General features: G+C 39.3%; 2 protein-coding genes and 1 long non-coding RNA gene across 5 annotated transcripts; 2 read left to right on the top strand and 1 right to left on the bottom strand.

Annotated features, from left to right (window-relative positions):
• Positions 1-9,672: 9,672 nt before the first annotated feature.
• Positions 9,673-12,369, bottom strand: CYTL1 (cytokine like 1). The gene is made up of 4 exons (XM_009686243.2): positions 12,138-12,369; positions 11,987-12,031; positions 10,498-10,626; positions 9,673-10,342 (listed from the first exon to the last, which is right to left on the bottom strand). The coding sequence occupies exons 1-4, from the start codon at positions 12,279-12,281 to the stop codon at positions 10,259-10,261; spliced, it is 402 nt and encodes a 133-aa protein (XP_009684538.1). The 5' UTR covers positions 12,282-12,369; the 3' UTR covers positions 9,673-10,258.
• Positions 12,370-16,201: 3,832 nt separating this feature from the next.
• Positions 16,202-24,393, top strand: LOC138067240 (uncharacterized). Its single transcript, XR_011141108.1, has 2 exons — positions 16,202-18,740; positions 23,354-24,393. It is a non-coding gene; the product is annotated as an uncharacterized lncRNA (long non-coding RNA).
• A 14,157-nt stretch (positions 24,394-38,550) lies between these two features.
• STK32B (serine/threonine kinase 32B) lies at positions 38,551-212,168 on the top strand. Of its 3 annotated transcripts, XM_068943393.1 has the most exons (14): positions 38,551-38,635; positions 71,158-71,213; positions 78,730-78,881; positions 132,880-133,053; positions 158,563-158,600; positions 167,865-167,954; positions 181,684-181,787; positions 185,246-185,362; positions 186,456-186,581; positions 190,707-190,838; positions 191,625-191,689; positions 194,737-194,775; positions 195,431-195,684; positions 210,989-212,168. In XM_068943393.1, the coding sequence occupies exons 1-14, from the start codon at positions 38,560-38,562 to the stop codon at positions 210,991-210,993; spliced, it is 1,428 nt and encodes a 475-aa protein (XP_068799494.1). In that variant the 5' UTR covers positions 38,551-38,559; the 3' UTR covers positions 210,994-212,168. The 3 variants fall into 3 exon arrangements, with proteins under 3 accessions (XP_068799494.1, XP_068799497.1, XP_009684536.2); XM_068943396.1 differs by lacking the exons at positions 194,737-194,775; positions 195,431-195,684; XM_009686241.2 differs by lacking the exons at positions 38,551-38,635; positions 194,737-194,775; positions 195,431-195,684 and adding an exon at positions 70,135-70,523.
• The last annotated feature ends 28,725 nt before the right edge of the window (positions 212,169-240,893 follow it).

The raw sequence follows: 240,893 nt of genomic DNA on the forward strand, positions 1-240,893 counted from the left end.
TGCAAAGCAGCATGTCTTGACAGTTAGAAGGAATTCTGCTTCAACATTACAATTAATGCTTGCTGGAAATGTCTATCCTCTCCCCTCATTTTTGAACTCTAAATGTGATTCCTGATCCTGAGACCTCTTGAATTTCAGCAGTTGTTCACCCATGTTGCTTTACAAAATTTCATTTGATTGCCCAGGTATGTGGGCCTTCATCATACAGTCAAGCTTGATGCTGGACTGTAGACATGCAGAGTGTAAGGAAGCACTTCTGCCCTACAGTCGCAGTGGTGCCAGTTGCAGTAGTATTATTATTGTTTTGAAGACAATAATAACAAATCACTGTTTTTTTTTTAACAATTCCAAGATAAGCAGTCTGTTAAAATTTTATGGAGGATTTCAACTTTCTTTAGGAATCCTGGATTGTTCTGAAGTTATTTGCTGCTGATTTTTGGACGTTGTCCATTCAGAAAAGCAATACACAAAGTATTTTTCACTATGACCATCAGGTCCTCTTCTGCTTTGCAATATCATGTGTTCTGTATGAGCCACTGGGACATATGTGCTACAGAGAACACACTTCGATTGTTTTGACAAGAGCTTTAGCAGGGAGGAAATACTTCTTCAAACCAGTTTTGGCACATGAAATAAGAATCCATTTTAAGTTTGGAACACAAATCTAGCTTTGGTGAAAAGCTTGGCAGGAACTATGAAACAGTAATCAATTTGATGGCTGTGTAGAATGCAGGTTGTTAGTAAATCCAAGAGCCACTCCTAGACTATGTGAGGACATGTGGCTAAAGGCAGTGTTCACAGGACTGGATGGAGACTCAAAAGCCCTATGCTCTATTTTTGGCACTATCATCAATTTGCCGTCTGATTTGGGCAAGCTGTTTATGGCACAGTGTTCATACATAGATCCTTAAAACGGCATTTAAATAGCTAAATAAGGAGTCTAATTTAGACACATCAATGCCTAAATTTAATAATCTCTTTCCAAGCTATCAGAGGTATTATGAGATATAATTAATGTACATAAAGCACTTCACAATCTTTTCTTTACCTGTCTATTTCTTTTTCCAGATTTTTATGCCAGGCTGATGAAAGATTCTAAGTTGAAAGTAATTACTATATGAAGAGATGACTGAGAAAGCCTAATAGCATAATTACCCTTATCAATAGATTTTCTCGAGTGCAACTTTTTGTTGTCCTCCTTTGAAGACAGTAATGATTAGAAATGATTCTATTTGCATAATTTCTCTTCTGAATAAGAATCTTTTGTGAGGACATAAGTGATAAAATTCCATTACAGAAAACTGGAGCAAAAGTCTGATACATTTTCAGTTGATTGAGGAAACATTCTGCAGATATGGAACCATCTTTCTTTGAACAGACAAAGGCAGAGCATTCCCTAGCCTGGTTTTTCCTTCTTCCTATCCCCATCCTTTTCCATCTGTTCAGGCAAAGGTAAAAAAGGGATATGCAGTTTCAATATTCTGGGCATGGGCTTGAGTTTACTGTTGCAATTAATCAGGATGATTAGGTAACTATTCTCTGTAAATTTGTTTTAACTTTTCCAGTAAGCTAACCACTGCCTCTGTAAAATAAAATGCAAAAATCTGTAACCAGCTATTCAGTAGGTGATAGGATTAAGGGCTGTAAGAGTTAATTGTACAGAATATATGCTGCACAGAGTCACCTTTGGGATCAGCTAAAAACTTTTGCCTCTGAAGATCATGGCAAAAAAGCAAGGCTTATGTGGAATTTATCTTAGGCTGCTGGATAAACCCGTTTGTTCTCTTAAGTGCTGAGCACTGAGCTGGCAGAGAGGAAGAGAGAGAAGATGTGGCTTTGTCCTTCAACTTGCTCTTCGTGCCTGTGGTGGGAGTTAGCCCAGCTTTGCCCCTCCTGGAATCTTTAATGCCGTGTGATTCTTCTTCTTCTCCTGTACTACTACTTCATGATCATTTTTTACTTTGGGGCAGAGGATTTCAGGAATGGCATATTTTCGTAGACTGTGAGTAATCTGGCCATAGACAATCTCTCTTTAGTATCCACAGAGGGTTGGCATAGCCCAGACCTGAAAGTCCTAGGACTTCTATAGCATTACAGATTCAGATAATTAATAAAAATGATACAGCAGGCTTTAAAGGGAGTGGCAGTGCTGAGTGAAGAAAGGTGCTATGTAAATGCAGCTCTCTGCCGTTCCCCCTGGAAGTGGCTGTGTGTCTAGCCCAGCTCTTAACTGCACTAGTCAGCCATGGGCCAGGCCCAGGCTGTACAACCAGATGCTATGTAAACGCTGAACAAAAGATAATCACAAGAAGCTTTAGGCTAGCACAGAGTTCATGGAGCTTCTCTCCTAGCCCTTAAAAAAAAAATTAGCCCTGTCAAACCATCCATAAAAAATTGTGGTTTGTTATTATTAAAATATTAATGGAGGAAACTGAGACAAGTACTACACTTTATAGTGATCAAAAACCAAACAGAGCTGCCAATTTGGGCATAAAATGCAAATAATTTCAGAATACATAATTAGAGATGAGAATTGTAAACCAAGATATATTTCCCACTCACTAGAAGAGTGAGTATACTAGCACAGCCTGACTGTATTTCTTCCTTGGTTTTTCTGGCATCTATGTCATGATCAAGGAATAAAAAAGTTTGAAAAACAGCAGAATTCATGAAGCCTGGTTTCATGACTATCTAGCTGTTTATCATAAGAAGGCAGCAACAGCTGAACACTTATTAGACCCTAGAGAACTCACAGAGGAGAAAAATAGCTTAAATTCTGCAGCTGCAGAAAAGCTTCATCTGTATTAAATGGTAGAAAATGAAAAAAAAGTTGTGACCTCCAAATAACATTTTCCCCCTTCTTAGGACATTAGTAGTGCTTTTCTCTGATCTTGGTTTAATAAAAACTGTGTTCATGCTTCCCTCTTTCCCTCAATAGGAGCGCTACCATTCTAACTCATTTATTAGGTACTTATCTCATGGGAAAGTCATATGAAAACTGGCCATGTTTGGCAACTGGTCCCTGGACAACTTTAGGGTTTGTGTTTCAGTTCAGTAGCTAATATGAAATATGTTAACAATCTGGAAAGTGAGACTCTTCTCCTGGGAGAACAACTGAATCGCTGTGCTCCAAAATCAGTCTCTTATTTATTTGCTCAGATGGGGTTAGGAACATTCCAGGTAATGAAACATGCTTGGCTGTACTGGGAAATTGTTAGAATAGTTCTTGGCATTGTTTTGCCCTGGGGCAGCTAACACTCTTCCAGAACTTCTGGATGTGGCCTGGGAGTTAGCATGGATCATAGACCATTGTCAACATGCAATTTGGCTGCAATCACCCTGTTTAGCAAGGTATTTGTTTGGTAGTAAGGATGTGAACTGTTTCATGTCAGATAGTTCAGAGAACAGCCCAGGGCACAAGGACATTTAATGTACCTGTATAAAAATGATCTTACATTCTCAGCTGCACTCTCGCTTAGGTTCAACAGGACTCTACAGCCTGGGAGCTGGGACAGTATCCTGGGCAGGGGGAGGTGTGGGTTTCCATCTTTTCATAAGTCTGGGTCTGTGCGAATTTAAAAAATGTCATTCCTCATCACATGGGACATTCAAAAATGAAAATTCAATTTATATCTATCTGTACAGCAACTGCAGCAGCTATTGCATTTCATTATCTCTTGTTGCTTTTTCTTTCTTCTCCAAATGTTTTCTTCATTATAGAGCATGGAGGCCAACTTGCACTCTAACTTTCTACATTCGTCTTTAAGTTAAAAGGTGTTGTAGTGTCTCCAGATTCTTCAAAATGGAATTTGTTTGTAATCTTCTGTTGTCAGAACAGTACTGACAGAGCTTTCTACACTACTTGGCACTGATAAAACCTCAGCTGGATGTCTATAACTTTGAGCATTACTCTTCAAAAAAGGGTGGGGACCAATTGGATAGAGCTAGAAGTAAGGCAACAAGAAGGGTCATGTTTTCTAGACCACTGATCAGTGAACAAAGATTGAAATGCCTGAATTCGTAGAGCAGGGAGAGAGAAACACAAATTTTAAAAGGACTGACATCTGCTGCAAAGACAAAAGGGACAATCCAAGCCTGGGCTAAATAAGGCAGGAGGCAACGGGTTTAAATTTTGAGACTCAAGTCCCGGGTAAAACTTTCTAACGAAAGGGCAAGTGAGGCACTAGAACACATTGTTTGCAATTGTTTTGGATTTTCTAACATTAACTTTTTGGGATGCGTTATCGGGTCTTGAGGTTCTTTCCTGTTCTGTGTCTTTGACTTTTTTTCTTCTGTAAGGTTTGAATAATAATGAAGTAAAGCCAGGATATTTCTATTCATCACAAAACATCTTTGGAAGGATTTTGAGTTTTTTTTCCTGTCTGGCTGTAAAATCCTCTTATCTAGCTGAACACGTTCTCTTTAGGGACCTGCAAACATGAAACAAGATTTCAGGCTATGTATGTGTGTATGTACTTACTTATCTTCAAAAGATTATTGTTTTAATTGGTTTTCTCTTCATTACTAATATCATGTACCTGAGGATGTGCTTTGACTCTGTGCTGAGGTGATGCAGACTAAAAATCTTTTGATAATGAGATCATGTTCTTTTTTGGGATGTTGGTTTTGAATTTTGGCTTAGAGAGCTACCAGCAGCTCCCTTGCAGACCAGTTTTTTGGGTTTTTTTTGGCTCTTGCAGACCACAGTGGAATCCTGGGTGGAACAGGGTTCCTGCACATTCTAAGCCTAAAGGGAAAGGGTGAATGCTTGAAGTTATCCAAATAAAGTTGGTGAAGTTTGTGCAATGCAGTTTTCACTTGTATTGCCATATATTCCAAAACTGGAAAAAGTTTTCCTGTGGAAAAAATTACTGGTAGTGGTTAAATGTTTGTGAGGTAACATTGTCTGCAGCACTTTTGCACTGCAGCAAGTGTTTTGGAAATTGTTTTAGGATGCTATTAACTCAACGCACAGATGCCCCATATGCAGGGAAAGATGAAATGGACAAATGGACATTCCTGACTCTGGCGTTTGGACAATTTAACAGTGTACTCAAAAAAAATCAGAATTCTAGTGTATGGACAGTTCTAGTGTTTGGATAATTTAAGAATGTACTTAAAAAAATTTAAAACATATGGGTCTGATTCTTCCCCAGCAGTAATTTACTATTTCTCCTCTCCTCTCCTCTCCTCTCCTTCCATTCCATCCCATTCCATCCCATTCCATTGGAATTACCTAAGGCACATTTGATCCAGATCCTATTAATTAGTAGCAAGTCCCCATGTTATCCCTGGATCATCAATGGCCCACTGTTACCCTGAATGACCCAATTATCTAATCTAAGACTGTTATCTTTCCTAACTTGGTTTTGAGGCTGGGGTGTAGATGTTTAGTAGCCCTCAGCCCTAGGCTGTTTCCCCTGAAATCCAATATATAAGGAGTTAAGACATCAGTGACTACTTCAAGAAAGTCCATATGGCTGCGATTAGAATAAAAGAGATGGGAATGGAGCTGATACTAGTAAAACTCATGGTATAACACTGTGGTAAAATTGGAAATTTATGTCTTTGAATAATTTTGCAGAGTCTGTCCCCAAAACCTACAGTTTTGACAACCTTAGGATTCAGTGTGATAATATGGGGGAGATGAATTAGGCAATCCCTTGAATTAAAACAAATATTCCTCTGCTCCTCATGGAGAAAAGCTACAGCAATTTTGCAGGAAATTTTGGAATTTTGGAAATGCAGACATTTCCAAAGGTGAAGCAGAACATCCTCCCAGCTCTCCTAGGCATGTATTAGCAAGACTTGCATGGACTGATTTCCCATGCCCAGAGCTTTTTTAGGATTGCTGTTTAGTGAGGTTTCTTGCAGAGGAATAGAAGTCTGCAAAAGGAAACCTAGTCCTAAGGTCGACTACTCTTTCCAACAAACTTCCTCAGCCTAACTGGTAAGACAACAGAACAGACGCTTTATTATTCTACAGATCTTCCATAACCATCATACAGGCTGAACGCAATTTCTTAATGATGGGCTTTTAGTAGTATTCTGCACTAACTAGGCACAGTGTCAGGTGACAAATAACAACAAATGTGTCTTCTTTAATCCCTTCCCAGTGCCTGCACCTGCCTGGAGCCCAAGGAGCATGGGTTGTTGTGCTGCAGGAATAGAAAAATCAGTTACATGGATGGTTTTACCACTCCTTTCACTTGGTGCAAAGGTCTTGATATAATGGTAAAATAAAAGTGTGTAAACTTGCTGGCTTGATGAAGGTGAGAATTGGATGATTTCCTGGCAAATTACAGGTGAATTACCTCTGTTTATCAGTGTTTTTTCCTGTGCCACCCTGGAAAAATATGCCGTCCATGGAAAGGTTTCATCTAATCCTGAATCTCAGTAAAATAATCTGAGTGACAGTGGGTTACTATGAACTGAAAGTGCATAGCTTTTCTTTCAGCTAAGTTTCCATTAAAAATGACATTTGAGATGTGAAAAAAGTCACAGCACAAACCATAGGGAATATACTTGTAAAAGCACTCCAGTGATGAGGTAAATCTGATCCTGGGAATAAAATATACAGCCTATGGAAAGGGAGGACAGGCTTTTAAAGCACATTCAACTATGTATAGTCCCAAAAGCATCCAGTTGCTTTTCTCTGCTCCTGCGGAAGTAGGATGTAACAATACTGGAGAACTGAACTGTTGGTAACTAACTGGGGTAAGACTGCGTCACAGGAAGAGCGTGTCCTTGTCAGTCATGAAAAATACAAAAAGCTGAAGTTACTAACTAAAGAAATGCAATGAAAATAATGATTTCAGTTCTGTTTCCATTTCCGAAGACTTCTTGCAAGATATTTTGTCCTAGAAAAGAAGAAGCTAGGTTACATTTTCCTCACAAAAGTAGGTGGCTGAAAAAATGGGAATATTATAGGAGAAATCTGAAGATAGGATCATGAGTTCAGTCCCAATGCACTAAGGAAAGCTTATTTACCTCAGTCAAACAGGACAAATAGGATTTCTGAGAAGGTCCATGAGAAAATCCTCACCAAATCCTCCATCTGTGTGTCCATGCAAAAAGGAAAGAAGTGTGGACAGAAGTGCCACAGTTGCTTGCTCACACTTTAACCAAGGTCCAGCTCTAGGAACAGAGTGTGAGCTTCTGTGGGGCAAGGAAATGCGCCTGGCTCTGCAGTGTGCTCGCCAAGGTACAACACTGGCTTTACAATAGGCCTGTGTTTAGACCCTCTGACAGCTGGAGGTGGAAAAAACTCAGCCAAAGATTAACAGCTTTTGCTGCCTGCTGCCAGCTACCAGATACACGTAAAGTCTGGTCACCACATTAGCTCTGCACGCTCCGTGGCCTGTATAGCACTTTCTTTCAAAGTATGTCCATGGCACTCTCTGTATGATGGTATGAAAAGCACAGGCTCTGATGTGGTTTTAATACTTGTATGGAAGTGTATGGTCCTTGGTATTTCCCCAGCTCTGCTTGCTTCCCCAGATGGTGTTTGAGTCACTGGACAAATGGAGGACCTAGTTAGGGAGAGGACGGATATTGAGTGCAAAGCCTGACAGTGACTGGTTCAACTCCATTTGGATTCGTCCTTGAACTAGGGAGCTGCCAGTGCTTACAAGCTCAACATGCAGTCACTGCCGGCATGCTAATAGATGTCCTTACTCCAGGACATGCTTGCTACTGAAGAAGTTGGCCTTGGATACATGCGGGTGATGCAGAAAATTGATGTTGGTATCTCTAGAGTGTGTGCAGGATTTCGTACAAAGGCTACTGGCTTGGAGAGGAGAAGAATCCAAAAAGGAAACTAAACAGTGATTATTCTGATAGCAGAACTATTTCAGCTGTTGAACTTTTTTCATTTCATTAGATCAGAGTGCATTGCTACAGACAAGTCTCTACCCAATGCTAGTATAGAGGTCTGTGCATATGCGTGGGGACCCTTGGGCTGTTTATGGACAGAGTGGCTCATCAAGAGGATTGGTAGGACTAACAAATAAAGGATTTTGTCTCCAGGAGAGAAGTACAAAGTCTGACAAACACTTTCCTTGAACCTCCGCTTAGAGTTGAAACAAACTGAAAAGGAAGCCGACTTGCTTGCTTTGTTTGCTCTGCATCTCTCCTGGGTTCAGTGTTTATTTTATGACTATATGGGATAGTGAAGTTTTCTGTATAATTCTGTGGGAAGTTCAAACTTCAGAGACGGAGATTTCTGAAATTGCTTTCAGATAAATCTCTTGTTCAGAGAGCTTGTGACCATTTTGTTCTAAATACATAGTATGCTTCCTGTTCATGAGTAGAATAGAGGGTAAACAAGCTCTCTAGGGAAAGGAATAGCTGTACCTCAGTACATTCTTTTACTGGAGCCCTAGAACACATTCTCCTTTCCGCAGGTGTTTCTTATTTCTGTTCAGTTATTTTCTAATTCATAATCTCATACCTTTTATCTGAAAATATCAAATCATCTATATTAAGTTTTGAGCATTCCTGGGAGGTATATTCGTACTGGTGATATTTGTTTTGAAAACAAGTAAGTTGAGGACAATAAGGAAGTTGCATTGACTAGTCTAAAGCGTAGAAACTGAGCAGGTTTCTTACTTCCCTCCTTCACTAGCCATTAAACAAATGGACACGGATCTCCTTCCAACACAAGTACAGAACTTCATGTATGGATATCTCTCTGCATAAAGGCAATCAGAAAATGATCCATGTATGTGGATGTATACCTGCTGCTGTTATATAGATAAGATCTGGCACTTGGCTGAAGAGTTCAGACAATCTGTATCAGAATGCAGATGAAATAGGAGAACTGTAACTAAAACAGAATTATAGTTTCTACAGAACAAAGTAATTCCAAAATTAGGAAAAAAAACCCTCTTTTCTCCACTCATAGATGTATTTTCTCTTTAATTTAATTGTTATGATTCCTCTACTTCCATAAAAGTTGGCAATCTTTTTGATTTGTAATTTCAAACTTTTACTGGAATGATAGAGGATAGAAATGTCCTTTTCTGAAATAAGCTGTGATTCTCACATAGTCTCACAGGAGATGGGGTTTTCATAAAAGGCAGTGAGACCAGTGACCAAGTCCCCAGAGCTGGCACTGCTGCAGGTGAATGACCAGCGAATGCTCTAAAGGAGATACAGAAACCAGCTTCACTGAGTGAAGGAAGCGACTGTGAGCTAGTAGCTGCTGCTTGCGAGAATATAGGGAAGATACTTTCTATTCTTGGCACCACAGAACTGCTGGCTACAGAGGTCTCATGTCCTGCAGATGCTGAAGGGACACAGAACTAATATCTGGAAACTTTATTAATTTCAGTAGCTCGGCATATGAGCTTAGTCTTGGAGAGATCTGTTCAAGCTTTGAATAGGCTTTTTCAACAAGCGCTTCACAACTTACATTCTCACCACACAGAAACATTATTTAAAAAAAACCCACTAATTTCATCAAAGAAATTGTTTGCATTAAAAATTCACCTGGTAGAAACTTAAGCACTTCCAAATCATACAGACAAAGCAAAGTTTGCATTGCTATGGAAACAAAGCTAAAGATGGCTTATACTGTGAAAAGCAACTTACAAGTGACTGTGAAAAGCAAGTTTATAAGGATGACACCTTTTGGGTTGATCCTGATAGACATGATGTAACACAAGCGTCTTGGGTTAGAAGGCGGTTTTATTTGGTTTTCCATCAAGAAAGATAACTTTCACCTCTATTCTTGTAAGTCTGACATCAAAAACTACCACCATACATATATGAGCTATTCAAGTAGACAGACATCTGCCAGTACAGAGTATAACTTCTCCTGTCAAACACTTCATGAAAAACAAGCATGGTTTCTTCATGCCCACCTAGTGAAAGAGGAACTGCTAAGTCAGGATACAATATTGGATCATAATATATTTTCCTTTATATGAGGCTAGTTATTCATAAAAGAGTAAAAAAATCTAGTATCTAATGTTTAAACAAAACATACTTTATACATTTGGCTAAGCTGAAACATCGTACCTTGCCAAATGAAAAAATGCTCTCTAACCATAGTTTCACTAGCAGCTCAGTAGGTATGTAAGGCATGCAGTTCATTTCCTGCCAAGGCTGAGAAAAACGGGTAGGTCTGAGATAATATTGCTAGTGTGCCTGAAAAGGATCTTAGCTGTTAATGTTGTAGCTGACTGCATAGATATGTTTTGGATTTTGGTCTCCTTTAAAATTTCCCAGGTAAAACTTTTGGTTGGACTCCATTTTAGCTCTGAATGGTGGAGGGCACAGCAGGAAACAAAAAAGGATTTTCCAAAGCGTTACAGTCATCAGTAAGGAACACCAGGTCCTGGAGAAACAAGAGAGGTGACTAATGTTATAAGGAGGAAGGCATACGATCGTGAAATGTTTGAATGATCAGGCCCTGATCCAGTCAGGGGACAGGGTGGAGATGTATGGGGCAAAAAGCAGAGGCTGCATCGCTGCTGTTGCATCTGGACCTACCCTTCTGCAGTAGAAGATCATAATGGTGTACAGGCTCCGGGCTTTTTCCTTCAGAGCACTCACTTGAAGCACTCTCTCACATCTAGGGTATGCCACAAAATCACGGAGCTTTGCCAACACACAGTAATTCTGAAAAACAAGCACAAGAGGCATTTGTAACACTACACAATGCAGATTTATGTTCATTGTCCACCGCTTAAAAATTCTTATCGCCTTTGTGGGAACCTTGAACTCCTACCTCCATGCACATCTAATCTATGTAAACCTTTAGTTAGGAAAATCAATCATCAATATTTCAAAACAAAGATATCTACTCAAAATCAGTGCTTTGAAAAGTGCATTTTGGTCTGCCAGCTTCTTTCCCGCATGCTTTAGGAGGGAATCATGCTTAAGAAGACATCAGTGGCAATACAATCAAATCTACTCCTGTAGCTGGTGGAGTTACTTACAGTATAGATGCACTGTACCTGCTTTAAGAGAGTGCCTCACTTAGCTGGTGATAAGGATTATCAAGGTCTCAGACATCATTCCTGTGTTCCCATACAATAGGCAATACTGGGAGTGCTAGGGAAAATTCTTCTCAGAGTAATTCTTCTTCACGCCTTGCATTACCAAAGCAAAGCGTAGACAGCATTAATTTCACAACATCCCTGTAAGGCAGGTAAATAAATGTCCCAGCTCTTCTTTCAAAGCAAGGTACTGGCATTGCTTTGCTTGATCTTTGTTAAAAGTGAGGCTCTGGCACCTCTGGAATTAGAATGCAAAGGCTCTTGGCTTGCAAGACTTCACAGTGTAATCACCTCCTGCAAAATGTGTCAGACATTTCTTGGTTTGTTTGATTTTTTTTACTTGTTAGTTGCTCAGTGTAGCGCTGGGAACATAAGCAAAGTATGTCAGCTATCCCAGGACACACCACTAAAGTATAAACTACTTGTGCAGGAGGAGACTATTTCTCTTCACTGAGAGATGACTACCGTTGCCTTTTCTCAGTATCATACTTCTGTATCCTCTGAAATACCTTTTCTTTCTGAATTCAGCAAGTGGCTGTTTAAAAAGAGAAAGCTAGCAAAGTATTCCTGCGCTCCCATTTATTAAAACTGCAGCACTGATAGTCACACATGCTATAAAACAAAGCAAAATAAGGTTGATTCTACGTTTTTTCTTTTAAACTATTATTCCAGGCATTGTTACACTTTTAACTTCTGAAAAGGTGCTGTCACAATAAATTAATAATATGCAAATGGTAATCACTTCACAATGTCCTCATTTTTGAATCTTTAAACAAGGATAATCTCTGAAGCTTCACAGGGATTTTAATAAGACTCAAAATGATATTTCTTTTTGGTTTTTCCCCCCCACCTCTCTAGTTAATTAAGCTTTGGAAAATTAATTTCAAACTACTCTTCCGGGGTACAGTCTAAGCAGTTATTCTCTCTTTTTATTAGCTGGTTTTACTGCACAGCAGTCAGAAAGAAGAGCAAAAACTTACGTGTATGTCCAAATACAGCCTGGGCAGTGTCTCCACACATGGGTCCTGCAGGAAAGAAGAAAGACCACTGCAATTTTGCTTTCAGAGAAATTTGTGCCTAAAACTAGCAACCCAAAGTGTCTTTGCAGGAACAGTTTTTAGATAGACTCACCACAGCTTTGGAGATCTGTAAATCCCTAAAGGACTCCGTGATTTCTTTGCTCAGAGACAGCATCCTCGAGTAGCAGGTCGGAGGGGCTGAGCTGACAATCAGGACAGCAGAGAGCAGAGCAATCAGCCTCAGCAGCGTCTTCATCACGGGGAGTTTGTCCAGAGAAGGAGAAAGGGAGGGAAAAAATCACTGTCAGTGGTTGTGCAGCTACTGGTGAGCTTCAACGGTTAAGTTTGGCCAGTCAGCCCCCAATTAAATAGTCTCCTGCATCAATGGGAAAAAAAAATGTCTGGGAGTGGTCCAAGCAAGCAGCTTGCTGCCGTTTTAAATTTCCTGCCAACCTACGAGCCCGAGCTCCTAGCACTTTCCTGGCCTGGAGCAGGGAAAGAAGGGAATGGGGATAACAAAACAAACACTACGTTATTCCAGAGAGAAAAAAGCGTGGTGAGCATCTAAAGGAATAGGAATATGTGTAATAAACAGCACAGCGTTACTGAAAGGTCATAGGCCCTGCTCCTGTATGTACTTTGGCACATGCCTCTTTCTTGGGAACAGAATATACAGCCATGGGACTACGCAAGCTGCATAAAGAGAAATACCCTCACAGAGCTGGTATCTGATGTTGATAGTATTAGTTAGATTGCTTATCGTCTTTAGCAGGTCTGAAGGGTTACTGCTATAAAGGAAACCCCCCAAATCCAGTATCTTTTTCTCTTTTCAGCCTATGCAGATGCTCAGTGTTTCTTAATCAAAATAATAGTGCTTGTGACAGCTGCTTGGAGGGGCGCTATATTTATATACTCATGGTCTCAGACAGAATTAATACACCTCTATAAGGCTATCATAAACCTATAAACACCATTTTGCTTTCTGAATTGAATTTATGAGGATCTGTTTTTTTAGCAGAGTCCAAAGTGAGCTGACACATCCAGATACTTGGATGCAGGCATAAGGGCTGAATATATGTTCGGTTTAGATGTTAATTGTCCAGTAAAATGGAAGTATCCTTGAAAGAAGAACTGGCTACATGCTAAAAACAAACAAGCAATCTCTCGTTCCCCCCTCCCCCCCCCCCAAACACCTTTCAGGTTCAGACTGTGTGAACTATCTGACAGAGGACTGCAGTCCCTTGGGATCGAGGTAGACTGGAAAGATCCACCTGAACATGGGAGAAGGGGAAAAGTTGGAATGCCTGTACAAGGAAGGGCTTCCCACCGGCCATTTTGGAGAGAAAATTAGAGTTTTGAAAATGGGTTTTGGGGGGGAAGAGGGATTCTGCCTGCTGCAGAAGACTCTGCCTTAAATCCCCCCAAATACCTGGAAACAGGGAAAAAAACCCACATGCTGTTCTCCTATTACATATTTCTTTGCTTTATAAAGAATGATCCATTTAGTAAAATCATGTGCTCCTGGAGGGTTGAATTATAAATAAGAATATCCAGTGAGGAAAGAAATATGTAAACTGTTGGGAGTCTTGGCAGTGGGGATTTTAGGGCTGGCTCTGGCAAACGGGCTGTCAGATCTTATTTTCAGGAGAGAGATTTGCTTAGGCAAGTGAATGAAGATCTCAGAGAAAAAGAGGGAATCTTCTCCAGTAGAAAGCAAGAAGCTCCAAAGCAGGTAGATCTACAGTGTGAAATCGAAACACAGGTACCTAGCGCACATCCGAGGAAAGGATACTTCTTTGTGTAAGACTTGCCAGCAAAGAAAGAGATTCTTAATCACTGTCTCATTACTGTAAACAGTAGCTTAAGGTAGCAGTAAAATATTATCCTTCCATGGCATTCTCGTTTCGCAAGCTGTTAAAATGTAGCTGCTTTGCCAGAAAAGCAGTCTTCTGAACAGCTTAAACGCTCTCTCATACAAGAAGTCCGCAATTGAACCACTACTAAGGACGTCTTCGAAATGAAGCTCTTCCTTTTTTTTTCCAAGTGAGCAGCGTGCTCTTTCCTCATATTTTACCTATATTAGGCCTACAGTGGCAATTCAATTTCAAACTGCATTAAAATCCCATGGCTCATATTCTAAAGGATACTTAAATGTCAACGTGCCTGTTAACGAATCTGGCCCCGTGGCCACCCGTTCTCTGCCGAGAGTGAAACACTGGCAGAGTAACTCTCCAAGTCCTGCGTTTTGGCCAGATTCAGTTAGCTGAAAGATGTTTAACAATCCCAGTCTGCAGGATGGGCAGAGGGGTGAGCGTGTGGCTTCCTATGGCCTAAGACCCTCTGCCCCACGTGCCTTATCCAGTGCTCATGTCCGGGGAAAGCCTGGCAGGCTCAACCCTTTAGCTCCAAGGATACAACCGGGGAAGGAAGTGCCCAACTCCTGCGTAGCACTAAGGGCCTGGATTTTTTTGCCCCAAAGTGGAGAGACCTGGAATTAATTTTTTTCACAGTCTCTGAAGGCGTAGGCTCTCATTTCCCACAACCCTGTTGAATGCCCTTATCACTAAGCTGCAAAATTGTGTATCATCTTCTTTGCCCTGCTGTCCCCCATGACTCTTGTCGCAGCACCGTGGGGTGCTGGGTTGGATGGCCAAATTCTGAGGTAGCTGTAAAGGGAAGGGAGCAGAAAAGATCTGACTCCTTCTGTTCATGCTTTTGCACTTGAATATCACCTGGGCTCAGGCTTGCAGACTGCATGCCCAGAGCTACGCCGGTCCTGAGAATGGAGGTTTGCGCCATCCCAGGCACTCGTAGGGATTTTTGGCCACCAGCAGTTAGAGATGTGACCCATGCTCTGAGGCATCCTCTGCAGAACGGGGAAACACAATGAGCTGCTGAGCTACTGAGATGCTTCTTATATGTGGCTCAGAGAGCACAGTAAAGGCTGGATCTAGGCCTTGCTGAAACATTTAACCAAAAAAAAAAAAAATCTCTGCTTTGTGACAAGGCAAGACTGCTGGAATAATTTGCGCTGAAGTTTTTGCTCAGCTGCAGCATTCCTGCCTTGTGGTTTCCCTTTGATCCCATGAAAACTAAATGAAGGAAAGACACCTATAATGGTCATGATTACATGGACACCTTTACCATACTCTTCAATTCGGTGAGCACCCCAGGACTCGGGAGCCACATGCTATCTCCATTTTACATCACCTCTTTTGCTGGTGGTGTCACAGCCCCTTAGTGCTACTGACAGTGTATGTATTTACTCTTTTTTAATAAGGAATATTCCATACCAAAAGTAAACACACAGATGGAGACTAGATGCTGCTCGTGACATAACTGTGTGTATGTATCTTCTTTTTATTTTTGAGCCATGTTGTCCTCTTGCTTCTATTTTCCTGAAAACTCAAACAATAATATTTTTCTGAAAGTCAAAGGACTTACTATGTAGGCCAAAATTCCTCCCATGTTTGAACAGTCTGCCAGGGCCTCAACCAACATTTGAGAAAAGCCCTTTCAAGTTGCTGCCTTCCCAATACTAAAATCCACTTGCCTAACGAAAATGTTTATTTTAAAATAGTTGGGGGCTGCCATGAGGCACTTCATTAAATGAGCTTCTGCTTATATTGAAAAATAGGAAAAGAAAAAGAAAAATAAAACAGCACTTTACAGAGAAAGTCTTGTGTACTGAGGAAGTGATTCAAAGCCCCATGACCCAGCTTGCTGTTGTGGCAAAGGTGCCACTTTTTGCTTTAGAGCTGGGCTAAGCTGCCTTGCAAGCTTCAGTCTCAGCACAGAACTGTTTGGAGGCTTCTGGAAAACCCTGAAATTTTGATTAAGGCCTCGTCTATAGTGGTAAGTTTGTCCTGTTTTTCTTCACTGTTGCCAGTGTGCTATTATAGTTGCGCTTTGGAGAGCCTTTATGTGGACACCAGCGCTGCGTTGGCAGTAAGGGTTGTGCAGCATCACACACTCGGGGGTGCTGGGCAGAGCACCGCCAGCGGCGCGGGTGCAGGAGGAGGGTAGCATGCCTCAGCACGGCATGCCCTCCTTGGAGGAGCGGGGTTTCCAGCCCGTCTCTTTTGCAGCCTCCTGCTCGTCCTAGGTCTCCGGGGGAGAGCCGTGCAGCTTGGTCGGGCCGCGTGGACTGCACAAGGCAGGAAGGTAGGACTCGGGGCTGGCGCTGTCGCGGGGCTGCTGTGGCAATGCCATTTGGGATTATTAAGGAATGGTTTCCCTCTCCTCTGTTTACTCAGTGACACAGCTCTCTTTTTCCTACACTGCTGTCGTTATTTCCAGTATTTTAAGAAATTTACATATATATTGAGGAAACAGATGTTACTGCTAAAAAGCCTTTTTTTAGATGAAATGGTTGTAGAAGCAGTTAAGTCGTCTGGGTCAGAAAAAGACACTAGATGTTCTGCAGCCCACAGGCTTTGCCGGCATGAACCTGGCACTAGATGCTTTTACCTGCAGATAAACATATGGAAAAGGGGTGTCCTGTGAGCTGGGACAGAGGCAGGACAGTTCAGCAGTGGCTGCACTAGTCAGGGGTGAGGGAATGCGAATAATTTCCTTGTGCTACCACAGAACAGTGGCCAAATCATTTACACTGACAGCACTAGTAGACATCTCCCCACGCTGTCTGCCAAACCTGCTCTCCCAATGAGCTGGGAATTGGGGTAGTAAGACCACGCTGCCCTCCAGGGCGCTCAGCTCACAGTGGTGTCGGTGCCCGAGACAGCTCAGAGACGTGCGTGTGAACTGCCGTCGCTACGGTGCAGAAAAATATCCCGTCTTTGCTGAGCCTCGGTTCCTTGTCTGTATTCCGGGGATAATGGCACTTCCCACGGACGCTTTGGGAACTAGCCATTAATGCCAGAGAAGCAGCAGATTAGGCACAATTTTAGTCCTGTCAGTGATACTCTTTTCAGGGACTGCGAGGCTTACTGATTCAAGTAATGTGGGATTTAGAGTCTTAAGCCTTGCTGAGAAAAAGGCACTTCTACCGCGGAGTAACTAACCAGCCATCTCTGGTAAAATAACAGCGGTACTTTCCTGTGAGGTTCCCTGGCTGGGACCAAGCGTGGGCAGAGCTGCAGCACCTCGTCCCCTTGCAGCAGTACAGAAGTGCCTTGTCTGCACCGTGCCTGGGTTTGGAGACTGCTCTGCCTGTGAGTTATCTCGCGGTAAAAACGGACCTTGCTAACGCTGAAGACAGGGCCTCGGCAACATGATTTGGGGGCAGGAGCCTTGTTTAGCTTTAGATCAGTGTTCAGGAAAAAAAGCCATGGGGAAGTAAGTCGAGCTGTTCATGCTTTTCCTGCTACCCCGTTTGCCTCCCTTCCCCTCTCTCTCTGCATGCACGTGCACACGTGGCAGATAGTTCCAGGCCTTATCACTGCTGGTCACCTTCCACCCCCCCAGTTACATTCACAATGAAAAATTATGTCAGCCGGCAAGGAGTGTATCAGAGACAATGCAAATAAATGTATTCTTCTACTAAATTTATCCCTGACATAAGCCCACGGAGGAATTCAAGCGCTGAATCAATGCGAGGTCTGTGCTACCTGCTCTCGGAAGCTGTCCCTCCAAGGAGCTCTTGTCTACCCTGTGGTTAATCCATAAGGAAAGAAGAGACTTCATTTGCCAGGACTGGTATTCCCACACCTTTCAGAAGCATTATGTCACTAAAAGAAATAAATGGATGAGACTGAAAGTGCAACTGTGTATGGTAACCTGGTCCAAGCTAGAGAGGAATCCAAAGAGACTTCTCTGCTGAACTACAGCATGCACAGGAGCTTTCTCAGTACATGCGTAGCATGCTATCAGGTTCAGTTTTCTATTTATTCTTGCCTAGAAACCTGCAAACGTCAAAGCTTATGTTGCTGTGTGTATTTCTAGATATAAACAACAGTTCTTCCAGCAGACTAACACAACTGCAAGGCAAAATAAATTCTCGTCTCAACTGGCTGAGAAGGTGAAGTACAGGTCCATATAATACACCATGTCCCCATAGTTCTGATTTCTTTTCTACAGACTGCTTTTCATATTTTATGTTTAAACATAATGGATGAAACCCTGCCGTAGCTGAAATCAATGACACAAGTCACAGACTCCTGCAGATCCACGTTCTCACTTTAGATTTAAACTCGTGTTCATCGGCTTCAGTATCACTGAAGCAGTGAAGCCAAACCAATAGTAAATCAGACACGTTATTTCCTGCTCCTCATGGAGAGCTTTACCTTTGGGAGCCCTGACTGTTGGAGATATGAAACAGGTTCAAAGCCATCTTTGCCGGTCCCCTAAAACTAAATGATGTGACAAGTATCTTGTACGGGTGTAAATACTCTTCTGTGGCACAAAAATGTATAAAATAAGGTGGGAATAGTTGATGATTTACTCTGCTTGGTAAAATCCAGAAGTCATGAACATAACTGGAGTTTCATTCTCTTTAAGAAAATTAATAAGTTTATCAAACCTTATATTTTTGTTCTATGAGCTTGCCTTGAAATAGTACCAGGTAAGTAAACGTCTGAGCATGTCAGAAACTGATCTCAATACCCATACTGTGTTTCAGATGCAGTTTTCAATTCAAACTGAATTGCACTTTTCATTGCAACTCTTCTGCTTCACATCATGTTGATAAAAAGAAAAAGAATCTCTTCTGCTTCAGAACCACATGTAATGAATTCCCAGGTGACTAGATGTCCCTGTAAGCATGTTTTTAATTTGTTTTTGTTTAATCTAGGTGACTAAGAAAATAATCAGTTGAAGACTCATGCATATTTTATGAAACGTATCTGCAGACATGCCTGAAATAGTTACGATGGCTCCCTTTGGAATTAGACCATAGCTTAATGCCGTGTCTTCTCTACACGGGAACATTGTATTGCTGGATCAGTAGAGCCAGAGGCAGTATTGCCCCAAGCCCAGATACACAGCTTAGGTGTGGGCAGCATTCAACAAGTAGTTTTGAGAACATCTGTAAGTGCAAGGTGCCCACCCGTCCCCCCCTTTGCCCAACCAGCTGCCTCACAGACAGTTTCCTTGTGAGCATGGGGTAGCGCACTAACCGGGGCTGCTGCACGTGGTACGCGGAGAGGAGAGTGCTGTGCGAGAGATGGAGGTCACCACCCGGATAAAAGGCAGGTCAGATCTGAAGGTGTTTTGGGGGACTTTCTCAGCAGCAGCATATCTATTTATTCTCATTGTTTTAGAAGGTTTGTTTTTACCCATATCGTTATTCCCAAAAGGAAAGAGAAACGATGCAGATCTGAGGTATCGTTTTATCTGTGTATGCACCGAAGGGTTGTATCAATGGAAACAGGACTGAAGAATTGCCCCAGCTGCAGTGTTATGCCTTTCACAAGAACATAGAACAAGCCAAGGTCTTTAACGTCTAAACTTTTAATTTTAGATCATTAAACTTTTGTTGGAAGACTAATCAAACGAACATCTATTTTCTCCCTTTCTGTTCGGCTGCAGCTTTTTCTTTCTCTTTTCCCTTTTTGTTTGTTTGAGGTTTTAGAAGGGTTGTGGCTGGAGGAGTGAGAACTTGGCTTGATTTAAAATGTAAATGCAATTCTATCAATCTTCTCCTCTGCTAATAGGCTGCCTGGGCATTTTAAGGGCATATAGTGAAAAGGAAACTGTGACTGCTAAAGAAAAGCCAGCCCCCTGCTGTTCCTGTTCATATTTATTTCACAATCAGCCCATTGAAATGGTGTGATTCACACTCTGATGCTGTCGTTGTCTAGCTGGCAAAGTCACTGGTGAATTTAAAGAAGTTTCCCAAGCTGAAAACCAAGCAAACTGCGTTTGGGGCAAAAAGCAGTCTTACCAGCAATGAGAAATAGTGAGTCACTGCAGTGATCTCTCTTGCTGAGGCTACCCTTGCAAATGAGTTGTTCTTCTGAAATGAGAAGCTATCTTCAAGAAACTGTAAAAAATATGTTGCTTTTGAAATGTCCTTCTGGTATACATATACATAAAGTATACAAGAGTAAAGTCATGCTTAAGTTTGTAGAAGCAATGTAAATGACCTGTGTTAAAACTGTTCCTCAGGAGTAATACCCAAGAAAGAGTAAAAGCATGTGTTAGCACACAAGAAGGAAAGAGGCTGCCCAATTCTCCAGTAACCGTGGGTGAATACTAAAGAAAAATCCTGGCTGTTTACCTTAAATTATCTGGAGTTAATATATTTATTGTCTACCTTGTACTCAAGCAGTTTGTGTGAAATAATGATTTCCCAGGAATATGAAGGCACGCATGGCCAAAACATTATCTTTACTATACTAATCATTATCTATCTTTGTGGTAAGTATTACCATATACCACATTACCGACTTTACATAACTTAAAAACAAAAATTCAGGAGCAAGTATCAACACAGAAGAGCAGAATATCCTAGAGAAATAAATACAATTCAGTAAAGACTGGATTAATAGTAATAATGAGAAATCCAATAGTATTATGTACTTGGCTGTTAATTTTAAGATAGAATTTTTCCCAGTTCATTATTAGACAGTGATAGAAGATGCACAAAAATTGAGTTCTGAGTTTATTACAGCATATTTACTCATGAATTATGGGATGAATAGTCTGATATGGCCATGAAAAAGGTGAATGAAGTCTTTGGATATTTCAGAAGAGTTGTGTCCAGCAGGGACAAGGAAATATTGACACCATTATAAAAGCAGGGCTAAGAGCTCATCTGGAATGTTGTACACACTTTTGATCACCTGTGCTCAAGGAGGATGAATTCAAACTGCATGGGGTGCAGAAAAAGACCATGCTGTGAATGGAAGAGATGGTACAACCCAGGCATTTTCCCTTTCTACCTCTCTTTCCTCGATGCCCCGGCACTTTTCCAGCCGCTGGTCCCTGGCCTGCTGTCTTCGCGGAGCCAGCCGTGGGCGCTGCCGCTCAGGGCACTCCTGCCTATTGCAGTTCCCTGTGCATAGGCTGTTTGGGACCAGCGGCTCCCTCCAAAGGTGCCATCATCACTTTCTGTGGTAGGGGATGGAGGGGAGGTGGTCCTGCAGGCAGCAGTGTGGGTGCGCTTCTCAGGTGCTCAGGAAACATGCAAATCCTCACATGCCAGGACCGCAGAGTTTCTACTCTGCAGTTTGGGTTAGGTACCAGACTGTGGCAAGAAGCTACCACTTTGACTGATAGGAGATACTGAAATGGACCTCCAGAGGCATAACACAGTCCTCCACAGCTTTCAAGGGGAGAGCTCACAAGTGCCTGAAATAAAGTTCAAAGGCCTCTGTGAGTCCAGGTCGGAGAAGGATGTGGTAACACCCTGACCAGAGAATTGCAGTTGCCCCACAGAGCCCAAATTTGAATACAACTTTAAAACTATTGTGGAAATGGTGCTGCTCGAGGCTCTCAGAAAAGCTGGGTTTATGCTTTGTGAAAAGCACATATACAAGCAGCACAGCAGCTGCCACCCTCAGAACATCAACCCATTTTATTCACTAATTGTGCACAAACAAAAAGGTTGGCATCAACTTTGTTCATGTCAAAAAGATGCAGTTTCAATTCTTCCTATTGCATAATTTAGGTACATGCACTAAGAAAACAGTTGGCGGAGCTCAGGACAATAGCATTGTCTGCCCCACTGTCGCTGCGACACCAAAGAGAAATGGAGCGAACTGAGTCAAAGAAACAGCACATCGTTCAGCAAAGTATCAAAGTGATCAAAGCAAACGCTTTGATTCTGCTTAACACATACTATTCAGAGACGGGTTACATTTCCAAATGCAGGATGTCAGTTCTCAATTCCAATAAACTGGCTCTGTAGAAGTTTAGCTTTATACTTTGGTAGGAGTAGGGACTGAAAAAAAAAATCTTTTGCAAAATGCATTTGCCTAAACTGTGCTATCAAGTGTTGAACTTGCTAGGAAAAGGCTAAATGTATTTATTACTCTCTGAGGATGCTGCATCTTACTAGAGAGAGACCTAGTGTCTGGGCTGGGTAGCCCTGCAGAGGAATCCACATTTTGCAAGTGTGAGGAGAAACTCTGAGTTGATCTTTTTGTTCATTAGTATTTAATACACCTCTTTGTTAACAAAGCCAAGCCTCAGGGGAAAGGATTGTTTTGACTTACATAGTTTGTAGAACGTATTTAAAGAGCTGTATGGAAAAGGTGCCAGGTCATAGTCCTTTACAGCTAGAAAATATTGATTGATGTTATTTTCATGTAGTTATTTCTCATTCTTTTTCCAAAGAGATAGGCAAGGATTCGAGGCTCCTGATCTAAATGGACTATTGTGAAATACTGGTTTTTGATGTTATAATTTGACCATTAATGATGTCAAGCGTGAGGCTTTTCTTACATCCTGGCAGGATGTACTCCATTTCTGTCTTTATAAAAACTTATTTTCTCTGTATGATACAGCAAGTGCAAAGTACAAGCTTCTCCCAGGGACGTATTTTGTTTAGCTGTGTGGAGACATTCCTTTAGGAAGCTTTGAAGCCAAAGCATGCGCACATACACACACACAACCTGAGAGCTGAAACCTTAAACAGAAAACAAACCAGTGTTGGGCCTGCCGTTTGAATTTCAGTACATGTCGAATTGTGTTTTTCACTTTTTTCCTTGTTTTTACTCTCTGAGTTGGTGGACCAATATAGGCACTTTCCAAACACACAGCACTGCCCAAGGGCAGTCCTATATCCTTTGGCTATGGCAGAGTTAAAAAAAGGACCATATCCACCACGTTGCCTAAACTGTGCTATCACCACATGTATCCACTACGTTTTTGTTCTGCTTGCATATGAGACAGACACGGTCATCCGTGTTTTTTGTCATGAGTCAAAATTAAAAAATGCAAATGATTTTGTGCAATGTGCACAACCAGCGTGTGACTCTGGAAGAAAAGTGGTGCAAGATGGGAGATGAGAGATGAAATAAGTAGATGCATGCTTATTGTTTTATACATTATTTTCTTTTGGTCTCTGAAAGCAGATATTACGGCATTTTCTCCAAGAGAAAAGTCAAGCTATATTTTCCAAGATGGAACCAGATTTTGATACCCTCCCTGGCAGTTAGTATCAGGAGTAGGATGACTGCTACAGTAAAAGGATTAAAACCATCAGACTATGACCCTTGCTTAGGACCTCGCTTCTGCAGTGAAGAACAGATTCTATTAGGCCAAACCTGCTGTTAAATTGAATTAAGTTATAGTGCTTTGTGTTTTTTTATTTTGTTTATTTAACATTTATCTATTTCTTTATCTTTATTTATTTATTTATCTTTTTAACTTTTTATTTATTCACCTCTTCAACTCTATTTATTTCGTGGGTTCCCACCGCAGGAAGGAAAGACAGCAGGGAGCTGTGGGCTGGCCGTGGAAGGCTTGGATGAGCGCGCATGAAGCCAAACCGTGACGGATGTTTCTGCAGCCGGCCGCAGCGACGGACTTTACACTTCTGCTGCCCAGGCAAAGGCCCATTACAGTCACAGCCCCTCCTACCAGTGTGCATAGGAGCTCTTTCCTGGTGCTCCCTGCATTGCCAGCTGTCCAAAGGGACAGCAGAGCAGAGGAAGAGACAGTAAATGGCTCTGAAATGGCCCCCAAGGAGGGGGAACACACTGTATGGCTTTGCTTTACTCACCATGTACATCCTCCCTCTGGCTGAAGAGCTCTGCTTCTTTGCAGATACGTTTTGAGTAAATAACTCCATGAGAATTAGGTTGAACTAACAGGTGTGAAAAAAAGAGGGGAGAACAAGGCCAGCTGTGTCTGGGCATGCTTCTAAAGGTTATTGACAGAGTAGTAGAGGGAATGACTATAGTCCCCTAGCTGGGTTGCAGGCCTTTTTGGGATACCTGAGTATCTTCTGGCACAAATGAAGAAAATGTTTCTTTTCCTGATCTGCCTTGCCTAGCGAAGTGCACAGGAACAAAGAGGCAGAGAGGTGCTGGTGTTTGATACTGCAGAACTACAGAAAAATGGCTGAGCCCAGAGATAAGCACAAGTCACGCAGTGGATTTTCTGTAGTTTGTTTTGCTCAAGAACACTGCTGGGCAGGGCCTAAGATTTCTTAAATGTCTGGAGCAGTGTTGAACATAACTATCATCCCTTAGAAAATTATACTAGTAATTGGAAAGCAGATGCTTAAAATCTAGGGTAAGAGTAATGTAAATGAGGGTGAGTTTTTTTCCCCTCCTATTGCTCTTCTGCTTAAGCTGGCATTAAACTGTAGGTGTGGTACTTATATTCTCAGAAGAAACACAAGTTGATTTGGGATTAGAGTGATGATACTGAGAGATTCTTCATATGGAACTGGTGTATGAGTTGCTTGAATTGCCATTGCAATATGTGAACAAGTTTTCAGCTGTGTAAGAGATCAACATCTGGTGCTGACCTCTTTTTTAAAGAAAATACTGCTTGGAAAGAGAAGAAGGTGTTCTTTGGGGGCAAACTAAGGCGAACTAAGCTCACAGCGAGCAAAACACTTCAGCACGTGTGAACTGAGGTATACCACTCAATTTGGGAAGAGCACTCTTCTCTTTGAAACTGTACGTGCTCGTCTAAACCTGAGAAAAAACTTCTTCACTGTGAGGGTGACAGAGCACTGGAACAGGTTGCCCAGAGAGGTGGTGGAGTCTCCTTCGCTGGAGATATTCAAAACCCGTCTGGATGTGATCCTGGGCAATATGCTCTAGGTGACCCTGCTTGAGCAGGGGGGTTGGACTAGATGACCTCCAGAGGTCCCTTCCAACCTAAACGATTCTGTGCTTCTGTGCTTCTGTGTGCCTACAGCATAAACGGTGGGTAAAAACTGCCAGAAAAAGTTGTGGACAGATACTTGTGTGCAACTGCCTAGTCGAGTGAGCTATTTTTGGTTGACTTTATGTTACAGGTTTTACTGCATAATTCGGAATCATCTTTAATAGTCCGTGTGGCCGTTGGTCCTCCTGATGCATAGATGACTAAGGGAATGTAAAGATTTTTGGCTTTTTTTTTATATTTATGCATACATCATTCTTTTAATTCCTTTCAGCTTTTGGCTCACAGTCTCTAGCAGGGGAACAAATGCTGCTGACAGTGTAATGGAAGATGTCTGAAGCATAGGAGAAGAAGACACTAGATGTGATTATCTACAATGCTGCTGAGAGCTGGAGACTAATTTCCAGATGGCATATGTTTTTATCCCTGCTGTATGGATATACTGCTTAGGGGTCAAAGTCATAGATCAAGACTCCCACTGAGCTAGGACTGTGCAAACTTGCAGTGAAAAGACGGTCTCCGGGCCACAGAACTTTGCTATAATCTCTGCGCACTGTTCTGTTCAGCTGACTGGCTCTTTTCTCCCAAGGCTGTTTCCTTATATCCTTATTAAAAAACTGTACATTTTCCTTGTCTAGTAATTGCATGCTTTGCTTCATATTTGTCTCATGAAATCCATAAGTGAAAAATGCCTGTGTTAACACAGTGGATTCCTTGCTGTTGTGTCTATCGGCATCACTCCCACAGCAAAGATTTAGCAGGCAATCAAACTTCTCTCCTTTCCAAGATAGTGTTGTTCCACACACCGTTTTCTCGAGCGCTCTATCATTTCTAGTGTTAATGACTCATGCAGGCAGAGCACATACCTCTGAAAAAGTCTGTATCTGATTTGGGTACTGTTGCTTACTGTTTCTTGTGTTTTTGCATACCGGGGATGCTGAGGCTGGCCAGCTTTTCCTCCAATAGTTCCCTATTTCTGCTAGAAGCACAAACAAACAGTTCGTTTTATTTGGCAACATTTGGGATGAATAGCATATTCCTTGTGTCAGTGTTTCTGAACAGTTTCTCCTGTCGGGGTCTGAACCAGAAAAGTTACATTCCTCATTGTTAATTCCACTTTGGTACGTGGTCCAGAAAAGAGAGGGCTTTTGCAGCTCACAAATACAGAGCTTGGCTCTCCTGCTGCAGCTCGTGTATTCGGCTTCCGAAGGCCTTAGCTCAGTCACTGCTGTTCACCAGCTGTCACATTAAAGTCCCTAATACTGCCACCTTAGAAAAGGCTGACCTGGTACTGGAACTGCTGGAGGTATCAGATACTTGAGACAAGTCATCTTTGCTGTGGTGGCATCCATCCTGACTGATGCCGAGCACTGAACAGAAAATCTCACGAGCTGTGCATTTCCCAGAGTTAAGCTGAAAAGCCAGAGGTGATGGGGAGGTGGCGGAGCACAGAACGGACTGCGTGCAGAGAGTCACGCAGCTAAATCTTCAGCAGGCACTACGCTGATGGGAATAAAGCAAGTAAACACTAGCTATATGTTTAACGCTGCCCAAAGAAAATGCATTGTCTTTTTGGCGAGAAAGTAAATGTTCACACAAAATACAGGAAAAAAAATATTCAGATGTGTTTTAAGTCTGTACAACTCCACTGTTTCAGAATTTATCTACTTAGTAGCTGAAGTGAACATACTATAATTAGCTTGGTTCAGGCAGCATATAAAAACAAAAATTAGAATCAAAATCATATGGGTTGGCTGTTTTACCATATTTTACTCTGATTTTTATGAATCTGACCATTGTTTTTCTCTGTCTAATATGGAATTTCAAAAGCAGTTTTTAAGTACATTTAGTACTTGGGTTGTATCCAATGCCGTGGTAACTGGACACAGTAATTTGGGGGAAAGGCTGTACAAGCTAAGACTGGTATTTCTGGAGATTCAGTTTTCATTTGGCCAGTGCAGGGTAGGCGGTGTGTTCTGACTCCTCTGAACATATTACCTGCCAAACAGCCCCTGCAATCTCCACCTTAAGAAAACAGATGCCTTCTGGTCTATTAATTTCCAGAGTTCAACTCATATTACCAGGCTTTTTAAAAAAGGGGAGGTTTTGAATGCTTCTGTGCAAGAGGTGACATTTTCTAAATTATTTACTGTTGTGGTTGCTGTTAGTGTTTGTATAAGACATGTATCTAAAGACCCCAGTGAGACAGGCACTGTATATGTAGTTAGTGATCTGAAGAGATTAGAAGCAATAGGAAAAGAAGAGAAAATGTGTGGACAGTCCTATCTCCTGATAGGTCAGGGAGTATCTTGCTGGCTCCCAAATTATTGCCATGCCCATGGGCTGCAGTGAGTCAGTGGGAGCTGAGGAGTTTTGACCTCTTGCACTCTTGCCCATCCCACTACCCTGCTCTCAGGTGGAGGCTGAGATGGAAACCCTGGGGACTTTTCAAAATCCTCATTTGCAAGCAAACTCACAAACACTTTCCAAGCCTGAAATGAGTTCCACTGACCTACGCGAGAAGAGGTCACTGTCAGATGCGTAACGGGAACAGCTTCTGTTAACAACATGCTTTGCCACCAACAACATTTTACCTTAACGTTTTCTCTTCTATGTTTTTATCCCGCTCCCAGGGCTGTCGGTCGCTCTATTGAAGATTCCCGTAATTTCAGCGGTAAACCACAGCAGGCTCCTCTCAATCAACAGCAGCAGCGTCACAGCAAGCAACCAAAGTAACAAATTTCCCTCCAAGCAAGCACACTCTGACTTCATTCAGGCACAGAAATGTGCTCCAAATCCCAAATCACAGTCTCCCTGCCCAGCAAGACAGAGGCTGCAAACTGAGTTGAAACAAAACAGATAAGCAAGCTGAAACATTTTCTTCCAGCAGAAAAATAATCCGAATATTTGCACTTTGCCTACCTGCTGGAGCTTTTGTTCCTTTCCATGATCCCGCTGCAACGTTTCTGCTTTTTAGACTGAGGGCCCAGGTCCGTCGGGTGCGAAGCACGTTCTTCCTTTTGCCAGCAATGGAAATTCCTCACGTTTCTTGGGAGACATGAAGAGTCTCTGACTTGAGGGAACTTCTGTTCCTGGGGAAACTGTTTGGAAAAGCTGCCTTCAGTGCTCTTAATCAGATCTTGTCTACAGAGCAATGGAAGCAGGAGCAGGAACCACACTTTCTTCAGCCTTGTTTCTTTAATTTCCAGCTCACCATTTGCATAACTAACTACTTTAGCCTCATCTTCCAGCTGAAGGCACAATGAGGCTTTCATTATAGCAAGTACACAAATACAGAGACAGATGAATGGAAGCCACAGGTGGCGATCAGTGCTGAACACTGGCTTTTGCGAAGTGCTGAGACTATTTGGATGCTGGCTATTTCTCCCAGCTTTCTGTGGAGACAGATACAAGAAGCACTGATCTGTTTGTCTAATCATAAATGTTTGCTGAGAAGTAGAAAAGAAAATTATTTTTATTTGTACCCAGAAGAGGATGCTGTTAGAAGTTACTGTCATTTGCAAGTTTCCAGTACGGCTTACCATTGTCTATAAATATCACCATTTCTACAAATGCTGTCTTAATACTATATTAAAAACTATCTTTAAAAGGAGGTAAAATCAGAAGATTCATATTACAATAAAACATTACATCGTGTCACCCAGTACTTTAACATGGACTCCTTTCCTTGTCCATTCTCATTTATGGAAAAATATAGGAAGATAAAAAAGAAAGTCAGGAAAGAAATCAAATAGAAAATAAATGGTGACAGGAAAATGCTGAAGGTTACACTAGATCCTAAAACTGTTAAAATCCAGACCAGAAAACATCAGTTTCATTTTTGTATCAGAGCAAGAGAGCAGTATGTGGGCCCATTTTGTGTTGATATTGATTCTTTTTCCTCAGCTATCCTGACTGACTATAACCTGAAGAATTAGAAGGATATAAGATATATACAATCGGTATTTAATATATTTATATTTGTTTAAAATTTTAGATTAATTTTAAATGTATTTTAAAATTTTCCATTTAAGATATTTTTAAATAAAAGCGTCATTTAAATGACAATTTAAAATTTGACAGTAGTTTGCTTTTTGAACTAAAATATGCCATCACACAGATTTCTCACAGGAAAGCAATGCCATAATAGCTGAATAATGAAGACATGACAGAATGATGAAGCATTTTTTCCCATAATAAGGACTTATGATGGCATCAGATCAATGGAGTCTACAGGGCTGCAAATACTAGGAATCCTAGAAAACTGCAGATGTGATGAGCATAACTGATTTTCCACTTCTGCACTGACTCGTATGTGTGGAAAGAATTCCTTCCTCGTATTAACCAAGCATGACTATTCCAAACTGTGTGTCCAATCGTACTCTAATACGAAAAAAATTGCTGTTGTGAATGTATATTATTCTGCAGGTCTATCTTCAAGAGTCGGGCTCATTTCTCACAGCTGCCTGGTTGCTAAGGATAGCTGATGTGTATGGATGTAGACTGCTCATTGCATGCATATATGCACTGTACTGAGTGAAGATTTTAAAAGAATGCCTCTCCTGGTACTTCTACACATTTTTCTATTTGAATCATTTCTTGAATGTAAATTGAGATAAGCCTGGAGTACAGTACAGAACCAAATGCTGAAGCGTCTGTACGTACCGGAGACTTTTCTTGGCCAACTTGTATGAACAAGTTAATTCCACAGTTAGCCTAGTTTTATGCTGCTTCAGGTCCATGATATAATGGCAGAAGTTCCAGCTGGGGACAAAAAGCCCTGAATAGGGCCTATAGCCTCGTTAGAAGCCAAGCAGTAAGAAGTGAGAACTCATCCAAAAGGAGACATTTGTTGTATCTACATTAGCAATTAGCACAGTGCTGTGGGAGCAGATCTGGAATGGGGAACATCTGGGGCTGAGGGTGTCCACACTGCATATGTTTTGGAGGTTTCACGCCAGACTGGCACTGATTTGATCCCATGGACTGACTGCCCTGTACCAGTTGGGGTGTGCCCTTGGGCTAAAATCTTTATTCTTTAAGCTTTTTATGAAAATTGTTACAAAGTTTTTATTTTCTACCCTATAGGCAGCTAGGATGGTGGAGAAAATGATGAAATTATTAATTTTGAGAGCACTTACAAAAAGTAAAGTGCTTCTTCTGACAGTTTTTACCCACCATTTATGCTGTAGGCACACAGAAGCACAGAAGCACAGAATCGTTTAGGTTGGAAGGGACCTCTGGAGGTCATCTAGTCCAACCCCCCTGCTCAAGCAGGGTCACCTAGAGCATATTGCCCAGGATCACATCCAGACGGGTTTTGAATATCTCCAGCGAAGGAGACTCCACCACCTCTCTGGGCAACCTGTTCCAGTGCTCTGTCACCCTCACAGTGAACAAGTTTTTTCTCAGGTTTAGGTGGAACTTCCTGTGGTTCAGTTTCTGCCCGTTGCCTCTTGTCCTGTCGCTGGGCACCACGGAGAAGAGGCTGGCCTCATCCTCTTGACACTCCCCCTTCAGATACTTGTACACGTTGATGAGATCCCCTCTCAATCTTCTCTTCTCCAGGCTGAACAGGCCCAGCTCTTGCAGTCTTTCTTCCTAGGAGAGGTGCTCCAGCCCTCTAATCATCTTGGTAGCCCTCCGCTGGACTCTCTCCATGAGTGCCATGTCTCTCTTGTCCTGGGGAGCCCAGAACTGGACACAGTACTCCAGGTGAGGCCTCCCCAGGGCTGAGGAGAGGGGCAGGATCACCTCCCTCGACCTGCTGGCAACACTCTGCCTAATGCACCCCAGGATCCCATTGGCCTTCTTGGCCACAAGGGCACACTGGTGATAAGTTGTCAGTCACTAGAAAGGAGAAGACAATATACAAAGGACAAGCTGTTAACGAAGCATCCCCAGTATTCTAGATATGGCCATATTACCTAAAGAGGGGAAGAGAAAAATCATTAAGCAGTAAGGCTCATTAAACAGCTAAGATTAAGGGGAATATAAGCTACACGAAGCCGGTATAGGCTATGAAAGAAAATGACTGGGCTATTTCACTGCTGTGTAATGGCTACACAGTAGATCAGCAAAGCACCCAGAGCAGACACCTCAGGGAAGTGCAGATCGATCCTGATCTCCCTTGGAATATTTAATCTGAGGAGAGTCAAGAGGTATGTTATGTAACTGGCAGGACTTTGTAACAGTTAGCTGGAAAAAAACAAAAACAAAAACAGAAAAAACCCAAGGAGTTGCTCAGGAGATATTCTGGGACTATATATCTCTCGCTGGTTCTAGCTAGGCCCTGTTCTTCTTCAGCACCACCCACCTTTATGGCCCCTTGACACCTGCTGGAACCAGTATCCCCTCTCTAAGGAAAGGGAAGCTAATTCAGGCCTTTTTATTTGCTCCTTCCTTGAGCTGCAGGAACTCTGCTCTGCAAGAAGTGCTTTGTACATAAAAACACTGAGGTAGAAAGCGTGCGAAGGTCACAGATCATGAACAGCAGACGAGGAACATGGGAAGCCCTGGTGCTCGTGCCAAGCTGAGCATTGTTATATTGATTTTATAATAAGTTGGCCATAATGAAGTTGCATGGTCTCGGAAGTATTTTATCCCGTATATGTTTTGATGCCCTCGACTGGTTTAGAAACATTCCTTTTTGGCATCCCAAGTGTAAAACCAAAGGCTATGACCAGAACCTGTACAGAAAGCAGATATCTTGTCTGCACATGGATGTACCTGCATGGAGTGAAGACCAATCTCCTGCTAATACTTTTTTGCTAAAAATGCTAAAGCTTGACACCGCTCCCATAGCAGCAATTTCACAACATAGTATTGCCATTGGCCTTAATGGAACAGACGCAAATAATATTGCAGAGAGCAGAAACCAGGTTTCTCAAATCCCAAACCAATACCTTAACCATTGGGTTTTGCTTTCTCATAACAGTAGGCTTCAAAACTTCAGTTGTACCAAGGAAGGAAATTATAAAAAACTTTCACAAGTCTTCCATGTTATTTCTGTACTAAGGGAAATTTATAATGCATACTAGGTTAAATTCCACAAAAGCAGGTAAAAACTACAAAGGAACAAAATGCTTTCTATTTTAAGTGATTTCTGCTACATTCTGCAGTGAAAATTGCTTAGGGTTTATCCATCTGTGATTTACTGTGACAGTGTCAAATGACAAGGTAAGCGTAATGGAAGTGATCAGGCTGTAACTGAAGTCAATTGCAAAAACATCACTCAGCTGTAATATGTCTGAACCAGAGCCAAAAGTTCTGGCGTAATCATTCCTGACCTCTGATTCCAATAACTTCAGTTTCTTTTCACTCCTTGAATATGCATAGGAAGTTCACTTCATTTCTACAGACAATCACGTTTTTCGAGGGACTCCAGTGCTTTGAGGACTATGTCTAGAGGCAGTGCTCTCTGGAATGGTATGTGCTCCGCATATAAGCAGTTTAGTCTGTTTTAATTGGGATGTGTGTTATGTGTGATATCATGGTATTTCACAGAAAACCAACATATGATAAATAAGACTAGTTGGTAACCAGAAGCCCAAGCCCACGCTACTGCAATGTGGACCCAGATGTATTCAATGCAGTGCAGAACTGCCTGTCATATGTTTATCAGCTTAGGATTCTGTGTAAGTAAATAGCTCTAGTTTATCTCTAATACACTAATTACACAGGTGCGTTAGATATTCTTACTTTTTATATCCAAAGCGTTTTTAAAGATGCTACGTTCAAGGCTTCTGAGCTAGCCTCAAAGCTAGCTTGTGTCTCTAGGAAACCCTGAGTTTGGTGTAGCGTGAGCAAAGTGCAGCTGTGATGGAGAGGAAAAGTTTGGGAGAGGAAAGAAGCTAAATCAGTGTTTGTGAGCCACTTCTCTTAATCACTGTGGACAAAAAAGAGCTGAAGTCCTTATTTTCTGTGGGGCTTGTAAATGCAATGCAAGATGGAAACTGCTAGAATTTTAGGCATCCACCCCTACCTCTGCTGGGACTTTTGTTGCGTTCAGGAGACTTTGATAGTTTTAGCCCTTTTTGGAATATGCTAGTATGAAATGGTAGAATTGAGTAAAACCAGCAAACGCTGGTGTTTTTGGCAGAAGCTTAGTTGGGTTCAAACTCTGCGCTGTAGCTGTAGCTTAGCTGAGGTCAAATGCTACTTTCTGCTCTCCTGAAACAAGGTTGAGCATACAGCAGCCTCATTTCAAATAAATCGCCATAGCTGAGGTGAGTTCACATTGATGTAACGTAGTAAAGCAGCTGCCTGGCAGCCTTTTATTAATCTTATTGAATGCAGGTGGTCTCCCTGTGAAATGGAGAATGGGAGCAGATGCTCTCCCAGTCTAACCACGAGATTTGGTTCTGTGCAACTACTTGACCGTGAGTCCATCCCCGTGCTCCATTACCTTGTCTAATGGGAAGGTTGGGGCCATATTAGTCCTCATGCCTGGGTGATGCATAGTAGGATAAGTGCAAAAACTCTTCAAAACTGTATTTTGCTTTAAATTTGTACTTTGGGGATGAGAAAGAGAACTGCTGGGGAGGGGGAGTAATTGGGAAGGCAGTTTAGGAAACCGAATTAAACCACTGTCTTGCAACAGGCCATGACTCCGGTAAAGTAAAGGCAACTTTGATCTATGCTGAGATCAATTCCAGAACTTTGTCTGTTCTGGGAGTATGCTAGAGGATGCCAATTACATTCACTGCTGCTCATGGTAACCTTCAATAAAACTATAGCTCTTTCATATACCCTTAGAAAAATCTTAGGAGAACTGAAATAGTTTTCTCTAAATTCATGCAGGGGATGAAATGGGACTCCGTTGTTTTAAATGGGGTCTGACTTTTCTTGAGTATAGCAAGTACTTATGTCTGAAGAGTGACTAGGAAAATTGTCACCGTATATTTTGGGGTTCTTGCCTCTTGCTTCTTTATCGAGTATTCCCGATGCATACATTCCCCAAAATACAAATAAAAAATGGCAGTTATGTTTTCTGGTTTCAGTATCTTCAGTCTTGTAGCTAACCTTAGTGACTGGAATGAGGGGAAGGCAATTGGATGCGCTTTTGAAAGCGAGTGTGAGTAGATTCATCGCTGCCTCAGGTGACACATGGTAAATGGTCACAGTATTCTTATTCCAACCCAGGGCAAAGTGGAAGAAGTTGGCTTAAACCACAGAGCCAGTTATGTCCGAACTGAGAGCACAGCGACAGCATCCGAAAGTTTAAGTCCTTAAACTGCTTGGACCTTCTCCTGAGAACAAAACTGTTATCAATTAATACTTTTTGGTGATTTGAAAAATCAATGATATTGGTGCTCCTATCTCCCTGATACTCACTTTAAAACCCCACTCCCTCCCTGTTTGCTTAGCTGCGCCCTCCGCTTGGCTCCACAATGGCAGTAAAGCTGCAGAGTGGCAGCCATGACCCTTCTCAGGAAAGAAGCAGCAAGGAGAGGTGCTATGTGCAGGCAGCCTATTGGCTCCCAGGAAGGGGACTATTTTTACCCCATTATCTTTAACTTTAAACCGGACAACAATCTTAAAGATATGAGATACCTTTCTAATATCTTGTTTCTTAACTCTGGGGTCATATTCAAACATCAAAAACTTTAGCGTAAACAAGCTGCAATTTACAAATATTAGCATAACAACAGGGTATGCTTTAAAATCAAGAACTGTAAGGTCACCCTGTAAGTGTCCTCAGAAGCATTTTAATACAAAAGCTGTAATCACAGAATTGCTAACTACTGGCTCTAAACTACTGAAATGCCCTAAGGGAAGTTTCATTGCGCAAAGGAGTGTAATCATGTTTGATTTTCTTTATTGCAAACTCTGCATGGAGGTCTGAAAAGTTGCTATTAATCTAAGACATAGGACTTAAATGAAAATGTAAAATATCTTAAAATGATGTTCATGCTGATTGCAGCTTCTAATTTGCAGGAAAAAAAAACCTAGCTCTATCAGGCTATCCTTTTCCCTGTCAAAAGTGTTGGTGTTAAAAATAGAACAGGTTTTTAAAAGTAAAGCATGGTTTATCTCAAGCAAAACTGGGTGAGCTTTAAGAAGAGCAGATGAGCATGGGAAAGTTGGATTTGGTTCTGGTGTTGCAAGACTTTCAGATTTTGAGTGTTGTAGCTTAGAATTATCTGTCCCAGAGGAGTAAATATTGAATTGTCCCGAAAAGGTTTCGGCTTCAGAGAGTTTTACTGATATGCATGATGTTATGATATAGGATTTCCGACTTCATTTCTGATTTACAAAAGCAGTTGGAAAAAGCACGTAAGTAATTGTTCCTGAAGAACTGTTGCTAAAATTGAAGCAGATATAATGGTATTTTAGTTGTTCTGAGCAACTTAAAAAAAAAAAAAAGACACTGATATTATGCATCTGTTTAGTGCTTAGAATGTGTTTGGCGTTGTGAAGGACAAAGTGGAGCCCAGGACCCTGTGAATAAGCACCTGTATTTTTCAGTGCTTGATATTACTCATACTGAAGGTACTAGAAAATTGCCATCGATTTCCTCGGGTCTGTGCTGGGCCTGCAGCATGCATCTAGCCTTGATGCCTTCTGTTCCAATAGATGCCATTATGAGAACAACGTTTGATTTAGAAGCAGAAACGCTATTGCTACCAGGAAGCTCGTAAGCATGGTACAAACAGATCTTTGTTCAGAGCAAAGGCTCTGTGGCAATGCAATGTATTCATTGCCTTCAGAATAGCAAAACTGAACATTCTTTTCAAATGATCATTTTTGGTTTCATATAGAAAATGACCAAAGGATAACATCTGTGCTATCCAAGTACAGGAGTTAGAGGAATGTAATGGTATCAATTAATAAATCATGAATGAACGGCTCATCGATACATTATTAATATATGTTAATTTTTCACATCTTACATTAACACAGCATACTGTTTGTCTTAACCTCCTAGCTATGCTGATGTTTAAACATAAGTCAGTATTTTCCACAGACCAAGGACAAATGGAGTGAAAAGCTGCCACAATCCAAGTAAGAGTCAAAAAGACACGTCAGTCTAGTAGGACTAATTAATGAATAGAGACAACTCATTGCTCTGTAAATTGTTAGAACTGTTTTGGTTCATGGTGGGCCTTGTCATATGAAAACATGAAGGGCATCTCAGAAGACTCATTAGACTCAGCGTAGATGGAAGACATCAAATGTTTTAAAACAAAAAGTAACTCTTGGAGATTATCTTGAATATTTTTTTGTTTTGAATTAGCATTTTCTGCATGCTAAGTGTTCTCAAACTGTTCCTGCCCTTCTGAGGTCTGTATGCTATAGATGTATTGTGTAAAGTAATTGGTCTGGAGGGTTGCTGGCAAACTAGGTCTCTTGCTATTATTTACAGGAAGGGAAAGGTAAATTTAAGGTACCTCCACATGAATTGAGCAAACTACATTAACATGGTTTAAGCCCTTAGCCCAGGTAGAATTTAACTCCTATCAACTGAAATGTGTTAAATTGTAAGTGCAATCCTAGTTTTGCTAATGCAAAATTAAATGGTTAACCTAAATCAGCACATGTGCTGGTTAACATGAAAGAGAATTGCCAGCTGAAAGGCAATGATTTCTTTATGTGCTAATCCTATCTTGCGATTGAATGAACATAACCTCAATAACATGATATTGTTTCAGTTTTTTTGACAGGGTAACTTAGGCTTTCTGAATGGATGAGAAATAAACCAAAGAGTAACAAAGACTAATTGACACTTTTCTGGAATACCTGTTAGATGAATAGTGCCAACTTTTTGAAAACTTCCCTAATTTGTGAGCATTTTCTCATGTAAATAGCAGCAATCCAAATAATTAAGGAAGGGATATGAGGTGGTGATACAGTATCACCATGTCTACTTATGGAAAGATATTACTGTGTTTGTATTTGTTGGCTGTCTGGGCACTGCAAGTTTGGAGCCCTTAGCTACCGCAAGCTCTTAGATATGGAGAGCAGTTTTACCCACTGTGTTTGATTCTAACCAACCTTCCTCTGAAAGATTATACCTGAATTATACTGGGTTCAAAGACAGGTGATACAAATAACTAAGGTAGTTAAAAATCCTAAGAAGAGGCTGAAAGTTCTCATACTTCATATAGGATTTGTTTTAGGGCTTTTCCTAACCCACTATGCTGAGGGAAGGATGATAGATATTATAGGACAGCATTAGATCCTTTCTGCCTATAGATATGAAAATACATATCCATAGGCTTAGTGTTCCTAGTCCTTCTACCTCTTATAACAGTAGAGAAGCCATAAGTGAAACTTCTGTTTCATTTTCTTCTACAGGTTTCTCCTATAGGAAATGCACAGACTTTTAGGTACTATAGATAGATACATTTTCTTTGTACCTGTTTTCCCTCTGGTAGAAGCTTCACAAGTAAGCCTTCCACTACTTAAAATTAGTAACATTTAAGGTGGATATTTGCAGGAGGATACTATTTCTGTGTATAAATGCCAATAGTATTTCTAGAAAGACTTTACTACATGCTATGTAGCAGGTGATGCGTGCTGCACTTTGAGGCAATAAAGTCATTTCAGGGTACTCAAGCTGAAATCTCTGTGTGTGTATACATGTGTATGTGTGTGTCGGGGTGTGTGTGTGTGTATATATATACATATATAATTGATTTACTATCTTTTCCTGCACATCCAGCATGACAAACAGCAAGGTCCCTCACCCCTGCTCCTGGCTGCCGGGCAGGGGCCGGGCGCGGGTCCAGCCCCGGGGACGGCGGGGCCGGCCGGCAGGTGGCGCGGCGGGGCCGGGCTGCGCGGGGCGCGGCGGCCCCCGCGGGGCCGGGCTGCGCGGGGCGCGGCGGCCCCCGCGGCGCTGCTCGTGCCGTGCCGCCGGGGCGGAGCCGCCTGGGGCGACGGGCTGCGCCTTCCGCGCCTCAGCCGCGCCGGGCGACCCCTGGGTGCGGGGCCCCGGAGGAAAGGAACAGTGCGGGGCCGGGGGGGCGGACAATTTTTCTTTCTCCCCCCCCCCCCCCTTTCCCTTTCCTGTCAACTCAGCCGAGTTCGGAAAACCGGCTCGGGCCCTGCCAGCTGCCGGAGAGAGGAAACCCCAGTCTGGAGGCAAAAACAATCTCACTCAGCGTACGCACCCGCCCGCCCTGCTCGGAGCCCTCGGCTCCGGGTAGCCGGCGGCTGGGGCCGGCACGGGGAGAGCCCGGGGTGTTTCGGGGTGGTGCCGCTCCCCGGGGGCAGGGGGCGGCCCGGGCGGCCACCAACTTCTCCGGGCGGCGGTGGCGGCAGCAGCAGCAGCAGCTCCGTCCGCCCCTCGTCGGGCAGCGGGGCGGGGGTGCCGGGGGCAGCGGCGCCGGGGCGCGGGGGCTCTGCGCCAGCCCTGCGAGGGGCGCGGCGCTGCCCGGTCTCGGAGGCGGCAAAGCAGCGGGAGGATCCGCGAGGATCCAGGTAGATCCAGCTTTTACCTCTCGCCACAAGCCACCATCAGCAGGACCTCCGCCCTCCGCCTCCCCCCGCTCCGCTCCCCTCCTCTCCCTCCCCTCCCCTCCCCTCGCGCCGTCCCTTCCCCCGCTGCCCCTCCGCTGTGCAAGATGGATCAAGTTCGTGCGCGGTAGCCGCGCTCCCCGCCGCCCATCGCCGCCGGTTTCGCAGGGCGGTTTCCAGCCCGGCGCTGCGGCGGCGCGGAGCGGCGGCGGCGGCGCCGGGCCCGGCGGGGGCAGCGCGGCGGCGGCGGGCCGGGACCCCGCGGCGGCGGAGCTCTGCTGGCCGCGCCCGGCGGGGCATGCGGGCGGCTCGTCCGGCGGGGCATGCGGAGGAGGCTGCGGACCGCCATGGGGGGCGGCCACTCCCACCGGGCGCCCGTCTTTGACGAGAACGAGGACGGTGAGTGCGGAGCTGTCCGAGGTGCCGCCGGCGCCCGGCACCCGCTCGCTCCCTTTTCTTACTATTGTCTGGCAAACCTCCGGGCTGACGGCGGCACCCTCTGCCTCGGGCAGCGCCGGGGGGCACTTGCTGCCTCTGGACTGCCTCTCGTTAAGAAACCTGAATAGATCACCCGCTTTCTGTCGGTTGAACTCCCTGGGGAAGGAGAGGGAAATCCCACCTTTTGTTCAGACACCCGTGCTAATTGCACGGGTATTTGCTGGCGTCTCAGCTAGTCTGAAGCCTAACACATGGCAGGTAACTTCGTACCTACCTTTCATCGGTTCGGAAATCGGTGCATCGGTTTGGAAATGGATGCCCGCTCTCGCTCTGTTTGTGTTTGTAGCTCTCTTGTAGGACTCTTTGCCCTAATGCCCATTTTAAATGGTGATATCTCTTTCAGTCTGCACGCTTCTTTCACCACTTTTACTTTCTGAAACTTTTTTTTAGATTTTGTTTCTTAAAGATTTTATCCTCTCCTAGATGTCATGCAAAGTGTGTCCTGTAAAGTTTTTGGCAGATGATGGAAAAGTTCGTATTAAATACTGTGATTCTTTACTATTTATGCATTTCCTTATTGTTCTCATATAAATAGAACATATTTAACTGGAGTTAAGTGGCCATGTTTAAATTAAAACCATTTAGATTTTTAAGCAAAGAGAACTGTCCTTTTAGGAAGCAGTGTTAGGTAGCAGTATCATCACCAGAAAGGTTTTAAATATTACATATGGGATACCTATTGTTGTGTGTCTGTACAATTTATGCTTGATTTTCAATATATTCCTTTCCCAATAGATCCCAATATATTTTATTATGAGGCAGTTGTGCCTCGAAGCACAGCTTTGGTTTTCTAAGGTTCATAGCAGGTCAGTAACACATACACTTCCTTAAACAGTCAGGACACATGGAGATATTGGTATTGTTTTACTAATTTGGAGGAAATATATTAAACACATTTGAAGTGTATAAAAGGGTGGCTACTCATTTACTTGCACTTAAGACACAATTAGCATTCTCTCTTGCTTGACAAAGCTTGATGAGGTATTTGGTGAGGTTTTGTTAACAAGACTTCATTGTATGGAGTATAGGACAGATTATTTACTATTTGACTATGTTTTGTGATGCAATAGTTGTGGTTTTCTTTAACAATGTAAAATTTTGGGCATTTGCAGTAAGTCATGTTAGGTAAACAAATGAGAGAGAAAGAAACCATCCCTTAATGTAAAGTCCCAGTGGTGACCAAATACAATTAAGCCCTGAAGCTCACCAAGAAATACCCAAGACTGAAAGTATGGTGTAAATTGTGTCTAGATGTTGCAAGGTAAAAATTAGCTTTGCCTTTGCGAGAGTTTTGGTTGGGCTCTCTTGAGTTAGCAACTTCCATGAATTATTACCACTTTGTTTTTTTTGTTTGTTTGTTTGTTTTTTGCATGAGACAAAGCTGTGATCAGGTTTTGTACAAAATGAACAAGATTCAGTAATGAATTACTACAGAGAAGACTTCATACCGGTTTGTTCTTTTTCCCTCAGAAAAAAAACATTTCTGTGATGCAGCCATTAATATCTATTAAAAAAAGCACACAGTATAAAGTATTGGTGGATTCTACTAGATCATTACTTACTGTTTGCGTCCTTTACTCATTGTGAAAGTTCCTACCGCCATCTCATATTTCTCTTAAGACATTATGCTTAATAAAATCATCCAGTTTGAAAGAGTTCATTGCTTTCAAAAAACTAGCCTATTTTCTATGGTGCTTATAAGTTATTATTTGGGATGGGATTTTCCCCAGCACCTAAATATTATAGGAAAATATATCTTCTTTGAAAACCTGCTTTGCAAGGTTTAACCCAAACTGAGCTGTATTTCTTATTCAAGAATATACAAGAAACACTTCAAGAAACTACAAGAATCAATTTTTTGCACAATATTGTACTCAGTACAAAGTTAAAAAAAACGCAGTAGCAAAGGAAAGTAGATTCATTTCTTGACATGATATAATTTTGCTCAAGAAAGACGATACTTACCAATTCCAATACAGCCAGAATAAATGAGTTGTGTATGGATATATAGGCATAATGAAAACAAACTAATTAAAGTATTTTGTGTAATGTCACAGCTGCCTCCTAAAATGAGAAAACTAAGCAAAAAAAACATTGTCATTCTATGTTCATACATCTTAATGTTAGATGTGGAATAAAATATGAATTTCAAAAGAGGTTTAAAGCCACTTTGTTAAATGGTTCACTGAATCAGTAACTTTCTACCTGAGTTACAAAGAAGTATGTGGAAATAGCATGTGAGATGCTACCTAACAAGCTTGGAGAGTATCTGCTCTAGGATTACCACTCGTGCTTCCTGTCTAATGAGAATAGGTCCTGATCTGTTTAGCAGATACTGATCTGTCAGGTAGGAAACTAAATGTTGTATTTAGACCTCCTACTATGTTTGGGATAATAAAAATGATCCAGCCAGAAAGCTGGAAGGCCTGTTGTAAACCATGTTGTTCAGTTCTCAGCTATCACAGACACCATATCACATCATTATAATATATTGATCTTTTTAAGGGTCATAATACATACAATTTTTTAGACTATATTGGTCTTCTATGTCCTATTTTTGTTAGAAGGATCTTCCACAACTTCATTCTTCTAATAGTTAGAATAATTCTAGTTTCTAGATTAAAGGTATTCTTGATCTGTTTATATAATTTATATTTATTTTTTGTTAGCTTAAATAGCTGTTCACCCCCCTGATGATTACCGCAGTGCATTGTTAGACAGCAAAAGTTTCACCTCTCAACCTTTGTTTTGTAAGGAAATAGCTTCTAGTTTTCTCTTCTTTCTACTGCTTTCCCATTCCCTATGTCTTTCATCTGCGTGTATTCAAACTCATCTTGATTATACACAGCTAGTCTAAATTATACACAGTTTCACGGGCAAATTTCCACCAGGACCTTTTTCAGGAAATAATACTTCCTATTCTCTACTGGAAATAGCTTTCCTGGTGCAGCCTGTAAATACATATGCCCTTTTCATGGACATATCATAAAGATAATTCATAATCATCTTGTGATCAGTTAGCCCACCAGTCCCCTGTTCAGTAGTTTCTACTGATAAACTCCACTTTACAGCAAAAAATTCTTGATATCAGCTCCTATGTGCGTGACCTTGCGTTTTGCACCATTGAATTTCAGACCAGTTCTATTATTCATATCCTCAAGATGATTGCACACTTCTTTCCTTGTATTGTTCTGATTCTCCGTTATTTTAACAATGCTTTGTAGTGTCACAGCTTTCATTAGCTCAATGCCAGTTTTTGAGTCCGCTGTATATTTTGTGGAAATATTTAATTGGATCATTTCCAGATCTCATCTTCTTTGCTGGTAACCCACTTCAGCTAGATATTTCCCATTGAAACATAACATTGTTTCCCAGCTTGCATTTTGTCAGGTAATCCCCACCTTGTTCAGCTTTGCCAGTGCTTTCTTGTACTTCCTCTCTCCTGAAATTCACACAAATAAAATCTAACACAACTTTACCTTCCACAAAATAAGTTTCTTAACGAGGAGAAGTATCTGGTTATTTTCACACAATTAACTTATAGTAAATCCATGCCAATTTTTGTCTAATTTTTTTCTTCCTAGCCTAGGTTAAAGCACAGCAAGAGCTAGGGAAAGCCAGTGAACAAAGTTATTTGTTTGCATAAAGCTTATACTCTGGCTGAAGAAGGTCAAAGGAAAAATATGTTTTGTCTCTTGATTTTTATTGCTGTACAGATTCGATAGAGATAACTAGGTCTGGTGTAGCACTACTACTGCTACTCAAAGCTAGATACTTTAATGATTTTGGACTGTTACATTTTTTTCAGACATTTAAAAAGTGTTTTCAAGCTACATACTATAGCAATGCCTGGTCAATCCAACGTGAAGGTAAAAGGAAAACAGTTTCATTTTGGTTCATATTCATGAGGCAAAAGGATTTTGACTCCCTCCACCCTGAATATTTCCTCTTCTCATGAAGGAAATCTCCTGGACGCTGCATGCTGTCCTGCATGCTGTACAAATAGCAGGACAGAAAAGGAGGATTTATTTCCTTATATTCAGCTGTTGGAAATAAAAATAAGTTTACATAAATGGAAATAGAGGAGGAGAGGAATATTAACCTCTAATAAGAATACATGTAAATATATTATTTGCAAATCCTCAGTAAATATCATAAGTAACAAATAAGCTAACAATAGTCTGGTGGTTGTACAGAGTATTTTATATGCTAGATTTGCTTAACTCTGCTCCATGAAGCCTGTAATGATGTTTGACAGATGAAAGTGAAATAGTAGAAAAGAGGCATTTAGACAAGACTGGATTCACAAGAGGGATTATTGTTACTAATTAGTAATAGCAGATATTTGCATATACTATAGAGAAAGATACAGAGGAAAGAATAAATGTTGGAGGCTAGAAGCTGGACCTTTGAACTGATATGGCAGATGCATTTGTTTTTGATTATTTTAGACTTTAACAGTTGGGTTTGTTATGGTTACTTGTAGAAACAAGTACACTATACTTTTTAAGAACTTGTTTTGTTTTGTTTTTACAGTAAGTGACTTTATACTTAAAGCAAATCTATGTTTGCAAAACACCTTTCCTGAAGCCATAAAGCTTTGACATTGCTTTGCAGAGGTCAATGTGACATGCTGTGTCTCAATACTGTAATCCTGTAGGATGGAAATGAGGAGTAGCAATGTGCCTTGGCTTATTTCTATACAGGGAGTCTCTATGCAAGTGCTGAAGTCCCATTGCTTTGCTTGAGTCGTAAGGCTTCATTCTGCTACAGTATCACAACCACAGAGCTCAGTATAAGTTTTTTGTAAAGAATACAGGATCCATCCTCCTGGGTAAAGCTTTAAATTCTGAGTTGTAACTTTAAACTTGATTTCTACCTCTTTCTTTAGAAAAGCCTTCAGATGACTCTCAGCTTAAAGCAAGGATTTTAAGTTGAGACTAAGGTGAATTGCCGAACAGGTTATAATTAAATGACCAGCTGCCCCAAAGAACATCTTAGGCTAACAAAGTGCACAATAGATACAGAGCCTAACAAAAAAGCCTGTGATTAACACAAATTCAGGTAGCTAAGTTCAGATTATAATGGGCAGGTTTATACAAAGTACAGTGGAAGTGAAGATCTATAGAAGTGACATAGGGAAAACTGCCATACAAGGGTTTCACTCGGAGCCAATTTGCAGAAATGATTAAATGTCAAAATGACAGATTCAAAATACAGTATGCAGTGTCCAGTTATTGTCAGTGATGTGACAGTGCTCATCTACCTGCCACAACAAAGCTATAATAGCTAACATAACACATAGCTATAATAGCTGACATAACAGCTGCAAGAACCTCAAAACATGAAGCTAATAACATATTCTTTTCAAATTAATTATTTCAGAGGAAATAGCCTTAATGAATGGCTATGATAAAATAAGTCAAATAGAGGCTTCAGAATCTAAATGAAATTTCTTAGTAAAAGTAAAAGGTATCGGGTGGCATTCATATTTCAGCTGGATTTTTGTCTCTGCTATTTTTACAGGGTAGTTATGTGGCGTTTTGCTGTTTCCTTTGGAAAGACGAATATTCCAATTCCCTGTTAGAAGTGGGTTCGGTAAGAATGCCACATTGTGACTTATAAATGCTCTAAGGTAGTTCCACGTCATAAAAAGGGATAAAACATCGCTTTTTTAAGGTATTATTTTATGCTGGATAACAACTATTAGAAAGAAAGATTAAAAAATCAAGATTACTTTTTTCTTTTTAATTTATGGCCATGTTGAGTTATACAATTTTATTAATCAAAGTTCAGAAGTGAATTCATCGTTGTGTGTAGTGCAATATGTTTCACAAGCCCTAATGCTAGTGTCTTCACAAACACGGAACAAAATAGTGATCACTAATGCTCTTGCGGTTGCAGCCTAGTATGAGACAATAGGAAAATATGGATAGAAAGGAGAATACAGAACAATATAACAATATCAGGCAGTCAGATAGGCACCAACAGCCTACCTAGTTTGCATGGCTCATGGCAAGGCAGACTAAGAAAAGATGTCTGAGAAAAGACATTGCCACCATTCTCAGTCATTATCTTCTTGACTCAGCCTCCTTCAGGTGTTGGTACAGTATACACAAATAATGTGAACCTCTTCAGACACTAAATGACAGTTGTAGTGAAGGTTAATATTAGATCCCAGATTTCCCTTTTCCACAGGGAAATCTGAAGAAAAGCAGGACAGATCTGTCACTTCCATTTTAGCTTTTAGTTCCTTGTTCCCTGAAGTGAACTGCATGTCCATACCTAAAAATGTTGTACGATCTGATGCTCTCACACTGTCAGGGCTAGAACCAAGCTGCTTTCAAGTGGCAGCTAAAGTATTTACCAATTTACTTCTACTGTCCTCATCACGCAGATTTAACACAAAGTTTTCCAGCAATGGCTTAGAGGCGAATTAGATGATTTTTCAAGATCCTTTCTAAACAGACTTCCTGTGATTCTATGGTTTGATTTTCTGTTTTGATGGAAATATTCTTGTCAGCAGCAGGACCTATCTTACATAGAAAGGCACTGTATAAGTCTCTGCTGCTGTTTTTGTAGCCTTCCAAATTTTGCACAGGTGTTTGGCATGGTAGCTACCACTGAGGAATTTCTAAGTGGCTTGTTCTCCAAAAAGTGTAAGTGCTTGGGAGGCATAACAGTTTACCTGAATTGTTCTATATGTGTTATGTAGTGTGCATGGAACTCAGGATAGGCTTTTGGAATAACCAAGAATAAATAATTCATGGCAAGCAAGATAATCCAAGCCAAGATCAGGAAGAACTCCCAAAATCAAACAAACTGGGAGAAAACAAGGTTCTTACCTATATCTCAGCCCCACTGATTTTGCAATTACTGCTTTCCAAATTCATAAATCATATCTCCCATCCCTGCTATAAATGGCTCTTGCAGTGAAAATTTCCGGTCCTGTTCCTGCAGCTGTGCCGGTTTTCTTTGCCAACAGAGTAGTCTTTCGGAGAGCTGTGTTCTGCTGGATTAGAGAAACTGAATGGTGGAAAAGGAAGCACATTGGAAAAGCCAGTGTACCTACACTGACATTTTGTTGATAGGGAACTGGGGGCTGCTGTGGAGGAAAGAACCAACGGCATAAAAGGCTTAGGCATATGTGATGTCTATATTATAAACTTAAAGAATATAAGCAGCAGTTAGGAGATAGTCTGAACATTTGAACATCTCCTTACTGACTTCTGTGCAACACTTTAAAAGAAATCTATCTTTGGAAAACTTGTTCAGGATGTGAGATGAGTTGTAGCAAAATATCTAAAAAAGCTTTTTTTTTTTTTTTTAATAAGACATATTGTGGTCAAAAGTATGGGGATATTAAACATACTGTGCAATACAGTGCAATATCAGCTCACTTCCAGTTGCATTCAAGGGACTAGTCTTTCAGTGCTGCAGGGGAGACCATTAGGCTGGCAACAGTCATTCCTCCCTAACACCTCCCAGAAGAACAGTGAGGAACAGCGGTGGGCACCTCCTCCCATCTGGCTCTGGTGTGGCATCCCACAGGTCAGTAGTTGCATTTGGCATGAAAGTGAAAGAGTTCCTTGATGTGGCTGTGGGTTACAAAGGCAGCAATAATGCGGGAATGCAGTTTTTGAGACTCTTAAGTAACATTCCCTCCAGTGAAAGGAGGGAAATTCAGGCCTGTATGAAATGCTGCCCCCAGCTGAACTGGAAAATGACTGAGAATATCTTAGGAAGAAAAAACAGTGAGATATTATGATCCTGCTTACAGATGCTCAAAGAAAGTACATCTTGTCCCACCAAGACTGTCTTTATATAATCTCTTCTGAATGTGGGGATAAGAACCAAGAACTGTGGGATTTTGTTAGCCAAACACAAGACTTTTTTCTTTCTTGTGGACTCCTCGTGCAATGGCAATGCTGGGAAAAGAGGAGGAGGAACCCTCCTGATGCTAAGCCTAGCGGGTAGTGACTTCTGGGACCAAGCATGGGAGAGCAGAGAAGGGAAGAAAAGATTGTCTTGTTCGTTTTTGAGATGTCACAGTATTTTGACTTCACTGGAATGAGCTAATGCTAAGAAGGTGGGGAAGGTGTGGAGGAGGAAAAGTTGCCACTGAGCTCAATCAGTACAAGGTAAACATTCCCAAGGGAATATTCAGGGAAAGAGATGGAGAAATTCAAGGTCAGCCTGGTAGCAGAGCTCAACAGGCAGTTTCTTATCATGGTAAAATATGTGAGGAGAATAATGGGAATGGCAAGTGCAAATTACCCATTGAAATCAGCAGAGAGGCAGGGATTTTCTGGTAGGGTAGAGTATGGCAGAGTGTAGAGTAGCTGTAGTAAGCAGTGTGCATTGGGCAGTTCAGCTGATCTCTCTTGAGTTCTGCTTAATTTCATGAGATAATTATTAAGTCCATTACCTTAAGTGCATTCCTACTACCCAGCATAAGCCTATATACGAGCCTTTGCTGAATTTTCTGCCCTATTTGTTAACAGTATGTACATGTGTTTATGTAAGCTTCCTGACAACAGGAAAAGGTAAGAGATTATTATGCTGCAATGATCAAAACCTTATACTGGCAGCAAAGATTTTTTTTCCTGACTAAATCTTGCTTTGAATTTCCTTAGCTTCAATGTGAATTTTTCATGTATAATACAGAATGTTTGCAGAAGCAGAATAGGTTAAAGTCTGTAGATTTTCTTCTTCTTTTCTTAAAGAAGAACAAAGCTGTCTTACTCTCTGGGTTCAATCTCTAATATATTACCTAATCTCTAATATATTATCTTTAAATCTCTAATATATTATCTATCTTGAAGAATAATACCAGCTTCAATGTGTCTCTATTTGATGCTAGGAAACTATCTACTGTATGAGAAATACTTATTCATTTCACATGGTATCTGCAGATGACTGCTAAGACCCAAGATGCCCATGCCTTCTCAGTACACAAGAAGGCTGAGTGCTACAGTATCACATAAACTATTAATTGAATCAGCTGTAGGCCATGATAAATATATTACTTCATGGATCTCCCTTTGGCTTTACTTTAAAGCATGTAAAATTAATGTTCCACTGGATTCCCCCTCACCCAAGTTCTTGCTCTTCTTTTTCTTATGTTTTGGAGCGTATATCAGACAGGCTTTTATTGCACTTACTCTATGCAAAAAATTATTCATAGATCCTTTATCTGTCAATAGCTAGATTGTAGAGGAAAGGATGAAGACATCTGTTGCTTCACTAGTAAGTACTACCAGTCTTTCAGATTCTTCACTTAGCAGAATTTGACAAAGAGAAGGAAATTGCAACATGTGACCTGTTTTCAGGACGTCCCTGGGAAAATCAGTGCTATATATTGATGTCTTCCCTTGGACAGTCAGCATTCACCAGAAATGTGTGGCAATAAGGAACTCTAGGAGTAGGGGTGTACTTTTGTATTCCAGGGAAAAGGTCTTTCTTCCTTTTGCTATAGAACACATTATTTTCCACCCAATGACCAGAAGAATTGCTTACACTCTAAAAACATCTCGCACCTGATCCATTTGACCTCATCTTCAGCTTCCTTCATTTCCGCGTTGACTCTCATCAACCTGTGTATCCTCATGAGTAAATCAAACAATCCAAATGGACAGGCTAGGATTTTTAAGGCACTTAGTTTTGTTTTTAACCTCTGGAAAGTTAAATTCTGTAAAATATGTTCCTAAAAATAGGATACCTCTTCTTAAATCAGTGGCTTGGCTCTAGAGTTTGGCATCTTTGTACTTTTTTCAATCTGGTATTCTTTTGTCTATCAGGAAATCTTCCCGGCAGTATGCACCAAGGAAAGTGAAATTTCAGTTTATTGCACTTGTATCTATTCAATCCACCTTTTTTTTTTTTTTTTCCGTTTTGCATATGCTTAGTTTCTGCTCTAACTAGTAAAAGACTCTTTCTATTTATAATCAGTTTTTCTTCACCCTCTTCTGTCTGGCACTAGTCTTGACACAAGAGTGTCAAACTCTATAATACTTTATTCTTAGAAACGTTTTACCCTATTTTCTGACATGCTTATTAAGCGTAATAAAAACACACAAATTACTTTCATTTATTCCATAATTAACGCAAAGGCATTTTCCTTTTAAATTGAAGGAACCCCTCTTAAAGTATAATTACAAAGCATTACTGGAGTTGGAGGCGGCTTGTTATACAGGTTTTTAAAGCTTTAATTATAACTAAATGTAGCTGATGAAACTGAAATTTATTCTTAAAATTTTATATCCTCTGAAGTATTTTTTAGAAAAGTTATACTATCATAACATGAAAATCTATATTTTATGTTTCATTAATCTTTTTCTTCTTTCTTCTATATTGAAGATATTTATTTTGAATACTTTTCATCAAATCTACCCTGCAGGTTGGTTATCTGACTAAAACTGAAATATAAATTAAATCTATTCTTTTTAGCCTCATGCTTCTATCTGGCAATATTTTAATTGCTTCTGGGTTTGTTTTCACTCTCTTTCTCTCTCTTTCCTATTTTTTTTAATTCTAGTTCTTTGAATTTTGCAAAGTTTGGGGTAAGTTCTAAAACTTACATACTTTTTTTGATCAAAATGCCCTATCATTTTTAATTTTACTTAAAACTGAAAAAAAATCAAGCACTAACTTCATAATTGTATTACTGACACTATTCTGTGTAACACTGTTGTATCAAATAACATAAATATATTACAATAGATCATACAAAAAGTAATTTCCTTCTTTTTCTTGCTTTTCAAGTGAAGGTAAGGGAACACCTGCTGTTTCTTATTTAAAATCTGAAAATGCAGACTGAGTTAATCCCTCTATTAATTATTATTTCCTTATGACATTGTTCTGACTCCCTTGCTGAGCAACAAAAACTATTCTTGGTCCCCCTGATTAGCCAGCTCCCTGGTTAAGAGTTCCTCTGTTAAAGCAGAGTTGTAATACAATTACAAAATCACAACTAGCTATAGATTCGGAGTGTCCTCCACACTTTTCTGAAAGCATCCTAAACTTCCCTCTGGATTGTCTAATAATTTTTTCACATTATGTTATGAAGATTATATTTAGGTCTTTTGAGTTTGATACACTGCCATTCCACACTAACTGGAAGAGCTGTTTTTGTGTGTTAGGCTTAGATAAATCTTTCTCCAGGCTGTAAAGCCTGCAAGCTCTTTTGGGGCAATACTACACCTTAGGCACTATAATTTGTTACACATAGCTTGAAGTCAAAGAACAAAAGCTAGTCAAAAGATCATTTCTGAGAAGTAGCAACAAGTTTTTATTTTAATCCCAACTTTCAGCCTATGAAGACTGCAGATATAGCTATGCAATCTTAGGTACAGGGAATTACTATAAAACAAAATTAGAATCTTCACGGAGACTTGTTTGGATAATGGAAGGAGAAGAGTAGCCAAAAGTCACATGCAGCGTCATGATTCCTCTCTGCCTACCCTTGACATGATTTTTCAGTAACATGCCGATTATGCCGTTATTTTCAAACTCTTTTCCAGCCCAGTGACATATCTTTAAGGTCTTCAGCTTAAGTTTTTAAGCTGAACTATTATACTAGATTGTTTTATGGTATAATAATAACAATAACAGATAAAAATGTACCATATAAAGAGAAATACATTTTTAATATGAAAGTCTCAGCAAAAACTCACTGTTGAAACTCTTTGTTGCATGATTTATTGTTCTATAAAACAAAAATGTCACCACTAAGTCCTAGAAGACTTTTCTGGAAAAGAGTCACAGAATCACAGAATCGTTTAGGTTGGAAGGGACCTCTGGAGATCATCTAGTGCAACCTCCCTGCTCAAGCAGGGTCCTCTAGAGCATATTACCCAGGATCACATCCAGACGGGTTTTGAATATCTCCAGGGAAGGAGACTCCACTACCTAAAATAGAGAATTTTTTTCTGATGACCCAAACTTTCTGCACTGCAATCCTTGTTCTTTTGGAGTTAGAGAGCTCTCTGCCAATGGACGTGAAAAGAGAACAGCTAGAGAAGAGGCCAGCTGCCCAGGTTAATTGTAAACATTGGCTGTAGGCAGAAAAAAATTTAAGTGATGCTGATCTGGTGGCCAGTCAAATTCTAGTTGTTCCTAGGATAAAATCTTCCCTCTGAATAGCTTTTCACAAGGCTTTATTGAGAGTGGGAGAGGTCATATTTGTTTTTTAGAGGAGATTAAGTAATATATGGCAGGGACAAAATGTCACGTTTTCAGCAGTTCAGCACCACTCCTGATTGCTGCCTTGATTTGAGCCCTCCGGTTCTCCGAAGTCAGGAGTCATCAGTCCATCACACAGGTATCGGAGGGAGCACAGGCACAAATTTTAAATGCAATGATGGAAAGCCACCCTTTCGGTGGGAAACGTAGGTGCCACCTCCTACAGAGAAAAGATGCTGCAGTCTTATCAATTTCCAGTGAGATGCCTGAGATGAGAACTTGAATGCTTCTCTGGCCACACAAATACAAATACATGTGTTTCAAAAACTGCAGGATCAGCTTTCAGCCTCCTAACCTTCCTCAGTTATGTGGATCATATACAGCTTCTGATCCACAAACATAGGTGAATCAATAGTATCCTAAGCTTTGAGAGACATTATACCCAGGATGTTGCTAAGAACATCCTGCAAAGTTATATACTAATTTTAAAAAGAAAAATGCAGCCTAGCAGACCACCTTGGGAAGACTGCTGACTGCTATCATATGCCATATGTTTCTTCCAGTCTCTAGTTATTTGAGCTGATTTGCAGTTCTTTTTCCTTCTATATTTGTTGACTGACATATCCCCCTCCGCCCCCCAAAGAGGATAGAAAATAAACATTTTTTGTTATTTCTGAAGCTTTTTTCTGTACTGTAAAGAAACCAAGAATTTTAAATATTTTTTTCATGAGCAGCCAGAGGAAGCTCTCACATACTAATTTTTACTATCTTATCCTAGTTAAATATACAGATAAATATATATTTATAGATAATCTATATATACACATGATGTTTTTGTAGGTGAATTACTCTCATCAAAACAAACTTTGTTTATGTGGTAGGAAACTAAGAACTGAGTCACCAACATTCATTATTTTCGTCTAACACTTATAATTAAGCTTATTTGAGATTTTATTTCTGTGATTATACAGAATTGGTATAACTGCATTTAGTAACACTGAGTGGTTCAGAAATTTAGACTAAAAAGCCCTCTGCTGCATCAAACAATTTTACCCTTTGCAGTTCACTATTTGTTTGTGCTTGCAGCTGATAACTTGTTGTTAAAATTGGAAGTTATGTTCTTGCCATTAATATTTATCGGCTATGCACTGATAGATTCAACAGGTGAATCTTTTATTTCGTTTCTGTTGTGTGATGATATAAGGTAGGTCTTTGTAAGCTAAGCTAAGGCTTTGAGAGTTTACTGAACTGCTGCTGTCAAGGCCTGCCACCTGCCTGGGCTGGGCTCAAGTCCTCCTCCTCCCCTTAGAAATCTCTGCGCCAGCTGATATGAGAGCTGAGGAATGGAGCCGAGGTGGGTTTGACTTATTTGTCAGTGCGTCTATGCTTATTTTGCTTTATATCTTTCATATTTAGTTTTGCTAGTGGATAGATAAGACTAAAGCCCAGATTTCCATATTTATATTTACTGCTTTATCAATGCTTGGCCTTATCAGCTTTCATGTAATTGCTTCTGGTGCATTAATAAGCTTACTTTTATGAGGTTGGAACTATCTTTACTTCGCCATTGGAAGTATTGCCCAGAGGTAAGTAATGTAATGATCAGAGAATAAGTAATCAGCTGCAAGTGAAAAACTATTACTGTTAGGTGGCCGCTGTATGTACAGCAGTTAGCCCATCTCTGTCATTCTCAGTACTAAAGCTACCAATTCTTTCATTAGATATCTAAATGAGATCATATCCTTCATTTGAGATGAAGAAATTTGAGTTGCCCTGAATATTCTGCAAGTTCTTTATGAATTAATTATAGTTTTCCTACTCTTTCCACACAATCCCGAGGGAAGACTGTCACAAAAGGTGAAACATCCAAATAAAAAGGCATTTTAAGGTCAACTAATAGTGCAGGTTATTGCTTCAACTGAAATGGGCACAAACTGATCATGTAGAACCCTGGTTCAAATTCAACAAAAGATAGATTTTGAACATGAAGGTAGGAAAGCCTCCGGGAAGCATGCAAGAGCTTTCAGTCAAAAAAGGCAAACAGAATGAAGGAATTCTTATAAAATCAAATTATTCGCACAGCGAAATAGAGTAAGAATCCTAGCTAGAATAAAAAAGAGGCCTCCTTTTGGTTCACAGAATCACAGAATGGTTGAAGTTGGAACCTCTGGAGATCATCTAGTCCAACCCCGCTGCTCAAGCAGGGTCCTCTACAGCACATTGCCCAGGATCATGTCCAGACGGGTTTTGAATATCTCCAGGGAAGGAGACTCCACTACCTCTCTGGGCAACCTCGTCCAGTGCTCAGTCACCCTCACAGTAAAGAAGTTTTTCCTCATGTTCAGATGGAACTGCCTGTGTTTCAGTTTGTGCTTGTTGCCTCTAGTCTTGTCCCTGGGCACCACGGAGAAGAGTCACCTCCCATCCTCTTGACACCCTCCCGTCAAGTACTTATACACATTGATGAGCTCCCCTCTCAGTCTCCTCTTCTCCAGGCTGAACAGGCCCAGCTCCCTCAGCCTTTCTTCAGAGGAGAGATGCTCCAGTCCCTCCATCATTTTAGCAGCCCTCCGCTGGACTCTCTCCAGGAGCTCTATGTCTCTCTTGTCCTGGAGAGCCCAGGACTGGACACAGTACTCCAGGTGAGGCCTCCCCAGGGCTGAGTAGAGGGGCAGGATCACCTCCCTCGACCTGCTGGCAACACTCTGCCTCATGCAGCCCAGGATCCCATTGGCCTTCTTGGCCACAAGGGCACATTGCTGGCTCATGGTCAACTTGTTGTCCACCAGCACTCCCAAGTCCTTCTCGGCAGAGCTGCTTTCCAGCAGGTCAGCCCCCAGCCTGTCCTGGTGCATGGGGTTATTCCTCCCCAGGTGCAGGACCCTGCCCTTGCCTTTGAGTTTCATGAGGTTCCTCTCTGCAAATCTCTCCAGCCTGTCGAGGTCCCTCTGAGTGGCAGCATAGCCCTCTGGTGTATCAGCCTCTATCATCGGCAAACTTGCTGAGGAGGTACTCTGTTTCTCCGTCCAGGTCACTGATGAATAAGTTAAGCAATAGTGGACCCAGTATTGACCCCTGGGGGACACCACTAGCTACAGGCCTCCAAGTAGGCTCTGTGCATTGATCACAGCCCTCTGAGCCAGTTCAGTCAGTTCTCAATCCACCTCACCTTTCACTCATCCAGCTTCCTGAGCTTACCTGTGAGGATGGGATGGGAGACAGTGTCAAAAGCCTTGCTGAAGTCCAGGTAGACAACATCCACTGCTCTGCCCTCATCTACCCAGCCAGTCATCCCATCATAGAAGGCTAGAGGTTGCATTCCACAATCAAAACCATAACGATAGATTCAGGTCAGTCCTCCTGGAATCTCAGATTTTGTTCTGAGGTTCCATCTCTGAATTTTTTTTTTTTTTTGCATGTACAACTTGATTTTAAAAATTTAAGAGACCTATGTGTAAGATACAACTTATGAGTGCTGAAGCACACAGTGAAAGTAATTTAACTGCAGCAGATGGATAACAATGGGTAGGTTAAAGGGTGGAGTTAATGAAGAAGATCCAGCCCTCTTAAAAGTAAACTATCTCTTATTTAAACAGGCCATGGCAATCTGACTAGTACAAGAAGCATCTAGCTTCTCATAGATGGTAAGGCACTACTTCATGCCCATTCCTGATTGATATCCTAGTAATGGAATACTTGATAGTTACTGTAACCTCTACATATTGGAATACTGGCATTTAAATGCGCTCACATATTCGTTACCTATTGTGTTAATTTAATTCAATACTTTGCATAGCTTTCTCACATAGGTCTTTTCACAGTAGTCTAAGCTGAGGCTGAGCTGAAATGGAGTCCTTGGCACGTGGTCAGGCTGTGGGGAGAGGACACAGGTAGGCTGGTCAGGGCCCGTGAGGCCCATTAGGGCCCTGATAGACACAGGTGTTTTTTCAAGTTGATATTTGTGACTTTTTTGATGAGGTAGAGCCATGAGAAACAAATGCCTAGACATCTTCAGAAAAATGGTATAATATTCTTGATTTCTTTTTCTATTTCAATATTATTTTAAAATCCTAGAAGATAAACCAGGCCTGGACAGGCACATTTAAAGCCAGTAGGTTTGCCTGCTTTCGAAAGGTTGTTGCTGAGAGAACATCTCTACTCTCAGACTGATAAGCAGTAGTCTTATAATGACAAATGAAAAATAAGCCTACCACTCCACATTTCAGGCACACTTCTGTTACAAGTTACAACTGACATCATTCATTTGAAGACCATGAGGTAAGTTTGGGTTTAAAAGCAGTAAATGGGAGGTAATCCCAATTGGAATATGAATCTTTTTCATCCTTTGGAGTCCTTATTAGGCCCCAGGGTTTCATTTATAGTTGTTGTAAAGGAAAAAAAGAAGAAGAGATTATTCTTTCAGATATCTGCAATTCTGGAGACAGACCTCTACAGATGCTCCTCGTCTCTAGGGATTTAGGGATTTAAATTTAGAAGAAAAAAACAAGAGCAAGTCACACTTTGTCTTGGTGTTCAGTTAAAATCCTGTCCGCACAGCTCCCTAACCTCTCATTAACATAGCACTAAGATCAAATTTTTTGAAATCCGTCTTTGCAAGGAGTGTGGTCCAGGAGCCATGACCCAAAGAACCCTAAAGCAAATGGGTTTCAAAGCGCCCTCCCCCGACTTGCATTATAGAGGCCTCCACATGAATAAGATTGAATGATGTCTTATGGAGGATTTTATTGGTAACTCCATGGAAAGAATTGTCCTTCACCTGGGGATACCTCTTGTGAATTTTATTGTAGGAGAAAACAGCCTAGACCACTAAAATTTGACATTTTATTCCCATAGCAACTTCCCTCAGAGAGCCTTCCAGTTCAGTTATTAATGAGGTTATCCTCATAGTAACTCTGAGAGAGGTGAATACTCCCACTTTCTAGCTGAAAAAGATTCCTCTCAGTTTATTATATGTTTCCTCATCTCACAGGGGAAGTCTATTATAGTTAAAGTGGAACTTAGACTTTCTGTATTTCAACCAATGCATTTTCTTAAGGGTTATCTTTTCTATCAGCCTCTTTCTCCTAGCAATAGATTTCAGAGATTCATTTTCTCAGCTCATTCCTAAGTAAGCAGCATCATCAGTCAGAAACCCTCTTTTCTCAACAAATAGGATTTATGTTTTATTACTCATGAAAGGTCTTAAAAACATTTTACATTTGAGCGAGTTCTGAAACTTTTCTCCTTAGTTTCAATGTCACGTTTACCCTTCAGAAGAGCTATGAGCAGCACACAGACTCACAAAGGCTTCATTGCCTGTGGCTGTGATAAGGTCTCGTACGTCAGTTCCATTGTTCTTTGATTTTTGATGTTTCCAGTATTGCTACTAAGTTAATAGCTTTTCTGAACTAAACCTCTGTCCTGTAGCAAAACAGAACTGTTTTCATAGCAACAAAAAGGAATCTTTTAATTAAAACTTTCACTGATCTTAAAAAAATTAAATTCAGTGACTTATGAGTCTATAATAGTAGAATTTTATAAATTACTACTTCATAATAGGATACATGGATGAGTGATTGAGATGATATCAGAGGTTCCAATTACTTTCTGCTAAGACAAGTTAGTCCATGCAAAAGACTTGCTGTACTAGAAAATGGGTTACCTGAATGTTGTATGCTAGCAGACTGTAGATACAACTGAATCAGATGCAAAGATCTGTTATGGTAAACAAACCTGTTTCCCTTAGTTATCCTGAAGCTCTGACTCTGCCTAACTAAATCCTAATGACAGTGATGTAGTAGATTGTATGTTTATCATGTTTGACTGTACATAGCAAAAGGTTCATCCATTTTTGTCAGACTGTGTAATTATTTCTAAGCAACTGCTAAAAATATTTAATATAAGACAACCTGCAAGCCTTAGAACTGGTTAATCATGCTGCTAGCAGTCCTTGGAAAGCAGACACAACTAGATACTTACCTGCTGATCGGTTCATGTTTGAAGGAGTGGTTGTCTTGTCATCAGTGATGACAGCTAACAGTTTCTTTTCTGCTTTCATTTTGATTAGGAGTTCTTCTATGACTCTAAAGGTCAGGGTGAAAAATGGAGACGAAAAGATGCCAGTATGTGGACTGGATTGTAGCAAGGCCATTTGTCCCTGATCAGCCACATTCTGTGTTTCTTTGACTGAGCATAGTGGCAATAAGGTCAAGGTTATGAAATTAAGTCAGTTGCAATGAATGGCCATTATCGTCCAATGCACCGAACCTAATAGTGACTTCATTTCAGTTCTTCATTTTGCATAGCTACACTGCCCCACAACCTAGAGAAAAAATGTGGTGCTTTCATATGGCCAGTCATGTTCAATCCTTTGTTCAAGAAGTGAATGTCTCTACAGCACTGATGTTTAACTGTTTTCAACTGCAATTAAATGTTTTCGGGCCTGCAAATTGATGCAGGTGCCCAGGCTCTGACCATTCACAGACACAGATGATGTTTACCAGCTGAAGGTGAGAGTTATGTAAACATTTCATTTCACCCTAAGGGAGGGCATCTGGCTTCTGACATTATTTTTCTTACCACTGAATTCTCCACCACACACACAAAATCCCTGATCAATCATTAAAGGCCTTCCACAGCAATCTGCAGTTGTTTGTCGTTTGCTGAAAAATAGTAATAGACTTAGCAATGCGAATTTCTTTCACCTTTATGTTAAGCCTAAAACAGAAAGGCCCTATACTTGAAGCCCAGCTATCTTTTTAGTTTAAAGTACGGGTGATTCACTAGTCATCATGAACAAATACCAACGAGCAGTTAGGAAGGGTCACTTCAAAATAACACTGCAAAAGGATCATGCTAAATTGGCCTACGTGATCTAGGCCACCTAGTCTGTCATCAGCTCTCAATTTCTTGCTCTCAATCTGTGGTACCACATTACTGCTGTCTAGGTCAGATCAACTCCCCTCTACCCTCATGGGCGTGAGAAGCAGCATTAAAAGAGCATCTTGTCTGTGGTTCCTCTGCAAGGGGTTTGTGCAGAGCTGATCCCTGTCCTCAGCTGCAGTTGGTCATGATTTCATCCCTACTCTTAGTCTGCACGATGTTATAGTTCTACCCGTTTGTGAGCTTTCTGATGCCTTTTCATTTAGGTAATATCCTAGGGCAGGAACTATTATAAAATGAATTGCCTTTTGCAGTATTAAATTATATTCATGCTTACCGCTATTGTATTTTGTCTCCTTTTCCTTTTGGGCTCTCTCAGCTGCTGCAATTTTAAATCTTGGGTTTTAAATCTTGGTCAAGGGAGCTTCACCTTGGTTGTTGCCTATAGCATTAGCCATAATTGGGATTTCTGAAGACCTTGCATGACCCAAGAAAAAAACGAGTGAAAACCATTATCCTCCACAGTAATTTTTGCAGCTCACATCATCAACAGTTATATTAGATAGTTATTCTTTCCTGTTCTATGTTGCACTCCTCATAAGGATATGCTGTCAGCTTGTGCTTGATTCCTACTAGATTGTCCAGATGACTTTTTGTAAAGAAAACACATCTTTCATTTTCTTTGTATTTTCTACATAATTCTATCAGGTTTAACTTTTTTTTTGGCTTGTTAATTACCTAATGGATATAAAATTGTTAAATGAGTGCCATAAATGAATTAATAGTTTTTTTAGTTATATATATATAACTTTACTTTCAAGTAAAAGCAGTCAGACTTTAGATTATATTAATTTAAATCTTTCTGGCATGGGATGATTATTGTTATTCCTACTTATTTTCGGACCAAAGCTGAGGCAGATTGGCCACCTTCCTGAGACTGCCATCTGTGGCAAAAGGCCCGCTTAGTAAATCTTTTAAATTCTGTGTTTATATTTATTGCCTGTGCTCATTTATGCCTTAGGAGAAAATGGAAAGCTCATAGTCATTTTGTTTTACTGGGACAGGGATTAGAGTTTGATCTCTACCTCAGTATAAAATAATTTTTGTAAAAGAAAAATATACTAGAAATAATGTAATGATAGGTGCAAATTAATAAAAAATGATCTAATTAGACCATCTTGATTTTACCTTCTCCTTAACAAGATTTCTTACCAGTAGTTTTACTGGGTGTTTTATAGGTTCCTGTCACTCTATGCTGAATACTACTTTCTTGCATATCCCTGTCCTACATTGGACCAGAGGGTGCTTGGCCTGTACCTAATACTACTGCAAACTCCATGGAGATGATTGGTATGCTAATTTACTAGGATTTTTCCATTATGTGAAATATTTTCTGTAGTACAAAGTGTGAGGAATTCTGGATGCATTTATACTGCTAAACTTTGGCATCTTGTTCAGTTGCTTAAACGAGGAGGCAGCCTGCAGACTCCCTCTGTCCTCCAGCAGGACAGACTATCTGCTTTGATAAGGTTTCTTAGAGTAGGAGGCTTAGGTGCTATAGCTCGCGTTTGCAGGTGACTATCTCATTCTACTTTCCCTGAAACTAAACTTTAAACAAGGCTAGCCTTGTAGCTTAGCAAAAGGTGTCATGAGCAGCTTAATCCAATCTGAAAATCCATGCTGCCACCAAAAACGGTGCTTCTGCTCTCTTCCCTACTCCTGTTCTCAGTGTGCCAGTGGCAGTGCTCATGTGATTTCCTGGTAAGCTGGATGAGCTAGCTGAAATCTAATAATTTTTTTTCTAAGGGTAGGTTTCGGATGGGTTGAGTGTTCTGTCTGGATGACCATGTGCTTTTGCTGTCTCATAATGTGACAAAGATCGTAAAGAATGGCAGAAAAACAGTTTCAGAGAGGTGACCTTAGAGTTAAAGTGTTTGTACACATAAGCTGTAGAGCACCTAAGTTATGCTCCTGAAGTTAGGAAGTATAAGTACCCTCTTCAACCAGCCTAACAATGAGATGAAGTAAACAAAAATCTTCTCTGTGACAACCTTGAAACAAAATGAAATAAATTTCTTGAAATATTCTGATTTCAGCAAGACAACTGGAAATACACATACTCTGTGTGCACACAAATAGACAATAATAATAGCAAAATTGAAATCGTCATGAACTAGTGGCGAGGAATTTTTCTTTTCAGCTGAGATCACTCAGGACTGCTTGATTTTGTAGCTCCTTCATTTCCTTCTCCAGTGCCAAAGAGAGAAAATGAAAAGCAAGCACAAAGCAAAAAGATGAGAAAGACTCAAAATCTAGATAATTTTCTATTTACCTTCCTTGGAATTGAAATCAAATTCTTAATCAAAGCATCAGAACTTTCGTACTGCTTTTGTATCCTTCAGATAGACATTATTCATTTAAAAAAAACAAAAATCATTCTTTTCCTCATCTCTGCACATTTGCTCAAGCAGACTGTGATAGGCAAACATTTGCTTTTCAATTATGTTCTTCTTTCCTGGCACCTCTGAGTATCTGTGTATGACTCTGAGATAGATTAGTCTGTCTGAGATCACAGAAGCAGCACACCAGACTCTCAGATTATGATTTAATATGGTTTGGACTAGTGTTAAAGGGGCATAAAACCTAGCAAAATGATTTTATTTTTTAATCTAATGCTCCTAAGAAGGACTGTGCTAGAGATAAGCAGTCACAAGGGTTATTCTGACTGATACAATTAACTTATGCTAGTAAATACGTATTCCCATGCAGTCCTTCAGGAAGCAAAAGGTAAGCTCATCTAATCAGTGTTAAAGTTCTTGCGGAGCAATGTGGCCAAACGCATCCATACTTTCCACACAGAAATAAACTTTTATTTTTCCCTAGGATGATGATCATGGCAATCGCTTTAGTCCCTAGAGCTTCTGGTGAAGCCTTTTCTAAGGCTACCACAAGGGGAACCTTTCAGTAGGCTTTTAACAAAAAAGAATGAATGACATGGTTTTTAGATCAAAACCCTACTCCAGTTTAAAGCAATAGGACTTTTGATATTGATTCTACGTCTTGATGACAAGACTCTCTTATCTGTAAATCCCTCCCTGTGGCTTGTGGAAGGTGATATCCCTCAACAGCTCAGGATGAAAATGAGCATCCTTTTTTCGCTTTGCTTTTGGTGATGTATCTCAAATTCCTCAGGAGGAGTCTTGAGATTGTAGGATGCCACTTAGTAGTTTCAGTTTAAACCTCTCCCACAGAAAAGCTGTAATGATTTGTAGCTAGTGTTTGCCACGTACTGAAGGAATAAACCTATTCTACAGGTTTCAGTTAGCAGCTTGATATATTTTACAGACTCGATGTGTTTAATAGCTTTATTATTTTATTTTATCTTATTATAGGTGCAAAGAGCAATGGAAAAAAATTATTTAATTTAAATCTTAGGATCAAACAGATTCTTGATTACTTAGGAGTTGCAGTTTGCTTGTGAATGCAAAATTGCATCGTCATTTTTTATAACTTTTACAGAATAACGTTCAAAGAACATAGTTCCTTTTTTACAGAATTAAAAGTGAAGGAAGGTTTTGACAATCAGTCCTAGAATATTTTCCTTTAGCAGCTTGGTTCTTGTCAAACGTTAGCTTTCTTTGTGATTTCAAGTTCATTTTGGGTTGTGGCAACACATGCTTGTTTTTGTAACAGTGTAAATCATGAGCTGATTCGTTCAAGTCACTGAATGCTTCCTTGGTTATTCTAGTCTGTTTTCATAGGATTTTGTTAGTGAAAAATGATAGACTGTTGTAGTTCTTTCCAATATGCACTTGAACAAATACATTCAGAAAATTCCTCCTCACCTACTTGGGAAAAAACTACACTTCTAGGGTACAAAGTAAGGTATATTTCACTGAATACAGTGTAGAATCCTATGAAATTGGTATCAGTTTCAGTGAGCAAACTGTGGGTCGTCTAAGTGTACTGTGAGTTTGATGTGTAGCTAGGTTGCATATTAAGTACTCACTACCTTGTAGGAGGATTAGCATAAGGAAATAAGAACGCCTGTAACGCGTCACAGCATATGTTATTTAGCCCACTCTACTCTCTATGATATCAGATATTTACAGATAGAATATAGGAATAAGACAAGTATAAAGTGATACGTTTCCAACCCCACGTTACTGAGGTATCCTCCCCGTTTCTGGCAGTCTAGAGCAGAGGTTGCATCCACTTCATCCTGTTTTACAGAGGACGCTGCTGGGAGATATATCAAGGAATTCTGTCCATTTGATTTTTTTCACAAAAGAGTTAATTTCAGCAAAATGCATTTGATTTTTATTACAGGTGATTCATGATTTTCCCTGGAAACATTTTTTGATGGAAAATTGAAGTTTCTGCAAGATCAAATACCGGTATTTTCCTTTACAAAAAGCAGCTTTTGTCAATCTGAATGGAATTTATGTTTACCTTTTCAAACTGATGTCCGTTTGGGTCAGTTCAAAGTTCGGCTGCGTTTCCGTGTTACGACTCATCTTCAAAAGAGTTAGAATTTTATTTTCCCTTTCCCTTTTGTAGACTCAAATTTTATATCCGATTAACATATCCCATAATTTAACATAACACCCCCTCTGAGTGAACAAAGTGTACATCAGGCAAGTTGCCCATGCTTACAAGTTGCCCATGCTTAAGTTATGGAAGATAAAGTTCAGCCCACAGCTTCATCCTATAGAAGATCAGACATAGTCATCATTACAAGGAAGTATAACTTAATCCTGAACTGCCCTGAGAGAAACCACTTTGGATCAGTCAGGAAGTCTGAAATGAAAGTCTTTTGATAATGTGGGAATGTTTCATTTTGACTGAGAAATGGAAACATATATTTCTTCTATAAAACGGACATTATTCTGAATTTCTGGCTCTGGATTTGTAGCAGGATGAATTGTTGTGATCTGATTCTGATATTTCGAAGTGTAAAAAAATGATATCGGTTCAAAGTGAAAAAAAGTAGTTCAACTTATAATGTAGAGAAATTATATTTTCAAATCATTAGTTATAGCTATTTTGTTGCATTAAAAAGAAATAACTTTTTTGAGTATAAAATAATATTAAAGATTCTGAATTTCACAAGAGACAGGAATTACATTTTCCATACATGCTTAGTCAGAAAATATGATCGGACTGAAATGCATTTTAAAAATCAAAGCTACATTAGCCCGAACTTAAATTATATTTATCTGACATACAAAGATCTTCAGTTCTTTCTAACTGCAAACAAACGCTGAATAATTATAAAAAATGATTAACATATTAATTAGAAACAGTTTATATTAAGACTTAAACACTCATTAAGCCTGAAGAATTGAGACATTGTAATGCAATTTAAATGCAAAGCTCCTAAATACAATGATAGAAAAATGCCATGCTCCATCATTAGTGAGATAAAAGATCAGCTCTGAAACTGCTTTTTCTTGTCCTTCAGTTATGTAACTCTAATCAGTATGTTCCTCAGTCAGTTAATAGATAGGGATGCCACTTTCCACACATAAACCTAATGAAGCTGTACAGTGTTTGTATTCTTTGCTCACCTCAAAGATACAGCTGGTTTTGCCATGCCATCAACAAAAATTCATTTCATATTTAATTTAAACAGTATCTTTCTTCACTAGTGCATTTCCCATCAAGAGAGCATGATGGAATGTGACTTCTTATGACTACCCTAACTGTTTTGTGCTCCTTAATCTAATTTTTAAGCGCTCTTCATGTTTCTCCTGCCTATATCCATTCAAGCTAGTGACTCCATCATGAGTGCTGAATATCTACGACTCTATCTACTTGGTTTTTCATCTTCTGTGTCTGTGTATGGAAGTATAATAGCAATTTTAACAAGCTTTGATGGTTGCTGAGGTTTTGTTAGCATGGCCTTGTGACTTAAAGTCATTATCTCTTTCTCTCTCTGGGAAAAGCTGGAGAAGGGGAAAAATGAACATGCATAAAAGAAGAAGGCAGAGTTGGTTTGAAAACTTAATTGCAGTGCTGCCCTTATGAGTATAAAGCAGTTAAACCGTATGGATCACATTTACAAGGGAAATCTGATTTAATTATTATTCTGTTTTTCTGATACACACAAAAGCAGGAAGCACTAGGGCACCCTGACACAAACATACACTGTCTAAGACACGACACAGACCTAAATAAAAGTCTATTTCCTTGGCTGATGGCCATGTAGCATTTCCCTGTTCCTGTTTTTCATTGAGATCAGTGGGAGCTAAGCTAGATGCTTTGAAATGCTTATTCTACTATAAATGTGGCTTTACTATTTAGCTCTAAATACCTTAAGAGACATATTCTGGTTTTGGCTACTGTCACACAGTCCAAATAAATCAGTGGGATCATCCAAGAAAAGCTAGAGAAGGAGAACAGTTGGATTTGGCTCTGGAGACTTGCCAAGTTGCTCTAAATATTTCAAATCAAAAGGTTCCTAATTTCTTTTCTGTGATGCCAAGAATGTGTGTGCCTGTGTTTTGACCAGTTTGGCTAGGTTGTTTGTTCTCTGAGATACAAAGTTATTTCAGGTAATGGTTACTGAGTGTATGTGGCCTAATCACATATATACGCTATAAATACTCATCAGCTGCTGTAAGAACAACAGATGTCAGCTCTATGTAAAATCCACCAAATATACATATTGCTTCTTGAGCTAGATGTAATTTACAGTTGAACAAATGATGGGGAACATGAGAGTATTTTAAACTGAATTCCTAAGTAAAACTAAAAATCAAAAGGTAGAAATTTTGTGTTCTCATGCGATGTCATAAATCAAACATGTAATGATCTGCTCCAAAGTAATAGTTTGCTTATTTTGATTTCCTTCAAATCACTGTACCATTCATGAATAATGCAGATGAGGTGAACTCATATAAAAGACTTCATTATTTTAACACACGTCATTATGCATATAATGCTGATTAGTCTATGCAAAAAGAATAGTAAGCATTTCCATTAAAACTATCCAGTGCATTTGCAGTATGGTTGTAAAAACCCAATAGTCTGTGATGTGCATATTTTCCCCGTAGTTTACTTTATCCTTTGGGAGTAGAGTAGCAAGACATGTTTATTTTATTTTTCACTGAGAAATTTTATATCGAGTGTCTTCAGCATTCATACAGTTGAAAAAATATGTCTGAGAAATATTGTGGTCTAAAGTAGGAGAGAGGTTCTTGTCTCAGCTCTGTGGCAACTTGATATGTGTGGTCTGAGTCAATCATCTACTTGTTTCTGTACCTCCAGTTCCACAGTTCGGTGTACTTTTCATCATCTTGAAAATTGTTTTCACTCTTTATAGGGAAAGCACTATTGCCTGAATAGACAGTCTCTACTCTCCTGATTTCTACTGTATCTGAGCACCTGAACTACTTCCCATAGCTAATTTTACAACTGCCTACAAATGTAATGATCCCTATTTCCACAAATTGGGGTATGTGATACTGAAGCCTAAGGTCACAGCAGAAGGCTGTGACAGAAGAGAGGTCCTGTGTCCAAGCTGGTCACAAACCACCGCATCATGCTTCTAGATATTCCTGATATTTTTGAGTGCACCAATATATTTGAACAAGTATCTGTAATGGCTAGGACCAGCTTTTTGTGCATTTACTGGCAGAGTGCAACCGTTCATTCAGTGAATCCCATTACCATCATCCATGCTTTTATTAGATCAAGATTAAACTAGTGCAAAGTGCTCTACGTGAGGCTGCTTCAAAACCATGAAAATGAACAAAGCAAGATGTACTTGTACTTAAGATTGTTAATATAAACTTGAAGCTGTGCAATGGAATTCATTTCAGATTTATTTGAGTGTGGCTAACTGGGAAAAAAACAGTTTAATTTGTATGCATACACAGCTCATCACTGAAATTAACAGGCATCAGTCACTCTATTACCATATCATGCAACAGATGCCATAAATGCTGAACTATTTTCTCCCTTAGTTGCTGAATATCTCTGTTTTGTTCCATAATTATTTTCAGTTCTTAATTAATGGATTTTTTTTTAGGGAAGGAGGAAGAAGATGGGGGATGGGAGAATATTGTACTTCTTGATCTTTCCAAATTGATGAAAGTCAACAAACCTAGAAGAAGATTCCTACATATTGTTACTAAAACTCAGTTTAGTTCTGTGAATTTGTCTGCGTGAAAAAAAGCTGAAGGAATTGTAAATTAATTTTGATTTCTGAGAAATGTCCAACTGAAATACGTACTGTAAAGACTGAAGTTCAGAGCTGATGTCTAAGTCAGATCTCCTAAGTATGGCACGTGAGGGAATCTAGCTAGCGTGTTAGGTATGGTCCAAACAGATACAGGGGAGCCGTGGGGAGGGTGTTAGTTCCCAGCTCAAACACACAGGTCTTTTTGCTATAGACTGCTGATGAGTACTGAGAGTGAAGCATAATGCAGAGAAATCAGAGCTAAGGCATGCCCTAAAAGAAACCCAAAAAGCTCTTGCAAGAGTCTGTGAGAAAGATACCATGTCCCAGGTTATGGAGAGAGCGATAGTAAGGGCTCCATCCAGGAACAGGAAGATTATCTAACTACGAGCTGCACGCACAGCCTTGTGGTCTCCAGGATTAAGTGGAAATTGAGCAGGGCAGGTTTCTGAATCTGGGCATTACTTTATGTGAAAGGGGGTGTCCACGGTCTTTTTGCAGTTCTTTTGTAGATCTAACCTGGATTAATCTCTGGGCACTCTTTCCATCTGAACATCTGAATTTCCAGGATCTCCATTCTATTCCTTTCCAAGCCACAGTGTTTCTACTGGATCTGACTCAGGGCCTAAGGATTCAGCCTTTATTCAGTCAAAATTCAAATATTGTTAACTAAAATTGTACAATGACACTGCAGAAGCTGTGATGCCCCATGCGTTTAAAGTTTGTGCTTAAGTGTTATAAAGAGAAATGATGTGTTTTATGAGACTAGCTGATACTTAGAGAAAGGTGGCTTATGTACCTGAAAACTGAATTGTTTCTCCCAAATACATCAACTGGTTTAGTAGTTAACTGGTTTTAACCTATGCTTTTAGCAGTGAATGCAGGATCATACCTTGGAGAAACTTTATTTCTGTTCATGCTTGTTAAATATGGGCAAACCTTCTATAACCAGGGGGTAGAGGAAGTTGATTTAAATAGGGGTTTCAGTGCAGTCATAGTGCTGTTACCTGACCCAGGAGCCCTGTTTGCATCAGCTGCTGTTGACAGAAGGTTAATGCCCACTTAATTTCATAACCTTCTCTACCTCCATTCACTCTATATTTTATTATGATACACACAATTGGAGGCAAATATAGAGGTATTGATATCAATCGTAAAGAAAAGGGAACATTTGTGTGTGTGTGTATGGGTATACATATACATATATATGTATATATGCATACTTATATAAAATCATTCATTAACCAGTACCAAATAGTTCTTACTGAAAAACTAGTGGTAAAATCAGTGCTCAGAAAATTTGAAATTTTTTTTCCTCTTGAGTAAAGGGTACCAAGAAAACTATTTTAAAAAGAGTAATAGTCATATTACCCTTGCTAAAGAATGTGTCCTTCTGCGAGCCACACTATTATCTCAGCTGGGTTTTGTGCTAGAAAAATGTCATTAGCTACAACACTAGGCTTCACAAGAGAGTTAGACACGTCATGTTTTACAGGACAAGAATACAATATTTGTGATATCCCCATTGCAGAGGAAATGGCAGTGTGTGATCTTGATGATGTTTTAAACATTGGAAATGCCAGAGGTCATGGTGAGCTGTAATTCTTCTCAGAGTAAGTAGTGACCCTCTGGTGTTGAATTTTCACCATAGGGGAGAAAAAGCACACTTAGAACACAAAAAATGTGTGATGAACAAAATAAGCCAAAAATTTTCAGTGTGAGATTAAAAACACCTGAGGAGAACGACTAGTGTAATAATAAGGTGGCAGTGAATTTAGCTTGACAGTTCACTGCTTATTAGAGTAGTGATGTTAATGTGACTGCTGCATGGCTGATCTACTGTTGATGGGACTGTTGCTTAAAACATGTTAGTTCTACCCGGCTGAATATGGTATTTATCTTAGCTGCAGACTGTCCCTTTTATTACCCCTCCCTAATATCATATTGAAGGAACTTCCCCAATTTTGGAATCTACAGCATTGTGAGTATGTTTGAATGACCGAAAGAAATCAAGTTGCCTCAGCTTAGTGAATTAGCCATTTCCAGAAAAACCGCAGTGGCTGAAAGCATAGCTCATTTCAGATACACACTCAAATGTATTAGCATGCTTTCACAATCACTTGTAATGATCTTTCTTTTCTCTTGCACCAAGTGTGTTACAATAATTGTCCCTTAATTTAAGACAGGAAGACAGGGAAAAATTTGATCAACTGTTGTGGCTGTATTTTTTAACCACTTATTAGACTTACTAATAATCCATGTTAAACCACAAGGAGCAAATGCCTCATTTAATAATTTCTTTCTTAAAGAAGTCCGATCTACATTTAAATCCAAAACGATAAATAAGTCCTTCAGGCATTCAGAGCAGTAAGAACCATTAAAGAAGGAAGTATAGAGAAATAGGATTTACATGGACAATAGTGAATTTCCTTCTCATAGCTAAAAATGAATGCTTAATCATAATTTAACAAAATAAAATAAGTCATTGAACGAACTGATACATTTCAAAGTCAGCTGGGTTGCAGCGCAATAGTATAGTGAAGTCCTACTGAAATGTGACCTGAATTAAATTCAGATAATCAGAGATTAATCTATATAAGATATTTTCCGGTTGTAGTTGGGAATTGGCCTCAGGGGTTTGGATTCAGATTGATGTTGCACTCATAAACTACTGGCATAAGGTAGGTCAAGGTAAATAAATATGATAAATAAATATGATACTATTTTCATCTATCTTGCACTGAAGTAGATTTGTTCTAACTTCCTTTGAATTATGCTGAAAGAAAATTCAGCCTGGTAACCTGTATGGATGTTCTTCAAGTCATGAAACACTTTCTACTGACTATTTCTTACCAAAGAAGTGTGTCAAAAGAGATTTTTTCCTTTACCAACCCGGCATTACACAGGAAGTAAATAGAGTATATCAATACACAAAATAAGAGGGGATGCTTTTAAATGTAGTGCTAGCCTCTTCATTTTAATTAAGCTTTCAGCGAAATAAATCTGTATTTTGTACAAAGAATGTCTGAAGAATGGAGGACAAATTCATTGAAGCTAAGCTTTATTTAGGGAAAGTGTTTAATAGAAAATCAGTAAAGTATAAAAGAAATGTCAGAAGATTTGAAAGCTGGGGAATGACAGGGAGAATATCAGGGTACTGGAGGGAAAAAATCACTGAATTTTCCTGATCAAACAAATGAGTGAGGTGAATGCATTATTTTGGACCTTTTCAGTGCTATGTTGAATTCCTACCTAAGCTTCCATTAACTTAAAGATCTCAGTCATTAAGCTCTCAAGTCCTCCACCTAGGGAAGCTCACTTGAGTGAGATGATTGGTGGGAACAAGACTTATATTGACAGAAGTCTATGTGGAAGGTGGTTTTCCTATATCAACCATCTCATCTGTCAAACCACCTTGGACCAATGGGAAATATGGGACAATGCCACGCTGGTAAAGGTGTGGGCAGAGACCACAGCTGTAGGACTGTCCTTGGCAGATAAATGTGCTTCTTCTGAACATCAGGGTGACCCTAGTTCAAACCTGATTCAGCACAAAATTGGTTTTCCCGCAGTAGCAGGTTAAAAATCCTTTGCTGTGTTATACGTTTTCCTTTTAGTATTCAAATCTTAAAATGAGTATACTCACAATTATCATCTTTGTTTGCTAAAGAGTAAGGTCTGCTACTTTCATCTCTAAGAGATTTCAGCTCTAGATTTGATTTGGTCTCCAGCAATTACCAGGAAGGTGGTTGCTATAGCTGCACTAATGAAAGGAGCAACCATGTTTCCTTGAAGACAATGTAAGCGAGCATAAACAAACAAATGCTTAAATATATTATACATGGCATTAATAGTGCAAATGAGATATTACTGAAACAAGGAAAATAAGATTTTAGCCTTTTTTGGAGGCTTGATATATATCAACCTTGCAATATTCTACTCCCCCCTTAGCTTGAGCTGGTAAATTTTTTTGGGTGGATAGGCAAAATATTGTAGGATCTTCTTTATCATGATGATGTGAGTCACATTTTTGTTATATTTGTTCATGTTACCGCATTTTTCCAGTGACAGTCTAGCTACATGATTTTGCTGAGGTCCTTCTGCTGCAATGATGGGCGCACAGATGACGGTATATGACCAAAGCCAGGAACGTAAGAAAGTTTTAATTAAAAAGAAACATTCTGTTAAGTTTTAGTGAACTTTTCCAACTCCAGTTCACTGAGTTTAGCTTTAAGTGTGATTCTTTTCTGACAAGTGACTGTTAAGATCATATCACACATTGTCAGGTTTATGTTTCAATGGTCCATATCAATTTTGTTCAGGATGTTATTGGATTTTTTTAAAACTACCAGACCTGCCAGTGAACCAGCAATATGAAGGTCATGTTGTGTTCAGTCTCATGCAACACCAACAATAATGACAGTTCTGGAAAATGGAATATCTCACTCACCTTCACAGTACACCACGTGACTGTTCAGTGCAGATCATATTATCATTTAGATTTGCATGAAGCTGGAGTAAATCCATTCTATTGCCAAGGTAAAATAAAATCTTCTAAAACAACTTATGCTACATCTATGAAATAGGCTTAAAAATCTTAGTGTTATGTATGGTATTAAGGTGATGAAGTTCAGAGTAGCTGATACTGCTAGCCTGTAATGGGACAAGCTTCCACAACTTTAACAGAATATCTTCTTGAACAAAGGATGGAAATTGTTCTGTGGAGTGACTACTGTAACAATACTATGCTTATATTACACCTATCTGTAAGCAGATGTTATTACTTACTTGAATTATTCAATAATCTGTTAATAGCGATTTCCAGAAGGATTAAGATCTGGGCAGTGCTAATGACTACCTAATGCAACCAGCTTACTGTCTTCTTACGTGGTTAGGACAGAGATACGTTGCTTTTTGGAGACATTGGGCAATGGAGGCATTAGGCCAAGACGGGTGGATGAACAAACAAATTAATGCCACATGGAGCATATTTTAATGCAAGGCTCCTCTTTTGCTAGCTATTAGATAGATTTCATGTTTTAGGAGAAATAGCAAATATCGCATGGCAAAATGACGCTAGTAGGAAACTGCCATTTGTTTTAATTGTTATTTGATTTCTGATTCTCAGCACATGGCAAACTATTTTCCTTCTCTTTTCTACTTTATTTTGCAGTTAACTTTGACCACTTTCAAATATTGCGAGCTATTGGGAAAGGGAGTTTTGGAAAGGTAAGAATCAACTTATTTTTAGCAATTCAAAATCTAATAGAGAATTCTTTTGTGTATTTCTGATATGATCTGATCAGATACTAGTACAAAGGAACATAGGTTTGTAGCCTTCTGCTTTTTAAAGACATTCTGATCTCAGTCATACTGATTGAGATTGTACATTAAATTATTTCTATTACAATACATTCACTAAAGTTAATTGAGTAAATATGTTAGTAATAATTAAATCTCTTCAGTGGGGATTAGCAGAAGCTAGAAATCAGTCCTCAAAACAAAATGAAAACACGCCAAAAGTTGGAGCAGACCACTTAGTAGACAGTCCAGTAGGGTTATCTTGTTCTTAAATGTCTGGACCTATTTATATCTTTAAAAGAGTAGCAATTTTGTAAAGACGCTTTACATAGATTCAGTACACTTGGGACTGTATAAGCTGACATTCGTTGTAATTATGATCACTGAGTAAATGTTTATTCAATTCAACAGGCTTGTGTTGAAACAGAAAAGATTAATGGCTTGTTTACACATGAGTAGATGACCTTTCTTTGCTATAATAAAGACTATAACAAGGTTTTAAATTTTAATATAGGTAAATATAAGGCCAAGCAGCCAAAGAAAATCATATTAGAAAAATGTTAGGAATCATTACTTGCAGGAATACATTTGAAGGTGAAATACAACTTCAGTAGCTGATCAAGAAATAACTATGTAGACCTTGATTTTAATGATTCTTGAGCGTGTGCCAGCTGAGTGCCAGTGGCCTAGTTCTGCAATTACATGTTACGCACATGCGTAACTTTTTTTTGGCTCTTGGCCTTCCACACAGAAATGGAGTTCTTTCCCCAGAGAAAACTTTCCTTCTACAGGAGGCTAAAATGCTTCACGCAGACTGCTGCCTTCCCGGCGTGCTCTTTGCTCTGTCCAGTAGATTCCACGAGAAGTGCTCTCAGAGGCAGATAGGAGAATATGCTGCCAATGCAAAACTGTAATCAAGAATTCCTTCAAAAATCAGGGCAACTGGAGAACTGTGACTGTTTATTATCATAGTGCGCTAACGGAGCATCTTATCAAACAAAGGATAGACTCCCATTGCCTGGAATGCAAGTTAGATCCAACACAAGGACTTAGAAAGGTATCCAGATCATCCTGGCCATCACAAAGATCTCCTGAACCTCTTTTTCTCTTCAAAGCTTCCAAGTTTGCACTTTGCTATCTCTGCTTTACCAAAGGGGCCCTGACCATTCCCTATCATGCTGGCAAATTAAACAGCCCTAAATGCTTTTTGAAGGCTTGGTGGCTAATTCGTTCTTCTCTGTGGCATCAGCGTGTAACATTTCCTACGAGAGCAGGATTCAGGAAATATTGCTGAATGTTTCTATGATGACATTTCTAGAAACATTTAAATTTCTTGTGGGCTCGTTTGACTGTAGCGTTCTTCTGAACCTATTTTGGGGGTAAGTACATGTGAGAATAAAGTTTCACAACCCTGAAAGAACATACTCAGTGCAAGAAAGAAAGAGTGCATAAGGTCCCCTTTGAACTTAAATCCTTAATCTGCAGTTGTCAGTGCAATACAGGAGACCTTGGCATAACAGGCTTATTTATTTGAAATGAATGCAACTTTCCAACCAATCACCTTTTTCCTTCCACAGACAGAAATGACCTGTTGTACCACAGCCAAAAGCACAACATGGTAAATCAGTCACTGTTTCAAAAGTGTCTTTCTCTGTGAGTCAGTCCTGTCTTTCCCCTTCATTTAGAAGTCTCATTGCTGGCAACTTTTCCTATTACTGTCCTTCTGGAACTACCTGGCAGCAGACAACATCAACAAATGATGCAAGGCCTCTAATCTCTATTGACTCACTATATAAGTTTGGGGTCTATTGTGCTCTAGCATACAGCAACATGCAACACTGTATTTGGTGTCACACTTTCCTTAATGACTGCTATATGGCCTTTTTTATTTTCTGAAAGCAGTAGGATTTTTAAAGATATGCTCTAGTTTTTTATTTTATTGTTCTTGGTGCAATCTCTCTCTCTCTCTCTCTCTCTCTCTCGGTATTTCTTAAATTACTGTGGTTGCTACAGCAACCTTTGGCCTCTGCAGGATATTGCTGCAGGAGGTATCTGGTATGACAGCTAGGCAGAGACTCCGCACAGCTCAGCTCACTTGTGTGTGTGTACCCACGTAGAGCTCGAGGTTACCTGCTTCAGCACCTGTGCTCCGGAGAATCGAGGAGCATAATCTGGTTTCTGGAAGCAAGCAGGCTTGCTTCTCTTTGCCTGGAAAAGTGTCCTTTGAGAGGTCAGTTTGCAGTCTGCCACTGAGTAGCTGAGCTTTGAGCCTGCTTGGGACCATCTTTGCCATAGCTTTTGTGTAGAGTGGGGATCCTGAGCCTTTGTTCAAGCCAAATGAGTTATGTGTATGCACATCAGACTTATGTGCGACCATGGACTAAATACTCATCCCCCTCCCGGGCACGTGCGCTCTTGCTGAGTATATATATATATATATATATATATATATATATATATATATATATATATATATGTATATATATCTGTAGGCATATACATGTACTGGTACAGATCTGTGAGCTGCTGAGCAGCAAGCAAGACCCAAACAAGGTATGTGACACAGCTAAAATCAGTCTTGCTGGCCTCAGTGGCCTTGCTTTGCTTAGGTAGCTCTTTACTTATGCTTTGGTGTCCTTATCTGTAACATTAAATGCTAATTTTTTTGTTGTTGTTTTGGAGACTTTGAGGCTAGTTGTGCTTTACATGTTACAGCTAGTAGTATTTTCAAATACATTTGAGGTGAATCAGGTCAGAAATTTCCTCTGAACACTTTTTGTCTATATGCTAAATATTTTCCTTCTAAGTAAATTCAAAGTGGACAATAAAAAACAAAAAACAAAAATTCTGAACACTGATCTAAGTAGTTATTTCTTTATACCATGGAACACAATGTGAGTGCTCTCTTATGTTTAAGCTGGCTAAATTTTTTCTTTTATGTATAAATATAGCCACCATTCCCATCGACCAAAATACCGCAAAAGCTTATATATTTGAAAATATAATAAATGAAACATTAACTAGGAGTGAAATACAAAAAAAAGTCATTTTTCTTTACTGCAACCTCAGTAAGCTCATAGTTGTGAGCTCACTGCTACAAAATAATTTGTATTCAGCTGTAATGTCTAATTTTCAGGGATATTACAGTATCAATTTTCTTCAAGTTCTCTGTTTGTGTTAGCAGGTATATTGAACAATTTGACCTCCTTAAATTAAATTTAAATTATGATTTCAATGTACAAACTCTTCCTCCTTCTATTTATCTAAGATACTGAGACACAGGGTGTAGTTCTGATTAATTTGGTTGTATAAAACAGTGACTTCCTCTGCTGAAGTAATTGAAATTACGTTGATGTAAAGCAGATGGGAGGCCAGAATCAAGTCTGCACTGATTGAGGGTACTTTGCTAAATAATATGCACAGAATTTCAGAAAAAATCTGCTGCTATCCTAAAGGAACACAATGTCCTAAAGCAACACAATGCACAACTACAGAATATTAATATTATTTGATGATATAACCACCTATTTTTTTAGATTGAGTTAATATGAAAGGATACTGAGCAGATGCTTAGTCCCTGGTACAGCTGTCTTAGTTTTCTCAGGGGAATCTGGGAATGAATCCCTTTATGTCACGGAAATTCCCTAGTGGTGTAAAGCCAAACTTACGATATCCATTCTCCAGCTTGTTTTTGAAAATCTCTCTCAGTCTGCTTGTAGGCTGAGTCTATGACAGTTAGTTTTAAGAGTGTATGAGTAAAAAGGAGGTAAGGTGGCAGTATTTGGAAATATGCTTCGTAGGCAGATCTGTCCATTTTGACATTGAGTGTGAAACGTCACTGGTTTCTGGCTTGTAGTTCCCTACATATAGGCAGGTATCTCCTGCTTCTACAGTGCCACAGCCTCTCTCCTGGGCTGTGATTAGTCATGGCAGTTATAGGTGTCCAGTTTGATCTATTGACCTATATCTGACCCTATCCATATCTGATATGTTGATATGATTAGTGCATTAGAGATGGCACAGGAACAAGGCTGAGGTGTTGCTCTGCAACTAGCAAGCTTGCCACCTAATAGAGACCACGTTCAAAGGAGCTTCCTCTAGCTCCAGTCTTGTATCTCTCCTGGTTTAGGACCTGTGATACTGCCATATCATGTAGTAATTTAATTAGTCTTATATACCAAACAGAGACCAAAATGGCATTATTGGGACCAAGTGCTCCTGTTTCTTGCTGTTCCGCTCTCAGGACCTAGCATGTGGCAGCTAGGCATCTTGTGAGGTTAATCGGAAACCCAGTAAGTCTGAAGCAATGATATCAGTTTGAGCTGAGCACAGTCATTGGCTTTTGAAAAAAATTCAAAGAGGATATTTTAGTAATGTGAGCATGACAGGCTTGATATGTGTAAATAAGGCAATTCTGCACAGGCTTCCTTATGTAATGAGTCATCACAGAATTTGTTTGTTGAGGTGCCAGACCACTTGTTTGTCCCTATTTTAAAATGTCTCCTTTGGAAAGAATTTGAACGATAAACAAAAAACCAATGTAAATGTTTCCCGTTACGACTGAACATGTGAGGAAAGCTTTGGGGTTTTTCCTTTCTTTCCTGCAGTACTTGAGCAGTTTTAGCCTCACAGAACAGCCTGCTGATGTTCTGCTCAGAAGAAGAGCTGACAGCCAGGCGGTAAAAATGCCAACGAGTATCTCCACTACTATTTAGCACTGTCATAGCAATGTCAGATGTTTTCCACAATAACATCAGTGTGAATGCAACCTCAATTTCTTGATTTTTAGCAGAAAGTATCTTCAGTATGCTAATGAAAATCTCATTGATTTTGAAAACATGTTAAGAGATGTGAGTTGGTACACGTTTCTAGACAATGTTTTTCACTATTCCTTTTTAAGGCTGTATGATAAGCAAGCTTCTAGTAGCAACAGAATTGCCTTGAATGTCTTCTCAAATGCGCTGAATACCCTCATCTTTACTGGCAGGTGAGAGAACGGAGTGCCTTTTAGAATCGCATCAATGTTGTAAAACATAATCTTTTCATATTACATATTTAGATACTGTGTATGATCCTAGTTTTCTGCACTGGTCAAATCTGTTGCCTCTCAGCTGAGTCAACCTCATTCTCTCAGCAGTCTTGCTGGTCAATCTTTCAATACAGAGGCTCTTAGTATAATGGAACAGGTGACTTCTGTGAACACCTCTCGGTCTTCACCAAGTTTCATTTAAAATCATGCTGCAAATTTGTATAAGTGAATAAACTTTTCAACTTGGGTTCTGAGCCAAAATCCTTAACTGTTAGACTGTATAATGTGATTCCCTAGGTTGGAGCAGCCAGCTCCAGTTCTGTGAGTGTCCACATAATCTCAGATAGGGGACCAGGATTTACCACTTGCAAGCTCTGTTATGCTTTTAAAAAATTTGCAGAAGTCTGAGCAATTCTTTTACTCCCTCCATTTCAACTCAACCCCAAATCCAATCTCTTATTTTTCCGTAGCTTGGGTTCTTTCTGTATAGTTTTGAACCTACACAGTAATTTTAAGGCCTTCACCAACATTCAGACTTTCCATAATTGCCCAAGGAGGAAAACAAAACAAAACTTCAGTACTCACCATTGTGCAAGATCGATAGGCTAAAGAAAAAACATTGCTATCCCTGTTTTACTTAATTAGCAGAACATCTCCTGGTATAGGAAAGGTAATTAGAAACACTATTTAATTATACCTTATCATTAAAGGTTAAAAATACTCTATTAATTCCTGTCTTTGGACTGCGTTTGAGTTCCAGAGAAATCAATGTGAATCAGTTTTTGCTGGTGCAGGTCCTCCCGGAGGGACTGGAAAAAGGTGGAGGAAGTAAAATACTACAACGGAAAACTGCTAGAGCATTTCCTCAGATGGTAAGGTATAACTGAGTGTGCCATGCCTCTCTCCTGGGCCCTGACCCTGGGCTCTGGGGGGCTGTTACCAGTCCGTGAATCTAGGTGACACCTTATTAGAGATAGATAAGAAGTTTCAGCTGTTCTAAGCAGTCTCTGTTTCTCCAAAGCATCTCTGAAATTTGAGTATGCAAGTTCCTTAAAAAACAAGTCAAAATTCAAAGGATTTCTTTTTGGTTGACACAATGAAAAAATTTGATTTCTGAGCACTAATCTCGTATATATGTGTGCATATGCATATATTATAATGTGTGTGTGTGTGTGTACACGTGTGTGTGTTTATATACATATATATGTATAGAATAAATGTATATATAAAAATAAATATAAAAAATAAAATAATAGTGCCCACACCAAATTAATCCTTCATCATATCCTTGAACTAACTACAGAGTTGTGGTATCAAAACCAGATACTTACAGCTGGTAGTCTGTATATGTCCTGACAATGAAAGGTTTTGATTGGAACTTAAGGCTGTATCAGTAATATAAATGTTGCATCAAAATAATATTTTCAGCTTGTGTTCTTTAAGTTGTCAAGACACACTAGGAGTCCTTAAAAAAAGGTGCGATCGATTAACAGGAAGAAACTTTCAGAGCAAAATTCTCGTGGATATATAGTTGTGCTCTATCTGAGTATGTAGAATTTGTTATGAAGATGAGATTCATACCAGCTTTGGGAGTGAGACACAGATTTCTGTGCTGCCATAAATCATATTTAAAGTGATGGTTCTTAGATTTAGTGCTAATTTAAGACTGTGAATCTCTGCAGCTTCATTCGCCTGGAAACTACTCTACCACCATGACTAATGAAAAAGAAAATGAATGCTTACACTGGAGTTCTCTTGAATAAGATTTTCTTCCTGTGTTTACAAAATTATGTCATTTTTTGCCAAATAAGAAAACAAAATTAAAGCAAAGAAGTTTATTGCCTGAGACTATATCATTGTAATGGTCTCTTGTGACCTTAAAAATATTATGATGAACCTCTATATGAAAATTCTCTTTCTTTTCAGCATTGGTTAAGGGAGGAAATTCTGATATTTAGATGAAATTTTGAGCCACATGAACCTATGACATATTTATGATGCAGTAATCAAGATGTGCATATTGAACTGTGGGAATGAAGACTGTGACTGTGCATTTCCGTAAGGCAGGGGCAATAATTTCTGTGATTAGTGCAATAGCCTGGGTTTCAAGCGATTAGTATGTATTCCTCCTAGCTTTACCGAATAACTTCTGCAAATTATGCCACTTTCTGGGTCTCAGTTTCTTCTTATGCAGAGTGGGGCAAATATACAGGTGTTCTTTTGTTAATTTATTAACTACGACCTAATACAAAGAATCCTGCGTAGTTGTAACATGGACTTTCCTGTAACAGGTTTTCCTAGGTTGTGATATCTAGATCACCTTGGATTCTTGAAATATTGTAAAGGCTTCTTTTTTGAAGTAATAATTGAGTTTTATTTCTATAGATGTCAAACTTTACCTTTGATGTCAATTAGGTGTGCATTGTACAGAAGAGAGACACCAAGAAAATGTATGCCATGAAATATATGAATAAACAAAAGTGCATTGAGAGAGATGAAGTTCGAAATGTATTTCGGGAGCTACAAATAATGCAAGGCCTGGAGCACCCCTTCCTAGTCAACCTATGGTAAGCAAATCTTAAAAATTCCGTTAGGCATCTATTGTTATCTCCTGTTGCTGAATATATTCAGGTTCTAGAAGGCTCAAAAATTGAAAAGAATGAAAGAATTACCACCTTTTAAAGATATTTATTTTTTTGCTGAGGTTTTTTTCTCATAAATATTTTAAAGGTGCCCTTTTGTACTGCAGCGTTCAGCATCCCTTTCACCTTTTCATTTCTGGTTTGGGTTCTCCCTGGATTCTTAGAGTAGTGTGTGGAGATATGTTGTTCTGTCCAGCTTTATCGTTTCTTTTTGACAATAGCTGGACTAAGTGACTGATTTTAAGATTGTGGAATATCAAAACCAACCATTCAATTAAAAAACATTTTGAGTTGATTCAGAGAAATTTCAAAACTCAATTACTCTTAAAAAATGATAGCAGGGAATTACCTGAAAGCACCTATTTGTCACCTGCAATTTCTCTTGTCTTTCCAGTGGTAACATCTGAATGGCTCAGTTATATCTGAGTGTGAAAAACTGTTGGTCAACTAATGACTAGATCCAGCTATACCACAAACTTAAAACATTTAATGTTTTTTATCTAGCAATAATGGTAATGGGATGCAGACTTTCTTACCTAGTCTAAAAATGACCTATATTATTTTTAAAAAGGGATGTAAACCATTATGCTATGAGAAATATTCAGTTAGTGAATAGCTTGTTTGTCTGCAGATGTTCACAATGCAAACAGACCTTCTATTTTGTGAGTTTTTAGCGGTCTTACTGGAGTTCCATGACTAACCTATGCTCTCTTGTCTGTCCCTTAGCTCACTCTTAATCTGTACATTTGAACAATTTCTTGTTGCCCATTTAGCACCTTTCATGAGCTAACAGCCAGATTATTTTCTGGTTTAAGTGAGCACAGCTTTAGTTTAATTGCATCCACTTATATAGGCAGAGGACTTGAACCTAAAATTCATTCAGAAAGCACCTAATCATATACATGTGTCTCACGTGCTCTCCACTTGACACAAATGAGCATACTTGAGCTCACCCACTGTTCTGTCTCCAACAGTTAGAGAAGTTTAAAAACAATATGCAAACGTATCTGTGATACAAAACTTTCCCAGTGTACTCTCCAAGGTTCCAGCAACTTGTACTCTGGGGATTTCTTGGCCAAAGATGTAGTACCTTTGTGCTTAGTAGCTTATGGACTTTTCTTTCATACGTTTGTCTAATCTGTTTGAACCCGTGCAAACTTTTGGTCTATAACAAGAGGTGTCGAGGATTTCCACTGTATGACTAGACGTTGTGCAGAAACAGTCACAGGTTGATGTGACCTACAAGACACTTCTATAAACATAACAATGCTAAAGAATTAAAGATCAAACATTTATTGTGAAACAAGATGTATGCTATATTCAAATTACTGCATCATATTTGGCTAAAAAATGTCCTTTCTTATTTTCTTTTGTCATAGCAAAGATTAAACCTGGAATAGACAATACCTTAAAATGTGTTGGGTTTGATGATGATTTTCTTGTAAATAATCAACATATTCTTCCCATGTTTCTGAGAGACAGTCTCAAGATCCGAAGGTTCAGATGTCATACTATATATGTACCTGTTCCAAGAGAAACATAGTACTCTAAAATTGGCAAAATTTTTCAGGCAAAAAGGATACCATTCAAAATGCACCACTGCACTAACAGAGATCTACATCCAGTGCTTCTAGCAGTGCTTATAGTTGGTCAGTCTGCCTAGGATGACCAATTTTTCTTTTAAGACGATGCACAGAGAAGGCCTTCACGCCACAACAGACCGTTTAGTAAATGACAGGTCCACTGTAACAGATGGAGCCAGAAGTGCGTCAGTTGTGTTAAAACACGTGACTAGATCACAGGCCAAAGCTCCTGTCTGCCACTCACTAGAGTTGGTTTCCAGGGCTGTGTATAAGAAAGACTGACGTGGACTATCCTGAGACTTACATCCAGACATAAAGACAGCGCCTGCATTCTGGAACTGTCTTGCCAAACCATGCCATTTGCTCACACAGTTATATAACCTTAGTATCTAAATGCTTCACAGTCTGATATGTTTATGTAGACAACATCATTTGGTTCTTCTTAAAGCAAAAATGTGACTCTGCAAAGGTACATCTAAGCCAGTGCATGAAACAGTAACCAGGACCATTCCAGGGCACTGCCATGAGCAGCTGGAACAGCTCTTAGCATGCACCAGGGCCACGCGAAGCAGCCCTTTCCCAAACAATCCCTGGACATAGCTCAAGGGTTATAATCTCTAGGGATCATTTTGGTGTGTCAGCCTCCGTCAGAGACTAGGATTTTCTATCCTTGGCACAAGCTCTTCCATGCCAGCTGGCCCAAGTGCTCAGAAATGATCCCAGCAAGTTTAATCTACCAATATAGCCAGAGAGTGCCTTAAACAGCACAAGCTATTCGAGGGATGCCTCTCCATCCTTGCTGTTGAAGGTGGGTAACTGCGTAGCCAAATCCTGGGCATATCACACTCTTCTGAGATCTAGCGACTTGGACACATACAGTTAGAGCTCTCGAAATTTTTTAGAGAATAATTACATTGACAAATACTTATTATTTGCACCTGAAGAATTTTTCCTCAAATGTTATGCGTTCATGTTTCCAGTGGTTTAAAGCCCTGACTCCAGAGCGAGAGGCTGAGCATGCATTTCAACCTGGACAAGTGCAGCAAATGAAAGACTGGAACCTAGGCCTGCCCAAAAATAACTTCATCTCCCCCAAACCTTGTTCTTCTTTGTACCACGCCCATAATATGTTTCTATAAAATGCACTTAGAATAGATCTGATATATTTCTTGAGTATTTACATCTGCGGACTGCAGTGTCGTATTCCAGACCTCAGAACACTCCATCTAACTCAACATTTACCTGAAATTCAAGATATTCTATTCCTTGTTTTTAGCTAATAACTTCTGTTGTTGGACTACAAGGGCAAAATGGAAAAATTGCAAGTGACCCACAAATACCAGTTATGTTTGTTTTAACCACATTTAACCATAAAACTCTTAAGCATGTTAAATATATCACATTTAGGTAATCGTGCAAACTGCATTTTATTTGTTTATTTACTGCCATGGAAAAGGGAACACTGCAAGGAGAAATGGAATATTCCTGTTAAACATATTTTATGTGTTCCTAGTAATTACCTTTTAAAATAATAATATTTGTATTGTCATTGATTGTTGGTGAATTAGCAGCCTACTTAATACATTTTGACTTGCAGTTTAGATACAACGATAATTTGCAGTAAATGACCTTACATTGTAGCTATAACTTATATTGGATGATTAGCAGGAATCCATGAGATTTCCTCTTATAACTCAATTCCTGGCATACTAATGGAAGTATTTGAAGCTGCCTTTTTGCTATAGTAATTGCAGCTATGTTTGTGTTTCTTTTTTCTGAGTTAGAATTTTTTCTGTTCATTTGTTAATTACATTGTAAATGTACAAAGGGGCTGTTACAAGAGTTACTAATTCTAGCTTATTTCGTAAACTAAAATATGAATTTAAAAAGGTGTAATTATGTCATGATGTGTGGGTATGAACTGAGCTGCAGGTCATGTAAGTGTTGACTTCTTTTTGGCTAGGCCATTTTGGACTAATCTGCCTTTCTAGACTCTATCACACTGACTGAGTTTGAGCATCAGTTTTCAGAAATCCTGCCTCAGTTAAAATTTTAGTGAGTAAAACTCAGAAATCCTATCAGCCTAACAAATTTAATGGCCATCTCCCCTTGCTGAGATATCCAACTTTGCCCACAGATATTCAGAACTAATTATTCAGAGAAAGTACCAATCTGCCATCTAGAGCTCTGTGGCAAACCACGTTTAAGTAGATAGGCACTAATACTATGCCTAAAACCTCGGAGAAGTCAGAAATTTAGTTGTAGGCAGAATTCAGATCAAGATGGGTAGTGATGTGCAGCTTTTCCAAAACGGTTTAATTGTTTTGCACGCTCATTTTACATTAGGCTGCCAATGGATAAAGAACAAAACCTGATTTTGGAGTAGGATCTGTAGTAATAGCAGGATATGTACTAGAATCAGTGGTAGGATTTGTAGCCTGTTTGCACTGAATATTTTTCAGCCTTGTGGTTAAGCAGTCTTGTGGTCTGTGAAGGATGGAGGGTCTAGAGCCCACATCTTCAGCTTTCCAGGTGAGCATACTACTTGCCTAATACACAAAAGTGACGGTAGTGCCAGCACCTTTATTGATGTAAATGTATTTTATTTGCCTGTTGTAATCAATGAAAAATAATTACCTGGCTGGACTAGGCTGGAACACTTCCTGAAAGTCTTCAGAAACATCCACTTCTCTCCACTGATTTGATAGAGTAATTAACAACTTATTTCGGCTGCATTAAGCCTTTACCTGCTTCCTTCTTCCCTCCCCAAGTCCTAAGACACATAAAGCAAGACTTAAGCTTAGATAGGTAGCCTGGATTTTGCTTTTTTTTTCCTGGAAGGAATATGAATGATGAAAAATTTAGGGAATTTTATTATCAAAATACTTACCTTTTTTCAATATCATTTTCTGTAAAAATAATTTCAGTTTCATCAGAATTTATTTTTTCACTTTTGAATGAATTAAAATGAAATCTCATATTTCTTTTACTTCAAAATGTCAAGTCCCAAATCTATATTCAAAAGCATATTTGGAGGAAATTCCACTCATGGCAACCTTTTCATGAGTCTGTTGGACTGTTCCTAACCAGAATCGCTGGTTTTCAAATATTATTCATCCTAACCTTCAAAATATATAATAAAATTAATACAGTGGTAATCTCCCAACAGTTCCTTGAACTTAAGAGAATACTAACTAAGCACATTAATCTTCTTTTGAGAAATTTCATCACCAAAGAGAAAAGTTGGCAACTCAAGAAACAAACAAGACTGGAAAGTCCTTCAGTTATACATAATAACTGCACAAAGAGAGAATGAGATATGGGTAAGCAACCTGTTATCAGTTAAATTCTTTTGCAAAGAAAGAGAAGAAGGAAAGACAGTAAACCTTCTGTAGTGGGTAATTTTGCTGGCATCCATCAGTAATTCCATCATATACAAGGATACAGAACAGCTAATATGAAACAAGGGCAGTGTCCTAGCTCTGCAAGATCTATATTAAAAAGCTTTTTGAGGGTCATGCATCTTCTCTGAGCCTTATTAAATTTAACTTTACAATCTGAACTTATAAATCATATTATTTGAAATATGAACTGTCTTTCATAACATCTGCCATAGAAAAGAATCATTCTTCTCTAAATGCTCATAATAGCTTGGAGGGTAGCAGCATTTTTCAGGAAGGGTTTGGGGCTGATTTATAACCTTCATTTTGGAAATAAAATTGAATAAATGCTCAAAGATATGTGAGTCTCTTAGCCAGTTTTATCACCTTTAGAGGCATTTCTGGTAACAGAGGTTCCTTCTTAAAATGAAAAGCTGTCCTGTTTTTTATTAGACCTTTTGTATGTGTCATGTGTACTTCAAGCACAGATGAACGAGCTGTAGAAATGTCAGCTACTGGCACAGTCCCACTGTGAGGCTACAACATGCTCCTCCAAGATCCAACATTTTATCTTATCTTTCCCCGCATACCTGGGTGTCCTCTGAGTGAGATATGTAGGATCCATATTTTAAATATCTTTCTTACACCATGCATTAGGATTGAGCCAAGATGCAGGCATCCTATCTACCAATGTGGTTAAACTTGTCAATACTTTCAAATATTAATAGATTGACTAGCTTCTCTGAAATTAACATAGCTTAGCACAAAAGACAGACTTTTTTGGCAAAAAATACAGGTGTCAAAAATGGTTTCTCTGCTGATGTAGATAAGAAAAATATATTTTCTGGACCATTCCTCAAAACTTTCAGAACACAGAAGTGATCTTATTTTGAGTAGCCTTTCTTAAGGCTATTATGTCCTTTTAAAATTGTCAGAACATTTTCAAAGGCAGCAGAGGGAAACAAATAAAGATTTACTTTTATCAACTTACAAGTCATTCGCCTAGTATAGCCAGAACAATATGCTTGATACATTTAACATCCCATAAAGAAGGGTTAGCTGTATTCTCAGAGTGGCTCTATATTTTGATAAATTTTTGTTTCTACTCCTTACTCCCTGGAAAGTATATGTATTTCACAAGACAGATGTAGAAGGATACATTACTGCTGCCAGCTAGAGTAGAGCAAGACTAAGTTTCAAATTCAGTGAAAACTGGAACAAATAAACAGCACGTATCATGCCAAAAATGTAAATGTGCATGCATATCTGAATTCACCTAATTCCTCCTGTCTTCAGTCTAGATTGGTTGCTCTACAGCTGGGGTTATCTGAAACAGTTTTCATAGAAGGACATTAAAGGTCATCACTACTATTAGTTCTTTGTGCTGGGTGGGAGGTGAAAATCTTCCACACTATTGTTTGCAGGGAAGACTGAAGCACAACTGCCACCAAAAGTATACAGTGAGTAACAGTGTTCAGCTAGCTATCCACCTTAGTCATCGTTGGCCCAGATGTTGAGTTGCTCTGATACAGCTTCAGAGGCTGCTCTTGCAAGAAGCTCACAAACACACTGGGACCTCTCACAACAGGAGCACTCTCTTTAAATTCCTAGGAGTTTTCTCAAGAAAAAAAAAAGAAAAAAAAAAGGAAAAAAAAGAAAAGAAATGCTGAAGAGAATAAATTATTTGTTCAGCCTCAAGTCTTGCAATGGATTGTTTAATGCACATGCATGCACACACACAAACACCAGTGGAAGTTATCACTTTTCCATGAAGGCACCCTTGCTGGAATAAACTGGGAGAAATGACACCTTGGACTGGCCTATAACACAGCTGTGTTCCTCAAACTGGAGTCAAAGAAGAGGTGCATAAACCTACAAACTCAAGGAAAGAAGCACACCTGGCCAAGTGTTTTCCTGCTGGGTGGAGCTGAAAATAACCGATCAAGTAGCACCAGTTACCTGTTAGAAACCTGGGGTGTGGGTAGAAGTAGCACAGTTCAGTCTTAGGGGAGTTTGCTTAGCGCGTTGGTCAGTGAAGGAGTGTGTTGGGTGTGATGCTGGAGATCTAATCTGGAGTGAAGATGTTTCTAGGAGATAGAAAACTTCTTTCCTGATGTCTGGTATGACTGCCTTTCTGAGCTTCATGATGCTCTCTACAGAAGACAGTGAGTAAAACTCATGATCTAATAGGAAAAAAAAAACATAATATTTTTGGAAGGGAGGGGAGGACTGTGATGTTTCCTATCAGAGCATAGGTTGGGTATTTACAACTAGCAGGACAGCTTCTGTGAGGTATGAGGTCCTGCTGAGAAGAAAGTAAAGCTGTGGGTGAAGTCTATCTCCTTAAAGCATGACCCCCAAAAGGCCATGTAACAACAGATCCTGACAGACATTTAGTCGCTGGTGAGGAGAGTGGGCGTCAACAAAACTATCCAACGATTTTTGGCTTTCTTCATGGTTATACCCCTCAGCTCTAAGCTTGGCTTATGGGAAGAAAGGCTTTTGTATTGCCTTCCTTGGCTACATTTATACTAGTAAATTAGTACTGGGGAATCTTCCTGGACTCTGGAACTCAATTCTCCATGTTGCTACATTTTTAGGCTTGTTCCTAATGCAGCTGTGGCCTGGGGCAGGAGTGCTGTCCCAGATAAGTCCCAGGTGTAGCCAGAAACTACTCAAAACAGGCACTTTGCATGCAGTCACTCTGTTTTGGAGGTTGCTAGTTTAATGGTATAGACACAAGCTTTTCTGTGCAGTTGGACCTCAATGCTGGAGAACAGTCCCTGGCACGTTTACTTACATAAATGTATGTTTCTTACTACTCTTGTGCATTTAGTTGTGGTCATGAACTCCAGGCCATGATTTTGGTGCCTTCTAGATAGCTGATGGATACTAATTCCTTTGTAGGCAAGAAGACAACATAAATCAGGGGAGAAAGATATCTTGCAATATGGGTCTATGTCTTGCATAGACCTTAGGTGAGTGAACTGGTCTTTGCAGGAATCTCTTTCTCTCCTTTCATTGTAGAGAGAGCCAAGGGTGAGTACTTTCTTTATACAGCTAAATCAGTTCATCACTGAATTAGTGCAAAGTTGGAATAGGTAAAGATATTAGAGCCCTATATTTAAGTTTGAAGAAGGGTAGAGGGAAGGGAAAAAAAAGCCTCTGTTCTCCAGAGCCTTAAAAAGGATAATGGTGGAGGAAAAAGGCGGAAAGTGTGGTAAGGTAGCAGAAGGGTAGGATAATTGGAAAAAGAGAATGCAGGAAAGGTTTGTTGTGAGTTGTAAATATTCAGGGTATTGTTTCTGGCTGTGGAAAGTACATTTGAGTCAACATTTTGTTATTTTACTGTGTTGGTAACATCTGGATGCTTGTGTTAACTGAGAATACTAGCCAGTGGAAGGATTAACAGTAACATCTTAATTTACTGATGCAGTCTGAATGTATAATCCAACAGTTCTTTATTTTGTGCTGATTTTAAAACTGTAAGAATACTAACCACCAGTATTGGAACGCTGCCTTGACTCTACCTATATTGAATTGTATTCTGGTGACTAATTGCTGCCACCTTTAATACATATTTTTGGACTTATTTTGATTCTCTCATCCTGAAAGCATGCTGGAATTGGCCTTTGGCCCAGTTCAGTTTTGATCTCTTTCCTATTTAGAAACTACTGCAATAGATATTTCACCTCATGTGTGTCATTGAAACCTGGGACCTGTCTTAGGAGTCTGTCTTCTGCATTGTTCTTACTGACATAAAGATTTATTTACTGCTCTGTAATAAAATTTTTTCACAAAAAGCTTTCACTGAAAGAGGAATTTTGTTATAAAAACTGATAAAGTTCAAGCTGCTGGAAAATAATCCTTTTATTTTAAGAATGTTCAGTTTCGCTGCCAGGCTCCTCTTGTGAATTTGAGGTTAAATCTGTCTGCAAAGCCAGAACAATCTGCTATCCAAAGCAGGCCCTCGTGAGCTTGAGGTTAGCCTTGGCCATGTCCCAGTTTGGTGTTGTGAGGACAGTCACAGTAATCCTTGAGTATGACTGTGGAAGAGGCTTCTGCTATTCTTCTCTGGACAGAAACAGAGATCCAGCAGTGTAGCAAGGGTATCTTCAGGACAATTAGCTGGAGAACAGGGTTTTGGTGCCCTCAGCCTAATGAGATGGGGAAGAAAGCTGCTTAGATGTTGTTTCAGACTATTGAATTGCCAGTTTAGGCAAGGGGTGCTGTATCTGCCCTCCTCCCCGCCCTCCTCTACTTTAAAGGGAATGAATAGCAAACATGATAGCTAAAGTGTGTAGTTAAGCTGATAACCAAGGTCCTGTAAGTAAAGTGGTTCTCATAATCGGTGACAGAGTAATGAGTTCATTGTGCAAATCTACTATTTTCAGGCACACATGAGTGATTCTTATCTATACTATGGAAAATGGGACTGCAATTACCCTGTAAAAGCTTTGCTAGAGGCAGGCTGTACAAGAGTAGCTCATCACTGCATTAACATAGCCATAGTCATGGGACAGCCATCAAATTGCAAGCAAAACTTACTAGGATGTACCTGTGAAATGATACATTGCGTTTACTTTCTGTATGACTAAGTAGGTGATGATTACTGAATAAAAGTAAGTGCTTAACACTCTTGCTGCAAAACTTTGATACCAAACAGGTCTTGCAAATCAACACCCAGTCCAAAAATGTTAAAATTGTTCTTGGAAGGTACTGATGGTATAATATGGCTTGGAAATTATTCATGGTAATCTAATTAAAAATATAGCTGAGGTCTTGACTTCTGAGTTCAACCCAGAGCCTAAAATGCATAGGTTAATTCCTATTTATTTGTAAGAGGATTGACATAAAAGTCTAGAGATCCATTTTGGGGAGGGACAGGGGGGTGGTGTTGTGGGGGAGTGGGTTGTTGTATGTGGTTTTTTTGTGTGTTTTTTTGTTTTTTGTTTGTTTGTTTACAACAACATCAAGCGATGTTGAAAACAGGAGTAATTTATTTCTTCTTCAGGATATAAGTTAGCTCTCTGAGGCAGAGATCTCACCTTTTCACCTCTCTTAAATTGCCAAGTCTGCTGCCAGCGCTGCAAACAAAAGTCTGGGCTTTCTTTCTGTGCGGATGGTCATAAGAATAGAACATTATCTGAAAGTCTAATTGTATATAGGAGAGAGAACAAATTCCTCAATGTAAGGTAACTTAAATTTTACATTATAACAATCATGCCAAGTAGAGTGGTTTTAACATGGTAAATAGTGGAACTGAAATAAAGTGGGAAGTTCTATAACATATTATTGTTCTAATATTGCTTGCTTGGGGATCGCTTACTCTGGTTCATTAAAGTTTATCAAAGTTTTCCTTTATTTTGAAAGTAAACTACAGACTTTTAAAGTACAAGTGGGCAGTCAATCCAATTTTGTTTAACAAAGATGATATTTATTGTGCTTGTGGAGTGTAGTGGTGCTACTTAGCTGATACTGAGACTTAAAGATTAATCATATCATTTTTTGAAGTTAATTACACTTTTCCAGTCTCTAATTCTTATTAGAAAAGACGAATTCTCATGCTTCATCAGTACATGATCCGTAAGAGAGGACTGAGAGTTCCTTTTCTCCCAATGGACCCTAGTTGTACTCCTAATGCACGACATCCTAATCAAGGAAATGTCACAGGCTCTGAAGTAATGACTGTTTAAACTTGTCTGCAGAACAATTCTGGAGAGGAGGAAAATGAGTTCTGCCTACCAAATTCTCTTCAACTAGATACACTAAAATTTATCTGGGATGCAGTGGGTAACATCTTTCTTGCAAAAAGCAGAGGTGCTGGGATTGAGCCCTGAGGGCAAATAGATAAGCAAAACACAGCTCCTCTTTAATGTTTCGTAGCTCTTACTGGCCCACCAACAGATAGGTTCAGAGATGTTAAACAATAGGGTGAGAGAAGATAAGAAGGCAAACAGGAGTGATAATGAGCTGTGTGTGTGTGTGCAAACAGTGTGGATGAAAGGAAAATTTTTGTTCCCCTTCCCCTACAAAATCTGAAATCTAATCGCAGAATATAGCCAATACTGATTCATGAACCACTTTCTGAGGTCTAAACACTTTTACTGGCACTTGGAAATAAGTTCTAAGGAAATAAGTAATAATTTGAAAATTTTCATGGCAAATAATTACTTTTTAATGAGAATAAGTCACAAAAAGTATCTAAAAGCACTTGCTGTCTGAAAATAATGTTGTCATGCCTCAGGTATTTTCATAACCTTGTTATCAAAATTCTATGAATGCTTCATCAGACAATGCTATACATGACTTTGTGGCTGCCTTTTTTTAATTCAGAGCCCTCTTTTCTGATAAGAGTTGTCAAGTTTTCCCATATGTGTAGATACTGTTAAGAGTCTAAGAGTATATTTAATAACCAAATACGTTCCTTGTCTTTTAGACAGGTTGAGTATCTACTGCTCATACTGTAAAGACTTTCAGATGTTTAATAGGTGCTCAAAAGACTATCACGTATTTAGACATCTTTATACTCTTAAAAATATTTTAAAAAAATTAAAAAAACAAACAAAATATTGGGTCAAGATATAAATTTGTTGTTGAATGCCAAGAGGAGAATGTGTGCTTTTCATCATCTTAGAGTAGCAAAGAAAGTTAATCTTATTTTCGAGATCTATTTGAAGAAGCAGAGAGACTGCTTACAGACCTGTGTGTAATGTTTTTTCTGTACAAACTGAAAACTGTACAATATTTAGAGACCAAAATATTTCATTCAGCTTGAACTAAAGCACTTGAAATGGTCCACAGAGCAAAATATCCTTCATGCAAAAACCAGATTCAAAACCAAAATATTCCTTCATAGAGTGAAAATAATTTGAAAATAAGAATGGAATAGCCTATTGTAAACTATAGGCTTTTAAAAGAAATGTTAGATATTTTAAATTAGTCCTAAGGTGTTAGAAAATATAGAAATATCATATAAAAATTAAAATATCAACATCAAAGAGGGCTTAAATATGTTATGATTGTTTCAAACAGTATGAAGGATAATACCTGTCACAGAACTACAGATGTCTTTGTTTGGTAGCACAGCAAAAACAGGATCCTTTATGGAAAGGTAAAGCACTTTCTTTTCTGGTCAGTACAAGCAGCTCTGTAGATGTTGGATAGCATCAGTTTTACTTCCCCAAACAACTTTTTTTTACATGTGAACCCCAGCACATTTTTGCTAGGTCTGGGAGGCCTGATACAGCGATGTTTGCCATTTGCCATCAGCCTTGGTGCAGTGTGCTTGCATTTAAGTGGTCTGTATGTATGGGCTTAGACAAGCTACCTACACTATGTGCTGTTAATATACTATTGTGTTATCATTGTTCTAACAAACGGGCACTATCTGGTGCCTAACAGACTTCCTATTGAAAAATAAGGCAGAGTCAGATCCATATTTAGGACTATTAATTTACAGAACAGTACTAATGAAACGTGGTGTTGTATTCTGACACTCATTTAAGTGGAAACAAGAATGCTTGCTGTATGGGGGGGAACCCAATTAGCATTAGTTATGAGAATATAAAGGTATAGAAATACAGATAAGGCAGAACTAAAGGTTAATACACTGATTCTAGATACACTGCTCTTTGATATTATGAGTGATATTTCTTGTGAGCATCTCTGAGGTGTTCACCTCAGGCCTGGGCGGGGCGGGGGGGGAAGCAACATTCCTTCCATATCTCAAATACAAAGATCAAAGGTGAGCATTTTGCCTGGGAAGCCCTAACCAACAGTCAGCTCACCAGGCTGAGACAGCTGAACAGCACAACCTTATTGATTTGGGAGGGGGAGTGTTGGGAGGGGGGAAACCTAGGCTTATGATTTTTTGATACGTTTCAATGGTGAGGAGGAACTCATACTCTCTTATTGGCACTGCTCTGCCATCAGTTTGGGCTTGCATTTCATCATTAAGCAATTTCCCCTCAAACCGTGCACGTTGCCCTTGAGTTACCAAACAACTTGATAGCACATCAATCTCTGTTCCCAACTAGTCGTGTCAGGCCTTACCCTGGCTGGCAGGTTCACCAGTCACTCGTGTTGTACAGGGAGTGTTTGCTCAGGTCACTGGATTTCTTCTCCTCTTCCTTCCCACGCTTCTTCCAGGAGTCCTGTGGCTGGGAGTCCACTTCGCTGTAGAGGGGCTAGAGGTGTCTGGTGAACTCTCTATAATGGCTTCATTTATTTCATGAAATGCAGATGGATAACTTCAAGTGTTTTAGGTCTCTCACTCTTCCCTCCCCTCGCCTTGTAAATAATTCAAGAATATCTTAAGATGTTTTTAACAGTGTTTTGACATGTTAACTTCAGGATACCCCTGTCAACAAATACTGACTTGCCTGTGGCTGCTTTTTTTGCTTTGTTTGGTACATTTGATACTAAGTCCACTTTAACTTGCATAACTGGTAGCAATAACTGATACTTTAGCTTAGGTGAAATATCTTTAGTGTTATCACAACCTTTGACAAATACAGCCTGCTTTAATGACATCCTGAATTCATTTTTTCTGTAACTGTTTATTAGAACAATTGCATTTCATTCACAAGAATGTCATTCTTTTTTTTTTTTCTTCTTTTCTCTCTCTCACTTGGGAGACATCTGAAAATTTAGCCTATCACCAAAACTCTTGTGCTCTTTTGAGGTGTATGAACTCTTTCCTGCTGTTAAGGGAGGAACGGTACCCTTCAAATTGCTCTACAGGCTCTTTTCAAGCAAGGTATCCAGGCTGTATAACACCTGTGCACTTGCAGGCACAACCTGTTTCGAACCAGGAGTGCTGTCAGTAGCTGCAGAATAATGGAGGTGTCAAACATAATCAGATTGGAAGGAACAGAAAGGAGCATCTAGTTTTCCAGAGCAATGCACGGAGGAGGACAGAAATCATGGCTGACACATTTCCCAGACAGGCTGATAGGATTGGGCAGCTGGCACTTGGTTCCTCTTACAGCCAGTGTCAGATAGTTCAGTGTTGTTATCAGCAGAAATAAATCCGCTCCCTGGTTGAAACACTTTTTTCCCTCTTTTCTCTCTCTCTCTTCCCCCCCCTCTTCTGTTCAATTAGTCATGTATAAAAATGGACTAATTTAACCTTGGAAAGATGCTTCTGTTTTACTTTATTCCTCCACAACTCAGAAGTGGAAGATACAAAGTTATAGTGAAAGTAAATGATACTGTCTGACAAGCTAAGACTGACATCTGTGTTTCATTGAGACATGGTGGATTTTGCAGTAGTCTGGAATGAGTGGAAAAGAGGAGGAAATCCTAACTGCCCATTGATTAATCTGGAAAAATTGTTGCTTTTCGTCTCTTGTGCATCTTCGTTACCTGGAGAAATCACAGTTAAACTTGTAGGACTCTGACCTGTGTTCTCCTCCACCCTCTTCCACGTTCTCCATGAATACAGAGCCTTAATCGGAAGCTGCAGTAGGAGAGCAAAAGCATCACATGTACTATCACATCTGCTCCTCCCTGAACCTTCTTCTGAGGCTGAGTTTGGAAGAATAAGATGTGCCTGTTCAGACATTAAGTCCCTGGGAAAAATCAGATAGGTAAGTAAAGGACAAAGACATTGTCACCTGTCTTCTTTCACTTATCTGCAGTGAGAAGATAGCATTTAACAAGGAAAGATTCTTCTTTCTCAGCTTTTTAACAGAAAAGAAGAGCCAGGCTTTCCTTTGTCTACCATTCATCCCAGCCCCTTCTGCCCAAAATGATACTCTGGAGGAAGGATCGTGAGCAACCAAAACTGTTGGAGAACAAACTGGATTCTCAAGGCATTGTCCTTACTTCAGTTAAACTGCTTCAGAAAGTAGAAAGTGGCTAGTATATTTATTTCTAAGATGCTTTCCCCCTCACCCTGCCCCCAGCAAGTATCTACACTCCTTCCCCTCTCACTGAAGTGAACCTCATCCCGCATCCCTGCATTGCGCTCTGCATCACTGCCTTGACTCTTCCTCCCCCTGCCAGTGCCTACGCTGTCATGTTTCCTTCCCAAGGCAACCTGCAAGGCAGCTGCTCCTAATCCAGATTGACTCTACTATTGCAGAGCAACTGCCAGTCTTCAGTGACTAAATGAAAGGGTGGATTAAATTGGTCATTTTTCTTTTAAAAACAACAAAAAAACACCTGGGGAGGAAGTCTCTTTTCGAATCTTGTGCTTCTGATTTTCTCACTTTTTTTAGCAGCAATTCTTAAAGTATGCATTTGAAAAGCATATTGTGGGTGCTGCTTTAATGTAACAAATAACTGCCTGATATTTCTGTTGTGCAGAAGATGTGTGGGACATTAATTAGGTTCCATTGTTTCTATGTCTTTAAATTAATGTAGGTTTCCATGACAGCGGAGAGACAAATCAATCAAAGGTAGCAGTTAAAATCGACAATTCACATTCTGATCACTAACCTTAAAAATGCGATGTACATTTAAATTAGGTTGTCTGAGTACTTGGTCATGTGCTATACTGCTGCCTCTTCGTTGACAGCAGTCTTCTATTAAGAATAAAATATTATGGGATGTTGATCTGCAGCTCAGACTTTGCTATGTACAGAGCAGCCTGTTTAAACCTAAGAAAGACGCTTATCTTGCAGATGCAGTAATAGCAGAAATAAGCAAGGTGAGAGCTGTTATGCTGTATAGCTTAACTATATATTTGTTCAATAGAAAGTTGTATGCAAGGCTAGTTGAAAACAGTTTTAACAGAAAATTTATCAAAATGACATACTGACTTCATTTTTTTTCTTCTAAATCACTTTTCTTTCAAGTAAAGCTTCAGAATATTCAGGAACTTCTTCAGTTTCTAATGTGGGCAGGAAAATGGTGCCAGCTAGTTCTGATGCATTTGCTTACTATTTCAGTCAGGAGGAAAAGAAGAGAGAAGTTTAGACAGACCTGAAAATCTGGTCTACACACATATTTTTAAGAAAGAGTCTATACTTCTTTCTGTAAAAGTCTTTCCAAACATTTCTAAACATTGATTTTTATATTACTATTTTTGATGATTAATGTTAGCCTGTATCACAGGTATTCAAAATGGTTGTAGGCTTCCCAATGCAGAACTGTAAAAGGGAATCTGACGGACAATTAGACTATACATTTTCATAAAAGCTGCTAGAAGAAAAATTTGGGGACAGTGGATGTATGAATGCTCTCTGGAAACTTGCTGCCAGCTGGATCTGATCTAGCCCTCCAATATGGAGGCCTTCTCCAAAACAGTCACCTGATCTTGTACTGAACAGCGTCTCCCTCTTTAAAGTGCTATTTCTGTTTTGTGTGGTTGAGAGCATTAACACATTTTGTTGAAATGAACACATGCAGATGACCTCTTCCTATTTTCAGCTGCCTTTCTGGAGCATGAGGTTCTTTTAAGTATGTCTCTTCAAATCGCTCCAAAAGTATTCAGATGTGAGGTGTTGCATCTGTGTTTTACCGGCACACGCCAGTGAAGCTACTGCTATTTTAAAGTGAAACTTTGTGTAGCAGCACACTTGGAGTGCACAAGTCAGGGCTAGACACCTGCATAGCAGTTTTCATGTTTTATGACAAAGTAGATGAGTGCCTGATTCAACTATTCAGTGTATTCAGTTGAAAAAATACACAGCAGGAGCTGAATAAAGAACTAATCAACCATATCTCTGACTTGATACGGTCTCCTTCTTGGCTATATGCAGAAGTTGGTCAGGTACTAAAGCGGTGGTGTTTTCTCCCTGCTCCCTCCCCTGAGCACTTCTAGGGGTAGTCTCACGGATGTCTACGAAGGCTGGAACAAGTGAGTGCAGTTGCCTTGTTGAGAGCAAGCCCAGATGCATGCTCACTGTGCTCCTCTGAACTGGTAGTGTGTTTATGCGTAAGAAAAGAGATTTCAAACTTTATCTTTCTTATATGACTGCAGTAGGAGGTATAATGTGACAATGTGATAGAAGACTCCGCACAACTTAAACCAAAGCCACTAAAAAGCAAGAGGATATATATTCAAGAGGGGCTGAAGTAGCAGAAAAAGGAACTGATTGTTTCCTTTGGGGTTTTTGAGGAAACCAAATACAGGAAATAACTGCAGTGAGAGAAAAGACAAGCGTGTGTCCAGGATTCTCAAGACAAATAGCCACACTAAAAGTTCAATCAAGTATTGGAATGCATGTTATAGATTTCCTTTAAGTATGTGACATTGGAGTGAAATAAGTTGCTGCTGTTATGACTTGCCCTTAAGAAAAATATTGGACACCAACAGAATTCTTTCTGACAATTAAAAGATCCACTTTGTGCAAGAAAGAAAACCTGATAAAGAGTCACTAAATGGAAGCAGACTGGATTTGACTTCTATACCCCTGTACAAGGTGTATATGATATATCACAAAGAACAAGGAGTGGGGGGAGGAAGCATCCTTAGCACTTGTCCCAGTGCAGCTGCACCTGTGGTTTAGCTTGGCAAATGAACAATTCCTAGATAGAAATAACGGATTATCCCAGAGATGTCTGAAATACTGGGGGGTATATGACTAACACCAAAGCATGCCTCTTACTTCTGTTACCATTTCAGGAAAGCAAAGTGTTGCCTGCTCAAGAAATAAGGACCTTGCAAAGCCTAGGGATGGATGAGTGGATGAGATAGCTATGTCAAAACTCTGAAAACGAATTTGGTCTGTAAAGATGTGATGAGTGAAAGAAACTGCAAATCAAAGTCCAAACTGAACCTCCTGATACAGAATGTATTGCAAAATTAGGTCATTACAAAAATGGATGGGTTGAATAGGAGTCTGATTGCAGCGGCAACAGCCTGCCTTTAAAGAGAAGGAATTATGGATGAATGTTAAAGAAAGCTTCCTTATTTGTGGGGATCATCAAAACCCTCCCCTCCTTTGGCTCAGTTTATTGTAGAATAACTCTTTCTGCCTCCACCTCTATGTATTGCTGACATAATCTGAGCACTAGTCAAGTAGAAAGCCTCTGAAGAATCAAATAATGGCAATGATGACTACAACTAGCTTCTCTAGAAATGAATAAGTTTTGGAGCAGACAGATGGTATAACTTCCCTACAAAGGAACATGGAAAGAATATCTAAAATCCTGCTCTGCGGGATTCAAGGGGCTGGTCTAACAGCAAGCACGTGTAAAGGCTTAGGGGGTGTAGCAGTGCAGAGTGTAGACTCTGTTCTAGGACTATAGACTAATTGAGGTTAGAAGGACCTTGGGAAGTCTCTAGTTCAAGCTTCTGCTCAAAGCAGGGTCAACTGTGAGAGCAGCTCAGATTGCTCAGGGCTTCATACAATCTGTTTTGAAAACCCTAGGGATGGAGAGTGAGCAGCCTTTCTGGACAACCTAGGTAACCCAGGAAAAGGAGTTAGTGAGCATGGTATGGGGCCAGAAGCTTTAGTTCATACTTCTCTGTGCTCACTGCACTTCTACCTGAGATTTTCAAGTCAGACAAGCTATTGAGCCTTATCCCCGTATAGGATATAGAGCTGTGTGATCACAGGTGCCACACACATTCAGACAAGTATAGCAGAGACCAGTGGAAGACGGGGGCCAGGGAAATGGGGAAGCTTCATATCTAAGCCTACTAATAGTTCCTGGACAAAAGAGTGGATTTTCCTCAGTGCTGGGAGGCTTCTTCAAGATAAGAGCATGCAGTATTTCAGAACTTGGTTTTTGGCTGTACTTATAGCCTCGGTTGACACTTATGCAAGCTAATCCAGGAACACTTTACTGCAAAGGGTTGTGACACACAGGTGAGCAGCATCTGATTCTACGAATACCAAATATACTACAGAGGAATGCATATCAAAAAAACGGGAAGCAGGAGATCTTAAGCACTCTGCAAAAGAAGCCCTTTTTCCTTGAGAGAGACAAAGTGTTGTGGTAAAATGAGAAATAAGTAGTCAAAATTCCAAGTAAGAGATAGCTTCCCCTGCAGTTGCACAGTTTTGGCCTTTGACATAAACTAGCGTAAATATCTTCTAAAGACTATTCTGTCTCAGCTGACTCATTTACCATGAAAAAAGGAGAACATATGATAGAGTAAAACTATATGTGAAATATCCTGTAACTTCAGCTATCTATTAACCCTCAGAGATGCTGCTGGTAAGGAGTAGCTTATCACTCACACCTGACTTGCCCTGAGTGTCAGGGAAGGCAAGCAGCCAGAAGCAGCTGAAGAGCTCTTCTGGAGGAAGAAGCTTCTTGTAAACCTTGGAAGGAAAACAGTTCTGTGATGGGGAGAACTTGGGGTAGCTGTAGTCTATCTGGTGAGAGGACTTAGGATGCTGTGACCAAAAAAAGGCTGCAGCCTGACAGCTGCTGTAATGGACTACTTTATGGTTTTTTATTTTTGCTTCCCAAGGTGTGTAGACTGCCTGACTTGTATTTCCCATATGAGATTTATTTATTAAGGCACCTCCTTAACCTACAGGAAAAACAGTCTTAAATCACTAATTTAGGGTTCACCTGGGGTATAATATAGAGATGACACCTATCCTATTGCTTTATTTTTTTTTCTTTAAGTATTGTTGCAAAAGACCATATAAAGTTGGTTTCTACTTTTCTGTATTCTTGGGCTAATAAAGGCATTACCTTCTCCACTCTAGAAAGTCAAGTCTTTTATCCAGGTTGGCTATGCAAATATTCTTCCTCACTCACGCTATCAAACTTTCCTTCATGACCTTGAGAGACCATTGCTAGAGTTCTTTCTCGTCCTTTGAGTTTGAAGATGCGCCCTCATCTAAATTGTAGTGGGTTGTTTTGTGCGATGAACTTTTTTCCACTTATAATTCAACTCACGTTAGCATTCCTTTCTTGAAGCCATGAGAGGAAATTTCCAGAATTTGAAACTTCTGGAATAGCATTTTTAGTTCTGAGGTCAAAAAATCAAGATTTTAGTTTTATTTAGCTAGACCAGCCTCCCAAAACCCAGGGGCTCAATTCGGATCCATTTTGTTGTAGAATGAACAGAGATGACCCGAAGCAGAACATACTGTTTCGTCTTATAGAAATTCAGTCATCATGAACAATGGGCAAAGAGGTAAATGAGTTTATTCATAGCACACGCTCTTCCAGCAGTGACTAGATAGTTTTCATCAGGATTCCCTCAAACTCCTTGTTAGTTGTTCATGCTTATGACGCGCTCATGCATGGGAGCGCACTTCATCAGGTGCAGATGTTTTATGCAAACTGGATGTTAAGCTCTGTGAATGTATATTATTTAGCTATGTAAATGACTATTATGTGCTATGTTATCTACTAGAGTCTAAAGTTGCAAACTAAAGTTACGAGGGGAAGGTGAAGAGATTTTAGTATGGGGTTACAGACTAAAAGCTACAAGGTGAACTTGCAAACACAATATGTCAGAATGAGGCAGTGCAAGGCCACGAGGGCAAAGGCACTTGGGCAAAGGACCCAGGGTGAGGGTACTCCTGCAGCATCTTCAGAGTGTGCAGATGAAAGGTTGCAAGTGAAAGGCAGGCTACAAAATTGGAAATGAAAGGTCTTCAGTGTAACAGTAATTAAAGTTCCTAAGACACAATGCAACTAATATTTTAGAATCAGTCTCCAAGAGCCTGATTCAGAGAATATTCCTTTCCATGAGACTTATGGGCAACCCAAAAAACCTACTGTGGATGCTTCTGCCTCTTTCCCAGCCTACACAATGAAAAGCTTTAACCCTCATTAAGTAGTAAGCACCCTACAGTTCATGCTGTATATCTTTGTCCTTTCAGACATCCGCTACTGATTTAAATGCCATTGAGTTCACAAAAATCTCCTGCTAATAGCTACTCTTAAATATTATCTGCATTACGCTTCTTCCAGCCACAGTGTATAAAAATTATTTGATCAATATTTTATGATGGTGACTTCTTTAGAGGCAGAACCATTGATTTTAATATTTTAAATCAAAGACAGAGAGCTGTCACCATTCAACAACAGTAATTACCTCATCATAATTAGAGTTTGCTACTTAGTAATAAGCAATAATGGTAAAATGCAAAAATGATAACTGGAGGCTTTTATAATTAAAATTGCTAATAGCAAGTCATAAACAGTAGCAGCTGAAAGAGGAAATGAAAGCTGCATGTGTGGGGCACTTTTGGAAACCAGATCTTTCTGTTCAAATGGAAAGTGGTCTGCGTATCAAGATAATTTCTATTTCAGAGAAATAGCTGATTAGAGAAGAAAATAGTACCTCTCCTTCCTTCAGTGAAGCATGTGTCTACTGAATGAGTTGGATCGTGTTTTCCTTTCAGCTGAAGTTATTCTCTATATAAGGAAAGAGAGAAGGATGCGTCTGTAATAATACCAAAATTATTCATTCTTGGACTAGATAAAAGGTCAGGAGCAGATTGTGGAGAGAGGAATTATTACTTGCCCTTCATGTAGACTATCCCATACCCCTTGAATTTTCTGGGTTTCAGGAGTCCACACGTCAGTATTACCAGATGCACTGCCAGCCTATCATTTGCATTTGTCTTTCCTGTAAGTGTACACACTTTTCTGGGAACAACATGCTTCCCCCCACCACACCTCCTGAAACATATTGCAAGGAAGAGTGCCCTAAGGATTACTTAGCCTCAATTCCCACAACACCACAAACCAAATATTTACACAAGGAAGATGACAATTTCTTACTTCAGGAAGGGGATCTTGGAATTCAGTGCTGGAATTTACTACCAGCAGTTTAGCAGCAATATTATTTATTCGTGTTTCACTCATAGTTGTGAACAACAGAGCTAATTCAAATATGACATTTTTGTCTGAATTTTCCACTGCTTCAAGTTATGTTCAACTTCCATACAGAATGCGTGTGAAATCCTTTCCTTCTGTTGTGACGGCATTTTTGCAGCAATTAGCCACATTCATGGCTTCTTTGCACTAGTGCTAGGGATTACAGCAGGTTAAAGGTTGGGAAGTATCAGACCCAGGCCCTGTATATTGTATTTTGTTTTCCATCTGTAAGTGTGAGAAGGCTTTCTTTGGGGCCAAGTTGTATCACCAGGTGTACACCCATGTAAATTTCTAAGTTAAAAGATTACTCTAATTTTACTCTTAGTTCAGAATAATCTTTATAATCTTTCTTCAAAATCCAAATTCTGAAATATAACTTTGCACAGAAATAAGCTTTCTCCATGTTTCAAAGCCTGCCTTTTTTTTCTTGTTTTCTTGTTCCTTTTCCTTTTGGTCTCCTGGGTGTTGATTACAAAACAAATAGAATTTCTTGCTGTGAAACCTAAGTTCTGCCTCAGAATTACACCCATAGCTATCACCAACCAGCCCATCTCTGTTTTCAGTAGGTCCAGAGATTTTTTTGACTGGGGATTTTTTGAAGTTGAAAAGCACGAAAAGTACAAACATCTCTCCTGTGTGCCATTACCTGTAGTAGTCTGCAGAGGAGCCTGAGGTCATCCCAGCACAACTGATTCTTGGTCTGGGACTGACTTTCTGCCTCCTTTTTTTTACCCTCCCTTTTCTGTCCTCTCCTTGGCTGTTTTCTCCTCTGCATTTCTTCTCTGATCTTTGTTTGTCTTTTAGATGTTTACTCGTATTACATATTACTCTTCCTTCTACTAAAACAACATTTTTCCACATATTGACATCAAGTAGTCAACCTGGCTTTTGATATTAACGTAAGCAGCTGTCAATACTATCCTCCATTCTTATATCTATTTGTAGCTATTAATGTAATTTTTTCTAGAATGCAGGAAACGACCTCCATTTCCCAATGCTGCAAATGTCTTGCTATCCACGCATCAGCTTGTCATGCATATTTCCTAAATATGGCTATCTGATTAAAAACATATTGTGTATGGTTAATAATCGCTTCTCGCTAGCAAAGAATCTATTGAATGTGCCAAGGAAGACTTAAATATCTGAGAGATTATTAAGTCTACTTTTAAAGATCCTATCACTACTTTTTTCCTCCTACTGGTTGTTTCATCCTTGTTATTACTGTTAACTCCAAGGTATTGTGCATGCGCACGGACTATTGTGTTTTCTTTGGCCCAGCTTCATAGGTCACAGATAATCTGTGATAGTTGCATTGTTCTGCTTCTTTTTCCCTACGTTTGCAGCTAAAAGCCCTTATTTTACAGCCTAAAAGCCCTTATTCGTAAAACATTCAGCATTATATAAGCAAAGTTGCACAGAAAGTAACTTCTTTAATGTGGACAGGTTCTATTATAGCTAAAACTTACTTGAAAAAACAAAATGAAACAATTTCAGAAAGCTGATGCTGCTGCTGTTTCATGAATACTAAGTGTTTATTATCGATGTAAGTAAAAGGGGAAATAGTTTATCTTTTCATGAACATGAGAGGAACTGTGGTTCATAACAGACAAACGTAAGGATTCTTTGCTACTTAATTAGGCCTTTTAAATGTGTGGGGGTTTTTTTTTTCTGATTGAATAAATTTAGCTAATAAGCTAACTAAGTTAACTTTCTTCAGATTTGAGATTTGCTAATATTCTAATTCTATGCAGGAACTCTTTAAGGTCACACAGGTAGTTCTAAGAGTAATATTTGGTCCTTTGGGTTATGCCATCTGAAACACAGATCATGATAAAATAGAACATGTTATTCAAAAGTTTGAAGGGTTTGCCTTAAGCACTCCACATGGATTTGGATTTCCAAACAGGTGCATTTTTGTCGTTACGTACATTTCATCCTATAGTCAGATAGGATTAAAATGTCCTCTAAAATCTTGGATCAGTGACTAGCTGGCAGTGAAGGTTTAGGTAATCTTTTTATGAGAAGAATTCATTGACAAACCTTCCTATAATGAAGTGTTAGGTCAAAGTTAATTTGAACGTTCCGCATTGAAATGTCATTCTTTCCTTGTGTTAATGTTGTGCTGAGTACAAAGCATTGCATTTCAGCAGGGTAATAATTCTGAATAATGTCCAAAGTGTCAATGGTGCTCTCCTGTGATTGATTAAACTCCTGTTTCCTGCAGGTTGGTGTGATATTTTCATTTTCTTCTAGTAAGACTACACAAGCTTTGGACCACTCTCATTTCTTCTTATACATTCAGATTCTTCATTCTAAAAACTTCCTTGTTATGCTGCTGTTTTTTGTACTTTCAGTAAATTTAATCTTTATTTGATAGTAAATTTAATCTTTATTTGATAAGTATTTCTTCAGGTCCTTTAAGTTTCATTTGTAGCCCTTGTTGGGAGAAGCGTCACTTAAATTTTTGTTGTTAACATTCTTATATAATGCAGAAAATTTTTGTTTAATGTATAACATAAGAATAAATACCTGGGTAGAAGTGGGTGGATGAGCAAATTCCTGAGTGATCCCATAGACATGTAAATACAGTAGTAAGATGAACGGGGTCATAATGCTCTTGTTACACTGCATGAGTATGATACCCATTGGTTACTCAGAGAGATAGTGGAGTCTCCATCCTTGGAGATATTCAAAAGCTATCTGGACACAGTCCTGGGCAACGTGCTCTAGGTGACCCTGCTGGAGAAGCAGATTTGGACTAGATGATCTGCAGGTCCTTTCCAACCTCAACTGCTCCTATTATATGACACTCTTTTTCTTAAATCCTACAGGAAGGCTTCTGTCACCTGTGCTATGCCATTCTTCTAAAGTCTGCCCTAAAAGTTTTGTATTCCAGACTGATATCCACAGCCTTGGCAAAGTCACAATATTCAAATGTGTTAATCTTTTCTGAAATAAGCCTTCTAGAGCAACTGCCCAAAAGATTTTGGGGATCCGGTGAGCTGTGTTTGTGGTACTGTGGTTATATTGGTGGGCAAAATATTTGATCTACCTGTGAGTTGTAAAGTATCTCTTATTATCCAGTTACGCATTAGCTGCATAGTATGTGGGTCTTAGATCTCAAATATGAAGAGTCTTTATTTTTAACTAAAGGCTAGGTGATTCTGTTCCCTCTCAGGAAAATGCCATTATTCTGTAGAAAACTCTTAACTTTAAGAAACCATAAATCAAATCCCACTTTCTAGTGCAATATTTTATTTTATTTTTCTGGTAATGGTAAAAGAATAGTATTTAAAATGGAGACTTAGGTTATTGCTATTTTAGAAAAATCAGTTTTTGCTAAATGACCACTGTTTGTATTTTTCTTCCTGAAATAAATGGCTGATTTGAATCTACCTATTACCTCTAACTTTGAATTTTGAAAAGGGTTGGACTTTTTTATCATTAGAAACTCTTTTTGTCTAAAAGACCAACAGCAATGCAACGCACAACATTTTTAGAATAAAACTGTACTCTGCTGGGAAAAGAAAGTACAAGCTGTTATGTGACTGACAATGTGGCAGAAGAGAAAGTAGTCCATTAGTAGTGCTCATGCCTGCCATTTTAAAGACATAATTCCTGTTTCCCAGAGTGTGTCAGAATTTTGCTACCTTCTTAAATCTCTTACTGGAAAACTCCAACATATTCCTTGAAAATTGAAATATTTCATTGTCAAAAAATGTCAGTAAGAAATAATGAAAATAAAATCCAGGATGATTCATTAGATTTCATTACTGTTTTTAACTTGTACAGGTGGAAATACAGGATTTAAATTATTTTTAACATAATGAATCATTTTGACTGGTAATACATTTTAGTTGCTGCATATAAAGCATTCCACTAAATTTTAAGAGGCCAGCTTTTATCTTCAAATTCTCAAAGCACTTTAAAAACTTAAGAGAGTGCTAGATAGAAACCCCACTTTTCAGACAGTGATATTGCTCAGTCATTTCTTAGAGCATATTTATTTCTTCTGTATTTAAAATGGTATTCTAACACCAGTAATTAAAAATTGAAGCTGAAAGCTGATAAGTCAAAAATATTGAAAGCACTGCTTTCAGTACCTCAGAACTTGATCAGCTCCAAATATATTAACTCCCACTAAGACCATAATTTAAAATATAATTAAAATATATGTAAAATGTTGACTATGTATTTCTTTAAATACACATACAGTACTCAACTTTTTTAAACTTTAGGTGTCTAAGACGCATTTCCAAATCATGGTTGGCCTTTTCTGCTTTGCTGTTGCATTGAGGTTATTCTTCAGAGCTGAGCTATTCCTCTTCCTGCTGAAGCTAATGAGAACTATAGGCACCTTGTTTTTGCATAATCAAACTATAAGTTGAAATAGGCATCCAGCTTTAGAAGTATTGGTCATTGCATGGGTGGCTATAATATAGATTATGTATATTCCATTACTATGCAGGATTCCTACTTGTGAGGAAATGATTTAAACAGCGACACTCGTTCATTGCTTATGATACAAGCAACTTTTTCCATCCATGTGCATTCATATTTAACCCAATTTCCTGAAAATCTACAGTATGCAGCTTTCTACGAGAATGTGGGAAACCTAGTGCTTCTGATTGAGGCCTCTTAGTAAAGAAAACCCAGTCAAAGCAATACATACTCTATGCCTTTGTGTATCACACCTGGCTATGTCTATGTTAACAGGTAAAATAGCCCTGTAGGACAGGATCTGTAGGAAGACAGCCTGTGCCGTGGACCAGCAGCCACACTGTAGGCATTTTGAGGGTTTTGCCTTGGACTAGCTCTAATCTGGTCATATTAACTGAGTACCATGTAGTGGCTAGTGGGCATGAAGCACAAGACTATATTGTATCTTCAGATTTACTTTCATCCATGGAGAACCCAATGGGTGTACTCCAAGGCATTTTGGCTGTAAGACATGGTTCTGATCCAAACTGAAATGACAATGTAGTCACAGCCTCTCCTAGGAACAACTCGTTCATTTATTAGTTATTGAAATCCAAAGACAATGGACATGGGGGTGGAAGTCCCTTTGTATGTACTTTTACTATAATTCTAGCTAAATATTGTGGCAGGCTTGCTTTTTAGAAATGAAAATGTAATGACCTGTGTAATGAGTAAATTAACTGGTTTTATTCACTTTGCACGTTTTATTACAAAATGAATCAGAAAGAGGCTTGCTTAGTCAGGTCTTGTTGAAGCACGTGCTTATCAGTTTCCTGAATATAATATTTGCTGTCAAAGATGTGGCAAAACTTTTGCATATTTGGCTTTTGATGGAAGGATTTGTAACTAAGTAGCCCCCTAGTATTTTGTCACACTTCTCAGGCTATGCTTGTTTGGAATTGTGTTACTGCTCTGTGGGGTTTGAGGGTGCCATCATGAGGGTGCCATAATTTCTTCTTAAAGCAGAACGAGAATGTCATCCTCTGATTAGGGTAGTACGTGCCCCCATAGACCACCGCTCTTCCTTAGAAATCTGTAGCAATTTTGAAAGATACAATTATCTTCCACTGATATTTCCTTTGTTTAACAACAATTTTGGTAATAGCAGAGAGAAATTGTCTGATGCTGAGTTAAAAAACTAGTTGGATAGTGCTACTGACTCAGACTGTTACTGTCGTTTCAGTTCTCCACGCACAAACCTTAATTTCAGTGTTCTCAAGATCTATGTCCTTTGGAGCAGCAGCAGGTAGCAGAAGGTGAGGTGAAACCTTACAGAAGACTCCATCAGTATCTGTTTCGGCTTCAAAAGTTGAGCAGTGGATCATGCAGTCTTAACTTGGTCTTTTGGCATACGAAAACTGTATAGCTAATATTGTATGAGTATTTTAAACAGTGCAGCCTGAGGCATGCATGTTCTCATATTTCAGTGCAAGTTAGAGGTATTCTGAATTTTGCTTCTTAACCTACTGAATTGTAGACTTAGGAAATCTGATTTCAGAACCCAGCTTTGCTAGAGTGCTCTAAGTCTCCTGATGAAGAGCTGTTTCAGTAGTGGATTTGGAGGCAGAATTTCACTCCAGCCAGAATATGTCTCTATTAATGTTATGTGTCGTACATGCTTAACCTCAGGGAAGACCAATTTGGCTGAAAATCGTCTTTGCTTTTTACTATCTCTCTATAAAATACGTGTTGATCGCAGAGTATCACATAGTTTATATTGCGAGTTCATTCCATATTGAGTAGGAATCTGTTCTGAGGTGTTAATATCTACAAAGCCCAAGTGAATAGGAAATAACTTAAAACATTTATTCTTGTTTATCATGGCCATAACTTAAGAATAAACAATGACTTTGTTGCTCTTTGCTTTAAGATAGCTAAATTAGGGTTTGGGGTTTTGTTTATTTGAAATAGATCTGCGATTTTTGCAAAAGCTACTAGGAACAGTTTTGAGGCAGGATGAATGCCAGTGTGTTCAATCTTGTCATCCCACGGCAGAGATCTGGCAGCACTGATTTTTCTACTTTTTAACAAAGCAAACCAAGATGTTCCTAATGATTATGCAAATACCATAAACTTTTTACAGGAACTTCCATTTTAATTTTTAAGCTTACCTGTACACACCTGATACCACCTAATGAGTGAGCTTGACTCATTTAAATGCCTGAAAGCTAGTTTATAGTCAAACACAGATTATTAGGCTCAGTCCATGAAGGCTTGAATGACATTCGTATGACCTGTTCTGTGCAGACTAGGGTAGATAACTCACTAGTCATCTCTAAATCTAAAATAAATATGTAGTCCAAAAAGAAAAAAGGACAGATGTCATGAATTATGGCAGCAGTATTGGAGAAAATATATAGTTGACCATCTAGGATTTTCTGTTTTCCTTTTTTGCAGATCGTTAAGTTGCAATAAATCTTTGAGGTGATTGCTCACGATCAGAATGAATTAAACTGAGATTTAATCCCTAAGATGTTATAAGAATGCATTTATATAGGAAATCTGAACATTTTTATTGACTAAGGGTTTTAAGATGCATGGAAACTCAAATGTTAGTCTTGGAGGCAAGCTGAGAAGAGTTCAGATCTATCCTCCAGAGTTAAAAAAAGGCTCTATAAAAGTTACTTGACATCCAGCAATACCACAAAGAGTTATTGCACTGTTTTCCTGGTTGAATCCGATCTGCAAATTTGAAAAAGCAGAGTTTCAATCCTGCTTTAAATGCAGATCACAGCACAAGAGTAGAAAGCAAACACTATTGACTCTGTTTAATGTGATACACGTATATAATAACAGCAATGACAGAGCTGCAACTGTCTGTGCCACTGTGGTTATAAGATACAACAGTCAGCATTGTCTATAGGTGCACTATATATTTTCTACTGCTAATGAAGATTTAGCTCATCTAAGCTTTCCAGTCGGGAAGTCCTAGATTTTCTCCTTCTCCCCGTTGTTATACTATCTACAAATCCAGCCTGTATTCCTGGTGAATTGCTGGCAGCTCTGGTTGTGCCTGCAACCTGTTGTCTCTGGGCCTTTACAGACAAATGGAGATCCTCGTGGGTGAGGCCCCACTGAATCATCTTTGTAGATATGAGGCATCTGGTCGTACTAGTGTTGCCTTTTCTATTGGAGAAGCAAGACTGGGACTGCCTGGAAGTCCTGGCACAGTTTGACAGTTGGTTGCTTTTGTCAAGCAAATTGCCAGAGGTTGGTGTCCCAAAGACTAGATGACTACCAAGCACATGGCAGCCGCAGAAAAGTAGCTTAGGCAGTTCCAGTGTCCCTGCCATAGGAAAATGCTGGTGGAGCATGGACTTGGCCATCTGTTCAGTGAAATTACAACAGTTGATTTCAGTGCAATGTCTCACTTGGCAGGAGTTTGGAAAATATTTGTTTTTGCCATGATTAGGGCTGAGAGCAAATGTACAAATGGCAAGTTTGGTCATGAAGAGAAAACTGTTTTTAATCTACTCCTAGTAACTATCCTACCTAGCTACCAACCAAGGTTAGATACCTACTGTTATGTGCAGCACATACACTATTATGTACATACGACATATGTGTAGTAGTAAAGGATTGTCTCTGTACCTACCAGGTAAGACGAATCATTTTAACTAGAGGTGAAGAGAAGTGACACGGTTTGCCAGCTGTACCACTTACTCTGCTGCAGACCAGGGAAACAAAACCAGCTGTTCAAACTCCCCATCAAATATTTGACATCTCAGCTTAACAGCTCAATTTCCAACAATCACTTTCCTTGATCTGACCTCAGCATCCACGGTGGTGGTAACTCTTCTATTTGCGCAAAGTGAAGACTGCTCACATCAGTTCCTGTGGTATGGAGGGATACAGACCAACTCTGTGCACTTCTAGTCTTCAGCCTGTGGTGATAATGTTGTTTCTTCTCCTTTGACAAATGAATGTCTTGTTTATAGCAAGCTTACAACTAATGCTATGAACTGCTCAGTATCTGGTTGTGGCTGTCAATTTGTGCCCTATTGGTAGACTCTCATTGGTCCATCTTATTAGTTAATTTAGCCTCAGAGACTTTCCATGTGAGTGACTGAAGAGTAAATAAAGATAAAGGAGGTGGAAAAAAGGAGTGGAGGGGGAGGAGAAATCACTGCAGCCATTTATCCACTAATGCAGTTCCATTTCTTCATGTCCGGTCAGTTGGAACAATGATGAGGTTCTGTTATTGGGTTACATCTTGAGAAGGCTTGTAAAGTCTTTTATAATTAGGAATCTCTGTTAGTTCAGGGGTATCCTTATTAGGCTTTGTACAGCTCAACAGATGCCCAGGTAATTTGAAGCATGTTTTATCTCATGGAAATGAGAGATCGCTGCTCATGTTCCTAGCACTTCAGAAAAAGAATAACAAAAGTGCCGTCTGCAGAACTAAAGGTAAAATAAATCAGTATTTTTCCAGTTGTGGGGTGTTTTGCATGCCTGGAGGACCAGGTTCTCATCTCTGAGTGTGAGCAAAAGATATTTTAACGTGTTGTGGGGGCTTTGATGCTTTTTGTTCAGAATGCCTTTGATTCAAGGGAAGGCTCTCATGAGAGCCCATCATTACTGGCTGAATACGGTTAAAAGTAGATATGTTATCAGCCAGGTAAGGAGGAAACAGCAGCCTTGGCCTGTGTTAGCCTGGGCCAGGGCAGTGTGTGCCCTGTTTTGGGAGAGGAGAGGAGTGGCTGTGCTTTGGCTCAAATTCTGTCCCCTCCTTATGGACCCCAGTACAATCTGGAGTTAGAAAGATGCCAGAGAAAGGTCTCTGACTTGGATCTCTTGTTCCAGCCTCAGAGGCCTCTACTGCTGCACAAAGGAGGAGTCCTGTTTAGTCATCACTAGCAGAGTTCAGCAATTACTAAAACTATGAAAACGAAACATTTCATCCAATCAACAATGAAAAAGTGCAATGAATAAGGAAAAATGTATTTGCAAATTATTTATTGCAAGTGAGATGTCAAAATTAATAAGGTGAACTATTCAATATCATCCCTGTTAGCAGAACATCTGTAAGCATTAACATGCACTGGAGTCTAGAAAGTAACATGACAAGATGTCTTTGCTTATCCAGATTTTGTTGCTGAAAGAACATCAGCAAATGCATTTAGTAAAAGTAGATCTGTAAAATACAAATAATTGGAATTTTAGAAGCATCTGTGTTTCACTACATGATAAGTTTAAAGCAAGGCTGTCACAAAATTGTATTCTAGCTGGTGTTATTCTCTGCTGTGAAGGTAAAACGTTATTTCTATTAGGGGTTGCAGAATCTGGTAGTTTAATAGAGCGCTGTTACCCCAGGTCCTAGCACTAGCAAGGCTGAGCATGTGTTTCCAATAGGTGCACACACACAAACATACTCTACAGCACATATATGCATATAGACATGGCTAGCCACACAGATCAGTGCAGACAGACAACCCTGCACCTGCACAAATGTACCAATGGCACCTACTCTCTCTAGTTGCAGCCACCCCGGGCTCACAAGCTGCTGTGACCCATGATCTGACTCTAGTTGTTGGCACTCAAACATCACACACACACAGATGCACACTAAATAGTCCCCTCACACAGGAAAATACTTAGAAATGGAGTTAAGAGTTGACAGGACAGACCGTGGTGATCAGGCACAGAGAAGGGTCAGGCAAGTGTACTGACCTGTTTTTGTGCAACCAGCTGCTTTTATCTCCTTATCCCTTTATTTTTTTCCTATGCTTGTTCTTCCCTAGACCATCTTGCTCCCTTCCTTTCCTTGCCCTTGGTTTCTCTCCTGAACATCTATAAATCTTTAGCAATCTCCAAAAGCTCTTTCCTTGCATCCTCCAATGTGTCTCATACCCCTAGGCAGTAACCTCCTTCAGTGTGTAAGGTGATTCGGGGACCCTCTCCAGTTAACTTGCCATGGTGATTGTCATCCCTGGCCTATGGGGCTGATGGCTCCCCTGTGATAGCCCTGGGAGGAGCCAGATAAGGGTATTATTGGGGTTCCCCCTCCGCCATAGTGTCTCTGTGCTCTTTTGTGTGTGTGGTGATGAGTCATTTATCATAGAACCTAACAGCTTCTGTATTAGCTTGATGAACTCCTAAAGCAGAGCTCTACATCTCTACTAAAGATTAACTCAGCTCTAGAAGAGCATGGCTTGAACTCTGTCTCAGCATAACTGCACAGCTGTGGCCACAGGTTAACATTTAAAAGGCTGTCACTGTGTATTGATTGGGTTCTGAGGAACACCTGAGCATGCAGGGGCTAGCGGGATGATCGTGCATGCCAGCAGGATCAGTGGAAGGGCGTTTGTACATGGATGGAATATGAATGAAACTTATAACTGTAAAAGACACATATATAAAAGGTGTTCCGACATGCTAATGTTCTTTGGTCTCATTCATCTCTTACAGGAAGAGTCAGTACTGACTCTCCTAACCTTAAATGTGAAACAGCTGCTATCTGTATGGGACCCTGCATTTTGAAACACTCCTCATACTCACATGAACTGGAACATTGCATGTGCTTTGTTTTTGTGTCAGTTCTCATAGGAAGGTCCGATACTGGAGTAACATCATGAGCAGACAGGATTGGTATGTGGTGTGTTTTGGGTTTTTTGCTTTGTTTTGTTTTTTTTTTTTTGAGAGAGAGTTTGTTGATCTTTTCTTTTCTACTCATGCCCTTGAGGGAAAAATCCCTTTTTAAAATTCTCCACCTATGGCACCATGTTGGCCAGGATGTCCTGGGCCTGCTTGGAAACACTAGAAGGTTCAGAGCAGCCTCTGTGCTCAGATAAGCCTCAAAATACCTCAGAAGTATCCTTTTCTCACTTGAACACCTAGCAGTCTGTTAAAAAGCATCTGAGCTAAGCCTTCAGGAGAATCTGTAAGAGTTCTGGCATACTAAATATGTCTCAATGCAGTAAAGAAAACAGAAGAAATTTCTCTGAGTTGAGGAAATAGTGTGCAATTGCAGTGCTTGCCCCTCGACCTCACTGCTTGAGATGTGGCTTGTAAGCACTGTGTGCTAAAAGTCGGCTCATGTACTATGTGTCTGCTAGAGGTTTTTCAGCCTGAGTTTTGTCTTATTTGTAAACTGAGATACTTGAAGTTCATTTCAACAGATGGAAAATGGCTGGTTCAACGAGTTAATGGTTCTTTCAAGACCATTCTTTGTGCTTCTTTGTTTAGGGACTTCTTCCGATTGTTAGGAAGCAGTTGATTTGCTTTGTGTGACACTGTCTGACTAGTACTGAATAAAGAACTGAAGAATTCCCTGTTGAGATATTGTTCTTCCTCATTGTTCTTTATATATTTTCATGTGATGTTTTTTTCTCTTCAAAATACTCCTCTAACATATAAATTAGTCTTTCTTGCTAGGTTTTGTTTTCCAATTTCCATAAAAATTGAAAAACTTGTAAATTAACTTCTCTTTTCTTGTATACATTGATTCTGTTGCAGATTATTAGCTGCTGTTTTACTTTTCTAGTTGTGCAAAGATAACACAGCCATCCATATTCAAAACTGAGAGTTGAGCTTAAATAGCACTCCACCTCCTCCTGCTGTAATCCTCTGTCATTCCATTAGATACCTAGTCAAGTTGAAAAGTTCAGAAATAATAGCGCAACTGTAACCCTGCTACACTGAAATTAAGTATGAAAGTCTGGGGTATATCCTTTCTTTGGCACACAGACTCCCTCACACACCTTTCACAGTTGTTTTATGAACATTTTCGAATATTTTCTGTAAATCATGAAGCATGATATATGTGATGGCATTGCATCAAGTACTCGTCTTTCTTGCTTATTTGTACTGGCTTGGGTTAATTTTCCTAAGGAAAAATCCATTTTTTAACAACGCTCACTGTATTTTCTGTTATATAGTCACTTACATATGAGTTGAGTGGTAAGGAATAGCTTAAAGTGTTCAACTAAAGGCGTGTGCAATATTAGTTAACAACCTGACTACTCATGATTTAAAATTAACATCCCAAAACTAGTAGCAAATTATATTTTCAATTAAAATAGCCCAGAAACTGATCTGGCAGAACAGCTCGCAAATTCATATGAGCAGTAGCTAACAATTATAGATTCTACTAATTAAAACATCTAGTAATTTAGCTAAAGAAATAACACATTGTTTCTCTTAAATTTAACAAATTAGACATTAGGCTTAGACTCATCTGTTTCCCATATTGCTGCTTTCATGGGCGAATTCCGAGTGTCTTGGGTCTTGCATGTCATCATTCTTTTAAGAGCTTGTCATAGCAAACACATTAAAAGACCATGGAATTACTCTGCCACCAGACATTCAGATACTGTCTTTGCAACAAGTAGCAAATCTGAGATTTTCATGATCAAATTTTCCCCCCTTTTCTTCTGAATCACCTAAGACATCAATATCCCATTCTTATACCCACTGGTATTCAAGGAAGAACTGCACCTGTAACTTGCTAAAATGCTAGTTGTGGATTAAACCCAGCTGTTCAAGAGAAACATTATGACATTCGTCGAGTGTTTTACCCAAACAAGTGATACACTCCAAGACTTTGAACTGCATTTTCCTTCATTTGATGTTAGGGCTGAGCTGAACTCTTATGGCGAAGTGGGCTAACTGATAGGAATTGGGAAATCCTGACCTTTGAATATCAGATTCCACTATTGATAAGATATTGATTCCTCAGCAACTTTGTTATTTTAGTGTTTTAAACATTTTGGTAGGATGGAGAGACAGAGGTTACCCGCATTAATTGCATTCATAGCATCCCTGCTATTTAGGTCATTAATCAGCCTTGTATGTAAGGCCTATAAATATTCCATAAATTCTATAATTCATATCATTGTGATATTGTTTCTCTCTAATGCCACTGAAAGCTCCTTCCTTTCCTGCATAAAGATCAGGGAAGGAGACACTCTGTTTTGCAAGGAGCTCGCATCTTTTTGTCTTGAAAAGCTCAGAGTGTTTGTGCTGTCTCTTCTGACTCCCAAAGTCTAGAAAGGAACCACTGTACACAGGAGAGGGAACAAGGAAAGAGGGACAGAGCACAGAGTGGTTTTACACAGGGAGCTTTTCTTCTGATGTCAGAAAGCTAACAAGAGCAGCTAACACTAGCAGTGATGTCTTATCCTACCAATGAACTGTTCGCACACCATCACAGATTGCAGTGTGGACAGACAGAAGGAGGGGGACGGAGCAGGTTGCATGTGAATCTCTTCTTGAGAGCGTGCTTTTGGTAAGCTGAAGTCAAACAGCTGAACAGCAGCAAAGAAAAACAAGGGTATGGCTTGAGATGAAGAATTACGGTTTCTGGAACATGTGTCTGGGCAGTGGAAGGAAGTGCGAGGAAGAGGCAGTGAAGGAACATAGCTACTAAGCTAAGAAATGAATCTGACTTTCTGGGAGAGGTGACAGCAGGAATGATTTAATAAACAAGATTAATGCTAATGAGGTATGAGCACTTTAGTTTTATTTTAGTCAAGGGATTGATTCCCTGAGTTTGGTACTGCCCCATAGCTGTCCTTTGGAGAGCCAAGAAACTGGGTGTTCTCAACTGGAATGAGAGCTAGTTGGAAAATTGCCTTCAGAACGAAAGATTGCATTTTTGAAATTGCTTTAATTTATGCATTTTGAAGTTTGGAACTAAACTAAAACATTTAAAAGTAACCAATATGCTGATTTAGCAAAGCCAACTTATTAAGGATTTAATTTGGCATTTTTGAAAAGGCATTTCATACTACTTTGGCTTCCTGAAATAAAGATTCAGCTGATAATAGCTCTATTCTTTCTTCTTTTTACTATGCTTCGCTTCGGTGCTCATAGGAATAATAATTGCGAGCGTGGAAGAAGGGAGAAATGATGGCTGCTAGAACATTTTATCATTCAGAATTTCCCTAGGTTGAAAAAGTCAGATTTTGACCCACTGTGTCAAGAGCAAGAGATAAGAGGGCAGTAATAGACCAAAACCAATCACTGGTTGCCTGTGAATTACTAATACATACAGATAAAAATAGATCCCTGCTTGAGTCCTGCTTGATCACTCTGCTGGTAATCAAGCAAATAAACTATTGAATATAAATGATACAGATAAAGTCAAAAAAAGGGAATTGAACACTTATCACTTGTCTACCTGTACTTTAGTAAGCTGGAGTACTTTCTTGTTTCAGAATACAAGGAAATGCCAGAAAAAAAACTAACCCACCAGTAAGAAAGAGAGGTGAAATTGCTAACAGTCTAAAATAATATTTTCCAGGGAAAAAAACAGGGGGGAGGTGATGAAAACCAAGTCTGGATAACTAGAAAATGAAAACAAAAAGCAAGAAAAACTTGCTATACCTGGGGAGAAAGTGCATTTCTCAGAATATTTGAAAAATTCAAATGTACATGTCAGCAGGTCTGACAAAATTGTAAATAAAACATCAATACAAGGAATTTGCTACACCAAATTTAGTTATGCAGCTGACTTTGAAAATGGCTGGAGGTTTGCAGAAAGTACCGCAAGAATGGGAAACAGAAAATGGCAAAGCCCTTCTTCCATTTAAAAAAATCAGCAGACAAAGAATTCATGTTTTCGTATTGATCAGAAAGAGAGGAAAAAACGTGAAGCCCTGCCTCTTAGAAACATTGTCAGCTGGATTCCCTTGTCCCTGGAGTTCTCAGGAGGTCCTGACTAGCTTTCTGGGTTAGCTACAAATACCAATTCTAGTGTCCCCAATTCAAGGTTTTGAATGCAACAATTTGCTATTAAGAGCCATTTGGAAGTATCTGCACAGTTCTTGGTGCCTCTGGGCTATTCCAGCCCAGAAATGCATATTCTTCTCTGAACCTCCCTCTATCCTGGCACTATCGCATGCTCTTTTGTAGCAAGAGAGCATTGTTATGTTCTGTCATAAGGGACTAAGTTTAAAACCTCTGAATGTTTGTTAAATCAATGTGTAAATGGCAAAGGAATGTTATTTTTGCTTATATCGCTAAATAGGAGAGATTCATAGTTAACGTTTGTCAAGTGCAAGTATAGATTCTATTGTAGATCGTGACTTTACATGTTTCCTCAAGATCTCCAAGGACAATAGTGTGTGTACAATATGATACTCCAAGTTCCTAGTGTGATTTTGCCGATTTTCAGAAAAGCCCTTTGTAATAGCTTAAGATACATGTAGTGGCAAAGAAACAAATATGCAGTAACTTCTCCAGCTGTCAAACTATTAGTGTGAAAACACTTACGTAGGGGTGCCCGCTGGCTTCTGTGCACGCTCTCCAATTAAACCCTGATGCTTCAAAGGGCTTCCTACCTTTTAAATATTCATTTCATACACAATTCATGCTATTGGCATGCATGCCAAACTTCAGTACTGCTGGCCTCATGCCGCCATCAGCTGACAGTGCAGTTTTTCCCCTCTAACATTACAGTAACTGCTGATGATGTTCTGCTTCCTTTCCTGTTCCCAGTAGACAGTCTTTTTGACAACTAATGCGTCTGTGGTGCCAATAACAAAGCAAGCTAGTTATATCAGCAGCAAAAGAAAGAAACTAATGGTTCATCATTCCCTATAGGTCATTTAAATAGCTCTTTTAAAAGCACTTTTTTCTTCTGTGGTAATTGTTTTGCCTGTGTTTATCCAGTTCTACAGAGTTTTGTTCAGCGGATGTGAATGCAGTGTGTATTTTCATAATTAATCATTTCTCTGTCACATAGTGACAGCAGCATTGAAGCTGTGAGAAATGGTGATTTACAGTCTGGCATTTCGGAAAATAATTGTATTAGCCCACTTTTGTGCTTAATATTACTCCCCTGTGATTCATTTGAGGTGAATTCTTATGTCATGCTCTGCCCTTTTCTTTCTGAGCACAGAACATCATCACCTATGTATGCCACATTATAAATGTCACATTACAAAAGTGGTAACTTTTGAACTCTTTTGACTAAATGCTGCTTCCCCCTCCTCATTTTATAAGTAACAAAATACTTATTGGTTATACTCAAAAAATACTAAGTTTTTTAAAAAGACCTGCATCCCAATAGGAGAGAGAACTTGCTGTTAAGATTCTGGATTGGATTTGCTTCTCTATAAGAAGAAATGTAAATAGTCAAGTCACTACTCAATGGTTAAATTGGAGACAGTTCATAGGAAACCAATTTGGGCGGGTATGCTTTGGTGCAGAGCCAAAATGGGACTGAGGTAGCATGGTATAAACCTCTACAAGCACAGCCCTGGAGCAGGGATCTTGGGGTCTATGTTAATGCACGTAGGGAGAGGAAGAGGACTTGGACTCTGCAGGCTGGAGTAGGTAAATGCTTGCCTGGCAGAGGGGAGGCACAGATAGCTAGCCACCTGGAGAGGACCCTGTTTTGGTCCTTTATTTGAATGCAGCTTGGGAGGTGCCCTCATCCGCTTGAGAGTGGCAGCCCAGACTGCTCTCCTGCCTGTTGGTAACTAGACTCTTTCTGAAGGATTTGGAAGATCCTAAAACTAAGATCTTTTCAAATGACAATAGTGCAAATGCCATTCCTTCTTCCCCTTTGGTGTAATAGCTGGTGGGTAAAGCCAAGGAAATTTCAGCTTGGTTTCCTCATAAATTTCCATAGGCCATTCCATGTCAAATCAGTGCTGATGGATTCCTCCACCATTGGGAAACTGGACTGCAAGACTCTCACCCCAGAGATCTGCTCCTGCTTACCAGAAGAGCTGTGCTCATGTTAAGATAGAATGCTGATGACAAAAAGCAGAGCAGCAACAGAAGGCCAATGTTTGTCTTGCCCTTGGAAGGCTGCAAAACCACCCCTTCCTTTCTTGCTTTTCATTTGTTTTGCAGACCAGCCACATCAATCGTCTGTATTAAAATTTATGTTCCTGAGGCAGAGTCAGAAACCAGATGGGTAGGCTGATAATCTCAATAGCATGTGCAGAGTGCTCTGCTCTCATTATTTCCTCTGCGCTACAGGTCCATGAGGTTGCTGAATGTTGCTATCATTGTGGAAGAGAGGAGAAATGATAGAGAGATTTATACCACTGGTTTATTACTTGGATATCTACATAGGTGACTCCGTATTTACACACCCAACCTGTAGCTATACAAGTATTTTCTGTTTGTTTAGGTACCTGCTTAAAGATATGGCATAAAAATTACAGAAGAATGCGAGACTAGGAAAGAAGTAAGGACTTTTGCCTTCCCCACTCTCGTATTTAGACTGTTATTCAGCTTCATTCTTAGAATTTCAGTTTTTTTAACCGCTTCACTGTGTTTCTGAATTTGTACACAAGACCGTAGTTAACATATCTGTTAACAAAAGATGGTCTCTGTAATTATTTACCTCCCTTCTGTTACACAGAGGATAAATCTACTACGTCAGTCTACAAATCTGTGTGCTGAAAGTATTTTTCCATTTTCACTTACAATAGCATGTAAACTGCCTTTGGCCTGTGTTAGAAGGTCTGGTTAATGTGTGCAACAAACTGGTGCTTCTTTCCTAATTCAAATTAGTCCCAATCCAAAATGTTTTTCAGTCTCATATGAACTTATTAAAGGAATATCCTCAAATATAGTTTCCATTGTTCTCTTCAGTCTAGCTACAGCTGCCAGCCTAAGCACCAAGCATCAGATCCACTGCAGTTATTACTACAAATTAGGACAAATGCAGCTTGGGAGGAGAGTTTATAAAGATTTTCTCTCAGCATGAAGCAAAGTAAATTTTCTGTTATTGGAGCTGGGTGAAATTTTTCCAAGGGAACTGTTTTCTATAAGGAAAACCTAAATTAAAGTGAATCAAATGTTCCAAAGACGTGCCAATTAAGTCAAAATTTTGTTGGAAACCCTGCCCCTTCTCCTCTTGCCTGGAAACTGTAAGACTGCCAAACTCTGAGCTCCCTTGCTAATGGGCTGTGAGGAAGAAAGGGTTCCCAGACTGGCTTTCTGTCTCCTTCCTCTACATGTGGACTGTTGGATTGCCTAAGTGACAAAGTCTTCATCTTGGTGGGTGGACTGACTGCCCAGCTCCCAGGCTTTCAGGTCAGCAGGGTGGTACCTTTTCTGCATCCTTGAGGGAATAAGCTCCCTAGAAGACCTGGAAGCTCAGAAGCCTCTGGTGCATATTTTCTTGAGCAAAAATCCAAAGAAATATTTGAGATGTACACCAGAAACTTTTTTCCCCTTCCCCTTGCATCCTGATTTAAGAATAATAAAATCTTTAAGGTATAAGACTGTCCTACTCTGGCTGTGGTAGGAGTCCTACCAACTCTTGGGCACCTAGATTTGAAAAAAAAAAGGGGGGGGAGAGATAAAAACGTGGGTTTTTTCTGGGGGTGTTTTGAACACCAGTGAACCAAATTTTGAAGCACTGATGCTTAAATCTCCTTCTTCATGCCCACCATCATTTTCTACATAAAGAAACAGGTTTAGAGAGATTCAGGGTAAGATCAGGTCATGTATGTGATGAGGCAGAACAGGTCAGGAAAGGAAGTAGCATTGAATCGTCTCATGCTGAGCCTCCTGAAAAGAAACTGTTCAGCTGTTAGCAATGTAGAGAAAGGACTGTAGCTCTCAGAACTCTAGATTTGGGCATCCACAATTGCATCTAACTTATTCCCGGACTCATCTTCTTGACCAGCAACCCTAAGATATCATTGGCAGGGTGCCCTTTACACTGCAGGCCATGTAGCCAGAGAAGCCTTCCTGAAAGACACCAGTAAGCCCATTGACAGTTACTGTATACAATTAATATCTACTGTATTTAGAATGAACTAATAGTGACTCAGGAAGCTCTAAATGTGAAAGCTGGGCAGTAGCATATATGTGGAATTATGCGTGCTTTCCGTATTAGTCTTTGATCATCTGCTCTTCCCTACTTTTGGAGACAAGATGCCTGGTAAAATAGGCTTTGGGTGCAGTCCCAGAACAGGTTGCTCTTCTGTTAATGATCCTTCCATAGCACAATGTTACTTTTAAAGATGATCATCTTTGCTGTCATTTAGGTCTCTCCCTTGCTCCTGACAGTTTGACATGCTCTTCCTTCCTGCACCTCATTTACGGTAAGCAGTTACCACAAATAACATCAGTGTGCCCTGTTAAAATTAAAAATGAAGAGTAAATCTTGAAGGCTTGACAGACAATTCTGCAGAATAAATTTAAATGTCTAGGATGAGATAGAACTGTAGTAGTTGACAACTGAAGTTCCTTCTTTCTTATTACTCTGAATCAACTTGATAAACTCAACTGTAAACTAAGAAGGCAAGAGGTATCTGTGTTTTATATCAAATCTTGCCATTTGTTGTGACTATAATGGGAGGTGGGAAAAACAAGCTGAAGCTAAGAGTGACAATAAGCTCTGATTATTCAGGAAATAAATTCTGACAAAGATCTGCCATGCCAAAAATATTGCTCTTTGGTAGCAGTTGGCATGTGTAAAGAACTGTGAGTCATTGACAATGGTTCTCAGAAAAATGTAAACAAAAAGAGAACAGGCAGAATTAGGGTTCTTTATCACAGACTATTGTGATGTGCTGAGATCATAAAACCCCATTCCTGGGGCAGAAGGGCCGAAGAAACACATGCTCCCATCAGGTATCTTTGTGCCTGGTTGTGGTCAGGAGGACCCCACCTGGCAGCAGCTGCCTACCAGATATCTGGTGAAGGTTAGCACAGAGAGCTGGACGCATGCTGCGGGGGGCAGGTATCTGCCTCTGCTGGTCTCCCAGGTGCTTTGCTAGGACCTAGACCGCTATTTAATATGCTGCCACATGAGACCTTTCTCAGAGCTTTGGCTAATTCACAACACTGAAATTGGAGGATTGGAGCATAATGCAGTAAGCTTTTCTTTTTTTTCTTCTTTAGAGGCATAGCCTTCCCCGGGATCTGAGAGCCATATCAAACCTCTTACCTTTCTGCTGAGATAAAGGAAGAATTTTTCTAATACATTGCTCACGATGCTGTGCATTTCAGAAAACAAAGGTCCAAAAGCTCTACCAAAGTAAGATACCCACTCCACATGCTAAGGAACGGGGGGGAAATCGAGGTGAAATGAACACCTGATGCATATGCAGTGGTGTTGCATGAAGCGTTCATGGTAGGCCCTCAGTTCCTATGGTCATGAGTAAGGCTCAAGAACCTCCATGAAACAGAATATTTAAAATCCTGGGATTTGGTTATTTGACTGCGTGTGTCCAAATTAGTTTAGTTTAAATTGCTGTCAGTTGACACTAGCCACATATTTGTTCCTAGCCTGCATCTTTATGGCATTACAGGCCGATGCAAGTTATTTTGTGACTGGATGCGTGTCTGATTACCACAGTTTACATGCTGACTCAATTGCTTATCATCATATGAGAGTAAGGCGTGTTAAGCAGAAGTGACTTTGAGCAGGCTTTGAGAATTTAACAGTTGGACTTTTGCGCTAACCAATGGGAATGAATGCAATTTGAGCTTTTAAATTCCATAGGCAAATTCAAGTACCCCAAGCGGTTCATTTTTCCTGCTGGGTTTTGAAAACAAAAACAGACCAAAGAAATAAATTAAAAGTTCTTGAAATCTGCACAGGAATCTGAAGCTTTCATATATGGTAAAGGTAAAGTCAATTTTAAACAGAATCTAAAAAGAAAATCCTTAAAATATACATGTGAACCGTGATGCGAGTGACAAGCTGGTCATGTTAGGGACTTTCCAGCATGGAATGGACTTGACTTCTTCCCCGCTAACTTCAGACATCAGCCTTCTTTCCTCTGCAGTCAACGGAAAGAAGAGGGTATCTCCAGAGAGTGAATCAGTACATCTACAGCCAGGAGTTTCCTCTGGAATTCCTCTTACTTCCTCTACTTACTGCACAGGTTTCCTAGAGAAACTATTCCCCTAACCTAAAGTACATAGGGTGCCTAAGTGCAGAGATCTCTCATAAGTTTTCCAAGATCTCTCAAGATTTGGTGTATGGGTTAAAAAAAAAAAAAAAGTGATCTCAGACATGCTCATGGTGCTTGGGGAATCATCTAAATCACACTACTATCTTACATCCCTTCCAGAAGAGTTGACTGTAGGAGGATTTTTGTGGGAGAAAAAAACCTGAAACTTTAAATTGAAACTGAAAACAACTTTCTGTTCTCAGCACAGTGAGACAGTAAGCCTGTTTTGTTCTGCACTGCGTTTTTCATGTTAGTGTTCAGAATCTGCGCCTGGAAAGTTTGCGAAACAGCTAGCGTGCAGTTGAGAAGGTAAGCCTGAAATGCATTAGTAAAGATTAAACAATATGAACAGTATTTTACTTCAACTTGTTTAATTTATTGTGACATTTCAGAAATGTTCACAATTTAAAGACAGGATATGTCCTACTAAGAGGAGTGGCTGACTTCTCTGAAAATGTTAGCAGGCATCTATGTGTAATTGAAAGTACTATGCTTTACCACTGCAGTTTTAAATTACCTAAGCTATTGTCAGAAAACAGAAGGAGCTGCTTGTGTGAAACCTTTCAAGCCAGATCTGGCTGGTTTTATTCACCAAGGGTAGTGTCAGAGTGGAAGAGATTCTGTGGGAAACTAGCTGACAAGTATCTGAGTATTTCTATCATAAAAACAAAAGCAAACGAATCATTCATAGCAGACAGAGGTTTTGTTCTACAGCAAAGTCAGGCAGTGAGAAGGGCATAACTGGACATCTGTCAAATTCCAGTGAGGCAATGAACTACAGAAGTTGTACATAGGCAAGGTAAGCCTGGCCTGCTTTTTCTAGGTCACATACAAAGAAAAATGAGAGTCTTCATATAGCTCATAAGAGAACCTGGTTCATGCCTAGCTAAATAAAAAAAAGGAAGTAGTATTTTAAGTCTCTCACATCATACAGGATGCTCATACATACAGATACACATACATAGTCATTGCAGCGTCTAAGGTGGTATACGGCAAAGACTTGCACCTATTCCTGACGTCAAAATGTGTTCATTTATCTTTCATTTAGTGATGCTTTTCATGTGCTGAAGGTTAAATCTTTGTATGATTGAAGCTTAACTGAGAATGCTGCATCTTTGATGGTTCTTTGCTTCATAAACCCCAAAAAACAGTTTTAAAAAATTGTCTCTAAAACAGAACAGTGTTGAAGTTCAAAATAGGGAGAGTTGGAAGGTCATTTGTTTTAATCCGTCCCATATTTGACTGCTGAACTTTGGATTGCACCCAAGTATGAACCTAAACCTGAAACCTGATTTCTCATTAGCTCCAGTCAAACTTTAGAGCCAAATACTCTGAAACTTTGGGTTATTCAGCTGTTTGAAATCCTTGTTTAGTAATTTCTATCTATATTTAGAAATGTTGGCAACTTTTTTTAATCTTCCACTAGATGAAGTGAGTGTTGTGAATATCAGGTAGCAAGATTGTGAGAAAGAGGAAAGGGAAACAGAAAATGCTCCATTGGACAAATATCTGCTCAAATTCTTTTCTTCAGTGCTCCTTTTTCTTGTATATAGCTCCAGTTTAGAGACCTGATCAGTTAGCTGGCATAATAGGAAGATCCAAACTTTGCAAGCTGGCGACTGGGCTCTGGACTTGCTTCTGAAATTTGGTGCATGTTTTCAGTCTACATTTCCCTTTGAGCTTTTCCTTTCACCCTCTTTCCCAAGAACCCATCTTGCTTTGAGATTTCCATTTCCTGTGTGGGTCACGGGGCCTCGTTTGCATGAGAAGTTGTTTCCCTGAGTTCTTGGTATATGCTGTCTGTTGCTTGCTTCAATTGGATGTGTTTACGACGAGCAGGGACAAGAGAGACCAGCTAGCACTATACAAATAATTGCTACTGCTGTAATGCCACGTGCATATGAAGTGATATAAATTAGCAGTGATAATAACATGAAATGATAATGAAGAATTTGGTGAGTATTCATTAAGTACAATGAATATAGCCAGTCACAACACATCTCCGACATAGCTGAGTGGATTTTAGAGTCTGAGTTCAGCTGGGAATATCAGCAGATCCCAAGTGCCTTCTCTATATGCTATTATTCACTCAAGCAGAATAGGGTTCTCATGTGTAATTGTCACGTACCTATTATAAAGAAGACTATATATAGAACAGGAGATAGTGGAGACTTTTCCTTAATCCTCTCAACAAAATATGTATGGAAAATGAAATCCTTGGGGAAAAAAGGTTGATGAAAATTGAAGCTTACTGAAAATTAACTGAACTTAGTGAAAGCTGCCATGCTCTTTGTGACAGCAGAAAAAATAAAATGAGTTTTGACAATATTGAGTCCAACAGACATAGACTGAGACATGAGCCTGTTTTGCATTCATTTGCAAGTTCTATTTTGTTATTGGCCTAACAGTATTTAAGAAAAAACAGACTTTATCATGACACTGTGCCCTCATGCCTGCGAGTACATAAGCAACTGATCCAGAAGAGTAATTAATTTTCTCTTGAAAAATAAATGATCAGAAAGTACTTTTAGATGGATGACTCCAAAAAATTGATCACTATTATTCTATGGGCATAAAAAAGTTGTCAGAGTAGTAACGATAGTTAACAGTGTGACCACTTGCTAGCTGTCTGCTTTCAATCATTCATAGTGCAACAGACCTTCTGCTTATTTGTCTGAAACTTTCCAGATTCCAAACAAACGTTTGTGAGGGGTACAGCAAATGTCACTTATTACCTCAAAAATGCTGTAGAGTGATTTTCTGCCTTGGGCATCCCTATCAGATCTCTTCAAAATGGCTAGCAGGTAGTTTTGCCAGGTACCCTCTCAAACTGGAAACCATGCTTCTTGGTCATCAGCACTCACTAATGCAAATATTTCATGAAATGGATTATCCGGTTCCATTCATGCACTCCTCTTTCTCCATATGATATAAAACCAAGTTCCTGATCAACTGCAAAGCTGGAATTGATACTCCCACTAAGCTCCTGCAGAGCAGTTTATGGGGTGAATACATGACGGTCAAAGCAGGAGGGTGGATGTGTCAGAGCTCTGCCTCTGTTGCTTTTAGTGGGATGCAGGAAACAGAACCTGTTTGGCCAATGCCAAACAAGATCCCTGCAACATGGAACCATCATGCAGTGACTCCTTCTGCACCCTCTGCTGCATTGATCTTTCATGGTGTGAGATCATCTGGCCCTTGTCTACAAGATTAAGTTTTAGAGAAGCAGCTTTGTTCCTGGGTTAGAGAGCAAAGCTGAGACATGAAGCTACTGGGCTCTTCTGACTCTACCTGTCCCTGTGTTCTTTGGGAAACCTGTGTTGTGCTTACCAAGCTGCAATAGCAAGATCATAGCTAGTAAGTCGAGGAAAGTAATTATTCCCCTCTAGCTGATGCTGTGAGTCCAACCTGGAGCAGTGTGTCCAGTTTGAGGTCTTCCACTACCAGAGATCAACAAATGGAGGGGAGTCCAGCAGGGAACCTCTAAGATGGTTAGGTGTCTGGAGCACATGATGTTCAAGGGGCAGTTGAGGGTTTCTTTAGCTTGGAGAAGAGCAAGAAAGGGTGAGTAGTCTAATTGTAGTCTTCCACTCCCAAAGAGGGTGGCATAAGGCTGGCAATATATACAGACAGAGAAAAACTCCTTGAGATACAGTGAAAGGAAAAGAGACAACCGTGGCATGGTGCAGCAGGGGAAATCCCAATTAGATTTAAGCAAGAAATCCCCCCAAAACTCAATGATTGGCTAGAACAGATAGCTTGGAGAGGCTGTGGAATTTATGTCCTAGGAGATTTTCAAAACCTTTCCGAGGCCCCGGGCAACCTTATCAAACTTTGAAATTAGCCCTGCTTTGAGCAAGAGGTTGCACTTGGTGACCTCCAGAGAGCCCTTTCAGCTTAAATTATTCTATGATTTTGTGTTAACAGTCAGTGGACAGTATTCAATAATAATGTAAAAAATATATCACTTGATTGTGGTCCGTATAAAACCCGGGCTCTAAGTTCTTCACCTATGATCTAGAGGAACTGCAAACTGTAGTCTAAATAGTAAAAACTATTTCTAAATCAGGAGATGACTACCAATATTTTGGTCACATGGTTTCTCTACCATACTGTAAAAAATACCAGGATTAAAGATAAGCAAAATATCCACAGCTATTACCATTACCCACATCTCAAATGATCCTCATGCTTAGCTAGCACATCCAAAATCAGAGGCAGAAAGAAAGATACTATCTTTAGAGAGAGCAAGGTATGAATGATTAGAGTCAGATGAACGAGTGAAAGAGAAGAAGCTCTGGAGTGAATCATCTCAGGTGATCGGGACTCACAAAGATCTCCAACACTCAATACAGCATTTATCAATAACCTGTAGTTTATGTGTGTAAAAATGCAGTAATGAGGATAATTTCATTAAGCAAAGACATAGTGTATAGTAAAAGAGTAAACAGTGCTTATTTGCTTTCCATTTTGCTCTTCTATCTTTCTATCTTACTATTCTTTGCTGCCTGCTTACCGCCTGGGATGAGCAGAGCCAAATGCTGTGGCTGTGCAGAAGGGAATGAGAAGCAGTTGTTTTTCATGTCAGAGAGGGTTTCTGGCTTCTTCTCATCTTCCTGGAAGAGGAAAAACTCACTTCTTCCATGTGTAGATGAATACTAAAATGCTTCTAATTGACAGCCCCTGCCTGGTTTGGAGCTAATATGAATTGGTATTAGTTATATGAATATATACTATGCTAATGAGTTTGCAGCATGTTTCTTACTACCTTTGCTGCAACAGAAATTCTCAGAGTATTTTAAAGCTTCAATTCAGGCTATTCTTATAAGCGGTTTCTATGTGTGGCTATTTTGTGCAAGCCTTAAGGGTTCTGCAGAAACCGAAAAGCAGAGCCCGGGTCTTGTCTCAGAACAGTCATGACGTTTACTGTGCATCTTTATTAGCCAAATACGTGTGCAGCATTGGTTTCTGTTGTTCGGGAAGGTAGCAAGATGACTCCTTTATATTAGGCGTTGTTTAGAACTAGCCATAATGTAAAAACAGAGTAGGTCAGTAGCAACTTTGCTGGTGAAAATTGCTGTTTCATCAATAGGAAAGCTAAGCAGAATCAGCTGTGGTGAGTTTTCTCACAGAAAGCAGGTCATTGTTCAAAAGGTTGCCACTCAATAAAGGTCTTAGAGCCTTTGGTTTCATTTTACCTTCCAAAAAGGATTCCCAGAATTTGGAATCCACAGCTTACTGGCATAGTTTCCTAAGAAATTACCGTAGCATTGGTAGTCTGGTACTTCTGGAAATTTTGCAGTACAATAAAGATGCTGCAAGATCTGGCAATCCTTGGAAACATTAGCAGGAGATTCCTAGCTCAGAGACCTGGAAGCCATGAAAACCCTGATTTGGGGTAAGGGCTCTGGCATTGGCACTCCTACAGGAAATTTAAAATCTACTTTTGAACAATCGGTATGAAAGGAGAAACTAGTCAGTCCAGATATAGCCCCATGACTTCTCTGAAAGAGACCAGTTTGACCAGTTAACGTGGGTTACACCATTAACTGCCTGCCCCCTCTTGGATGAGCTGAATGGGATTATGCGAGTTAAAGAGAAGCTTTTTCTGCTGAGATGTGTCTGTGTTTGGAAGGTTCCCCAAGGCATTGCTAATTCAGGCCAGTTTTGAGTAGCTCTGCAGCAGTACTGAGCAGGGCTCACAGAAGGGACTCATAAAGCACTGAGACATAAGGCTAGTCCTTCCTAAACCCTTTGGGTTCCTTATTTTAACTGCAAAAAGTTAGGAACCAATGTACTGCTACAGTTCCCTGCTTTGCACTGCTCTGGTGACACTGAATATCTGTAAAGTGAACTTCAGTCTCTGGTGTGCTCTATCTACTTTTCCAGTGGGGCTTTGCCTTGCTAAAAAAAAGCCTACCTCCTCCCTGTAGTACTACCAGGGGAAAACTAGGAAAAGATCTTGCTTTAAATTTCTAATTAGGAGCTACCAAGATTTAATCATTTCTCATACTCACTACAGAGCAGAGCTGCGATTAGTTGCATGTCTTGAACACTGCATTTCTTGCCTTAACTGATTACCTCAAATTTATAAAGTTTGGTTTGGGTTTAATAACAAAGTCTTTATAATGTGTTTTTACTCTTTAATTAAAGTTATACATAAAATATCCATCACAATGTCCTTTTCTGCAGGTAGTACGTATGAAACAAGAATGCTGGATAGCAGGTGCCTAATCTGACACCATTGGAACGAAAAATAACCCTAGTTAACAAAGATGTTGGAATATAAAGGGGAAAAATGATCTTAATAATTCCTCTGTAACTGTTTATATAAAGAGACAGAGAGACAAATAATAAATATAAATATGATATAAATACAAAAATATAGATATTATAAAAGAGAGATATAAATATGAAAACAAACATAACTCATTCAGAAAGTGCTTTGTTTTGATTTGTTTCCATGGAGGAGTTTGTTCAGTCGTAATTTATCTTCCAGCCTGAAAATAATCAAAAATCCAATTTGTTGCTGCTAGAGGCATTATTATTTTATCTTAATTTGAAGAAAGCTGATTCTAATGTATTAAAACTTCTCTTTAAGCAAGAGAAAGCGGAGACTAGTACTATAATTAGAATTGTTTCCCTATGAATGCTTCATGACACTACTTTTCTGAAGAAAAAAAAAATCTGAATCCAAAGAAAATAATTAACTATAAGCCATTCATGCTCTCATTTTTGTGAGGATTAAAACTGTGGCTTTACAGTAACTTAGTAATATGGTATTCAATATTAGTCACAAGGCCATAATTCATTCGGTAAGGTATTTTTCAGCTACCTGGTTAACATAAAAATCCAAAACAACCTCTGATTTTACTTCAGAATCCATCAACCCTTTTGTATGTCATTTGCCTTTGAGGAGATAAGAAGCTTACAAAAGTAAAATTACAGTGCTTACTCGAAAAGCTGATCTCCGCTTGGCTGATTTGCCATGAGCCCCTCCTCACCCTCTGCAACCTGCAGCAATATTTTCAAAGATTCATTTTTCAGGGGGCCAATACTGCACTTTCTGTCAATTTCAAATTTTAGACCAATAAATCAAACCACTTATTTCTTGAAATATTGAAAAGAGAGAAGCTAAAAGAGAACACTTTGTTTCTTGTGTAAAGAAAGAATATTGGATTTGTATGATGGAGAGAGACAGAGAACCAAACTGGTGGTGATAGTGACAAACGAAACCCACCGGAGTTGGTGCACCGAGTTCTGTTGTTCCTCTGTGCAGCGCAGGAATAACAGCGGTCAGTCCCCAGCTTTGCAGCAGGACCCAGGGGGACTCCTGCTCAGTAGTTTAAAAATTGGTAGCTGCAGGAGCTACTCAGTGGAGTGGCCACCAGAGGCCTTCCGCTACCTGGCATGTCCCAGCCCTCCTCTAGGTGGCAGGCGTAGGGGCTTCAGTGGAACAATCTCATTTACCCTGCAGAAAATCTCTTGTCTGCAGCACCTTTTATCTCATCATGATCTGAACCTGGTAGTCAGAGAAATGCCATCTATGCAGGATTGAGCCTACTGGATCAACAATGCATGGACAATGCCATGCATACGATTAGTTCGATGCTGTGTGTGAGGTGCGATATAATTCAGCAGGGGCGAAAATGTCCGTTCTGTATATTGAACATATCCACCCACAGTACCTGTTCTTCTTAAATGGGCATATACAGCTCGTGCTCAGCTAAACCTCTATAAATACACAACACGTGCGATAGGATCAGCAGAGTTACTACAGATTTGCATCAACATAATTGACAAAGAAAAATTTGTCTCCAGGTGAGAGAGGAGAAAGTTGAAGAGAGTATACAAAGCTCTGCAAGAGATCATTCTAGCTTTAATGTCTAAATAAAGTTGGCCTGTTCTCCATTTACAGATTGTGACAGATGCAGAAAGACTGGTGAATGCAAACATTAGGCATACTTTTGTATCTCTGCAGGCTTCATTTGTTCTTTTTTGTCTGTTTGGATTCCAATTATGTTGTTCCAGAGGTAGAGTCTCTGCTAGAAGCCTTGTAGCTGTGTTTGTAAGGATTGCACTTAGGTTAGTATGTTTGTCTGATGTTGTAGCAGGAGGCCAGTCATTCACTAACAGGTCTGACAGGTCCCAGGACAAAACCTACCTCTCGCCCTCCCAACCTGGATTCCTGGAGAGGCTAAAAAAGTCCCACAAAGTCCCGGAGCTGTGAAGGGATGGAGTTTGACTGAGTGCTGGGGGAAACTGTTATGCATCGCCGTACTGCTCTTTACTCATCCCTGAGCATCTGCTCTCTGGTGACTCTCACGTTACACAAATCTCTAGTCTGACCCAGGGTGGTTGTTCTTATGTTCTCACAGTATGTGAGCAGCAATAGCATGCAACCCTCTGCACCTGACTCTATAGACGTGCCCTAAGACTATTCACATATTGGTATTTTCTGACATAATGCAATGGGACGGAGTACCAGCTCTTTCCGTTTTAACGTTTTGTTCTCTCTTTTAAATTGTTAACCATTCACAGACACACCGAAAGGTTGCTTGGGAAATAATAAAGTGCCACCATTCCCCCTGCTCACACTGCACAGGAAATCAGAATGCGTCAGCAGTGTCTCATGTTTGGAATGAAAATCTGTTTCCAGCCTGGGTGGGGCCAAGGTTTCATATTTATTTTTGGATGGTTCTGATGGCTCTTTTATCTGGACTGAACACTTATGAATATGCTTTGAAACACATTCATCATTTCTTCAGGAACAAGAGTAGTTGTTGAATCTAAAACCAAGTTCACGGCAGTCACTCTTTACCCTGCCTTCACCCTTTCCCTCATAATGGCTGAATCATTAAAGAAATGACTCAAGACATTTTTCTTCTCGAGACCAGAGTTGCGTCAAAACCATTTCTACTGACATGTGATCGCATGATTCTAGACACTGTGAGAGCTCTTTAGTCCCAGACTAGACACAATATTTCACTTATACATTTGAGCACAGAGTTTTCAATCTGTAACTTTTGATTTCAGATTTTTTTTAATACAGAAAAGAACCAGACAAAATCTATTTTATTCAAGCGGTAACTGAAGGAAGAAATAATATCTCCAGTTACATGTGTTCATAGCCGCAACTTCTCCATTTAAAAATACAGCAGTGTCAAAAAAGAAACAAGTCTTAAACATCAACTACGTATTTAAGCCTCCTTTTGAGAGTGCTCCAGGCTCATCAATGCAGAATATTCAAAGTAATTTGAATATAATTGAAGCCTCTCTTCTTGCATTATGAAATTCTGAGTCTCTGGAGGTGAGTAGAAACTGTGTGCCACCTACTTTACTATTTTGCTTCAGAGTTTTGACTTATTGAGAAGTAAGCTTAATGCAAATAAAATGGCTTTCCCCTCCTGGCATTTGGCAGGCATACAGAAATGCAACAGAAGATCAGAGTACGTAGAGACACTTGCTTCTCAGAACTGTACGCTGAAAGAATAGAAAGCATTTAAATTCAAAACGAACCATCTGTGACAGCCCCTAAGCAGTGCCTCGTTTCAGAAAGTGCAAACCTGGGAATAAAAGTGAAACCGTATGTAGCCACCAATTAAAATTATCTAATATAGACTTTTCTGCCTTTTTTTGGTATAGATTTTCCGAGAACCCGCTCTTTTTCATTTCTTTAGCATATATTTTACAATTCAAAGGACAACTGTATAAAACTGTAGCCAACATCTGTTAGACACCTCATGGGGTAAAAGGTGACAGAAGGGGCATTATCATTGTGAATCACCTCTCTGCAGTTCATGCCCACAACTGATATAAGATAATATAACTTCAAGTTAAAATGAATTCTAAAACTATTTCCCAAACAAGAGTGATTTCATATTAGAAATAAGGTATTCACAACTCTCCATTTGGGATTTTGAAAATACTGTACCTTAGAAAGTCAGCATTCAGAAATGAAAACCAGAGTGTTTCTGTCAGTTTACTCGGATCAGAAGAAAAGAGAGCAATGGCAGCATATCCAAGGTAAGTAGAAACATATGGAAATTTCTGCTTGCCCAAGCACTATATACCCTATACATTGGCTGTCTATACCTTTGGATTTACAGGATTTAAATCAGATCAGAATTTGGCCCTCAGAGTATTCAACTTGCAGTTCTGGGAAAGGATCCAGAAGAATTCAGTCAATAACCATAAAGACTCTATCACTTTATAAGATATAAATCGTACACTGAAAAAATATGTAATGTTGGGCAGTACAATTACAGTTTTTTTTTTTTTTGAATTTGGAGCTACACTGCAAGTTGTAGAGAATATGGAGTAAGAGAACATCATGTACATTTACTGAATTTGGAATATACCCCCAGGACATAAGGTTCGCATCCTGCCACGATACTTTTCATAGGTAGGGGAGCTACAGTTATTTGTGTGTGAAAACTAAGTGTGTTTCACTGGCCTTATTTTTATTGCTGCTATTTAAAAGGCTGTTTTTGCCAATTGAATGAGTATACAGTTATCTAAAAACCCATACACCTAAAAGGTATTTTAACCACTATTTCATCAACATTCAGGTATTAATCTACAATCACAGAAATCAAGATAGCAGTACACCAGCAGTTCAAGCTGTGCTTGCCTTGAATGTGCAAAAAGTCCCACCACAACCAAATAAAGTTTGGCCACAGGCAGGGACCGCAGGCTTCAAGTACTGCATACAGCAGTGGAGGAATCAGTGTGTTACCTCTGAGCGAATTAGGGTCTTACCATGAACAAATCTACCTCTGAGAGACACCCAAGGGCATAGCGGTGGCCATTCCTTTGACCCTGGCACCTCAGCTGTGACTCTTCCTTCTAGGTATTCTTTTCAAGATGAAGAGGACATGTTCATGGTGGTTGATCTCCTGCTTGGAGGAGATTTGCGTTACCACCTGCAGCAGAGCGTCCACTTTAACGAAGGCACTGTTAAGCTGTACATTTGTGAGCTGGCACTTTCCCTGGATTATTTACAGCGATACCACATCATTCACAGGTGAGTGAATTTTATTTGAGGCATGGACTGCTTGCTTTTGGCAGAGCAGAGGAATTTTATTTTGCATCTGATTGATTGATTACATAGTTTTCTTTATTCAAAACCTGTACACCCATTTAAAAACTTTTCATTGTTGCACAAACATATCCAAAGGTAAAATTTGGCTCTGAAAAGCTGTGGGTTTTTTAAAGTATTTGCTCTTCTGTCAGCCTTTCAGTAGCCCCATTTCTATGCATATCCTTCTCATACTATCTTTTATTTTCTTTTTATATCATACTGTCAAGTATGGTTTTTAAACACTAAATACAACAAGTAACAGCTTCCTGGCTGCTTTTAATTTATTTTTAATTCTCCAGTGTCCCAGCCTTCCTGAACATACAAATGGTATAATTCAGTACAACAACTTGATACCGCAATGTCAGGAAAAGGTCACAAAACCAAAGGCTAAGAATGAAGAATAATTTGTTAGCTTCCTGAACTTGCTTGAAGGTCAAAAGGAGGAGAAGAGGTGGGGAAATGAGAGAAATGGACAGAAATAAATTGGACCAGCAATAGGTGGCGTAGTCTTTGTGCGTTTCTTAGAGTACAACAATCTTCTATTTTTACTGCTTTTCAAGAATTTAAAGTAATCAGAGTATGCGTCCAAAAAAAAAAAAAAACTGAAGCATCAGGGTCTATATGTTTTCCTTAAACAATTCTGTATTTAATTGAGGCAGGAGAGTGAATTGCCTTGTGATTTTAGCACAGTAACTGTGGAATAATAAAATGATGGGCTTGATTCTGCTCTATTTTATTATTTTTAGGCTGAATTTCTCCTTTTTAGGCTGTATTTCTCCTTGATTTACAGTGATCTGAATAGGCAAAGAACTAGCTTTGTGAGTCACTAAAGCTGGGTGTAAATTTCAGAGGCCAAAATGAACTAATCTGAGTCACAGATCTGTGAGTGACCAATGTAAATAAATTCCTTAATTTAATTTAATTGAGAGTTGTCATCCTATCTGCCTAGCAGAGCTGCCTCGTGATTTTGCAGTAAAAAGCCAATAAAAAGTATGGTTTGATTCTCCGAAGAAGGAGGGGTTGGTAAGAAATCTGTCCAATCTGAGGTACAGAGGCAGGTGGTTGTCCTGTATTACTGAAACTGCACAGATAAAATTCAAGTAAACACTGTAACATTTGTTTTACTTGCAGTTAATCTCCCACAAATGTTGCAAGCATTTTTCTATCCTTGAAAATTGCCTTTTCTGCGATTTTCTATCCTCAGCATACTCTAATTATCTCAGTACAATTCAGTACAGTATTCTGGGTATGTTTTCCTTTCTCAGTGACTGTTTTAAAAGATGAGCTGAAAATTTCATCTGACCTTTGTTTCTATACCTTAAGGAACGTTCTTGGTGAAAAACAAAGCGATGAGAGTTTTTCTGATCCTCATTCGTAACGATGAGACGTGTTATGCAAACAAGCTGTCAAAACATTCATAAGAGAATCCAATTTCTAATCAAAACTTGCATTTTGTTACTTGTTGCTAAGCCTGCAACTTAAATTAGGTTCCATAGAAAAGTCTGTGAAAGGTGGAGAATGTCTTGTGAGAATGAAAGACCGGATCCAAGCATTTGTGGCTGCAATTTGTCATGACAGTGTCTGCGTTGTCATGGTCCAACTGGAAAACTGAGCAGAACCCAGATGGAAGGAAACTTCTGCTCTTTTCTGTGTTACTTGATCATGAATGCTAACAACTTGATTCTCTCTTTTGCGCTTGTTGTAGTATGAAGTAACACTGCTAAGTTCAGAAATTGTTGTTGATTTGCCCCAAGGTAAGTGTGAAAGTTGCAGGGTCCCAGGAGCAGCTAGACCCAGCAGAAGTTGCTGGCTCCATTTGGTGGCAAATTCTGGGGTTTGGTTTTCATTTGCATTCCACACTGAAAGCTTTCACAAAACCAAAAGGGTGTTAAAATACCTGTTTCTGAGCCTGTAGTGGTGTCACTTGCTGGTTAGTTAGGATTTTTGTTTAGGATGTAAAGGGTCTGGTTCAGGACTGCGCTGTGCTTTAGAAGAGCAGGGCAGACCTGAGATCTGAACATGGCTCTCCCTCCTCACAGCTTACCACCCAAACCACCCAGCTGTAGCATGAGGAGCCTTTTGTCTCTCACCTTCCCATCAATTAGCATAAAAGCCCAAATGATCCAAGCGCCAGTGAGCATGTTGTTTAGTCAGGAAAGTCCCAGTACGTTTCACCTTCTGCCTCATCTCAGCTGTGAACTGAAATGTAATTCTGCTGGGTGGATCTTCAAGTGCCGTAAATCACTGCAGCACAACTGACATTAAAAGTGCAATACTGGTTTAAATTGGCTAAGAAGCTAAGCCAGCAGTGTTGCACAGTGAAGAAACACATAGACATTGCTTTACTGTTGCAAATACACCATCCTTGTCAGAGACGACACCAATGAATTGGTTGCTATTTACACTTCATGGTAGCAGACCTCAGCAATACCTTTGTGCCAAGGTCCTGCCAGTCAGCGTTCACAAGTTCACCTACAAAACTGTATTAGAGCTTTCACTCTTAAATTAGTGCATTGGTAGGGGGAAAAAAAAAAAGGTTAGTGAATCACTGAGCCATTGAGAGACCCCCCCCACCCAATAAATTTTGTCTGTGCTACAAAGAAAGAATAGTTGAATGATTCATCAAACTGGGTGGGTGGATTTTCAAATTGCAGTATTATAAAGAGTTGAATATATGGTGTGTGAGTCAGAAACTTAACTCCTCCTCAGTATTTACAGATGTGTATGAACTGTGTACAGGTTTCTGTCACTATCACATCCAGTGACATGACAGACTTGTTTTTTCAAGATTAACCTGCTGCCCTAGGAATTTGTTATAAAAGGAATTGGCAGTGGTGGGACAAGGAATTGTCAGGCATGTATGAATGAATGTAGAAGTGTCTAGACCAGTGTTAAGCCAGCTGCTGTTGGATTTGCCATACTATCCATCAGCATTTGTGCTGCAAAAAATTTGCTGTTATAGCTAGCTTTGCATTTTTGAATGGGGCAGTCACTGCAGCAATAGATGCACTGTTTCTTCCCTGTTCTTCCCTTACAACTTTAACCGCATATAATGTAAGAAGGACTACTGTTCTAGTGTACTTATGAAAATCATTATTTTTCGTTAATCACATATATATAAATCCATATTTTTCATGCACAGTCCTACAATAGTGATCTTATTTATTAAGGCACAAGAACGAATGCTGCTCTTTGAATCTCACTTGTAGCTCTCCTGCAAATGTTTGCCTTTACATCAGTGTTCAGTTAGAACTATAAATACTGAAAAAAAAAAAGAAACTACCATTGTCAAGCTATGATCTGAAGACTACTCTGGGCAAATTTTTCACTTAACTTACACATTAGCTGTTTTGAGATATCTCTAAATAGTGCATTACATCACAAGCCCCTATCTCCCCACAGTCCTACTATAATAATATTTCATCCTCATTTTTCAAAAGAATAAGTAATTCTTTAAAAGCTGCCTGACCAGTATTTCCTGTAGACTCTTGGATCCAGCATGCACAGAAAGGCTTCTGATAATTCACATGGTCTAATTCATTCCCAAATGTTGGATCAAATCTCACATTCTATATTAGCTGACATCAAATTTCAAGACTGTATGACTAAACATATTCTTCCCAGTTGTATAATGGTTGTATAATGCCAGTGAATAATGTATTTGATAAAAGTTTTCCCATCAAAGGCTGAATAAACTTATTTCAGACATGAGCAATTCAGCCTCCTCCTTTCACAAATGTTGCTGTTCATACATTTTAATAAAACCACCTGCTTCCTCACTAAAGTAGGCTGCACAATTTCATTCAGCTATTTCTTCTAGCCGTAGTGGAGACGTGGCATCTCCCAGGAGTCTTTTGCAGCTTGAGCCGCAACTTGGAGCAGCGCCGGGACTGTGGCCCTGAAGGCGCTTCCGAGCATCACGCTCTGTGCCAACAGAAACGCGTTTTCTCTTTCTAAGGGGGCAAGTGTTAACTGAATTGTCCTTACAACTTTTCATCATCGTTTGGCTTCATCAGAAGCCAGGCTTTGGTCAGAACAAGGCTGGATGTGGCAGGTGTCTGGAAAGGAAATCACAATAACAGCCCAGCATCATTTTAGTGTCCTGCTGTTTATCTGGATGCCCAGGGCTTTTTTTTTGTTTCGATATTTGTTTATTTGTTTAATACAAAACCATTTTATATATGTGCATACATATACATACATACATACATATAAAAATTTTGGTTGAAGCACAGTATATCTAGGATTTGTGGTTAGTGTAATCACCAATCTATTTTACATACCTGCAAGATCTGCTTTTTAATAACTATTCAGCAACAGTGCACAGTAAGTAGCAACTAATGGAAAATGGTGATGAACTGAGTATTATGTTTCGCTCTGCCAACTGATCCATTGCAGAATAAGGGTATCTTGCTGCTACTAGCTAGATGAAATGTACTCTTAGTTGAGCATTGCTACTCTGTGCTATGCTGAAGATTCCTGTTTGTTCCTAACCTTTGAGCCTTTCAAGGCGTCCAGCAGTTTGGTGAAATAAGATAACATGTCTAAATGATTAAATCCTCTCTCTCTCTTTAATGTGGGCCTTATAGTTTTACTCATGATTCCATGCATCAAAAGAACAAGCTCTTATTCAAAATATTCCCTCGTGAAATTGTTCATTTAGCATGTCAGCAGCAAATAACTTTGGGAATTATTTGAAAATACAGCCTCCTCCCTTTATTGATTTTCAGAGATGTCACAGGCAGGACAGTGCCATCCTGAAATCTATCAGGACGTGTTAAAAGGACAGAGTTCCTTATGCATTTCAGCTCACACTCATTTTCTTGCTGGTATGCATGGGCAGATGAGGAGAAAATGTAGAAGAATCTTGAGTAGATGAAATGGCAAAAAGCAGCCAGAGTGCAACTACTATTGATATGTACTCCTAAAGATCATGACAGGTTAAGGGGCCTGTTCACTGAATTTTCTTCATTTGTCTCCCCAGGTCTCTCCTATTTCTTTCTGTTGTGTTCTTTAAAGAAGTGCAAGCTCTCGTTATTTCCAAGGACATATTGCAGGAACTGAGAAATAAGTCGTGTAAGAGAAGCCAATTAGAATATGTATCAAAACCAGATAAAAAAGAAAAGCTTTACAAGCCACAAAGCACAGAAAACCTGCCGAATGCTTATGAACCAGCACTGATCAAAAAGAAAGTGATTTACAAATTCTAGGCACAAAAGGTATTTAAATTTCAGTTGAATCCTTTAAAAAGAATTAGATATCACAAGATATGCATATTTAGAGAACAAGACTTTCAACTTTTGAAGGGAATTCTTTACTTACAAGAACAAATTATTTTTACTTTTGTTTGGCAGAGGTAAAAAGAGAAATTATTTCGTTTATCAGATGTCATACTGCAAGTAAATGAAGTTGCTTTGAAAACACACTGAGACTGCAGTATCCACAGACTAGGTTACTAATGATAGGTTACTATTAGGGAAGGGACATGAGAACCCTCTAAGTCACTCGATGCCCATCAGATGGTCCAATCCTGCCTTTGGCACTGATGTGTTCTTGTATTGTGTGTATAGTGTGCTCACCCTTCTCCACTCAGCAGAAATACCAGGAGAAAGGGCACCAGAAGAAATCCTGCCATGCCCTCACCCCTTTCAGACCTCATCACGGACAGATCCATGTTGCCATCAACATGAGATTGCTTTGTTCCTGGTATTTTGCAAGTGAATAGATGCAGTTGGTGCTCAACCCTGCATGGGAGAACAGGGAAGGGAGGATTTCTTTCATGCTTCTTCACCTCATTATTGCAAAATAGTGACAGTATGCTTGTTGAACTACTTTGTTTAGCCAAGGAAATGTCATCTCACAAGCCCTACATAATGTAAAACTCAGGTGCCCAGTCAAAGTTAGTAATCTGAGAGTTCCTGTAGACTGGAAAGAGATGCACTTCACAAAATGATTGAGGCTGTCATCGCAGGTGTACGTAATAGAAGAGGGAAAATCTGATCTGTAGATCAAGCCTGGCCAACTAGCTTACAATAGATAACAAACTTCCAGTGGCCCAAGAAAACTGAAAATAATCCCATCCCAAATTTTTATGTGATGGATTGTGCTCTAGAGGACAAGTTTCCTTCACTAAAAATTAAAGCAATGATGCCAAAATTTGAAGCTTTATTATTGTAGTAGGTTTTTTTATTGCTTTAAAATTCTCTTTAGAAACAGGCAGCAACTGTATAAATGATCACATACCCAAAAAGGCATAGATCTGGTCCTAGATGAATGTACAACATGCATCTAAGAGGAAAAGGTATGTATTGATGCTAAGTGTCGATCTTACTAGCTCTTCTAAAACTCAATTATAAATAATTCCAAAGAATTTTGTCTGAATTCTGTTTTAATTTTTTACATATTTATTTAACTGTTCTTTCTGAATCTTTTCTCACCACGCTGTCATTTAGCTGCAACCAAAATAATTAACACAACAAGTTGCTTTGGCTAAAATTCTAAAATCACAGTACCATCACTGTGGTCCCCTACATGTCTGACTTGCTCCTACTAGTTGTAGCTCTGCACTCCTTACTAGTGGAGAACATGGCTGTCTTGGAGCAAATTAAACATTTCCGTAGACCGCAGATGGAATGAGCTCCTCACGTGATTCACAGCCAAGGATGAAGGAAAGGTCCTCAGACCAATGCTCAGAATGAGTAGAAGAGATCAAACTAGGAGAATTCTCTCATGATTTTCAGGGCAACTCAAGGCTGCCTACCTTTTGCATCCTTCCTTATAATTCTTAAGCATCCTGTGAACCTGAAACTCTTGGAAGGAGCAGAACCAATACTAGTAATTAGTGCTGAGAGATGGGTATGAACAGGATCAAAAAGCTTTTATACCAGCAGAAATCAGTCCTACTGAACTGATCCCATGCTCCTTTTATTCTGAAGTAGTTTCATTTCCAAGTGTGTAGAGAAACTGAGGCCCAACCAAATTCAGCGTCTGTCATGCCATGAGGCACAATTTGGTTTGAAAACAGGCAACAAAAGGCTACTACTTTTCCATAAAGCTTGCTGCTGCAGTAACTGTGATAGTCACACCACAAGCCAGAGAACTGGAGATAACAGCAAGTATCTGGCATGATACCTCAGCTCAGTACACTCTTTTTTATGGACTATGCTCAAAGGGAACCTGTAACGTTCATTTGGATATACATCAAATGGTATTATACCATTAGTGAATTGTATCAATGGTGAATTATAGACCACTTCACTGACTCCAAGCTCTGCATCTCCCATTCACCAATCAGGGAGTTTATCAGTGTTTTGGTTTTGTTTCATCTCTATCTGTCTGCCTGAGGGCTTTCTCAAAGCCCTTTACAATATTTCTAGGGCTACTTGCCTATGAATTGCTTCTGTCTTCTGCCGAGCGCACCCCCATCTACAACAGCTGCCTTTCCTTGTCTGTGTTATTCTTTTTTCTCTCCTTCTGACTTTCTTTAATAATCCCTTTGCGTTAATCTATCTTTTACAAAGAGAAGCATTCTACAGGTAGCCTGCAGGACATATGATATGTATTAAAATACTGCACATGTTCCTCATTTCCACAGTTTACCATTCCATAGATGCATAATGAAATAACGGTCTCCTTCCTTCCTTTCTTCCCCACCCTGCTATGAAAATTTTGATCATGAATCACTTTCATAGATTCATACTCTGAAGTCAGAGATTCTGACAGAATTGAAGCACAGCTCTAGATTCAAGATTATCTCAGGTTTTCAGCCACAAATCTGATCTGCATTATGCTAGTTTTCTGCTTTAGGATAATACTAGTATCTTCCTGCTCAATGCAGTGTGAGTGTTATCAGAACCATCTTTTTTTTTGAAGAAATCTTTTACAGATTTCTTGATGTTACTTTAAAGCTGAAAGTGGTTTTAGTGCAGCATCTCTTCTCAGCTCCTGTATTCTAGTGAGGACCTCCATACTGCTAGTACATTGGTGCTGTAATTCTAAATATAATAATTAAAAGTATTAATAATTAATTTTAGATAACATTCAATAAATAATTCAAGGGATTAGGCCCTTATTCTAGAGAGACATTGCAGTATCCACAGTATTAATTGCATGCTTCCCCTCGCAGAGCTAGGATGGTGCAACTTCCCCAGCCTCCCCATTCCAGCTGCGATGAGCCAAGGCTCCTCTTACCAGAAAAATCAAATTAGCAGTGAAGTGAGGTCTGAATGGAAGGGGAGAGAATGAGACCCCCAAACCCTTCTGATACTACATCAATTCTTTCTCCGAAGAGGTTGGTATTAATGTTATTCTAAACATATTCTGAAATGTTTGATATTAGCACCCTGGAAATTTCACCTGATGTCGCTCATCACAGCTGTGCACAGGGATGTTATGCTCTCTACTAAAGCTGCAGATTTGCATGCAAAGTGCTTGAGTCATTCTTGTTTGCATTCAATGAAGAAATCTAAAATCTTTGGGTAATGTAGGTAGATGGGAAGAAAGAACATGAAAAAAGACGGTGGTAAACCTCAGACTGAGCAGATTATAAACCAGTATCAGTAGATGGACAAGTGCCTGCTTCTCCGGTTTCTGCTTTAATGGTTGCATCACCTCTTCAGCTTGAATGAGCAACACAGGAGTATTCCATCACTGCCTTGGAGATTTCCTTACATTTTAAGCTTCATTTTAATATATTGCCAAATAACAAAGACTTAAGGCAAAAAGTACACATTTACATTATTTTTTATGACTGCAGTAGTTTTTTATGTCTCAGGAACTGAGTATCTTGTCCATAATATGGTAGAAGACATTTCATTAAAGGATATTGCCAATTTAAGCTTTCTTCCTCCATTAGAAATGTATGGAACAGCTTTCAGGACAAAGATTCTAGGTGCGAGTGGTCTGAGTTGTACAATTTTTCACCTAGCAAAGGTATGGGAGGGCTGAGAAAGAGTAGGAGTTACAACACTGATCACCTGAGGGAGTTTCACCTTTCAAAACATTTCATCTGGCAGGCAGGGACTGTAATTAAGAAGACACTGATTGCTGAGAGTTTTGTTCTGCTGAAGTTGCTTTCTTTTTTTTTTCCTCTTGAATTTATTCTCTCTTTTCTATCTGGAGCTCATCGGGGCATTCCCTAAAGGTTACTTTCAAACATTTCTATGTCCTCTACCCGCAACTGCCTTAGATGGGTTTTGCAGAGGAGAAAGCACAGCAGCTCAAAGTTTGATGCTGTAGAACAGTCTGGTGAATCTCATCTTCTTCCAACACATGCATACACAATGCACCCTCATTTCTGGGGAGAATTTCCTGCTGACCCCATGGGACATATGCCTTCTGCAGAGGAGACGAAGCAGGCCTGCAGTTCAGCAGTCATGGTGCCCTTACACTCAGCAAGGTTATGTATGTTCTGAGGGAAAGGACCTTGCTAAACCAGGGTCTTGGGAACATGTGAACTTCCTCAAGGGGGGAACAGCATTAGGTAGATAGTGCACTTTTAATGAACTGAAGTTCATTAGGTTAGATGCTGGTGAATTCAGTCATTCATCACACTGTGATCAAAGTCATTCTTGTAGTCTGACTAACATGAATAGGAAATAACCTCTCTCCACTGGCTACCACTTTTAATTCATTTATTTGTTGATCTCGTTATACGCAAGAAACTGACAGTTTTGAACGCAGAATGCAGAGGTTGTTGCTTTGTAGTCTGAAGATAGAAACAGCTTCTTGAACTTCTTATCATTTCTTTTTTACTTTCACAGTGAGTATTCTGTGTGTGATCATGTTATAGTCTCCTGGTTTCTTTCAGTGATAGTCTCCCTTTTTGCATATTTTGCACTTTTTCGTGGTGGTGGGCTACTTGGGGGTTTAAATCAGCACAGGTCCTTTAGATGATAAATATGAGTTTCTTACAATAAAACTGTGGGCCCTCTTCCTATATACAGATGCTGTTTTTATTCTACTGGCAGATTTAGTTTAGATCATAAGCATTTCAAGATTCAAAGCATATTTTTCTTTGGCTTTATCTGACCCCCAAACATTTTTAGTTTTCAGTAAAAACTAAGAGGGCTTAAAATCTCATCTTTTTCTGTAGGTGTTGTCATTGAATGTCAAATGATCTGCAGTGGAACTGGAATGATAAAAAACGTCATGAGTGGTAAAAAAAACACCACAAGAAAATTAACAGAACAAAAAGTATCTTTTTTTTTTTTTTTAACAGTGTCAGGAAAACAAACTAGTCAGACAATCCTATGCTACAGCTCTAAACGTTTAGTCCATGAGCTCACAATTGGGAGCTTCAGTAAAAACAGCTGATTTGTCAGACAACTGAAAAGCTACTGTTTGTGGAGCCACTAGCAAGAGGAAAATAGATTGGTGCTAAGACAGGTGAAGACTAGAGTACCAAGAAGAAAAAGGACGTAACTCCCTGTTCGAGAGTTTGGGGAAGTTGTTGGTGGAGGGCATAACTGGGGAAGGAATAAGGGGAGCGTTGATGAAGCAGCTTGGAAGGAGAAGACAACAATTTTGAGGCATTTCCAGAGGATGGATAAAAGCTGAAGGGACTCTTGTATGAAGTGCAGAGTTAAAAAATACTGGAGAAGCACTAGGAAGGTTGAGGACTGGGGAGTGTGCAGCGTGGTTGGTGGGAAATCTGCCAGGAGAAAGGAGCAGTCCCTGAAACTCAAAATCAGGAGTGACTGAAGGGAGTGGAGAGGTTGAGAGATGTGCTATGAAATGAAGGGGGCAGAGTAATAGGGGAAATGAGGGTATGTGCCAGCCTATGACTGTTGGGTTGGGGGCTAAGGCTAGACTGACTGATTTTGAAAATATCTCTCTTGGACATTGTGAGGATCAAATAGCTTTATTCACCAGCCTTGAAAAACCTCTCCCGGAGTTCTTCATGTAGATAGGAGTTAATGCACTGGCATGAAAAATAGTCTGTCCTGTGTATTGCTGGAAGAGGTGCTCATGTGGAGAAATGCAGTCCTAGATTTGCTGTGTTGCTCTCTGAAGTTGTTATAAAAAATTTAGAGACATGATCAACAGATTTCCTCAAGGAGTAACAGACATCTGTTTTGAATGCAATTCAATCAGTGATAGCTGATTAACTGTTAATAATCAATAACAATTACCAATATAGTCACTTAGCAAGATGTGCTGAGGTGAAAATCTATTGCCAGAATGCTGCATTTCTAAGCTTTTAAGCTAATTAAATGTATTAATTATCTAGAGTTATGATTTCAAAATCTACAGAGACTCAGAGCTGGTTAAATTTGAGACACTGCAGAATTTTCCCCTGATGGTGCTCTTTCAACTCTTGTCTGCAAATCTACTCACAGACATAGAAATACTCTACAGGCAGAACCCCACGCAGACATATGCACTTACACATGTACACAGAGTTCAACACTAATTAAAGTACTAGCTTATTTCCCTGACTCCCACAGTACCTTTACAGTTGAAACTAAAAACTATGAACATGCAGGCAAGGATGTCCACTTCCAGCTAGCAGTCTTCCATCCTATCATTATTACTGAATGCATGATTTTTGGAAGAGAAGATATAGTGTTAAAAAAATATGGTGTAGGAGACCTAAAGCTAAGAAAATGAATTATTAAACCTAAGTTACCTAGATTTTTTTAACACATACATTGCACAAAAGTTACTATTTAATTAGTGAGAAGAACAACGGTGCTGAGTCATAGCCTGCTCATCTTCCCTTCTAAGAAATACTCAATCACCACTTTCATTCCATCAGATAAGATTTTTGCTCCTCAAGATGAAAGGTGGCTCCAGCTGTTTAAGAAGAGCTCTGTGTGGCAACGCCAGGTCCTCTCTGGATGCTGCAGTGGCTGGGCTTGAGATGACCACATGCCTGGTGGGGAGTAAGGAACCTCAGCTCCTTCCTCCAACATCCCTGGCATAAACCCACCCTATCAGAAGGTCATGCAGATATTCAGAGCCTTTCCTGCAAAAAATGAAGAGGATATTCTATTTAATGCTACCAATTAAGAAAATTCTTAGGCATGCAATCTATTTTAGCTATGGCACAATTTATTGCATGTGAATGATTGTATTCTTCATTGTGTAAAATTAAGAAGAACTAGGCAAAGAGCACCAGAAGTGTGACTCCTGCAGAACCTGCCTGTGAATCTGTGATAACACATTACAATAATTTGACTTAAGAACATTCCCAGTTGTCTTCATAATTCCATGCAGCTTGCAAGTTTTTTCTAATCTTTTTAAAAAACATATTCCACAGTTCACCAAGATCTAAACATAGGTGACTATATTTGAGTTGGTTATCTAGAATCCCATTGTAGCAGGTGGATACTTAGCTAATACACCCAGTGGAATCTAAAAATCTATTCAGCTCATCTAAAAATAGACATTTAGTCATCTCACTGGCTCTTCACACTCCAGTGACTGTATTGGCTAGACATCCATTGACTATAAATAGGAATACAGACACTTAATTCACACTTAAATAACCTAATCTAAGCATCTTTTGAGCTAAATCCTACTCCTAATTTCAATTGAATAAGTAGTAAGAATAATCCTTATAATAATTTCAGGACTAGTAGTTACTGCAACAACAGTTTCTCTGCATAGAGTCTACTTTTTCACTTGTTCTATATTCTGGTCTTGTAATCTTAACTAGGATCTAACTACTGCTACAGTTTGTGGGCCCAAGTAGTGTTCCAAATATTTCACTCCTTATCCAGGTTCAAGAGGAGCTGCAATAAGTAGCTGTTTAATTCCAAGCAATATGTTATCTACTTGTCTTAGAATAGAAAGTCGTCTTAAAAGATGGAGTCATGGAATATGAGTTGTGTTTTGAATCAAGTGTTGTATACTCTCAGACCTCATCTATCTTAAACAGCAGTCTCCAAGAATACATATACCTATTACCCTGGGAGTTTCTTAGTAAATTTTCCTTCTTAAAAGCATTCATAATCATTCTTAGAAGTAATTTATTATTTTCCTTCCCAGGACAGGTGAGGCTGAAAATAGAGAAGTGTCAGGAGAGTGATGTCTGAAGTGTTAAAGGTTGGTTGGCAGGAGAAAGTGCAGTATAAAATGAGATATTTGCCTCGCTGTTACGTGGAATTAATCCATCTGCTGGTGGATTTCACAAGAAGAATTGCCAGCTGCTTCAGACAGATCAGGTAGGGAATAGATCAGGTTTTTTAATCAAATAGCTGTGATTTTCTTTTCAGACATAGTTTCTGTACCTCCAAACCTGTACTATTGCAGCTCACTATACATATATCAAAACTATAAAACTACCCAGAAGGGAAGCATATGCAGGATGTCAAAGTCCACTTGGCTGTGGACCATATTCAGCCTCTTCTCTGTGGTGTATCTTACTTGTGTTTAAGGTGGTCATTTTGAGGAATAAAGGCCCAAACACTTGTAACTATGGTTCCCGTGTTGTGGGTATGACCCAGCAGGAAATGATGGTAGTGGTGAAGGTGACTGGGGGGTCTGACATTCACGCTAGTATTTGGGGTTTCAGATCTGAAAGAGCAGCATAGCATCGCTACCTGGCACGTTTGTATTCTACCTGCCGCTCTGTAGACCCTCTCCTGGCTGGATCCCACTGCTGAAGCTTGAATCAGCAGAAAATGTGTTTGAAGGAGATCTTCACTGTGCCACTTCAAAGGGATTCCCACCTAGGCGCTTAATGAAATCCTTCAACCTTTGGAAGTTGCTGCCACCTTCCTTGACCTGCATGTGAAGCTCATCATGCCATACTGTACTTTAACTGCCAGCCATTTTGACTGTACTGAATATAGTAGTATGTATTACACTTTGATATACACTATTTAACCTGTTTTCTTTATGTATTATTATTATTATTGTGCTATTTTAACGGACTTCCGTATATAGAAATTGATAGGGCTTTTCAGCCAAATTTTAGAGATATTTCACAGCAATTCTACACTGCAAGCAGTGGCTGATTCAGGAGTAGTCTCTTAAGCACACATGTGTTTGGAACTCTTTGTATTTTCTTTCTGAGCTTGTCTGATAAGCTGAGCAAACTCTTGGTGATCTCATAAATCTGAATGGATCTATTCCATATTTCATACTGTGAAAATGCTGGAACAGCTATATGAATTTTAGTGACTGTAAAACACTACACTTTCCATGTTAAGCTTTTTTACAACTGATAAAGCAAAGCATGCCTGTCAGTAATTTTGTGCTCCTCACGATTTATCTTTAGGCGGAGGACAAATGCCATCAATTCCTGCTCTCATTTATTCTCACACAGGAATTTCTGCCTGTATTGGAAGAGGGCTTATCTCTTTTACTAGAAGGAGAGTGATATTTATGCAATTGATGGCAGAGCACATGCAGTGCATGTTCTCCCCCATACTCCTGGTCAGAAGTTCTCACATGGTTCCTCTGATGAAGGAAGCATCGCTATCACAATCTACCTATTCTTCTGCTGGATCAGACAACGCTTTCCGAAGACAAACTCTAGCCTGTGTCTAATGAGTTGTGAGCTTCCTGTGGTTATTGGAGATGTCATCTATACTCAAAAGCTGATTCATGCATCGGAGTATGACCCTTGTACTTGTGTAAATGGGATGTTTCAGCAATACTTAGGGTACAACACAGAAAAGATTAAGCCATCATCTGCAAGGTTATCAACATTTTTCTGCCACGTGGTGATTCCGCGTGACTCCTACGTATACACTAAAGCTGAGCATTCAACTGAAAAGAAAGTTTATTTGTTCTGTTATTAGTATCATATTTTTCTAAAAAATAGATTGAAATATGGTGATGTTTGGCATTGTCTGTAACCAGATAGCTTTTCCAAGGTCCCCCTCAGAACTACCCTGCAGTCCTGGTGCTCTAGTCCTGAGTGATGTCCAGTGTTGGCACTAGAATGCAATTCTAGCAAAGGAAGTGGAAAATTTCTCATTGCTTTGGGTCCTTCAAGCAAGATGAAACACACGTCTAGATTGTCTGCAAGTTATTGTACCAGATAATGTTTACTTGGAAGAGAACCTCTGTGTTCACAACAGGAATTCTGGATAGCAAACTATGGTTTTTGTTATGTAAAATCTCAATTTATATGGCCACAGTGACGCTTTCTGGCCTTGGTCTCTGAGGCACTACACAGTGCAGTATATAGGAAGCAAAGTACTGATTCACTTTGTCCTTTGAACAAATCTTCCTATCATTAGAAAGTCTTAGCAATAGGGGAGTTTATAGTACATTAAAATCTTCTTCTATTTTTCCTGCAGTTACAGAATATAATTAACTCTTTGGTAAAATCATATTGGATCTTTAGGCAGCACAATCCAGTGACATATTCTGTGTTGGTATTTTTGTTTTAATCTAGAATCTATATAGCACATAAATTCAGGAACTAAATCTAGCCAAATATGACTATTATCTGTCTACATATACCCAGAAGTGTGAAAGGGTCAGTATAGGACTACTGTATTTAAAATAGCCATTTTCTTCAACGTGGGATAAAAATATCTATTACATCTATTTCGCTAAAGCAAAATTGATAAATAGCGTTTCCAAAGACCACTCTCCATACAAACAAATGTAGATATCATTACTGCCACCTATTGTTACAAGTAGGGAATTGAAAATATTTTCATAATTTTATTTTTCCAAAGAAGATATAATTGGAAAATAGCAAAATTGTTCCAGTTGAAGTATTTGTAAATAAGCATGTTTTGGAGCCTTCCTTACCACCTATGTTTTCAGAGCTATATAAAATTGGCTATTACAAGTGCTAAGAAAATTCAAGTTCTTCATGAGCATCTGTTCATGGCATAAAAATTAACACTAAAAACCAGTTCTGCAAGAAGGAACCATAGGTATCACAATGCTCAGCATCACAGTAACTTGCTTCTGTACAGCTAGATATCATAATCCACAGGCTTGCGCTTGGCATCCCTGCTCTCTTTATAGGTACGTAGGAAGAGTTAGGTTTCTCAGAGAGGGAACTATAAAGCCAGCGTATTAGAATTCCTTAATTAGTAAAAGCTTCTTCACTTATCTTGTAATAGTTATTACAGCAATTGTATCTTGCATATGCACCAGAAAATGGTCTTGTTGATCAAGCAGGTTGCTACACAGAAAGAAAAAACCACTGAAGTGTGATTTTCAGCTGGGTGATAGGATTCTGATTAACGTCGTATGAATGCAAGCTATCAGATAATTAATTGGAAGTGATTATGGATTTTTTTTTCTGCATTTATTCCCCAGGGGTGAGAATTGTAGAGAAACCAGAGGCTTTAAATAGGAGGACCCAATAAGGAGTTTTTTCGCCAGCCCTACTGATTTGTTGGGCGCCTCAGACTCATGAATAATGCATCCTGGGTTTTATAATAACAAATTACATATTCCTCATTGGCGATAAATATTTTATTTGAGATCTAATGCATAGAACCTTGACAATAGTACTTTAGTTTTATAGAATGATTTTCAAATCCTGAAACCTTTTTTTTTTTAAACATAGCTTGAGTTTCCATTACAGGAGTAACAGAGCTGCCTTAATGAGGACTAGGAGACTGGAACATGTAATTAAAATATCACACAAGTATTAACACACCATGATAAAACCAAACTGCCTTTCAAGTTGGAATGTTTGTTAGCCTGAGTCTTTCCCGAGGGAAAGAAAGAGTTGATTCTTTTAAGACAGCTAGTATCTATCTGTCTATCTACATATATATACACACACTTAAAAAACAACCTTTTACTGGAGTTTGATGATTTTGAAACCATATCTGGTAAATTACTGCAAAACTAGAAGTTTGGCTCCATGCCTTCTTTGGAGTCTGAAATGTAGATTTTTTTCTGGATGGAGATGAGGCTGACTTCCACTGGGTGGAATTTAGACCAATTAATATTTTAATTTTTTTTTAATTTTTTAACGTTTCAGCCTGGAGTAGGACACTGTAAGCAATCCCTTTAACATGTCTGCAAATCCTCTGTGCATAGCAGGCCCCAGAAAGTACAAATGGAAATGGCTGAGTTGATTGAATGAGTTGTACCCTTTGCTTCTTAGAAGATAAATACATGCCTGGACATTCTCGTGCAAAATACCAGTTTATTCTGCTTTCAGGCAGGACTAGTGGATCTCAGCTGTGCTGGAATTTTCTTCCTGCTCAAGAGAGAAATAGCTAAAAAAGACGCACTCTCCTGTATGAATAGTTCAGCCAGCAAAAGCCATGCTACACTAAATTAATTGTATAACTTGCCTCTGGTTGTCAGTGAGTTAGCACAAACTTAAATAGATCAGGATCAGGAATAGTAATTTAAGATTTCTGCATCTCTCTCATTTATACATTCCCGTTTCACACCTATTACCTTTATTAACAGAAATTCTTTCCTTATTCCTGTTTCGTTTAGAGAACATGAAGTGTGAAAGCCTGTTTCCGAGCTTAATTATTCTATTGACTCTGGTACCAGATGTGTTTTTCTGTGAAAGTCTATCCAGACTCATACAGACAAACATCTGGAAATTTATTTTTCCTTTACAGAACTCTCATAAACTAATATCAAATATTCTCAGCTGATTTCCACTTTTACTGAAGTCTTCAAGTTTCAATGTTACAGTGATTGACTGGGTCATGTCATCGCGTGATATTCATCAGTGCAGGAATAGAGGGCTCTAAAGGTCTTTTTTAAGAACGGACGGCATGCAGCAGCCATCACTGGTGAGAACTAAGTGAGGGGTGCATGAACTCGCAATCAGAGGCTTGGAGTGATTAAAAGTCTTTCGTCCTGATCCATCTGATACGGAAAGTGAGTAAAGAACTCTCAGATTCTTACTATGTTTTTGTTTCAATACCATTGATCGTTCCTTGAAGCTAGGAAGAAGGTTGGTCAGGAACAAAAATCTAAGACAACAAATGAGTGATGAAGGGAAGAGAGGACACAGCAGACTTCATTAAGGCTATTTCTTGAGTAAGCATTTTTTGTAGGTACTCTGCACAGTTCAGCTCCCTGGGATACGCCATTTCTGTTCTGCTCTTCTATAAGCAAAGCACGTCTGACTAAATTCCTCTCTTGGCTGCATTGTGGCAGGCAAGTATTGACTTTTCCTTCATCCAAGGCTTCAACAAATTTGCCATAAGGAAGTATCATTATATATGTACTCACTTTCTTTGTTAGTTGCATTACTTGGGCATGTGTATTACTTATGCATGTCTATTTGGTCTAAACACTAGATAAGAAGGAAGTCCAGTTCTTCGAATGCAATCCTTCAAGTCTATCTATCTGTGAAAATCAGAAATTGTTCACATTTCTTTCCATAATCAAAAAAACTTCAGCCCTTTATAATATATGGTTCACTTCAGTGCTCTGATACAATGCTAAATACTGCATGGACTTGAATATTCCATAGCTGAAACTTATATTTTCCAATTCATTGCCATTTTTATGGCTGTTAAGAACTGCTATACAGCTAATATTAATGTTAATGAAACTTGTTCCAAACTACTTCGTTCATTATGATGTGGCAGGTACATGTCTGTGATTTAATGTGAAACATTAGCGTGACTAACTAAATCTAAGAAAAATAATAGTAAAATATAAAAGGCTCCAACCAGGTATCGTTTGTGCTGTATAAATGAGCTATAAGCAAATATTAGAGAATAATTTAATATCTCAGAGAATCAGGAACTCAGTAAACTGAGGTTATTGGAATTACCCCTGCATGACTTCAGGTTGTTATCCGGAATTTGTTGTTTTTTTCTGTGCTTTTTTTAATGGTAGCAGCTGTATCCTAGACTTGCAGCTAACAGTCAATCCGTACTCCTAGTCTTTTTGTAACAGTCCCTATACCCAAGAGTACAAGCAGTGGTCACTATTACTCATGATTACTGGGAATATTTTGACAAAGTGGAGATATACAGGATCTGACAACAGGATAGTGGAGCTCATTATAGGCTGAAAAATAGTTAATGTGATTTTCGGTGACCTTAATACAATTTTATTTTCCTAGTAAAAACAGTAACTTTAAACACTTTTTTTCTGCATAAAGAGAAAAACATTAATTTAAGAAATGATCTGCCTATTAAGAAAAGAGAAAGACTTACTGATAGCCTAAATCTTTCATCTCAGTTTTTCAAGATTTGTCCTACACAACACACAGTTAGATTGTCAGCACTAAAGAGAAAAGAGCACAAGAGAAACTTTATTAGGTATGAAACAATGTCTACTGAAGCCAATGTAATCCTTCCATTGCCTTCAAGGGCCTTATTTGGATCTTGCTTCTTTTACATCCTTATGAGAATGCAAAATTCATTTAATTTGATTTTTCTGTTGGATATTTTGAAATGATCTCCAGAAACAAACTTAGCCTTCTGCAAGGACATAAGCTGCATTAGCTGTAAGCCGATTCATTAATTCTAAGTGTAAATATCTGGCCACATCCAGAGATGAGCATCTCTTATGATCCATGGAGTTTTGTTGCAGACAGGCTTTAGACTTTCCCATTTTTCCTGGAGGAGATTTATAAGGGTTTGTAATGTTAAAGGTAGTTTACAGGAAACCACTCAGTTGCTGTTTCTGACCTGGTGGGTGGAGAAAGTCCTCTGCTTCCTGCAGAACTCACCAATATGTACAGGATTATAGGGAAAAATCAGATTGGAGGGGACCTCCAGAGGCCTCTAGTGCAGCCTGCTGCTCCAAGGAGGGTCAGGTATGAGAGCAGACCAGGTTGCTCAGGGCTTTATCTAGTGAGCTCTTGAAAACCTCCAAGGACGGAGACAGCACAACCTTTCTGGGCAGCCTGTTCCGCCACTTGACTGTCCTCACAGTGAAAAAGTTTTTTCCTCATAACCAGCCTGAACCTCTCTTTTCTCAATTCGCACCTGTATTTTGCTATGCCAGATTAAGATTTTTGAATAAAAGTGAGTACATGAGCTTGTATAGTTTTCTGTTAGTTATACCTGGTTAGTGAAGAGCTGAAATCACAATATTCTTCATTCAGATAAAATAACCAATCATCAGTAAAAAGTGGAAATACTCCTAATAAGTCATGCTGGTAAATTTACTGTTAACTGTAATATTCATAGATGTTTCTGTGGGGTCACTTAAATTTTATGAAGCTCAAGAGAATAGAAATGTGATAATATATTAAATCTCACTCTGAGCCAGCAAGGGAAAGAAGGAAATCCAACAGACATAAATCTGATAAAATATGTTTTGGATTTTGCTGATATCAAGGAAAGGGGTAGAAGCCATTAAACACATAAATTCAGACCCATCTAAAACTGTTATAAGTGAAATATCTCCTCTAATAATATTAAAAAGCAGCCTGGATTGGCAAAGAACACCTGCCCCTTTTGTTAAACCAACACATGAAAGCTTTTGATAAAACAGAGAGAAAATGCATGCAAAAGCAGGAAATTGCAAGCAAATTTTAAAATGGCAGAAACCAAGCCTGCAGTGTCTGTATGTTTGCTGCAAAATATGAAAGCAGCATGAAACAGATGGGCAATGTTAGTTCTTCAATTCTCACAGGTTTAACAACAAGCATAGACCTTGTGTTTGGCATTATTATTGATGTGTTTCAAAAAGGTGAAGGGAAGACAGCATCTGTACTAGCTGTAGAAGTGCTTTCCTAGATTAATTAGATTAATCTCAGCTGGAGAAACTCTAGCTGGTAGCTCTGTTACTCACATAAATGACTAAATCTTTATTTAAGCTTCCCAAGCATTTTTATGCAATTATGTCTTGTAGTAATCAACTTCAGACTTTAAATCTCAGTTGTATGAATAAAATCCTGCTTGTTCAGTTTATTTCATTTTTATGAAATATGAACCTTGTTTTTATGTTCCACAAGCAAACAGGGAAGCACTCCTGAGCTTCTAGGTACTGTTTATTATTTGATATGCCCATCACATCACATCTTACAGAGCTCTTCTGTTAACTAAACAACCCTAATGTGTTCGTTCTTTACTCTCAGGGAATTTTTTTACTCATTCCTTCCCCAGATCTTCTTTTTCAGTTGTTTTCTTTTAGATGGTATGAAATAGGTGACCTGGAGGAACTACCATTGCTTTGAATTAGAACATAAATTTTTTTTCAATATTTTTCTGTAACCTGCTCAGAATTAGTTGTTATCAGTATGGTGTGGTAGTCAATTAAAGAGTAATTTCTTTCTTTCCTTAATGAAACTAGATATTTGACGGTTGGTTTCACCAACCACAACCCCACCATTTCTAGATCAGTGTTTCAAGTCCAGCCTAGATCAATAGTTACAATAGAAAGTTACAAAGTCCTGGCTGCTGTTTGTAGCAGTGCATGCAAAACTTTTTACAGATTGTTCTGGATTTCAAGGTTTAGAACTGCTTTTTGATCTTCTTTCCTATGACTCTTTGACCTATGTAAGGGACATGAGTATGTGACCTCTAGAAAAGTAATTTAATCCCTATGAGTAATTCAAATTCTAACCTTCTGATATATGTATCTTGTGTCCAGTCTTGCTTTTATCTGGCACTGGCAATATAATCATCTAGCTTTGCTCATTCTTACTGAGAGTTCTCAGAATCTTCTTTAGATGAAATAACCTTCATTACTTGCCACTTCATATTACTAATAAATATTGTTACACCTGCTAGGTACCGAATGGTTGAACATTTCAATTTTCATCCCCTGTCAGGCTGACAACTGGTTATTTATTCCTGCTTTTTAGCTCGTGAGTAATCTAGCCCCATGACAGAGTTTAATATGTGAAATCTATGACTATGATCTTCCATAACAGGCAGCTGTGCTGGACTATATCAAAGACGCACTAATTTCCACATTAACACTCCTCTTCCAGGTTGCCTTTGTCTCTTTCATGATCTTCCTTGTAGCCAAAAGAGGTGGGGAAAGGAAACTAGTCTTGAACTTGGATATATTATTTTTCACAGAATCACAGGATATTTCAGGCTGGAAGGGACCTCTGGAGGTCCCAAGTCCAACCTCCTGCTCAAAGCAAGGTCAGGTATGAGATCAGACCACGCTGCTCAGGGCTTGAGCCAGTCGCATCTGGAAAATCTCCAGGAACAGAGACTGCACAGCCTCTCTGCTGCTTAATTTAGAAACCTTCTTTTACCCCATTCAGTAACATCAAAGAGGAACACGGATGGTAACAATAATTGAAACTAAATACTTGAACCTCACTACTTTTAATCATTGTGAGCCTTTCCAGTGAGTTCAGTGGGTGCAGATTTACGTATGGAGTGAATATGAATTGAGCAAAATTTTCCTCCCTGCAGAGGGAATATCTTCAAGTAGTGCATGACCTCTCAGTCTAGATATTATAAAGACACACATAGACTATTATTAAAGTTATTTAATCATTCTTTTTCACTTGTAAAATATATGGAGCAACTTCTAACTGTTCTTTCATCCTTCAGGCAGTTTCAGTTTGACATTGTTATCCAGGCAAACAAAGGAAGCTAGAAATGGTTTCACAGGCAATAGCAACAAGTGTAAATTAAACTGTTTTTTCCAATCTTTTCTCACCTGTCTACACCTCTGAGCTTCTTGGGCCAGCTATTATATTAGTGACGCCTGGCCCTGCCACTGAGTGAAGAGTTTAAAGGTTTCACCTGCTCCCATTTGTTGGTTGCTGCTCTGGTTTTTTTTTTGTGAATAAAACAAGTTGGAGTAGCACTAGCGTAGGCTGAGAAAGTTGTGTACATGAAATCAGTGACGAGGAGAGTGCTGCTGGTCATTGCTTGGTGAATGGTTTGAAGACAGCACAGGACTCTTCTGAATCTGAAACATGACGACTCAGTTTATTATTTGCAAAAGTGCTTGGATTTCTGTTGTGAGCTGGTTCAAGAGATTTGGATCATGAAATGACTGTTTCAATTCATTTGTGTAGCTGGGGATGTGCCTAGCAGGAAAATCCGGCAGTTAAGGTATGGAATTTCAAATCTGGTGTTTGAACAGGCTTGCCAGGAGGAAAAATGTTTTCTGGAAATCTGACGTGGAGTCAAAACAGAATCTCACTTACTTAACATGTTTAAATATAAACTGCTAAACTAAAGAGTTTTTGTGTTTTAATCCGTCTGCCTACAGAAACAAGGTTTTTACTATTTAAATGTATTTAAATAGACTTTTTATTTAAAAGGACTAGCTGTCTTTTGTACTATAGATGTAGAAAGTCCTCCATTCTGAATATATCAAAATTGCATTGCTCTTAGATTTGCCAAGTTTTCGCACTGATTGTGTTGAATATTTCTTCTCCCATGAGCACTTAAAGATAGGCCTGTATCTGGCAGGTTAATGCAACATGATGTACCGCTGGCCTTGCTCCTCTACAATCAGTGGAGCTGTCCTCTAGCTGCCTGTGGAGGACCGAGTTATTAGCACCATGCTTTAAACTGAGGATAATCACATAAAAGAGTGCTACTAGAAGGCACACTCTTCACTATGATTTTGTACTTTCATTTCTCGTCTGTAATATGGATGTATGTATCATGCACATCTCCAGGTATGTGCTCCCAAAGCAGCAGCATCCTATGTTCTGGAAAAAAGTATTGAGAAATTTGTTCCCCTTCTGGCTTAAGTTAGCCCATGACTTTTGCTTGTTGTAAAAGCAGTTCAGAATAACTTATTCTGAGATCTGAGAGAGGGTTATGAGTGTATCAAGTTGCCTTGGGGGCTCACAGATTGGACTGCTTTCTGCAACGCGATATACCCTGCTGTAGCTGCCTCCCAGTGAGAGCCCTGCCTCGGACAGGCAAAGTCAGTGGAGCACATGTTGGCGAAGATCCCTTAGGTAGGAAAGGCTCTATGGTATATATGCATTTGTACCAAGTATAAGCCACTGTCTGAATTAATCACAGAGAGATGAGCACAGATCTAACTTTATTGCTTGAATGTTCCTGAATTTTACAGTTACAGCATCTAGAATATATTTGATGCTACATACAGATGTCAGGTGGATTCGTCAATATCTTTTCTGGTGACAGTAGAAATATATAGTCTATTTAATGGTGCAAAACCATAGCAGGCATTCACACAAGATTGTATTATACACGTATCAGTTTGTTATAAAGCTGAATTTCTACTTTTCCTCGGTTTTATTCTCAGTAAAGTACTGATGAATTTTACCATTCCAATTCTTAGTTTTTATTTTATTAAATTGGGGGAAAGAGTCTGGAGGCAGTGTTGAACCTATTACTGTTACCAGCAAGCCACCTGATTATGACAGAAAGGCTCTAATGTCCAAAGGTGTAACCCCAATTTCTTTACGCACTTGAGAAGTGAAGAGTCTGCTTGTCGAACTTTGGGTAGGCAAAGTTTTAAAGGTTTAATTCAACAGTCAAAACTACAAGGTATTTTTTTCTGTTGAAAGTCATTGATATATTCAAGTATATACACATGAAAGTCTTTGCAGCTTGTTTGCAAACTCATTCAACAGCTTATTTTAACAGTTTGCAATGGCTTCTCTTTTGAGTGCAACGGAAAACTCAGGCCAAGGGGCAAATGTTTTGTTCAATGTGAATTGTCACATCTCTCTAGGCAACAGCACACCAAAAACATGGCTTCAAAATTGCACTAAGTGCCAGCTGCCAGTGAAAATGCACACAACACTTCCACATCCACCTCATGAAGCTGAAGGGAGAGACAAATCAGGGAGCCTATGCAGACTGGCAAAGGAAGAAATGAGTTTCCACCAGAGCAGCTCCATAGTGCAAGCAATGATGCTGACCCAAGAAAGGGTGTAGGAATGCCCAGAAATGAATGAGGGAAAATCTGTCTCCATCCCTCCTGACAGCAGCCTGAACATAGGCAAGTTTGCAAATGATCCTGAAACTGCAGCTAAGGCAATGTCATTTCTTTGTGCTAAGAAATGAAGGGAAGAGTTGTGCTTATGTTTCAGCATATCATAACCTCCATCCCGCCTTACCTTCCCTCCTTTCCCCCAGCCTGCTCTCTCTGTTATAGACAGACATATGTGGATTTGGCGTGTAAAACTGGAGCTCCTAGACTTACCCCAGTAGCATAAGAGAGCTAGTAGGACTCTACAATATGTGAGTGGTCAGGCACGTGAGCATGGGAGATTAGCAGGTTCTGCCAAAAAGGTTAGCTCACTGATGTTTCCAATTATGATTTTCTTGTGCTTGTCGCATGAGGAGTCCCTGAGGCAATCAGGTACTTTCAAGATGCAAATCTTCTATCTCATTGTTCCCGCTGCTGTAAGGAGAAAGTATGTAATCTTGAAAAACAACTCCATTTCAATGCTAACCATATGCAAACAAAGTCACTTGAAATGGAAACTTATACAGTTTCTTTAGCATGCATGTTTTCTCAGGCCACTAAAAAGACTTTTCTGCATGGTATATTTTTTCACTATATTTTTAACGATTTAAGTGTCCCAGCTCTCCTATCCAGGTGGAAAAGCTTTAAAATTTACAAGTCTTCTTTGAGTATGAAATGTAATGCATTCTTTTTCTTATTTTCCAGGGATATCAAACCTGATAATATACTACTGGATGAGCATGGTAAGTGGTTATTGACTGTTTTCTCTCAGATATGTTTGATTTATGAGAACTCAGGGACATGGTGGCTTGTGCTTTGTCAGTCAACCAGAGATCTTGGATTCATATCTGAATCTCATCTTCCTCTACAAAATCTCTCTGTCCGCCTTGTGTATTTTGTAATTTCACCTCTTACCGAAAACAATTAAAGTTGCTCTGACACTTACAAGATCTGAAGATGAAGTAATTCAGTCAGAATTAAGATTACTGGGGTACCTGATTTTAAAAAACAAATAACAAAAAACCTCCCCCAAAAAACAGTATTTTAATATTGAGTGACCTGTCAGAAGAAGAGTCGATTTTCTTCAGAGATATCGAGCACTCCAGAACTGAAGGGCTAAGCAATTCAAAATAGCAGGTTATTTCTCATGTAAGTTTATGGAATTATTTTCCTAAATTTAGATATGGATTTGGAAATTCACCCCTAAACCTCTGTAAGATTTTTATGGCTCTACATGAAGTTGTGGTCCAAATGACCTTAAAAAAGACTAGACAACGTAATCAGCTTTGAAATTCCATTACTAATTCCTAGTCGATCTAGATATGAAATTTAACAAGACATGGTATAAAGAGTGCTAATTTCTTTAAAATTTAGCCAAATAAGCAATACATGAGGAATTTTGCTAAATCTTCCTGCATTGCTTTGAAGTTGTTCATAGGAAGGATGAGAGAAAATGAGAGTAAAAGAAGGCATTAACCTTGTAGCAGTTATAACAAAAATATTTACAGGAGGAAGACTAAATGGAAAAAAGATATATGCTTGGTGTGTGGGAAGTATCATGCTTTATACACTTCAGAAATTAATCTCTGAGAAAATATAATCTTGGAATGATACCAAAGTCACAATTATCTTTCAAAATCTATTGCAGAGCTGCTGGGTATAAAAGTTAAAGTTGATTAAAGAAGTAACATTGCAAACAGCTGGAGTTTGTCCCCAGGAATATTGAAGCCAACAAAGCTGAATAGTATTTGAGTTTTAAACCATCTAGGACCTGAGCAATTTAATGTTTCAGACCCACAAGTGTTAATGTTCCCTGGATACTAATACCAGCAAATAAGCATGAAATAGAAATCTCTTGTCTTTAAGTCCTGGGTGAATTAAACATGTGAAAGGCAACACAAAATGACTATGAGTGTGTTAAATCTCTGACTGACAGCCTTTGAAATGCGGTTGCCCTTATCTCTCCTTGCCCCCTCATTGAGGTCAATTACAGCACAAAATCATCCTCTTGCAAGAGCTTTGCTACTGTTTTAAGGGAGCCGTATAGAAGTTCAAGTATTGCAGAGGAAAAGCTACACCAGCGTGACTGATATGCTGCAAAATGAAATTTTCTTAGTGGCTATGAGACATTTGGTCACAAAATCAGCTATAGCCAGCTTGAAAATTTTGAGATCAATAGTCCTTTTTGTCCAAAGCAGCAGATAACTGCTCCTGCATAACACACATACACGAGTGACAAAATAACCATGCTTTTCTAGACGTGCAAATTGGCCTTGGGTATCAGAATTAATCAGCTATCTGATAATGAATCCTTGGTTCACAGATCTGTTGCCTGGTTGGACCATGTAGTCTTCCCAGCCTAGGTAAGGGTCCATGCACTTCAGCTCACTAAATAGATACATCTGTCCTAAAGAAGTTGCCTCATCTGTGCTAGTCACCCTTTGGGCTTCCTTTACAGGTGGCAGAAAGACGCAGGCATGTTGTAGGGTCTGATTCATCTGATCTGTTTCAGATGCCTGCACTAGATGTACTTGTTTCTCTTCAGTGACCTAAGGAAGCCTTGGGGTTTAGATATAGAAATCCACATTATAGATGCATATTTAGCAAGATATCCATCCTTGATGTCCATAAAAGCTTCAGTTAAGTTTCAACACTCCATAGTAACACTATTTTTGAAGGAACCATCAACTTTCACTTCACAGAAAAATTTATGAGTGTATACACCTTAAACATGCTAGGCAGCAGAGCAAGCATAATACATTCACCTAATAGAGAGTATAACCAAGCGTGCAGGAACTTTTCTGTTTTAGCCTGTGGCCTCTCAGATGCCATGCCAACTTCCTAAATGCTTGACTATAACCTTAGGTCTTTCTTATGATTTATTAAACAAACTGTGCTTATGCATAGTGTTACAGAATTGGATATGCACAAAAAATGGACCAAGAGTTCGTTTCAATAGGTTAGATTTCTTTGACCTTACTGAAGAAAATTATTTTGGCTGAAGTTAGTGAAGATGCATTGTCTTGCATCTTCAAGCAGTAAAGGTGACTGAAGCTTTCATAAATTATACCAAGATTACAGATATTTCTGTTTATTAAAACTAGTTTTACTACTACTTACCCGTATGGCTTAGGAAACATTCTTCAGCAATAGGGAAATTACGAAAATGAGATTTATCTCAACCCATAAAAATGATTAATCTAAGTTTCATAGTAGAAAGCATGAAAATATACACCACATACCCAAAACTGCACTGGCAGAGCAAGCCTAAACTTTTGCATAGACTTTTCAGCAGAGCCACATCTTTACACTGCTGTGCATACGTTCTGATGTATCAGTGGAAGCAAACGTTTGATTGTCATGAGAAGTATAATGAAAAGTGAGAATGTGGGAATCGGCTAAGAATAGTGTTTCAGCCCCTACCAGAAGATGATTGCCAGGTCTCCTGAACAGGTTCTCCAGCCCATAGAGGAGTCTCCTTTGAGGAGAGAGATTAGGGATGTTTTTGGAGTGCTGCAGGTGAAACAATTGAATACTTCCTATTGGTTCATTCTCTGAATTGGTATTAGGCCTCTTTAAGGAATCGAATGTTGCCCATAAAGCTCTTCTTTCCAGTTCCCTCTTCGCTTTCCCAGAAAGTTCTTTCTCTTAGCACAAAGACTTCTCTCTAAATTTAGCAGTGGTGCTCTGATCTGTTATTCAGTGTGCATCTTAAACAGAATTATTCCATTGATCTTTGAAGGGACTACCTGATGGTTCAGGAGAGCTATAATTATTGTACTGAATAGAGAAGTGCATTATAGAGTTCTCTTAACATTATTCTGCTTCCTCCACTGTTACTTTCATTTCAGTAGATTAGAATAATATAACTGAAATGAAAATGATTGGAAGTTAGAGATGGTAAAACCTGGTTAATGTTGTATTTTTCCTGAAAGAAACTAAAGATGCTTTCATATCACTTTATGATCTATTAGCTTGTATGTCTAAGGAGAAGTGGAATGTCTATAAAGGCCAAAAAACAAGCAATGTCAACCAGATTAGTACATATATTTTTTTCAGAGAAATCAACTTATTATTTCTATGTATATTTGGTAGTACTGCAGCTGTTAAGACTCCTGGTCATGCTGCAGAAATTACTGGACTCTGGTCTGGCACCTAGATGTTGCATTGTGCAGAATGACCATATCAAAATCATACTTTGTTTACAGGAAATTTGCCAGGGTTTGATTTCCCCTCAGGTGTATTTTTCAGGACACCACTCTAAGACTGGAAGGTTATCTACCTGTGGCCATTTCAGTAACCTCCCTACATAGCAGAGTGCCTGTGTGGTCTCCTAGGGAACGATTGCCTACTGGGTCAGGTGGACGGTCTACCTAGCCCAGTGTATTACTGCAGCCAGGGCACAAGGAAATACTGTTTACGGAGAACATGTGACCTTTGCCGCTTTGCAACATCCAGTGCTTTAGTGGTTCCCAGCATGCACAGTTTTCATGTTAGGATGCTAGAAGTACATCTCTCCAAATTCCCTTTAGAGCCTGGCTGGAGCTTTGTTAATGACTTTATCTACACCCTCTTTGAAGCTGTTGATATTATCTTCCACACAACCTCCTGGAGTAACAAGTTCTAGAAGTTCACTATCCTTCATGGAAGAAAAGTGCTTTCTTTTATCTATTTTAAACAATCCTCCTTTCAGCAAATGTACCCTAGTTCTAGAATTGCAGGATTTGGTGAATACCAGTTCTATATTCACTTTATCTACTATGTTCATGATGTTCTAAAACTCCTTCAGCCCTCTCTTGTCTCATATGAAGAGCTTCAGCCTTTTTAATTTCTCCTCTTAAGGCAGCTGCTCCCTTTCCTTTTGTCCTTCCCTGTTGTCCTAGATATACTTACAGATATGCAGGCTTGCAGCTTAAGAACCTAAGAGCAACCTTACTGTGTCAAAGACCCTTCTAAATGAATTTCCTATCTCAAAGACCTACCAAAAAATAAGTGACAGAAGAGAATATAAAACAAGGCAAGGTCTCGAGGTACTTCCCCCATATACTCACCCAACATCCAGTCTTTTGTGACTGAGGCGTTTCCCAAGTTGAATGTGGTTCATGCATTTAGTAACTTTCAGTGGTCTTATCCATGGTCTTTCCTGGCGTTTCTTTGAATGGAGGGAACTTTTATGATTCTTAACGTCTTGCAGCAAAGAGTTCCATAGCTTAAGCATAGATTATGTGAAGATTCACCACCTGTTTGTTTTGAATGTACCACCTGCCATTTTCACTGACTGCCTCCTAGCTCTAATCTTGGAAACTCTTCCTGAAATCACAGACCTGATATTTCACTTTTAGCCTCAACAAAACTGATAATGTTCTACTCATTTTTTTTATAGGTTGATTTTTTTTGGTATCTATATTAGTGAAAATTTTACTTATTTATGTTATGAAGAGGCAGTTTCAGGCTGATGTTTGTGTGTGCCTTTTTCTATACAATTATATTGTTTTATGATCATCAAAGTTGTCCTTAAAGTTCTATTTAATTGATTATATGAGAATTTCAGCTCTCATTTGATAAAGGCAAAGTTGAAAAAGGGCAGCCAATGTGTAATTTTGGGCTTAAAGGTAAAAATAGGATGAAAAAGGAACCATAGATTCAATATTTTGAACCCTGGCTGTTGACTTCTGAACAACAGAACTGGCAACGTTGATATTGTATAAAAATCTCCTGAGAGATGTTAAGTCTCCACTAAAGTAGTACCTGGTGTGTCTGCATTAGTGCTAACCCTCATCACATGCACAAACAATTTTCCTGATGTCGGTTAACCATGTGAGTGTTCAGAGCATAATTCACTACCTGAAACTATCTAGGCTTTGAAAGTACATTTGAAAATTTTATATGCTTGTGTGGCCATTAAACATGCCTGCCCCCTTTGAAATGCATAGCCTTTCTGAACCCATCTGTAGAAATATAGTAGGGTTTCTAAAAACCTCCCTGATAATAACTGACAGGCTGCCAAGTCATGCCAAGTTCACGCGGATACTAGCTTACGCTCTTGTGCATAGTACAGATGAACCCAGAGAGTTGCTTTTTAAATAGCTCGTCGAGCTTGACCTTCTGAGGACAAACAGGATCTGAATTTGCTCCAAAATGTTACTGTGCTGAGATTTCCCATCAGTTCTGACACATGTGGAGGTAGTGGCACTGACTGCAGTCTTGATATTTTTTCTATCTGTCCTCACATTCACCCTGTCAGTTGGAAAGTCTTAGAAACTCGGTTAGGTTTGAAATCATGTGTATTTTCCTTTGCTTAATGTTAGTTAGTCAGCCTTAGCCACTTTTCAGAAGTTAGTTTGACTTTGATTATGATCAGACCTCATTTAGCAGAAATTAAATAATACTCTAACAAAGATGGTTTGTTGTTTACTTCAGATATTGGATTTTCAGGCCATGTGGAAAAGTGAGGCATACAAGTCATATGACACTTCTGAGATGCACATGTAAAGCTTCTGAAAGACATATACTAGTCTGTTGGTATTAATTTACCAATTTTTGCATTTAAATCCTTAGCTTGAAGCTGACTGGAGGAATGCAATTTTCAAAATAATTTCCATTGAAATATACTTCCTATTTAGAACGTATTTGTTGACGTACATGAAATCTGTGCAGTCTGGAATGATTTGTAAATACATCTGCAGAGAGACAGAGGAATGGGCTAATTTGCCTGTTCTCTTCTCTCCATCATCATCTTATTATCATATTGGGTCATGCAGCCACAGGGATTAAGCAACGAGTTCTTCTCCTGTGATACTCAAATCCAGTTTTGTACTGCTGAGTCTACTGTGCGCTGTTCAGTCTCACAGCTCTTACATCTAAAATCAACTGGTATTGACATACTGTTTGGTTCAATATTGCATCTGATACTTGAGAAGGGAGCCCGGGTACGGTCCTCCATTTCTGCGTTTAATTGTTGTGCAAGATGCTGCACAAAAAGTGAGACTGAGTACGAGGTGTGAAGTTCAGCTGGGAAAAAGTCTCCATGATTTGAAATTTTGGAAATGCTATGAAATGACCAATATCCTAGGATTTTTAGTCCAACTGATAGCTTGTTTTCCTTTTCCTATATGCAACTATTGCAGTAAAAATGTGTGCCTTAGAAGCTAATCAGAAGCCTTCTATATCAATTGGGATGGTGGGGGAAGGTATTGACAGCTCTTGAAAGAGCCCAGAGAGGTTGTGGGGTCTCCTTCCCTGGAGATATTCAAAACCCGTCTGGACGCGATCCTGGGAAATATGCTCTAGAGGACCCTGCTTGAGCACGAGAGTTGAACTAAATGATCTCCAGAGGTCCCTTCCAACCTCAGCCATTCTGTGATTCTGTGAAGTGTTCAGGACAGGAGTGAACGATTCCTTAAAAAATGCAAGTCACTGGACTCAGAACAGTCGAACCTGTTAAACATTGTGCCCAGGAAGGCAGAACTCTGCCTCCGCATCCCTCCAGCCGTGGCCTTGCCCTCCTCCGCTCCTGCCTGCCTGCACGAGCGGGTGCTTTGCTCCCTGCCACCCCTTCTGCCTTGGCTGGGGGTCAGCTCTAGCCTCTCCCTGGGCTCCCTGGAGAGCCACTAAGAGCCACTTGTAGCCAGTGCAGCAGCTTTTTATAGGTAGCAGGATGCAGCAGAATCATGCAGATCCTATCATCCCAATCTATCCCTTACATTACAGAAAGGCATTTTTAACAAAAGCCATCAGCCAGTGTATATAACACTTCACGTGTGTGCTACTTGAGTTTTGTTAAATGAAAAGAAATCTAATAAAAGGGAGAGAAAACAATGCACCATAGGAGAGGCAATTTTCACTGCAAATCAAATATTTGGATCAATCTGAATGGGTATTATGTGATAGGTGCTTTGCAATAGGCTATCATGCTGGCACTCTAATAGGGAGAATTACTTACAATGCTGTCATTTAAATGACAGGACTTAATATTTATCTGTCAAAAAAAGAGAATATATTAGTCTGCCAAGATCCTTGCAGCTTTTCATTCTACTTTGCACATGAAATTGCTTATATCTACTGCCATGAGGTGGCTGTATGTGGTTCAATTATCTTTTTCAAGAAGCTTTCTCCCATGGTGTTTTGTTGAAGAAATAAACTGCAAATGTGCTACACACCTGCCATTGGCTTCAGCCACTACAAAAGGAGAATGTTATTTTGCAATTTGATGCTAGACCGAGCTGTGAACGCTAATTATTGTTTTTGCAGCCTAACACACCCCTTGTGAAGAGGTCATGTTTATCTGATCACATTTTTTGTCAGATTTTTCCATATTTCTGTTGATGTGTTCAGAGCTGGGTGTCTTAGGAAGAAAGCTTCACCAAAATATAAGTGTTTTTTGAGAACAAAGTTTGGGAAAGCACGCTAACCATTTCATTGAAAACCTCTAGTGTGTCTCTCATTTAGGGAAATAGCTTTAATTTTGGCAGTGGATGTGCCCTTTCCCTTTTTCCCTTTTAAAAAACTGCAGATCTGGCCAACTTAGGGGACTCTGAGATTTTCAGTTCACATATGTGTGATTGCAGACTTCTTAGAGAATAGCAGATACATTTTCCAGAGACTTTGTCTAAACAGAGTCTAGGTTAGGCTGTAGGCGCTGAATAATCTTTTACTGAAATTGCTGTTCCTCAGTCAGGCACTGGAGTAACATTCAACGTTAGAAGCAAAAGCGAGTCATTTGTTACACTCGTTTCATCTTTCGCAGCAAACATGTTAACAGCGTCCTTCACTTAATAACCGCATTGTGCCCAAAGCCCGCTCCGTTTTGGGCACTGAATAAGGCTGCGATCCTGATTAGAAAATGTTACAGAAACCTCTCATTCAAGACTCTAGTTAAATACTGACATAACACATGTGGCTCAATTCTAGTGAGTGAGTTACTATATAATAGCTGAACTGGTATCTTTGGAGGTTTTTTTTTTGTTTGTTTTTTTGTTTAAGTCTGATCCAAGTGCACGGTTAAGCTGGGGAAGGAAGTACCTTTCCATGAACTCTGTCCTCCAGAATGGCTTTGCTAGATGTAATTGCAGGCAGCATAGTATCTACATCACTCCACAAAATGAAAGTAGTCCTTGAGTAGGAGATGCCTAACCATATAGCAGACTTAAACATTGCAAGTTTGCAGACATGTTTTCAGGCTAGGTTTTCAATTTATCTTGCCTGTGGCAAGCCTGGACAACAAACCATTGCTTTGCTGTATGTGGTGTAACAATTTTAATTCTGCTTATTGTAAACTACTCTAGGAAAAAAATTAATAGTGGCAGGTTTAGGCCGTCCAACCTGATTAGTTCTGTTTAAATCAGCTGTCTAGCTGGTCAGGCAGCAAGTCTAGGGGCCAATTTATGTAATGTATCCTTCTTGTAACCCACTGTCAAATGAGTGATCATTTGGGACCTGCTGCTTTTACATACACGCTCCTCTGCTGCTGTGAATCTAATTCTATAGCTATTGTACTAGAAAATATCCTTTTTCGTCTTGGTTCCCTTTTTGCCCTGAGGAAATTCGGAAAAAGCCAGGCTAACTGCAACCTGAAGTGGATAAGATAGTAGACAGATGTCACAAGTACATGAGATGATGATTGTGGGAGATGGCTCTAGCTAGAGGTAAGGAGAGGAGTATATCACGTATAGCGCCATAAAATTCAGTTCTACTCCTGCACAATGTTACTGCTCTAAAAAGGTGGTTACCATACTTGACGTTCATTGTGTGAGGAGGTTTGGGGTGACCAGCAGGAAAGGGTCAGCACTGGTAACTAGTGGTGGACACAACTGTATGGGAAAAGAAGTGTGCCATCATTTCGGTGTGGATATATTTTTTTCTAGCAATGATGAACATGTAATAGTAAGTTTCCGTATTGGTATAAATTTCCAATTATTTTTTCTATTAGCACTTTAATATTAAACAAAGCAAGGAATATTTGCCTGATGTGCTGTTTTGACTTTTGTTTTCGCTTTGTGTAATTGCAGGACATGTTCATATCACAGACTTTAACATAGCGACCATAGTGAAAGGCTCAGAAAAAGCTTCTTCTATGGCTGGCACAAAACCCTATATGGGTAAGTTTTCAAGACTATTGTAAAAATGTAATAAAATTCATGCATTTATGTTGATTAATGGTGTATGAAAAGAATTTTTAATTATAAAAGCATACAATAAATGTGACTGACTTCTTTTTTTAGATAGTGTATGTGTGTTAGCAATGGAAAACATCAGAGCTGGGGGGACCAGGGTAGAGTTTGGTCTCTGCAGTGTTTTTAGTCAGATCCTGTTTGGCTGCTTTTTTTTTTTTTTTTTTTTTTTGTGAAGCCAATTTGAGAGACTCAGCTGTGTTCCTTCATGCAAGTCCCCACAGTTTGGAGAGAAGAATATAAGGTTGTAATCGTATTACTGTGTCTGTGATCTAACAGAGAATACATAAGGCAATTTTTAAATTGCCTAGGCAATTTTTAAAGTGCCTAGGCAAGATGTGCCTAGGCACATCTTTAACTGCATTGTTGAACTGGGTACCTCAAAAATTTACCTGTTATTTAGAGTGCTAGATAACTAACCAATTTGTTGATTGTTCCTATGGCTTTAGGGGACTTTTTGTGTTTCAATCATGTGAATTTTAAATGCATAGATTGAAGGCTATAAGACTAAAATTCAGTTCACCTCACTTCATGTGTCTAAAAATTAGGCATCTTGGCTAAGATAATAATTCAAATTTCCCCTAGAGCTGAAGGAGTGAAGGCATTTCCTGAAAGCAATTTGTTCTACCAAAGTTAGGCTAGCTTCCATGGCTAAAAATGGGTGTGATTTGTCTTACCTGTGGCTTTGTATACACCTGCTGTGCAGATGTATATACATTCTGTCCATGCATAAAACTGCCATAGCCTGAAGAGAAGACGAGTTTAAGACTAAGCTTATTTGGGATCCAGAAACGCTGAAGTGTGTGTGTCCCCAAAAGGCTTTCTCTACCAGGCGTGCTTAGGGCACATCTAATACCCATGCGCTGTCGAAATACTGGTAAGCTAATGTAGTGGATAGGGGAACCAAAAGCTACTGTTACCTCACTTCTGTATAATAGCATAGGGCTAAAAGTGTTTGCCCAAGGTAGAAATGAGCACTTTATGCTCTTCCCACCCAGAAGAGCACTGTAAAACCCACACGTCAGTGAAGCAGGTAGGCTTGCGCAGGGCTCCTTCTGTGCTAGTACCGAAACAGTGTCAGAGCGGTGCCAGGCACCGGAGCACTCTCGTCGTATTTTCACATATGATGTGGTCTTAGCCTGAAAGAGCTAGCACTCTCCCAAGTAAATCTCAAGGAATTAGCAGGGCAACATTAGCAGCTGGGACATAGCTGCCCTGTGTTGGGGTTAATAGGGTATGATAGCACGCTTGTGGCCAGACTTGGCCGCTTGGGCTCAGGGCCCACATGTCTTCATGGTGCTGTTTAGCTTACCTTTATACATGACCCCCAAATGGCATGAGAAACATTTCATGTAGTCCTGGCTCAAGCACGTAAGTTATGAAGAGGAATAAGGTTTTAGACAACTTTCTCAGTAATTTGTACTGGTCAGATCTGGTTGAGTACCTAGCTCAGTGACTCTACTTTGATGAGCTGGTCAGCACTGCACAGCCGTCATATATGGAGACTTAGGACAACAAGTTTGGGTACTGAGGTTCCCCTAGGGGCTGATATCCAAGTGTTCAAAGTTGCACCTTCCATCCTCTATAGGATGTCATGAAAAAAAAAATAGGAAGGGATGTCACAGCCTAATTTAACTGACTGCTTTAATTTAACAAGAATTTGCATGAACATTTTTGCCTGTAGGTGGTGTTTTGATTTATGAAAAAAACACAAAACAACAAAAATTCAGAAAAAAAACATTCTTTTCCTCTAGAAATAATTTGGCCTCCCCCATGCACACACACACACAAATAGCTGTGCAACTTACATGTGAAAGTAACTCCATTCTCCATTCGCTGAATTGTCCTTATACATGTGAGGACTGAAATATTTTAAAAATTCCACCATTTCCAGGACAGTAGTTTTGCATTTCTGGGAAAATTTTATATTTCTAGGCTCACCAGTTTTGCTTAAATAGCTACCCACAATCTTTTATTAGCCATTGGCATTAGATGTGCAAATCCTTACTGCATACATTATGCAAAAAATACTCTTAGACAGTAGATATTTTGCAGGAGCTCAAAAAATTTAGAATATACTTTTTCCAAATTTAAATATGATGATGACAACAGATAACAGTATTGATAGAATCTTTTCTGTGATTTAATTTGCTAATCAATTAAATGACTGCTATGACAGCTTCACCTTTTTAATGTTGAGGCAGGTGTATAGTTTCACTTTAGAAATTATATTTATTATGAAAGTTAACAAAAGAAAACTGATGTATATTTGCTTAGGGGTCAGTTAGCATTTTAGCATCTGCCTATCATAGTCTGAATGTGTGGAATGAAGAGATCGTCTGGGTGTTGAAATGATCAGAAGCAGATTAGCTCAAACATTCTTCCGAGTGTTACCAGGAAGCTTTGCATCCCTTGGAGCTTCTTTCAGCCCATTTGCACACACAGGTGGATATCACCTTTTTAGTTATTTTGTTTGCAGATTTTTCTTCACAAGAAAAAGCTAGCAAAGAGCACAAAAATCTGTAGCAAGCAACAAGTACAGTGATTTGGTATTTTAGGGATCTGTTTTAGAGTAATGACCAATGTGTTTTGGAATTCCAAACCCTCTCCCCCCACACCCCAAAAAAGGAGGCGTATTAGCATATGCTCTTTGCATAACTGGCATTACCCAAGGAATTGAAATACTTCTGAGATTCCTCTTAGGAGGCCTGGTTATTCAATGCAGAAATGCCTAAGTCCTGCCTAAATTCCACTCATGTCCCTCTGCCTCGTACATTCTATTTGTTAGGTAATTCTGGGGTTCTTGTACCCAATACGAAAATATTAGTCTCAGAGATGGATATATCCTTATAGTTTTACTGTTTTGAGATTAACTCCTCAGCTTAAGACTATGACAAATAGTTTCTCTGACCTAAGTTTGGAGTGCCATTTTTCTGCCTTTCCAGGCAGTTAGATGAGGTCACAGATGGTTCCAGTCATGCAATCATGGTCAGCCCAAGCTTCTTCAAGGAAGGAGAGCTGAAAGTGGGGGAGGATGGGAGAGAGGGGCAAGATGCACACAGTGGTGAGCTGTTATCTTGGTTCTCCTCAATTCATGGAGCCGTTCTGTCCCTGAATCCTCCTCCCCACACATCAAACCTCCCCCAAATCCAACCATCTCACCACAAAAAGAAACAACAAAAGAAGAATACTCTTTATGAAGAGATTTCCACACCAGTTTACTTTCCCTCAATGAGTCTTCCTCATCTCTTGGAAATGCAAAAATACTGCAGAAGCCACAGGTTCAGAGACTTTACTCCTCTGTCAAAAGAGTCATCTTTGCATTTATCTGGAGCTACAAGGAAACAGGAAAGCTTTTAGTGCTGTTAAAATTCTGTTTCAGGATGAAAAGCAATGGGTGAGTATTCTCTGAGGTGCAGTTTGGGAATCAAAGCTTCAGCAAAACTACCTGAAATATCAAGAGTTTGACAGATAGGGCCAGACAGTCATTGGTGCTGCATTTTCCTCTTTCTAAGTTAATTGACTTCACTTCCTTTCCTCTTTTAATTTACACCTTTAACTTAGTGGAGAATCGTACCTTTAGTGAAATGATGCAGATGCATTGCTGGAATCAGAAAAGCACTGTTTTAACGCCCAATAGTTATTTGATATTGGTATGATCTCTGGGTTTAAGGCTTTATCACAGATTTCGCACATGGCTTTGCAAAAGTCATTCAGACAAAGACTGAAATAGAAAAAGAGGCTTGGAGTTTGGCTTCATGTTTGATAGCAAAGTTTCACTACCATGAATATAAATCACCCTTTAATCTCAGTGTAACAAGGGAAAATTACATTCAAGCAAGTCACTCGCTGAACACCAGAACCAAGGAAAACTAATGATTCCTGTAAGACATGCTTTATGTTATACTGGTTATGACAACTATGAAGGTATGAAGTGAGATTTCCCCATGTGGGACTTTTATAAAGGCTCACTCCTGTTTGAATCCTATTACGTGTAATATGACATGAGAGCACGCTCCAAACTTTCCCTTAGTTGAGATATTTGTAGGCTTTCTTACTTCTACCTGCTGTCAGTGTAAAGAAACATAGAGAAAAATATTATCTTTATTTCTATTTGAAATCTGATTGGAATGGGCTGAGAAATTGCCAGGGAGAGGTTCATTCACATGCAGCATGACTGCCTAAAACTTATATCCTGAAAAATGCAATATACTGACACTGTGTTGTAGAAATGCACTAGCAGTACTGACTAAGGTAGTTTAGAATACAACCTATCTCGTAAGTCTAAGCATGGTGCGAGTCAGCTGCTGCAGCCTTTGCTTAATCCCACTTCGAATTAGACTTTTTGTCCCAAAGCCTTTCTCAGCCTAAATCTTTCCCTATTTCCCTGGCTCTAAGCTATGCAATGTATCAGAACTTGAATGTTTTTCCAGAAAGCTTCCAATTTCTGTACATTCCACCTTCTTAGCCGATTCATTCAGACACGTAAAATACATGCCACGCATAGGCAACAAAAACATGAAGAACGGTGAATCTGAAAGGAACAAGACCAACAGCTTGGCAAAAATCAGCTGCTGCTGCTGCTGCAGTTTTATTCCTCAAAGCAATTGACTTGAAATGCTGAAGTGAATTCAGCTGCTTGAATTTTCAGGGGTCTTTAGAGTTTCTATCCCCTACTGCTCAGGTGGCTGCAGCTCTGAAATATGATGTGTGCCATAGTCTGGTTTAGGAAACTCTTCTGTCTCGCCTGTGCCTGATTTTGTCATTATGAATTTACTCCTCAAATCTTCTAAATCACCTGTGACTGAGGGTGCTGTCAAGGGTTTTATTGTAAGAACAGTTCTCAGAAATCTCACAGGTTTTCAGGCTGTCATACTCCTACCCTGGCAAGCATTGCAAACTGTCCTTTGAGATGACTTTTGACAGGCATGTCTGCTTCCAACAAGTGGATGCAAACGCTTGTTGGGGAATGCATGGCGAATGGGTGCAAGGAAAGCCAGCATGAGGCAGGATGAGCACGGCCACAGCCATGGTCCGTGGCTGGAACATGCAGCCTCGGTTTTTTCTTCCTGTGGACAGTTATTCACTTGTCCTCTTGTGACAGGATGTCGGGATTTGCCTCGATGGAACTGCTAGTGTTAAAGCTCACCATCTTCAATGCTATCCAACCTCTGCGAGCAGCAAAAAAGTGTTTCTCATATTGGCCTCTCATACAGGTTGCAGGCAATATGTTTGTGCTGCAGAGAATATTTTCTATACCAGGTGCCCAATTGCAATATTGGGCTTTGAATCCTGCAACAGGTTGGTCGGTTACAAAACAAAATGTTAAACACTAAAATATGTCCAGAAAATACTACCTACGTTACCTTTTGTTTATTACTGACTCTTGCATAATTTAGATATATTTGAGACCCATTGCATATGCTTTTTACTTGCTCGCATATGCTTTTTACTCGCTAAAATAGTTGCTTTTTATATGACGGAATTTCCTTACATCTGAATATTATTTGTGAGACACACTGGGTGTTGTAAAAACTTCCCACTCACAGATTATATATATATATTTTTTTTTCTCTCCAGTTTGTGGTGGTAGTGGAGTTAGACAGAGGGTTTGAGGTTTTCTTCAGCAGAGGCTGAAGTTAGCTGAATAATGCAGCATGACTTTATTTCACAGTAAACTAATAAAATAACTTTTAGTATCCTGAAAATATCTTACACACCTGCCAAAAGTCTAAATCAGTAGTAAATTACCTGAAAAGTTTCAGCTACCCCTTCCTATCTTACAGGCTTATTATCTCAGATTTTCACAGCTGCTTTCATAGGTTGCTGTCATGGTGAAGAATTGCAGTATTTCTGAGATTAGCAGAGAGATGTGAATTTACAGAGGCCTACTGAACATTTAAAATGTGTGAGTCATCCATATATATTAATTAATACCATGTGGGTGTACTATTGGAGTCAGAAAAAAGCTAGTGGATGTCCTGATATCAACCTTACAGGTAAAGTAAAAATATCCTGCAGGACTAAATTTGTTCCTGGGGTACTTATAATACATCAGGGACAAATGTGAGGTTGAATTTTCAGATGTGTTCAATCTTGGCCTTATTTACATTCGTAGTAAACAGTACTCTGAAATTAAGTAGTGCTTTGAAACTCCTTTCTGAGCAGTCAGGTCAGTATTCAGGTTTTTAAAAATCCTACCCTTGTTCTGCAGATGGGTTTGACTGCCCATCTACAGAGGTTCCCTGGTGGTGTCTCTACCTGGCCTTGTGGTCACAGGAAAATACCACAGTGCCAGGGAGAGCAGGAGGCTTCTGCTTGCTCTGATAAACAAGAAGAGAGAGGGGATGACCGAGGCTCTGAGGTATCCAAAAAACACCCTCCCCTGTACTGATGGGTTTGTGCAGCCTGCTCTAGGACCGCTGTGGCTCAGAGGATCGAGCGCTGACCTGGAAGTGGATATTCAGGTTTTGACTCTGCTCTGACGTTAAAGAGTAGGCACGCAAGCAATTTGCACTGAAATGACCTAAGGGCCTGATCCAATATGCAGGTTCACAGACAAATCTGAGGGGAAAGTAACTTCTGGCACAGATGGGAGAAGAGGCAACTGGTAGTGACTCTTCCAGTAGCCCAGCAAGGCATTTCCGGTCTCTGAATAAATTATATTCTATAGACAGTTCATGCAGTTTCTCCAATTATCTTTTTTTTAAGTGCATAAACTGAGGCAAAGATATTTGCTAAGCAGGTAGGAGTATGTGAGGCAGGAGCACCTTTGGAGTGTCAAACAGTAGCTGTAAATCAGGTACACATCCACATAGTCTGTTCTGCAAATCCTCGGTTTGCCAGGCCAGTTAGCTTCAGACGCAGGGCAGAACTGCTGCTGTCTCTGCACTGGGCCCATCTCCCAAAAAGCGTGTGGGCTTCTTAGGACACAATCCCTTCAACAGCTTGTTAGAGAAACTGTGAGACTGCAGCTGTTGTGAGCTTTAGGGTGGAGTGTGGAAGGTACTTCCTCTGTATAATTACATACCCAGTAGTAGGAGACCATCAGACGTTCCTTGTTGTTGGGCTGATTTCCACAGAGCTAGCCACACAAGGCTGCTTCTTTGAGGCTGAGCCAGAGTTTCTGCAGTAAGAGTTTCTCTGCACAACCACAAGAATAAAAACTGGGTTTGTTCAGTGATTAAGTAATGCAGAGGGTTTTCTGAGGACAGAACTCTGTGAATGAAGGCAAAAGAGGTTGTACAGCTATACAGCAAACTAATAAGGCATTTTACATGTAGTGTCTGTGCACAGGTAACAGTATGTAAAATATTTACTTTGATTGAATAATTGCATTAAATATGAGTATTAAAACTACTGTGGCGGGCGTATTATGTGAACAAAGGTACAAAATTAGTCACATTGCTATAACAGCTCTAGACCTCTCACGAGAAAATTGCCAGCCCAGCACGTTCAGACTTTAAGCAGTACTTTTACCTTACACAACAGAAGTTAGCAGCTTGCTACACTAAAGATCTGAGTAAGGAAGCTGTCCATTATAATTTAAACCTTTTTAGCCCATAAGAAAGTAAACTCTAGGAGGTAAATTGATAGTTTACCAAGTTCATGTTTACATCACAGAGAGAAAAGTTGTTTTCTTTCATTTTGTTCTTCAAACAGCTTTTCCTCTAAATATCAGATCACTTGCCATCACTATAATTTGATTCCTGCTTTCTATTTAAAAACATGACCTAGAAGAATTACTGACTTTCTCTGAATTTATTTTTCAGAGAGAAGTGAAAATTAATATTTTTTCATCAGAGTGCTGAGAAAGCTGTTAGCATTTCACTGAACCTGTTCAGTCAAAATCAAGCTCACTTTTTATTTAGATAGATCAGTCTTTAAGCCTGACTCAGTACGGTGTAGGAATGTAGCTAATCCGTGAACATGTTATATATAGCAAATCACTCACACATTTAGAGTCTGGAAAGGTCTAAGCTTTTAACAACTTATCCTCTGCTAGCCAATGAAAATATTGTTTATATTGTGTATAGGGGGGTTTGCAAGGTCTGGGAATAATACAAAGAAGCAGAATGATGCCTAACAGCATGGTGTCATGCTAAACCTCAATTCATGGTACTGGAATCTATTTTCCTGTCTATGAAAACTCACACTGTACAGTAAAACCCACATCACTGAGGTGGATTTGCTATGTGACTGGCAGAGTATATGGTTTTGCAACTCCTGCTATATAGCGCAAACCTCCGGTTCCCCTTACACCCTTATGCAGGGTGTCTGCTGTTCACCGAGCAGAGACTACTGAAAGCTCTAACTGGCCATCCAGCCGACTCATGTCAGGGCTTTCATTCTTGAGTTATGCTTTGGGCATGCCCGTCCAAACCTGATCATCCAAAAAATTTAAGACCAATCCACTATGGCTTTGTTTTTTATTTTCCTGTCAGTTTGTGAGAAATTCAGAAAAGGGCATTTTGCAGGAGCTAATGACCAAGTCTGGTTTGCAACATTTAGCTATCTATGCGTGGGCCGTCAGCTCCTCACAGCTAATTGATCTTCAGGAATCACTTTGCACTATCATTACTGCTTAAACATACTGCAGACAAAGGGATTTGTTAGTAAGTAGCAAAGGCTGTTTGAAGAAGGGTGTTCTTCCGTTCACTGCCCTCTCTCTCATTGATTTTGCAAAGTTTCAGAGCAGTCCGATGGAAGTCTGAGATGCTTCAGAGTAAGTAATAGCTCTGTAGGCTCCCTTAATCAACACTTGTCAGACTCCCGTGTGGTGCTAGGCAAGTACACCAGGCATGCTTTGATTAGGTGCTCACTAAGGAAGTGAAACTTAAATCAGTTCATCAGAAGAGGAACTTCACATTGTGCTATTTTGGATTCATGTCAGAGCCACTCCAAGCCCTTCATTTTATGATTTATTCTGATAAATTATCTTTATGATTAAACCAGTATCCTCCATCAAAAATGACAACAGCTATTCTTTGTGCTGACCAGTCTAAGTGATAGACCTCAAATTGACCATTTTATTCTGGACAGGCTTTTCAAACTCACTGTTGGGGACTAAATTAAAATAGCCCAAATTTCAGAGACCTGGAGCACTTATGGTTTAACTGTAGAGTTTAGTGGTAGCTACGAATGTTCAGCAGATTTTTAGCAACCCAATTTAAAAGCTTTTTCTTCTATGTACAAAATGCTATCTTTTACAGAATGAAAAATTACTGAAAATTGGGTTGTGTTGTTTGCACTTAGGCTGATATTCTCTTTACTTCAAGCTTGTGAATCATCCTGTCAGATACTGAGACACTTCCACAATTAGGGTACAGAATTACCAGCCAATTAAGTAAAATCTCAGTTTTGTTCTTTTTTTTTTTTTTTAATGCCTAAAGGGAGTTATCCATGCAATATGAATTGCATCATCTAAATCATTTACAATGTAGGTCATTTGACTACTATTACAATTGCAGTGGGTAGTTATATCTATGAATCACTTTGTCAGAAATTGCTCTATTTCAGAAAATGTATTTGGAGCTCCAAGTGTAAGTTAAACCCACAGAACAGGAGTGTGATTATCATAGGAAGCCACAGTTTCCGAAGTGCACGCAGACCCGTTACATTCACTTTTATGTTCAATTTTTTATTAGCTAGTCTCCAAACACGATTTTATTTTAAAGCAAAATATCTAAGCATTGACGACTTTGAAATCTTACTCTTGGTATAGAGACAGTCTACAATGATATGGCATTATTAGAAAGATACAACGCCAAAAACATCGGAAGACAGAAATCTGTCTGGTGGAAGATGCTGTAAAGACCCCATTGAGACTCCTGGCCTTATACCTCTTCGTCACTCCACTCAGAGGGGCTGGGGTAGAAGCAGGTCACTTAAGCTTTATTAGCATCATAGGATCATAGGATAATTCATGCTGGAAGGGATCCCAGGAGGTCTCTAGTCGAACCTCCTGCTCAAAGTCGTTTGAGCCGTGAGGCCAGACCACCGCTAAAACTGTTGAAGGCGCTCTTTTGGGCAGCTCTAGTGAAGCAGTCCTCCATTATGTCAGAGACATTTGTTCACGGGGAGCCACCAAGACCTGTAAGACTTACTGATTGCGTCACTTTTCCACTTGGCTTTGAACTTACTCTTTGGCAGACTTGCTGTCAAATATTTTAGCTTCACTATTTAAAAGCTGTGCTTCTACCATGCAAACTTTCACTGACTTCACTCTGACCATGCATGACAGTAACTGCAAACCTCCGTTTGCAAAATCTGCAGGGTCAGGCCCAGTATTGAAACCACATATTTTCCTAAAAAGCCTTTGTTTGATAGATCTTGCTAGAGGAAAAACACCTGGAACTCTCTCCTTTTTATATGCACTCTCTCACTTGTCTTCATCTGAATCAACCTTTTCAGGCAGTATTCATATGCTTAGGTGAGTGCATAGGGAAAAAAGAAGGAGATTTTCTCATCCCAAATCTAAAATTATGATAAGAGAGGGTGTGTGCAGACAGGATGCACACAGCAAAGCTTGCTCCAAGCTGGCAAGCCCAAATCCCCCCATCCTTGTAAAGAACCTACCCAAGGCAGACGCCAAGCTGCAGTATGGCTGTCAGAGATCAAACTCAAATTTTAAAAGATTTTAAGTAGTCTATTTTAATAATAACCTTGAAGATAATCAGTGTAATATTTTAACTTTCCTTTTAGATTTTTTTTAATTTGCTTTAATCCCATAAGTGTGTACTCAGAATTTGTTCTCCTGACATGGTTAGTAATTTATGGCAAATTATACTATTATGTTCCGTATTTCCCAGCTGTAGTTCTTCAGAACTTAGCTAAACCACGTCACTTGGAAGATCTGCTTTCTTTCTGTAAAATCATGCTATGATTCTGAAACTGAGCAAGGATCTTGAAGCAGGCAACCTACAAAAGTCTGCCATACAGGCTAGAGGTCTCCATTTGGATTTAATGTCTCAGATCAGAAAGGCTTTTAGGCACATTAAACATATGCTCAGTGTAAGATTTGTATTTTATAGCCTTGTTAAATTAAGAGAAAAGGTCTTTTGGCTTCAGTAGGTCTGAGATGTCACCCTGTGGATAAACCAGTATGTAGCACACCATCTATGATACTGCACCTTCGGTTAATCCCCTTATCATGTGAAGCAGGTGCTTACAGGGGTTTCCCTGAAGTTGCTTAAATGCAGAGAGTCAGGTCCAGCTGAACAGGAAATATTACTAAAGCAGGGAAAAATTGCTTATCTGCTTTAAAAAACAGGGAGGGCTGAATGCTCATTTTCTGATCTAAGGACACTGTCATCAGCTTAAGGTGAGAAAACAGAGCATTTTTCAGCCTTAAAATGCTGGACTCAGCCCTGCAACAAAATGGATATTTTGCTGATCTGCTTAATGTGGGATGAGTTGATGGTGAAGCTTTTGGACCCAGCAGATCCAATGAAAGTGGATAACTCAGTCAATGAATTAGCAAAACAGCTGCACCTTCCTGCCAGTGTTGCAGGTTGCATCAATAAAGTGCTCCCGCTTCTACCTCACAGAAATTGAACAATGCTCCTTCACACTATTGCAGTGCTAAAGTTATAAAATAAAGAGTGAAACCAATGTTATACCTATATAGCTGAGCAATGCAAGTCTACAAAGGCTATTTCCTTTAATGAGACATTAAACATCATTTAGGCATAGTGGGCAAAAGCCATAACAAATGTGGGTAAATAAAGTAAACTAATGTAACCCTTCACTGCTAGATGCCTATGATGATATTCAAAATACGACTTTGGTGTCTGATGCGCAATTCAGGCAGAATTTAAGTGCATTGATCCACAAAAGTAAGGCAGAAAAACCTGGCTAACCTACTTCACATATATCCACATAATAGACTGGCCCTATGCAAGTAAGTTTGGCCTACAAAGAGCCCCAGCAGAATACAAACAAGACCTGAAGTGGATGCATGCCAAGTTAAGCTCTATTAGCTGGAGGTGAGACTGAGCTAATGCAGCGCTGACTCATGCTCCCCTGGATCAGAGCACAAGCTCATGTTTGCCTGAGATCCACTGTTAGTTATTCTCCAGCCACACATATTCTGGTAAAAACATTAACTTAGGTGCCTGCAGTTTTGCTACTGCACATAATTAGAGATGTTCTTGCTGGGCAAAGAGTGCAGGACCCCTTTCATTCATGCATTGCTTTTTATTCTACAGATTAGGGTTTTGCCACATCTCATTCACAGATGCCAAAACCCTCTATTAGATTTGGCTCTTCAGGACTTTCTAAACTCAATGCTTGAGTTGTAAATGGTTAGGATGCCGTCCATAATGAGTCAAAGACTGCAAAACTCCTCTGGAAGGAATGTCTTTCTTTTAATTAAAGGTGCTTCTCTAAATGCCATACATAGTCAAATCCCAAGCTGCCAGTCTGAAGTGAGACCAGACTACATTATTCATTGCAGCATGCACATTAGAAAGTGATGAGATGGCAATCAGGTGGTAATGCAGTGCATTAGTCTCAGTATCGCAGCCAGGGAAGAGGCTCACCTGGTAATTGCAATCTAGCATGTTGTTACGGTCGGTGATAGTATCGCTTAGAGAATCCCCAGGGAAAGCGTCGTTTTCACAAAGCGTACTGAGATTAGGCTGTGAAATAATTAGAAAAGCATGACTGGCTTTTCATTTCGTTTCACATCTATCTATCTTATTTGTTTGTGGTTTTCTGAGGAAACTACACTGACATTATTTAGTACCTCTTTCTTGTTAAAATTAGTCAAGTGAATCTTTGTTTTGAAAAGACCTTTTTTTAATTCAAGAAAGCTATTATGCAAGTTATTACTTTATTGACAGTGTATCTATTTTCAGTCGTAATGGAGTTTCTCATAGTATACAGTCAGTGTCAGTTGTTGTATTTAATTAGCATTTTTCTGTGTTAAATACCTTTAAAATCCATTTGATCAGTTCTATCCAAATGTAGAAAGAGGTTGAGATTTACTATGTTCAACACCTCCATCAATCATAAAGAATCATCCTGTTTGCCAGTATTTGTTTAAATATTTATATTACCCTAAATATTCCAAGTTACATTTCAGTTAAGAAACTCCCCTCCCATAACTTATTTTTATTCATATGGCATGAAACCAGATCAGATTGAAATTAAAATATAAAATTTGTGGCTTTGAAAAACCCTGACCAGTGAAGGATGCCCAGAAGCACATAACCCAAATGATAAAGTATGGGGCTTGATCTGAAAGCCGGCCATGAAGTCACTGTTATTCAGGGATCGAGCTGGGGGCTGCCTTTACTTCTCTCTCTCTTTGCTCAGCTCTGCCTGTGTGGTCAGTCAAAAGCCAGTGTAGATACACACTTAGAGACCCCCGCTTTGGAAGAGCGGCACGGGAGAGGGAGGAACTCGGCTGCAGCGTTACGCCGTCTGGGCTCTTCCACCGTCGCAGCAAAGCACGCTTCAGCCTCGCTGAACAAAAGCACTCATTGCCAGTGAACTGAGGCACTGAAACTGCGTACTGAAAATCTGGTGTTTGTAAATGCCTTTAATTCCAGTTAATGGCATCCTTATTCATTTTTAAAATTCAAGTATTAATAATGGTCTGTAGTCTAACCTTAATATAGTACTCTTTGCTTAATCTCATTTATTGTTTTAGCTCCGGAAGTGTTCCAGGCCTTTATGGATGGAGGCCCAGGATACTCATACCCTGTAGACTGGTGGTCGCTAGGAATTACAGCGTATGAATTACTGAGGGGCTGGGTAAGAATGTGAGGTTTTGTTTTTTATTTAATGCATTGCCTGACAGAAGTCCAAAAGTTTGCAGTGTCCCCCTGAGCATATTGCTCATGATAAACTTTGAGTGAACAAGGCTGAGCTTTGGGTCTGGAACGCAGTCTTGAGCCTTTCCCAGTTGAAAACGTTTTAGGGCAAGTTCCCCCTCACTCTCAATTACTTTATGATAGTTTACCTAAAATGGGCATAGACTTTTAGCGTGTGCTAAGAAAAAGCCTAATGTTTTGGTGGCTGCTTGATGATGCTGAACTGGAAGCAGCGGTATTTTTCTATATAGAAGTTAAGTAACTTTAATCTTTATTGTATCTTTGATTCTCTTGGCTAATACCCTAAAAGAGCTAATATAATATCCTAAGATGTTTGGCCCAACTACCGAAAATGCTTGTCTGCCAGTGCCTTCATTACTTACCTAATCAATTATGTGAATAAACTTTACGAAAAATCTTCCTAAGCATGGTCGAATTTCACAGAAAATAACGGAAAAGTCTTTTCCATTTTGGTCCAAAGGACTGAAGTTGATTGATTAATTTTTTCCATTCTCTATGGAAAATCATACTTCAAATACTATTTCGGGGTAATGACATTTAGCTTTAGTAGCTGGGGTTTTTACATTTAATTCCTATTTTGGAAAAGGATGTTATTGCATTGTGGTATGCTGTACTTAAGGGAAGAGTACTTATTGTTATATCACACTAGCACAGCACTGCTACCCTGTCCTGCTAGGCACTTTCTAACTTAAAACAACGCAGCCCACAAAGATCTCGCAGTTTTGTGTGGAATGACAGACAAAGGAAAATAAAATAAAGAACAATTATTGTCCCCATTTTTGGAAGGAACACTAAATTGCAGAGTGCATGCATATTGTTACTTCAGTCCATAAAATGAGATTTTTCAAGGTCTTAATGTTTGGCCAAACTATTTGGAATTTCCGCAGGAATGGCAAAAGTCCTATTCCTGATACAAAAACTTTTCCCATGCTAGATCTCAATCCCTGCTCTCAAAGCACAGGAGTATTAAAGACATGCTTTTTTTTTTTGTAGAAAAAGGTCTTCTCAATTTTTTACTACCATCGTTCTGAAAAATTACCAGTGTTTAGGCTGACATTCCCCCCACTATGGAGTATTTTAACCTGAACAGTTAAGGTCTGGCAGTGATAAATAGATACTCAGCCCTAGTCACAGAAGGTTGTACTAGCTGCATATATAATAAATTGAAAGAACCTACTGCCGTTTTAATATCAATCTTTTTCACCAATGAATTTCTCCAAGAAAGGAGCGTAATGAATGACGGTGCAAGCAAAGCTGAACTCCCAATACAAATCACTAAATATTCCTTGTTACTTTAATAAATGAAAAATTATATAGAGTAGTATCCGTTTGCCAAGATCAGCAGTCTTCTCGGAATAAGTTTATCCATCTAGGGGCAAAGCAAAGCTGATACTGTATCAAACCAATTTTTAAATAAAAACACTGCCATCTGTCCCTGCTCCAGCCAGCCCAGCCAGCTGCTTGTATTCTCCAGAGGAGTGAGTGGTTCTTGCCCCCTGAGCAAGCCAGAGGGTGGCTTGGCAGCCCACCCCTTTGTACAGGCTAGAAAAAAATGTGTACTTTTTCCCTAAATTTTAGCTCTAAGTTTTTTCTAGTCTAAACAAGGCCTAAGCCAGCAGGAGTGATGACAAGGGACGTAGCAGTGGGTTGAGGAAGCGCGTTAACCCGAGGCGCGCTGCTGCCTGTCGCGCCCGCGAGCTGCAGAGCCCATCTGCTGCAGCAGCCCCATGCAGACGGCTGCGGGGCGGCAGCTGGCACCACAGGCAGGCAGCCCCGGCCTCCTCCGCTGCCCATGGTGCTTCGCTCGGTGGGGGCACGAGACATCCGTGGGAGCAGGGGGGTGCGAGTTGGGTGCAGCCCACCCCAAGGAAAGGAGGGGAAGCAGCACTGAGCTGACCTCCCGGGGTACCACCTTGTCCAGCCTGAGCATGACCTACGCTAGGGAACGGTGACTATAGGAAGGGAGGAACACAGAAAGAAAAGGAGGAATGGGTAAAATGTGAGGTTATTTAGATCATTTTCCACCTCCGAGTTCTGGGTAGCATATGAAACTACCTGCCTGAGCTCAAGGGGAGCTGGGTAAAATTGATTTGCTTTCTGTTGTGCTGAATTTTTGTTATTATTTACCTCTGCTCTTACCAGCTGGAACTATCCTCAGAGGAGGCTACGGCCATGCGTGTTGCAGCTATTGCTGCTGCCTTGTTCTGTGCCACCAGACAGCCAAAACAATACAGGGCTGGAAACAGGGCTGTAGCCACTGCAGCAGGTTGCAACCAGTGCTAAGATGCTAAGATTATGCATGGTAGCACAATCATTTTATATCATGTTGCAGGCACATTTATCTCCTTTTCCAGCTGCTAGTATGAGACCCAACAAACAAAAAAATAGCGATTTGTGAAACTTTGCACTGGATGTTGCTCTTTTTCCCAGCTCCATGCAATTAAACTGCATGATGCACACCACGACACAAGTCTGTCTGTTCCTGTGCCTCTATGATTTCAAACTGACAACAGCTAAAATATTGTACTAACTGCTTAGAGAGGCAACAAAAATTTAACTGAGCCTACTGATGAAACTGAGCAGAACGGTAGGCTGTGAAAAATTCTGTCAATGTAGAGTATCGTTCTAACAACTTGCTTTGCAAATCCCTGACTTTAAGAAATATGTTCATAATAATTAATGAGAACATAAATTATAGGGAATCCTTTTGTTTCCAAATGCTACATTTAATCAAGAACAGATCACAGCATTCTTGACAAGCAAAGCACTTCAGAGCTTTGGGCTTCTCCTCACCTATGGAAGTCAGGCACTGCAAACACAGCACAGCAGGTCCATGTCATCTATAGGTCCATACAACGAGTTAATTTTAGCGTTCAGAAAAGACGACTGAGAAGAGCTGTAAGTCAGAGAGACTACTTTTTTACTCTGGTTCTTAGATAGATTTTTTTTATATGCCTACTCAACATTTTTGAATTTCTACTACTTGGTAAATTAAAGATAATAAATCTTCCTTAAGCCAGCACTACTACACTCTGTCACTTTAGATCAAAGTCCTTTCTACTAGTACAAAACAGTAAATAAACCACATATCACATAAAATTCCACAAGAACAAAATTCTCCATCTGTCTAATTTGAACTTATATCAGATACTTCTTGTATAAAAAGAAAAATTTGAAGAGAAAATGCATCTATAAGTAATTTAATTCATTAAAACCAAAGCGAAGCACACACACACAAAGAAGGGTTAGGTTCAAAGTTGTTATGTTTTAGTGTTTCAATATTTCCAAGACAAGTAATGCTGAGCTCAGGCAAACATGAATTGTTTACAGCCTTTTATCCATTCTTGCTGACTTGATATTGATTTAACTTTATCCCAGAGGCCCTATGAAATTCATTCGGCCACCCCCATTGATGAGATACTCAACATGTTCAAGATAGAAAGAGTTCATTACTCATCCACATGGTGCAAGGGCATGACAGCATTACTGAAAAAGGTAAGAAAGCACCAACACCTTCGGTCCCCTCTTCCTCCCTGTTCCAGCAGTCCCTCCAACAGCTGGGCAGGCTCATATAAGCAGGACACAGCTCACACACTACGTGGTTAAATTTCAAGGATTAGAAGAAAATGCTCATTTTTAGACTTTTCTCAATGTTGGTGATGCTGTATTCTCTCTCTAGAAGCCTTAGGCTTATACATAGACTTTTAATGGCCTGGAAGAAACATAAATCTAATGTTTCTGTTTATTTTAAAGCATGTTGATGTTAGTAAAAGGACTTTGGGAATGAGTGATTTCCACTCTGGGCCCCTGCCCCATTGTCTTCAGCTTGAGTAGTGGATGTGGGAGAGGGAAGAAAGGACCATTACGCCCTCTGAATTTCCGCTAAGATTTCCAGCAAGAGTGCCTAGAAAAGGGCTGTATCTCTCCCTGCCCCATATTGCTACAGAAGCAACAACAAGAGTCCAGCCAGCTTATGCTATATGTCAGTAGCTACAAGATGGGTGTTCTCCCAGAATGCATCCTGACCCTGGAACTTGCTTTCTTCCTAACATACCCATTTGTTCATTTGTTTTAACTGCCCCTTCTAGGTACATGAACTCATCAGTCTTGATGGTTTGAGCAGGAAGTGTTTCTAAATGTGTGAACAAAGCAATAGAAGATCAATTTCTTTTGCTGCAAAGAGCAATCTATTTTTGATAGATGGTGCAATGAGGTGGTTAATTTTAATTGCTGCCTGGATGCTCAGTGTAATAATATCTTCCAATAAATTAAAAACTAAATATAAATTGGTGGGTAGCATTGAACTGTGATGTTTCATGTCACTTGGACCCTTCTGTATTTGTAAATACACTTTTATTGCTATTTCATTTCTGTATTTCGAGCCTGAAACAGCCATCTGGTGGCAATTAAATTATCTTAATATCCTATGAGCTAAGTTATTTTTATTTTTTAAGATTGGGCCTCCTGGGAGGTGTTAGATGAGTCCCTAACCTTCTCGCAATAAGTTGTGTGTCACACAACTTATTTCTGTGAGACATTTATTCTTTTATGTGGCATCCAGTTAGAAAATGCCTTGTCTTGATCGCAGCTCCTCACTAAGGACCCGGAGTGCCGTCTTTCAAGCCTTGCAGACGTTCAGAACTCCCCGTACCTTGCTGATGTCAACTGGGACGCTGTTCTAGAGAAAACTGTGACCCCAGGCTTTGTTCCTAACGTAAGTGAATATTTCAGCTGAACTGTGTTTGCAAATTCCAACTTTAATTATCACTGTTGTTTTAAGTGTTTACTAAGAGACACATTTTTTGCTCTTCAGGAATTGTTCCTAACAAAAGCTTTGCTTTGAATTCTACTTTCATGTACTCACACATAGCTAAGAGAAAATTTGGCTCTTCATTACATCAAAACAAAGACTAATTAACCTTGGTTCACTTTTTGTTCTCTTTCAAATAAAATACACTGTCCAGACCTTGCATTTCAGCTACGTGAGAGCAAATGATTGTCAGTGTTAACTCTGAGCCAAAGAAAGACAAGAACATTACAAGTCTGCAAGTTATACATCTGAATAACGTTTGCAACACCTTTTAATATCCAGGTGTGATGATCCTCTTTTACCTAAAATATACTGTTTCAGAAGACTGACCTATTTCCTTTGTGTGAATTCAGATTCTGTTAGGGTATTTGGTGGTTTCTGTTTTGTGGTTCTGTTTTATTAGTATTTTCTGGATGTTTTCATTTTGCTTATTTATTTAAAATGGTCCATAAATTGAATGGATTTGAGGGCCATGAATAACAAGCAATGACTGTGGTGACAAAATGTTTCTACAGTTTGCCAAGTCATAGAAGTTATTTTGTGTCATTATTCTTCTCTGAACAATAAATTTGTAACAGACTAAGGATTATTTATACTTTTTTTAATGCAACCATGAATTAAAAAATGGGGTGGGGAGGATAGCTAGATTAAGGGGGATAACGTGGGAGATAGCTCTCCCCAACCAATGTATATTAGAGTTCCTGCTAAATCTGATGGGGATGGGAGTAAAAAGTGACTTCTACCCACTTGGATTAATCTAAAAGTCATATTAAAAGCTCTATCAGTCACTTCAGGCCAGAGACTGATACTGCAGAGCTTGTTCCACCCAGCTGATGAGGTGTATTAGGAAAACAAGTGAGAAGATGAGAGAAAGAGTGTCTTTTCTAGCATAACACTTTTTTTTACATTTACTTTGCTCTTTTAGGAGACCTAGCTTGGCCAGACATTTTCCAGGGAATTTTTTCTCCCTCAGCCCAGCATAACCTACACTGATTAACTCTGGGGCCACACAGCAAAATATTTCCTGTTTTTTAGGCTTTGGGTGAGAGGGTGAGTTGAAGCCGGCATACCCTGTGACGTGGGGAGGGTTTTATAACTGAGGTGTTTTTGTCATTACTATCAGAAACTTGCCTACCCTCTCCTTGTTCTTTCCTTTTTAAAAGACCAGCTGCCATCATGTAAGGGGCCTGTGGTAGGAAACAGCATAGCTCAATTTCTCCCTCAGTAGTTTAATTCCACAGACATATTCTTACTTAACTACCGTATGTGTTTCTTTGTAGTTTAGCTAGTTTCTTTATACCTGGCTTTGAGTCACATGTATTTTGTAGGTTTTTTAATATACTATATTTTGTAGGTTTGTTTATCCTTTCAGTATCTGGACATTGCAGGGAATCAGCATGTAAGCAGCAGTCTCCAAATCAAACATTGCCGTGCAGGATACCTACACTTATGTAAATGACTCCTAGCATGGTTTTACTGCTTAGTACCTTTGGTTACTAGACAATATCTGCGATTTATACATAGCTTGTCTTAGTCCTGCCACCTCGGCAGGACAGTGGTGCACGTGAACTCCAGCAGTCCAGGAGGAAAACACGCTGCCTCTGAGACCCTCCCCTGAAGCAACGTGCCGCGCGGTTCAGATCGTTTGTAAACCTTTGGGAACGCACCGAGCGTATGAGGAGACGAGAGGAGTACGTGTTGTCCTCCTTACAGAAGGAGTGAAACACTGATCCAGTAATTAGGATGTCTTCTAGTTACTTTTTTTTTTTTTAAATGTACCGGGTTCAGCTGAAGCTTTTCTACTGACTTTCTGGCCATGTCTCAGTTCTCACCCCTAAACAAGAGAGGAACAGTTCATCTCAAAGGTTGTCATAAGATGGCTATGGTACATTTATGAACAAAATGAAAAAAATCCAAGGCATAACATTCTCCTCCTGTAAACTTTTCTGCTGAACGGAACTAAGAATTAAGGAAGGAACTGACCGTGTAGTAATAGTATTTCCAGTCACCCTGTTTAAACAATGATTTCCTGATACAGGAAACAGAGACTCTTGAGATTTGGTTCAGGCATCACAAAGCAACATAAAAATGTAGAATCCAGAACATTTAGGTAATTTAAGGAATATATAGGAAAAAGATAATAGAGGCAGTTTTTTGAATTTACTCAATAGAGATATAAGCACTGCTGATTGAAGAAGACAAATATTTGTCATTCTTTATTCCTCACAATTTGAGATGCTGGGCGCTCTCAAAAATCTAACATCTTCAGATAGTTACTTGAATGGAAATCTGTGTTAGAAAAATCGTGCATAGGGTTTGCAACGTGATTTTTGAAAATGCACCATTCCGCATTGGTAGAGATAGTACAAGGTTGCTATACTCAGCATCACCACAGCATCAATAAGTAAGAAAGGAATTATGAATAACGCTAAAAAAAAAAAGGGAATGATGTCTCTGTCAGATGAACGTATGTTTCAGATCCTGAAATGCTGCAGCAGACTATAGCAGTGTTTGATGCTTGTCGATTTTTTTCCAGTTGCAAGTTCTGAACTGCTTACAGCATTGGAAATACCTATAAGTGGGAATATCTTTCCTCCTTTTCAGCAGACTTTTCCTATTACTCTATGAAATAGGTGAATCCCTGTAGCTCTAATTACTAAATAACTTCTTCCAACATTTAAATGTTTCTTACTTAAAATTTATGCAACATTAATACATCCAAAACCCTGCACAGACATTAACTAATTGACCATCACCACTTCTGTGGTATAGGTTTAGTCGGCTTTATCTCTTTTTTACAATTTTACAGGTAAGAAAACCTGTAGGAAAGTGACAAATAGCTGACAGCGGTCACACCAGAAACTCCCAAAAGGCATTAGAAGATGCCTGGACTTGATCCTCAACAACAACTTCATTGGTTATAATTCTACAGGGTTTACTTTGCACCTGGACTCTGTTAAGAGCATTCCCATCATGCGTTTCCACAGTGCAGATGGTGCCTGTAACTTGCTAACATGTAATAATTCCATGGCTTTGGGTCATTTAAACAGTGAAATACAAGTATCAGTTTGATCATCTTTATTACTGTTTTTTGAAAGCCACAAAGAAACTACTTCAGCTCCTATTTAAAACTCTCACTTGACCAGCACTTAAAATTCGTAGGCATAACTGCGTTTATGGAGTGTATGGGAAAAAAAAATGCACTCATGACCAACATGCCATTAGATCCTGTTATGCCCGACAAGGAAATCCTTTTCTGATAATCCTTTCCCAATAAGGACAATTTTGTTCGGGGAACTGTAGTAGAATTTGCAAGCAAAAATAGTTATTGTTCCAGTGCAGGTGCTTTCCTCAGTAGGGGAGTTTGCTGGCCTACTCATACCAGCAAACCATTTCTGCTGTAGGTAAGGCTTATCTTTGAGTGTAATAGGGACAAGATCAAGATTTCTGATGCAGAAATTAATTCCATGTGCTGGCACCAGTTTCTCTCACCACAGCATACAGCAAGATATTCTGCATGGGAATGAGTCTGAGCTTGTTTATGTACAAAACCCAAGGTCAGGACACTCCTTCCTCTGGTATCGTGGGTAATATCCAGGCACCTGAACCCACCTGCAGCTCTTCAGAAACACAAGGTGGTATACACATTTTAGCAATAAGGTCTTAGAGGCAATTCCCATCCTTCCTGCACTATTACGGTTACCGTTTCTGTTCTACAACACTAATTTATATTTTGATGAACGCTTTGAGGTAGATTTCCCTCTCCGATTGGAGTGACATGATTGGAGTCAGTCTAGAAGTACATCTGTGTGTAACTAGGAAGAGAAACTAACTCTTTCCTCTTTTCCTGATTGTTATATTTCCTCCTTTATTTAAACTTCAGTAATTACTCCAGGCCCAAAACAGACTATTTTCATTTTGCAGTTGGGGGTGGGAAGCTGGATGATTATTAATGCTATTAACACTGATTGCACAAACCAAAAAATACAATAATGCTTCAAAGAATAACTTTACCTCCTTTTGTACCAGAAAGGAAGACTGAACTGTGATCCAACATTTGAACTAGAAGAAATGATTTTAGAGTCAAAACCTCTCCATAAAAAGAAAAAACGACTTGCCAAAAACAAATCGAAAGATGGAGCTAAAGAAGGCTGCCCGCTGGTAAGATGGGGACTGTAGCTTCAGTCAATGGCCTCTCATGTACATTCTCTAATGGACCTAATCAGTTAAGTTCAGATTTATCATCTCTGAAAATAGACTTGGTCTCCCTGTGTGTCATTTTGTATATAGCTGCATAAACCATCTCCAAAGCAAGTTAAAAAGTAACCATTTATTTCAGTCATAAAGGTAACAGCATTTTATGCTATAATCATTTTTAAGATTCTCACAAATGCTCATTTTAAAGTATGAAAAACTGTTGCCAGTTGGCAAATATGCTTCCCACACATGGGCAGATAGTTATAGGGAGTGTTTATTCAGTGCTAGTCCTGAAAATGAAAAGTATGCAGGGAACAAACTCCTTACTTATAAACGTTTTGAAGCTGTCTCTCTCAGTCTTTGCTAATGTGTCCTACATAGAAAGACCCATTGTATATACAGTCTAAGCTTTCAGGGAGATTAAGAAATAACCCCTTTCCAGACCTGAATTTTCATTTCAGTGAGGCTTTACAGCTTCTGTTGCTACTCCTAATGATTGTGAATGCTCATGCAAACTATTCTTCTTAGAGCTGTCAGATACAAAAATCCTCAGGAATCCTTTGTGGGGCACATCTCCCAGAAGAAAGAAAGATTGATTCTGCTATCAGTGTGTACCTTTGAAGAGTCTGCAAAATGCCTCTTGATAGTATTCATTCATAAGCTGTTTTGTTCAGTATCATTTCTGTTGTTGTGATTTTGTCTATGATTTTCTGTCATTTTTAATGAACCTATTCATGCTGTTTTTTAAAGAACGTACACCTGCAGCAGTGCTTGGAAACCGTTAGGAAAGAATTCATCATATTCAACAGAGAGAAGTAAGTGCATTCCTTAATGCCTATTTAACATTCACTACTGAAATTAATTTCAGAATGAATTTTTTTTTCCTCATAGTCTTAAGAAAAGTGATTAATGATCACAGCAGCAGGAGCTAAAAGGCTGGAGTTCCATTGATTTCCTCCTTTTATGGTCTCTGGTGGGTTGATAGTTCTCCCATCTCCAAAAGCAAACAGAAGTGTTCATGGAAAGTATGTTAGATAGATAAGGTAAATGTCACCAACAATCTCCAGGGAAACTGTTAACAATTAAGCAAAGGGAATATAGTACAAGGGGCTGCTTTTTCACAAGAACAAAGCCAAAGGAAGTGTTAACTCATGAAATTTTAATGATATGAACTGCAATATTTTAACTCAGGTACTCTATTTGTATTTTACCCCTTAAAACATATATTTCAACATCAGTTATTTCAACAGAACTAAATATTAAGCAAAAAGTGTATCCAATGGGAGGCAAGTACTTCATAGTCTAAACATTAGCCAGAAGCAGAAGAAACACAAGTCTGAATGCCTAGAATGTAGATTTTTCACCCTACTGATATACTAGATTTTATGTAGTTTATTGTGTCTGAGTTTGAGCCACTATCAACCTGTGTATTTGTATTAAAGATATAGTTCATAACACCTTCATCCAAGTGCATTCAGTAGCTTTGTTTGCTCTAATTACGTCTGCAAGCCTTTAAAACAACTTTGTGAGATGTAGAAATTATTTTAGGAGTCCTTATATCTTAATGCTTACAATGCAAGTAATTACTCTCTTCTGTAAGTAAAACTGGAAAAGTGATTATCAGCTTTGCCTAGTTCAAGCCACGTCATAAAGGAAATTATGCCCTGGATCACGCCACTTTTCTGTTACAATCATCTGTGGGATGCCTCCGTGCCCCCCTGCTGACTCCTCTGCATTCCTCTGAAACTACAGCAAGGACTTAAAAGGAAAGGCAAGGTCAGACAGATCCTTAACGTCATTTTGCATGTTCTCTAGCACAGTGTAAGAGCCATAAACAAGAAAAGTCAGCTCATGTCAGCTCGTAGATTTTCAGCAAGACCTTGGTGGACTTCTCTGTGTCAGTTCTGGTATTAGTGAAATAGGGAATGTCTGAATTTTGTAGTAGTTAATAACTTAAAAAAAAAAAGAATTAAGGTTATAATAATCACCTTTGAAAAAGATTGAACTGATAAATCAATTTGATTATTTCCAAGAATTTGTTAATGCATCTAGTTCTTGCCCAAATATGACCCTCTCACCTACTCAAGGAAATTTCCATGATAACTCAAGGAAACCCAGTATATAGCAATTTCTGAGAGATACATAAAATAAAATATTAGATTTTGTAAAACATTGTCAAAATCCCATTCCGTATGCTTGCTTTTATTGAACATTTTCTTTTGACATTTTATTTTGTTATTCTTAAATCTTTTTTAGTAATACACACAAAGATTTTTTTGTTTCCTTTCTTCATACTGCACAACCACAGTAGCAATTTAAGCTGTAGAGGACTCTGAGAGGTTGATGAGAGATCAAGGAGAAGTTTAAATGGAGTAAAAGTAAAATGGAAGAGAGAGCTAAAATACCTGCACTTCAGTATAGCACGTGTTTCAGTCATTACTTGATTGGCTTTGGCAAAGAAAAGGAAAAATATTTTAAATAGACCTAGAACAGATCCTGCATTGTCTTAAGCCAGATCACAATCATTTTTCTGTTTAAACTGTACAAGGGCTGAAGGAGGATATAGAGTTGTATTAAAAAGTTAAGAAAAATCAGATGAAGTTAATGGGGGAAGCAGAGATAACATTTTTTAAGTGCAAAGTGAATTAGTTGATGGGAACAAAATAAGAACATTGATAGACATGGACGTCATCACAGCGTGGAGAAGAACGGGCTATGCAGTATGTGCCAACATAATTCACGGTGGGTTTTCTTAGAGCCTTCTGAACTCTTAAAGATGTATGTACCTGCATTTCCAAAGCGATCTGACCAACCAAGTTCTTAGGAACAATTGCCAATTCCAGAAGACACGAGCTATTCCTATGAACACAATATCCAACACTATGTGATCATATCATTAGCCTAGATTTTAACCCCAAGCAAGGTTTTAAATGAGTCTCAGATTAACACAGCTGTATATTTAGATTTTCTTCCATGTTCCTCTGCACAGAGCAGAATTGCTTATATGTTTTAGCTGTTTGAAAATATCTGCATATTTCCTTAGGTATTTATTATATTCAGCTATAAAGAGCCACATTTTACTGTGATTCAGACATTTTGCTAGGTCTGCTTCAGTGGCCACAGAACAAAGTGTAAATCATAAGAAAGTATTGCTCAAAAATGTAGCCTTTCAAGTGAAAGGAAGAGAATCCCTAAATAAGAAAGATCTTAGGAAAAAATTCAGGTTTCTAATCAAGCAACCTAGAGGCATGTAATAATGTAGTATAGGTAGGGGATGGTATTAATTAATCTGGTTCCACAGTATCTTGCAATCCAACACTAGTAAAATATTTCTATAAAAGGTAGAATCTATTTTTGTTGAATTTATCATGCTGGTACTTCTAGATTGTCTCTCTTTCTCATCAATATCATTCATCCTGCACCAGATATCACAAATCTTGAAATATGCTGTACTTATTTTCTTTCCAAGAAGCTGAGGAGACAATGAGGAACTTTTAAACTGCAGTTGAAGGACGGTAAATGGAACTTTTGGAAGTAGTAAGCCTTTAAGTAAGTAACTAAGTAAACAAGCTGTAAAGAAAAGGCTTACTAGGCTGAAAAAATATGCAACATTCAAGAAACTGAATGAAGTAAATTCACAGTTTAAGTGAAAAAAAGACATAATGTGCACATTTTAGCTGGAAAAGACGTAATGTGCACATTTGAGCTTTTCTACTGTTTTCTGCAGTTAAATAACTGGAAACCGGTATTTATAGGATAAACACTTTAAGTAAGATTACTGCACCGGGAAGACAGAGTCCATTGTAGATAAGCCAAGCAGTCAAATGAGTGAACTCAGTTAAAAAGCCTACTTTTTTTCCAGATGGCTTTACCAGAGGAATTCAGGCAATGTCCTTTTTCAGTAAGTCTTATACTGTCCTTGAATACAATTTTTTTGGGGGGGGGCACTATTGTTTAACTATTTAACTGATATCTATGGTTTGAAGAGTTATGAGATAGGATGAAAGATTTGAAGAGTTATGAAGATATAGGATGGCATATACAGTTAGAAAGCATGAACGTACACTGCAGAATAATAGAGCAAATACGTTTTGTTTTCCTAGGATTTAGGAAAGGAAGACTTGGAGTGGTGACGTTAGCTTTTCTTTTTTTTCTTTTTTGTATACTGGATTTAATTGTACAGAGCTTCCTGACCAAAGAAGTAGTCCATGTAATCCACGATCATCAGCAACTGGTAGCAAAAGTCAAATTTATACATCTTTACTTAAAAACTGCTGGTCACACAACTTCTTGTGTTAATATGTAGAGTTCATTGGGAGGATGACCAGGAATAGAGGGAGGACTAATTTCCAGTTCTCTGTACAAAGAAAATTAAAAAGAAATGTGTCAAATGAAGACATTTCCAGAACATGAAACAAAAGCATTTTTTTATGATTTTTTATTAGCGCGAGACCTTGTTTGAAGTACTAAAAATGGCAGGTATAGATGAGAAGTGCGGGTACAGTCCTGTGCTTCAGTTTAGCTAGGGATGTTCTCACCACAGTTAATCGCCTCAGACATTCTGGGGACTCAGCGATATCTGCAGGGAAGAAATACTGCTTTCATGTCTGCAAAACGGCCACTGAATCCTCCAATGTCTTTCTATGCCCTGAGCCGACTGTGGTTCCTGTGATACCCCACTGCTTCAATAAAGGGGTTGTGGAGCACTGTACCTGGATCACATTCATCCACCAAAGCCCCTGTCATTTCCTCAAGGACACTCATGTCCCTAGCGTGCAACTCCATGTAGGATGGCTGAGCTTTTCTAAAGGTAAGAGGTAGCTTTGTATCTTCATCTTCATTTGTGCAGGAAAACATGAATCCTAAATGAAGTCCTGTACACTGAAAGTAGATTTTATCCTGATTTTATTTTTTCCCAACACTTCAAATACCAGAGTGGCTAGATGGAAGGCTTTGTTTTTAACATCAGTATTTCACCGAATGTGAGCTACAAATTAAGATACACAAGTATCTTCTGTTAAGATACAGATATATGTCTTCTTTCCACACTGGTTTTATCTTCTGTTACTTTTAAGACAAGAATACATACTGCCCTGATCCATAGTAAAAGAACATAGGAAAGAGGACCTTTTGCAATCCAAATTCAAAGTGAAGGAAATGTTTTCTTTTGTTCTTTAAGCGTGATAGTAAAGTCTCTTATTTACTTTTAAATGTATGAACTAAATAAACTATGATCTAAAACAGTCTACCTAAATAGACTTACCCACAGAATATGATTTGATTTCTGGGATATGTTTGGCCCTTTTTGTGGACAAACAGAACTCTTTTGTCCTTAAATCTATTGCAGTAGATAGATAGATGCTTTATTTTTTTCCCGAAATGTTCTGCAGTGTCTGTGTGCATATTCCCATAGTCTTGCCAGCAATTTTTCAAGAGGTTGATCTTATTTAGAAGCTGTAGGCTGTATTTTCAATTTCATTGGAAAAAGAAGAAAGATTATAGAGATAAACCTATGCTGTTTCTTCATAGTTTTATTAAAAACCTGAGCACATATTATCTTGCTATCTTAGCGACATTATCACTAAATAAATCTCCGCATATATCTACATCTGTTTGTGAATGTCCAAAACCAGGAATAGCCTAAAATAAAAGAAATAGATGCAATATTTTGTTGCAGTGGAATCCTATTTTTTTTTGTTCTTCATGGTTCCTGAGCCTCTTCCTCTGCCTAAAAAGATGCCCTTAAGATTAAAGTAAGAAAATAACAGAAGAGAAAACACAGGAAATATCTACTCCTCAGACAGAATAATGTTTCAACTGAACATTTCTAAGGTTTTTCATTAAGATTATAAGCCCACTAATTAAATTAATACATTTTATGCTACATTTTGACAAATGAAATATGTATTTCAAATATATATGTATGCTACACATGAAAATGAATTGGCTAGTTTCATAAATGAGTTGAAGTGACATGCAAAATTGCCATATTTTTCAAAACTGTAGTGCAAACTGTCAAAAATTACTAATGATTTTGAGTGTTGGAGGTTGTTTTCTTAATACTAATATACTATAATAGCATTGCTATGACACTCAGCTAGCTGTCTGCTACTAATTGATTTGAATAGGCTTCCTCTTTCCTAAACTACCAAGAAAACGTTATTTCTCTTAAGATTGGTTCAAAGCAATCATACCAAAAAATTCAGCCCTAACTTGAGGCAGCAGGATGGCTGTCTCACATTTTCCTCTCTTTTCCTCCTATTCTTCCTTATGTTTGGCCATAACTAGTCCTTTCCTAAAAGGTGCTTGAGAAACCTAGGTATACAGACAGCTCTCTGTTCCCAGAATAAACATTAGAAGTTGAGGAGAGTTGGTAAATTACAGGTATTAATATACTTAACATCACGCTTATGATTTTCTCCATATCATAGGTCAAAAATTTATTTAATAATCTCTGCATTTTTTATAAGATCAAATTTATTGTCTCTTCTTTTGTAGTTCCTTTTCTTTCAATTGTCTTTTCAAATTCAAATCTAGAGTCCCTGAGCGCTCTCTTTCATTTCCTTTTGATAGGAACTGAATATTCATCATGATTTGCAGTATACCTCATTGAATGTACTTTTCTTAATAGGTATTTTATGTCATTGAAATGTCTCTTGAGATATTTCTATTATCATAATCCCCACAATATCTGAATACTTTTTGGACGAGGCTATGGCACAACTTTCTTTTCTTGGCACTTTTTCTGACCTTGATTCAGCTTAAATCCATCTCTTTCTGAGCATTTCAAGTGGTTGTGTTGCTTTTCGCTAATCTCTTCCTCGTTCTTTTTGTAATCTTCAATTCTGTGTACAGTTCTGCTTCCTTATCTCAAAAGAAGATACAGTAGAATTAGAAAAGTTACAAAAAAGAACAACAGGATTGGTCAGAGGTATGGCATGGCTTACTCTGAAGGATTTCATAGATTTGAACTTGTTTAAACTCGGAGAAGAGATAACTGAACAGAAGAAAATAGGCAAAATGCTCACATGTAATGAAAGTTGTTGAGAAGATGACTAAGCAATTGTTATTCACCTTTTCTGATAACTCAAGGGCACAAAGTTATCAGGCTTCACGTTTTTTTTAAGAAAACATGCCTTTTTGCGCAACACAAGGGGTTTTCTGGATGCTAAAGCACAAAAGGATTCAGAAAAGGATTAGGCAAATTCACGGGGGAAAGATCCATCAAGGACTGTGAGACCTGATGCTATCTCTAGTTCTGGAAGTTGGGACATGTTGGAAGTAAGAAGGATATGCCATATAAGACATTTGATTTGTCTTAAACTCCATTTGACATTTGATTTGTTCTTAAACTGCTTCTGTTGGCGTCGCAAATGAGCCACTCTGAGAGGCAGGGATCTGTGGTGGGTGAAATGGCTGGGTGTAGGCTAGTATGTTATCTCACTGCTTATAAAGTCTCCATCTTCATATAGTATTCAGAATAGCTGATGGCTTGCAAGGCAGTGTATATGTATATGTGTATGTATGCATATATACACATATACATATGTATATGTACATATAGGTATACATGTATGGTGGTTAACCATACATGTATACACACAAATACATCTATACATGGTGATTAACCAAGGCTTCATATTATGCTGTGTGATCAAAATGGAGCTATGGTCCAAGACTCCTCTGTGGGTATCCTTCAGGAAATGAAGGCAGCTGCAGGGTTAACTGGGCTTTTTGTGAATCTACGTTTTGGCAGAAAAATCTGCTATAAGGGATATGGAAGAGAGAAGAGACAGCAAAGAGCTCAGTGCAGGATGCAGTTGCTCCCTGGCAACTCAGCGACTCTGCTTCCTGGAAACCTGTTGCCAGCAGAGAGGGAGAAAGGGCTAGCCAGGCTGTCCAGCTCCCAGGTGTTTGTGCCAGTCAGAGGGTGTGTATTTTCAGAACCCAATAATCATGCATAGATTAGCTTTCTACGTACCATAATTCTTAAACTGTCACCTGTATGGCTCTCATGGAGCAGCAGTTTGATTAGAGATGTCACATTACACAAATGGGCGCTGCTAAGCAAACATCATCACAGTCATGATTTTCCTCATTCATCTCAACAAAATAAATAAATAAATGAATAAATAAATGGATCTAAGTTTTTTGTCTCAGCAGCGAGGAGAGATGGATAAAAAGAAGAGAGAGGAAATGAGGGAAGGTTTAATAGTCATATCTCACGATGGATGGCTGTCCTTTTTTTGAGTCCTTCTTTTTCATGGTGTTCTGATATACTGATTTACTGACATGAGACAGCGCTGTGGAACTGTGCGTTATCACCAGCGCAAAGGCAGGCAGTCATTTCACAAGCACAACAATTTTATTTCTCTTTAAGCTCTCTGTCCACTACCAAGATTTAGGCTCATTCGTGTGAACTGCTGACTATTAACAGGCCTCTTTACTCCAGCTCTTTTATAAAAGCTTCCATGTGCTGAGCTCCAGGATCAAGGTGGAGATAGTTGTGGCTGAGACTATGTTTCAAGTAAAATAGCCCTAACTCTAGGTGCTGATGAAGAATTGTCTTTCTCCACTATAATTTCATTTAGATGTGACCCAAAGGATCGCTCACCCTTGAAACTTCTGCATGAAAAATAAAGGAAGGCAATACATAAAAGCAACTACTGTGTGCTGTCTGCTATCTGCTGACAGTTTAACAAAAGGAGGAACTTATCTCTTTCAGAGTAGAAACCCAAGGCAGGCTAGGAAATATGTGTCTTTCTTGAGAATGCCTTTTGGACCATACCGCTGAGAATTATCCTTATTCATGGGCAGGTGCCTGTAGTTTATGAACTAGATTCTGACGAGCTAGAAAGAACGTTTTTCTCCTTGTGGTCCACAAAGCCTAATAATCAATACATTAATTCCGTAGCCACTTTCCTGTTGCTTGTGCATGTGGATTAACAGATGTATTTAAACTAGAAAAGCAGTTCACATTTAAAAATGTAACTGAACAAGACAAATATTGTTTAAGATGCACCTGGCCTTGGAAAGCCAGTAACCCATTTGTAAGACACACCTATTTTTCTAGTCTGAGCGTGGCTTGAATGTTAGTGTTAATCAGTTGTTTTAGTTTCATTTTCTTAAACGATTGCTCATAGTTTAGTATTTTCATTTATTTACCTCATCTCTTGACTCTCATCCTGCTTTATCAATTCCTAGGGTAAACCTGAGCTCTCAAGACATTGCAGGCCAACATGTTACAGCATCCAGTATAATTTGTCACTTGAGTTCCGCATACTAGTATTTCATAGGTCATTCACTCCTTATGTGCACCTGTACCCATTATGCTTGATTATAAATTGCTAGTTGATAGAAAATTATATTCACAGGCATTTACTGAGCATAATTAGTCAACAGGAACCATCAACCTGAATCACTTACCCATGGTGTAAGCATATTTCCCCAAGGATTTTTGGAAAAGGTGGGAGTAAATGTCATGAGCGTCAATGGCACAAGAGGACCTCTGTGCTACATGGGGCTACTTCCCCCAGAATTTTACTTTTCCCATTCAGCCATAATAAAACGTAACTTTTAGTCCATGCTTCAGTCATTTAAATTTAAATGGGGTTAAAACACAGTTATTTGAATGATTACATGGTAATCTACTGCGCTATCAAAACATATACGTCACAGTATATTAGGAAAACAGAATGGAGATTATGGTTATTTTTACAGAAGCAGTGTTAAGAGGAGATATCTGGGGTCAAAGACACACAGTTAAATGTTAGTTGGGCACAGAATGACTCCCGCTTCAAAGGGCTTAGGCAAGATTTTTAAAGCTCTATGAAATAAATGGGAGTTAGAGGCCAAAGTATTTTTCAGGATATAGGGCTGTTCGGTCCCAGCTGTTGTTGGTAGACCCTGAGCTGGACTGTAAGCTACAGGCACGTCTACATGGATAAGTACTGACAAGAACTTGCCTGTGTCCCTATGCTCCTGTGTAACTTCATGACACGGCTCTTGGCAGAGTTTATCAGCTTGTGCTCCACACCAGACTGATGGGGACTCTTCACTTTCTGCATGCCTGAGCAGTGTGGGTGTGAATTAGCTCTAATTCAGAAGCATTTTAGCTCTGCTAAGCAGTGCATGATGAGTTTATACAGCTTCTAGAGAGGAAGGGACTTGGCTCTGTGGCTCAGAGAGGATAGGTATCCATCTTTTTTTCTAGAGGTGCAATAAGGTTCATTTAACTTAATTTAAAAATCATTTATTTAGTCTAAACTCCTTCAGTAGTGGGGAGAGACTGGTATCTCCCAAGGTTGATCTGTGACACATAAAACTTAGGCCGGAATTAATCATTCTATGTAAGTGTCCCTATCCTGCCTGTAGATCTTTTAGTTGTCTGTAGTTAGGGGGCATAAAATCCATCCCAAATTTGTGGGCTCAGTTTGTTTGCCTAAAAACAAGTGCCTAGCTGCTAGTCCAGAAGGGTGCAGGTCTACTGTGGTCCAGTAACGTGTCTGCTGCTCTCTGTGGATGTCAGATTGTCTAGGGTATCTCACATGGCACTGAACATGTATTTGAACTGCATTTGAGCCATATGTATCTAGCCACCTGGGCAGGATGCCAAGAACAAACAAGTGATAAGGGTGAACATTATCAAGGAAGAGCTAAAGACTCATGAAGTCCACTCTGGCTAGTGATTTGGTGTGAGTGCTACTTGGATACAGGTTCCCCAAAGTTACAAAAACACACAATTACATTATGCTTCCTGTACATATTGGTTCTCTACAAAAACTCTAGAGTGAGGGGAAGGGGGAGATTACTGAAGGCATCTAACACTATAGACTCTTTGTTTTTCAAACTAGGGTTGCCCAGCTCCACACTGACTTCACACAGTGACGAGTGTTGAGTGCTCCTATCGGCCCCAAAGTCTGCCCCAAGGCGCCTCTGACTCAGAGAAAGATTGTGCCACTTTCATGTGCTTGAACACCTTGGAAAATTCAAGCACTTTTCAGACATTTCTATTTTCATGAAAACTCTAGTGAGAAAACTCTGTACATAAGCTAAAGAAAAAAAGAGCTCACTAGTAACTGCTATGGTTACTGCTCCTCGGTTAGATGTAAAGTGTTTTTTTTCTTTAATAAAAAAGCGCATTAGCTACACCCAGCTGTCTCTCAAGATAGTTTTAATTAGCTCTATAATTACTTAGTTTAATTAATTAGATTTCCACAGTTGGGATTCTTCTGGACCCTTCATCATTTTTCAAATGTCTAGCTTTCCTTCTTCCATTTCCACTACATTTTTTTTTTACTTTTCTTTTCGTATTGTGCATTTTCTACCTTAATTGTTGCTTTATGTCTATTTTTACATCCTTCTTCTATATTTCCTTTTTCCTTTCCCTAAGTTTTTCGTGTCTACCTATACCTCCTCCAAATGGATAAAAGGCAGCATAATGATTAATTTGGCACTATTAAATATCAAAAAGGCAGAGTATAGGCAATCTTTGATAGCGCCCGGTTGTTAGCACAGTCCCTGGCATAATTTTGGTCTGGCCAAAAAACATTCGCTGAAGCAATTGCCTTCATGTTTCACAGCATGAAGGTCTGGTTAGCACAGACCAAAGGCTATTCCTGATAGGCAGCTGGAATGCAACAACACTGTTTTGGAGATTAGAGAGCTTAGCTGTATGGATACAAGCCACTCTGTGCCACTTAGCTTCCAAGCAACAATTCCTGTACCATTTTATCTTCTGGTATAAATGTAACCCAAGCCTAAAATGCAGAAATGACTTTCATATGCAGACTTCTATTTGCTGCCTGTCACGAAAAACTTCCCGGATGCTACTGGAGAATGGGAAATAGATGAATAGTTTGACAGATGTATAGGTTACCAGATAATTTAATCTTACACAGAGTTATTGTATCGATCAGTTCTGATATATGTTGCTATGAAATCAGAGCAGTTTTTTCAGCTCATGAATTTCTAAGAATTTGGCCAGAGACTGAAGACCAGGCCCTGTCTCTCTCCGTTCATGTGTCCTAAGCCTATGCTAGCTCCTCACCCTGCACTCTGGTGTCCATAGGAAGCAAACCTGACCATACGGGCAGGATGGGATCTGCAGGTTACCCCAGCAGGATCTCCTACATGGACACTCCAGAAGAAGTATGCATTACAGAAAGAATAGTATGTCGTTTCAGGGATATGTTATTTTTGCTCTTTTTTGTTAGCAAGTTTCCTTAAGATTTACACGGGGCAAAAGTTAGTATTTTTCTCTTTACGGGCAGAAATACAAAACAGGCAAATTTGCTGAACTAACTGATCAACTCATGGGCACACTTTTGTTAATTTTTTATAAAAAAGAAAGCTGGTACAGGAATTTCTATTGCTTTCTGATATATTTGGTGGCTACTATGTTTTGGAGAGTAAAAATACTCTCCACAAAAATGCTCATTCAGTGAAAAATAACTTCATCAAGATGCTTTTCTCACTTCTCTCTTCTTCATTTTCCTGTCCTTTTTTTTTACTAAATATGTAGTTAAACATAAAAAGCTGACAGATGAGAACTAGTAAGTAGAATAACAGAGGTATAAGAGGAAGAGTAATACTCACAACTGCAAAATACTTCTGACTTCTACAATTTTACAAAAATAGAAAACAGCAGGAGTCAATTTATAAGAAAATCTTTCGAAAATGCAGGTAGAAAATTATCAAGTGTCCATGTATCAAACTCAATTCTTATTTCCCACAGTGGCAGCCAGATAACAACCCAAGCTGCTTATTGTCCCAGAAATCATGCTCAGTTATCAATATCTCTACAATCATTGCCTGCAATTGATGCTGAAATGATGGCACAAAAATAAAAAGGGAAGTTTTCAAAGTGGGATATAAGATGTACATATATATAACCCATTAGTTTTGAAAAGATGTGCACACTGCAGGGCCTTCACGTTACTGCCTAGAAATTGCCCTGATTTTTGTAGGATGTGCACTTCTGCTGAAGTGTATGAGTTCCTATAAAGCATAAATGAGGGATTTTGTGGAAGATAAAGCTTTGCATGAGCCTGAAATAGTTAATCTGTTCTGGCTGAAGTCTGAGAGATTGTGGGTGCTATGAACATTGTCTTTACCCACTGTCAAACTGAGAGGAAGAGTCTTTTGGTGGGTGAGTGGGCCCAGAAAATGAGCTGGCACTACCAACTTTGTTAGTTTTCTCCCATGTGGAAGTGGGGGATGACACTCGGGGCCTCATCAGGGCCTGTTCCTCGCGTGTAAAAGAAGGTGCCTTTGTACTCACATAGCACTCATTAAGTCAACATTCATTTCTGGTGATGTTATTGACCATGTTTGCCACATAGGCTTGACATTGTGTGTACACGTTTTGAAGGCATGGACATGGCACAACAACTAAAAACAAGTAGTGGGCAATAGTGAGGGCAATTAAACAAGTAGTGGTCGATAGCCTGCCCTCTGCACGAAGATGTCTCACTTGGGACAAGTGAGAGGGAAGCCACAAGCTGAGGGAGTAGCCTCAGCTGTGTATAGCTAGCCACTATCTCAGCTAGTGATGCTGGATTTCCCCAGCTCTGTGGGTATCCCGGAGAGAAATCGCTACAGCAGGCCCTGCTGTTCTTTAGGGAGTCCATCTTTACGGCACATGCATTGTACTACCCTGGTAAAAAATATTTTCAATTTGGCTGGGATTTTTGCAACTACAGAATATCCAGCCATTTTAGTTGCATGGCATAACTTCCAAATTTCTATTTGCTACGACCAGGGTATAACTAAAAATTATCTGTATCTGTTACTTTCTGGCTTGTTCCCACTCCTTTGCAAAATTTCATTGATAGACCACTTCTACTGAGAAGAAAAAAAATTAGTGTAGTACTTTGAAAGAATGTAACCCCCTATCCAATTCTGTCTCTCTGTAAGTCCAAGTCTGTAAAAAGAGTTTTCCAAATTGATATTCCAATAGTACAGTCTTTGGACTTGAAGATACTTCAGGTTGCTCTGAGATCCACGCCTGTAACTTCTGTATCTGTGCTCCAGTGTTTAAACCAGAATGATATGCACATAGAAAAATAGCTGGAGTCGAAGGGCAGCCTTCACTTTCTCAGCACAGTCATTTCCTTGACAGAGCAGGGTTTTTTTTCCTCCTGTTTCAAACATGTTTTTAATTATTCAGCAAGGCCATCTGGACAAGACATCAGTATCACTTATGTGTAACTGCTAAATCATACAACTGAGGTTTTTTTCCCTGACTATTTAGCAAGCTGTCCCCCAGGATTCATGAATTTTGAAAGTTAGTATAGACATGCCTGGTCTGTTGTGACCTCAGACTTCCTCCTCTGTGAAGGATAACAGGGATAAATGTTCCATAGATTTAGCTACTCCCAAGGGAGCAGCCCTCCTTTCAAGGGTGTAGAAGTTTCCCTTACTAGAGCTTTTCTTCCTGCAATAAAACAACAGTTTGAAAAGCTTGACTTCTTCTGCCTACCTTTTCTCCAAACTAAAAGCAAAAACATCTCTCTTCACCTGCAAAGGTTTTGAAATATCAACAGAACAAGGTAACAGAGATAGTAACTTCTGCCCCCAAAAAGCTAAATCAAATTCCACTGTCCACTCACTATTTTCTTTCATCTGCACTGGTTTTGCAACGCTGGCAAACTCATCTGTAAATTTTCTGTAACAAAAACAGTGTTCTATAGGGCTTGCTACATATGTGAATCTCAGAGGAGCTGCAGTTTTGCCTGGCTTGAATTCTCTTTTTGTCAGGAGAAATTCCGTTCTCAGTGGTTGCTCACTGTCTGAAAAAGTGCACATTTCTGAAGCTTCAGTTTCAAACTAGCAGCCTGGCAAGGCCCACTGGTGAGTACATCAGTTATATGCAGGCATTATCAGGCACTAACGTATTGTCTGGCTAGAACAAACAAGCAGAGAGTGACAGGCAGTGTAATAGTCTCCATAAAACTCTCACACCGGTCAGGTACATTTTGCAAGCCTGATGCCATTGCTCTGTATTGCTACAGGCTTTTTTGGACCATGCTCACAATTTTTCCCTGTTCTTTGAATCCACTTTCAATTACCAGTATCTACCTCAAGATCCAGTACTACAGACCGATATTGCAGGAAATCTGCTATAACTTCTGGGTGTCAAGGTAATAAGAATCTTTCAAAAATTTCCACAGTTCACACAGCCACTTTCTCTTTAACGGATTACTGATGAAGCCCAAGACATGATGGCTGAGTCACTCTTCTTGATACCCTCCCACAGTGGTTGGTACAGCCTCTTTCTTCTTTTACACTGAGGATGTGGTTGCTCAATGGTCTGTATCATTGCACGGATCGACGGTGAAGACAAGGATAACTCTTCTTATCTCTTTGTTGGGTCAGCAGAACCATTCTTTAACTCTTAATTCTTAGCATAACTGTCCCTGAGACTACTTATCTACTTTATTTATGCAAAATTATCCTGAGTAAATGTAATAGACATTGCGCAAACTCATTTTCAACCTCTTTTCCCTGTAAGTTTTTTTTTTTTTCTGTATAGGTGTCCACTAGAACCACTTACTCACTTTTTCTGCATCTACAGTTGGCCATTTTACTATTTACCCTTTGTTAATAACATTCAGCAAAGGAACAGCGACCTGTTTTGTATCTACAATAGCTAGGTCACCATCGAGCCATTCCTCAGCCTTTATTCTCCCTGAGCCTTTATCTAGAAAGTCATCAAAGCCAGCAGCTGCAGCAGCTTAAAGGCAAGATAAGTCTTTCACTGCAAAGCAATTCTTACAAAGGATTTGTTGGACTAGTGCCATCTTTAAAACAGAATGGCCCATACCACTTTTGTTTTGCGATGAAAGCAGAAATCATGTCAAGCGACCCACGTTTTTAAAAAGCTGAGAATATCTGATGGAAACTTGCTCCAAATCTGGCACGAAGTGCCCAAGAATGGATGAACAAGAGCTAAATTTCATGTTTGCAGCTGTCCAACTTTTTAACTATACAGACTGCTTGTTCACATACAGTTGTTGTAGCAAGATTTGTTTAGGTCTTGACCCGAGCCCTCCCGTAGTTTCAAACTATGTTGAAATACAGATGATCTTTTTCTTTTGCTTCTAGCTCAAATTGCAGTGGTTTAGGTAGGCACACATCCCCCAGTACTATCTCTGAGACCAGTTAAATGGTTATGATTAGCGGGTGTCCTGTGCCTTTTAGCCTATCTGAAATGACTGTCAAGTTTAATCTACATGACTGTCATGTTGAATATACAGCTTCTCTTCCTTTTCCATTGGACATATCCCACCAGACTACAGACTAAAGACAAACTCAACATTTTTTTTCAATCTGGACAGCAAACTTGAGCAGGTGAATCCTGCAGCTTCAAGCTCTTCCCTGGTGGTTACCAGGTTTGGCAGTGGATTTCATTTGGCAGTGGAATTCATGTTCATGATTTGCACTCTGGCCTGATATGTTTGTAACAGCCTTTTTCTGCAACATTGTATTTTCTGTGCTGGTATTTAGCAAATTTGCTTTCTTTGCTTTTGTATTTTTATATATGCAATAATGCACATAGGTATTATTACATATGCAGTATAATTAATTTTTCATAATTGTATATGACATCTCCTTTTTTAACCATCACACACACCATATATGAATTCCCCATGTCGTTCAAGCATGTGAGGCACAGAGCTGTACTTAGAGACACAAAGCTGTCAACTTCCAACCATCTTGGTAGCAGCTGCCTCGTCATCTGATGGGCAACTGTAAGGAATGACTCATGTTCCCTGGCAAGTTTCTCGCTCTTTGGACTGCTCTTTGCCTCCTTTTCCTAATCCAGAGCTGCAAGTCCAAGTCTGCAACGTGCTCTGTCACCAGTTTATCCTAAAAATCTCCTGTGGGTATGGATTTGACAGGAAGACAAAGTTTCATCAATCCAGACACGGTTTCAATTTTCTTTTTGTTTCTAGTCCTTAGCCATAGCTTTTCCAGCTCAGATTTATGACTAGTATCAATCCATGTGAGATATCTGGATAACTATTCTTCTCTGTCACCGCTAACCCCCTACACCGTCTCCATTCTTCAAATGGGGAGCTAAAGCATGCAAAAGGGCTGTAATTGGCCCTTGAGTAGCAGAGGTGGAAAAAGAATCAGTAGCTCCTGATTCTTAGTCCAGTTCTCTAACTGTTAGGACATACTGGGAAGTCGGTGTTGGCAAGCCCTGTAATAAAAAAAAAAAAAAAAGAACAGTAAGGTCTTTAACATAATTTCAAACACTGAACAAAGTGATTGACAAATTATTATATAGTTAAATAATGGTTACATTTTGAATAACAGTTAAATTTTGATTATACCATCAGGTTAATAACCTATTGCTTACTTTGATAGTTTGTAAATTATAGCTAGTGAATCCAGGTATGGGAATAGAAAAATGTGTGAAAATAGAATGCAATGAAGCACTGCTAAAACAATGTATTTCTTTGGCACTTCCAAACCTCCAAAATCAAACTATGTTTCATTAATAGCTCTGGCCAGTAGTGATGCGATACGAGTTTAACCCTGAATCTATTACCAGGCTGCAAATTGTCAGCCGTTTAGCTTTAATCAGCAGCACTGTAGAAATTCAGAAGAATGTTGCCTTCACATGAAAATGTAGAATTCATTTATTGAAATCAAACCAAATGATCATATCAGAGCAGGTTAGTATAATAACGTTAAATATCCAGGTATACCATGGGTAGAATGACTCTTACATTTGCACTGTTTGATCCACCAAGGATAATGTGTTTCAGACTGGGGTGTTGCTTCAGCATTGCATGAGACGGCTGAAGGTAATTTTCCCTCTGGAAATAAATCAACAGAAATCATCTCTGTAGAGAATGAGAAATTCAAGACTAGTCAGTGGTGTCTTTTGAACTCAGCATGGGCTTCTCTGATCTCCTTTTCTCAGTCCTCCTGACATGCTGCCTTTGTGCCAGTTGAAATGGTCTTGCAAGAATCAAGATGGTCTGCTGCAAAACCTTGATGTTTTTCTGCTTTGTGCTGTTATTGAGAGACTTCTTATTTTTCCATTAATGTTGGAAGCACAGTAGGTGCTTTCTGTTTCGACATTTGATGGAACAAACAAATATTAAACAAATTCAGGGAGAAGGTACTTGAGTGTCTTAGATCAATGCAATGATTCCCCAGATCTCCACAGGGCCAAAATTTGTCTCATCTCACTATTTAGCATGTAAGGGCACATCAGTTTCCAAGCACCATAGCCTTTTCTCTTGAAGTCTACAAATAGCTCTAAAGGGCCAGTAGCTCAGACCGCAATGGTATTCTAGATTTTGTTTGGTTCAAACAGATTCTAGATTTTGTCTGATTCTCTGGTGGTTTCCTGGATCTCCCTTGAAGCCCTTACCAAAGTGGGAGGGTGGGGAGGGAAGCCATCACATTTGCTGCTTTCCATTCCTTGGTACCAAGAGAGTTTCAGCAAGAAGTTACGTACTCCATTCATTTGTTCAGAAACTACATATTTCAAATTTCTTAGAGCCCTTGGGTGAAAATCCTCTGTTCTGGTGGTTTGCCAACGTTCATCTGAAAGATCTGTTCTAAAGCTCCTCTACTGACAGTGTGACTTGAGATAACAGACAAATTTCTCATAAAGAAAGGAATGTCCCTAAGCTCCTATGTCATGAATGCTGGTATAGATAATTCATTGACTTCTCAGGTAGGAACTCATATTTCTTGTGCTCTCATCTAATGTCTCAGTTATCTATCGGCCTGTAGGCTCACTAGTAGGCTTCCTATTTCTGGTGCACTTGAAAAAAATTACTATTATTAGGCTTAATACTTTAGCAATTTGTTCCTCTAAAATATTTTTTTCTTTTAGTCTGCCTTCTAGTTCTTCATTTTACTTGCCAGTGTTTGTGGTCTTTCAAAAAAAACCTGTGTGGACAGAGTCTTCACTATTTTTATTTTAAATAGTCTCTTTTATTCCTCCATTTAACTATGATGGAACTTTCATGTCCTTTCAAATTTTCTTCTGAGTCTTTAGTATGGCACCTTCATAGTCTTTATGCCACCTGCAAGTATTTTACCCTTTCAGCTGTCCCTTTAAATTTCCTTTTTGCATGCTTTTTCATTATTAAGTAGCTTATATGTACTTAATGTTCACCAGAAAAGTTTTTCTGGAGTGTATCATATATACCAGTTATTATCACTGATACAAAGTGCTTCTTCCATAGTTTCATCTGAAAGCAACTCCTTGGTGCCTTTTTGGGGAATGCCTCAACAGCTGTTTCTCATTTTGTGAAAGCAGGCAGTCAGAGAAAAATTGTTCCAAATAACAGCTGTTAATGTTTTCTAAAAATTTGGCCTCTACCTCATAACTTTCCCATCAGTCTACCCACTCTGCATGAAAATACTTAAGTTGTATCTTTGCATTTGGAGGAAAACAACAAGTATCACAACAAACATCATAATATCACCAAAGCTGATACCAGGGTTGAACAGAATTTTGAGATAAAATCAAGAGAATTTTGATGATAAAATGATTGGTGAGTATTGCGTGTGCTGCTATGGTTGTTGTTATTTTATAGAAAACAGTGTCTAAAGAAGATGGCTTCACAAAGTCCCTAAACAGTGTAGGATTTTTTTTCTTCTTACCTGAAACCACTTAGGAAGCTTTGACAATATCTAAAAGCAATAACAAGAGGAACATTCTACTCATCCTTTCACCTCATTTTTTTCTCATGCTGATGAAGGTTACTAATACTTTTGTACAATAGCAGAGGGGAACAACTGTTTGTCTCCTGTTGTGTGCCTGATCAGCCTAGAGCAAGAAGTTTTCTTGAGTTACCAACCGAACAGAGATGTAAGAGCAAGAAAAAGTACTCTACTCTGCTGGCTATTTATAATAAGCGTTAGTTGCAGCAGGATTTAACCAAAACCCAACTGCACCTATTTAGGAGAAGGAATTCATCAGTTTTGAGAAGCAGAAATGAAGGGCAGCTATAAAGCTAGGGAAGTGAACAGCATCAGATGTGGCAACCCATAGGACAATGGCAACAGCTATTATTCTCATACAGTTATTTGCTCATTATGACTAGAACTCTGTTAATGTTTTTAACCTTTGATAGATTAAGAAGACAGCAGGATCAAAGTGGACAGACTTCTAGCACGGACAGTAGAGCATCCTTTCAGAGCCACGGAAAACTTCAAGATGGACGTAACAATAATTTACTGGGACATGGCTGCACAAGAGGCTGCAGCAGCTAGTGAGATAAGGCCCCATCACACACGCTCACCTGGGAAGGTGATGAAAGTTCCTCCCCATGCATGCCTTGATCTTTGTCTCCTTGGGCCCCAGGAAGTCTAACTCCTTCAAAAAGCAGGCTCCCTAGCCGACTGCAAACCTACAGAGCAGATTGGTTGAACTTTTCCACACACAACCCTGCTTTTCTTTTGACTGTGCCACTGGAAACATGACCATCAGCAACAAAATACAGTTTTATAAGTAAGTTTGACTTTCCTCTTCAAAATCCTGGAACAAAACTTGAAACAATTCATTAGGCAGCCTCTCAAATATTGCCAAGATTCTGGCTACTTGCAAGAGACAAAGCTATATTGGGGCCAGCTTTATCCTGAAGGTTTTATGTTATCCTCTCTGTCTCTGTTAATTGAAATGGTCCAATCTGGATTTTTTGTGAAACTGGTAAACACATCAGTTTCTGAGCACCTGCTGTTGAGTTTATAATGGATGTATATGATGTAAATACATGAATGTAGTGTCAAATAGGCCAAACATCGTATAATTTCATTTAACCACCTGAAGCCCATTGAAAAAATTGCAGCATGAATGTATTCACATTGTTCTTCATGCATTTTGCTTTGTAGTAAAAGATGTGACTCTGGCCAAGGCAAAGTTTTGCTAGTGATTTTAGTGGATGCAGGATCAGACACATTAGTAGTGTATTATAATTATGACAAAGAAAGACCTTTTTATTAGTAACGGTAGGCTGATCGAGCCGGAGTTGAAAAGCAGCTTAGTAAGGAAAGCTAAAAACATTAGAAATTTGCTCTAAGACATAGTTAGATGTTATAAAATGTAAAGAAGTTACATATGTCTCTGTTTTCATGGATCTATTCTGGATAAGAACTGTCTTGAATAGAAAGCAACATGTTTTATCCAAAACATTACTGACATGAAAGCCTTTTTTGGTTTTATTTTTGTTTTATAGCATCCCTAATTCCACACATTTATGGTATTTTACAACTTGTATGTCCACATTTTCATAATAAATGCATGCTTTTTCTGTCCTATTGTGCTTTTATTTTTTAAAGATTATCATCCGTAAGCAAATTTCATTTTCAACTTTTTAAAACAAACATATTAGGCTTTTGGAAGTGATAAGTATTTTATTTATAATGTCTATTTTTACTGTATTATTTGTGTTTTATCTTTTACAAAACAAAGTTCTTTGTAATTGAATCTATTTTTTAAATTTGGTTTCACATTATATGTAATTTTTGTCACAAAATTTTCATAAAATACAGTTTTTTACAGTTCCATGAAATGATATGGTGTTCCTGTGAACAACAGAACAGTTTACAACTGTAGCAAGGTAGAGATTTTACATCTGTCATGAATATAGTGTGGGTTTACTTGCTTAATTTGGGCATAGACTGAAATAATTATGGGATCAAGGAAAGGAGCAGAGTTTCTCTGGTCCTGAGAGGACAGGTTTCATTGTCCAGAATAAACTGTTTCATGCTCACCTCTTCTTATAATGACCTTTTTCTTGGTTAATTTTGGTTTCATTTGGGAAGGACCAAAGTGGATAACATTCCACACGATTTCTGGAAATTCAGAATCACAGAACAGGTGGGGTTTCAAGGGACTTCTGGATATCATCTAGTTCAACCCCCTTGGCTCAAGCAGGCTCCGCTAGAAGAGGCTGCCCAGGACCACGTCCTGTCGGGTTTTGAATATCTCCAAGGATGGAGACTCAATAACCTCCCTGGGCAACCTCTTCCAATGTTCTGCCACCCTCACCTAGCAAAAAAAGGAAGACAATTGTAAAGATTAATTTTTGTCTGTAATCACAATTGTTCTGAGTGACAAGAGTTATTGTGAGCAATCTTGTATAAAGTCAATAGTACAAGATGCATTGGTACTAGCATATTCATTAAGACTGAGAGTGCATTTTCGAAGTGAATCTCCCAGTCTTCCCATTGTAGTCCATTTTGGTTCACATTGTAGCACACAAATCAGATTCTTTTTGGATGACACAAAACCATAAGATCTGCTCCAGGACCACACTTAATGCCATCTTTCCATCCTTAGGCCATTAGACCATGGAAACACGTTAGAGCAAGTCTGTAGTGAACGCTCCTACAAAGCATCTAGCGTGGATGTCAGGTCTGCATCACCGACTGCTTCACTGTACAGAACCCCTCCTATTAGGCTGGACCACTCACTAATATACATACAGCTATAAAGAAGGCTGTGTTTATAGAATAAAATCTAAAGGAAGAATTCATGTTATCCAAAGTCTTTAGATGATCAAAATATCATCAGTGATAGTATTGCAGACAGAGGCTTTTTTTTTTTTTTCCTGCAGATAGAATTTACTTAGCAGCAGGAACCTACTGAACATTTGCTCTCTAATCTGGCTGGCTGCAGGGTATCTCTGCCAATGCTCTGCTAAGCTGATTTTGAGAGGAGCCTGGTTATTTTATAGTTGGTATCTCCTTAAATATGCTTGCGCACTGTATTGTGCACAAAGGCAAGCTCACTCTAATTTCATGCTCATTGCTACATGGTCATTTCTCAAACAACCCTCCACTGTTTGCACAAAAAATCATGGCACTAGTGCTCAGATTTATCCAGAGTCCATGGCACTCATTGACTGTAAGCTGAACCTTATACTGCCTGTAATTAACTTTGTCTACACATTACACAGCTCAGATAATACCCTCATTTACATGGTGAAAACCCAGATAAATTCTTAATTCCTCTTTGCTTTAGCAAACATAGATGTATGAACTGGCCTGTCACAGGAGACCATGAAGAAGGAAAAGAGCACAGCTCCTTTTGTAGTAATTTCTGCTTTCCGAGGATTACAGGAATAATACAAGAAAAGGAGTCACACCCTGGAAATAAGCCTGAGAAGTCTTTGGATAGGATTTGTCTTAGATTTGTCTTAGCCTTAGGTGTGTACAAAATGTACACTTCTGCAGCTGAGTTAGTCAGATCTAGAGTCAAAAATAAAGAGAAAAAAAAATGCTTTCAGGATGTGCTGCATTTGCTCTATCTTGACTGTCTCTTTCAGCAGCTGGATCTCACTGCAGCCCTGCCTCCGTGGAGCAGGAAGCAGATGTCCACAGGCAGCGCAGATGCAGGCGTGCATGTTGAACACTGACATTCAGTCAGATCAATCCTGTTTGTAATAGCACAGACATTTGGTGGAAATGTAGTCTAACATGAAAAAATAGGAACATTTCTAATCATTTTAGCACAAGAAAGACTGAGTCGTTTAAACAGTTGCTTTCTTTACATGAGAAAGGCTGGAGAAATTATGCAACAACACACCCTTGCAATGAACACTGCCTTGCTTTTCCAGCACAAAGGAGCAGAAAAGAAAACAAGCAAGGCAACCCAAATAAGACATGGAAGGTTTTTGCAAAATACTCAGTGAGATGGAGGTGAAAAACAAAGTGAGGCAGTCATAAAACCAAAAGAAGCTCCTTGGGACTCATTTCTTCTATACAGCTTTATTGCCTTACAAAAGCAGCTAGTGATTTCAACTCCCAAAGTCTCATCTGGTTTCTTCAAGTCATTTCAAGGGTAAAATATTTATTTTGTCTCATTTCTGTTCCAAAGGGAGAAAAGAGAAGGAAGTCTATCTAGCTGGTTGTTCACACAGCTGGAAGAGCAGTTTGCTGCTACAATATTTCATTGCAATGCCACTTGCTTTGCAGTGTTACATTTCTGATCACATATGCACATTCCCACAGTACCACTCCATGTCAAACTCTGCCAGATTTACCTTCTGTTCAGTTTACTTCTACATTGTGTATTAAATATTGGCACAGTAGTGTAAGTGTTTAATTACTAACTGTCATAAAATACAAATGGATCCTTTCATCTGTAGTCATGACAAAAATGATTGATGGAATATTTTCAGAATTTTTTCCATAGATTTTTTGGGGGTGGTGGTAACAGATCTTTACACGCTATTCAAGATTATATCAAATTACATAATAGAGGAAATAGTAGGCAGTAATCTATCCATCCCATTCATTTAGATATTTTCTGCTTGCAGAAATATATGATCATGATTTAAAATTAATCTTTTGACCGTTTAAATCTAAACACTGGTATATTGGGATGTATTAAGGAACTCTGATTGGCTAACAAAGACTCACAGCATTTTTCTGCTTTCCGGTTGGGTGGCTATACCAACACAACACTTCTGCTGTGAAAAACATGTATGCCAACATAGTTAAAGCTTTGAGGTTTTGGACAGGTATATTTACAGTTTTTGTGCCATAAAGACATAATTTTGTGCTGAATGTTGGAAAGCAAACACATACTCTAAGTGCATTCATTTAAAAAACACAGTTGTACTCATGAACCTCCTCTGCTAGAATCTTCCTCAAGAGCAGATCTGGAACAAACCATCATTATGCAAGTAGTCACCATTATGTCTGTATCTGACCCAGATTTAATCTGTGGCTAAATAGACTCATCTGTGAAGGCTCTCAATGACAAGGGAGTGAAATCAAGACTCCACCTACCTCCAGGGCTGGTCTGCACAGACTCTGCCTTCTTCTATGGCAAAACTACCGACAACTTGTGCAGGCTGCTGGAGCATAAGTCATTCGCCCTGCTGGGAAAACCTAAGAATATTTTCTCCTGTACAGTAGTTGCAGTTAGGTCCTTTAACACATGCAGACGTTGTGGTTAATTTTGAATTAGGAATAGCGCAAAGGTTTTCTAGATCCTTCTGGTACCTTGCAAAAGCCTCCATACTAGATTGGTGTGATTTTTTTTTAAACAAGAGCTTTGTATTTCTTCTTCTGGAGAGCATACTATCAGCTACAAAACTAATTTCTTATGCATATTGTGCTTCATCATCTTAGCTTCCGTCAGAGTTGTTATTTCTGTTTATCTTTATTTTAATGATTGGATCAACTGCTCTCTGGCCAGCAGGGAAAAATGTTTTGATATTTTTAGCATTCATTTAGCAATGCAAATTCAGTTGCTATAATCACGTTTATGAGAAAACACACAGGACTTTAATAATGACTGATATCAGGTCTATTCCATACATCAATGATCTTGGCTCGATATACAAATTCCATCTTTTTTGTCATTTTTAATTTGGAAGGAGGAATGTATATAATCAATTAGAGTATTTTTTACAAAATAGCCAAACAGTCCTCCATGAGTCCTCCCAGAGTTTCAAAATCATAAGCTAAGGCAGCAAGCTTTGTTGCTCAATATTTGAGGTTCTTTTAAGTCGTAAATAGTAAAGTAAGGATATAAGAATCTCTGCAACATTCAATCCCCCTTTAGAGAAATAGGACTAAGAACAATTCTAAAATTCCCAGTCCTTCTATATCCTTGAATGGGATTATATGAAATCCGTGCCCTTTGAAAGAAATTACACTAATATATTTAGGCAAAGACATTTGCCTGAGCAAGAATTTGTTAGAACTAGAACTCTGGAGAAATGTTTTATGCTTCTTTCTTTTCCACTGTTTTGATATGTGTTATATTACATTCCTGAAATTTTATCACAGAGATTATTTTGCACTTGAAAATCTCTCTTGGAAGAGTGCTATGGAATTTGATTAATAGTTATAACTTTGCTATAGTGAGGTTACTATTCTTCTGTCAATGCACTAAGATATTAAGGTAATTTCCGTGTAGTTAATTAGTAATGAGAGAATGCTCTAATTCTTGAGCCCTATCAGGATAAATACCATATCCACACATTAATATAAGTCAGACACTACTGCAAGGAATTTATAGTTTGACCTAGCTTTATAAGATATAACTTGAAACTGGAGATAAACCGGGGAAAGCGTTGTTAAGGGAAGCGGGTAACAGCAAAATCAGGTTATTAAATGCAATGAGCAATAATATAATGTAGATTTATGGACTTTTTCTCTATTAAATTATATGCAACATTTCCTTAAACACCATAAATATCCCACTTAAATTTGAAATCTTGGTGAGCAGGGAAAGGGCTGAAGGAATGGAGAGGCAGCAACGCCAGCTTGCTGTTACAGTGGGAGCTGCTGTCATTCAAACCTTGTGCTTTCTCCAGTTTAGGCCAGCTATAGCACAAGAGATTAGTTCCACCAAGCAGAAAATCTCTGCAACTGCAGAATCAAACGAAAGAGAGAGATAAAGAGTTGAAATGAAGATGTATACAGACAGAATGACATCCCAGTCAAGGGAGCTGGCTCTGCATCACCTCCAGAGAACCAGGATGCTGGCCAATCCAGTGTCTACAGCAAAGCTAGTCACCATGGGCTCCTCTGTACGATGCATGGAGAGAGACAGGCTCTTTTAGAACAAGATTCCTTTCACCACAAAGTAAATATTTTCAGTCAGATGAGCTGCACCCTAAAAGTGCCTTTTTCTTTCCATTTAGTGCTGAGGGAGCCTAGGGCGACTGGATCAACTGCACACTCCTCAAGGTCACATCCACCTCCTTCCTCTTTTATCACCAGTCACTGGTGATAATTCTCTGTCTCACCTCACATGGTCTCCAGACTGGGAAGTGCGCCTTATGAAGAGTCATTCTTTGAAATGTAATGTTCCTTCCCACTTTGAAAAGGCTCTCTACCAGGACAACACAGATAGATATGGTCCCTCTAAGAAAGAAGCAAGCCTATCTGCATGCAATGCTCCAGCCCTGCTATCAGAATCAGGAGGAAGCAGACTCTTCAAGCTGTCATGTCTTACTTCTCTCAGTTGTGCGTAGTTTCATCTTCCTCTTCCAGTTCTCTCCTAAATTAACTCAGTTGGCTCTTTCCTCTCCTCTCAAAACATCTATTAATGCATAAACTTTCTGAGCACTATAACCCTCCCAGAACTCCAGCTCTAAGAGCCCCTGTCCTGGTTTCAGCCTGGTTCACCCCCTCTGTGCACAGCGTGCTCAGGGGTCCTTTGGAAGGAGGCTGCTTTTCCTGTCCTTGTCTCAGTGTTGTCTTGTGCCTAAATGAGACTTTTAAGAGTATCAGAGGGCAATATCATTTACACCCAAAGTTCTTCAAGTTAGCTAAGGCATTTGCTGTCGTTACACCCTTATCTTGTTCTTTACTGACTCACACTTCCCCCCCAGGAATATTTTTGGTTGCTGAGCCTGCAAATACGTTGAGCTCATGACAGTTCCATTTCCCTCCTTACTTCATTTCAGTGGCTCCAGTGAGTTATTTATTTTCTGCCAAGTTATATCTATAATTCTTGCCTTTCGCACAGTCTGCCAGAGGCATTCACAGCACCAGTCTGTTCCTTTGATGCCATCCATGTACGAACACTGGGCAGTGACAAAGCATAGAAATCAGTCACTCGCTGAACGTTATTTTGACTGACGCGGACCAAACACTTCCCTCCCAAAGTCCTGCCAAATACTACTCAAAGACATAGATTCACATGTCCTTCTCTTGTCAGTGAACCAGTCTGATAAAAGACCCAGTTTGCCAACTACTAAGTTATTGTAAAGACGAGTCATAAAATCCTGGAACTGAGGGTCTTGGAAATGCTTATAGTATGTTGAAAACCTGTCAAACCCACTAGTCAGAGTGCTTTGGAGGATTTTCTTGTATGTTAGCATTCTTATTTCAGTACAGGGCTTTATTTTACTTTTACAGAGACAGACACAGTAACACTGAGCAGATAATAAAAAGAAAGAACACTACATACACAGCAATAGAGCCAGCAAAGCTACATATGCTTTAAAGACATTTCTAAATATGGTTTCATCATCTTATATGCATGGCTATTTAAACAAGCAAAGTAGTTTTCTTGCAAATAAGAGAGACGTAATTAGACAATCTGTGCAGAGAAATACCCCTAAATGTGCATAAATGATAGTGTGCTCTCACTACCTTCTTCTCATTATTTTCTTCAAGGTAAAGTACCTGCTAAGTCCTATATTAGTAATACTGACCTCCGCAGGTTATATTATGTGAAATATATTAAAAACAGTAACAATATCTGGTATTATCGGTTTTAATTTTATTCTGCTCTTTTTTTTTCAGTTTTGAAGATGAATAGGAACACATAACTAGTTTTTTTGGTATCCTTCATTGCTTCATATTGCCCTCATTCATTTTTGTCTCCTCTTTAAAAATATAAACACTCACCTAACAACACAAAACCAATTATTCTCCTGTTGCTAGGTTTTCAATCTTTCCTCACACATAAAGCTCTCTGTGTCTCTAAGATATTGTGCTATTTTCCTCCAGAGAACTTCTCTCCGGACTACACTGTTTTCTTAAGACTGCTGCACCAGAACTGCAAGTTATTCAAATGCATCTGTATTATCATTTTAAGACGCGTAACTTCATACTGTTACATTCTTCATACTGCCGAGGTGCCTTGGGATGGGGCGTTTAAGGAGTTACAGATTTTTTTACATATTACAGCAATATGCATAGCTCACTGAAATTGCCCCTTTCAATCTTGAACATGTCAATACCGAGTTTCACCTCCCATTCTGTTGTGCAGTCATCTTTCATTGGTGGGTCCAAATTTATTGCTTTATTGAACCTGTTCCTATACCATGGACATATCCTTGCTTTTCTTGAAGAATATACATATGTATGAATAGGTTAACCAACTGCATTTTTATCCTTGAAAAAAAAAAAGGAGTATTTACTTCAGTTATGCTAGCTGGGAATAATATATAAAACTTTTTATATTTAGCACACTTAAGCAAAATCTTCTCTCACTTCCCGTCAGCTGCTCCCATCAGCTCTAAATGAATGTTACAAGATTTAAAATGTATTATCTGCTGAAAATATGCTTTTATTTTTCTTGAAGACATTTATTCCAAATCTATTTCTATAGACATAATGCAGTGATCCCTGTGATCCTTTTTTACAAAATGATATGTTCATTATGTAGCATATACACATTAAAGAATAATTGAATGGGTTGGCTGTGGGAGATGCTTTTTAGTTCATCTGCCTCATGCTCACAAACAGTTTTGGAATATGTATCCATTTACAAGAGATAAGTTAAAACACACAGGTATAGGAGAACATGTGTTGCACAAAAAGCAGATTTTTTCCCTGTCAATAGGGTGGAAGAAGCCTCAATCTTCCAAGCTAAGTAATATTCTTAAATATAATGAGACATAATGTAACCGCATCTGCAAATGCGTTTGGAAACAAAATCTTTCTCGCTCTCCAGGGATTTGATATCTGCAAAATTCTTGCCAGTAAAGATAGAATATGGATTTAGAGTAGGCTGGAGAGAGAGAAGCAATTCTAGAAGACAGATAAGTACACTGTGGCCCAGTGTTTGGAATCTAATAAAGTTTTGCTGTTAAATGATGCATTTTTCTGAACCGTGGTGGTTTTCTTGACATAACAAGGCAAGACTAAGCATACAACTAACATTGAAACATAATTCTGTTCCTCCAGCCATAGTTTAACGTTATCTGGATGTACTATATTAAAAGGAGAAGGTTTTTTTCAAAGTGCTTGTACATGTTATCATGAGCAATTATAGACAGATAAATTATTGTGTGAGTTTTCATCGAAATTTTCTAAAGTGTTTTGAACTTTGTTCCCTTCTGTATCTCTCTATTTTTGCATACCTGCTATAACTCCGTGACGAGCCCCTCTCCCTCTCTCTAAAGAATTTCATGTGAACGCTGAACTAAGCTCCTCTGCTTCCCGCCAACTTTTGTCTGCAAGGAGAATTGAATATGTCTTTGGTATAGCTATGTTAATTATTTGTACTTCAAAGGTCTTCTTTAACTGCAATGGATGTCAGTTCTGCCTCCGTTATGAGATCTCCACTGTTGTGACAGCCCTCCCTGGATCCACTTAGGCATCTCTTCTGGACCTTATGATCCAGAAGAAATTGTAAGATAGCTCTGACGAAGGACTTTGGTAGCTAAAATATTGAAGTGCTGCAAATTTAGATGCCTGAACCATGGAGCCCAGGGAAATGCAGAACCGTATGTTTGGAGCCTAATCTTTCCTATTACTTTACAGGAAGGGGATTAAGGCACCGCAGGGCCTAGAGCAGTTGCATCAAATACACAGAGCTCACCAGTAAAATATTTTAAGCTCCATGGTGTGTCTAAAAGTCCCTACTCTCTTAAGGCAATGGGGCCTCCAGCCAGCTCAGATCTACAGCCTGAAACTCCCTCTTGGGGGAGGACAGGCAACTACAGCTCTCCTAGAGAGAGTTTTCTCCCAGATCGGCAACACTCACAACAGCTTAACAGTGAGAACATTCATGCAAAAAATGGCAAGCATGAGTCTGAGACCATCCACAGCCTAGGGAGTTTAAAATATGTCCTTCCAGGATGGTGGCCAGAAATTACAAAGAGCAGAGGACCTCTTTATTTCCCCCAGTCTCTGAAGAAAAGAACTCAAGATTAACAGGACCCTCTAACAAATTTTCAACTAGGGAAAAGAAAGCCATGAAAAAAACAAGACAGCATCATATAGAAGACTACAGAAGAGTACAATGAATGCAATACACAACATGAAATTCAAAAAATATGAGTATATACTGTTCAAGTCCCACATCTATGTTACTTGTGTTCAAGATCAGCTACAGAACTAAAAGTGATTTCTCTTTAATCAGTATTCGTATTAAAGTATTCAAACTCTAATTCATATTCCTGAGAGACTGCTACCCTTCTCAGTTCCAGCTTTATAAAATGAGAATGAACTTCTCTTCAAATATTAGCTTTGATGTATTTCAGGAATTCTTTTATTTTGATTGGAAGAAAATGATTTGTGCCAATAAATCTTTAATGTCTATATGTTTTGTTTTTTCTATTTGACTATAACATTTCTTTATTGACAAAAGTTGTTTTAGAAAAATATGAACATTTTAATATTTAAAAACATCTGCCTACTCGTTTTAAGATATATTAGAAATGAGAGTTGCTTCTAAATTTATATTGTTCAAAAAACGATTATACTGAATGATCCCATTTGTTGCATGAAGAATTTGGTATACCAAAATACCAAATTGTGTGGGGTGAGAAGGGAAACATTTTTTAACACAAATTACAGTTGGCAGGAGCTCATCATTAACACTCATGCAGAATTTTATTTTGCCAAAAAGACAGAAGTGTGTACCACAAGGGAAGATGGGGGACATAAGGCTAAGAAAATTCATTCCATTTGCTGCAAAAATGAACTGGCAAGTGAATACCATTCAGCCAGTCTGTATGACAGTCATCAAAAACAAAGTGTAGAGAAAAGAGACAATGTGCAGTGGTTCCAAAGTATAGAGCACTATATCCCTTGATCTTGTATCCAAAATCATGCTACCTAAAAAAGGTCCCTTCAATTTAAAGCATGTAAGAGAAACTACTAGGGCTATTATAGATCCATTTCCATGGATGATGAAAGCAGCAAAATAAAAGCAAGAAGTATTTTCTTTTACTTTCAAGGTAAAAGCTTGGAAACCTTGGTAAAAGCAATGGAAATCTATCAAAATGTTTTCTTCTGACATGATTCTGGTAATTATCGTGACTGATATAGACCTTGTTATATAGCCACCAGTGTCTGCTAATAAAGTGGCGAATATAAACTAAATATAAATAGTCTAAAAATGAATGTCTTGGGGAAAGATGACCAAAAATGAAGAAGTCAGGTTAATATTTCATAATTAAATCAAATCAAAGAATCTCTCTAGATATTTTTTAACCAACAAATCTTTTGCTTACTACTAAACATGAACAGATATATAGACAAACATTATTTATATTGTAAGTAGATGTTGGTCCCTTGCCTAACCTCCTATTTTGATTAGCTTCTTTTTTTCCCCATTTTTAAGCACAAAATGATTACAATTCTCTCCAAGTGTGGTATATGGCTCAGGTTAATTTTATTTTTAAGGGGGTGCTACCCTTCTCCATTTCCCCATTTACAGAGACTAAAGAGAGAGCGCTATATGGCATTTTACTCACTGTTAAAAAAGCTGAGTTCAGCTCAAACTCCATTCCTGTGGGAAAACCTGTAAGCTGATGCTAGGATATCATCACAGTAGAAAGTTTAAGGTTGCCTGTAAAAGAGAACCAAACACACACGGCACCCGAGCACAATCCCAAATTCATGCCCCAAGTCTAAAAAACTGCGTACGATGAAGGCGAAGTGCACTACAGTCTCAGTCACAAGCAGATCCTTGAATGTCAGCTTATTCTACTTATATGATAGACATTTTATTCACAAATAAAGCCAAGCTACAGTGAATAATATGGGCAGGAAGGACAGAGGTTGCAGAACGTCTGACCCTCTCTGTGACAAAATGACCTACAATGGTGTTTTACCAGCTTGAGTGTAAAGTGCTAATAAACCTAAAGACAAAATGATCTATGATGCCAAAACATTGTTTGGCTTGTGGTCCACTGAATGCTATCGTATTATGTTCATAAATGCAAGTTAAGAGATTTCCAGAGAGAACAGGTAGGTGTGGAGAGAATAGATAGAGTGGAGAAGAACCAGCCCTCCATGGCGCTTCTGCGCGCTTTGGGACTCCTTCCCAAATAGCTGTACCCAGTTAGCACTCTCTAGGACCAGCAAGCAGTTAAAAAGCAAAGCCAAAGATTCCTAAATCAACAGAGAAATAAGGAACTCCTGAGGATTTTGCTTTACTAATACTGTGACTGAGCATGAAGCTGGAGTGGAGGAAACAGTGAGGTGGGGCTGAAAAAAGAGAGCTGGACTGGTACTGGTGGAGGAGGAAGGCCATATATGGCAGTGGGGAAACAGAACTGAGAGTGACTAGGCAGAAAAGAGGAATCTTAGAGTCGGAAACAGAGAAACCTAAGGAAAGGAGCTACAGTCTGAGATTACCCAAGGAGAAGGGGGCGGGAGGTTAGGGTTGGGACGTGGTTAATCAAGAGAGAGGCAGGACCTGGAGCCTGGGACTGCTAGGCAGAGCTTGGGCAGCATGTCTAAAGGAGTCTGCGGATGAGAAAGTGAGAAGTATGAGCTATAAGGGCAGGGAGAGACCTGGGATAAAGGCTGGTCAGAAAGGGCAGGACAAAAAAAGACTGGTGAGAAATGGTTGGAACAGCTGGTGCCCAGTGGGTCATATTCCCTTTCAGAGACCAGATTTCTCCCTGCTCCCCTGGTATCTGCAAATACTGTGAATCCACCAGCAAAACACATCTTCTCTCTATCTAGTGTTAGTTCCCATGGAGAAAGAAAGTGAAATACAGATATTAGGGACAGAGGTTTGTGCAACAGAACCAGCAGTTCCAGACTTGCTGAGGAAACATGAGTGCAAATGAGGTACTGTACGATTAAAGCTCACCGGTTGCTTTCAGTTCCAACGCAGGAAGAAATTTTTCCAAAAACATCATTTGACTTCTTTTTCAGGACCAGAAGGCATGTGTGTTCACTCTGAAACAATCAAAGCACTCTCACAGCAGGAACTCCCTCCAAAACCGGGGTGGAGGAAGTCTGACACTCCATGGGCTGCCAGGAACCAGTGAGGTGGGAAAATGGGCTGGCAGAAAAGGCTCCTATTGACGTTTCATGTAAACTGAGATATTCCCATGGAACCTGTAGATTTCTGCAAGTCTTCATTTTCTGACGGAAAACACTTCCTTGGAAAATTTCTACCAGTTCAAAACAAGAAGGAAATAAGAGTTTTCTGACTTCTTTGACAGAGCTAGGAATTTACACACACAAAAAACATTCCGAGATGATTATGGTAAAACAGTCAAAAGTTAGAGAATGCCAGAGCTGGCACAAGCACCCACAAAAAACAGAATGAAAGGCCAAGGCAATTTAGCAGAGTCAGTAGAAAACTTCTGATCTTATTTTTTGTTTTGAACTCCAGCAGCAGTATTTTTCAAAAAGGTTTTCTCTCTTCTCTGGAGGATTGTTTAATAGCCACGGTCAGTGTTTATATTAGCCAAGTAATGAGAAAAACAACTTCCCAGGTTTATAGCAATAAAGATTTTGGATCTTCAAGTAGGATTCCTCTGGAGCTAGAACTCAGTATAGCTCCTTTCCGCTTTCAGCATCCTTCTCTCTTCTCATTTGCTAGTAAGTGACGGGGCTTCAGTAAGAGTCATGGCAAATGCACCAATACAGAACTATCTTCTGTGTATGGTTAATGCCCTCTCCTCAGACCTGGATTTGACTGTCCTCAGACAGTCTCCTCAGACAGAGGAGAGGACTGAACAACTATTTCTCCCCTCCTTGTGTGAGTTCCTAGACTACTGCGCTATTACTTGAAAAGGGAGAGAAGAATCATCTTCACCTTGAAAGCAAGATTTTGAAAGGAAAGGTCCCTCTTAAGCTGTAGAAAGAACTACTCTTGCCTACCCGCAGTTCAATGTTACAGAACTTGAATGAGAAAAGGTTTTTCCTTGGTATCCTGAAGGAAACAGAGCCTGTGAGAAGTCTACAAAATTTACTCATCGCTCAGGTTAAGCACTGGTAACGAACTGAATCACAAATTTCATGGGTTCACATTAGTTTTGAATACAAAAAGGAGAAAAGAAGTGGCGCTCTCCTTTTTGGATCAATTTCTGTAAAGGCTGGATGTTCCTAGCTTTTCTTTTATTTGTTTAGAATCATGCATTATTTCAATAGTCAGCATCTGGTCCCAAAAGAAGCCATTTAGAAAAGCCAGCAATTCCCAGACTGCAAATGCTATGGGACATTGGTATGCTGCAGCAGACAAACACTCCAGCTCATTAAAATGCATTGATGGCAAAGGGAAACTGCAGGCCAGGGACAGAGCCCTAGGTCCTACCCAAGGACAGAAGATGTGAGAACAAAATTACACGTGCAAAATCCCACAAACACATTGCTCAATAAGATATAATACTCTTGCATCTTGTGAAAATGGACTTTTGATAGACAGTGATTTGTAATTGTTTTCTTATGGGTAATCGGTAGTCAGTTAACCATATGGATGGGTAGCTGGTAGCACATCGTGCTCAAGGAGAGGCAGCTCCTCTGGCAGTGCAGAGAAGGGAGCAGGCACCTTGAACTGTCCTGTTGGGAAACAAACACAGTGCTGGCTGATGGCATCAGCACCTAAGTAAAACAACACGGGTGCAAAATTTTCTGTCTCTTGCTCACTTAATCAGCGTCTGGATTCAGCTCGAAGGGAAGCGAAAGAAATCCCAGTTTTCTAATCTGTCTTCATGGTAATTTTGTGAGGTTGAATGGATAAGGATTGATAGTCCTTTAAGTATAGCCATGAAAAGATTAACTTCATTAACTTCCCACAGTGTTGTATTTTTTGCAGGTATTCAGTCTCTGTCTTTCTTCGATTCCCTTTCTGAAAAGCTACTGCAGCTTTTCATCTTGTTTTATTATACGCTTTTATCAAAGCTAAGACATTCATGTGGAAAGTAATCCACCAAGAGGAAAGACTCCTGGTCACTACCAGTACCCCACTGGATTTCAAAAGCTCAAATGTACGACCACCTAATTTAAATGCATCATTTAGGGACTTCCACTTCAGAAGCAGGCATCACAGATACTTGTTTGTGGCCAGAAGCTGGTAGCTCATAACAGGATCTCAGCCAGCCAGCATGCAAACACATATCTAGCAGTGTGTAGCAGATTTTGCACATAAATGCCTAGAGGTAAACAACAATGAAAAGCTGAGAGCAGAAAAGGATCCAAAAGCCATCACCTCTAGCTTCATAAATTATCTATTCACTTTTTACACAACAGCACTGTATGAAATGAGATGTGGAGCGTACCCCCATTTTCCCCCTTCAACAGCCTGGTCGTTAGAGCGTGCTCTCTTGAGACATGAAAACGTGGGCTTGAATTGGCTTGAGCCTAAAGCAGGCAGTGAACTTACCGAGTGCATGCTACTTTTTTGAAAGGCAGGATGTGTCTTCTCGTCAGGCAATGGTTTAAAAGGAGACAGTGAGCTGACGCTTCACAACAAAAAGACACTGCAGAGACCACAGTGCAGGAGGGCAAAGGAAGCAAAGTCCAAATGAGATGCAGGTTTCTGAGTTGGTCACCTCCCACGCTGGCCGATGCTTTCCCCAACAGCACACCAGCTGGTCCAACACAGCGGCAGGTCCACCTCCTGCACAGGGAATGGGGGTGCCTCTGCCAAAGCCTCTTCTGCTTTGCAGAAAGCAGACTTGCAATGCAACTCTCTTCTTTGGGATCTGGCCCTTAATGTTTGATTCTAGCATTACGTTGCCATTGTAAGTCAGTTTTATTAACACTTCCCTTCGCTGCATGCCTGATTGATAGAGAATTCTTCTAATTTCTGAAGTTAACATTCATTCATATTTTGTGTTCAGTTACATCAGGTGTCTCATCTAAATGCAGCTGAAAAAGAACTTTTAAGCTGTGTTTGGAAAAAGGTTAATGACTAGAGAATAGTTTTCGGGTTTAGATATTTTGCGGTGATGAGTGTTCAAGACGGCATACATAGCTTTGCCTGAATTACACATCTCTGCTAAGTACATAAACATTTACTCACACAAAAGAAAATAATGGAGTGTTGAACTCCCAGATATTTAGCTTAATAGTGCATACAGAGACAACTCTCGTGTCCTTCCACGTTTTCATAAGTCTGTCAGACTTGCACAGATATTTCTAGTCTTTGGCATCCACCCACGCTGTAAGATAAGACTCTAAGTGGGAGCTGAGAGGTAATGATGAGAAGTATTGTCTTGCCTTGAACTGTTAATGTCAAGTCATCATGCTTATTCTTTTTGATTCTTCCTTTCTCTCTCACCTTTAAAATCTTACCTTTTCCAGAGTATACTTTTCATTAGCTATGTTCATGCTTTTTCACAGATGATCTTTTTTTCCTCATGCTTGGTATTTGTAGCTAACATATGACAGTGTGTACATATACTATATATGGGGGGTTTTAACACTGACACGGGGTAGCTGTAGCAGACAATTTTCACTCCAAAGATACAGTAGATGACGGGAATAGCTTTCCTCCTTATCTCCTTTCAAGAAATTCAGCTAGGCTATTGCTGAATTCTTTTCCTAAGTGATTAGGGTCAACAGGAAATCCAAATTCTACCTGACTTAGACTACTGATACTATCATCTTTCAGAGACAATCACAGTTCTATACTCATTAAAGATCTTCCAGTATTTACAGCAAAAGTTGGTATCAGAAAGTTCTAGAGGAAGTTCTCATCCCTCTGAAGTCCATGAAAGTTTACCACTGATAATTGCACGAGCAGGATTTCACCCACACGGAACTAGAAGCTGCATTCTGCTGTGGTAACCTTTTCCCTGAAGTTTAAAAGGCTAAAGAGAGATAAGATAACCCCACGGGTGCTATCTTCTGACCCATAGTGTCTAAAGATAAATTGAAAATAGATAAGGATAGAATACTAATCTGGAGATCTCCATTTGATCATGCTGGAAGAATCCAATTTATACATCATTTGTGAACTTCAACTTCATCCCATTTGAAAATTACCCACTTTCAATGAGATAGAAAGGCTTTTTAATGTAATTTTATCAGTAATACTCTTCCTACTCTAACAACCTCATATTGGGTAATCCTCACATTCACATTTTATTCCGTAAAGCTTATACGATAGGCAGGGAAAATACTCATTAGCTATGATCATGCTTTTTCACAGCTGATCTTTTTTTCCTCATGCTTGGTATTTGTAGCTAACATATGACAGCGTGTACATAAAGTGTGTACATTATCAAAGCTTATACGATAGGCAGGGAAAATACTCATGCATCTGTTTATATTGAACATGAAAGCAAATGACATTCTTATTCCCCAAAGCCTTATCAGTTATTTATACATCAAAAGTTGGTATTTTTGTTGTATTTCAAGTTACCTTCGTAAGGTGGCTGCCAAAGGCACCATCAGAGACTGCAGCATTGCTATGCTTGGACTTGTAAAGTTAGATAAACAGCAGCCTTAGCCCACGCAGACCTGACAGAAAAGGGAACTACTACTATCTACACATTCAGCGGTAAGGCTGAAAATTTTTAAATTTTAGTTTGGGAAAACAATATTTGCATTTTGGAACCTATTCATCCGCAAGTTTGTCACTATCCACATTTGGTCTTCAGAGCATTGCTGTTATATGCCACTCCTTCTCAACGACAGCCCACTTTACAACGACCTTAGGCCAAAAGGAAAAATAGCTTTAGTCACAGAGTAAATCAGAAACTCCTTTGATTTTGCAGCTCAATGCAGAATAATCTGAAAAATAAGGTACCCAGTTCAATAAATATCTTAGTGATGTAGACAAAAGGGTGAATTCTGACAAGTGAAAACTCTCAAAAATCTGGAACGATAGTGAAGAAAAGGGAAAAATGGTCCTGAGGTTAAAGGACTGAGCTGTTACTCTGTTCTCAGGTCTGCCACAGACTCCCTATTTGACCTTTAGGGAACAGGCTTGTCATCAACTTTACTGGGTGCTAGGCCAGACCTTTAAGGCCTCAGTTCTCCATCCATAAAAGAAAGATAATACTTCTCTAGAGAGAAATTGTGATGGATAATCCTTTCCTGGAGAGCAACTGTGATGATGAATTGTGAGAGGTTTAGATGCTACGGTGATAAGTGCTACAGAAGAACATACTATGGCAAAATAAAACTTGTGCTGTCACTCACCAAACTGCTGAAACATATTTTTTAAAGTGACATTTTCACATTATTTATTATAAAGAAGGGCAGTCTTTATGTCTCTTTTCAATTAGCAGTAGAGCAACTGAAATAAGACAGCAAAAAGTAAACTGTGACTAACGCCATGTGGTGCTAAGATTCATAATCAGAGTTCTCCCTTTGACACCCAAAATGCACGGAGGTGCAGTTCAGTTCTGAGAAAGCAATACCTGCCAGAGCTGAAGCTGGTGATGGATGGGCTACAGAAAATTCACAGGAAAGACTTACTTTGAAGTGCCTTGGCAAACTATTATTCCTGTGCTAAGCCAGCTCCATTTTATAAATAAGCAGAACGATGGACTTCTTAACACAACAAATAATCGACCTGTGGAACTCATTGCCAAAGGATGCTGTGGGTGCTAAGAATTTACATGGGTACAAGGCTGGAGAAACAGATGAAAGAGAAATTTGTTGAGCATTACTAAAAAAATAGAAAACACATCCAGATGTCAAAGAGAGAAAAATAGTTGGAGCCTGGGGAAGGATGATATTTGCTTGCCCTGTTCTTATTTTTCCCTTGGCACTCATTATAACTGGGACAGGACACTGACTACAAAAGACCTTTGGACAGACCAGCTAAAGCCATTCTTAAGGCCTTCTGGAATAAACTTGTCAGGACACACACTCGCTCGTTGCCAGACCTAAACCCCATCTGTTCCAAGGAGAGCATTCAAGGTGACATGCTCATGCTGTGTTGGGAGCAGCACCGCCAATCCCAGGAGCTCCAGCTGAGATCTGCCTCCTCCTTAACTGGTTCTCTTCTCTCTCTCTACTCATACAGGCAGCCCACATTTCTGAAGTCATCTCTCCTCAGAAATAAGGACCCAAATTAATTTTTTTCATATCGGTGGGAAACTAAAAACTTCTTTTGGGTATCAGACTTACCTCAGGAGAGATGGTAAGAAATATGTGACCTAAAACAAGTGATGGTACATACTAGGTAAATGACTGATACCACTGTCAGCTCACAAGTGCATGAAGAGTAGAGAACTACAGGGGAAAAGACATCAGAAACTAAAGTTTTCTTAGTTCATTCTCTTTGCTTTCATTTGTTTATTACTCTATTTATGCATGTCCTATATGTTGGACCTCCATTAACGGAAAAAGCAGCACCTTTGGACTGAAACATGCATGAAGCCTAACACGAACATTCTAATAGAAGATATTTGCTACAGCTAAAAGATATACACCGCAGTTTAATTACACAATACTGTATACTAAACTCTTCTTTAATTTTGCTACAGTACGCTGACCTGATCATGTTACCAGAAAAACTACCTGCCTCATCTCATGTCTTGGGGAGGATTTGAGTACCACATTCTTCACAGAGGCACTGCTGTGCACAAGGACAAAAAATTTTAAAAAGTTAAAAAAATAAACTAGTATTAAAAAATTATGGCCACTGATGTTAGAGCAGAGCGCTATGGCACAGATCAGATTCATTCTAAGTCTTTTTTTTTCCTTTTTTTTCTCCTTTACAAGGCTCCCGTGATGATGTCATTCAGGAGTAACTCTTTGTCAGCAGGCAAGGACTACCCAATCAAGTTATATTTCGCAAAGTTATAAAAAAAAAAGAAGTAGTTTTTCCCCTGCTTTGAAAATTTTGCCATCTCTCATGTCTCTCACTGTATAGACACATCCTTAGTCTATTAAACACTATTATACGCTTACACTTGAGAAGTGTGAAAAAAAGGCCTGCAGGCTTTTCTTTCCCATTGCATCTATTCTGCATCTTCTCCAGTCAAAAACAAACATCAGAGCTCTACCAGCTGGCAATTTTGATAGAACGAATAGATCCAGACAGACAAAGTTGTAAACACCACAAACACTAACCCAGGTTCAGGGTTCTGAATACAGACACCTTGGTATGAGCACCATCAACCTCCAGCAAAACTTTCCAACCCCTTCTTAAAGAAAGAAAACTGTTAAAGCATTTGAAATGTAAAATATGAAGTTTGAAGTTAAACTGAATATGATTCAGTTTAACAATGCTGCTCACCTCTTTTCCTTCAGCTGTAGAGAGGAATTCTTTCAAATGTAAAAAATGTTTTTCAGCCTTTTCAATGGCATTTAAGTATTTAGCTGCCTCTCTTTAGGCAAAAGAGAGGAACGAGAATTGCTGCTGTTCTTTGAAACTGATCCTGCTTCCTCAAAGGCAAAAAGAGAGAAGACTAAAGGATAGCAGAGTATCAAAGCTTCTCTTTCTGATGCCAGCTCTACTGCCAGGCGATCTGCTACCCTGAAACTTGGTAGACCTGAGACTGGTGGAGCACTGACTCAGAGATCTGCATTCGCTGCCTCTCTCATAGTGAGGCGGCTAAAGATACCTGATTTTCACTTTCTTTTTCTCATCTCCTCTTTCTCTTTCTCTTTTCCTTTCTTCCTTCTTCCCTCCCTCTCTGTTTTTTCTTTCTCTCTGTCTCTATCAGAGATCCAGAGGAGACAGACACTCAACCAAAGGAATAATGGAGGGAAGAGAGTACATAGGAGGGAGATTGCCCGGGAGAATGCCATCCTGTGGGAGCTCAGGACACAGGTCACGGTTGGGATGATACTCAGCTTCCCTCTCCCTTCCTTCAGTTTCACTGAGGATCACAGCGATGATGGACCTGTGGTAACACCAGTACAGCCCTGCTGGTGATGGCCTCATTCCTGCCAGTCCACCTGCCTTCTTTACGCTATATGAAAAATTAGGGACCTAGGAAAGGCACTGAGACAAGGAATGAACTATTTTCTCAGTTTGTCAACCAATTAGTCCTAATTGATTTATTTTTCATTCATTATTTTCTGGGTAAGTTTTGATCTTAATAGCAGCAGTAGGGCTCTTGCTTTGACAAGCTGAGGTTCTTATAACGCTTACAAAAGCATTTATATAATAAGAGAATTGGACTCTTGTACTTTGGTTAGTTTGGGTTTTTAAGCCCCCATATACCAGGTTTCCGCACCCAGCGATCTCTTGTACACCTTTGTTTATCCTTTCTGTCTTATGCACCACTTGGCAGCCACGGTCTGAAATGCGATGGAGATAGCAACCCTACATGCATCCCGCTATTGCCCAACTAGCAAGCCCTACCCGTAGCACAGAAAAAGGAATACAGACCTGAACTGCAGTTCCAATGAAGCAAGGAGACCCATCCTTAAATCTAAACACTTGAAGTTTGGGTGAAAATGTTTCATTCTGTAATTCCTGTGGGGAAAAAAATCAAAATTTTCTTCAAGAAAAAGTAACCAAAAAACCTATTTTCCAATCAGCTACAACCAACAGTTAGTACTATAGTAATTTAAGTTTCATTATTTCATGCTATTAATAGCATCAGCGTTTCAGTCAAAACATGAAGTGACTAATGCAGGACAACGTAAGTGATATCTAACAGAACTCAGGTTCTCCCACTTCAGTGCTTACTCTGCACTACCAGGAAATTCATTTGTACTCGGAAACTATCAGCTGAAAGCAAGCTTCAGAACTGTTGTACCCAGATACATCTTTTTAAAGATTTTATACTCTCTGCATGACAATTACAGCCCTTCCTGATGAGTCTATCCATACTTGTAAATTTTAGATCTGACATTACTTTCATTTAACCTCCTGATAGCCTGAACAGATTTTTATCCTTTGAAAAAAAAGAAACTCACATCAAATGCAGAGATGCATCTCTCTCTCTCTCTAGACACATTTGGCTGAAATAGTATTAATAAAATTGGCTTGATAGGCCATATTTCCACATCAACTCTTTTGCAATCACCTTTTTTAAAGCAATTAGGCTCACAATGACATAGAAATGAAAACACTTTTGAAATGTATTGTATGTAATCTCCCAAGGAATGAGTGAAATGATGTGAGTAATGAAAATGTTTTTTTAATGACTGGGCTACATTATCCGAGGTGAGTTTCAGTCTCTCATTTAAATCATGTTTTCCTCTTTTAGAAAGAAAAATAAAAGGTATGCTCAGGAACTTCTTTTCCTATTGCCTTCTCTTTCCCCTCAACCATTCTCACAGGCCTTCATGTTTAGGGCAATAACATCAGCTGTTCTTCACCACTCTTCGGGAGGGGATGTCATAACCTATTCGTAACTCCAGTTCATGGAATAAACACTATGCAATAGCACTTATTGAAAAGACTACTCTCTCTCTCCTTGAATCTTTTCATGTATTCTGCTCTTCATTTTCCCCTCTGCTAAATGGGAGTAGCATTACTTTTTCACCATTCAAAACATACACTGCAGGAATGGAAGTGAAGAGAAGTCCACGTTACTGAAACACAAAAAATATTTTCTTTAAAGAATAAAAATCACTCAAAGTGAGTGCAAGTAAGAGATGCAAATTATGCTTTAGTGTATGCGTCTAAAATATGTAGTATCAGAATAGTAAATGTTATTCCACCTGCAATTTTCTATAACCCACAAGACTACTTGGTATTATCAGACATGCAAAATGCGAAGGCCTGTGTAGAATTATTCAGTTCAACTGTGGTGTGAATCAAACCAAACTAAAAATTCCTCAGTCACTAAAGGATATAAAAAGATGAATAGAGCAGAAATGGATTTTAGGTCTAAGAATTTGTTTCCAGTTACAATATAGAAATCATGCATGTATTTATTTATGATGTATTTATTTCTTCTGCTTATGTCTTTATGCTAAAGTAAAAAGCTAAAAATAAAAAAATAAGAAAACAAAACAGAGCAAAAACATACAAATGAACAGCAGAGCTTCAAGGGGTATCAATTAGGATACATCGTTTAACATCAGTGGGTCTGACTCTGAAATTTTCACAGATGTGTAACTTCACTGATCTGTAAAGGAAGTGGGAGCACTTTCATGCATAGTTAGCTTGTTGGTTATTTAATCCATGCCTCAGGAAGAATTAAAAAAAAAATTCATAAAATTTCCTCTTGGGACTGCAGGAAAGACATCCACAGAGATGATCAATACTTTTAATTTCTGTAACGCAATTGCATGGCACATGAGTAACTACTTGCATTTCGAGCCACTACAGCAGCCGTTCCTGGGCACAATGATATCATCCTCAGCAAAAAGAATTAGCAGATTTCTTATGTCAGCAATACAGCGGTGCACTCCCAGTCAAATATATCTCCAAGACAGTCTCATAGTTTCTCTAGATATTAACTGTCGTGAGAGGGGTCTAAAGATTTGTTGCTGTTCATTTTGATTAACACAATCTACAGCTATAAAACCAAGACTCTCGCCCCACAGCACATCTAATTACATCTGAACACTCAACGTCCAGAGCACATTGGCCTCCTAATATCCTTTGGTCTCCCATTATGGGATCTTACCTAACTGCCCACAGGACTCAGGCCCAGTCCTCACTCACAGCGCTTGGAGAAGGAGCAAGAGCTGTGTCCATGCAAACGGGCAGCAAGTATTCAATGTAGTAATCAAATGTCTTTCAGCAAAGAGGTATTATGTAGCATGACAGTGCCAGAATTTAACAGTTCACCTGCAATGCTCCATTCAGTCAAAAATTTCATAATGATGGTTATAATGTCAGAGTCTTTAAAGTATTCCTGAATACCAGCAGATAACAAAACAGGTCACTCAGCTTCCCTCCAGACTTACTGCACGAAAGGTTAGGAACAATGCCAATACTGAGGCGCAAAGACTTCATTACCTGTTTTTTCCCCAGCCATTAATTTTAGCAGGGGCAGTATTAATCCCCAAAGTTGAGACATTTGGGGGATTGATTTTTCAAACTTTAGACAATTATGTTAAGCATTGTAGAGAAGTTAGATAGTATAAAGGCTACCCCTACAGCAATAATAACCGTACTGCTAAATTAGAGTAGTTAGAGGAATACCTCTGCTTTCAGATTTACATTGCTCCTGTTCTTAGTGGAGGTCTCTCAAGCTGTATCTTTGTGTGAACTTCAAGGCTATCTATCTTTTGTGTAATTGACTGTTTCCTGAGGATGAAACCGTAGAACGTCTCTTAAAAAACACACTTCTGCCTTGTTAAGTCCCACTGGTTCATCAGGAAGGCATTAGAAAATAAAAAAAACCCTCTTACAAATGAAAAAAAAGCATTGGCATGCCAACCATGCTTGCTTTATTGCCCTCACAACTGTGATCTGGGTTAGTCAGCTACCTCCATGCCCCAAGAACCCCACAAGTGCTCACACCTAGTATGCTGGCATAGGATCAGCATGTAGCTGCAAAGCCTCAAGTCGGCCACCCTGGTTGAATTTCTTGATGATAAACAGGTTTCGGAATGAGGAAGACATCACACTACAGAGCCCCATCAAAACCGGACCACATTAGGACCATTAGCAAACAGTTACCATAAATGTTTAGGTAACTGCAGAAAATAAGTTCAATACTTACAAAATTCAGGAGTTATACTAGAGAAGAATTAATTGAAGATCACATTTTGGATATTGGATACTTAAATGCATACCTCATTATTAGTTCTTACATAAGTCCCAAAATTGTGGCTTTAGCCCTAAATGATCGGTTTAGAATGACTGTTTTATTCAAGCATTTTGTAACCATTTTAACCAAGCATTTTGTAAAGCAAGTTTTGCCTCTATTAAAAACAGGTTCATTCTTATTAAATATAAGGAAAATTGAAAAAAAAAAAAAAAGATTTTCAGCCATTTGGAAGGACTGAGCAAAAAGAAGCAGAAACAAACCAGAATAAATGTTTTTATTTCCAGTTTTGTTTAGTATGTGTTAAACAAGTTTGTTTTTGAAACGAAAGCCATTCTTTCATTAAAAATATTGACCAGCTCCAATTATATATTTGTTTGAAATTGTTCCCAGGGCAGCTGCAGCCAGAAGCTGAAAACATCTTCTGTTTTTCTGTTTGAAGAAAGACTTTAATGGTGAAAAGCTTTTCTGTTTTGCCTGAGTTTGCCTGATAAAATATACAGTTCTCCCTCCAAACCAGGATGTCTTGCACTCAGTATCTTTTTTATAAAGAGATGGTGAGGCCCACAATGAAAATACACCTCTGCCTCGCTGAAGTCACACAGCATAAAAGTCCAAGAGAAAGTACTAGAGAAATACTTTTCTCTCTGAACGCTTTTTCCTATTCTGTAGCACACAGTCAAATTCTCTAGTTCCTCTTCCTCTATAGTTTTATTTATTAATAAAGGCTTAACCCTTGATGTAATATGCTCTCTTGCTTTCTCATGCTCCAATTCAGTTTAAACTTAGGATACAGCATTTTAAGGTGCATGACTGCTGCAAAATTTAATATGCTCTTGGTAGGATTCATCTTGTTTTTATTTTGCGAGACCAAAGTAAGGCAGCTGGATTATGCCAATTACCTCAGCTCCAGCTCTTAAAAGTGGTGAGAGAGAGAGAGATTCAAAAATCTACTTACAGTAGATCTACAAGATACTCTTGTAGGTATTACAGGAACTATCCTATGGTAATGCCGGTACCTGTCTCTCAGTTACAGGAAAAGCCATTCTGACATTTAAATGGTCAAAATAAAGCAAGACAAATTGCAGCAGCTACAGATAGCACTTTGGAAGCCAGACGGTGCTAGCAGGACTTTGTGCCACACCAAATTATTCTCTATTGTGGTACAATACAGAATCACGGTGTACATAAGCATTGCATTAAACAAACCCTGACATCTTAATTCGGGTAAATAATATTACTGCATTTAAGAAATCATTCAAGTGCCAGGAAGACGTATGGCCATTTCTGCAGGGTTTTTTCTCCCCTAAATTTACAGAGCTTTTCTTACGGCATTTTCTTGGTAAGTATTATTTCCAAATGCTAGAAGGGCTCTCTTCATTTTTCCGTGTATTTCAATTAGGAAGAAAACCTCTTGCACGTGCACACAAACACACACAAAGGCAGCAATACAATTATTCTCAGAATAAAGCCATTTCATAATCTCATTTTATTTGTTCCACAGTCTGGGCCCGGTATCAGAAATTAACTCCACTCCTGACAGCAACACATGAGCCATTTCTAAAGCTCTCAGTCAGCATGTTCTGCATTAGTATTGCAGCCTCCTGCTTTGAATCAAGAGTTTGCAGGAAACTTGCTGACCCCAAGGCTTTTCCACACCAAGTTCGGAAGAGATGGACAGCTCAGCGAAACCTCTCTCACTGCAGTGCTGCTCATGAGCTGATCCTCACGAGAGAGCACGCTGCATATTTAACGGCTGGCTGGCTGGCTGAGAATTGCCTTATTCAGATGTTGGTAAGATTTTTCACTCACTGTTTTATTCAGGAGTTGTACGCTGTGCATTGTGAGCCCACCTGGGCCTCAGTTCCCATAGCTTTACTCAGTCATCACCGAGAGGCTTCCTGGTTTAACTCAGTCATGACAGAGCAGCAAACCTGCATGAAAGGAGCTAGCAAAAGAGCCTGGAGCCTTCCTTAGCAATTTTTGTCCTGGAATATCTGACAGATTATCACATTTCAGGGTAACAAGGCTGAGAGAGGCTCTGACCTTTACGAAATCAATTTACCCATGGTGCTTCACGAGGGTGTTGAGCAGAGACAGAAGAAGAGGTTATCAGATAACTATGCCTTCACCGGAAGCAAAATGATTATCTAGGCTTGAGAAACACATCTAATACACGGACCGATTCTGTAAACAGCGTCTTACTGCTGATACAGCTGGGACTACATGCAAAAGTAAGGGGGAGGTGGTAGAGTAAGCCTGTATTTACATACTTAGTCTTTGAGCAGGTGTCAAAAGGAGAAATTTAGTAAAGCCAAGGATTCTCTTCCTAAATCGGGAACATAAAGGGCTTCTAGGACATTGCATCCATCACTAGCTATTAAAGAGAGCCACTCTCTTCACATCCGGAAAAGTGCAGTTTTGCCTCTGCTTCTGCTGCCTGGGTGGACTGAAGCCCTTTGAGATCAGCATAGCATTGTTAAGGCACCAGGTTGTAACTAACAGCTCTTTACCACCACCTCCAATTAAGCCGATCTGATTCTGATTTCCTTCTCCAACACTCGTCCTCCATGCGTGGACCCCAAGTTCTCATTCGCTCTGGTAAGTGTGCAACCAGGAACATACTCCACAAAAAAACACTTTAACCCTTCATAAAATACTTATACCTTCATAAAGACAGGCATGTTAACAGCGTGCTAGCCTGATATACAAATAAGATCAAAAGTTAGCAAATAGAATTGTGTATCTAACATTCACATAAATCGAATTGGCTAGATGTGGCTTCTGCTCTTCTCTAGTAGTGGCAGGAGAAAGTTATAATAGCATCAATCTCTGCATTCTAGGCTTTGCCTCTGTGTAACATGTGGCATAAATGTTCTGCTGATGGATTCTGTGGTAACTCTGGTATCTTGCTTTGTGTATGTTTGTGGGGTTTTTTTTAATACACAATATGCAACAAAAATTTAAGTGAATATATTTAAATGCAAACAACTTCCTTCTGCTCCCTGCCTCCAGGATCCCGTGCGTTGGTTTACGCAATAGTATTCTTTCAACAAAATGTACTGTCATAGACTCTTTAGGCTGTCTAGAATTTGCCTATCTGCATGTTTGAGCTGAAGGTGTGACCTTCAGCAAGTCTTGGGTTACTTCAGATTTCCTTTCTACTTTATTATGACTACTAACAACTATTTACTCTTTTCTTGAAAATGGAAGATGTTACCTTTCTTTTCATTCATGACTCACAAGATGAAATAGAGAGTATTCTTGTTAAATCTGCAAACAATACAAACTAGGAAGAGCAGCAAGCATACTGAAGGACAAGACTGAAATTTAAAACAGCCTTAATCAATCGAATGAACGGTCCAAAGAGAACAGATCGTAATGCCATAAGGATAAATGGAGACGACTGTGCCAAGTAGGAACAGCCAACAGCACAAGAACCAAATGGAGGAAAACTGAATACGGTTATTAATTATACCTTGTTGTAAAGAAGCTATGGGCATGGGGTACAATATTGTACATGATTTACATGAAGTAAATGCTGTACACCACTCAGTGTGGGAAGGACTCATCTGAGCAGGGGGGCTGGACTAGATGACTTCCAGAGGTCCCTTCCAACCTCTGTGACTCTGTGAATACTGAATACTTCTAATCTCCTGTATGTTTCTGAGCTACTGGGACCGAGCACTAGTTCGTTGGGCTTCTAAGAGGCATCTTTGGAGGTATTTCTCTCAAAAAGCGTGTGTAGGAAAAGCAGCATGCAATATCCCACCAAGACATATCCTGGCCACTGTCAGCTCACTAGCTGACAAGAAGCTAACCAAGAGATACTCACTGTTCATCAAACTGCCTTCGGCCTGTACATCTACATGGAGGGAAAAAAAAAAAGACATAGGTAGGTATCCACATGGATTTGTGTGAGTCAGGGAGCATTATATTCTCTAACATATTCATCCTCCTGGAAAACAGAGGCACGAAGGAGGTTTACGAAGGAAATCTGTGACAGAGCAAGGACTTGAGCCCAATCTCCCCACTTCCATGATAATGATATGATTTTTCCTCTGTTCCCCAGAGAGGACCAGACATCAAAGACACAATTCTTGTCATAAGGTTATAAATACATTTTTCTGTGAGAAAAATACATCTTACATTTTTGGAAAAAAATACTGTGAAAAGAATCATCTTTGTTAAAACCGTCAATGAATTATTGTATGCCTTCATATGGGAGAGGGAGAGGGAGAGGGAGAGGGAGAGGGAGAGGGAGAGGGAGAGGGAGAGGGAGAGGGAGAGGGAGAGGGAGAGGGAGAGGGAGAGGGAGAGGGAGAGGGAGAGGGAGAGGGAGAGGGAGAGGGAGAGGGAGAGGGAGAGGGAACCATTATATAGAGTTGTAAAAAAGAAGAAATTGTATATTGAAGATTTTGTTTTGTGAATTTTTACTCATTAATAGGAGAGAGAATTTGTTAAAAACATTACAAGAAAAAATATGGGACATTCCTATTATTTTAGACAGCGTTTGAAGATCTGAAACAGCAAACTTTCAAAGACAACTTCTAATTCCTGAAGTCCCTTTGACATTCTCGAAGACAGAGGGACGTAAAAGTAGAGATCACTTGGAAAGAGATCACTTTCAAAAATGCAACCCTGAATTACCCAGTTTTTATAGTATACAAAGAGCAATGACAATCTTACTCCTGTCTATACATAAAGGCGAATTTGCAGAAACAGTCAAGATGGCAATTTTGGAACAATGAATTACCAGTGATCAACAGCAAATGAG

The sequence above is a fragment of the Struthio camelus genome, chromosome 4 (assembly GCF_040807025.1).
Source record: "Struthio camelus isolate bStrCam1 chromosome 4, bStrCam1.hap1, whole genome shotgun sequence".
In the NCBI taxonomy this organism is placed as follows: domain Eukaryota; kingdom Metazoa; phylum Chordata; class Aves; order Struthioniformes; family Struthionidae; genus Struthio; species Struthio camelus.

Bases quoted from the DNA above. Each gene is read 5' to 3' on its own strand.
- CYTL1 (XM_009686243.2), bottom strand. From the start codon at position 12,281: ATGAAGACGCTGCTGAGGCTGATTGCTCTGCTCTCTGCTGTCCTGATT. The intron at 10,627-11,986 runs GTAAGTTTTTGC...CTTGTTTTTCAG, and splicing joins GGCTGTATTTGGACATACAC to AATTACTGTGTGTTGGCAAA. The intron at 10,343-10,497 runs GTAGGTCCAGAT...TTGTTTCTCCAG, and splicing joins TGATCTTCTACTGCAGAAGG to GACCTGGTGTTCCTTACTGA.
- STK32B (XM_068943393.1), top strand. From the start codon at position 38,560: ATGCGGAGGAGGCTGCGGACCGCCATGGGGGGCGGCCACTCCCACCGG. The intron at 167,955-181,683 runs GTAAGTTTTCAA...TTATTGTTTTAG, and splicing joins TGGCACAAAACCCTATATGG to CTCCGGAAGTGTTCCAGGCC. The intron at 190,839-191,624 runs GTAAGATGGGGA...TGTTTTTTAAAG, and splicing joins CTAAAGAAGGCTGCCCGCTG to AACGTACACCTGCAGCAGTG.